The 288,358-nt window shown below is 38.7% G+C and overlaps 1 protein-coding gene and 1 pseudogene across 1 annotated transcript; both read left to right on the forward strand.

The window, feature by feature from the left end:
- Positions 1 to 1,520: 1,520 nt before the first annotated feature.
- On the forward strand, positions 1,521 to 222,743 carry RNLS (renalase, FAD dependent amine oxidase). The gene is made up of 7 exons (XM_070431897.1): positions 1,521 to 1,671; positions 2,412 to 2,517; positions 3,119 to 3,261; positions 7,070 to 7,228; positions 173,410 to 173,583; positions 200,011 to 200,186; positions 222,129 to 222,743. The coding sequence occupies exons 1-7, from the start codon at positions 1,554 to 1,556 to the stop codon at positions 222,279 to 222,281; spliced, it is 1,029 nt and encodes a 342-aa protein (XP_070287998.1). The 5' UTR covers positions 1,521 to 1,553; the 3' UTR covers positions 222,282 to 222,743.
- Positions 19,684 to 27,116, forward strand: LOC139022129 (nucleophosmin pseudogene; annotated as a pseudogene).
- Positions 222,744 to 288,358: the final 65,615 nt, after the last annotated feature.

The raw sequence follows: 288,358 nt of genomic DNA on the forward strand, positions 1-288,358 counted from the left end.
TAAACCCAGTAGTTGGAAACAGTTCACTCACCAAGACAAAATAAATAAATAAATAAATAAATAAATAAAGATTAATTTCCAAACTCTGCTTATAAATTTGCTTCTTATTATGACTTAATGTAACATCCCATGAGTCTTTCCCAATATCAAAAGTGCTGGCTCAGATCTTCAAAACCACAGAAATTAAGTGAAATGTGTAGCAGAGGAGACAGTTGGGGTTCAAGAGTCTATAGATCTTGAATTAGTTGGTTAATAACTTGACTGGAAATTCTGTGCTTTGGGGGAAATCAGAAGATTAGACTCTTCACATACCCAGAGAAACATTGAGGGAAACCAAGGGATGCCATGTGTACTGGGACAATCAGAAAGTTAATTGGCAGAATTCTAAAGAATTGGCAATTTTCGTTTCTGAAATAGTCTGCTGAGAACAATGGAATGATAAATAACTTCAGAGCTCACATTTCGGAAGATATCTATGAATTCCTTTGTTCCCAACCAATTCTGGTTTTTATTTATTAAAAATGTCCTAATTATAGGATTTTATACTTAATGTACTACTGTTTCAGTTACTCTAGCACATTGTGATCACCAGAAATTGCCCAATATTTTTGAAAGAATAAAATTAAATCACTATTCTTTTAAAGTTCAAGAGTTATTTCTCTGGAAAGTGTCACAAAGAAATGATACTGAGTCAAAACGTAAGTAGAAATTGTTGTCCATATAGAAAGAACCTCAACTTTTTCTTCTTTATTTGCTGAAAAGAATAAAGCTCCACTAAACCTAACAGTGTCCTCTGGGGACGTTAAAATACTCCACATTTACTTGCCATGTAGATTCATGTACTTGAGAATAGGGAAGGCCAGGCACATAATATGCAATTGCAAAGTGAATGCTATTTAAACAAATAAAAATCAAATGATTTAAATGCATTTAAACAGATTTCATTTTATTCAACTATATCTTAAGAAAATAATCATGCCTTTTTGTTCCTACCCTAATCGTCCCCAGACACACCATCTGACCAACCCGGTCTACACCTACCTCTTCCCAAACCCAGCCATTTTCCATACAGAATAACCAATGACCGGCCGGATCACTATAGGAGATGAGAAGATAGAGGAATAGATACCACTAGGGCTCTGGTGGCGGAGAAGGGGTATAAGAAAGGGTCTATACCAAAAAGTATTGGAGGTATAGAAACCTTAGAAACAGAACTGATATGTGTCTCTTTGATTTCTTCTTTCCTTTCTATTCCTTCCACCATCAAACAATTTCTGACTCTCTTACATGAGACACTGTCTATTCTGAGTTCACAGGCTTGGAAGAGACAGTCAAGTAAGCAAATCTGAGGATCTCATGAGTTTTATTATTCGGAGTCTGCAGCTTATCCACGGGCGCCCGCAGGTTACAGGAGCCCCGGAGAGCCCACGTGGGCAGCTCTCTCCACGGCTGGCCCGCCTCGGGCTCCGGGCGCCGCCCCGCCCCCTGCAGGCCGGCGGCGGAACTGCTCGGGGACGCGGGCACGCGAGCCGCCGCCGCTGGAGACGCCGGGCATGGCGCGGGTGCTGATCGTGGGCGCCGGGCTGACCGGGAGCCTGTGCGCGGCGCTCCTGCGGAGGGAGGCGGCCCACCCCGTCCACCTGGCCGTGTGGGACAAGGCTGGCGACTCAGGTGGGTCGTCTCCTGGCCGGATCGCGGGAAAAGACACCGCCCAGACGCCGGCCTCTGCGGTGGCGCCAGCCCCAGCGGGGAAAGCCCCGATGAAAATGGGGCTCCTCGGGCCCCGGCGGGGCGGGCCTGCGCCGCGACACGTGATGGGAGACTTCCGCCGCCGGGAACGGCAGACACCCGGCGAGGGTGGGGTGCCACCGGCCAGGCTGGCGGCGACGAGGGCCAGGCTCCCAGGCGGGGCCAGGCCGGGCGCCGGGCCTCCGGCTGTCGCTAGTACATAGACGCCCAGCACGGGCTGTCGGTGCCTTTGCAGCTTTGCCCCGATCAGGAGGATCCCAAAGTGCCCCCGACCAAGGCTCCAGGGCGATCTGGTGCTCAGGGTCCTGTTATTCCCCGAGTCCTGCCCGAGAGGGGGAAAGCTGGCGTTGACTGACTCAGTCTCACCTTTCATTCATTCAGATTAGTAACTATACGCACCTCACGTGTCCTTTAAAAAATATCTCACAATCAGGGACCAAATTGTCTCTTAACTACTTCCTGCCAACATTGGATGACAAAACCTTCAACTGAAAAAAAAAAACACGTAGAAAATGTTTCCTACAACAGCTGTAACGGAATCCATGGGGGGGGGGGGGGCGGTAACATGGGGTGAATCGCTTTCCTTGGTTCATTCTGAGGCAGCGAGTAGCATTACAAGGTTCATTCTAACGCAGAGACCTTTTCCTGTGGGTGAATTCAAGGGGGAAGAATGACCACCACCAGCAGCCCCCACAATCCACAGAGCACCGTGGACCTGGGCGCCCAGTACATCACGCGCACGCCCCACTATGCCCAAAAGCACCAAAGGTGAGCTCTTGCGGGGTGGAATTTGCTGTATGAGGTGAAAACATACTGTAAACCACCCGTTTTTGACAGGGTTAAACTTTGCTTCTTGTAGGATAGTGACATTATTATGCTATTGTCATTTTCATGGTATTAGCAGTAAGAGGTTAACCTAAGTAACATGGGAAAACGGTAATACATGCCCCCTAGTGTCCTTGTGAAGTTCAGATGAGATGTTCCATGCGACACAGTAAGGGCTCGTGAATGTGAATCACTATGCTGGTGTTGAGGAAGAGGACAAGATAGCAGTGATGGAAGTCAATCGTAACCAATTCGAAACGGTTGTACAGAATACCTTTCTGTTTATCCTTACTGACATTATTTTTGACATGGACAAAAAAATAGGCCTTTGCTTAATGTCAGCAAAAGATTTATGGCTTCTCAAGACATTTCTGTTCTTCACCTGAATTGCAAATGTTATTAACACAAAACATGTTGACTTGACCATAGGACAACATCTAATTATTATTTAGTATTATAATCTCTAAGAATTCTTGCAAGAGAATACGGTATGTTAGAGCTGATTATAGAAGACCATTATGTAATATATGTTGATTTATTTCAGTTTTTATGATGAACTGCTAGCTCATGGCATTTTGAAGCCTCTGACCTCTCCTATTGAAGGCACGGTGATGAAAGCAGGAGACTGTAACTTTGTGGCACCTCAAGGAGTTTCTTCAATTATTAAGCATTACTTGAAAGAATCAGGTGGGATTAGGATTTTCTCTGCCTTCCTTTAAATTAGCACTTTAAAACAAAAGTCATACACATAATCAGATATTCATACTTGAAAGAAAGGTATAAGTAGATGTTCTCTTATTCACCACTCAATAGCTAGTTCCCTTCAGCTAAAGTAACCCACTAATAACAGTTCCCAACGTGTGCTTCCAGAGAAATGTTTATACAGCTGTCAATCTACATGGCTGTCTCTATTTTCTATTCATATAGGTTTATATTTATTCTTTTTAAAAATACACATGGGATTTTTTACATAAGCCGTTCTATACCATGTTTGGTCTATGTTTATAATAAATCTATCTATCTATCTATCTATCTATCTATTCTTTCTCTCTCTCTCAAGCAGTACATTTAGTTAGACATTGTTCACATCTCTTCAGGTGTCATCTGATCAGTTCTGAACTGCTGTTCCCTAAAACCTATTTGTAGGAAATTATAGTCGGAAAATGAATTTAGATTTTCTCTTTAAAATGGAGGAAGGCAGGGGATTAAGTTAAATAAATACATAACAGAAACACATTTGTTTTTATAAAATGTTTAAACCTTCATATTCTGATACATTTATTGCTATCTGCATATTTTTAAAAAATTTATTAAATATGATGTGCTGGGTAAACAGTGGTAAATAAGAGATGTGGATCCTGCCTTTGTTAATGTAGAGTGAGGTAGAGAGGAAAGATGTTAAATTAATTACATATACACACAAAACATGTAATAAATGCTAAGAAGGAGTGAGAGCATATGAGGGAGTGTATAATAAGAAGGCCTAACCTAATGTGAGTTTCAGAGGAGTGAGAGGAGGGAGATATATCAGAGAAAGTGTCACTGAGGATCTAATGTCTTCACGGTACCCCAAAGGTAAGCACCAGTGAACTAGGCCAAGAGCTAATGGTGATAATGGCATGCAGTGGACACATGAGTTAGAACTGTTCTAATGTAGGAGCAAGTTGGTGCATTTGAGGAACTAAAAGGTCATGATGACTAGAGAGTAGTGAATGAGGGAGAAAGTGCTAAGAGATGAAGTTCAAGACTAAGACAGGGGCCAGACCATAAGGGGCTTTGTAAGTAATGTTAAATATTTTATACTCTATCTTATGTGCAGTGGGAAGCCATCGAAGAATATTACACAAGAGATAGACATGGTCAGATTTCCTAAGCTCAGAAGTAACTTTCGAGAGATTTTATGTAATTCTCTGTTTTAAAATTGAGAGTTTCCAGAGCCCACAGATTTTAATATGTAGCCCTTTGGAAAGTTACTTCCATAAGGAAAACTTACTTTCCCAGAAACTTCACTCCTAGTAGTAGGAAAGGAGAACTTCCTGGTTTATACGAATGGTTATGCTATCACCCCCTAACTCTTGAGATAGATACTCCTTTTGGGGTGATTTTGCCCGTTGTGGTGTTGGATTTGGGTCTGTCATTCATGCCAAGGTTCTCACACTTTAGTGTGCATTATTAAGCCTGTGGGGGGAAGAGGGGGATATGTTTAATATAGAGTGCTGGGCCTGATCCCTGGAGATTCTGATAACACGTTTGGGTTGGGGCCTGAGAATGTACATTTCTAACAAGTTCCCAAGTGCAGAACATGTTGGGGCCATTGGAATACAGGTCCAAGGCTGGATATGCAGGATTTCTAGGTCAGTGGACTTCAGTTCCCTTACGCACACATATATTCACCAGCACCAATAAGAAAGTATGCTCCTGTCAAAGGGAATATTATGTGAAGACACAACTGAATAAAATATAAAATCCATTGGCTTCATTGAGGTCCAGGTCAGGCAGGACCAGGACAGAGCGAGGCAAGTAAGTTGGGGGTGAGACATCCTAAATAAATAGAACAGATTGAAATGGAGCTGCTCTGGTTGGAGTAAAGGAGATGGTGGTTGCTGAGTTGAAAGCTCTGGCTTTTGTGCCTTCCTAAGCAGGGGCCTTAGAGAAACCTCCAGGCAAGCTGAGGTACTGTTTACAAGCCCTTGCTCTAATCTTTGAACAGAATGGTGCTAATTTGCATTTGCTTTAAAAATCTGAGTTTTTGCTATATTGCAGCATTCTTTAAGGGACAGTGAAAGATGTAAAGGTATATGAGATCTGGAGACCTGACTTGGGGAAGCCTAGAAGCTTTCTGGGTAGATAAGACATACCTGTAGCAAACAGATTTTGAATGAGTGGTAAAAGCAGTGATGATCAAAGGATGTCTTAGATGAGAAGGATCACCTTGGGTTGGAATAGCTACAAAAAGGAAGTTTCATGGCCAAGGTTGGACTTAAGCAGGATATTTCTTGGCTGGTAACATGAGGTTTCCCTTTCAGGGTGCTTTTTTTCTCGTTTTATTTTTCACATCTTTCCTTTCTGTTCCTGAGGCTGAAAAAAAAGTGAATTTGTTTTTAAATCTAAGTTTTCTGAAAACTGGAATGTGAAGTGAATGCTAGTATACCAAAGAGACTTACTGATTTAATTATATTCCATCTTTCAGTTTCTGATTCATAATTCATTCTCTTAAACTAGTGATTTTCAACCAGTGTGCCACAAGATTTTTTTTTTTTAAACATGCAATTCCTGACTATTTAGTCAGGGGCACTGACCTCTTTTCCCTTAGATTCTCAAATAAAGAAATGATAACAGCCAACACAACAACAGCCGTCTTATGTGAATGAATCAAAATTATACCTGTAATTTTTTTTTCAGATTGATAAAACTGTTTTTTTTCTGGTATGCTACAGAATTTCAGTAATTAGTGCATGAGATGCAAAAGGTTGAAAATCACCATCTTAGCCCTAGCCGGTTTGGCTCAGTGGACAGAGCGTTGGCCTGCAGACTGAAGGGTCCCAGGTTCAATTGTGGTCACAGGCACATGCCCGGGTTGCGGGTTTGATCCCCAGTAGGGGGTGTGCAGGAGGCAGCTGATCAATGATTCTCTCTCATCATTGATGTTTCTATCTCTTTCTCCTTCTCTCTTCCTCTCTGAAATCAATAAGAATATATTTTTTTAAAAAAGAACATCACCATCTTAAATAAATATTGATTAAACACTAGTAAGTGCCAAGTACTATACTATATATGCTATATGCTATATATTGAAACAAAACAGCCTTAATTACTGACTAAAAGGGAAGAAAATATTAATTGAATAATTACTCTAAGAATTATTAAAATACCTTTGTGACAAGTGTAAAGAAGGAACATGCAATGAGAGGATATTCTAGATTGTATTTCTCTTAACTCTTCTTAATGAAGATAATCGATCCATTGATGAGTACTTGGATTTCTCTTACAAAGACCTTTTTCAGGTTTAATAGAGAACAATAGGTAGTGGTGCTCTTTCTTGCTGTTATTAGAAGAATTAACACCTTTACTAACATATACTTGCTCTACAATGATAATGAGCTGAAAGTCAGAGGGATGCAGCTTCAAATTATGGTATGCCATTTCTGAATCTGTTTCCTTATCTGTCAAATTAATTGGTATGTATATTAAGTGCTTGGCATAGTCTTGACATATAGTAGATGCTTAATAAAAAAATAGCTATGGTTACTCTCCTTATTAATTGTAATAGTATTTCCCACCCCACACACACTCAGAATGGACATTGATAGGCAGGTCCAAGTGCGACAGATGGAGAGGAATTCCCCCGAAGTGAGAAAGAAAGGGAACCCCAGGGGCTGTAGAGGAAAACTGCACCATTCATTCACCTGAATGGATCCAGTAGGCAGCCCTTCTCTCCCCATTTATTCCTATGGGAAAGTCTGCTAATGTGAACATGACTTTGCTCTTGGAACAGGTGCTGCTATCTGTTTCAGACAATGTGTGACCCAGATCAACCTGAGAAATGACAAGTGGGAAGTCTCCAAGGAAACGGGCTCCCCTGAGCAGTTTGACATTGTTGTGCTCACGATGCCGGTTCCTCAGATTCTGCTGCTTCAAGGTGACATCGTGAACTGTGAGTCTCGGCCTGTGCTGTTTGTTTACCTTGTGAATGGGATTTTTTTTTTTGAAAGAGCAAGAATTCAGCTTAACTCTCTTAGCAAAGGGTATAGTATGGATCCTACTGATTTGCATGTTTTATAAACTGATACAATGGCCTGGTTCACAGGATTAGTCTTGGTCAAACAGAGACACGTAACGGAATTTTTTTCCTTAACCAGTGAAGAGTTGAACGCTTTTCTTACTGCTCCTGCCTCTGAGAAGCAAATCATTTTGATGGATGCTCAGTAGTTTAGCCTACAAGAAGAGCAACCTCTTTGTGAGCTCCTGAGAAAAGGTTTTTCTGACACAAGCATTGATTACGTGAACCCCTGGCAAACCTCATCTTGGATTGCTCTTGAGGAAGAGCCTCATGTTCCTCCCTGCTTGGGATTTGTTGGCTCACCTTTTACCTAGCTTCTCCCCTCTTTTTTTTAAAAACAGCTTTAAGATATAATTCACATACCATACAATTCATTCATCTAAAATGTACATTTCAATGCTATTTAATATATTCACCAATATATACAACTATTCCCATCCCCAATTTTGGACCATTTTAATCATCCCCAAAAAGAAACCCCACATCCTAAAGCTATCACCTGTGTCCCTCCATCCCCATCCCTGCCCCTAACCCTAAACACGCTGCCATCTACTTTCTGTCTCCATAGATTTCCCATTGTCTATCAGCGGTCGGCAAACTGCGGCTCGCGAGCCACATGCAGCCCTTTGGCCCCTTGAGTGTGGTGCTTCCTAAGCCTTAGGAGTACCCTAATTAAGTTAATAACAGTGTACCTACCTATATAGTTTAAGTTTAAAAAATTTGGCTCTCAAAAGAAATTTCAATCGTTGTACTGTTGATATTTGGCTCTGTTGACTAATGAGTTTGCCGACCACTGGCCTAGGTTCTTAAGGAATGCTCTTCTATGGTTCACTTGGCCTCCACCTATGTCAGGCATCACTATTTTTTCTCCTTTCATTTTGTCTAATTGAGCCTGACACGTCAAAGCCATTGACTTCTAGAGGACACCTCATCTTGCCTTGAAGCCCATGAGTTAAAATAAGGCAGAGTCTGGCGCTGCTGGGCAAGGTCTTGGGTCATGTGGGAATGGCTGTGGATATTGACGTGCCTGGAGCTTTTGACTTGTTGCCTGACTAAAGCTGACATTGAATTTGATTGAGGAATGGCCTTTTATGTCACTATTAGAAAGAAAACTGGTATTAAATATAATTTATAGATCAGAGATTTAGAACTGTAATAGAAATTGTTCTCAGAGGAAGAAAATTGCTGCTTATTACATCTTGAAAGCAATTTGCTGTTCCTTAAATATCAGTTACACCACCCAGTAACAATATAGCTTCTTTTCTAGTACAGTGTGAGGCAATAATATAGAAGGGATTGAGATATCTATTATGTAGCTATAGGCAAATTAGAACACTAATGTCAAAGATCTCTGTCATGAGTCTACTTCTAGTCTGTTGCCAAAGTCACTTTAAGGTAGGATTATTTATTGCCATGGAGTCTGTAATAACTGGATTGATTTCAAGACTGTTAAATAACATACTTTAACATTTTACTAAAACAGTTATTGGTCAGTGTATTCAGTTGTGCTGTAAATTACATATTCCAATTTCTTTTTTAATTCTCATCGAGGACATTTTCATTGATTTTTTTTTTTTTAAGAAAGAGAGAGAGAGAGAGAGAGAGAGAGAGAGGTCAGAGAAACATTGATCAGTTGCCTCTCCCACTTGCCCCAACCTGGGGTTGAACCTGAAACCTATTTATGTGCCCTGATCAGGAGTCGAACCCACAACCTTCTGGTGTACAGGACAACACTCCTATCAACTGAGCCACACTGACCAGGGCTACATATTTCAGTTTTTAAAAGCTACATAGATCCTTCAACAATGCATTTTGAAAGTATTCATCAATATTTGTATTAGTGACATATAAAATATAACACCTGAGATATGTTTAAGGGCCTTCCAAAAATAAATTTATTTAGATCATATATATATATATATATATATATATATATATATATATATATAGAGTACTTGAACTGTATTGGGCTGAGAGAGAGAACTTAATCCTCCTACTAGTATTGCATTTCTTTATATCTTTCTGGGGTAGGGGGCAATTTTTGCTTTATGATTTTTGATAATGATTTTATTTGATTCATAATATATCTGCATTACATTTATCTGGTACATCCTTTTTACTTTTCACCTTTCGGAGATACTTTGTTTTGGAGGCACCTTTATTCACTCATCTTTGAGTATAGTAATTTCATAAAGAACTATAATAGTTTTGTGTCACCTTTGCAGGGGCATGTTATCCCATTTTTTACTTGAAAATTCAGCTTTCCCTTTATTTTCAGCTAAGTTTTCTTCTAATACTTGAGGAATTATTTCTGGTCCATTTATTATGATCTCAGAATATCTTAAAAAATATAAAGCATCTCCCTCCCATGTCTGCATTTTGTCTCAACTCATTTTCATCTTTGGTCTTTGCATTATTTTTTAACTTTCTTTTTCTAGCCTTCTCTCCATGTCATCCATGTAGTTGTCAAAAGTGTTCCTTTCGCTCCCTTCCTTGAGATACTCTTTCAAAGAGGCCTTACAATTCTTCACTGTTTTCAGGTCATTGCTTGAGGGTTTGTTGAGCTATTCTGCTTTCTGGCAAACTTTTTCTAATATGTATTTCTCATCAGTTCATTTGTTAGGTTCTGTTATGTTTTGTTGTCTTTCTCCATTTCTCTGCATAGGCCCCTCTCTAATCATCAGTTATCTTTAAATGGAGCTTTTTCTGTCAACTTTGTGAAGAATACTGTTGTCCGGAAGGGCAGACATTCAGTTAAAGTATTTTGCCTCAAAACACTATCTGTATACATTTTGTATATATTTACCTGTGGGTGATTGAATGCTAGTGATTACTAATATGATAATATATTTATTAATATGAAAGATTTCAAAATTTTTTAAACTTAAAAATAAAAAAGATGCATCTATATTTTTCAATCAACCAAAAATAGTTTGACAGAAACATTTTTACATCGGTTATTGCTTAAGATGATTTTTAGATGCCTTACATTTTTTGAATAGTCATAACTTTAAAAATGAGGATACTTTAGTCTTACTATTAAAAAGGATAATGCTGACAACATCTGAAAAAATGAATCATGCTGAAAAAAAACATTTTTTTCCTCTTTTCTTTTTTTAGTGGAGGAATAAGATGGAATATGTAGACTTTTTATGATGAAAAGTTTAAGCATGACTGACTTGGTACATTTGATTGATGGAATGGTTTTTGGGGTGCTGTATTGTCTCAATTAGAATTGGACCCCATGCAAATCATTCTGTGTTTACTTTCTTGTTATGAAATAACCCACTCTGCCAGTAACCCCTTAACACAGTGGTTCTCAACCTTCTGGCCCTTTAAATACAGTTCCTCATGTTGTGACCCAACCATAAAATTATTTTTGTTGCTACTTCATAACTGTAATGTTGCTACTGTTATGAATCGTAATGTAAATATCTGATATCTTAAGCGACCCCTGTGAAAGGGTCATTCGACCACCAGAGGGGTCGCGACCCCCAGGTTGAGAACCACTGCCTTAACAGAATGTCCTAACAATTCTGACACAATACCTGTGGGTCTAAAACAAAGAGGTTAAAAACATCTGCTTTCTCTTTATAAGTTTCAGTCATGACCTCAGTATGAGGAATGAGCTAATCTCTTTTCTCTCTGTGTGTGGAGAACTTTAAATCTCTTGAGTATGTATTAAACATTTTCAGTTTCTATGAAGAGACATCCATTTACAAAGCTATATGTTGCCCTCTAGTGGATATCAGTATATATTGCAGTTCCTGTCTGAATTTTTACTGGAGAGGACTTTGAAGATGACTGAAATATCAAATATATATAAAGCTATCACTATAATATAATTCACAAAACCCCATATTATTACAGGGAAACAAATTTAGGCCCATTCTAACTAATTCACATAAAATTGTTCAGTATCATTTTTCTTCTAATATTATGTATTTTTTCCATTTCAATTGTATTTATTGTTTATTGATGAAAAATTTGCAAGTAAAAGTAAAATAAAATATAGTCATAATTGTAGCTTCGTAGACATTAACCCAGTAAACACATATTTCTAGAGATGTTTAAAGGTAGAAATAAAAATATTTTTTTCTGTTTTCAAACTTTATAATATTTTAGGAATATCTTTCCAATGCCAATGAATGTTCATGGGTGTCATGATTTTTACTGCATCCTGTTCTATTCTCTGGATCTACCTTGAAGTATTAAAGCAGTTGGATAGATATGTTAGGTTTCCAGTTTTATCAAGTATTGCTTTGCGAGTGCAAAGCTGAAACAGGTTTTCTTCCCCAAGTGCCTTTCCTCAGGACAAGCTATTTTGCTATAGAATAAGGCCCTCTTGGTGACTTTTGCCTTAACTTTTCTTAAATCATCTATGTTTTATTTCTTTCTGTGTGTTCTGTAATCAGGTTTCATTAAAAGTTCCTGTTGAAATATTGATTTGAATTACATTTAAAGTGTTAATTTAGGGAGATTTAATGTCTTTACAATAGTGCACCCTGCATCCAAGAAAATCAAACAATTCTTCATTTATGTAGGTATTTCTATGTCCTTCAGTACACTTTTGGATCTTAATCTTAAGATCCTACATATCTCTTATTAGCCTTATTATGTAATCATTTATGGTATTTGTGGAGATTGTGGATAATGCCCCTTGTGGTATCTTATGTTTACTTATATGTTTTCAGAGAATACATATAAGAGTACATATAACCCAGCTGAGTTTCTAAACCCAACATGGAAAGTCTGTTTCTTTTGATAGGGGAATTCAACCTATTTATTGCAAAAACTACTATCTTTCTTCAACCTTTCCATTGATGTCTATTATTTATTTCACTTTGTTTTTCTCCCACCTTTTTACATTTTCTTCTATTTGCCAACTTTATCAAGCATCACAATCTTAATGAATGAATGACTTAATTCACTGTGTAAGGTGTGTCCTTTGTGGTAGGATAGAAAGTACATGAAGACAGGAACTAGCCCTGACTTACCTGTCCCTGTTTTCTCAGGATTCCTTTATGAGTGTCTCATGTATGGTAGGCCTTTGGTCTCTATTTACTGAATGAATGAATGAATGAATGAATGACACAATCTGAAATCTCGAAGGACAGGCAGGAGAAAAGGAAGGAATACTTTGGAGAGGAAAAAGGATCTTAGCAAAAAAATTGGAAATAGATATGCTTGTTTTCTATTGTGGGGACTGAAAATTGACTGAGAGGAAAGGCTTTGCGGTGGGGAATTTGGAGAAATAAAGCTGGAAATGTGGATTAGGGGCAGAATGTGTTGAGCCTTGAATGTGAACATCTGTTGAGCAAACATCAGAGGTCCTAATTCACCAGAAATACTGAATCTATCTTTTAAACCTGGCTGGATACATTGAGATGGTAAATAACTCTACCTAATTGGATTGGGAGGAAGAAAACATTTGCAGGATTTGGGGAGGGAACATTGTTAAAAGGTTTTTAATCTTAACATATGCACTATCCTTAGACACTTAGAACTTTAGTAAGCTATACCACAAAAACTTATAACTTATTGCATACTATAGAATATAATGATAGCATATTGTTCATAATCAGCACTTTCAACCTCCTTTCTACAACTTCTAGAATCTTCCATCAACATTGATGAAAAAATGGGAACCAATTCTTTTTACTAAAATAAGTTTAACTTCTTCATTTTTCTTGACATTTGCTGAAAATTTTATTAAAAGCACAGGAAACAAAAGTCTTCTCCTCATCAAGTAACATGCTTCATTGCTTTTTCTAGCAGATCATCACCGTAGGAGGGGAAATAATTCACTTTTTAAACTTCTTCAGATATTAGCCGCTCCGTTGGGCTGACTGCAAGCTTATGAGCTGAGAGTTGGTTCTGCTTAATCTTCCATTCTTCCTCTCTAAGTGCCTGAGAGGCAACCCAAGCTAGTGTTTGCCTCTCTGCCACTCTCCAGAAATGCAGGCGTCAGTGGAAATGGAGGAGACTCCCACCCATCTTGGAGTTTAGAGTGACCTGGCACTACTGTTACTTGTGCTTACCACCCACTCTAGGTCCTGGCAGGACAGAAGCAGTTCCCCTACTTGTGTCCCTCTGGGGAACTGTGTTGGGGAAAAAAAGAAGTAAGAGGGATAACCAGATGATGGTGATGAGAACCAGTATCAAAGAACATTTTGGGAATACTTGTTAAGCACTTTACCTACATTGCATCATTTATTCTTCTCAACCACCTCCCAAGAAGTATTTCATCCCCATTTCATTGAAGAGGAAAGTGAGAAGCAGGGAAATTAAATTAACTTGTCTGAGGTCACAGAGCTCTTGAGTGACAGATGTGGGATCCAGATCTTCTCCAAGTTCTAGTAACTGGGGCAGTGTACCTTTTTAAAAATATATAATTTTATTGATATCAGAGAGGAAGGGAGAGGGAGAGAGAGATAGAAATATCAATAATGAAAGAGAATCACTGATTGACTGCCTCCTGCATGCCCCATACGGGAGATCAAGCCCAAAACCCAGGCATGTGTCCTGACTGGGAATCGAACTGTGACCTGGTTCATAGGTAGATGCTCAACCACTGAGCCACACCGGCTGGGCGTGAGGCAGTGTACCTTTTGGTGCCTGTACCCAGCACAAATGTGTGTGATCTCCCCAAACCTGATATAAATGCATCAGTGATGATGCTATTTTGACTTTTTTGTTCTTGTACACATGCTGCCAGTAGATATATGTTTGAAACTAGGCTTCCAGATTGCACCTCTAACAGAAGATCCTTTCTTAATGCTGCCTTCAGAACTTATAATTTTATTTTTAATTCAGAGTTCTTTGATACCAAAAGGCTTTAAAAAGAAATGTCAGAACTAGAGATGGGGTGAGATGAAAGAACAGAGAGCTATAATTTATTGAATTGCATCATTATCACCAACTGAGTCACCCACTGAATTCAGTTTAACTTCTTCCCATCTGAGCTGGCAAAGACACTTTAAAGAGAGAAGAGATTTGAGAACTAAGAATTTTTGTTTTCTGGCACAAGTCTCTGAAGATTCAAATGAAATGTGCTAAACACAAATAAGAAAGTATTACCACAATCAAAATCTGATGTCAAAGTAGAGGTTTGTTTTTTGTTTGTTTTTTTGTTTTTTTACTTTATTGTTGACACTATTACAGATGTCCTCATTTTCCTACCTTTTGCCCATCCCCACCCAGTCCCCACCCCATCTTCCCTGTGGCCATCACCACACTATTGTTTGTGTCCATTGATTATGCATATATGTTCTTTGGCTAATTCCTTTACCTTCTTTCATTCAGCCCCCCTTCCCTCCTAAAGTAGGAAATTTTAAATATTAAGATTAAAAGAGAGGAAGGGCGGGATTAAGGAATACCACCATTCTGCATTGGACCAGCTTTTTTCTAAATTTGTTTCTTTTTTTCACAAATGCACCTCATTTGAGAAGTTTTTTATTCTATTGCATCAGATGAATGAGACGTGGCTATCTGCTGACCAGACATTCTGGTCAGTCATCATTCTTCCGAAATCCCATTTCCAGAGTCTGACATTTTCTCATTCTAACTTGAAGGTTTGCTTCTAGAAAAGAACGAGAGAGAGACTCAAAAGAGAGTATTTGAGTAGCTAGCACAAAACATTCTATGTTTAACAGTGTAGGAATCTCTGTTGGTTTTGAGGAAGCTATTTAAATGTTGGTCTCTCCTAAAATTTCTTCCATGAATTAGCCCCGTTAAAATCACTATACCCAAAGCAGAGTTCCCTTTCCATTTCTGTGACTTGTTAGATTTTTTTTTTTTTGCATCTTATAATTTTACTTGCCATTGGCATATGGAGTCATGACATTTTATTCCAAGAAGAGAAATTAAAATCCAGTTTTATTTTTTTAAATGGTAACATTAATCTTTTATTCAGATGTTTAACTCATTTTTTTCTTTATATATATATTTGTATCGAATATCTACTATGTGCTCAAAATTGTTCTGGGAACCCTGAATGCAGCAGTGAACCAAACAATAAAAGCTCCAAAGAGCTTCTTTTCCAGTGGGAGGAGGAGAAATAAGAAAATATCTATGTGAAATAATAGAAAGTGTTGGTAAAGAAAATGAAGCAAGGTAGGGGGAATAAAAAGTGAATGGAAGTAATTTTATATATAGTATGAGCAGGTCTGTGACAAAATGTTTTGAGCAGCAGAGACCTGAAGGTAGTGAAAGTGTGAGCCATAGAATATCTGGAGCAATATCCAAGCGGTAGTGGTCATTCTCTAAAAATTTCTGAAATTCTGAACTATGCCGAATCATTCATTCATTCATTGAGCAACTCAACAAGCCTTTTCTCAGCATCTCCGCTCTTACCAAGTACAGGAAGGACAAAACTGAAGGGAACACGATTCCCTCCTTGAAGTACATTACAGGCATCTGGATGTTACACTGCTTTAGAGTATCTAAAGATATACCCAGACTCATATATTTAAAGATCATGGTTCCTGTGTGGCACCGCATAGAATTAGCTGACAAAGAGAGAATGTTAGGAAATCTGTAAACTAAAAAAATGCAAACACAGTGGTAAATACATCTCAAATAAAGCCTTCCTGGTTGAGTTTCTGCTCCTTTACTAGGAAACGGTATGCTCCCGGAGACTGCTTTGCCGTGACTACAATTGGGTGCTTTACAGAATCTGAATGAGAAATTATTAATTCTCAAGAATTACGAATTCTCAAGATTGCTATGCGCTTCTCTTTTACAAGACCAGTGGCTCTTAAAGAGCTAATAGCTTCATCAATATGCCTGTGACTCATCCTTCTGCTGAGTCCAGGCCGGGTGCCCACAGGCTGCAGGTCGCACAGACGAACAGCATGGGGCAGTGTTTAAATGCTGATCTGAAAACCAGCGCCACGGGCCTCAGACAGTTTTGAGCACTTCTCTGCAATCGCTGCAGATGCATCCCCGGGATTATATTTTTCTTTTATATTGCTATGTGTCATGTTTTGTTTACCAAACAGAATGTAGGAAATGAATAGGCAGTTTTCCCGCAGACTTCTTTGTAGATAAATGGTCAGAATGAACTCTGTTGCTTAAGGAAAGCATAAACACAATTTAGTCACTGGATGTGGCTATATGTACGTTGTTGCTGTGGGGAATTTTGGTTTGGCTAAAGTGCTATTTTCTTTGAAAATTCTGATATACCAAAGTTCTCTTTGTTTTCATAATAGCCCCACTCCACCCACCAAAAAAAAGTAAGCTATCAAATTACTGAGGTTTCACTTGTATAAATGCAGTTGTACATATCTAACATAATTGTGAATTTATTTTGCCAAGTCTTTAAATTATAAATACTATTTGAATAAAGGAGAACAAGCTTTTGATTCATTTTTACAACTTTCATAGAGGATTTTCTCTCACGTAGACTTTTTTTTTCCATTGAGCACATACAGCCAAGTGAATTTTAAGCCATCCCCAAAATACACGTGTGTGTGTGTATGTGTGTGTGTGTGTGTGTGTGTGATCATGTGCATCGTCCTTAACATTTTAAGGTAATGCCACTAACAGTGATTGAAGTCTTTATATAATAATATAATGTAGAAAAGCTCTATGAATGCGATTGTCATTATCACTGAGTAGATGTATAAAGATATTTTTAACCTGTGACTATTGTCCTTACGCATGAACATTCTCACTACTGTCCTAACTTTTGTATGTACTGTCATCACAAAGACTGCTTTGAGAGAATGTGATTCCTTATTGCCTGCTTTGCCAATTGCATTTCAATTACTTATACTACATATACATCTACTGAGCACTTACTGTATTCTAGGTATTGTCCCAGATTCATAGGTTAATGAGCCCTGGTCCCAGTTCTTAAGGAGCTCATAGTGGGAAGATTTGTCTGTTGCACTTCTCTTCTAGTTGCTTCTGAAATTTGTTGTTTTTATACAGTTAGGCTTTAGGTTATTTCTGGTTATTTCTTCTGCCCTTCATGCTTGCCTGGGCTCCACTGCTTGTTAGCTCTGTGACCTTGGGCACATTATGTAACCTCTCTGACTCCCTGAGTCCTCTTCTGCGCAGTTGAGGTGATGATTCCTACCTCAGCATGGTATTTGGGGAGATTAAATAAGATAATTTATTAAAACACCTAGTAAATTGCTGGCACATGATCAGTGGTCAATGAAGGAAGCTGCTGTTGCTGCTATTTAATTTGTATTTGTTACATGTCTGGTACTTATTGCTAAGGTTTAGCTCCCTATCATTGCCTTGCTGCTATACATTCTTCAAACACATGGCCAGTTAGGAATTTGGAACTAGAGTAAATAGCAATAGCTTCAGTTTATGAGTATCTTTTATAGTCTCAGTATTTTACGTGCCTTGTCAGCAATCCTTAAAACAACCACGTATTGTATTATCCCTACTATATAGGGGAAGACCAGGGAGATAAAAATTACTTTCTATGAAACTACCTACTAGAAGAATCAACATACTGACTCCAAAGCCTGCCATCTTTTTAATTCCACCCATTCGCCGATGTCTTCCAATTCTCAGTGCTTTACCTTTTTTTTTTTTTTTTTTGAAAAATGAGTGTGTATTATGATCACAACAGTAGAAGTTTTCATTTGAGCACAAACTCAAATACTCAGATTGGGATGTCTGATGATGTCATTAACAAGCTAAGATATAGAGAGATCTGCACTTTTATAAATAAATGTGATTTTTAGTCTATGGATAGCCAAAGTTCCCCAAATAGTTCTCAGGTCTTGCCATTTGCAGCAGTTTATTTTTCTGTATCAACTGAAAGAAGAATTGTATTTAAAGGGGGTGTGGTGAGTGCTTTCTTTCTTCGGACTTTTGGAAGTATTTTAGAAATTTTGATAAAAGTTTATCACTTTGATTTTTAATAAAAGGTTTGTTGATATTTTGACTTTTCTTTAATCATAAGTGGTAAACTTTGAAAATCTGTGCTTGCTTCAGTATACTATTTCTCTGTCTTTGTTTTGTACTTCTTGGTGCTTGAAGACATCAGGCATAAAGAGGTGATATAATTAAGAATATGGCCCAGCTGGTGTGGCTCAGTGGTTGAATATCAACTTACAAACCAGGAGGTCACAGTTCGATTCTGGCCAGGGCACATGCCTAGACCAGGAGGGGTGTGTAGGAGGCAGCCAGTCAATGTTTCTCTTTCATCATTGCTGTTTCTATCTCTCTATCCCTCTTCTTTCCTCTCCCATCCTCTCTCTAAAATCAATAAAAATATATTTAAAAGGAAGAAGATGGACAGCTGACCCATGTGGCTCAACTGCTCAGCCACTGCCAATGTAACAAGAATTTCTGATTTGAGAAAAAAGGAACTTTGGGTGTCTACTTCCTATGAAAAAACTGAACAAACTATTAAATTAAATTAGAATAGTTACAATTCTACATAGAATTCTCATTATCAGCTTCTAATGAGAGCACATGCCAGTGTAACTGGACTTTATTTTCCAACTCTGTAAAATGAGAGCATGGAAATCTAGATCCCTAAGATCCCTTCTCAATCTAAAATCCAACCTAAAAGGATTCTTTTAAAAGGCAGGTTTGTTTGTAAGAAGGCCAGGTGTATATAATTGCTGTTTGAAATGTGAGTTATTTGACCATGAGTTCATAAGTTAAAGATGTCAGAAAGTGTGTTTATAAAATGTTAAAGTGGGTGAGTGAGAGAGAGATATTTTATTGTTGTTTACAAACCACCTTGGTTAACAAGCTTGCACCTATTCTGAAGACATTGGATTTGGGGGTGGGAGAAGGAAAGAAAGAGAAAAGTTCATATTCAAGCCAAGATTTAATAGTTGTGTTTTTTAAAAAATAATGATTACTTTGTCTCTTTCATCCATTAAACTTGAGTTCCTTGAGTCTTTTCTATTTCTACCACCTTGCACTGTCCCAAGTAATAATTTTGAATGAACAAATTAGTAATTGAATGACAAAAATCTCCTGTGTACTTGATTATATTATGAGAAAGTAAGACTTCTTCAACTTGCACTCTTTTTAGCCTCAACTATCTTATCGCCTGCTATCCACCTACATATGTTAAAGAGGGGAAAAATCAGTTAACAAAGGGAAAACATTTTTCACTGTTATCCTGCTTTTTCACTGAACTCTCATTAAAGAAAAGCAGATGACTATCTTCTTTATGTCTAGCTGAATGACTTCTGAAGTTTTACAAACATAAATGATTTTTATTTCTATGAAGCAGTTCTGTTAGCACAGTAAAACCCCTAAATGAGATACAGCAGAAACTTGTGTAGGACTTTTCTCCCATTTGCAGATGAGATGTGATGATAAGAGCAAAGTTCAGAGGGATGCAACTGCTGGCTTTGAAAAGGAAAAGGGGCTACAAATCAGGAATGTGGGCAGCCTTTAGAAAAGGCAATGAACAGATTCTCCTCTACAGCCCCCAGAAGGAAACCAGCCCACAGACACCCAGATTTTACCCCCATAAGACCTACTTTGTACTTCTGACCTCCAGAACTGTAAGAGACTACATTTGTGTTATTCTCAGCCACTATGTTTATGATTATTTGTTACAGCAGCCAGAGAAAACTAATATACCCAGTAATTATTTTCATCAACAATGTTTTTAATGAAAATTGCTTATAACTCATCTAAAAATGATAATCATATTGAACATTATAACCATTTCTAATGGGATACTCTATGTAGGAATTGTGAGGAATTTACCTCTCCTCTCTTAAAAATAATTCCAGTTGACTGCTTTCTCTAATAGTTTGAAAGCACCTTTACATCCTACAGTTTTGCTGAGTCAAGTACTGATAGTCTAATGAGTTCTAAGGAACTTTTGAGCAATTCACTTGGAAATGAGTAGGAACTTACTGAGGCATAGATCTTTTAATGAGGTCATTCTCTTTACTTTATAGTGAAAAAGGTTTGCCCCTACACAGATTATTTATATCCTACCCATAATTGGAAAAGCCAAAATTGCTTTGCAGTTTCAAAATGCTGATATTTGGAAATGTATTTACTTTAACCATGATAGACTCTAATTTATCTGCAATTAGTTTTGCTTAGAATGTTCCAAGGATGTGTCTGTTAGTAAATTCTGTAAAACCCTACTAATTATTTGAAAGAAAATGTGCTTTTCAAATTCATAAAGTTCAAGATAGCATCCCAATGCTAACATGCACACGCCAAGACTGGCAGATGGAAGCACTTTCGTAACTACTTCTACTTTGCACAGTGATCATGGAGGTGGAGTTTGTTCTTTAGTGCTATCATAAATCAGTGTGAAGAGAGGGAAAACAATTTAAAAGTAAACAGAAAAGGAAAGTCTTGAACTAAGGACATGATGTCTCTGAAGATTATCTCGAGGGGTTGACATACCCTTTAGGGCCATTGTTTCAAAATAATGAAATGAAAAAACTCATTTCTCCTCAACTTTTCATTTCCAACACACTAATACACATAGACGCATACCATACATTTAATCCGATAAGCATTTATTGGAACCCTGTCATTGGTATACCATAATCCTTCCATGATTCTTTTCATGTCATTTACCATATAAACAACATTTACATTTGTTGTCTATTGTTTTGGTTTCTTGAAGAACTCAATTTAGGATTTGAAAGTTCTTGTTGTCTTTGAAGCAATATTGTTGGATTTTCTAACAGTTATTATCCAGAAGTTTTATTTAGTCTGCTCAACAAAAAAGTTTATGGCTTGTTAAGAAAGGTATTAACATTTCTTGCCTGGATAATATATATGTTTCTAATCATTGACATATGATGTAAGTTTTCTGAATCATGGATTACATTTTAAAATTTCTATTTATCCCTAACATGAAGCCAATAATCAACTATTTTTAAACACTTTTATTATTAGAAGTTTCCTCAGTTGTAGTGTTCATTGAATTTCTTGTTTTTTATATTGAAGTAAGAAAAAAAGTGCCTACTTGCAATAATCACAAAAGGCAAAACTTAATTCCCTTACTTAATTGCAATCAACATAAATCGGTGAACTCTGTCTTTAGTTTAACTGTTCAATGTTTTTAAAATACCATTATGTATTTTATAATTTCATAGTTTTATTTCTGGCTTAAGCAGGTAAAAAGATCAGCAAAGCATTTTTCCCTTTTATAAATGCTTTAAAATGCTTTGAATAGGCAACAGTGCCAAAATACTCTTTTGCACTTAAAAATGACTTCACAGTAAGATAGATATAAAAAGTGAATATGGAGTCAAATCTACTTACAATACTTGGAGAATTCTGTAGTTTTAAATTTTAGTTTTTATTCTTGATGTGAAAGTAATTACAGAATTATCATGCCATATTCTATATACTTTACAATTACTTCTCAATGGCATTGTAGTTGACATATATATTTTTTCTCAATAATAACCCTAAATTCAAGACACTTCATTTCATATACCCATACACATAATATTTTATTTAATAATTATTTATTGAATGACTGAATAGGTTCAAATTCTTGAAATACCTCAGAATGATCATCTTAGCTGCTATTTATTAGTGCTACTGATAAAGAAAATATTTTTATTTAAAATGGCCAATTAATTAAAGTGCATACATTGGATATTTTTTTCTTGAAACAAGTCTCACATTGTTTATAATTATATATATATATCATGGTAGTAACTGACAAAAAAAAGGATGTCTTTTGATAAAAGGAAGTTCCTGGGAACTAAACTGTCAGCTCTTTAACACAATGATGAATTGTGCTATTGAATTTATATTGACTCTATATTGTTCCCTTTTTATTAAAGTCTTTCTCTGTTTACTTTAAGTTTTTGGTCAGCATCCTAGAAAAGTGAAGGTAAAAGTTTGGGATAAGATATAGGGAGCATCTTAGAGGTTTGCTACACTGAAAATACACATTATGTGAAATGCCTGGGAAGCAGCGTTCAGAAAAACAGCTCTAGCTAAGAAGGGGGCCTTACAGTAGGACAGTGCTGCAGCAGAGGGGCATCACCAGGCAGGTTGCTAATGGTAGGGACCCAAAAAAGCAGAGAGCAGAGGTGTCCAGGGGAGCACACCCTGGAGTGTTACCAGCCTTATCCAACAGCTGCCAAATGGCATTATCCCATGGCCCCAATGGGTCATAAGATGGGAATGTTCATTTTGTACTCTACACAGTACAACACAAGCAGCATGCTGTCTTCCAACCATTTATTTAAAAAAATCAAACTCAAAACAAAACTCTTTTATGTTCTTATATGAGAACATCTTTTCCATAGAGATATTTTCCACCTAAAGCATGAAAGAAGACTGAAAGTCACTGGTCATCTAAATACACTTAAGGAACTGAAGTTGTCTCCTTCAGTGGCTGTATGTCATCCAGGGGCCCACCTTGGTCTGTTATTTTGAAATCAAGCAATGCAGAGCATCTGTTCTTGTCAGAGTTGCTTACCTATATGCTACACTGGACATTTTAAATTATCTTTGGATTGTTAGAACGAAGAAGAACCCTGGAAAAGACTCGAGTAAGTCAGACTCTTAGTTGATAGCCAAATAATTAGACATACCTCACAAGATTTTTTCCTATCCAAATTTTACCAGTATTATTTTTTTTATGGGCTGATGATAGGAATAAATGGGGAAAAGGCAGAAGATCAGGGTTAAACAACAGAGAAGACTGATAAGTTTAGTTCTTCAAACTGGTAGAAATTGGAGGTAGAAAGACATGAGGGAGGGTCTATCAGGGTGAATTTATCTCTGCTACAGACCAGTCAAAAAGGATGAAAATATGCAGATATCTGTCCTTCTTTATTCCATTGGGCATTCTTAATGAGGCAAACAGGATATAGAGATATCCTCTCTCCCTGAATAAAAAAGGGAAAGGGGAAACAATAAGAATAGCTAACACTTAAATAGTGCTTACTATTGACCAGGTGCCTATAAGCATATAAACATTTGTTTAAAACATAAACATGCAAAAAGTGTTTTAATTATATTAACTAATTTAATTCTAGCATCAGTCCTAACATGATTGTCCCCATTTACATGATGAAACTGAAGTACAGAAAAGTTAAGTAACTTTCCCGAAATTACAGAGCTTGTAAGTGGCTGAACCTGAGCAAGGATTCCTGCCCAGGCTGCCTGGCTAGAGACCACACTGTATGTTGTGCCTTGAATTGTTCAGACTTAACAGAAAATAAATATTTTGAATATAATGTCCTCATAATCACATTCTTAATATCCCATCACTTTATCCAATGGAAAGCAAAACATGTATGGTGTCTCCAATAAAGCAAATAATACGTATTTTATTTGAGGGTTCAGATTTCATATAATTAGTAGGTCACTAAGACCTATTTTAGAAACTGGTTCTCATATAGACTAGATTGTTGGAACCCAGTGGTCAAAGATTACTTCTGTTGTCATTTTAATTCATTCAAAAACGTCACATGTGGTATGCCTTGCATTTTATTATAATTAATTTTAAAATATTTTATAAGGTATATAAAGTATTTTTGTGTATATTTAGTACATTTTAACCATTTTTTTTCTGTTAAATAAATGTCTTTGTATATTTTAGGTTTGCTTTTCCACAGACATTTTTTCTAAACTTTTTCATCTCATGTGTCTTTCTTAACCAGATGTAATTTCTTAAAAAGATAATTTTGATTGTACTGGACAACCAGTAGATAACCCATTGGTCCATCTAAATTATAAAATATATAACAAGCAAGCATAAAGTGTTGTTTAAGAAGTTTCAGAAGAAGATGGGGAACTCCTAAATAACCAATTTTAGAAGGCTTTTTAAAAATATTGAAATAAATTCACAATAAGGTTTTTCATTTTTTCTCACTGTTATCATTACCTGAACTTTCCACTTCACAAGTGAGAAGAAGAGATTTTGGGCAAAACCTAGGGTGAAAATAGTAGGAGCTGGGGATGAAAATGGGGAATGGGGTAGAGGATGGAGGGATGCTGGGGGTTGGAGGAAGGCTCCAGGATAATCAAATGCCATGCGGAATTAGGCTAAAAATATTGAGCTAACAGATTGTATAACCAAGACATGAGGATAAAGGTGGGAGCATACAGGTTGGGGTCAATTTAAACAAGTCCACTTCTTTTAAAATCCATTTAAAAAGATTCTTTACAGAGTTGTCCATGTCTCCATCTAGACATTACCTCAGTTTGGTGGTAGCTTTGTCCTCAACGTTGTGTATTAGGAACGGCATGGCTTTATATCACTCAAGGGAGATATACTTGCAAGTCCTATGAGAGCCCAGAGCATTTTTATTATATTTTGTGATTACAGTTGGAGATGCTGTTTATCTTATTACTTGTAAAACTCAGAGGGAAGCTTTCCAAGGGCTTCACGGCTCTCAGGTCTCTTTGTAATCAAATCTGCTTCTTCAGCAGTAATTTTAGCATCTATTATCGCTGAGCCTCTGGCAGCCCAGCAGCCTCGCAGCTTTGACATCACTTGTGGTTTGCAGAACATCATGCAGTGCTGTCTAGTGCTCCTGATAATAGTTTCTAAATGCATAGCTGTTTTTACTGCTTGAAATTGCCCCATCTCTTCCTAGCAATTGAATTTGGCAAGTTAATCATTTAACTTTTTCTACCCCATGCCCAGACCTCACTGCAGGATCACTGGCGTCACACCAAGTAAGACTTCACAGTGACAGAAATAAGTTTGTGCTGGAACTGGGAATGTCACCGTCTCTGGAAGATGTCTATATTGTCTTTTTTAGATGGAGAAACAAAAGCAATTAAAAGCATATTTTTCGAAGTACACCTAATGAGTCCAAAACAGAACCCAAAAGGGAAATCTGTGCCTCTCACTCCTGGTCACATGAGTGGTTCCCTGGGCTTCCTTCTCTTCTCACCAAAGCTCCTGTGCCTGCAGCACAGTGTAATCATACTTGAGTTCAGCCTCACACTTACATTCTCAGAGCTGATTCCAAGATATTAGGTTTAAAGACTCGGGTGGGGGTTGGGGGCGGGGGGAGATGGTCAAGGAGGCCTACATTAATCTGATGGGCTAGCTCTCCATTCATTGCAACCTTGAATTTTTCTATCATGGGGATCCATCTTTAGTCAAGGCTTGTAATTAATTACAAACTCAGTGGAAAGAGACTCTAGCAGTAACATGAATTATCCCCTAAGAAAAATGTAAAGGTGCCTCTCCCCTCTTTAACTCTGTATCCTCAGAAATGCCTCATCATGTCCTTGGAGTGGACTGCGCAAGGTTCCATTGATTCGCCATATCCTCATGTTCACCAACCAGGCATGCCAGCCACCGAGACTTCCTCCCCCATAAAGAGTCTCCAGAAAAACATCAAAGACAGGAAGTCCTTGTTAGTACCATACATTGACTCAGAGCGGCACAACTAAGATATTTCTCCTTGCCTCGGGTCAGTTTGACCCAGACCCAGATTTGACTAGAATATAGAGATATAAATTATAAGGCTAAAGAAGGAGCTGTTGTTAGGGTCACTTGTCTTCTCAAGCTAAAAAAAAAAAGGTTAGGAATATTTTCTTTCATAAACAAAATCTTGCTGCCCTAATTTCCTAATTTCTGGTGCACGATAGTACAATGTGTTCTCAAGACTAATTCTTCCCTGGTGTGATTCCATCTTGCGCGTCTGTCCTGGGGAACAGAAGTCCTTTATCTCTGTTCGCCTTCTTTCCCACTTAAGTGTGTGCCACCACCCCAGGGATGATTCAATGGATGTGGACATGAGCCCTCTGAGGCCCCAGAACTATCTTTTTGGTTGTGAACTAAAGGCCGACAAAGATCATCACTTTAAGGTGGATAATGATGAAAATTAGCACCAATTATCTTTATGAACAGTCAGTTTAAGGGCTGGTGCAAAGGTTGAATTGCACATTGTTGAAGCAGAGGCAAGGAATTATGAAGGCAGTCCAATGAAAGTAACACTGGCAACTTTGAAAATGTCTGTACAGCCAATGGTTTCCTTTGGTGGCTTTGAAATAACACTAGCTGGGGTCTTATGGTTGAAGTGTGGTTCAGGGCCTGTACATATTAGTGGACAGCACTTAGTCGCTGTGAAGGAAGATGCAGAGTCAGAAGATGAAGAGGAGGAGGATGTGAAATCCCTAAGTATGTCTGGAAAGTGTTCTGCCCCTGGAAGTGGTAGCGAGATTCCACAGAAAAAGTAAAATTTGCTGCTGCTGAAGTTAATGAGGAGGATGATGATGATGACGATGATGACTTTGAGGATGAGGAAGCTGAAGAAAAAGCTCTAGTAAAGAAATCTGTATGAGATACTGCAGCCAAAAAAGCACAAAAATCAAACCAGAATGGGAAAGACTCAAAACCATCAATGCCAATATCAAATGATCAAGAATCCTTAAAAACAAAACTAAACAAAAAACAGGAAAAAACTTAAAATACAAAAAGGACCTGGTTTTGTAGAGGACATTAAAGCAAAATTGCAAACAAGTATAGAAAAAGCATATCAAATAATCCTGGGAATTACTGGTGAATTAAGCCCAAAGATGGGGAAAGAGGAAGAGGAGAGACAGATATAGTCCATACTGCATATCATCAACAGTCCAGACTGAAGTCTTCTATTGTAATCTCAGACCCCTTTCTGATTGTCCACTCACCCATGCCCCCTTCCAGGCTGAGGGTAATCGCACTGTTATCTCCTAAAGTGCTTTTCCTTTGACTGCTGTGGTTCAGGGAACTTTTCTTTCTACTTGTGCATTTGCCTCACCTCTTTGACCAGGTTTTAAACACCTTTGTATCTCCCTATCTGCCCAATAAATATTTGAATGAATCAAAACAAAAAAGACTAATTCTTGGAGCAGTCTAGAAAGGTTCATGTGCTTCTCATTTTGTTGCTACTTGTTGAAGGCCAAAGGGGTTGAACGTGTCAGACATAGTGGGCCACTTGCATGACATACTACATGCTAATAAGAAACGATATGTGGGAATTCCAGGATATGTTTCATCCTGTTTCAGCATTAAATTGCAGAGCATGGCCAAGTATCTGTTTTCATTGAGAAAAGCCAGAATCCGCCAAAGTCAACATGAAGCAAAAGAATTGCATCGTGATGAAAAGGAGTTAAGACATGTACACAGACACGTTGTTCTTTTTTTCCCATTGTTATCTAAGTAGCCTTGTTTATTTTTCAAAAAAGTTTTAAATTTTTCATTGCCATTTAGAAAACTTTGAGTTAGAGAATTCAGTTTACATATTGATTTATATTCCATTTTGAAACTGTTCACAGTATAAATATGTTCTCCATATAATAGAAATGCTCATATAGTTTTCACAGTTAGCAGCCTTATCATGGAAGACAACTGATAGAAGTGGGCTTTCTTTTCTTTATTGAAACCATGTTCTAGAATTTCAATTTCAAGTGGCTTAAGAAATGCAGTCAGGAGAGACCTGTAGTGAGCTACCACACTATCCAGAAATGTGATTCCTGATCATGGTGGGAGAGCAACCTGGAGTTCCCAAAACTCAACTTCTGATTAAGGGGAACAAATTATTCTGCTTCTAGCAAATGACCGTACACATTGCTTAATCTATGACACATGAGAAAACTACATGTGGTGTGCCCATAAAATAATGAGACTTCGTTTTTAAGTTACTTAGATAGAATTTATTTAAAATGTGTGTCATCCTTGAGAGAGTTCCTCTGGACATTCATATTTAGTCCACAATTCTCAATGGTTTTTGGAAACTTTTGGAGAGTTATTTTAAATAAAGGTTTAGTTAACTATTTTAAATAAAACTTGGACAAAGTTTTGGGTGTGTTTTTTTTTTTTTGGAAACTACCCAAGAGTCTATTTGGGTATTTGGAGCCACCCTGGAAAAATTCTTCAAATTGCTGCTGTGGTCACACATTCTTTTTGATACACACCTACTTCTCTAGCCATGGCCTCAATAATTTGGACTCTTCTAAAACTGTTTTCTCCATTCAAAAGAAAACGTTTTGCTGTCCTTGCAGATATTCAGAAGAATGAGCCGCAGTCTCTAGAAGCAATTCCGGAAGGGGACTTTTCAAAATGTTTATAATAATAGTAACAATTTTGGTATAACAGCATCACTTTTGAAATAGCACAATTGTCTGAATGTGTTAGTTCCTACATATTTGTTGAAAAATATAATACTTTATAGTCACATGTCTAATAGGTAGTAAAGTGCCTTGTTATAGAACATTTTCACTTCTTGAACTTGAAAACAATTGCTGTTCCAGGAGCCTCCATTATAGCTCATGAAGTGTTTGTCTTTGACTTTTGGAAGAATTGGGGATCTTACAATTTTTTAGGAGTTATGCTGCATAATCTAGCATAGTTGTCCCACAGGCATTTTTTAAAACTACATCTTCTAATGGTAAAAATGTGTTGTTAGGAAAGTAAGACTTCACAAAATAAGAAAACAAGGTTTTATATTTTGAAACACAGATAATTGAAATACTTTTTTTTACCACAATATAAATATAATATTTGAAATTATATTGACATTCTGGTAGAGACGAAGTCTAATTTAACTCACCTTTGTTAGTTTGTATATTACATTATTAAAGCGGTAACAGTGTTTTGTTCATAGATGATGGTTAAAATCTATTGACAGAATAAATGTAAATACTGAAAAATTAGATCATGAAAGACATTTGATACATTCCAATAGCTTGATGGGTATTTAAAAGTAAATACAGATATATTTTGTAAACCTTTATTTTGAATTATTTAACTTCTAAATATATTACATCAACTCCAAAATTATGGACCTGATATTTAAAAAAATGTTAGATGTGTCCATGTTACAAAGCAAGTTAGATATCTACAGAGATGAATTTTTATAACATATGTGCTGAGTAACTTTTGTGGTTCCAAATGCTGTACTTGATGCTGGAGAAAATGTGTGGAAAAACAGATAGCATCCTCTATATATGGAGCTTATACTCTGGTGACTGTTGGGCTCTAGGGAGAATAGACCAAACTAGGAGTCTTCATAGTGACTCTGTATTCTATGGAAAAACTCTCATTCCTACACTCTGGGTTCTTTTCTTTTCATTGAAGTATGACAGATTTGGACTCATGGTCTCCATAGTCCTCTAAGATCAGAGGGTATGCTGATTTTTTAAATTCTCCTTTGTTATCTTAACTGTTAAATCATACCTCCCAAATTCTTAGTATTTTCAATATGAAACATATATGAGTGCTATGTATGAGTGCATTTTGTAAATTGTAAAATCTTTTCACTCTGAGGTAGTGCTATTTATTCAAGAAGGCATTGAGCTATATCTACACAAAGTGCAATGTAGACTCACCTGGTTACTTAGAAAATGAGGAAACTAATCAAAGGGTCCTTTTTTTCCCCTCTCAAAATTTGGAAATATTTTTCCTGAATTAATTGGTTAATTTATCATTTATTTACCTCACTTAGTTTTGTAGAAACGATGTCTAAATCCCTTGAAACCACAGTTCACATTCACTAAGGTTCAGAGCTTATGTTTTCTGGCGGGTACAGAATGTGTCACCCTGTGAGAGAGAGACTCTATTGTTTGTGGAAGCAGAGAACAAAATGAAGTCATATATCTGGAAGACATCCTATTTGGCCACCGACTTTTGGGAAGAATTAACTCCAAATAATTTTAAATGGCTAGTTAACCTCTTCCTTAAACATTTTCCAGCAGGGAGATGTCAGGCCTTCCCTCAGTAACCTAAGTCAGCAGTCACATACATTTTCTTAAGTAGGTTTCTTCGTGTGAAAATCTGGAAAAAGGAAATGACAAGATAATGTCTAAGACTATCCCCTCTATCTTCCTCAATTTTCCTGTTGTTTTGCCTTTTTTAAAATGTTTCAACCCATACTTAAGCCTTCTTAAGAATAAACTTCGACTAAACACGTTCAAACATATTATTAAGAAAGCATCAGATTTCACTATGACCATTTTCACTAGGAATGAAGAAGAGTTTTATTATTTCTTTTCATTTCTGCTTCCTTCACTCTTTTCTAGAAGCATCTCTATGGACAGCCATTGCAAGAGGTTTTGAGGAGAAATAAATTGTGATTGAATACAACCATAGCAGAAATGTCTCTTCTAAGGGTTAAGGAGGTCACATTGTTTGTTATATTTTTTGAAGTCTTAGAATACTTGTGGATTTTTATTCTGACGACAAAGTGCAGCTGTTTCTAGTCAACTCTTTTAAATAAAGTTCTTTCTTAGCACATCCATTTCAAAATCAGCGAACTTCTGGGCCCAGAGTCAATCTTCCCTATGTGCGTGCCAGACACTTTCATTGTTTGTGAGAGTCACAGGTTAATCTCCAAAGATAGATCTTTCTCCCAGTCAGAATCACATGTGAGTCAATAAAGGCCCCATCTGGTTCTCTGCATCTGAGACTTGTTTTGAAATCACATATAAATTCTTTATTTCCACACAATTGTATTATATTAACTGTTTCTGAATATCAATTATGTTTTTCTGCTGCTGAAACTCTCAAGTGACTCAACAAGTACATCATTCTTTTCTTCTCCAAGTTCCCCCAGGGACCCTTGGATTTGGAAAGAGTTCACTTATAAAGTTGTCATCATCAACACCATTTTTTCCTTGTCCTTTTAAACAACTTTTCATTGAAATATAAAGAAAGGTGTGCATATATTAAGTACACATCTTGATGAATTTTTACAAGTTGAATATGCACCCATATAACCAGCACCCGTCAAGAAATAAAAGACACAGCGCCCTGAGAATCCCCCTTGCACTCCCTTCTAGTCACTAACTCTCCCATCCTTGACTTCTTCTAGTAATTATTACCTTGACTTTTTTATTCTTAAATATATTTTTATTGATTTCAGAGAGGAAGCGAGAGGGAGAGAGAGATAAAAACATCAATGATGAAAGAAAATGATTGATCAGCTGCCTCCTACACGCCCCACCACTGGGGATCGAGCCCACAACCCAGCCATGTGCCCTGACTGGGAATTGAACCATAACCTCCTGGTTCATAGCTTGCTGCTCAACCAATGAGCCACGCTGGCCGGGCTTACCTTGACTTCTAACGGCATAGTTCTTTTTGTCTGCTTCTGTGCTTCATTTAAATTGAATCACACAGTATGAGCTCTTAAGTGCTTATCTTCTTTCACTTACTGTTTTTTTGTGTGTGGAATTACCTTATTAACATGTGTGGTTAAAACCATTTTTCTTATTGCTGTGTAATTTTATATTGTGTAGATACAACACACGTTATCCATTTCACTGTTGATGGGCATTTGGGTAGTTCCTCAGTTGATGCTATAATGGATAGTGCTCTTATGTACATTTCCCTTGGTGAGCAAGTTGTATACATTCTAGGATGTGTACATAGATCATCAACCTATTTTAATGTTTTATTTCATTGATGAAAAACTTACATGAAAATTTCTGGTCAGCCTGATCAACCATAGTTACCATATTGAGTTGATATACTTTTTTTCTAAATCATAACAACTTAACAGTTTGTTACCTAGACTTCCCTGCTATTTTTAGTCAAGCTAGTGTCATTTCTGTTCTTTTCACTGCTTTCCTCTCATCCTGCATATCTACTTATACACATCGTACCCGTATGCTTACTCCTCCTTCTCTGCTTCAACTTCTATTTCCTAGAATGATAGAGTAATAATATGCTATTTATACTAATAAATAACAGCAGCAACAACCATTTATTCAGCACTAACCATATACAAAAAACACTGCTATGATTTTTAACTGCTGTTTTGTTTAAATCTCACATAATCCTCATATTATGCAAATATTGCTCCAATTGATCAATATTTTTTTATTGATTTGAGAGAGAGAGAGAGAGAAAGAGAAAGAAACATCGATTTATTGTTCCACTTATTTATACATTCATTGGTTGCTTCTTGTATGCACTCTGACCGGGGATCGAACCTACAACCTTGGCATATCAGGATGATGCTTTAACCAACTAAGCTACCCAGCCAGGGCTTAATCGATACTTTTAGATAATGAAATATTACAAATACATATATTAAAAATAACCAAGACCAATATAGCTAGCATTCACGGGCCTAATTCTCAGATTTAATTTATTGTCTGCCATTTTTGCCTCAATTTTTTCCAGTACCCACGATTTAGGATTAGTTCACTTGCTCAAGTTACCCTACCATTAAGTGACAGAGCTGACAGCTGATATTTAACTTTTTATTACTGTCCCTGTAAACCCCCACTATCCTCCTCACTTTATATTTATTTCCTTGCATGATTCTATCCTGTTTTTGCTCCTCTCTGAGAATACTAGCCAATATTTATTCTTTCAGCCAACAGATACTAGTATTTAGGAGCCTTTTTTAGGTTCCAGGAACTATACTAATACTTTTCCAGGCCTCATGTAATTCTTGCTTACAGCCCCAGAAAAGATATTGGCATTGACCTCAGTTGACAGAAGAGGAAACCACAGTTTAGAGGTTAAATCACTTGTGTACTATGTACTGTAGGTCTATTAGGCACCCAAGCTAGTATCAATCTCAGGTGTGTCTAACTCTAAAGTCAATGCTTTTAATAACCTCTTAAAGTCTTGTTCATTGGAGAAAGAATGTTATTTCTTGTCATTGTAGTTAATGTGAAATGCCAGCTGGGTGTGAGCCCCTCTCCCAAGTTTCTGCCATCTCCTATTTTACAAATGAGGGTGTTAATGTCCAGACCAGTCCTGGGCCACATAGCTGTTCAGGGGAGCCAGGGCTAGAACCTATGCATCATGACATCTTGTTCAGGCTTCTCTATTACATAATGCTGCAGGTCTCCAGTTTAAGGAAGTAAGTGTGTGGACAGGTCCATGAAACAAATTTAAACCTCTTTTGTTAATGCTCTGATAAAACCATTCTCTTAAAGGCCATCTCCGGTGACCTTCTCTTCATTGTATATAGAATTTTTCTCCACTTTCATCCTCCTTATTTCATTGCCTCCTTTATGAAGCTCTTTTCCATTGGCTTCTCTGCATCTGAACTCCTTGTTCTTCTGAGATCACATTATTTCTCTCTTCTTTGTTAATTAGTCCTCTTCCTTCCTCCTAAAATATAGGCAGTACTCAAGGCTTTGTCTTGAGCCATCTTCTTTTTCTTTGTCCTCTCTCTTTGCAATTTCATTTACCCCAAGAGTTTCTGTACAGAAGATCACACATCTTTATTTTTAGCCCTGATTTCTCTTCCAAGATTTAGACCCGAGGCTCAGGCAGCTTGCAGAATTCAACTGGTGCAAAGCTAATTTCGACACCTACTCTTCTCACCAAACCTGTTCCTTTATGTTCAGTGCAGTGTCACCCCATTGGCTTGTCCCTTACTTTGTGCCTGCACTTTAACAAAGCCTCTTATGGAATCTTTCTGTCACTAGCCAAATCCTACTTTAATCCATCTTCATATCTGAACTCAAAATAATCTTCTTAAGGATACCTCAGATCATTTCATTCTTCTGTGCATATAAACTTTGAGGGGTTCCCCGGTGCCTACCAATAAAAATTAGGTCTTCAAAGACCTCTTTTATATGATTTCAAGTGACCTTTCAGGTCAAACTAACCTATTTCTTTTTGTCTTGATATGTCTACACATTTCCATTTCTGTATCTTTTCCTAACACTTCCTATCTCTAGAATTTCCTCACTTCTGTTAAGACCCAGTCCATCCTACAAGGCTACTTCCTTGTATTGCTTCCTTATATCCTCAGCCAAAAGTAAAACTTGGTAAATTTTGGTGGTCCTTTCTAACCAAGAATCATTGGTACTAGAGAAAAGTCCAGTTAAGGAGAATCAACATTAAATAGGGATCAAAATTTTTTAGTAAATAGGAATAAAAGGATTAGGAGTTTAATTGAAAAATGCAATAAAAAATTATGAAGATAAGCTTGTTTTACTTATCATTAATAACATTTAGGTTGTGGTTGAGATTATGTGCTAATTTCCTGAATGTACAAAGGACAATTAAAGTATTTATTGCATTTTTAGCATAATTTTCTGACAATTGTAAGATAGAATATTTCAGTCACATCAACTCTGACATTTGTAACAGCCACATAATTTTTTAAAAATATTCTAGGAGCTCAGTTTTATGTAAATCATCTTTTAATTTTATTTTATTTCAAAAGACCCATGTCAGTCACTTATCTTGTCTTGTCTTTAATTACCTGGTTTCTCTGCCAGATCCTCATTTATAAGTGACTGCATTTGATTTTAGTGGTTCTTTCCCACCTCTATTTTCACTGACTTTCTGTAGTTGTGCAGATTTTTCAATATCTACAATTTCTTTTTCAATAGATTACTATTGATGTTGTAATCAATAAACAACCTGCAAAACCCTTTGTGATTACCTAACACTTTATCCTTAGGTTTTGTATAATATTAACTATGATCTAAGTGTTTGAGTACATATCTGTCCTACCAGGATTTAAGTTTCTTATAAGGCAAGAATTATGCTTTTTTTGTACTCTTTCATGAACCTATGGAAATGTCTTGTACATAGTAAAAATTTGAATTCTATTATTCATTGGTTCCTCAATAGAATCAATCCTTACCTTTTGCTGCATTTCATCATTAGAAACAATTCCATAAAATTAGATTATAGCCCCAGCCAGTTTTGTTCAGTAGATAGAGTATCAGCCTATGGACTGAAGGGTCCTGGGTTTGATTCTGGTCAAGGGCACATGCCCAGATTGTGGGCTTGGTTCCAGTAGGGGTCATGCAGGAGGCAGCCGATCAATGATTCTTTCTCATCATTGATGTTTATGTCTCTCTCTCCTTTTCCCTTCCTCTCTGAAATCAGTAAGAAAAAAAATTAGATTATAGAAAAACAAATCATTTATTTTTCCCATTGGAGTAGCAAATAATAAGTTGCATTCCTAATCAAAGGCTCAACTTCAGATATAAACAATAGTTTATCATAAAATAAAAGATGAAATAACTAAAATCGTCTATGATAACTTAAATAAAACATATTCTAAGTCTTGCAAAGTGTCAGTATAGCATGTGTAATGATTGTTTATTATAACATGTACATAAAATGTAAAGGTACAAATTAGATTATACATTTAATATAAATATAAAAGCTATTTTAAATGTCAATTTAAGATTCTACTTGATGGCAAATTCTCTCCTCCCTCCAAAGTTTATAAGGGTCTTTGTAACCCAATTCTTTTTACAAGTCTCATTTAAATATGTCTCAAGCAGATACTTTTGGGGGTGGGGGTGGGAGGGTGGAGGGGGAGCAAACAATTCTGTTGACCTTTGATTTGCCTCATCAAATGTAGGGTTACTCAACAGTCTTTGGGAGGTGATAATGATTTTGCTTCTACCTCTGAACAGCTGACCTAACATTTCCTCATTCACCCTCTCCTTATTCAACTTAAAGCCATTCAATCTCAGAACAAATAAATTCTACACAAGAGCAAAAAGTAGTTATGTCATTCTACTTGATATATAGTCATGAGAATACTACACACATCATTGGAATGCTGTAAAAATTATTACTAGGTCTTTGGAATGAACATTTTAAAGGGAATTTCTGACAGAAGATAGTGCCCTGACTTGACTTAGAATGTGCCATTATATGAAAATCGGTGAATGAATAAAGGTGGCAGAAATTCAGGAATGGTAGGAAATATGCAGCTATGATTTAGTGGCATTGAGATCTCTGAATGGCTTGAGGTGGTGACCGCCTGTGTTGCTAACATCTAACTAGGAAAAAAAGATTGCCTTCATAACTTGAATGTCCTTGCTCTCTCTAGAAAGCTTTTATCTAGACTAAGTGGAATTGTAAATGTACCTAATCTCATGTGAATTTTTTTTCAGATACTCTGATAAATCTAGTTTGTAGCAGAGATAAATTAAAATGGACAATTTATCCAAAAGATGAGTTTAGAAATTATTCTCTTATACTTCCCTTTCTTTTCAGTACCTAAATATGCCCTTCTATAGTTGTGTTTCTTTTTGTTGCCCTAGCAATGCCTATTAACCTGCAAGGTCATTCTTAATGAAAGGCTGCCCTCTGATGTACTACTCTATCCTTCCATGTAATCATGACAATTTTCATGAGATGCTGTTCTTTGGTTCTCTCCAGTTGTAATGCAGCAATTCCTCTACTTTGAAAAATATTTCTTACAGACTAGGTCAAGTATTGGGACCAATGACTTAGGAACATTTATTGAGAAACATTTGTTCAGTTCAACTGCTATCAAATAATACTTAATTCATACATTTTTTACCTTCCCATCAGACTTTTTTTTTTTTTTTAAAGCAAATTCTCATTTTTTAAATTTATCAGAGAGTGAATCAAGTGCATTTCTGGAAAACCATATATTATCTTATTAACCTTTTTAATGATCCTGCCTGGTGCTCTCCCTCTATTTCCTATGAATTCACCTTTTTTACTTTTATCTACCTTATAAAGATTTCCTCAATGTTATCTTTTAGTCCTCTGCTGAGAATTTAAAATTTTATTTTTTTAAATAATTTTTGTGTTGATTGATTTTAGAGAGGAGGAGGAGAGATAGAGCGAGAGCGTGTGTGTGAGAGAAACATCAATTTGTTGTTCCACTTATTTATGCATTCATTGGTTAATTCTTGTATGTGCCCTTACAGGGATCAAACCTGCAACTTTGGTGTATTGGGATAATGCTCTAGCCAACTGAAATAACTGACCAAAGCCTAAAATTTTATTTTTTATCATAGTATCTTTTCTTATTTTATAGACACAAAGTCTTCTCTTATTCATCTGAGGATAACAAATTTTTTTTCATGATTTTTTTCTTTCTTTCCTCTCCATTGCTGCATTTTTTGTTTTATGTCTTTTTGCTTTATGTGTTCTTCACTACTGGTGACCCTTCGTTGTCCTTTCATATTTTAAAAATGTATGACTAAATGCCGGTTGAAAGCTCTGTGTGTTGGGGAGGTGGAGGCGGGGGGTGGCATGTAGACTAGCACATTTCATTGAAGGACAATGAGACTAAATTCTTAACCATTTTAGAGGGGACCTCTCAAATGGGGCTGAAGTTGATTGTCCCTGACAGAACCTTTGTGTGAATTAGGAAAAGGTGAACCCTGGAACATTTGAGTTGTTGACCAGTTGATGCCTTTATGTTAATTAGAAAATGTTAGTCCCTTTCCAGAGCACAGGGCTTAGTAAGTGGAGCCTGGGTTGGATATCATTCCTCACTCACCTCTCTAACCAATGTTCCTTGTATATTTAACAACCTGAGAAACTGTAAGGGTCCTATTCCTAAATGTTAGTATCTGTAGGCCTTTCTCTTCGGCTGGTCAGTTTTTCAGGAAGGATGTTTAGTGTTCTGGGGGTGGGATTGGGTAGAGTTGTGAGGGGTGGGTGGGGAGTCTAAAGGTCTGGCTGCTAGATTTCTGGAAGCTGGCTTCCCGGGGCTTACCTCCTTTGCAAACTTAGAATTCAGCTATCTCTAATGAGCTCAGGCAATTATCCTTTATCCATCTACTAAATAGCTTTTAAAATTGTGTTGCTGTGCCTTGTCTACTCTTGTTTCTTTTCCAGTTTTTTTTGTCCTTTTGTGTTTATTCATTTTTTATGTATCTACTGTCATTTTACTGGGAAATAATAAGGAAGCAGAAAAAAAACATGCCCAATTCTTTGTGTTTAAATGGAAGTTTATCATTTGGGGAAGGGAGGGACTGTATTATTGAATTTTTACATATACTCCTTTTAAGATGAGTTCTAAATTTGGTAGTTAAGGATGTGATATATTTTGCTCAAGGTTGCAGTTGCTGTATAATTCTTATTGTTTTGATCTGATTAAAGTCATCAGTAGGCCTACTTGATTTTCATTGGCCATAGTTGAAGTGCTATGATTCATTGCAAGACTGTGAAGATGAAGTAGATTTAAACAAGGGCTGAGGTGCAGCTTTGCACCTCGGTAAGCACATTCACTTGAACTTCACTTCATCCCACAAATCTTGATTGGCTCCTGTGGGCATTGGGCTAGGATTTTTAGAGAAAGTCATATAGTGATTTCTGAAGGGTCTGAGGAGAACTGCACAGCTAGTGCATATTTGTATTATCTCTAGTGTCTGCTTAAACTGTGACCTAATGTTGCAAATGAATACAGAAATGTACCAGACCAAATAATGTTTTTACTAAACTAGCTGTAACCCACAGCAGCACTCTAGTCAAATGAATAAAAAGCGCTATTCTTTACCACCCACTTGACTTGAATTCTTCTTCTTTGTGGGTATTTACTTGTAAGGTCTTAATAACAAGCCTGAATATCTACTCTAGTAAGATATAGTGATCTAGAAGTCTGGAAATCACTTCCTTCACCACAGGATCAGTTTGAATACCACTAACTGTTCTCATGTATGTATGTATATATAGAGAGATAGAGATGAGAGAGAGAGAGAGAGAGAGAGAGAGAGATGTAGAGATCTGCACATTGAAGCTATGATTGCAAACTCCTGGAGCATTCATTGTTTGTGAACACAGTTCTGTGTCAACAAAAAATAAGTAAATAAATTAAAAAATAAAAACCAAGGCCTGCTGAAACCCTGTTTAGAGAAAATAATCTTCCCTTACCTTTGAATGCTCTTCTGCACTGCTACAGATTCAGCCATCAGAACTATTTTATTATTTAGATGCTCTATATGCAGGTATTTAGGGCTTTCCTGGGGACTTTATAAATGTGAAAAAGGTTCATTGTATTAGGAAATGAGGAGGTTTACGGGATCCTTATGGTCTGTAGAATATATTTCACATCAGGGATGATCAGCAGGATTTTTTATGGGATAGGATGAATGAAAGAATTAATTCTGATATTAAATATTTGGTCCAAGTATCTCTTAAACACACAAAAGGACAATAACAACCACAACAACATATTTTGCTCCCCAGATGATTTAGACAAGTAAAGTTTCTTTTTGCTGTACTTCTCATGTGGAGTTTAGATGTCCCAATCGGGATGTAGGATGGGGGAAATAAACTGTAGTGTGATCTGCTTTTGGTCTAGGGCAAGGAATTTTAGAACTTGAATTATACTGAAAAATTAGCTACAGCTAGTGTATGGCACAAGTTTATATGTAGGGCCAATATTGTATTAATAAATGTGTTACTTAGTAGCCATTTAGTTATCAGAGAGCGACCACATTTACATAACATTTATTACAGTGTATTGTTATAATTCTTCTATTTTATTATTTGATATTGTTGATGCCTAACTTTTCCCAATTTATAAATCAAACTTTATCATAGGTATGTATGTATAGGAAAAATCTATCTGCTGTTCCAGGCATCCCCTGGGGGTCTCGGAACATATCCCCTGTGGATCAGGGGGACTACTGGTCTATAGATCACTTTCCTTGGCTTCCTTTAAAACTGAGTCTATGACCAAAAAACTACAATGACTTGTGAGTCTGATATTTTGGAATCCAAGAAAGAAATGGGAGAGAGTCATCTTTCATTTTGCTCTTTGTAATTTTCTAAACTCAAAGGAAAGGATGGACTATAGCCAAATGTTCCTGAGCTTGGAAGCTGATGTAAAGTGACCCCTTACTTCTAAAGGAGAAAAGAATCGGAACAGGACAATAATAAAAATGCCACCATCTAATCATTGTGCTTTATAGGCTTAAACTGACATTTGAATAATTCTTTCAGGAAACTCGTAACTTCTCCAAAAATTCTGTAAACGTTTAGTTTTGTGGAATAACAGAAAGTAGAAGTAGAGTGTCCTTTTACATTTGGCTAGGAATATACATAACTGCATAAAGTTATTTTCTGAATGGCATAATGGGACATATGCAAAGTAGACCTGAATCAATATCAATATTTTCTTTTAAAAATATTTTTATGACTTAAGGTTTAGAATTCACCCTTTTACAAATCTTAAGAAAAATGTTTCTTCTGAAAGTTTCTTCTCACATCTCTTGATGTGTAAGTGTACGTGATGATTTGGGGAACTGTAGAGATAGAAAAGGATTTCTTTGTTTATAGAATTTCTCCCTCTCCCCTGGACGGCTGTTTAGATATATAGCTGCATACTCACTCATGTTAAGGAAGGTACAGAGAGAGAAATGCTGCTGCCTTTTATGCTCCTATCAAACATTACACTCCAGCCCCTGTGGGCGGGAAGTTCTTTGGGGAAAAACCAGTGGTACAGCCCACCTTCCTGCTTCCACTGTGGAAACTTATTTTCCATTGTCCTGTCTACAGGGAAGCAGAACAGCTGCTTGACACATTGGCAAAATATTTGAACACTGTTATTTAAACTACACTTTTTTATTAATATTTTTTATTAATTTCAGAGAGGAAGGGAGAAGAAGAGAGAGATAGAAACATCAATGATGAGAGAGAATCATTGATCAGTTGCCTCCTGCATGCCCCGCACTGGGGGTCAAGCCCACAGCCGGTGCATGTGCCCTGACCAGGAATTGAACCGTGACCTCCAGGTTCATAGGTCAAAGCTCAACCACTGAGCCATACCTGGCTGAACAAATAAACCACATTTCCTTGGCTTTCTGTTTGGGGGCCAATTTTCTTACCTTTTAGTCTATTTGGGATTATTTCCAAATCCTCTCTAGATGTTTTCAGAGTTTAAAACTGAAGCTAACCAATACCCTTATAAGGCTTGCCCAGTGCTGAGCCTAAAGGCGTGATTGCCTGGCATTTCCTATGTCACATGTTGAAAATACTCTTGTTCAAAACTTGGTTTTATTTTTTTTTTAAATATATTTTTATTGACTTTTTACAGAGAGGAAGGGAGAGAGATAGAGAGTTAGAAACATCGATGAGAGAGAAACATCGATCAGCTGCCTCCTGCACATCTCCCACTGGGGATGTGCGCGCAACCCAGGTACATGCCCCTGACCGGAACCGAACCTGGGACCCTTCAGTCCGCAGGCCGACGCTCAATCCACTGAGCCAAACCGGCTTCGGCCAAAACTTGGTTTTAAAATTATAGCATAGCATCATTGGCTTGTGTTTAATCTTCATTTTTTTGTAGAGGCACAGGTTTCTTGTGTCATGGATACTCAACACCAGGCTTGCTAAATCTTTATTGGTTCAGAATGGTTTCACTTGGAAAAATCTACACTACTGAATCTCTATTGTTGCATCTATTTGCCAACTTCTACAATATCACTGCCATTTAGCATTTTTATTTTGTATTTCAATTTCTGTAGCCGGTTTGTGCAGAATTCAAGTTTTGCACCTTCAATCATGCATTTATTCTTTCAACAGATGTTTATTAAACCTCTATATTTCAGGCACGGCCTGTCCTATACTGCACGTTTTTAATGTATCGATGAATATTTTGAATCACACTACAACATTGCTTCAGACCAAGGCAAGAGTGGGTTGGCCTCATTTTAGGGAAATGTAGTTAATGAAGTGTACAAAAGTCCTCATTAGCAGATGAGTCTTCAAAGACACCATTAGGGTGATGTTCTGGTACAGCACCAGCCAGTGAGCTGAGCCTGCCAGAGCTCGTTTGAGCATTTACTCCACAGGGCAAAAGTGAAGCAACAGTTACTGTCTCTTGGTAACATCATCTAACAAGACTTATGGTAGAGGTCACCCTTTAATGTCCACTTATTGGCTAAAAGCTGAATCTATTTCACTTTCCATCCTGGTGTTGTGGGTGTTCCCAGGGTTTATTTAGTTCTTGGTGTTCGGATCGCTCTGTTCTTTTCTTTGCTAATATGGCCCTGTGCCACAATTTTAACTCTTTTTATCTGTACTTATGTTTATAACGTCCCTAAGATCCAGTCCTGTCTCATTAGCTACCTCAAACACCATTATCTGAAATGTGTTTTATCACAACTTTAGTACATTTTATTCTCTCTTAAATTATTTGCTGTCAGTTCTGTTAGCTGCATTTCTATTACTGACACATACATCCTTCGCTGAAAACCTCATTTATTTTTTTAATCTGTCACCCAGTTTTTCTGTTATATTCTAATAATCACAACTGCCGTGATGTCCTCTTTCATTAATCCTTATTACTCGTTATGGTTAGACTGAATTTCATAACACATTTCTCAAAAACCTCCAGTGGTTCCCTGTTATCTACAGGATGAAGTTCCAATATTTTAAGACACACAAACCTGAGACAAACAGGGTCAAAATATTAAACACAATTATTCTGAGCCTTGACTCTATATTGCTTCCACCTTCCTTCAACACCATGCAATGAATTCCCTAAAAGGCAATCTTTGAAAGTTGGAACCAGGAAATAGAGTAACCACGGAAAAAGGCTAACCCTGGAACTGGATGACTTGCTTTGCACAGAAAATATTTTAAGCACATTTTCCAGCAAGGCCTGAAAAAGACCATACAGATAGACAGGAAGTAAATACGATTCTTGATGAGGGAGAACAAGAAGACTAGTAAAGACTTTGATGGGGGGAGATGTGAAGAACAGGGGATAAAAGGAAACGTGAAAATACCAGGAATGTCTAAGTTAGTATAAACTAGTGTTTACATAGACTCTTGGCTCCTGATAACTCGTAACTTCCAATAATTCTCCCGGGTTTGTTTTCAATAGGCCAGTATTCTGGGGAAATCATTCTCTTCTGAATTTAGAACTTTTTCTCCGGGTGGAAGTTTTTCTGCATATGTTCAGTAAAACATGTATTTAGAGATGCAGCTAGTCCAAACTCTGTGCATGATGCATAGAGGAAGGCTAAGAAGAGTCATTGTATAGGATTCCTGCTGGTTTACCATCTCAATCATCTCTTCCCCCCCCCCCCCCCCCCCCGCCCCACTCATATTCTAGGAAGCAGTTTCATATTGATGTAGGTGTCATGGTGGTCTCTCATTTGAGCCTAAGACACACCCATCACTAAAATTCACAGATGTCTGAGCACATCTGTTGGACTGATGTGACTCACCTGACAGAAGACAATTCTTAGGAGAAATTCCATAGAAGTTCTGGAGAGAGCACTCCTTCACAGGGAGGATGAAGTCAGATAGAGTTGACCTCGTAATAAAGCTTTAGCAATTGCTGGGAATGATACGTCTGAGAATATCATGGTGTTAGCCACTTACTTTGTCTATCATCCATTCCCACTTAAAATACCACATGGATCTTAAGGCATGTGGATCTTGTACCATCATCACAACTGCCGTGATGTCCTCTTTCATTAATCCTTGTTACTCAGTATGGGTAGACTGAATTTCATAACACATTTCTCAAAAACCTCCAGTGGATCCCCGTTATCTACAGGATGAAGTTCCAATATTTTAAGACACACAAATCTTATGACATAGGCAGGAGGGAACTATAGAGAAAAACAGAGAGCTCCATGCTGAAGTCCTGGAACTTGTAGAACAATGCTGTTTCAGTACTCACATGGAAAAATACAACTCTGAATCAGAGAATAAGGCATTCTTGGCCACTTGTAATGCATTGAAGGGTAACATACATATTATGAACTTCAGAGAGTCCAAAGCAACTTTAGCACTTCAAGGACTCTGCTTACTGTCAGGAAAGCCGCAGGAGACAGTGGTATCCATCGGAAATGGGTACAATGCTTGGCAGAGGCACAATGTCCAGCAAGTTACGGTGGCAAATCAGTGATGTCAGCCAGAGGCAGCCAATAAGCACCTTTAGACAACACTGAAGACCTCAGAGACTGGGTTTCAGACAGCATGGGGCTGGGAAATACGCAAAGCAGAAAAGAAAAATATCAGGCCCACATAGGAGCTGACGGGGCTTGTTTTAAGAGCCCACGAGAGTAACCAATGAAGATCCATAAATATGTGAAGGGCTCTGCAGGGTATTTGAGATACTGTGTTTTAATAGGAGACAGCACCACATGGGTTTTTAAGTTTCTTGAGTTTAGAAGACTTTTTCTGTGTGTTTTTCTTTTAAATTTGATTGTGAAATCTTGAACCGAACAATGATATTTGAAATGTTTAAGAGAGAGATACGGTGTGTTTCAGAAATATGTCATTATTGTTTTTATGAGATTAAAGAAATGGTAACTGGGCTTATGTAAACATTGATCTGATGTCTGCTGCCTATTAAAGGAGATTACATGAGGAGTTCAGTAAGTATTAGTGTGCATACACTTCTAGTCTTCTTTCAACCAGAAAGATGCTTATAATTTGGGAAGGAATAGTTGCTGGATTTGGAAAAGCACAGAACTTCATGCCTGAATATGCATCAGATTCACCTATGAAGATTTTTTTAAAGATAAATGCCTGAGAGGATCCCAGACCTTCTGAATCAGGGTCTCTGGTGTGAGACCCAGATACGTTTTAAATCAGGGGTCCTCAAACTTTTTGAACAGGGAGCCAGTTCACTGTCCCTCAGACCGTTGGAGGGCCAGACTATAGTTTAAAAAAAAATTATGAACAAATTCCTATGCACACTGCACATATCTTATTTTGAAGTAAAAAAACAAAACAGGAACAAATACAATATTTGTATTTGCATGTGGCCCATGGGCCATAGTTTGAGGACCCCTGTTAAATGCTCCTCAGATGATTCTGATGAACAGCCAAGTTTAAGAACCACAGGTCAGAGGCTGGAGAAAGCACTGGTTTTCTATAAACAAAAGCCAAACAAATTATCTTGTCTTTCCTTGAGGATGCACCATAGTCAAATGGAAAAAATACTGGGCAGGGATCTAATCCTGGACTTAGTTCTGCTAATGTAGAAGGTCACCTAATTACTTTTTTATTTTTTTTAATATATTTTTATTGATTTCAGAGAGGAAGGGAGAGGGAGAGAGAGAGATAGAAACATCAATGATTAGTGAGAATCATTAATTGGCTGCCTCCTGTATCCCCTGGGGATCGAGCCCTCAACCCAGACATGTGCCCTTGATCGGAATCGAACCTGGGTCCCTTCAGTCTGCAGACCAATGCTCTATCCACTGAGCCAAACCAGTTAGGGTCACCTAATTTCTCTTATCTTTGTTTCCCAGCCGCTTAATGGAGACTCTGATAATTTCTGTGCAGAGCTGTTGTGAGTATTAAAAGAAGCATCTATACCAGCCGTGGGCAAACTACGGCCCACGGGCCGGATCCCGCCCTTTGAAATGAATAAAACTAAAAAAGAAAAAAGACCGTACCCTTTTATGTAATGATGTTTACTTTGAATTTATATTAGTTCACACAAACACTCCATCCATGCTTTTGTTCCGGCCCTCCGGTCCAGTTTAAGAACCCATTGTGGCCCTCGAGTCAAAAAGTTTGCCCACCCCTGATCTATACCATAGGAGATCACTTATAGTAGGTGGACAATAAATGTTATTTCTTATTTGCTCCTTTCCTCTCTCTTTAGGTAATAGTGAGTCTTCAATGCAAGTGGTTCAGCATCCCATTTCTTCTTAGTCTAATGGGAGAGATGAATGCCAAACCAATTATGCTAATATTTATTCAATTACAATTTTGTAACATGTCACAAATGTAAATTACATGTTATAAGGGTCTTCAACAGGATTTTCTGACCTAATTTACATAGTATATTAGCCTTCTGTTTTAGCTACATTTTTTTCATATTAACATATTGAAATATTTTTTTCCCAATGTTAATGCAGGAAAGCTTATTGTAGGGAATAAAAATGTCTTATCCACAAGTATAAATGAACAGATGCACACTGTATTTTGCCTGTGGGTTATGTTATACATATGTATGTTAGTTACTGCTATGGGTAAATATGTATACCCTTAATGCCAAGCTTTGTGAAAGCCCTTTTATGTATTTTAATAAGGAATCTAGATTTTAAATTTTATTATCTCTTGGGTTAAAGACAAAAGGACTGGTTCTCATTATGGTTTAACTTGGCTGAAGTGACAATGAAGAAACGTCCGAAGTCAGTTCTATTTGGCAACACTAAAAAGAGAAATCTCTCCTACCATGTTTTTAAAAACAACTTCCAATTAGGTTTCATTTGGGATTAGGCTCTGTCCTAGTTATATACTTCAGAAAATTAAGATTTATAACAAAAGAGTCCTAATGTCTTAATAGCATTAGGTAAAGCTGTAATTTGTTCATTGTTTCCCACTGTGCTAAATTCAGTGTTCCTTTTACTTTTTTTCCTTTATATTTTTAATTGATTTCAGAGAGGAACGGAGAGGATGAAAGATAGAAGCATCAATGATGAGAGAGATTCATTGATTGGCTGCTTCCTGCACACCCTCTACTGGGGATCAAGCCCACAACCTGGGCATGTGCCCTGACCAAGAAGCAAACCTATGACCTTCTGGTTCATAGGTCAACACTCAACCAGCTGAGCCACACCAGCCAGGCTCCAGTGTTCCTTTTAAAATGGCATGAGGATTGCCTCTCAAAATCTTCTGGCATTGGCAATCAAGTTTTGTTAGGTGAGAAAATCTTTATTCACCCCAAAATTATACAACCCCATCTTTGGCTTTTCACTGTTCATAAGTAATTGAGGACTTTAGGTATTTGTGTCTATAAAAAGTCTAGAAGAAATCTCTTCCCTGGTTGATGTACATGCCCATGTTGAAAGATTACTTCTAAATTACCAGTAGAAAATATTAGAAGAATAAAGAATGGCTTGTGGAAATCACTTCTCAAACTTATTAACCTGTGTTAATGTATGTGCTTGTAAGACAAAAGGACATTTCACTCAGTTTATATTATATACAAGTAAGATAATATCAAAGCGAACCTCTAAGACAACATCATAAAAATTAGCACACTCAATGCATTAAAATTCTCAAAACATTGCTAAAACAGTAAACCTCTTAGATATGTTTTCAACTAAATATTGTTATCCCCATTTTATAGCCAGCGTTATGGACATCCAAGGGCAAGGTCGATTTTTGTTAATAAATGGTGCATCAAATATGTGCATGTTAAAAACTAATGATACATCTATTCTTTCCTTGTTATGTAAAGTCTGTTTGTAATAAAAGGAGTTCTATGCATAGGGCAAAATAGATTTATGCACAATGAATTTATAATGATTTTCCAGATGTTCATATGTAACTAGCAACCATTATGAAAGGAACAAAGCTTTCAAAGGTTATCTTCCTGATTAACAGCTTTCACCATTCCTGGCTGGGTGATTTTATAGTCTGTCAGGGAAATTAACCATGTAGTCTCCAGATCATAGCTGTCCTAATATAGACAGAATATAATTTCATATATTTCAATCATACATTGAGATGAAAAGCAGACAAAGCTTGATTTCCTTTCATGATTTATATACTGTCGCAGATATATTGACTTACCCAAAACATGAAGGGAAATGAACAGTTTGTCAAAGTTGGCATATAGTTTTTAGTACAAAAATATGGCCATCATCAGAGATGAAATGTACAACCACAAAAGCACTCTCAAGGACTTCATGTCTCATGATTAATTTTTCTTTTTTCAAAATGCTATTGAATACGCCAGTGTGTCAAATTTCATTTTCTAAGAAAAACATCTCTTTGAAACAAACTAATTCTGTTGTAAAAAGAGAAATACTAAATCAGAAAAATACCATCCAACTTTATAGACGGACTAGAAATTATAGGGATTTCTCAACAGTCCCAACAATGTGATACTGCTAGGAGTGCATGTGCTTCTTTAAGCTTGAGTGGCTTATTATAATCAGACTAAATTCTCACAACCATGTAAATCCATTAAGTTTATGACTTAAATCCATGAGAATTATAACTGAGAGAGCCTTACCAAATCAAGATAAATTTAATTATATGTGCACATTATAATCTAAAGAATAGAGGTTTTAGTGTAAAATCAGCTTCATCTCTTTGTTCTGAATGGAAAATGAAGAACCATTTTTTTTTCTCAGTTGTGACATACTTTCCAGGACATATGAATCTTCCATGCTCCTAAAGGCCTCCATTTAGATAATCCCTGATCTAGCTATCTACCCTTCTCTATCTTTCAACCCACTGTATTGGCTTGCTAGGGCTGCCATAATAAAATACCGCTGACTGTGTGAATTAAACAACAAAAATTTATTTTCTCACAGCTCTGGAGACTCCAAGTCCAAGATAAAGGTGTTGGTAGGTTCTCTGTAGCCTCTCTCCTTGACTAGCAGACAGCTGCCTTCTTGCTGTGTCCTTACATGATCTTTCTTCTGTGTGCCTGCATCCCTGGTGTCTGTGTGTCTACATTCCCTCTTATAAGGACATCAGGAAGATTGGATCAGGGCCCCATCCTAATGGCCTCATTTTATCTTAATTACCTATTAAAGGCTCTGTCTCCAGTTACATTCATGTTCTGAGGTACTGGGGGTTAGGGCTTCATCATACGCATTTGGAGAGACACAATTCAGCCCATATGTATTGCTCTCACTCTCCCTCCCTCCTTCCTTTTTTCTTATTTCTTTACTTTTTGCTTTAAACCTTTATTGAGCATCTACTTGTATACTAGATGGGAGCTAGAGGCTAAAGATACAATGATGAATGAATAAATCTTAGTCTTCCCTCCAAAGATCTGGAGGAGGAAGTAAAGAAATAGTTAATTATATTAAGAAGGACAGTGTTCTCATGAGTGTGCATATAAGGCATTATGAAAGAACAGGCAAGACCACTGGAGCCCTCCTCAGGGAATTAAGGGAGACCTTTGCTGTAGAAGCAGCCGTTAGCTGAATCTTGAATGACTAGTAGCTATCAGCCAGGAGAAGAGAACTGAGAGAATGTTTCACCAAGAGGCAACAGAAACAAGAGCCCGTAGGTGGAAAAAACACAGCCCAATTGGGCCCTGCAAATAATTCAGTAGAATGTGAGCGAAGCACTTGTGAGGGTTGAGACTGGGGTGATAAACGATGGAAAATACTGAATCAGTATTTCGTACTTCTTGAAAATAAATTACAGTACCATAAAAACAATGCTATGCTTAGAAAAATAATTCATATTAAAATCAAAATAGGACTGACAAACTTGGGAAAATATATTAGTAACTCATAGTAGAAAGAGCTAGTTTCCTTGATATAAGAGTTCTACTAATCAGTGTGAAAGGCCAGTAATCTAGTAGAAAAATAGGCAAAGGAATAGAGATTTGAAAGAAAAAGAAATGCAGTGGCTCTTACACATATGAAAAAGTAAGATACAACATAGAACTACAAGATACTTTTTCACCTTGGGTCTTGGCAAATTCTTAAAAATTTAATAATAGTGTATTATAAAGGTAAAGAGAAACACATACTTGCCTATATTTCTGGTGACAGGGTCATTTGTTATAATCTTAGCAGAGGAAAATTTGGCAATATCCCTCAAAATTATAAATACACATTCCCCAACAATTCAATTTCTAAGAAGTGTTCACACACATGTGAAATAGCATTTATACAAGTGTTCATTGCAAAACTAATTATAATAGCAAATGTTTAACATCTAATAATAAATCATATGCATTAAATATTTTGAGGCAGATATAATGTTATCTGCAACATATTCTGCAACATATTTACTAAAACTATAAGAGGAATGGGTAGAGGGATGAAGGGGTTGCTAGATATGTGATAAAGCAAGTACATAATAAAATATTATTTATAGAATCTACCTGGTGAGTATATGAATGTTTATTATAAAATTCAACTTTTGTGTATATTTGAAAACTTTTCTAAAATGTTGGCAAAAATTGCCAATAATGTATTGTCTGTTATTACTGGAACAGTGTAATGATGGTGCATTCATACCATGAAACACTATAGCTATTTTTAAAAAGAATAAGACAAATGTTTATGTACAGACAGGGAAGGCTCTCCATGGTATATTATGAAGTGAAATTAGATGTCAAGGATACCACCATTTGTAAAATATCTCTAAAAGGATGTGCAAAAATTGGGGGGGAAATTAGCCTCTGGTAGGGGAATTCGTCTTCGGGGTGTGGTGGAAGGGAGATCTAATCTTCTATACATTCTTGTTTTGAATCATGTGCCTTTATTAGCCTACTCAAAAACAAAGTTTAAAAGCATTATAGATAGTTACTGGCAGATACTTTTGATGTCTTACTTTCTGTAATTTCTTTTTTTTTAAATATATTTTTATTTATTTTAGAGGTAGAGGAAGGGAGAGGGGGAGAGAAATAGAAACATCAATGATGAAAGAGAATCATTGATCAGACGTTTCCTGCACACCCCCTACTAGCGATCGAGCCTGTAACCTGGGCATGTGCCCTGGCCAGGAATTGAACCATTGACTTCCTGGTTCATAGGTTGATGCTCAACCACTGAGCCATACAGGCTGGGCAACTTTCTCTAATTCTCACTGCCATCTTATAAGGTAGGTTATTAATATCACCATTTGCAGATGATAAAATAGTTTCTGAATTCAGTAATTTGCCAAGACCACACAATTACTAAGTGAAAAAGGCACAGCTGGGATATAGTTCTAATTCCAAAACCTTTGCCCTTTGCATTGCCAAGTGGTGCTAGGAACCCTGCATTCCAAGCAAAGGGCACAGAGGTGGGAAGGAAACCAAGTAACATTTACAGCATGACTATCAGTTTATCAAGAACATCAGTGAACTCCACATTGTAAAATCCAACTATCAATCGTCTGCCTTCGTCATACTTGACCTACCTCGGGGACTTGAGCTTAGATTAGTGACACTCCCTCCTTGAAATGCTGTCTTCAGTGGCTTCCCAGGCAAAACTCCCTCTTTTACCCTTCTGACCTCTCTTAGTGTCTTCTTCTCATTCTCTCTAGACTTCTAAATGTTGGCATGTCCCAGGACTCAATCCAATGCCCTCTTCCCTTCCTCATCTATACCCTCCTTATCCAGTTTCATCACTTTCAGTCCCAAATGTACATCTTCAGCTCGGGTCTCTCCCTGAACTCAGGGCTAATTCAGAAAGTCAACCTGCTTGTACAATAAGCACCTTAAACTTAGCTCATCCAAGAGGAACTTCTGAGTTCTCCCTTTACAAACATGTTCCTCCCACAGTTCTACCATCTTCGAAAATGACAATTCTATCTGACTCTAGTTGCTCAAGCCCAAAACTCTGGCATTCTCTTCCCTTTCATACCCCACATCTTGGCCACTCGGGAACTGAGAGAGCTGCTGCAATCACCGTGACCTGTGTGTCACTGAGAAGTCATGCTCCTGAGAGAGGGGGGCCCGAGTGTCTCCTGCAGCTGGAAGGCCAGGAACCCACCACTGACTGGCTTGATAGGGAGGGGGGGAGGTGATGCCCACTGAACCCCCATTTTCATAATAGATTTCTCCCTCACTCTAATCCAGGGGTCCTCAAACTACGGCTCGTGGACCACATGCCAATACAAATACTGTATTTGTTCCCATTTTGTTTTTTAACTTCAAAATAAGATATGTGCAGTGTGCATAGGAATTTGATCATAGTTTTTTTTTAAACTATAGTCCGGCCCTCCAACGGTCTGAGGGACAGTGAACTGGCCCCCTGTTTAAAAAGTTTGAGGACCCCTGCTAATCCATATTCTTATCTTTCCCTATGTTTCCATTCAAAATCCCAGTTTTTTAATCTGTAAAATGGGCATAATAATTGTATATACCTGATATAGTTTTTTTATGTAGATTAAAGTTTTAAGTGTATGTAAGGTGCTAATTAATATAGTGCCTGTTACATAGTAAACCTTTACTAAATATTAACTTGCTTATCTGGTATTTATTTTCATCTCTGGTGATACAAATATATTCTCTTTATTAACAGAGGTATTGCTATAAATTGACCACTAGTGAGTAAAGCATTTTAAGGATAGAAGTTTGGTGGAAAGTTTATTTTGAAGCTTTTGATATGAGTCAGTGGAAATTTTAATTGACATTGTTAGATAATTTCTTGCTTGTTTGAATAATTGGAAATATTTAAAAGGTTTTAAAAATCTGTTTTCTGTGCTTTTTCTTGCAAAGTATATCAGGATGGTTAGAATTATCTGCCCAAATATTTTTGGTTTTGTTTTAAATTTTTAAATGTTGAGTCATCTCAAATGTTGAGTTAGACCATAACTGAAATGTTGAGTTATACCATACAGTGCATATGATCCCAAATATGCATTCAAATAGTATATATGCCGTGCTATTCTATTGGGGAAAATATAGTCTTCTATCTTAGATAGTAGACTATATAAGTCTGACATAAATTTGACATACTTTCAGGAAATGTGAAATGGTTGAGATTTCCAACCCTAAATTATTCTCTAAATGTTCATTCATATTAAAAGCCTCAGTGGGCACATGAACTCCAAATGTTACTATCCCAGGGGGTGACTTAACATGACCATTTGGACATAGCTAGAAAGGAGACTATGAAAAATGTATCCACCTTGGAATGGGGCTTGATACGTCATCTTGGCAGAAACGGTCATAAACTGTCTCAGGCAGATGGGTATCACTCTTATCAAAGGTATTTGAGAAAGAAAGACCAACTGGTATCTTATTTTAGTATTTCATAATCATAGCTGTGAGGCTATTCTTTTTTATAGGTATTTTAGCCTTCTTCCCTTTTTATATTATGTCCTTGGCAGAGAACAGCTCACCTGTTTAATCACTTTTTGCATATATATTTTTAGTTGTAGCAAATTCTTCATTTTTTTTAACTTAAACTGTTCTTAAATATCCAACCTCACCATTTTCTGGCATTTAAAAAATGGTAATCAAACATTTTATATATGTTATTCTGAGTTCAGAACTGAGATTAGAACTGTTCTCTTTCTTTCCTTCTGCCCTCCCTTTCTCTTCACTCTCTCTCTCTTACTTTCTTCCTGCCATTCATTTCATCATTCAGCTAATACTTTCTCAGTATTTACCCACACCAGCCACTATGCTAGGTGTTGGGAATGCTGTAAGGAACAAGGTATATGCAGTCCATTTTCTCCTGGAGCTCATTGGCAAATGCAGTTTAGCCCCTCATTCAGGATAATGAGCAGTCATGGCCTGTTTTTGTTTGCCAGTGTCAAAGACCAGCGTGTCACAAAATCATGATCAGACAAATAGAGAAGGAAGTGATGATGAGTTCTCTCATTAGTGTCATGACATTGAACCTCAAAGTACTGCATTCGTTCAGTATCACTTTCCTGGGGGTCAATAAGAACCACAGAGGAATTCATTTCAGGAATGTAGGAGGAGAGCTAACTCCACAGGGGCAATCTTGGGAGGGATTTGAGAGCCCAGTAACAATAACAAAAGGGTCTTGCCAAAGGAAAAGCAGTCATTCTAAAACTATTGCATCCTGGGACCCAGAGGGAAATATGCAGTGCCTTTGAGAAAGGATGAAGGAGGGTGAGAGTAAATCAGTTCATCAACAGTTATATTTAGGGATAAGCTGAAAATGGGAATATTTGACATTATTGGAGAGCATGTTTCTTTTCACTGCTACATAGTTCTCTTCTATATAAACAGTGTGTCAAATGGACATTCCAGATGTGGTAGAATACTGGGAAAGTGAGGGTGATTATCAGCTACAGGCCTCCACCTAAAGACACGGAGTTCCAAGACTGGGGTCTTTTAATTCTTCACCCCCAATAGCTGCTACAGTCTCAACCCCAGAACCACAACCATCACCAGTAAGTCGCAAGCTACTGTTGGGAAAATGGTAGGAAAGTTCATTGGGATTATATCAAACAATAACACTAAATAACAATAGTAGCAATAATCCTAGCTACATTTACTAAGCACTCATTAGGTGTCAGACATTCTGGCAAATATTCTACATACATTTTCTCATGGAATCATCACAACATACCTGTGTGGTAGAAAATCATTAAGAAACCAATTTTACAAATGGAGAAATACAGGCATGGAAAAATGATGTAATTTTCATTAGGTTACACAGATTGCAAGTGATAGGGTTAATCATATACAGGTCTGTCTCTCTGCATAGAGCACTGATTCCTCACCAGAGCTCTTTTCACTCAAAAACCCTCAATTCAAGCTGTTTATCAATTGGAATTTGCTATTTTCCTCAAGTTTAATGGCTACACAGCTGGCAACTAAAGACAGGGGAAGATTAATAATAAAAGGCTTCAAAATAGTGCTTACTGGTATAGTAATAGAGACTATTCAAGATTAAAATTTCAATTTCTAAGAATGGTGATTCATTTTGCAGCTGCAACTGCTATCTATTAACTGATTAACTCTTCTTTCTATTGCCTGTTTACTCTATTTTAAGGTTTTAGAACTATCCAGTTAATCCCACAGTTATCAATTGTAGAGACATTAGATTTACATATAATCACAGCCCAAAATCATGCCCATGGATGTAATAAATGGTTACATTCTTTTATCAGTGGATTTCGTTTCCTAGTGGCCACTAATTTTGAACTCTTAACATGTGTTGCATTGAAATTAAATATTTATTATGAACTTTGAAGTTTACATTGGAAAGTACTTCAAAAACTACCAGTATATCAAATAATAATGTATTGCTTCTCTTTTTAAAAATCTGATAGTGGTAATCCTTTGTGAATTTTGCTCTTTACAATTCTTTCATCTGTGCAGATGTTAGCAACTCACATGGGAGAGCTAAAAAATGCCTTCTCATAAAAGCTGTAAAAAAAGTGAGCCATAAATCATATACTTTAAATATGGGGAGAGCATCTTGCTGTGGATAGTACAGTTTCTCAAGAACAGATGATTGTAAAATGAAAGGCTTAATACTTCCATTAACATAGCACTTTCTTTATTGATTTGTTTGCTGCTGATTGGACCCCTTCTCTTAGGGATGTCATTTAAGACTTACTGTTCTGTATTTTTCAATAGATCTTTTTAAAATTACCAGGAAAAATATCCAAAGGAAAGTATTATACTCATTTCGTGTGTGTGTGTGTGTGTGTGTCTCATTGGGGCAGGTAGGCCCTCAGACTATGCATTCACATTTAATTGCATTTCATTTTTCATCTCCCTAGCTCTTGGACTTGACTGATGGTTAACAGTAAACATGTATAATTATTCTTTCATGCAACTTGGCCATTGGCAGTGATTTTCATAGCAGTAATTTAACTGCTGAGGCTGCAAGTCAAGATTCATCAGTTTTATTAGGATGCTGAACCTTAAAAGCTTATGGTTGATGATGTTATTAACTCTCTCTGCATTTCCTCTATAGTAAAAGGAAAAATTGGAAGTGCAGCAGTTTTTAATATAGTCCACGTGTGGGTGGCTATAAAATGCAGGGGTGAGAACTGTCAGAGCTCAGTGACTAACCCAGTTCTCTCAATACAGCCTCTACAATCGGCAAGCATTTAGTTGCTTCAGAATACTTGAGCCTTTCACTTTGCAAAAACAAATTTACAGAATTGTTTTGTGTTCTGACTTCTTTGTGTTTTTTTTAAATAGAATATTCACCTTTCTTTTGGTTTTTAGACTTATTTTGCATTAATTTTTATCCATCTTATTATGAAAAAGTTTTAAAAAACAAATAAATCAACAACATCTATATCAACTGTTACCATTGTTTCGGACTTATTTTCTTTCTATATACAGATAAAACCATATAGGTTTTATTTACATTTATTTTTTATTTATTTTTGCTTGTTCGTTGCTGTTTATTTTTCCTGAATCATTTGAAAGTAAGTTGATCAGTTGCAGACACCCTGACAGTTTTTTTAAAATTAATTTTAAATTCAGGTTCAAATCAAAGCTCACTCACTGAATTCGGTAGATGTATCTCTTTTGCTTTCATCTAAAACAGTCCTCCCACAGTCCCTTCCAGGTTCCACTTTTGCGTAATTTGTGATCTTGACGTTTTTTGAAGAGCTCAGGCCAGTGGAAAATCTGATGATCTGAATTGGTGTCACTGTTTCTTCATTAGATTCAGATTAAACCAGTAGTTCTCAAATTTTTGCATGCTTCAGGATCATCTGGAGGGCTTATTAAGTATGGATTGCTTGGCCTAACCCCCCCTCCCAATTCCTGATTCAGTAGTTCTGTTTGGAGCCCATTCATTTGCATTTGTATCAAGTTCCCAAGTGCTGTTGAAGCTGCTGCTCACTGAGGCCCTCCTTGCTGCCTCCAGTGGAGTTACCTTGGAAGATGATTCTTCTGGTGCAGTAATGAATCAGAGGCCTCCTCTTCAGTCTGCAACAGGAGCTAACGTGGAGCTAAGGTATTTGAGAATAAGCCCTCACGTTTCAGATCCCATTAGTCAAAAAGTTCTACTTGGCTCATCAACCGAAATAGCAGCCTAGAAAACTATTAAAATTCTTATCTAATCGTAAGCAGGATTTTGCTGTCATTAAATATTTACAGTTTCATTGTAAAGGATATTTATGATTACACATGTTCATAATTCTTTCCTCCGTGCCTCTTCCTGCCAATAGGAGAATTTCCAAAAACCTGTATATCTTATAAATCTATGCAAGAAGTTATTACTTCCCCCTCTATCTGTTTGACATTTGTTTTTTCGACTGTAGTACATCCTTCTTGCTGGCTGGTCTGCCTATTTCTTATATGTACCTCTCGGGGTCTCAGATGGATGATGGGCAGGGTCCACAGCTGGGCTTTGGGCACATGGGGACAAATGTGCTTGGTCAGAGCCAGCAGAAATTGGTTGCTGAGGTGGGAGAGGGGAGAGGAGCCTATAAAGAAAGGTTCTTAAGAAATGACTCGGGCTGTGTCCACTTCGGGGATTTACGTCTGTCTGGCTACTGTGGGGTGGTCCAAATAAATGTACTTGCAGAACAGCTGAGAAACATCCTATGAGGGGAAGCACAAGGGGGATTGTCTTCTATGTAAAAAACAAAAACAAAAACAAAAAAGCCAATCCTGAAACAGCAGCCCCAATAACAAGTAATTTTTATAAGAGCTTATGACATATTAGCTATTAGAAACACAAGCCTGAATCTTGGGGAGAGAAAAGGAACTATAAGGAAATGCTTAATGGCCATTACACTAAATTTTGGGATTCACTGGAACCAAGAAATCCTGCTTTAAAATGCATCTAAAAGAGTATTAATCAAATGAGAGTTTTTGTCCCTTGGGGATCTAGATAGTCATAGGCAGATAAATACTGTGCCCAGCAGAGCAGGGCAGACTGGTGAGTGCCCAGCTGCTGCTGCCATATCGAGTGAGCAACAATGGAATCTTCCACATGCATAGCACTTGTACCTGGTATCTTTAATTATTTCAACTCTCATCCCCTAAGCCAGCGGTTCTCAACCTGTGGGTCGCGACCCCTTTGGCGGTTGAACGGCCCTTTTACAGGGGTCGCCTAAGACCATCCTGCATATCAGATATTTACATTACGATTCATAACAGTAGCAACATTACAGCTATGAAGTAGCAACAAAAATAATTTTATAGTTGGGTCACAACATGAGAAACTGTATTTAAAGGGCCAGAAGGTTGAGAACCACTGCTAAGCCTAAGGACATTCTTCTGCATAAGCACACCATCATTGTCAAACCTGGGTAAAATGACGATCATTTTGTAATTTCACCTAATATTTTGTCTATATTCAGATTTTTTTATAGTTGTTTTTCCACAAACTAAGATCCAAGTTCATGAATTGCATTAATATGTTCTTACCACAGAATTTTTCATTGTTAATTTTGAAATAATTTTAGACATAGAAAAATAGATGAAAGAATAATGCAAAGGATTTCTATATATTTTTCATCTAGCTTCTCCAAATGTTAATACTTTATAACATTTGTTTTATTAATTTCATACATAACAACAATAGTACTAGCATTTATTTCTGAACTGTGTGAGAGTGAGTTGCTTCTTACATGATGGTAGTACAATGGTCAAAATCAGGAAATTAGTGTGGGATGCAATATTATTATCTAATCTACATACTTTATTCAAAATTTTCCCATTGTTTCAGTAATGCCCTTTATAACAACAGGAAAAAAATACTTTTTTCTGCTCTACGATTCATTCCAGGATCACATGTTACATTTAGTTGTCATGTCTCTTTAGTTTTCTTTCATCTGAACAGTTCCTCAAACTTCATCTTTCATGACCTTGGTATTTTTGAAAAGCTGAAGGGTCCTGAGCAATTATAATACAAGTGACCCTTGATTTCAATTTGTCTAATGTTTCTCATGATTAGATTCAGGTTTTGCATTTTTTGGCTGGATGTGAGGTGTGTCTGTCTCAGAACATTATGATTAGGAGGCACATGATGTTGGTTTATCCCATCACTAGTGAAGCTAACTCGGTCATGGTAAGTGGTGGTGATCACTTGGTTAAGTGATGTTTGTTGATTTCTCTACTGACAAATTACTGTTTTTCCTTTGTAATTAATAAGCAATTTGGAGGATACTTTGAGATTCTGTAAATATCCTGTTTTTCATCAAACTTAGCATCCATGGGTGAATCATAGCTAGATAAATTTTATGCTCTTGACCAGGACTTTCTGCTTTTTTTTCTCCTAAATGATCTCATAAACACTGTTTTATAACTCTATTTACTCAAAGTTTCTTCCAAAATTCTAGCCAGTTGGCTCTAAAAATCTTTCAGTGGTATGCTGTGTTCAGAGACCAGGTGTTGTTGAGTCTCTTTCTCCTCACACCTTCCCTTTGGACAGGTGCTTGTTCTCTCCCAGAACTTTTACTGGCTTCAGTCATCCGTTTCTTATGTAAGATATTTCACATGACATTTCTGCTTTGTCTTATTTTTTCTCCTGCCTGTTCCTGGTTTTAAATAAAAATCTTTTCTTTTAATGCCCACATTCTCAAATCCATGACTTCTACTTTTCAAGGTTCTGCCTTTGACATCTCTCTTTGTAAAAGACTACCCTATTGTTGTTTCCCATAGCTTTTTGTTTCTAAACCCGCCGTTCTCTTTACTGTGTTTACTTAGTATCTCTCCCATTTCAGCTTTTGAAAATCACCTCTATTGAGCCTTTTCACTTCTCTTTCATTGTGGGCTATTGTCCTTTGAAGACTGCATCCCAATGGTTGTCATCTTCTTTCACCTTGAAACACGAAGACATGAAAATAAGCTAATTCTGTGCTGCTTCCATCTAGCCCCTCTGCTTCCAGGGAACTGATTTGAGTCGATTATCTATATGGTTGCTTTTTAATTTAAGTGTGTTTCTCCAATATTTTCAACAAATTCAGTTTGTCTTCCAAAACAACTCTGAACTCACTTTTTCAAATTAATTTTACTCATTTTTCATTTACTTCAGATTTCATAGCCTCCCCCAACCTTTGTTGCTGCTACCAATAAAATTAATTCTCACTGGGGCCCATGCTATAGGCCCATTCTCTTTTCTCTTTCCTTTCATTTTCATTTTGACATGTTTCCCAGGGAAGCAATACGTTCGATATGAGGTTCTCAACCATTAGTATACCTATTCTTACCTCCCTTTTAGAATGCCCTGCCCTTTGGCCATCTCCAGAGCTATGTCTGTACTCCCACAAAAGTTCCAGAGTCTCCCTCTGAAAAAAATAGTAGGTAAGGTGTAGTTCTCAAACTTGGAACCATCCCTGGCTGCACACCATAGGGAAGTGCTTTCTTGAATTACAACTACCCACTTCTTGAGCTGTTCAGCACGTATTTCCCTATTCCAGCTTTAACCTTTGTCTTCCATGAAATGAAGTGTTTTTTAAAAGGAATCCAGTTTGTTGTGTGTTGGGTGTGGCGAAAGGATGGGGCACCTGATCACAGACAGCCTCTAAAGTCTTTGAAATTGTGTGAAGATGTCTATGCATTTCTTTTGGGAAAGGGTTTATAGTTTCATCAAATTCTCAAAAGCATCCTGTCTCCCTTTCTCAAATTCTGGTTCAAGTTAAGATTCTCTACTCCAAAAGCCAAACAGGCGGTTTTTTCTGCATTTCAGCGTCTGAAGAACAGTCAGCCACAGAGCCTTCCTTCTCCTACCCCATTCTCGAAGGTTCGCCTTTCCCAGAATAATGAAATTCTAAATAGTTCTCTTGGAAGTTCTGGATCCTTTGCTCCTAATATAATAACTTCAGCTCTACAATTTAAAAATCCTACCAATTCCTTCATTCCAGAGGTCTTACTTATTGCTTTCGATGCTTACATTCAAGTCTATATTCACTCTGTCTATTGGGCAATTGCTCCCCTCCTTTCATAGATCGATAATTTCAAATCGTTTTCCTTTTGAAGTTTCCTTCTGAGCTACTTCTCTCCTTCCAGAATGTGCATAAATGTTCTCTCCCCTCTTCCTTCTGTCCCCTTTGCATTCTGCAACCCATATGGAAGGCAGAATAGACAAGTTAAAAATGTTTGCCTTCCTCCCCTTTTTGTCTCCTGCAACCCCACCACAACTTTTTCAAACAGCTTTCCTCTATCCTGCTCCACTTTTTCAAATATGCTTGCTTGCTTGCTTGCTTGCTTGCTTGCTTTCTTTCTTTCTTTCTTTCTTTCTTTCTTTCTTTCTTTCTTCTTTCAAAATTCCCACTTGAAACTGACACTCATTAAATCCTGAACCAAAAGAAAAAATGCTGAGATACGCATATCTACACTCTCTCCTTTCCACTCCTGTTGCCCTTCATCTTGAATTTCTTTGTCAGTGAGGCTAACCCCAAACCAAGTTTTTATATTTTTCCCCCTTTCCTCCCCGCTTATACACACAGACTGCCCTCTCTTATAGTCATTTTAACATTCTCTTCTTTCATCCCAAATTTCCCCTTTCTCTCATCCCCCACAAACCCCTTTTGATTTTCCTTCCTTTAAGTACACCCCATTCACTTAAGTGAAGACCATTTATTTTGACACAATCACTGTGAGATAGTAAGAGCAAATGTATTATATACTCCATCTTATAAAGATAATAGCTGGCCTGGATGGTGTGGCTCAGTGGTTGAGCATTGGCCTATGAACCAGGAGGTCATCGTTTGATTCCCAGTCAGGGCACATGCCCGGGTTGTGAGCTCAATCCCCAGTAAGGGCTGGGGGGGAGGGGGGGGGCGGGGGAGGTGCAGGAGGCAGCCAATCAATGATTCTCATCATTGATGTTTCTATCTCTCCCCTCTCCCTTCCTTTCTGAAATCAATAAAAACATTTTTTTTTTAAAAAAGAGGGAGATACAGTGGTAACTGATGGAATGGGGTCCATTTCAGTCTATTTTAGGCCCTAACAAAGGAAGATATTTCTGATAAGGTTTTGAAATGCCCCAAGGTTTGGGTTGTTTTCCCCCTCCTTCTTAGGTTTTAATCTGTTAAAACTCCCAGGTGATTTGTATGCTGTGGCTTCATTATGTACCTGTAGTCACTTCAAGGAATTTTACAAGAAAAACAAAACTTTAAATTTAAAAAAAAATCCCAGTTTTAGGTATGACAAGATTAATATTTTGATGCTATATTGTACAGCCTTAGAATTCGGGAGTTTTTGAATAGCCTGTGCGTCAACATGAATAAAAGATAAACAAAATAAATACGTCATAGTTTTAAGTGGGTTTTTATTATAACTGGCAGCCCGTAAAGTTATTTTTAGGAGGACTAGAACACATTATTCCTGCAAAAAGTATGTTTACATTTGCAAATAATCAGGATTCTTGATGCTAAAAAAATAAACAACTTTCTGTATTATCTGATCTCGTGTGGTAATTTATTGTCATAGTAGTGACTAATGTTCACTTTGTATGTGCATAGTTTTTTTTAGGTAAAGATTGTAGGAGTTTCCACTCCATGAGCTTAAAAAATTCAGAGATGAGTATAAAGACAATCTTTCAGTTGAAAATTATTCAATAGAGAATTAGCTACAATTAAAGTAACTACCTACTTCATGTGCTTCTTTTAAAACAACTTCAGACTGTTTGACATTTAACAAACTTAAGATAACATCTTGGAGAATTACCTGAGGCACTGCAATATAATTTCACCAATTCAGTTTCTAAAAGGTAAATGTTTTGCTACAGCTTGCTCCAAAATCAGCTTAAATCGTGTCCTTTGGTTGACTATTAAGTGAACAAGTTGAAATTAGCATTTTGCAACATAGTTTTATTTTTTTCCTCATGTAAAATCAAGCCAAAAATCTATGCAGAAAGTTTATTTTGAAAAGAGTTTTAAGTCCGGCCAGAGTGGTTCAGTGGTTGAGCGTAGATCTATGAACAGGAGGTCATGGTTCAACTCCAGTTCAGGGCACATGCTGGGTTTGCAAGCTTGATCCCTAGTAGAGGGTATGCAGGAGGCAGATGATCAATGATTTTCTCTCATCATTAATGTTTCTATCTCTCTCTCTATCTCTCTTCTTCTCTGAACTCAATAAAAATGTTTTTTAAATAAATAAATAAATAAAAAATAAGAGTTTTAAGAACCTTTTCATGTTATTTTAGCCAATTTTCCAATATAGCTGGTGTCTCTAGCTATACAATGGACAATCTTCTAGCAATATCTTACCTTTAGTTGCTCAATTTAAAAAAAAAAAAATCAGTAATTCATAAAAAAAGTTTACAGTTCAATCAAGGCCAGCTTTTTTAATTTACCTTCTTGTCTCACAAGAAATGACAATCTGAATATTTGCTCTGATGTAGAAAAAGCTCTAGAATACAAACAGATTGACTTAAAATCTCAGATGATGAACTGCGCCTTACGGATACACAGACATGGCTGTTTGGTTGAATTTGCTGACAAGAGCATCTCTTCAACAGGACTGATGCATCGATGTGGTCTTCTATGCAAAGAGGTTATCTGTTTTTGTGAGAAAATGGGTAACTCAAATTGAGGAGGTCCTTGCTATTAAGTTTCAATTTGAGTCACCTTGGGAACCATATACTCCACATCCATTTTGGCCTTTTACTTGTTTACACAAAGGGAACATCTTCAAAAGACTCATGTCCTAGAATTCATTCTGGCCTCATCACACAGAGCTGTGGTTTTGATGTTCTTGTTCCCAATTTATTGCCAGGGTCCGAGGACCTGGGTGCCATGGTGATAAAGTGCCATTGAAATGCATAGGTAATCAGTTAGTGTACTGGAGAATTGATTTCTTTCTTTCTTTTTCTGAACAGACAAAAGCATTCTTCTTAGAACCAATGAGAGTAAGAGGACACTTAACATTTCCATTATGAAACAGCAATGACAAAGGCAAATTAATAACTTTACCTGGCCAGTGACTATCTCCAGGGAACTGAAAGTATTGAAAACCCTAATTGACCTCTCTTCATATAGAACACGGGGCTCTCTTTTCCCATTTTTAAATTAGAAGATATTAAAAAGGCAAATCATTTGCTCTCAAGCTGAGTTCAGGTCCATAATGGAATTGGGAGCAGGACTAGGAACTGTTGGATTTCAAGGCAGGACCGCTGTGTACAGTGTATCTTACTACAGATAATGATCCTCACTTTAATCACTTGTCTGTTCTGAAGAGCACATCACAATTTAAAAGAGGCCATGCAGTCTGAGCTGACTACAAAGAATATTTTTTAAAAGGTCTTCTCAATATTCAAATGCATACACTTCATTTTAAATGTTATCAGCTTTGCCATTCACAAATATGACCCAAATTCCTCTCTCAAACATTTTAATTGAGGCCAAATTACTTCGTTTTCTGCTTTTACAAAAGAATGTGGCACACTCATTGCTGGATAGTAATCTCAGAAAATTTGGCTTCTGGTACTTCTGCTCTCTTAGCCTTTAACCTCTCTTCTCATTTATTTCATTGTTCATTCTGCTTTCTCATATTTTAATATTATATTTTATTTTCTCTCATTTATTTATTGGTCTTTTCTTTATAGTTAACTATTTGAAGTTCTTAATAGGTAACATTTGGCCATTTTTTTTAAATATATTTTTTATTGATATCAGAGAGGAAGGGAGGAGGAGAAAGAGAAACATCAATGATGAGAGAAAATCATTGATCAACTGCCTTCTGCATGCCCCACACTGGGGATCGAGCCCACAACCCGGGCATGTGCCCTGACTGGGAATCAAACCGTGATCTCCTATTCATAGGTCAGTGCTCAACCACTGAACCAATCTAGTTGGGCTGGCCTTTTTTCTTTTTTCTTAAACTACTTTATTGAGGTATATTAGACATACAATAATCTACACTTATTTGTAATATGTTAAATTTTCTATATGTGTACATCCATGAAATCACTTAAGATCATATGCATATTTATAACCCCACCTCCAAATGTCCTCTGATTCTGTAATTTATTTCTCCTACCACCATTCATCCCTGGCATCCGCAGGTAACCGCTGATCTGCTTTCTGTCTCTCTAGATAACATTTACCTTGTCTAGAATTTTATATAAATGGAAACATACAGTATATACAACTTTTTGTCTTCTTTCACTCTGCATAATTGTTTTGAAAGTCATCTGAATTTTTGCAGGTATCAATAGTTCATTCCTTTTTTTATCAATAATAGAGTATTCCCTGTATAAATATACAACAATGTGTTTATCTACTCATCTGTTGTGGATACTTGGGTTGTTTCCAGTTTGGGGCTGTAACAAACTGCTTTGACCATTTGTGTGCAAGTCTTTGCATAAACATGTATTTCCTTTTCTCTTGGGCAAATACCTAGGAGTAAAATGGCTGATTATGTGTGAGACATATGCTTACTTTTTTAAGAAATTGTCTAATTGTTTTCCAAATGGTTATACCATTTTACACTCACACCAGCAGTTCCAGTTTCTCTACCATCTTGCCAACACACAGTATAATTAGTCTTTTTCATTAGCCATTTAATAGGTATGTAGAAGTATCTCATTGTGGTTTTAATTTACATTTGCCTAATGACTAATGCTGTGGAGCATCTTCTCCTGTGTTTATTTGCCATCTGTATATCTGCTTTGGCAAAGTGTCTATCCAAATCTGCGTATTTTTTATTTGGTTGCTTCTTTTCTTATTTTTGAGTCTTGAGAGCTCTTTATACATATTTTAGATTCAAATCCGTCATTAAGTATATGCTTTGCAAATATTTTTCTCACCCTTTGGCTATCTTTTCCTTTCCTTAACAGTATCTTTTAAAGAGTAGAAATTGTTAATGTTGAAGGAGAGAATATATGAATTTATTCTTTTATGATTATAGCACAAAGTTTTTTCTCAAACTTTATTTCAAGAAGCTTTATAGATTTTAAGTTCTATATTAATCCTACAATCCATTTTGAGTTATTATATCTAGTGCAATTTATGGAACCAAGTTCATATTATGCATATGAATATCCAGTGGTTCCAGAACAACTCACTGAACTGACTATTCCTTCTTTATGGACTTGCCTTTGTACCGTTGTCAAAAAATCAGTTGTTCATATATGTGTGAGTTGACTTCTGGACCCGCTCTTCTGTTTCATTGACTTAATTATCTGTCTTTACACCAATGCCACATTGTCTTCATCGCCATAGCTTTAAAATAAATCTTGAAAGCATGTAGTTTTATTCCTCCAGCTTTGTTCTTCCTTTTTGAAATTGTTTTGTCATTTCTAGGTTCTTTGCCTTTTCATATGAATTTCAGAATCAGTTTTTCAATTTCCTCAAGAAAACTTGCTGGGATTTTTATTGGGATTTTGTTAAATCTATAGATCAATTTTGGGGAGAACTGACATCTTAATAATATTGAGTCTTTTGACCCATGAACAAGTAATAAGAAATGCATAGGGATAAATCTCACTGTGTGTAAGATATATACACTGAAACCTTTGTACCATTGCCAAGAGAAATTAAAGACCTAAATATAGAGAGATATACTTCAACTGGCCATTTAAAAATTTTTGCCATGCTTTATCTGCCCTGTTTATTTTTTTCCTCCTTCTCTGTCTTGCAGTTCAACTTTAAAGAAATTAAGATATAATAACTTTAAAGGTGTCCTATTAGTCTCTATCTTCAGTTACTAATGAAAGAGTGATTGATGGAAAGATTAGAAAACTAATGTTTAGAAATAAATTATTTATGGGCTCATTATCTGCTCTATGTATTATCCAAACACTTTGTTCTTTTTCTTCTTCCATTTTTCTGTCTACCTTTTGACATTTTCACTTCTCATTAGTGTTTTTTGAAGTAAATACTAGTAGGAGTAGAGAGACAAAATGAGACCAAACTCATACATTCTTTTTCTCCTGTTATTAAAAGCTCTTATGGAAAAAGAGATTGAATGTGGACGGTGTTTAGGAATGTTACTATCTTTCCTGTCCCCATTCCACATCCCCCATTTCCATAGAAAGTGATGGTTGGCAGTAGTAAGAAAGTACAAATATGCACATTTAAATATCAAATGCTACCTTCTAAATTTGTTACTGTGTTTTATCAGTGAATACTCAGAACATATGTGAAGTGCATTTCTCAAGAGGGAAGCCTATGCTTTTGAAGAAGATTTGTCACTATATTAAAGATTTAGAACTTTAAAAATGGTTAAATATCCTAATAGTTGGTGTGGTAGCTGTTGATATTTTAAAAAGCTATTACTAAGAACCCTTAGGAACGTCTATGTTATTCATACTTTTGATTGATAATTCTCTCTCTTTTTTTAATCCTCACCCGAGGATATTTTTCTGTTGATTTTCAGAGAGTGGAAAGGAGGGGAAGCTGGGAAGGAGGAGAGAGAGAAAAATATTGATGTGAGAGAGACACATCGACTGGTTGCCTCCCAAATGCACTCCGACCTGGGCTGGGGGTTGAGCCTACACCCAGGTATGTGCCCTTGACTGGGAATCAAATTCATGATGCTCTAATCACTGAGCAAAACCAACAAGAGTCAATTTAATAATTCTAATAAAAATTTGCTTTGAGTTCTCAGCTTATCAAATCTTGATATAAGTTGTAGCTGACATATATGTTATCAAGACATGACTTTTCAGGGTTGTGAAGTATAAGAAATTGAATGTTATTCACAAGAGTACCTTCAATAAGATGTAATTAAGGCTATGTAACTCTGGATAAAATAATAAAAAAAATAATACTTATTGTGATGGCAATGTTCTAGTTATCTCTATTATATTCACTTGATTGTTAACTTGCAAAATTAGGTAATCTAAAAGAAGATTATTTATGAGGTTATTTTTCTTAATTATAGTAAAGTTGCATGCACAGGATAAAATATAAAGGGTTTTTTATTATATAATATGAAGTTATTGATTAGCAGGAACCAAGTGTTATGAACAAAGAGAAGCAGCAAAGACCCAGAATTTGTAAAGAAAATTTGTATTTGGCCTTTGAGAAACAGAAACATAAAAAAACACAACTGGAATAAGAGAAGAAATAAAGAGTACCAACATGATTACTTTTCAAGATATATATGAAGATATATATATATATATACTCACACATACATATATGTATGTATGTAGCAAATCATTGTCATACACCTTAAACTTACACAATGTTATATTTCAATTATATCTCAATTAAAGCTGGAAAAATTAAACATTTTCAAATAAGCAAGTTCTATGATGTGACATTTTGGGAACCTGTGGAATTAGTAGCCATTAGTTAGAAAAATTATAGTTAACAGAAAATTTTCCATGGAGTCTTTAGTAAATGTATCCATATTAATTAAAAGGAAATTATAAAGTGAAATTTTGCCAGCATTTAGTACAAGTCTACTGTAGTTAAGCCCTGGAATACAGAGACAAAAAGTCAAAATCCTGATTTTAAGGACTTTCGGTTATGACCAAGGAAGGAGCTTGGGAAATCCTCTTCCCAAAAAAGCAATTATAAAACTAGACAAAACTGAAAAAACAACCAAATTCTTTAGAATCAACCAAAGGCATACAATGACCTGAGAAGCTTTATGCTTAAAACACTGTTGAATGTTGGATCTATCCTTCAGAAGATGGAAGCTTTACTAGCTCAAGATGTTTGAACACAACCTCAGTCCAGTTATTAACTGACCATTAAACTACACAGTCATAAACAAGTGTGATCCCTGGAAATCCAGGTTTAAAAATTAAAACAAGAATAAAAAAAGAAAGAAAACCTAGCGGGGACATTAGTGGCTGCACTCCATGAAGAGACCGATTTCACAGATTTATCCCAGGCAAGTTGCTACATAAAAAACAAACAACAACAATAAAAACCAACAACCACCACCATCAGGGAGAGGAAGCAGAACCCAGAGTTGCTGCAATATATTATATAAAGTGTTCAGTTTTTAACAAAAAAAATTAAAAATGATTGGAAAGTGTGAGTAAGGAAAATAGCAGTCAATAGAAACTGTCTCTGAGTATCCCCAGATGTTGGATTTAATAGACAAAGACTTCAAAGCATCTAAATAAAATCATTTTTAAATAATTAAAGGAAATTATGACAATATAAATCAACAAGTAATAAATTGCAATAAGCAGATGGAAATTATAAAAAATTCAAAAGGAAATTTTGAAGTTAAAATACAGGAACTGAAATGAAAAAAAATCACTACAGTGGCTCAAGAGCAGTTTAAGATGGCAGGAAAAAGAATCAAAGAACTTGAGGGTGGTCAGTGGAAATTATACATATACAATATGAAGAATGCAGAAAAAAAAGACAAGAAAAAATGAGGAAAACCTTAGAGATCTAGACAACATCAAGAATAGCAACATACATGTAATATGAATCCCAAAAGAAGAGGAAAGAGAGAAGTCAGCAGAAGGGAAAAAAAAAAGTTTGATGAAATAATGATCAAAAACACCCCAAATTTGAAAATCAACATTACTCCATAGATCCAAGAAACTTGATGAAGCCTATGAAGAATAAACACAAAACCATCTACATTGTAGTCAAACTGCTGAAAGCCAAAGAAAAAGAGAAAATCTTGAAAGCAGCAAATGAGAAATAGCTCATGACATGGAGAGGAATTGATGCAGTTAATGACTGACTTCTCATTTACAAGAATGAAGTCCGGAAAGCAATTGAATGACAAATTCAAAGTGCTAAAAAAAAAAAAAAACTCCAACCAATAATCATGTTCATATATCCAGCAAAACTAGTCTTCAAAAATGAAGATGAAATATAATCATCCAGATTTTTAAAAAACAAAACTGAGCAAACTCATTGTTAGCAGACCTGTCTTACAAGAATACCATAGGAAGTCCTTTAGGCTAAAAGGAAGTGACAGTAGAAGATAACTCAAATTCACGGAAAGTAATGAAAAATACTGGAAATGGTAAATATAAAAGGTTAATACAAATATAAAATGGTTAATATAAAAGGCTCTCTAAGTATATTTTTATTATTTCTTCTGATAACTTCTTAAAATGACAATATTCTATAGAGAAATTATAATACTGTGTTGTTGCATTTACATATGTATGTACACATGCATATATATATTATATATATGACAGTAATAACACAAGGAATGAGAATGGAATGGAACTCTAAAGGAGATAATTATTTTGTATTTCAATGCAATTAATTTGTCTAAAGTTGATAGTGATAAGTCAGAATGGATATTATAATCCCTACAGTACCCATTAAGAAAATAACTCCAAGTGAAATAATTTAAAAAATCAACACAGGGGTTAAAATAGTACACTAAAAATATACTTAACACAAAAAGGCATTAAAGGAGGAATAGAATAAAAAAAGATAGGATACATATAAAACACAAATACTAAAATGGAAGATGTAAATCAAACCATGTCAATTAAATGTGAATGGTCCACACATCTCAGTCGAAAGGCAGAGATTGGTGTAGTGTTTTTAAAAAGCAAGATTCAACTATATACTGTCTATAGAGACACCAGTTAGATTCAAAGACAAAAATCTTTTCAAAGTAAGTAAATGAAGAAGACATATTATATAAACAGTAATATAGGAAACCTGTAGTTGTTATAACACTATCAGACAAAAATAGACTTTAAAACAAGAAATATTGCTAAAGAGAAAGAGGGATATTTCATGATGATAAAAGGGTCAATACCAGGAAGATATAACAATTATAAATATATACACACACCTAACAGTAGAACCGCAAAATACAAAAATGACAGAATTGAAAGGAAAATAGAATGAATCGTGGAAATGAATTAATTTCAATCAACTAAAACATTAAATATTTGGATGTTACCAGTCAAATCTTTATAAAAATAATATGATATCAGACCAATATAAGTTCTATTTTCTAACATGTCCCTCCTAACCTTCCCCCCGCCACACATACACAAGGCAGAAGAATGAATAGTACTGATTTCATTTCCATAAGAATCTTAGAAAGTGTTAATTTGACTAAAGGTTCCCTAAACCTCAGGGAAATAGGAATTTGACTAAAGTCTCATAAGAATGTTAGAAAAGTAGAATTTTACTAAAGGTTTCCCTTAAAGGATAATTATCAGCAGTTAAGTATCAACTTTGAAGAACCTATCAAATTCAGCCCTCAGCTAAGTCAAAGAACTTGTACTTAATTGATGACCCAAGAAATGGAACTCAGAATATGCTTACCAGATTTAAAGTTCCTGTAAGAGATGACATTTCTAATGCTTTCAAGGGTAGAATTAAAATTCAAAATATGTTATTAAATAGGAAAATAAGCTTTCAGATATTAGATGAAGTTCTGGCAAGTACAATGGGAAAATGCAATAATATATACACTAATAAAAGAGAAATATGCAAATTGGTGTCATGCTGCTACACCTACCAGCCGATCAGGATGAGTATGCAAATTAACCCAACAAAGATGGCAGTTAATTTGCATATGCAGGCAGGGAGCGAAGACTGAAGACAGCATAGAAGGAAGCCAAGTGCTGCAGAAGGGAGCAAAGCAGCAGAGAAGGGAGGGAGCCAAGGCAGCGGAGATGGGAGCGGAGCCGAGGCAGCGGAGATGGGAGTGGAGCTGAGGCAGCGGAGACAGGAGGGAACGGGGCAGCAGGAAGCCCTATTCTTGCAGGAATCTTCCTGCCACAGGCTTCTAGTAAGAATATAATGGATCAAGACTAATCATAAACTTAAGAAGAGAGGAGATTAAATTATGGGTGAAAACTTGATGAATGTATGATTATGCAAAAAGTTAATAAGATGCAAAAATATATTAAAAAGAATTTGGCATACAAGTTTTAAAAACAAATATTTTTTCTTTTTTCATTATGTTCTGTATTTATGTTTTATTTTTAAATTATAGTTGACATACAATATTATATGTTTCAGGTGTATAACATAGTGATTAGACATTATATAACTAAGTGATCATCCTGATAAATCTAGAACCCATCTGACACTACAGATAGCTATTAGAATATTATTGACTATATTCTCTATGCCTGTACTTTTCATCCCAGTGACTATTCTATAATAACCAATTTGTACTTCTTAATCCTTTCAACTTTTTCACTCATGCCCCACTTCCCTCCCAACTGTATCTATGAGTATGTTTTTGTTCTGCTTGTTCATTTACTTTATTTTTTAGATTTAATTGTTGATAGATATGTATTTATTGCCATTTTATGTCTCATATTTTTAATCTTTTTCTCCTTCTTCTTCTTAAAGACTATTTAACATTTCATGTCATACTGGTTTGGTGGTAATGAACTCTTTTAGCTTTTTCTTGTCTGGGTCTTAATAGAGAAGTGTGACTGAGCAATCAGAGAAGGGACTGCAGGGGAGAAGAGCACATGAAAATTTTAACTTGGTTCAGAGTAACAGAAGTGTTACCACAAAAGGTAGTAGATGGGGGGTAATTAGGGACTTCAAGCTGGAAAGGTGAATTGAGGATGAATAGGCCCTGTGTACTGTGGGTTTATTCTTTATCTGGGGGGACAGTAGCAAACCCTCAAGGATACCAAGCTTCCAAGACATGCTTTGATGACTAAAGGCAGATAAAGTTGGGTAACGTGAGGTTGCATGTAAAGGGATAGTTAGTAACAGAGTGAAATATTTGAAATTGAAATGATAGGCAGTGAGGAACCATTTGGTATGATTTAACCCAGCCATAGAAGGAAGCCAAGTCTAAAGTCTCATAAGAATGAGACTATTTAATAAGACAGAATTGAAAGGTAACACCAACAACTGGGACTAAGGTAATGAAATACTGGCACAAAGGGAGTGAGAGTAGATAGGAAATGATGAATTTAAAAGAAATGCTGAAGATATTTTGCCAAGTATCAAAAACTGATTGGGTAGAAAGAATAAGAGGGATGTAGGAATCAGGGCCCCAATAGTTAGGCCTCATAGTTTCAAGCCTAAAAATCTTGGAGACTAGGAGAGCTGTGGCACTGAAGGCAGACATTAGAAAACAAGGAATGTGTTTAGGTGGAAGAAAGTAAATTTTTTTTAATGTCAGAGAGATGATATGAGAGGCGTCTTGGAATAGATGTTAAAGTCTTTATTGATAGTGGACCTCACTCCACAAATAACCTGATTGTCAAGTTTTCTATTTGTAGGTCTTTTAAAAAGAAACCAGATGAAAATCTAACTAGAATAAACATTAATCCATCTGCAATAGGTAGTGGACTACATGGCCTTGTAAGAATTCATGCATGCATTCAGCAGACATGCATTATGAATCCCTAGACATTATTACATAGTGGATGGTGGCATAGCTTAATAAGCAAAAGTATATGCTCTAGGTCAGGCAGAACTTTGGGTATATCCCAGCTCCTGCACTGGAGAGCTATATGAACTTGGCAGCTATATATACTGGCCCTCTCTGACCCTGAAATCGCCAGCTGTGAAACAGTTGCAGTGCCTCCCTCACAGGAAGTTCATGGGAATTAAATGGGGTGATGCAGACAAAGCCTTCAGTCCATTGCTGGGAGAAGTAAGGTTTAGATGCTGCTGTTATTGTCTGTTATCATCTCTGAATCCCCATCATCACTGTCATCCCTATCATCGTCGTTCACCGTCTTCCTCTCCATCACTGTCATCACTGTCATTTCTGCGGTCACCTTCATCACCATCATTCCTGTTGTCATCCTTATTCCTGTCATTTTTGGTCTTCATGGTGGTAATTCCTCGGGGTGATAGGCACCCACTTTTTGCTCTATTAGCTGGTTTTTCTGAGAACAGATTCTGAATATTACTATTTAAGAGACAGCCCTAGACATGGAACAATTCCTCAATTGTAGTTAGTGTAGGTCACACTGTACCATTCTTCTGTTCTTTTTAAAATAATAGTTATCCATCATTTAATGACATTGATAGAAAAACGTAATTTGGTTGACTTATGCTTGTTTGGAGTTAAATCAAGAATTTGAATTTCAATTATGCTATAGCAAGTTAATTGCTCAAAATAAAAAGGTCATACCATTATTGCATTCTGACCTTTTGTGGAGAGAGGGAGGGAGGAAGGGAGAGAGAGAGAGAGAGAGAGAGAGCTGTTCAAAAATGATTTAATTTGAATTCAGCAAACCTTGCTACTTAAGGAACACATTGGCTTGTTTAACCATGCTTTGGACTTGTATGTTTTATGAACATCAGTACCCTAGCAAACAAAGAATAGAGAACTGGTGTCTCTTACTTCTCAACTCCATTTATGCATTTTTAAAGAAAATAGATAAAAGAAAGACTTTGACCATCTTTTCATTATTGCTAAATACCTATATTTGCCCTAGCTGGTTTGGCTCAGTGGATAGAGTGTTGGCTCATGGACTGAAGGGTCCTGGGTTTGATTCCAGTCAAGGGCACATACCTTGGTTGCAGGCTCAATTCCTGGCCCTGGACTGGGCAGAAGCAGGAGGTAACCAATAGTTATGTCTCTCTCACATCAATGTTTCTCTCTCTGTCTCTCCTGCTCCCTTCCACTTTCTCTAAAAATCAAATGAAAAATATCCTCAGATGAGGATTAACAACAAAAGAGTAAGTGTTTTTTAAAAAAATAAATAAATAAATACAGTATGGGAACATGATTTATGTTGAAGGTGTGTTCTTAAAAAAGAATTTAGGAAGGTGATTTATATTTTGTCCAGACTTCTGCTTTAAAATATTATAAGATTATTGATTTAGAAAGTAACTTTCATGGACATTCCTCAAGATAAAGGCATGCTACTTTCAATATGTCATTTGGGGGTGGGGGGCGGTATTTATCTACTCCATTTTCTTCTTCCTAGTGACACGCATTCCACCCAGGTTAAGGTGGTACACAATGAATGATTGAGCTGCTTCTCAGTATGGTTCATGGACCAGTACCCACCTGAAAACTGCTTGCTACCAAGCTATGACAAGACAATTCAGATATTTTGTGTTTGGAAACTTTCATAGTAACTTTACATTGCCATGACATCCAAACATATGCTTTTGCATTTAGCAAAAATCTTAGCCATCAATTGATTAGAAGTTTTTAAAACGAGAAACAGTAAAACAACTAAAACAAAAACAAACAAATTAATTCTGGTCCTTCACCACACTGGTCTTCAGAACACCAGTTCTGTGGGATATTAATGTTTAATCGCATTAAACATGCATAACATCCTTAGGTAAGTTGGGTAGAAAATGATAAAATGGTGCAGGGTGCATTGTGAAGAGGAGTAGGGTAGGCAGAGTCTCTGATGTCATGAAACCCTGGATTTGGAGAGCGTCTGCGAAGAGCAGTGTCCTGTGGAGGACACATTATGAAGAGTTGGCATTCCATAGCTATTTTTAACCTTTCAGTCACTTCTTTTTTGCTTGTTTGTTTGTTTGTTTGCTTTTGGTTAATCCTCATCCAAAGATATTTTTCCCCATTGATTTTCAGACAGAGTGGAAGAGAATGAGGGAGGGGGAGAGAGAAGAGAGAGAAGAGAGAGAGAGAGATCAGTGGAAGAGAGAGAGAGAGATCAGTGTTAGAGAGATACATCGATTGGTTGCCTCCTGCACGCACCCCAATGGGGGTTGGGGTTCAAACCTACAACCCAGGGATGTGCCCTTGGCCAGGAATTGAACCTACAATGCTTCAGTGCAAGGGCCTGTGCTCTAACTACTGAGTACACTGTTCAGGGCAAGTCACTTCTTGAACAGCTTTAATATAGCACTATATTCTTCAAACTTTATTTTCCTTTATTTTTTTTAATTTTTGAAACATGACCTATAATGATACCACTAGTCAGTGTTACCTCCTAGAAGCCAGAGACTGCATTTTTTTCTGATTACTGGGTCATCACAGAGAATATGGAATGAATCTCTGCAGTTCATGTGAAGGAACATTTGAAAATAATTGTGTTGGCAAATTCTTTTTGGCATAAGAAGGTGAGATTAGAAACTGAAAGGACATTGGAACAAATCAGATATGAAAAGGTTTTTTAGTAGTATATAGAGAAGGTAGAGGAGAAAAGAATGGGCAACTGAGGGTTTAAAAAAAATCATTGAAAACAATATTTAAAAAAATGTAAAAGTGGCCCTTGAAATGCTAACAGATATCAGAGCTCTGAGGCCAAGATCTATCTATTGCCAGAAACATGTGGGGAAGAACTTGCTTCTCTTCCTATTATATTGGTCTCCCTTATTTAACGGGCACACTCTTAATTCCAGATTCTTTTTTCTTGAGTTTGGTTACATTAAAACAGCTCTGTTGATGGCTGGCCATCACTTTGAGAGTGAGGTGCTAATAAAGTGTAGAATCCCGTGAAAATGCCAATGAAATTGGGCAAACTGTATGAACACATAAACACAGCTTCGAGTTTGGAAAAGCCACAGTGGAACGCCAGTAATCTTTCTCCCTGTGTGCTCAAGCCTGCGGGCTTCCTCATCACATGGCCTCACGGATCCATCCTTTCTACCCTCTTGAATCTCAGCCACATTTTCACCATTATCTGTCTCCCCTCTGCCTTCAAATATACACAGCACCTCCCTATCTTGGCAGGGCAGGATGCTTACAACTCTGCACACTCCAGCTACTCTTTATTTCCAACGTTTCTGTTTTTGCAAAACTTGTTAAGGTGTCTGATTTCCTTGCCACCTCCCCTCTCCTTATTCTCAGGCAGGCATCTGGCTTTAATAACAAGAATGACTGCAGCAACTAGGGCTGACTTGACTGAGTGCTCACTCTGCACCTCTCACAGCAATCCTCTGAGGCCGGTATTGCTCTGTTGTAATTTTATAGATGAGATGCTTACGCTTAGATTAAGCAATTCACTACACGCATTTTGTATTGACAGGGCTGGGATTAAGCCCAGGTCTGAAAAGACCTCACTACATTCTCTTAACTGCCTCTTTGTTAACACAAAAGTTTCAGGAAAATGCTCCCAACTCAAAGAGGTGTTAAAGGGGGGGGGGGGGGGGGGGACAAAGGTAGGTGTACAGTTTTTCTACAGAAAACAATACAATAATAAATAAATAATAGTACACAAATAAACTGTGTTTTGTGTACTCACAACTATAAACCTACTTTTGCCTGTAATTGTGATCCATTTAGTGCATTTGCTCTGAAATAGGAGTGTCCCCATCTTCCTTGAGGGCGTTTGCACATTTGTAGGGACATTTGGTTGTCTCGAAGCTGGAGGTAGGAATGCTACTCATATTTAAACAGCTAGAAGAAGGAGTATGGTGGTGAGACCAGTCCTGCACTGCTCAGAACCTCCCCGCACAGCAAAGATTATCCTGCCTCACATGCCGATAATGCCTCATTCAGACAATGATAATGGATGAGAATCTAATAATGGATTCAGAAAGCCTAGATAACTTCCCTGAATCTGGAGCCATAAATCAAGCTGATCTCTGTCTGCCTCTAAAGCTTATGTTTTTACTCTATTCAACAGAACATTAAAATATTATGCATAATTTGATTTGTTCTCAGAATTATCATATTTTATATGTAACATCTTAAATGTAATTTATTTAGAGACTATTTAACTAATTTCCTGATTGAATGTTTTTTTAATGCATTTAATGGAGATAGCATGTATCATAGTATTTGCCAGATTTTCAGACGGATGCTAAAACTTAATGACAGAAATCATTGGCATTATATTAAGTGAGGGAAGTTGCATATGTTGAAGCATACTGTCTTCACCACTGTCACCCAGTAGTGGAAAGGACTCATTTAGGAAAGGAGAAAAAGGGGGTGGGGAAGTGGGGGAAAGCTAGGTGAAGAGATTAGAAGAAAATATATACTTGGATTTTTATTTAATTAGTCTTATCTTCTGAGCTCTGAGCTGTCACTTGCAATGTTTGCTTTTTCTGAAATTTCATTTAAAAAAATATCCCTTTCATAAATATTCTACGGTCTAAAGCAGCGGTTCTCAACCTGTGGGTCGAGACCCCTTTGGTGGTCGAACAACCCTTTCACAGGGGTCGCCTAAGACCATCGGAAAACACATATATAATTACATATTGTTTTTGTGATTAATCACTATGCTTTAATTATGTTCCATTTGTAACAATGAAAATACATCCTGCATATCAGATATTTACATTACGATTCATAACAGTAGCAGCATTACAGTTATGAAGTAGCAACGAAAATAATTTTATGGTTGGGGATCACCACAACATGAGGAACTGTATTAAAGGGTCATGGCATTAGGAAGGTTGAGAACCACTGGTCTAAAAGGTTGCTCAAATTTAAACAGTTTCTATACTTTCTATATATATATAAAGGCATCTCTTTAATGTGCTTATTTCCAAAATATATGCCATATATTTTTGGTAGCAATTATAGGTTGTGCTGAGCAAAGACCTTGTCACTTTTAGGGAAGGAGAATTGTGCTTTTTATAATCTGGATTGCATATCCAGACCATGCACTTGAATATACCCAAGTCTGAAAGATTGAGCTATTGTTTTCTAACATCAAGGCCCGTGTGCCATTTTTTTTCCAACCAGTAAAATGCAATAGTAGTTTCAGCCTCATTCTTGGAGACTCCCACCCTGAATTGCCTGGAGATAAAAGAAAGTATCTGTTTTTCCATACATTTTCTCTCCTTCCTATGTTCACAACTTGAGATATTTAAGTCCCCAATAGAGAGGATTTTCTGGACAGAAACAGAGAATCTCAGACTTCAGTAGTGATAATCTCAGACTTCAGCTTGTTGAAATGCAGATTTTTAAACCCTGGACTAAACTTAAATTCAGTAACTCTTGGAAAGAGTAATATGCTTTATCAGTGAGCTCCCCAGGTGATAGGGTGCAGGCGCTTCATGGACCATATTTTGAAGACAGTAGTTTGGCACTTAGTAGACCCTGGATAAACAGTTGTTAAATATATGAATGTATCTGAAGGCGGTCCTGACATCTTTTTATGTCTATCAATGAGGCTTTTTGTCATTAACCACATGAGCTTACAATCCTAAAAGATTCTTTTACTCTTCCTTCCCCTCCATCTGTCTTCAGTGACTCTAAATCTTGTGGCTGCTTCTCACTGTTTTTCTCATAAGGTCTTTTCATTTTCATGGCTGTCACACTGCTTCAGGCCTTCCTATGTCATAGCTTATTAGCAGGTTTCCTGGAATCTAGACTCTTTTCACTCCAACTCATCTTTAAAATCACTAGCATATTAATGCCCTTAAACCCACCCTTCTATGCATTGAAGACACTTTCCCGAACTACTTTCCACTTATCTCCCACTGCTCCCCCTCTCTTGAATCACACTAGTGTATGTGTTTGTCCATAATCATGCTTTATGTATTCCCACTGTCTTTGCTCATGCCATTCCCCCATGGGAAGAAAGGGTTAACTCAGCAGATCTGGGTTGCTCAAACCCTGCATATTCCAAAGAAATGCATGTCTTCAGGACTAGTCCTGAGCCATCTTCTGGGAGATAACCTCTGAGCCCCTAAAATGCTCTTCCTGGTAAGATTGTTTTTGTTTGCTAATGGACTTAGACCATATGATTCTATGGAAAAGACCAATAAGTATGTCTGAGGCCTTGGACCATACTGTATTTATGGGAAACACCTGTGTGTATGCTTAAGGCCTTGGCATATTAGTTTGACCATATATGGGTATCCTAATTTAGGGTGAAGGCCTGTTTTGGCTCTAGTGATGAGCTCGTAGCTGAGCTCAATCAAGTGGGCTTTGGGGGTGTCTATTGTGACTGACCCCCATTCGCAATCCTGGACACCCCAATCAGGTGAGGTTTCCTAGTGGCAACATTTCACCTGGGTTATCACATATTATTGCTGCAAGAATTAAGTTTGTCCCAAGCTTCTCCTGGAAAGCTTGCACCTAGCCTCCTAGGACTTCTGTCCTTGTGCCTATTTCCCTTTGCTGATTTTAATCTGCATCCTTTACTGTAAAACAGTGACATAGCAGCGTTTCTGAGTCCTGTGAGTCCTTCTCACAAAGCATCAAACCAAAGGATGCTCTTAAGAACCCCTGACACACCTCAAAGGACTGCCCTTTCTTTTCTGCCTCTCTATACCTTAGCCATACTTCAAGAGCCTGCTGAATTCCCTTCCCTTCCCTTCCACGTTTCCTTTCCAGAAAGGCGGGCAGCAAGCAGCACCCTCTGCTGGTGAGAGTGCCCTTTGGGAACACCTTTCTGAAAAGAAATTTGGCTATGGTAGCAAAAGTGAAAGTGGACATACGGTTGATCCAGCAGTTCAACTTTTTGGAGTTCTATAGAAATCTTCACACAAGGGTGCACTGAGTGTGTTACTGTCTTTTTTGTTGAAGCAAAAATTGGGAATAACCCAGTTACTCATTGGTGACAACAGTAACAGAATAATAATCCTTTAGTAGTAATAATGATAAAGCTTCCATTTACATTCTGTCTCAGCACTGTATTGAGTGATTTACCTAGAGCAGTGATGGCGAACCTATGACACGCGTGTCAGAAGTGACACGCGAACTCATTTTTTTGGTTGATTTTTCTTTGTTAAATGGCATTTAAATATATAAAATAAATATCAAAAATATAAATCTTTGTTTTACTATGGTTGCAAATATAAAAAAATTTCTATATGTGACAGGGCACCAGAGTTAAGTTAGGGTTTTTCAAAATGTTGACACGCCGAGCTCAAAAGGTTCGCCATCACTGACCTAGAGTATTTAATTTAAATTTATAGCAAATATTCCATGTAGGTAGGTTATCTCCACTTCAAACACTTAGAGGTTCAATGAGGTCAAATAGCTAACATCTGTGTGACTCCATCCATACAGTTCATACTAGGCTAAAGAAGAGTGGTTAATAAAAAGTGGTAGACTGGTTTGGCTCAGTGGATAGAGAGTGGGCCTGTGGACTGAAGGGTCCCAGGTTCAATTCTGGTCAAGGGCATGTACCCTGGTTGTGGGCACATCCCAGTAGGGGGTGTGCAGGGGACTGCTGATCGATGTTTCTCTCTCATTGATGTTTCTAACTCTCTATCCCTCACCCTTCCTCTCTGTAAAAGATCAATAAAATATATTTAAAATAAAAATAAACAGTGGTAGAGATCATGTATCATAGAAATCTATACTTGAAACCTATATGATCTTATTAACCAATGTCACTCCAATAAATTTAATAAATACATAAATAAAATAAAGTAATTAAAAAGATTTTAAGTGGTAGAGCTCTGTGTGCTGGCATGGAAGGATGCAAATCAACACATTGTCACATATGATTAAGTTTAAATACTAAAACTAAGTTATTAAATCATTTGTATATGTTACCATTCTGTAAACCACATATATGCATAGTATATACATTTGCACAGGAAACAAAAAAATGCAGTAAGATATAATTTACAGGTAACAAGTAACTCCTTTTCTCCTAATACACTAAAATGATGATTATGCGATGAACTTAACTGCCCTCATACAAGGTTATGAACCAGAGAAGAAAGAAGATCTGAAATTAAAAATAAAACTTGTATGCATCCATTAGTATACGGGGATATACTCTCGATCTTAAATCTGGGGTAAAAAAAAGTGTTAATATGTTAGAAATACTACTAAAACATTTATGAAAGGAGAGAAAGCTTCAGTCCTTTCGCAGATAGAAGTGGACAACATATTAAATATTGCATTTTATATATAAGAACATTATATATAAATTATGTTTAAAATGTATATTAAACAATTTTAGTCATAGAAAAATTAGAAAATGAAGCAAAGCAGAAAGTAATAACACGTAGACTAATTTATTATATTCTCAGAGCAGTATTTCTTTTTTGTGTTCTAAGAACAAATATTAGCCCTAGCCAGTTTGGCTCAGTGGATAGAGTGTCGGCCTGAGGACTGAAGGTTTGATTCCGGTCAAAGGCACATGCCTTTGTTAGGGGATGTGCAGGAGGCAGCCAATCAATGATTCTCTCTCATCATTGATGTTTCTACCTCTCTCGCCCTCTTCCTTCTTCTCTGAAGTCAATAAAAATATATTTTTTTAAAAAGAACAAATATTAGCAGACTTGCTACCAGTTTTTCTCAAAAGAAAAAAAAGTTTGTTATTTAAATAAATTTGACAAATACCACACGCTGCATCCTCTTCTTGTTCTAGTGCAAATATATTTATTAAGGAAGTTCTTCAATAAACTCCTTTTTTATTCAGTGTTTTTAAGATTGTGTGACCTTATAACCCTTCTGCTCAACTGTCTGCAGTGGGCAGTCCACAGAATGAAAGGTAACTGTTGCTTTCTCCCTTAGCATAGGAACCTGGGCACCGGCAGCAACTATTTCCATACAAAGACAAATCAATAGTTTCTGTTGTGGCGTGGGTGTGGTGCGGGTGTGATGTGGGTGTGGTGCAGGTGTGATTCCCAATAATGACTTATTGGCTCTACCTGAGCCACATGCTCTAGTCACTATGGAGAATGGGATAGGATACCCTGATGGATAGACCTGGGTCATGGGCTAAATACTGTAGCCAGGGCACTGAGCTCTGAGGTGGCCAAAATGGCATGAATCACAAATATTTGGGTGGGAAAAATTAGTTGTACCAAGGAAAAGAGAGGAGGGACAAAATGACAAAATATAAGATTTCTAATTTGTCTAATTTTCTGTACTCTTCTGTTGAAACTCCTTCTATGTTTTATAAAAACATTTATTGGCCCTAGCTGGTTTAGCTCAGTGGATAGAGCGTCAGCCTGCGGACGGAAAGGTCCCAGGTTCGATTCTGGTCAAGGGCACATGCCTGGGTTGTGGGCTTGATTGCTAATGGAGATTGTGCAGGAGGCAGCCAGTCAATGATTCTCCCTCATCATTGATGTTTCTATCTTTCACCCTCTCTTCCTTCCTCTCTGAAATCAATAAAAATATACTTTAAAAAAGCATTTATTATATATATATCATGTATTTATTTTTCAGTTAATATGTCATGAACATTAATTTTCATTGACATTAAATATTGTTTAGAAACAATGCACTTTCAGAGATGTATATATTCAATTTTATGAATGAACTATATTTAACTATTCCTCTATTGTCCCTAGTTTTGTTTTTAAAAAGCTCTGGCTTAAAACAAAACAAAACAAAAAAACAGGGGGAAAAAAGCTCTGGATTACACATTCAACTCAACATTCAGACTCAAGACTATTTTGACACCATTCTACTCCAAAGGGTATAGACTTCAGGCAACATCACTTGCTAGAAGGGCAGTGATGCTCATTCCATTCCTAAAGCAGTCCTTGCATGGGTCCATAGCGGATCACGTGCAAGGATGACTATCAGGTAATTGCAGGAACTGTCTTGGTTTAGGAGACTTATTCCCCCAAAGAAGCCTGTAGCTCTTATAGAAATTCCGTACCAATAGGTCTGAAAGTCCTTGTAAAAGACACGTTCAGTTACAAGAGCATCATACTCAGGGAAGCCCAATGCTATGGATCCTATCAGTTCTTTATAGTACCCCTAGTCTAGATACCACTTACAAGTCTGTTTTACTACAAAGTTGTGTTGACTAGTTGTCGCATACTTGACCCTCCCCCTCATCCAATTCACAGGTAACTGAAGGTCAAATTTTTATGTAGAAATGGGGAAAGGTTTTGTAAACCCTTTTTCCACAAGCATTCTTAAACTTAAATCATTGTCCAGATGTGTGATTATTTCCTTAAAATAAATCCTAAAAAATGGGAATACTGAGTCAAATAGAATTAATAACTTTAAAATTCCTGATATATTCATCTACATTATTTTCCAGGAAGAAGTCACAGTTGGGCCCCACCCTGACTTTCCAGCATCATTTCTGCCACTTTCCACCTGAATGTAACTTTCCCTCCAGCCCCATTAACCTCTTCACCATTCTACCCACATCACACCCCACACCCCACCCCACATCACACCCACATCACACCCCGCATCACACCCCCACACCACACCCGCATCACACCCCAAAACCACACACCCCACACCACACCCCCCCATCACACCCACATCACACCCCATACCACACCCACATCACACCCCCACATCACACCCCACACCATACCCCCGCATCACACCCCCACACCACACCCACATCACACCCGCACCCATTTTATTTTATTTAATGTTTCTTACTTAGCTTTGTCCTCTGACTAGAATGTTCTGTCATGTCTATGACTGGTGCCTCCTGTTTACCTGTGACGTACACTAGGAATGTCACTTGACTCACTTGTCTCATGCCCATAGCTTTTTGTTCTGAAGGCCACTTGAGTGCTTTTGAGGCCATATTATTGTTAGGTGTATATTACATCTGACTTCTATATTATAATATGAACTTTGTAGCTTGAAACTGCATTTGCAATTCTTCAACTCAAAGCTCTTTGCATAGTCTATAATGGCCTTTTAAAAATGTTTGTAGAAGAGTGTGAGTTATTTCAACAACAAATATTTATTGAACAGTTACCATGGGGCTGATACTATTAAAAGTACTTTATCCCCAGCATCTAGAACTGTACCTGAATATAACAGATGGCCAAAACCAACCAATACATGTTGAATAAGTGAGTAAATGCAGATACAGCACTGATTAAGACAAGGTCTCTATTCTCATGAAGTATAAATTTTAAAGAGAGAAGAAAGACAACAAACCAACAAATAAGAAAGCTGTCAGATGTCCTAAGTACTATGAAGAGAATTAAAGTGAGGATGATGTTATGAAATTCTGGGTGGCTACTTTAGATTGGGTAATCAAGGAAGGTCTTCCTGTGGAGGGAACAAGCTGAGATCTGTATTTTAAGAAGTAGTTGACCATGCAGTGATTTGGAGAAGGACATTTTGGGCAAGATGAAACCTAGTACAAAGACTCTGTGATGGAAAGAGTCTGACATATTCCGGGCAATGACAAGAAATGCTCTGGGGTGGGCCGAAACAGAAAAACAGAGGTGGTTTTAAAAATACTTAATGACTGGCACAATATAAACAGATTGATGTATCATAACTGATTTGAGCCACTGTCTCTCTCTCCTCCCCTCCCTTCCCTCCCATAGTCCCACTTCCTGGCTCTGTATCTGTCCTGGGTCCAGAGTGCAGAAAGCTTGAGAGACATGTCTCGTCACTCCCATCCTGTTGTTCTCTTCCAACCCCTCATCAGATGAAAGAACACTCCCTACCTATTTTTATTTTGGGGAACGTGCAGCAGATCATGCTTTCAGTAAGTCTTTGGAAATCCTGTAAGTCTGACTCCAAGACTCTTAAGAGGCTTGGAATGGCTGAGGGGCGATGCTTCCCAAACTTTAATGTGCACGAAAATTCCCGGAAGAACCTGTTAAAATACTGATTCTGATTCAGAAGGTCTGGGGTGGGGCCTGAGATTCTGCTCTTCTAATAAGCTTCCAGGTGATGCTGGCCCTGCTGATCCATGGTTCCTACTTTTAGTAGAAGGGCAGAGAGCACAGATCCTGAGTCTTGGCTTCCCATTCAAATCCACTAGAGCAGTGGTTTTCAACCTTCCTAATGCTGCGACCCTTTATTTATTTTTATTTTTATTTTTTTAAATATATTTTATTGATTTTTTACAGAGAGGAAGGGAGAAGGAGAGGGATAAAGAGTTAGAAACATCGATGAGAGAGAAACATCGATTCAGCTGCTTCCTGCACACTCCCCACTGGGGATGTGCCCGCAACCAAGGTACATGCCCCTGACTGGAATCCAATCTGGGACCCTTCAGTCCACAGGCCAACGCTCTATCCACTGAGCCAAACCAGTCAGGGTTGCTGCGACCCTTTAATACAGTTCCTCATGTTGTGGTGACCTCCAATTTCATTGTTACAAATGGAACATAATTAAAGCATAGTGATTAATCACAAAAAACAATATGTAATTATATATGTGTTTTCCGATGGTCTTAGGCGACCCCTGTGAAAGGGTCATTCGACCCCCAGAGGGGTCGCGACCCACAGGTTGAGAACCGCTGCACTAAAGAGCCTTTACATCCCCTGACCCCCAGGCTGCACCTCATGCTAATTGCATCTAAATCCCTGGTATTGGGAATCCGGCAGGTAGATTTTTTTAAATCCCCCAGGTGATTGTAGAATTTGAGAAGCACTGGCTTAAGCAAGAAATTGATAAATTGTCTCAGCCGGTCTCTTGTGTCACAGGCTACAATCTACAGTCCTTGGTGAGGTACTAGGTGTGCTTTTAGAAAACAGATGTTCTAGAAAGAGTAACCCCACCCTGTCGAAGTCCTAAAAAAAAATATCTAAAGATGGTTAAGATTTAAATTTTTTTTTAAATTTGCCTTCATTAAGTGTGTGCTTCCAGTGCTTTCTTCCTTAAGAGCAGGCACGACTTCTTTCTTGCCCTTAGGCTGCTGTAACTTAGAACTCCTGTTATTGATACTGGCCTCTTCTGAAAGAATTTGTTTTTCCTCTGAAACCTTTGGGCAAACTGAGGCTATAAAGTAAAGAAAGGAGAGTTGCTCTCTGGCCTTTGCCATACAGCCCAACAAAATGAAATAATGGGGTCTGAGTATGGGGATGAGCATGGTCCCGTCAGGCTGGTGTTCTCGCCAAATTCCAAACTGATGAAAAAAATTATACCTTTCTGGAGCCCACTATAGTTAACTTTCGGATAGCGTTTGTTATAAATCTGAGTTTTAAGAGGTTTGTTACTCAGCTGTAAAATTTTGCTCCAGGCTATGGCTTGGACATAGACAATTTCACCTTGAAAGAGAATTTAAAAATAAAAGGTTGTCGGGTTTTTTTTGTTGTTGTTGAGAAAATGCAATGTGGTTTTAAAAGGAATGAATGGTCAGACATTCTTTGCATCTCTCTTCCATTTCTTCTCCAAATGGTCTTGATTCCGAGCAAATGAAACCTAGTTTGTTCACATATTTAAACCAAATGTTTAAATTGCCAAGTGTTTGGGGGATTCTTTGAATTAAGAAAATGAATTTTGAGGATCACAACTTAATAAGAAGGAAGGAAAATACTGTTTGCTATTTTTTGTGGGTGGAACTAGGGCGGGGCAGGATTCTGTTCTTTGAACATCCTCAGTCTGTTGCTCATTTTTTAAGTGTGGGGGGGCAGGGTTTAAGCTGAATTGAAGACCAGGAAGTCTATTCACTATTTGTATACTTTTACTGAATATTTCTCAAGAGGTTTCTAAAATGTCTCTCATAGTACATGTTAAAATAAATGGTCAATTTCATGACAACATTTTTTTATTTCTGCCTTTTGGTGCTGGGGACTGTTTTTGAGATAACTTCTCCCCACATTCAGAAACAAACTGTGTTGCCTTATAGTGGTTTAGCTTGTTCCTCCAATGGCTGTATTGAGCAGGACAATCTTAACATTTTCACAATACAACATCTATTGTCTATCATTAACATCCCATCTGCTCATAATTAAGTTTCCTTCCCCCTTCTTTTCCTCCTTCCTTTTACAATGATATAAGATTTAGCACCTTCACCGCCTGCCCTACTATGGCATAACAAAACCCCAATTTCACATCAGCGCCCAGAGTAGTTCTGTCCTAGGGTTCCAGGTCTAGAGAACCTTATTATTGGTTAGTAGTGGTCAACCCTAGGCTCTATAGGACAGGACTTCATGCATCCAAACAGATTTTACATAAGTATAAATGAAGCAAATTACCATTTATAAATGTATGCTGCAGTCATTAAAAGTGATATTTCCTTTGAAAAAGCAACTAACATAAAATCATGAAATATAAGCAGCTATCAATAGAAAAAAAAAGCAAAGGTAGGCATTAACTTTAAAAACATACTTCAGGCTCTTTTTTAATGATACTAGGAAACCCAAGGTGTTCTGGCCATTTTGATTGGCCATTTTTATCCTAACACACATTTTAGTTCAGATTTCACCTCTAGGAAATGATACCTGCCCGCCTACCCCATCTGGATCGAGTGTTCTTCCCCCTCTCTCTTTGGACTCCCCCAGGACCCTCCACTTAGCTCAAACATAGCTCCTCAGAATTCTCTGTCTGCTTTCCACCAACTAGGCTGTGAGCTGTTTGAGTTCACAGACTATGTATGGTATTCATTGTTGGAATCTGAACCATTAACACACTGCCCTAGCACCTGGCTCAATAAATATCTGTTGTATAAATCATAACAAAATGAATAAATCAACAAAGTGGAAACACAGGGACTTGTGCCTAAATAACAACTCTTGAATGAATTTGCCAGGATTCTATAATACTTTCTGGTTTTAGCTAAATATTTGGGAAAATGGTCTTGTTTTATTTGCCTAGTAGGAGCAGCAGGAGCAGACGTTAATAGCTAACTTTTATTGAGTATTCAATTACCAGGCACTATTTGAAGAGCTTTACCTGTATTAACTCGGCTCCTCTTCACACCTGCCTATATGGTGGGCACTGCTATTATCCATCTTGAACAGATAAAGAAACAGCTACTTGCCCAAGTCACCACAGCACTGGTTCAAGCTCAGCTGTTCCAATTTCAGCCACCTTTAGGCACCATGGTCTATGGATAAGATAAATAGGTCTCCTTGAGTTCATTCCCTACGAGCATGTCATGGTTGACTCTGTTTTCACATCAGGGGAGCGCCAGTCTTCCACGTCTGATTTGGCAGCCACCATACACACCCCTATGCAAAGTCCATTTCTCCTAATCTCCATTTCCTTGTAGCGCACACGTGTTTTTCTTTCAGTTCCACGCTGGTAGTGTTTTATGACCTGGGAAGCTTGAAGAGGCAGCTGTATTGGTAATGTAAGCCATTACCACAGAGGTTCCTGCTCCTTTTCAGAACCTCATAATTTGTTAAAAGTTCTGGTTTGGGTTTCCCTCACATCTTACTGTTGACAGCTTTAGCAGTATCTGCCAACATTATTGGTTGTCTCCAGGGTACTGATTGAGATGTAAAGGTTTCTGTAATCGTCTGAGATCATTTGCCGCTTTATGTAGTACAACTTGCTCACGTAGGTACACCCTGCTTCCAAGTGATTTTTCTGGCCCCAGTGGGCTGTAAAATCATTTGATGCCTCTGTAACTTTAAAGACAACAAAATATTAACTCAGAATCGTTTGCTTTTGCTAACTCACTAAGGTCGTCTTTGTACACTGACAAGGAGGAATGATAAGAAGGGATTCTTTAGCTCAGTTGAACAAAATGATGAGATTGTTTTCTCGTCATCACTTCTTTTGCTTGCTGAAATGGGTTTGCAGTGCTGTTCTTACAGGCTTTCTACTAGCTCTTTCTCATTTGGAAGCATGGATATTAGAAATTTTTGCAAACGTTAGTTAGGTCAGAAGCTGCTTTGACCCAAGTTTTTCTTGAGCTGGTAGCTATTTGAAAATGAAGCTCTGGTCCAAGGCCACAAGGTTTGTTAGGGCTAAAATTGAGGCTAGACCCCTGGTCTCCAGACATGCAGTCCAGTGCTCTTTTTATTGTTCCACATCCTCAAAGTATATTTGTGTGAAATAATGGTCAATATTGCACCTTAGGAAGACAAGTAAAAGAAGGATCCACACTTGGTAACAGCCAATCATTTAAGAGCTGAAAGTCATCAGCTAGAGTTAAGATCCCAAAGAACAACACACGTGCAACCACAAGAGTAGCTTTCTAAGAACCTAGCAGAAAGGAATGTAAAAACCGTATTTTATTTTTTTAGCCAAACACTAGACTAAGCTAAAGTTTAAAATACATATATACCTTCTATTTGAATGCTTTTACAGACTTACTACATAGAGAAACTGAAAAAGGAGTAGTAATCTCTTAACTCGATTAGGTATTTTTTCTCAATGAAGTTAATGTCTTAGTATTGTATAGATTCTAATGTAAAATTTCTGTGGTCCTTCACCATGCCCCCAAAAGAATTTATGGTCTCTATTAGTTTTCTAAGATGACCATAACAAATTTCCAGAGACTGGGTGACTTAAGTAGAAATTTATTGTTTTACAATGCTGGGGGCTAAACGCCCAAGATCAAGGTGTTAATAGGGTTGGTTCCTTCTGAGAGTCATGAGGAAAAGTCCATCTCATGCCTTTTCCCTAGAGTCTTAGTTCATTCAAGGTGCTATAACAAAATACCATAGACGGGGTGGCTTATAAACAACACAGTGTTGTTTCTCACACTGCTGGAGGCTGGGAAATCCCAGGTGAAGGTACTGGCAGGTTATGGGTCTGGTGAGAGCCTGCTTCCTAGTCCATAGATGATGGTAGTCTTCTCATGTGGTGGGAAGGGCACTAATCCTATTCATGAGGGCATGGTCACCTTTCAAAGGCCACACCTCCTAATGCTATCACCTTGGCAGTTCAGATTTCAGTGTATGAACTTCGAAGGGACACAAATATTTAGTCTATCACCTAGCTTGTCATGCACTGCTGACAATATTTGGCAATCCTTGGCTTATAGAAGCATCATGCCAATCTCAGCCTTCCTTTCTACATGGCATTCTCCCTGTGTGCACATCTGTCCAAATTTCCCCTTTTTTTAGAAAAGGACAGCAGTTTTGTTGGGTTAGGGCTCACCCTATTTTACTATGATCTTATCTTAATGAATTACTTATGCAACAACCGTACTTCCAAACAAAGTCATAGTGTGAGCTACTGTGCTTAGGACTCTAACATTTGCAGGCAACCCATAACACTATTTAATAAAAGGTGAATTCTTTGATTAGCTACATCAAAAGGGGAAAACCTAAATATAGGCAATATGGTTTTCCACCTATCAGGAAAAGGAAATGCAAGTATTTACTTTAAGTCTATCATTTAGGACCATCGAATCTATCATGTACTTTTAAATACAGTCCTTATAATTCAAGACCACACTACCTGGAGATTAAGAATATAATGAATTATTTCATCACCTTAAGATACTGCCTTGATTTTTATAGGCATTCCTCTTATCTATATATTTTCCATAGCAGAACTAATGTTTTCATTTACTTTGACTGAATTCTTGATAAGTACTTAATCCTCAACTTCCAATCCAATTTACTTAAAAGGTTATTTAGAAGACAGCATCTCCTAACTCATTTCAGGTGGGTGATTATTCTCTTCTCTGTGCTCTGTACTATTAGGTACATGCCTCCATTGTAGTGCTATTGCAGTCATTAAAATATTCTTTGTTTTTATGTCTGACTCCTCCATTAGACTGAGTAACTTCAAGACGGGGATTATCTATTTTGTTTGTAAGATAGTGTGTTATTTTTCCAGTACCTGTCTTTGTGTCTGGGACCTAATGCTTGGGATACTTAAGTATCCAAAAAAAAAGTATTTTAAAGAGGGAATCAATGTAGAAGAGTTCATAGAGATCGCACATCAAATATCATCTAATGTTGTCTGTATACCTAGCATCTGGTCATTGGTTTGTCAATATACATACACAAATATAAATTAGTAAATAATTAACTCAAATTAGTATTCATCAAGCATATACTTTCAAGGATATTAGAAAAATCAACATTTATTTATAGGACAATCATTATTTGACAAATTCTCAGAAATATAAAACTTATGGTCTTTTAAAACCTGAGTGAAAGATATTAAATAATATCTTTCTAGGCATTATAATTAGATAGAAAGTGTTTCAAATTGCTGTAGGTTTTAAAACTTCTGGAAAGTCTTTATCATGATGATTTAATTCCAAGAAATAAGTAATGTATATTTGAACATATTCTGTCTGCTACTTTGTAGCTACCTTGGACAATAACTTTATCTCTCTTTGGGCTTTATAAAATATCAAACCACTAGTTGGGGTAACTTTTAGCTCCAAATTTCTAATTTTTAAATAGATACCCTATAATTATATATTGTATACTTGCTATATTCCTGGCATCTAACGAGAAACTAGGATCTAGATTGGATGCAAAAATGTATGAGACACATGGCCTCTATGGGACCACCATCTGGACATGGCCCAAGACACATAATAATATGACTATTACACCAGATAGGTAAGTCCTATAAAAGACATAGATGTGGTGGTATGGGAAATCTGAGAGCTCTCCTACATGCCCGGAGAAGCCAGAGAAAGCTTCACAGAGTCTAGGAACATTTGACCTGTGCTTTGATCTGTGATTATTGAAACGTTTTCTAAGTCAAAGAGAAGCTGACTTTCATGGAGAAAGTCTACTTGCTGCAAATTCTGTAGACTCTTCAAAAGGGGTGATCAGACCATCCTTTGTCACCCCCATTTTACTTTGAATTGACAGCTGAAAGGTCAGCAATTTCAAGGGTTGTAGAGCCCAATTGTAAAAACCCTGAAGCGTCCTCCCACCCCTGGGCCAGAAAATAGGCAACTCGTACTTCCTGTCTGAGTTCTGGATAGACCCAAGTCTTGAGGGCAGAGCCTGACTTTAGAAGTTCAGGATCCAAGCAGGACTTTTGACTGTTGCCATGACCTGGAAGCTAAGCGCAGATTGGCACCATGGAGAGGCATTTTCAGCTCTCTGATGAGGATGGCATATGGTCAGGGCATGTTTCTTTGCACCATAGGAGCCATTTCTTCCTTTCCATTATTAAGTCTCTTTCCCTCTCTATAGACACAGAATCACCAGATTTTCAATTTCTACCCACACGGTTCCTTCCACTCAGGCCCAAAATAGACAGGCCGCTTCCCTAAGACAAAAGAAAAACAGCCCAGAGCAGGAGCAAAGTCACCTTTCAACTTCAGTTCAATGTAATATGATGCAGGAGCACTGGTCACTGCGATGAAAAATGAGGTCAATTGAAAGTGAACCCAAAAATGGTCAGAGGGAAAGAACGAAATAGAAGGGAACTTCCATTTATTTAGTAGCTCTAGATGATTAATTTATCATGCATTCATTCATTCATGCATTCATGCATTTACTCAGCTAGTATTTTTGAGCAACAGCTACATGCCAGGCACTGTGCTAAGCAAAATAGAAACAGTTCTTTTCTTCATGGAGGCTGTATTCTGTTGGGAAGATGGATAATAATAAGATACTTACAAATAGTGACAGGGCTATAAAGATGAGAAGGGGGAGTGTGATAGTGAGGCAGGAGGTTGAGGAGACCTTAAGTGAGTAATCTGGGAGGGCTTCTTGGAGACAGTGACCCTTAAGCTAAGACACCATGGATGAGAAGGAGTCAGCTATGCAAAAAGTCAGGCAGAGGAAACTGCAAATGTAAAAATAACATGTGCTCTTTCATTTATACCTCATAACAACTGCTTGAAGTAGGTGTCATTACTCTTCATTTAACCAGCAAGAAAATGGGTGTGAGAAAATAAACATATAGTGATCTGGATTTCTATCTTCTCTACTAATAGACAGATTCCCATGGAAGATGCTTTTCAGGGCTGTCAAGTTCTTTTGCCTTAGTTTCCATTTCTTAAAAGGAGCATAAAAACCCACCTTGCAGAGAGATCTGGTGAGGATTCAATAAACCAGTAACTACTTAGCACCAACAACTCAACAAATGCTCCATCACTATTCGCTCGTCACCTTTTTGCTTTTTTCCCTGGTGCAGACTAAAAGACAGGATCATGTGACTGGGTATGAGGTAATTATTCGGTGGCCAATGTATTTCTGAGCTGTGAATTGCAGGGGTCACCTCAATTTCAGTCCTGCCTAATAGTCCATTTGGTACTGCTAAGGGTTTGGAGCGATTCAGTGCCCTTTAATTGCGGGCACAGCTATGTCAGGACACAGTACCTTTCAGTGAACAGAGGGCTGGCCTGAGAGCATCAGTCATGCTGGAAAGAAGTCGATGGTACATCGCATTCTCAGTCGCCAGCAAACATTATTTGTCCTCCACCAAGCAGAGTGGAAATGCAGAGAAAAGCAGGCCCAATCATTTGTTTTCCTTTTCAGCTATCACTGAAAACCTTGAATTTCTTAACAGTGTCTTGGGGCTCTGTTGACTGTAACCAGAATTGATTAGCAAGCTCCTGGCGTGCCTGGGCTGTTTTAATGGCAGAGGTACAGTGCAATATTTCTGTTGTGGCACGACACGGAGCAGACAAAAAGAGCAGGCTGCTCCATATAGGCTTACATTTAATGAATTGCCTCTCCTCGCTGGTCCTGACGTTTCCAATAAAAGGTGGTGGGTTTGGTCCTGTGGCTTTGTCTCTAAATTGAACACTGAATTTACCCACTGACAGGTTTAATCACTATAAACATCAGAACATGTTTCCATCAAAGGACATAGCTGCTGGAAAATAGAGAAGCTATAAAATGCATCCTTTTAATAGCAAAATTAAGAAGGACAGGAAAAGGGAGGGAAAAGCCCTTATCCACCTCAGATCTTTTTGAAAACAGTCCCTCCCCCTTCTTCTCCCACCTCCCTTCCCCCATCCCCTCGGCCAGCTCCCCTCTTCTCTCTACCCCCACCATCCAAAAAATGAAAGAAAGAAAGAAAGAAAGAAAGAAAGAAAGAAAGAAAGAACGAACCTTCACATCATATGTTTCTATTGAACAGTGAATAGAATTGAACTGGTTTATAAGAAGATATTGGCAGCATTAAGTTAAAGTTCTAGCTGTAAGGGCCTATGCTACCATGTCTCCCTCCCTCCCTCTCTCCCTCTTTTCCTTCCTCCCCCCTTCCCTTCCTCCCACACTGGAAAAGTCTTCTGCTGCTCATTTTTATAAGCCATTTTCCAGTGTCCCCTGGGGAAATGTGCCCTTTGGCTTCTAGCTAGAGGCTCCTATCTAAAATATAAACCAGGACAAAATTAGAATTAAGGAACACATTAGCTATTTTTTTTCAAAGCTAGGTTGAGGACTGTTATCATGTGTGTTTTTTCTCTGTCTTAATTCATAGACAAATACTATTCTTCCTTTGAAGCTTTGTGTGCAGTAGTCTATAGGGAGAAAGGATGATAAATTAGACAAAGTCCCATTTTCCAGAAAGTTTATAGCACACTGAACTGAAGACATTTATAGAAGAAGAAAATTATCTAGTCAAGTGGTATGTCCTCATCCTAAAACAGTTGTGCTCCAACTGCCAATAGGAATTCAGCAGAGAGCAGTTCCCCGCGGTTCTTACAGCTAGAAAAAGGCAGGGAGAACTCCCAAGGGACAGGGCCCTGAGGGCTGGGTGGGTCTGAGTGGAGGAAGTGTGTGGAAATGGAAGGATGGAGGAAAAGCAGAGAAGAGAAGGAAGGCCTTACCACAGAAGAACAGTGCACAAAGGTCTTTGTTTCATAGAAAGGAAGCTCCATGCTGCATTTGGAATGTGCTCAACCAAATGGACAAGAAGAGCAAACTTCACCTGCACGTGATAGACTTCCGTCGGCCCCTGCCGCTCACGTGCCTGCCTCTGCAGAGTGGAGGTGGCCGCACCTCGCTGGAGAATTGTTGGGAATAACCAATGAAAATAATTGAAACTCAGCTAATCCGCCATGCTAGAAGGCAAGCCTGGCCCACAGGGGGACAGGCCACCTCTCAGGCCCACCCTCCGATGATGTCCTGGGAGGACAGTCTCCTTGAGGGGAAAATGGATTTGGGTGAGGAATCAGGCTACCCAAAAGGTTTCCACTCGGGCTGAAGGGCGCAGATAAAAGCGAACATTGTTTTCAGAATCGAGCTGAACCCGGACTCTCCGGGATGGAAGGTGAGCACACTGGTTGCCTGTCTGTCTGCTGCAGGGCACCGCACCAGCCAGCGGTAGGCCTCCTCCCCACTGCCTGCGGCCTCTGAGGTCAGATTGAGCTCCGAGACCTCTGTAGTTGCTGGAGTCGGGAGGCTTTGGTGATGAAGACATCTAGATACTGAAGACTGGCAGGGTACTGAGGGATTCATTCTCCTAAAATACACTTCCCAAGTCTGAGGTCAAACATAAGCTCTCTTCTAAAAATTAAAAGATGTCAACAACAGAAACCCAGAGGCCCTGCCTCTTTTCCCTTGTAACGCACCTCACACCAGAGCCAATGCATTGCCTTGGTTTGCATGCCCTTGCATTTGTTCAGCAGAAAATCCTTTAGGTTTACTGTGAGTGTGGGGCTACAGCAGGCTGTATCCACTTTATTATGCAGTTGAGGTGGCAAATGGTTTTCTTTAATGATTTGCATCTTCATCTTCATTATTCCTGCCCTCCTGCTGATGTTTTCTCATCGAGGTGGACCAGTGCTTCAGATAATGAGCTAACATTTAGTATTATGATTTTGTTACACTTTATTACCTCCTTTAGCTACATAAATCCCCAAACTCTTTACAAAACAACCATTCTATATTATGTTTGCTGGGTGCAGCAACTGTAGTGTGTAATATCAGCTGTGTCACTCAAACGAGCATACATGGGGAAGGCTGCCTGGAGTTAAAATTCCTCAAGCCACTGATGCACCACCATTGTGTACACTCCTGGGTGGTGGTGGGGAAGAAAAAGTCTTGAGGCTTCACAAGGGCTTCAAGGATTTTAGCTAAAGCCAGGATTTTTCCTAAAACTGGCAGATTTTTTTTTTAATGTGGATGAAGGAGGGAGGCTGTGTTTATTTTCTCTTCTGGTTTATAAAATCATGTAGAAGGCTTATGCTATATAAAGCCTACAAGTATGACTCAGTAGGATCTTTCCCAAAGCCACTGGTATTGTACAAGAAGGCGGTGAAGAAAACACGTTAAATCATGAGTTATGGTGAGGTGCACTGGTCAACCACAAAGTCTCCCCCTTCTCTTAGGGAAACTGACCCTGTAGAAGGATCAAAACTGGCAGGATGTCTTCCACCTTGAATGTTGTTTATTTAGTCAGGCATCTCAGAAGACTAATGAAACAATTGATAGGTTTCTGGTAGCTCTGAGGTTGCTGTATTACAGGAGTCGGCAGAGCCCGCACTGGGGTTGGTTCCATGCCTGGTCCCAGCGCTACATTCAGGGTGTGGTGGTGCTCACCCATTCTGTGTGGATGCTGCCCTTTGGGTTGTGCAGTGGGCAGCCCTGCCTATGATGTAGCCAACAGAGGACCTGATTCCTTCACCTGGCTTCTATTCTCAGCTCTGCGGTTAAATTGCTACTTGACCTTGAGGAAATCAGAGAGCCTTAGTTTTACCTTGCCTATAAATATTCCAGTCCCTGCTATTTCTAAAATTATCTCATACTCTCTTTTTATTCTCTTTCTCTCAATACTGTTTGAGAAATGTCGAATTTGTATTTCACAGTCATTACCACTATAGAACATTGTAAGGGGTGTGTGTGTGTCTCTCTGTGTGTGTGTGTGTGTGTGTGTGTGTTTAAGGAAAGATGACATAGGAACAAAAACCAGCTGGAAGTATACCTCAGGAAAGCCATAAGAACTTTAATTCTGCTAAAGCTTTGGGTGCTTATTCTGCCCTACTAGAAACACAGCTTGGTGTAACTTGAGATTTAATGCCCAGCCTGGGGAGAAATACCATGGAAATAACCATTCCTAATTTACTTAGTTGAGACGGAAAATAAGAGAGTCCCCTGGCAATAAAACAAACGTGATTCCCTGTCCAAATCTTAAGAATTCTGATTAAGGCTAGTTTTATTAGTTTTATCAAAGAATGTTCTTGCTGACTTCTCGTACAGCTTCTTCCATCCCTTGAGCCCATCAGTTAAAACTGTTCCAGGTTCACTGGAACTAAGGCCCTGTGGGAGCCTTTTAATGGAAGTAGATTAGCATTCACTTTAAAACAAAAAGACTAAATGATGAATGGGTGTGCATTGGGTAAAGTGATTTGGGGAGGGTTTTTTTGTTTTGTTTTCTGGAAAATAACAGAGTTGTTGGGAAATATTTCTAACAGAAATGTAAATAGCATGTTAACTGTTCCTTTTTTCTTTCTTTCCTCTGTGAAAAAAAGAGAAAGGAGAGGGCTTAAAATGAATTATAAGGCCGTGACGTTAGAGGTAACTACAGGAATAATTCTCTTCCTGCATAGGTTTTTAAAGACCTGAACTTGTTACCCTAGAAGGTTTAGAACATCTATTTCTACAGATTTTCTAGAAAACAATAGATCTCCCCCCCGACCCCACCTCTGCTTTTTTGCCCTCCATCCTAATCAACCTGCAAGAGCTAAGTTCCACACCTGCAGCATTCCTGGTTCTACCTCCCTCCCAAGGCGGACTGGATAGCTTCCTCTGTGTTTCTATAGTGCTCTGTACATACCATTCTTAGAAAACCTTTGAAATCATACAGTAATTTTCTATATTTCTCTAGTAATAGTCTGTGAACTCCTTGAAAAAAGAAGCCATGCTGTTTATTTTTGTTTGTTTTTCTTTGATCAAGCTTTTTTCTCAATTCCTAAAATAGTGCTCAACACATAACAGTACTCAGTAAGTATTTGTTGAATTGAATCAAAATGCATATTTTTATATTTCAAATAGTTCAAATTGAGGAAACATGTCCAGACTTGATTAATTAATCCTCCAGGAAAGAGGCACAGGTTATCTGTGCTCCTGGTTTATGATGTTCTCTGTCAACCCCGGGTACAACCCCACCTTTATCCCCACAAGTTCTTCTTTTTGCTTCTTTAAGTCACAGGGGAAAGAAATCTGATATTGAGCTGTAATTGACTTTAATGTGTTTCGCTTGAGTAACTTAACCACCTCTGTTTATTTGAGCTCTGAATAATTCTGTCAGGCATTTTAACTTTCAGTAAGGAGTTGACCTTGTGGGAGGTTTAAAGGTTATAATCATAGACCCGACCTCTCTAAATTCTATCCTTTGAAAATAGATACAAAGAGCCATGTGTTTATAAAAGCATTTTTAATGGAACCCCAATAGACTCCTAAAGAACAAAGCCCTCTGCTGAAGTAGGATTAGAGAACATGGCTTAAACAGGAAGCTGAAGTTGGTCCTTTATACTTACTTCTCCAGACATCCTGAAACAACCACTCATAGGAAAAGCTGGATCTACAAAATTGATTCTGCATATATTTGTTCCCACCATGACACCAAAATGTCACTGGAAAAAGTCACCAATTACCTCCTAATCATCAAATCCAATAGTTATTTCTTTGTCCCTTATCTTCAATTGTTATATGGCTCTGTTGAATACTCCCTTCTTGAATTTTTCTCTATCTTAGGCTTTCAGGGTACCACCCTCCCTTGATTCTCCTTTTTTCTCACTAATCATTCTTTAATGAGGTCTCCTTTCTCTATTCAACCCTTAAAAATTAGTATTTCTCAGGGTTCTGTGATAATTTATCTTTTCACTATGCATAACCCATCAGCAATTTTATACACTCTCATAGTTTCTACTCTTGTCTGCATTCCAATAACTCCATGAAATCTATATCACCAATCCAGACTACTATCAATACTCCAGATCAATACATTCTTTTTTAATCCATAAATATTTACTGACAAGTTACTGTATTGTAGTAGATAATGGGGATACAAAGATAAGGGTCCCTGCTTTTAAGAGGCAGATTAGGAGCAGGAACAGCTATGTAAACAGTGGAAGAATGCTATCCAAGAGAATATCTGGAAACACTGAACAAGAAAACTCAAACTAGGAGATGTAGAGAAAGAACTTAGAAAGAAAGGGTGTTTTAAAGGACACTTAAATGCTGATAAACAGTGAACACTGTTTCTGATTCAAAATTACCTCCCATCGTTTTCTTCTCTTTTTCTTGAGTGATGGTTGATTTGAGTTCCAAGGTGGGGATTGGTCTGCAGGCTTCCTGTTTCCTCACTGACGTCTGTCAGTTTCATCTGAGCTGCACAGCTCTATGTTAGTCTCTTCTGATTTTCATGGTCCTCCCATGACCTCTCAGGATGTGTGGACCTTCCACAAGGACTGTGCATCTTTTAGCTGCCATTCCTCCCTCTTGCTGGTGTATGCTAATCCTCTGAGGCTGCTTAGATACTAACTCTCAGATGGCATCAGGATGAGATTTTTCCGATATGCACAGGCTCTCCAGGCTCTTCCGGGAGATTCTTTTGTAGAATATATCCCTCTAACGTGTCTTATTTTCTATCATCTAACTCCGAAAGACTCTTTCTGCCCTTTGGCATCCAGCTCTGTAGCTTTCTCTAAGATTCTTGATTTAACTTCTACATTTTAAACCTTCCAGACTTTACTGCAATTTATAAATATTATTTTTTTCCTTTCAAAAGGTCCAGCTCTTGCAAATCAAAAACTGTTTGGCTTTCAATACTGTTGATTCTGCCATGAATTTCAAGGACCAATTTTGGAATTCAAAGCCAAGAGTTGGACTTTTTGTTCTTGATGATGCTTTTGTGTCCTCCCCTCCCTCAAACAAACAAACAAAAAACTTTAGCCTACTTTAGTTTAATGTTATAAAGGCCAAAAAGATTTTTAAAAATTAAGAACCAGAAACATACATTGGATTTTATACTATGATTTTGCTATACTAGTATACCAACTGTCCACAGTTAATTATATGCCCTTTTATTATTGTTTTCTAATTTTTTTAATTTTAGTATTAAAACTTTAAGATTATTGCTGGGCTGGTGTGGCTAAGTGGTTGTGTGTTGACCTATGAACCAGGAGGTCATGGTTCAATCCAGGTCAGGGCACATGCCCAGATTTGTAGACTCGATCCCCAGTGGAGGGTGTGCAGGAGGCAGTAAATCAATGATTCTCTCTCATCATTGATGTTTCTTTCTCCCTCTGCCTTCCTCTATGAAAGCAATAAAAAATATATTTTCTAAAAATATTTTAAAATTATTTAGGGCAGAGTATAATTCAGATTAAGTCTTTTGTATTCCTCAAAACACCTGGGTTTGTTCATTCACTCATTCATTCATTTATTCATTCATTAGGCAAACATTCATTAAATACCTAGAACTATTGACAGAAAAATGAATAACAGCCCTTGCCCTTCATGAGTTCATGAGTTAATAAAAACTGCTGATAGGTAACGAAAGGAAGGTGAAAAGTTATCCAAGATAACTCAGAGAAGAATAATATAAATCAGAATGAAGAATCCAAAACAGCTTTTTAGAGAGAAGGTAACATTTGAACTGGGTTTTGAAGGTTCAGCTAAACACATTGAGAAGAGTTTATTCCATTCATCGGGGCTTCCATGTATGAATAAATAGGAGCATACTTGGGAATTACAACTATTTGTGCCCAGAAACAATTTTCTTCAGTGGTTAAAGAGGAAGGCAGTGGAGAGAGGAGATTAATAGTCAATAAACAGATCAAGAAGGACCTTATTAGGAGTTCGAACTTAACTATGAAAACTATGAAGAATTCTAAAGGGATTTAAGGATTTTAAGGAATCTTTTTAAAAGGATTTTAGAAAGGTCACTCAGGCCACCGTGGGGAAAATGAAGAGCATGAATTGCATTTTTAGGGGGATCTCAAATTAAAAGGGATAAAGGTTAGAAAATTATTATGAAATTCAGATGTGTGATAAGAACCTGGGTACAGACAATGAAATACAGAGGAGGGTACGATATGGAAAATTTATAGTAGGTCTAATCTTCAGGTCTTGGATGTGGGAGTTTAGGAGAGAGTAGATGACGCTGAGGTTTCTCAAGTCATTGAATGATTATGAAAATGGTAGTTTTAATCCCTTAATTAGGGAAGAACAAGTGCAGATTTGGCTGTATTAAACTTGACGTAGCCGAGGGACATGGAGAGCTTCACAATAGAATCTTAGCTCAGACAAGTGTTGGAACTGGAGGTGTTGATATGATTGCTAAAGGCACGAGTGTGGGCAAGACGATCAATCAGGAAGAGTGTGAAAACATGTAGAAACAGGAGGCAAAGAAGAAAAGGAACTCAGACACCCAAAAGGAACTCCTGGGAGAAAGGGAGGAGAGCCAGGGGAGATGAGGCATAAACTTCTGGCAATGAGAGAGATAAGAAAGACGTGTATTCAGCAGAGCTGCTTGTGGTATAGTTCCTGCACAATAAGGATAGAAAAGTAATAAGAAAGCAGGTGGAGAGTGTGAATATCAGAACTCCAAGGCTTAAGGAAAGCATGAGCTTCTTCAAGAAGATTAACAAGAAAGAAAAGTGGGAATGGTGACCAATGTGGGGATTTTTTCCCCCATTTTAAACCATCTTCTGAGCATTAAAACCAAGTTTTAATCAGGTAAATGTACAATAACATTATGTGAATATAAGGGAAACCCAATGTAATAAGGCATATAGAGACACCTTCCTAAATGAATAGAATTTGGCATAATACATACAAAATATACTTAAGAGAGTAATGTTCTGCAGCAATAAACTATTTGCTCTTTCTGTACTGTCTAAAAAAACCCTAAACAACAAAATTCTACAAAAAAACTCTGTTATCCTACATATATGCAAATTATATCCCCTTTTCTGCTTTATAGTGTATGATTGAGGCCCCATGAGGTTCCCTGTCTCTGCAGAAGAGCTTCTGAAAATTTTCCAAATTCCAAAGAAATGTTCCCAGCCTCTTGTCATATTATGTGAGCTTGTCATTCCTGTTGCAAGAAGCTTTTGGGAGGGTGCCGCTGTGTAGGGTGTAGTAACCCTGCCGCCTCTGCCTCAGAGGTGCTGTTTTCTTCCTCACACACAAGAAACTTCAAGTTAAGCTGCGTGGGTAAGTGAAAGCGTCATCGCTGGGAGCTGTCCCCCCAGGAGCCCCATTAAAACCTAGCAAGGGTTTTCACTGCCTTTCTGTGTGTATTAGTCATGGAATAAATACAGAAACATTTGAGAGCAGGCTTTGCATCTCCAGCCCATCTTAGATGTTTGATTATATTTCTGATGCTTAGAGAATGATTTCCTCCCCAAGAAACATACCCCCCGGAATTACTTTATATGCCACGGAAAGGTAGTCCTCACTGCTCTACCCACCAAGCAGGCTGTGACTGACAAGTTTATTATGCTTGACTGTGGAGCTAGAATCCATTCTCATCCCCAAATCATGAAGCACCCGGAGTTGGTATTTACCTCCTCCACACTGAGAGGACAGCACTGAATGCTGCAAATATGCTGGGAGACTTTTAAGAACCATAAGTAATTTGCATTTCACTGTCAATTTTTTTTAATCTTGAGAAAAATGCCCACTTCCCAGCATAATAATGTGCTCCTCTACTTCCTTAATCACCATGATCAGCATAGCACGATTTCAGTGAATCGCCATCAACTTGTATGCAAGTAGGTGGGAAGGAAGAGCTCTTTCTAAATAAGAATAGCATAGACAGACATTTGGAAGAATTGGAAGAGAAAATTAAATTGAATTTTCTGATAAGGAAATTGTTCAATATGGGGGATTATAAGTTGCCATGGGTTCCCAAATTTATATTACTAGCCATGAAGAAGAACTTTTTCCTGATCTGCCAATTCATAAGTCATCAAGATAGAACTAATTTGATCCAATGGAAAGATAACACTGAAATAGATATTATTTATAACACATGATTATTTATTGTAAAAACCGTGATTTTTCTTTCTCTTAACTTGAATTTCCATAAAAGAAGTTACTTTTGCTAATTTACAATTTGAAGAATTGTCATCCTTAGATCACATGTACTGATGGTTCCCTCCTTCCTTCTTCCCAATGGAACCTGAATTTGTTCAGGTATCTGCCCCTTCCCCAAGAGACTGAGGGGAAGCTAAATACATCCTCATTTCCAAAGACAGCTTTGAATTTCTAAACTGGGCAGAATCAGACTCTCCTGTAGTGACTGTAATAGGACTAGTTAGTTGGTCATGTGACCTAGATTCAGATGGCAGGGACAGATTTTTATTGCATAGTTAAGAGGGGTTTTCTTTCTCATGTTGGGCATGATAAGAAAGTGTATAATCCTAATTGTTAGCAACAGACATCTAATGAAGAGAGGACCCAGCCTTAGGAAAAAGCCAACACCAAAGATTATAGAGGAGAGGGATAAAATTTAGCCCAAAGGGACTTGATATGGTTAGTGAATTAGCCAAACTTGAAATCTTTTCTTCTTGTGGGCTTCCCATTGCATGAGCCAATTAATTTCTTTATTCTTTAAGTCACAGTGAATGGGGCTTTTCTTTCTTTGCATTGAAAAGTATCTTGCATGATACCTCTATGATTAACATTTTATATTCATGTCTGGGCAGACCCTGCAAGTAATTGAAGTCCAAGGCTGCCTGGGTGCTTGGATTGGAGGAGTACCAACCACAGATTATCACTTCTACCAGTCTAACACTGGACCTGAAATCCTGGCCATTAATTACTGCTTTAGGCTAAAGTACTATTGTATCCATGGTGGTGATTGTTAGGATGCCAAGAGGACTGACATCTTAAACCATGAATTCCCACAAACATTTGTGGGATTACAAAAGTTTGTTGAGTACATTTCAGTGCAACTCAACCATTATTTATTGCATCTAAACTGTTAGGACCTATAAAGAAATGAAGTTGAAGATGAAGAAGGTACAATCCTTGGCCTTGGAGAATGTATAATCCAGTAGGGGTGACAGGTATGCATGCACACAGTTAACAATATTACAAGTAGATCATGAAGGGGTCAATAATGTGGGAGTAAATAGAGAGAGCTTTGAGACCAACATGATTACTTTTGTAGGAGGAATTGCAGAAGATTTCAGACAGAAAATGATATCTTACCTGAATCTGGATAAGAGGATTTTGAGAACAGAAAGGAGAGTACAGACATTTAAAATATTTACTTGAGAGCAACAATTAAGCAAGACTTTGATGGAGAGTGTTATATTGGACTCAAAGCTGGGAATCTAAGCCTGAGTTCCACCTTTGTCACTGTGGGCAAATCACTTTCCACTACTTTAGATCTTGGTTTCCTTATTTATAAAATGAGAGTTTGAGAGGGTCATCTGTAAGGCATCTTTCAACTCTGATGTATTGTTATTCTATAAATGCCTCAAAAGATGCCAATACAATTCAGTGGTTGGCAAACTGCGGCTCGCGAGCCACATGCGGCTCTTTGGCCCCTTGAGTGTGGCTCTTCCACAAAATACCGACTTCTGCGCATGGGTCACAAAGTTTCAATCGCACTGTACATGCGCGCCCGCATGTGGTATTTTGTGGAAGAGCCACACTCAAGGGGCCAAAGAGCCGCATGTGGCTTGCGAGCCGCAGTTTGCCAACCACTGCAATAGGTAACCTGCTTTATTATTTTTTTAACCACAAACTGCTACAGCATTCTTTGGCCAAAATTTGACCTTGCTTGTATTTATATACTCCTCTTTAGAGTGTGTTTGAATAGGCTCTAAAAACCTTAAAAACTCACACAAATGTTCCCACTAATTAACAAACATGGTGGCAAGATAACTCTGTTGATTTCATAACCTAGAATTGCTTTGAGGAAAAGAAAAAGACATTTGTTATATTTTATACCATCTGATATAGTCACTTGGAATTGTTGGAGGTTATAGTACTAGTAATGAGTAGAAGATTAAATTAAATGGCACCAGCAACATCTGGAGTTTAAGATTCCAAGTTCTTACTAAATTGCCACTAGCAGACCTCTGAGACTTCAAGCAGCCACAGTAACAATAATTGTCTATTACTGAAAAGGGTTTGGAGTTTGCTGTAGTTCTATTACAGTTAAAGTGGTTTTTGATATATGAGAAAGAAGAAATAAAGCAAGACGTATTGCTAGAAAAACGATTGTGCTGCACTTGAGAATACGTTGGATTGACCTGTGTGGACAGGTTCACTTTTGGCTGTTGGAGTTAAGAATAGGATCTGCTTGGCGATAATCAGTTTGTAGTTCTTGTTTTTGGCAAGATACAGAAATCAATTCTGGTTAACGTAAACAAAATGGGATTTATTGGGAGAATATGAATGTATATATTGAGGGCAACTCAAAGAATAAAAAGGAGACTGGAGGATTGGGCTTGGGAATGGGCAGAAATCAAGGGACTTCAAATGAGCCAAGAAGGAGGAGGAGCAGCCAAAGTCTCTAATAGATTTCTAGTCAGCCCACACTTTTGCTATAAATATCATCACCCATGTTCCTTCCATGCTTGAACTAGCAATTTAAGATTAATGGCAAGAGGTAAAACATACTCTTGGCCAAATTCAGGTCATCTGCCCATTTCCTTGATGTCCAACAGGAGAGGAAAGAAAGGAGCTGACCTTCCTGCTTCTTTACTAGTACTCTTCCACCAAGATTACACATCAGTAATAACCAAATTTTCAATGGGCAGCATTAAGTGGGGGGCCACCAAAAAATGGCAAATAGTCCATAGGTAAGTTCTGATGTCTTCAGTTCTGCAAGTGACATAAATTTTTACTCAGCTTTACCCAAATATCGAGGGAATTTATTAGCTTATAAAACAAGAAATTGAGAATTGGGGCAATCTTTAAGATTAGTTGAATCAGCAGCTCTATCAAGTCTTTGAGTCCCATGTCCTTTCCATTTGCTCCCCATCTTCAGAGTGTTGAGTTTGAACTCTGACTGGATTGCCTAGTAGCTACAAGATGATGCAACATGCCAGGCATCACATCCAGACATGACAAAATCTGGGAAAGGAATGACACCTTCCTTTCCTGAGTTTTATTCTCAGGCATGCAGAAATCTTTTCGAGAAGCATCCTAGCAGACTTTTCTTCACATCTCATTGGATAGAATTGAACCTCAGGAGAATCTATAAGCACAAAGAGCAGGATTCTATGATTTGCTTAGACTAAATAACATCCTCCCCCAATTCCCTGAAAATGGGGACAAAGTCAGCCTTGCGTAAGTCATGAGTCACATGAGGGTAAACTGTATATTTGAGTAGAATCAACGTTTTATTATAAAGCAGGATGTAGGAATGAGGATTGGGAAGAATTCCAATGTCCAATAGTGCCCATTATCCTGGGATCTGGAAAGTCTTTGTAGAAAACTGATCTGGTGGTTAAACTTTCCTTTGGATTTCCCCCTAAGACATATACCTTGGATACAATAATCAATAATTCTTATTAGAATATAAATAACTTGATTTTAAAATAAATTATTTCAAACTATAAATTTGTCTGGTTTTGAGTAACATTGTTGATAGACAATTCAGCCCCATCTATATATATGGGTCTTTAAATACAATCTTTTATTTCTATCCTTTCTGCATTCAAATGTTAATGAAAGGTTGGTATGACTGGAGGATTGGAGAAGCAGATAGAAAGATGTCTGCCTGCCTTTTCTCTTCAGCAGATTGATGTTTCTTTATGCCACTCACAGACGGAAAGCCACTGGTCCCTGGCCAGTAGCTCAGTTGGTTGGAGTGTCATCCCATACATCAAAAGGTTTCGGGTTCGATCCTTGTTCCGGATGCCTTCTTGAGGCAACTGATTGATGTTTCTCACATCGATGTTTCTCCCTCCCTCTCTCTCTTTCTCTTTCTCCCTTCCTCTCTCTCTCTCTCAAATCAATAAAAACATATCCTTGGGTGAGGATAAAAAAAAATAAAAAGCTAATGGTCTATCAGTTTCCCACAAAGATGCCCTTGTTACAAAACACAAACCTAAATGCCTTCGTTTTATAGCTAATATTTTCTCAGGCGGGGCCTAATGTGCAATTTTCACTCTTGCCCGTGAAGTTGTTTAGTGTTGTAAATTATACATTAGCCTCCAAACTGCTGTAAGCATCACCTCTGTTATTTGCGTGCTTCATCAATAAATTATGCCATTTCAATACTATGCAAATTTCTATCAACATTTTTGGTCTTGAAATTACAAACCTCAAACTTGTATAAATAATATATGGAAATGTGGATGGCATCTGCAAACTGATTTTATTATTGGGCACTTAATGGTAATGAAGTATAATAGTTAGTTGGATGAGTTCTTTATAAAACATCCAGAAATGTGTCCCTAGCTGTCCTGCATCGGTCTCTTAAAAATAAAGACATTTATTTAGTGATAGGAGTAAATAATAGAATTCTGAGGAACAGGGACCAATTTGAAGCCCAAAGGATAATTTTTAAAAAGCAACTCTTTTAAAAGGCACTCAGGGGCTTGTGTGCATTAGGGCTTTGTGAATACCCATAAGGTTTGTAGCCTGGCAACATTTCTCATGAGCAAATGGAAATTGCTTTGCTGCCAATATTCATATTAAGCAGTAGAAGCTTTGATTGATTAATAAATATAATTGCGAGCGACGTTGTCAATCTTGACAAAAATAAAATGTAAAAACCTTCTTATATCTGTATGCTTGTTATAGGACAGAGGCCTGGAATTCTTGTTCTAATTCAGGACGCGTCTCAGAGACCCATCTGGTTCAAGGTTAGCTCTGATCCAAAGGACCCACAGGGGTGTTCTGTTGGGCATGGCACGAGAGACTGCAGGATGAGTAATGCTGGCTTTCTTTGGGCATCGACACATGCAGAGCCTGCACCTAGCCCCTGGGACTGTCACACTTTCACGGGGCCTGGGTAGTAGGTACCACATTAAAACCCAGAATGAGCTCACAGCACCAGCCCAGACGCTGCTCCTCCCTGAATATCAGGGGAGGAGTTCCTCTTTCCCTCCCATGCCTCTCTTTTTCTTGTTCTCACACCTTGCTTCCTACATTCCCTCACCCAAACTCTCTAAAGAGCGTCATCACCCAGCCTCAGGATCCTGCCACCCTGCTTTCTCTTTTCTCCCTGCCTCTCTCCTCCTCTCCGTGGCCTGAGCTCTTACGGTGTTAGATGTAGGACCTTGCAGGTAGGTCAAGGGTTGAGACCTCATTTTAGTGCTAATATAATAATAATTATAGCATTAGTAACTAAGAATCATGTAGTATGGTTATAACAACTACAATAAAAATAGCTCTTTATTATAACCTTCCTATATAGTAGCCACTGGACTAGGCAATGTTACTTTTATTTTCTTGGGAACACCCCTATGAGGAGCCACTATTATCACCCCCACTTTGTACCTTTATATTCTTTTCCTTTGGCTCCGCGTTTGTGTCCCTTTTGCTTTCTAGCCATCTGCAGAGATGCTTTTTGTGTTGTCTGGAAATTTTAAATTTTTTTTATTGACTTCAGAGAGAGAGAGAGAAACATCAATGATGAGAGACAATCATTAATTGGCTGCCTCCTATACGCCCCCTACCGGGGATCAACCATGATCTCTGGTTCATAGGTCAACATTCAACCACTGAGCCATACCGGCCAGGCTATCTGGAAATTTTTAATTCCAGATTCATTGTTTTATTTTTATAACAGTCTCTTCTTCTTTTATGATGTTGCTATCCTCTAGATTTTCTTTTAGTTAGACTTATTTAAATAATGAAATATTCTGCTAGTTCCAGTAACTGTTTCCTTATGTACTTTTGGGGGTATTATTTGTCGATCTTTCTTCATATTTTGCATGTTGCTTTGGTTTACCCAAAATATTTGGTAATTTGATTCTTATTTGTTCTTTCACTTTGTGTTTGAAAATCTTTTTAGGGGATTTGATGGGAGGGGGATGGAAGAAGATGCGGGTTCTAATTACAGGTGCTCTTAAGTGAAAGGAAAACAAAAATATATCCTCATTTTGCTGGAAACTTTCCTTCTGGGTTTGGGGGTACCCTGCCCTTCCTTGGGGTCTCTAGTTATCCTAGGTGTTGCCTATCTTTCTAGTCACAGGGCTCTTTCTCACTGTTTCAACAAATGGAGGCGTTCAGGTGGGGGAAGTAATAAGACTGATGATCAGAATTTAGTTCGCCAGTTGATCACACATCTGTGCTTCTGCTGTTGCATCTGTTTCCACTGAGTACAGAGCACATTTTACTAGTAAATGCTGTCCCCTTCACAGGGTGCTCTCCTGCTTGTCTTTGGGGGCATGGTTTCTCCAGTCTTAATCTCCATCTAATTTCTAACTTTCAGGAATACTTTAAAACCTTTAGCCCTTTGATGACACAAACCCTTATTTTCTAATGCTGTGTGGTTTTATAATTATTTTTAAAAATACCTTTGCTATTATTTCATGGGATTTTGTATGGGAAGGAACAGGGATTCCTGGATCCAATCCACCATTTTGATCCAATCTTTACTCCCATTTCACAGATGAAATAACTATGAATAGCTAAAGAATGTGCTCAATAATCTGACAGCTATTCTAACCAAGTTCTCTGAGGCCAGAGACTATGTGCCCAACCAACATATTCTGATTTTCATAATATATAATCACATACAATGGCACCTTTGTTTCACACAATACAGAGTTTGGCGAATGTAGGTTTACAGTTGTGAGTACAAGAAACAGTTGATTCTTGTATTATTATTTATTAATTATTTTATTATTTTCGGTATGAAAAACTGTAAACCTACTTTTGTCCCATCATGTATAGCCTCTAAGGTATTATTTCCAGTTTAACGATGAGGAAACAGACTCATAAATGTTAAGTGACTAGCCCAGGAACCCCCAGTTTATAGTGGCAGATAGCAAATATTTTCACACATGCAGCAAATAATGCTTGAGGCATAATAAGAACTCTGGATACAAAGAAGAGCTTTTGCCCCTGCTCTCCAAGACCTCAGAATAAAACCTAAGGTAGAACCCAAGTTTTCTATTTCTCAACCCATGTAAATATCTTCATATTAGCCTCACTACCTCAGTTTCCTTTTTCAAAATCACTTTGTTAAAACACACACACACACACACACACACACACACGCATCCTTACTTTGTTGGGAGATTGCTAATGGCAATACCTGGCTTGTTTTTGATATGACTACATCCAATAATGCATTGATGTTTCATGCAAGTATACATCAAAAACTTAGTCCTTAGGTTTTCAAAAGATTTCCAATATGGCACCAATGCTCCATAAGTTATTCATCTCTGTTTTAAAGTAGCTATGCAATGTGCTTAGATATAAAAGAGAGAAAACTAGCCATATCAAAGAAAAAACATCGACAAATAAGAAGCTTACTGAATAATCTAATCAACTGGGGAGTCTATTAGAACAGACTGATTTTTTAATAGTGCCAGTACCTAGATCCTCTAATGCAGCCACATTGCACTGAGCACTTCCAAGAGACTATTACTGTTAACTGGAGAAAAAATGGCAGGCCTGTAATGAAACAATCATATACACATTACATTACGTTATTTTGATTTGACAACTGTTTCCTAGGTCATTGTAGCCTGGGTGGGAGGGTATGAAAGCAGAAAGCATTAGATATCAACACAGAATGGCATGGCTGAAGTGAAATTCCATTGCTTCTGCTGAATAAAGAGGTTTAATCTAAGTTTTCACTTACTCTCTTCATTAATTATTATTGTTAATAATGCTATTAATAGCAACCACCATATGTTCATATGGGATGAATATGCTTATATTGGAATGTATATCGGGCTCCAAGAAGGGAATTTTATTCATTACATCCCTACTACCTACCTTCTATTGTTACACTAATGGAAAGCAAAGGCATTTGATATTACTTAACTAATCATAAATAATCGTCTATAAAATTGTCTCTTTTAATTCTCATCTAAAAATTGTAAAATAAATACTTTGAATAAAGTTAAAAATCAAAAAATGAACTGCCTTATGACCCAGCTTTTCCACATCTGGGAATATATTCAAAGAAACGCAAAACACTAGTTCTAAAGAATATATGCACCTTTATGTTCATCACAGCATTATGATAGCCAAGATTTGAAAGCAGCCCAAGTGTCCATCAGTAGATGAGTGAATAAAAAAGCCATGGTACATTTAAACAATGGAATACTACTCAGCCTTAAAAAGAATGAAATATTACCACTGTGACAGCATGGATGGACCTGGAGAGCATTATGCTAAGTGAAGTAAGCCAGTCAGAGAAAGACAAGTATCATGTGACTTCACTCATAGGTGGAATCTAATGAACAAAATAAACTAACAAAATAGAAACAGACTCATAGATAGAGAACCGACTGACATGTTAGAGGGGATTGGGATTACAGGGCTGAAAGAAAAAGGTGAAGGGATTAAGAAAAAAATACCCATAGACACAGATAACAGTATGGTGATTACCAGAGGGAAAGAGAGGTAGAGGGAAGTAGAAGAGGTATATGGGGGATAAATGGTGATGGAAAGAGACTTGACTTGGGATAATAAACACAATATGTATTATAGAAATGTACACCTTAAACCTATATCATTTTATTAACCAATGCCACCCCAATGAATTTGATAAAAATTTTTTAAAAATCTCACTTCAGCTATGATTGAATTTGGTTTAAAAGAGTAAAATGTATTCTGGCATTTTGGCTCCATTTAAAAGATTATGAATTGCAATATTTATTTCAGTTTGATCTTTTTAACTCATTCATTGTAGTGCTTCTCCAAAAATTAAAGACAAAACACATAATTATAGACTTCTTACAGGGGGTCAGATTTATATCCTCCTTGGTATTTGAAAACTTTGGCTTTAAAAAGTGTTTTACAACTAGTAAAATAACAAAACCAAGAGCTATAACTCACAAGCCAACAAAGGATATAAAATAAGAATCATTAAAAATATGCATTCATTCCAAAAGATGGAAAATGGAACAAAGAATAGATGGGAAAAATAGAAAACAAATAGCAAATGATAGACCGAAACCCAACCCAATCAATGATGATATTAAATATAAATGGTCTAAATGCTCTAATTAAAAAGCAGAGATTGTTACATTGAATTAAAAACTCGAGATGCTGCCAAAAGGAAATATACTTGAAATAGAAAGATATAAATAAATTAAAAATAAAAAGGTGAAAGTATATGCTAACACTAATTTCAAAAAAAGTTGAGTGGTTATATTACCATCAGACAAAGTAGATTGCAGAGCAAAAATTATTAACAGAGAAAAGAAGGTTACCACATAATGATAAAAGGCCAATTCAAGAGGACAAGAGTCCTAAATACATATATACCGTGAGATACATATATGTACTTTCTTCAAAGTACATTTAAAAAACACCCTGATAGAACTGCAAGGAGAAATAGACAAATCCACAATAATTGTCAATGATATTAATGCTCTTTTGTGAATAATTTATAAAACAAGGAGACACAAAATCATTCATGATGTAGTAGTACAGTTGAGGAATATTTATCAATCAACTTTGTCCAATTGACTCATAAAATACTCTACCCAACAACAGCACAATACACTTTATTTTTAATAAACATGGAACATTTACCAAAATAAACCATATTTTGAGCCATAAAGTATTCTTCGTAAATTTAAAAGGATTTAAGTAGTACAGAGTATGTTCTCTGACTACAGTGTAATAAAATTAGAAATCAATAACAGAAATATCCCTGGAAAAATCTCCAAAGTTTTGGAAACTACATAACACACTTCTAAATAGCCTATAGGTCAAGAGAAAATATTAAAAGGGAAATTATAAAATGTTTTTAACTGAATGAATATGAAAATATGAGTCAAAATTTGTGGAATACTGCTAAAACAATATTTAGGACGAAATTTATAGCACTGAATGTCTGTATTTGTAAAGAAAAAAGGCCTTAAATTTGTTACCTCAGCTTCTACTTTAAGAAACTAGAAAACAAAGAGCAAATAAAGCCGAAGTTAGCAGGAAAAAAGGAAATAATAAAAATCAAAGTGAAAATTAATGAAATAGGAAACAAAAACAGTTGATAAATCAATGAAACCAAAAGTTGGTTCTTTGAGAAGATCAAATAAAATTAATAAATCTCTAGCTAGGCTGATCATGAAAATGAGAGAGAAAACACAAATTACCAATATTGGTAAAGAGAGAGGTAACATCATTATAGATTCTACAGATACTAAAAGGAAAATAAAGGGATATTATGAACAACATGCCTGTAAATGTGACACTTAGATGAAATGGACAGGTTCCTTCAAAGACACAAACTTCCAAAGTTCACTCAAAAAGAAATTGAAAAAATAGCCCTACATCTACTAAAGAAATTGAATTTATAGGTAAAAACCTTATAAAGAAAACTCAAGGCTCAGATAGTTTCACTGGGGAAATTCTACCAAACAATAAGAAATAATGTTTCTAAAAAATTGAAATAAAGAGATTATTTCCCAAAACATTATTTGAGACCAACATTATTGCCCTGATACCAAAACCATACAAAGGCATTACAAGAAATGAAAACTAAAGACCAATATCCCTATAAACAGAGAAACAAAATTTCTGAACAAAATTACAGCAAATGGAATTCAGCTCGATATAAAGAAGGACCATGACCAAATGGGAATCACCTCATGAATTCTGAGTTGGTTTAACTTTTAAAAAAACCAATGTAATTCACCATATTAAGAAAGCTTTAAAAAAATCTATGATAATCTCAGTTGAATCTATTGAAAAGCATTTAACAAAATCCAATATCCATTTCTAATAAAAATTCTTAGCTAACCAAGATAAAAGAGAACTTCTTCAATCTGAAAATGCCATCTATGAAAAACTTATAGCCAATAACATCTACAGTAATAAAAGAGAAACATGCAAATTGGTGTCACTTTGCTATGCCCACCAGCCAATCAGATGAGTATGCAAATTAACCCAACAAAGATGGCGGGTTAATTTGCATACGCAGGCGTGGAGTGAAGACTGAAGACTGAAGAGGCTTGGAGCAGCACAGAAGCCAAGCCTCACTGCGGCCAGAGGGGAGAAGCCTAGCCTCAAGGCTTGGCTTCTCTGCTGAGGCCAGACCAAAGGCCTGGGTCCCAGGTCCGGAAAACCAGTGCCAGCAGCCAGGGGAAGGAAGGTCTATTGCACGAATCTTCGTGCAATGGGCTTCTAGTACTTCAAAATAAAAGACTAATATTTTTCCACTAAGATCAGGAACAAGGCAAGAAAGAATGACTGCTGTCACTATTTTTATTCAGCTCTATACAGGGACATTTAGCCAGTGCAATCAGTCAAGAAAATGAAATATGAAGTATCTAGTTATCTAGATTGAAAAGACAGGTCTAAAGCTGTCTTTATTCACAAATGCCATAAGTGTCTATATAGAAAATCCAATGAAATCTACAAAAACAGCAGAATTAGTGAGTTTAGCAAGCTTCAGACTATAACATCAATATCCAATGAAAAATCAGAACTAATAATTTTTAAAACAATACATGTACAACAGAATTAAAAAAATAAAATACTTAGGGACATAGCTGACAAAAGATAGGCAAGACCCATACATTTAAATATGTATATTCTTATATTCTTATCCTTACCTGAGGATATTTTTTCCATTGATTTTTTTTTTTTTTTAGAGAGAGTAGAAGGGAGAAAAAGAGGAGGGGGGAGAGGGAGAGAGAGACAGAGAGAGAGAAACAGAAACATTGATGTGAGAGAAACACATTGTTTGGTTGCCTACTGCATATGCCCCAACCAGGGCCTGAGGATTGAGCCTGCAACCAACGTACATACCCTTGACTAGGTATTGAACCATGACACTTCAGTCCCAGGGCTGGCACTCTAACCATTTAGCAAACTGGCCAAGGCCTGAAAATTATAAAGCATTGCTGATAGATATAAAGAAGACCCAAATAAATAGAGAAATATACCTTTTCATGAGTTGGAAGACTAAAGTTTCTCCACATTGATCTATAAGCTCAATGTAATCCCAATCAAATTTCCTACAGATTTTTTGTGGAAATTGACAAACTGATTCTAAAATTTATGTGTAAATGCAGAGGACCTAGAATAGCAAAAACAATTCGGGAAAAAAAAAACAAAGTTGAAGGGCTAACATTACCCGATTTCAAGAAACTCATAAAAGTGCAGTAATCAAAACAATGTAACACTGGCATGAAGATAGACAAGTCAATGGAACTAAATGAAATTAGTTACACTTATATAGACAATTGATTTTTGATAAAGATGCAAAAGTCATTCAGGGAGAAAAGATAATCCTGTCAACAAGTTATGCTGGATCAATTGCATGACTATACACTGAAAAGAAAAGTAAAAATAACTCTGATCTCTATCCCACAACATATAAAAATTAACTCAAAGTGGATCATAAACCTATATATAAGACCTAAAATTATAAAATTTCCGAAGTAAAATATAGAAAAAAATCTTTATGACGTGGGGTTAGGCAAAGATTTATTAGATACAACACCAAAAGCATGATCCATAAAAGAAAAAATTGATGAATGAGACTCGAGCTCAGCAAATTACTCTAGCCATTCTTGTCCTTCCTAGCTTTCGAAGACAGATCAACTTGGACTCCAGGTTTATTCAACATTTCCTGTCCAGGAAACTAAAATTTGAATTATATTGCCTAGGAATCCTTTTTTCTTTTTTCTTTTTACATTTTAAAGTTAGCGTTTGTGAATAAACTTTGTATAGCATTGTTCAAGTTACAGATGGATTTTCTATATAGCATTTTAATTATACAGAAACTTTATAAATAGAGTACTGTTTTATGCCCATCTTACACACATGACTAAACTGAGACTCAGAGAAATTCAGCTACCTGCCCAAGTTTATACTGATAGAAAGTGGCAGGGCCACGTTCTTACAGTTCCCTAATCTTAGAGTTTGGTTGTTTTCTACTGTCTCATTTTGGCTCTCTATTCAGAATGGACAATTGGTCAGCATTAACTCACAAAAGACACGGGAGGATATTACTTAGTAAACTAGATATTTATCCTTTATCTTTCAAACCAATCATGGCTGCCATCCGTGTTAGCAAGTGTAGCTAAAGGAATAAGATGCATGACCAACAGCTCTTTCCATCTTGAATAGGAATAAATTTGCCTTAGCTTTTAATGACACTTTGCCACTCTGAACTCAGGTTACCATAAGTTAATGTAATTCCCAAAGTGACTACCAGATGCCCCTGATGTTACCTTTTCACCCAGTAGGAGCTGACCCGATATTCCTCTGATGTGGTCTAAATAGATGACTCACTTCAGGGAGCCTCCCTTTGAATTCAGTGCTCTTGGCATTTGCCCCAGTTCTGTAATAGCCACATACCCCAGGGGTAAAGTAATGGATCTCTGGCAATCTGGCTGTCCCCTTTATTTCTCCCTCACATTCATTTACACATTTGTGGCTGTCCTCTGAGAATGGCACAAAGTAGAAAAGATAATACCTCCCACTCTTCCTCTCTAAGGGTCAAAACCACATGAACAGCCTTATGGGTCTTAGTCAGATTATCCTTCAGTTGTGCTACTAGACACAGTTAAGCCATCGGAAAGCCGAAGTAGAGTGTCATTAACAGAATCAAATTTAGACCAGTACATTTATTGCAAAAGGCAATATTTGAGAAAGGCAAATGAATGAAAGTGAGCCTTTTACATTATAGCCAAGCATTTAATGTTTGGATGGGGGGAGGGGATCATTTTATAAAGCTATCCAAAGAAATGCAAAACTGTATTTTCTTATTAGTAATAATCCTAGTTCTTTCTCTGGGAAAATAAATTCAGCATCACACTTGTGTGTTATCTCGAGAAAGGGAAATGGAGCAAGAGGTTTGGGAAGCTGTGGCAGGAAGTAAATACTTCAAATGTCATATATAGATGTTTTCTCTAACTCTAACAATAGTTTTTGCCCTTTTTATTTGCATTACTTCTGTTTACAAATCTCTATTCTTTTCCTATTGTTCAGGGTATATGTAGCCTTTATAACAATTTGGGTGGGAACAAAGAGATGGGTTCAGTACTTTCTCCTAGTACAGAGGTAAAATAGTTAAAGTAAATTAATAAAAGAGCATAGGTGTGTCTAAATTGCCTCGGTCACCTGAGAGGAACTACTACTACTTATCTGGGCTGAAGTTCAATTGTTCCATATATAAAATGAGGTCATAGTCCATGGGTCATTGTGAGAAACAAATGAGCCACTGTAGAATATGTTAAATGGCAGGCACGTAGAAGACATCCATTGAGCATCATCTTTCCCCTAAATGAGTTTAAGAATATGACTAAGTTTTCTCTGTCCTATACCATTTTTGATACATGCACCTTCATTGGGATCAAACAGTACATACATTCTTATTTGGCAATCAGAAGTCTAACAGCAATAATGCAATCTCCACCTTCTGTACTTCAGCTGATTATGCTTTTCTGTTCTTTGAACTTGAAATGAGGTGTGATTTTCTGTTCTGGAGTTCATACCTTAAAATGTGTCAGGCAGGTAAAATACCTTACTTCAAGAAAAAGAAGCATTAATAGATATTAAATGTTAGGTATTAGAAATAGACCCGCAATTTTCCATAATTATGGTGGAGGCAAAGGCATGCATTATCCCAAATAGTTCCCAAATAGTACTGCTGGTTCTGAAATGTCACAGAGAGCCAGCCATCCTGTCAAAGAGATTCAACCTTATCCTCTCAATGCTTGTCCTGACTACACTCCAGCACAGCAGGGCTTTTGGCACCGAATAGGTTAATAGAAGAAAGGAAAACCCAGAGAATCCACAGGTCTGATAACCTGGAGGTATAATTAACTAGAGTGTGGCAATAAAGATCAGTCAGATACACCTGTATTCCAGTCCTTGCTAACTGGGTGAATTGTGATAAAGATTAAGCTAACCTCTTTCTATTTAACTATAAATAGAAATCTCTTCAATTTTCCTTCTGTAAAATAGGGATAAAATTAATAGATGTGGAAGTACCAAGCACATATAGATGCTCAGTCAATATTAAATACTATTTTTTTTATCAATTATCTAAAAGAAACCATTCCCTGTTTACATTTTATTCTAACTGCAGTGTTTTAAAATGAAAAAAGGTGGGCTCTTTGCATCAATTTGCTCCACCCATTCTAATTTTTTCTTAGATTTAATTGATCTTTATTTGATATCTTTCTGAAGATCCCCCTTTCCGTGTACCACCATTACCACCTGGGATCTTTTCACATATGAGAAGGCTATGTGGCACACTGATTAAGAACATGGCTGCGCCCTAGCCAGTTTGGCTCAATGGATGGAGCATCAGCTTGTGGACTTAAGGTGCCTGGGTTTGATTCCAGTCAAGGGCACATACCTCATTTGCAGGAGGCAACCAATCGATGTGTCTCTCTCACATCCGATGTTTCTCTCTATCTCTCTCCTTCCTTCCACTCTCTCTAAAAATATAATCAGTGGAAAAATATCCTCAGGTGAGGATTACCAAAAACAAACAAAGTATAACAGGGGTAAGGTGGCCTACCTCCCCCTCATATATTTATATATATATGAACATGGTTGAGTTCCAATCCTACCTCCTCCTCTTACTGATTTTGGTGCCTTAGACAACTTTCTCTATGAAAAGGGAATGATAACAGGACTTGACCCCTGGAGCTTTTGTGATAATTGAGTTATTACATGTAAAGCCCCTAGAATAGTGCCAGGGAAGTGTTAGGTGATCTTTTAAGTCTGCCCATGATTGAATGCTAACAATTAGGAGTAACCAAACGTAGGCATCTTTTCCCCTTCTGAAAGTGCCAGAGGACTCTTTCTTTGATCTTATCGTTTTCTCTTTTTATTTCAATAATAAAAGAAACAAGACAACAAACTGCCTTGCAACATACTGCCACCATAAGTTGTCAATACAACTGTTCTCTGTTGCAATATTAAAGATATAAGAGCGACGACAAGTTCCTCGCGGACTTCATTCTGGACTTCTTCATTATTCACATGAGCTCACTTCATAGAACAGGGTTTTAGTGAACTGCCAAAGGTGGCCCAATTTTGACATGGCCATGACTTTCAACCTGGGTTGTTGTAATTCATGTGTACTTCTCTGTGTTTCACATTAGACTGTCATCTTTTTTGAGAGTAAAGGCCCATATTCTAACTTCATTATGTCTGCAGCATCTGAACTGCCACAAAAATGAATGAATGAATGAGTGAATGAATGAATGAAATCGCATTCAAAGTATAGTATGCTAGTTCAGCAAAGAGTAAACTTCCAAGTTAGATTGGGAATAATCCTGGAACCTCAAAATTCTTAGGGAAACACTTACGCATCCTAATTTGGTCTTTCTACCTTCTGAGTTCCATCATTCCTGCCGTACTTTATTGCCCCCTCCCCCAACACACTTGGTGTTTTCCTGTCTCTGTGCCTTTATTCTTGTTAGCCTTTCTTTTTGGAATGCCTTTTCTTCCTTCTCTTCTACTCTGAATCTCAACTCACACCTTACAAGAACATTTCCTTCTCTACTCTAAGTGTAAGTCATTTCACCTTCTCCTGACCTCCTATAGTAGCTGTTGTCTAAACCAATTAGCTGTTGCTTAGCACATACTGTTGTGTATTTTTAGTTGTTATTTTACAAGAAAAATGCTTAGCCAGATTTTAAATCCTTTGAGAGCAGTGACCATGTCGTACACTTTTGTACCTAGCATTGTACCTCACACTTGGTGCAAAGATAAATAAATACTTGTTACCGGAGCGACTTGGTCTTAACCACCTTAAACAGACTGCAATGCAAAATAAGACTAAGTGCAGTACAATGAAAGCATAATTTGTGGCTAAGTAGGAAGATTACATATGCTGAAACACATCAGGGTAAAGATGTAAGTTGCAGGAAGAATTTCAGCTTTGTGAGTTCCTTTTGACTGTGCAGCTTAATTTTTATTTTGTTTGATACCACATTTTATTTTTGTTTGAATTGTGCTTTGGGGTAGGGGTAGCGGGTAAGAACATTTAACTTTAAGTCTAGTTGCATGCTCTGACAAATAACTCTATTGCAGGATTGTTTATTTTACAATAAAACATTTCAAAACAAAACATGAGACAACTAATGCCTCTCTACCATCTGTTCTACAGAAGTGTGAGGAAGGCGTAGACGGGGGTGAGGTGTTATATGCACAGTTCCCTCCTCCTCTTCAAACCTTTCAGGAACATGGTGTAATGATGTGGCATGGATATCACCCAAATTCATAGTGTATGACAGTGTATTGGAGCATCCTGATTACCACAATATCTGGAGCTACCAAACCTGAAACAGTGTAAAGAATTGTAAGTGAGCAGGAGCTGGAAGGTCATGTAAATTCTTGTTACATATTTTCAGTCCTGGTGAATGAGTCTTTTTTAAATGCAGACGAAGGGAGACACATTGCTCCAAACCTCAGAGAAGCCACGACGGTAGCAGATCTTGTGCCAAGGACCAAGGTTGCCTTTGACATTGGGCACTTCCTCTGTTGCCAAGAGCATCTGGTCCCATGCCTTTTCCTTACTCTGCATTCATGCATTAAATTTTTTTTTTTACATCTATTCATTGTCTGAATATTACCACCTGGGTAATGTGTCAGCATTGCACAGAGCTAGCACAGCAGCTTCCTCACTCATCACCCTATTAATGTTTGCCTTTGATCGCACATCCACAAAGGAGAGAATAATGTTCCAATTGTTTTGGGGATATGATAGGACAGCTCAGGATTGGTGTGGGCTACTTCAAGCAATCAGCGAGGCATAGAGCCATCCCCTCCAACTACCCTCTACTTCAGTTCGGTTGGGCACACTGCTTTTCTTATGACCTGCATCCGAGAGACTCCCTATCCACGCACTTCTGTGAAACTGCTCTAATGCCACCTACCAATGTCTTCCTTCCCTTAGTTATCAGGGTCCTTTTCTTTCCACTCCTGGATTATTTCTTTCATTCCAGTGATGAACATCTAGTTTTTCTCTGCTTCATCTTGTTGGTCTTCCAGGAGCATCACAGAGAACTGACATTTTGTGCATCCCATTTCTATCTCCATTTTTCATTCATTCATTCATTCATTCATTCATTCATCCTTCCATCAAATCATGCAGCTTCACTTGTTATGTGCCAGGTTTTATTATATATATTGAGTGTGAAAGTCACAGTTCCAGCGCTCATGCGCCTTCCGTTCCAGTGGAAGGAGCCAGGTGGCCATCAGAGTGAAGGAAGCTGCTGATCTCACTTCATGCAATGCTGACACATTGCCCAGGTGGTAATAAGATCATCAAGGAAACTAAAACAGGGTAAAGGAGAAGGATGGGTAGTGGTGGGAGGAGTTGGCTGAGAAAACTCAGACACAAAAGGGACAAGTAAGTGGCCCACTGTCACTCAGGGAATGGCCATGCCTGGCCTTTGAGCCCATACTCCTTACCATTGTGCCTAGCTGTGTTCATTTTTTGTTGTTGTTGTTCTTTTTAAAACACATTTTTATTAATTTTTAAAATATTTTTATTAATTTCAGAGAGGAAGGGAGATGGAGAGGGAGAGAGAGATAGAGATATCAATGATGAGAGATGGGCTGCCTCCTGCACACCCCCTACTAGGGATCCAGCCTGCAACCCAGTTTCATAGGTTGACACTCAACCACTGAGCCATGCCGACTGGGCGGCTGGCTGTGTTCCTGACCCTCTGCCATCCTGTAATTGACAGCTGAGAGGATTTCAAGAGGAAGGGTCCACCCCTGCTGCAGACAGCACTGCAATCACAGCAGAATTCACAGTGCAAGAGCCCAAGGAATTGAGAATGTCCAACACCAATGCACAGTCCTATCAACTGAAAACAGACCAACCAACAAAGTTTAAGAGATAAATACCAATTGCCTGTACAATCAGCTCATTTTCTTTTATTCACTCAGTAGGCTTTGTAAGCATTTACATAAATGTCTCAGTTTAAAATTGTTGTATCTGACTTAAATCTATTTCAATTATATGCAGTGCTAATTTCAGGAGACTCTTTTTTTTTTTTTTTTTAGGCTTTTAAAGTAACATTTATTTTTTTAAAGTTAACATGTGCATATATAGGAAACTGAAAAAAAAACAAGCAAAGAACTTAGCCATCCATAATCACAAGCAGTTTACAGTCTGACGTGTTCTTCTAAGTCCTGTGTATCTACACAACTAAGCTTTCATTTTTATGTAATTAAGATGGTACAGTTATGTATCATGCTTTCTCACACATCATGAATATTTACCATTTCAAAGTCCCAAAGCTATGAGTATTTTGATAACCAAGAATACCCAACATCAACTCAATCTGGAAGAAAATGTAATCCTGCCTTACTTGGTGACAAAAATTTCATAAAGGACAAAAATAGCAACAAACCTCTAGATAAAAGATATTCACAAAGTTACAATTAAAATAATGTGTTCCCTTCATGTTCCATTAAAAATGAGACCCAAAGCAAGAGTACACAAAGTATAATGCTTCTAAGAGAATGATGATTTATACTTTAAAATATTAGCAAGGTGGCAAGTTTTGACGTTAGTACTTAACAACATATTCCTATAGCAGTCTAAAGAGTTGCAGGCACATCAGTGGTTATCACCACAATGTGAATATGAACACATCCACACACACCCCTCGGTATGAACAAGTCCTGACGTCCATTTCTGAGATGGTCAACAACTCCATGTCCAAGATGCCTCTTTTCTAACAATTATAACAAAAAGATATTTACAAATTGGTTAATTCACTAGCTCTACTTTTTATCAGACATTGTCACCTCAGGACATCTAAAAAGCTCCAATGTTGCAAAATAAAAGAACCTTGTCCACAACAAACACAGGAACTTTACAAAAATGCATATAGACCTATAGTTATAACCTAAAACTTTCTTCTAGGTATGGAAATATTAGCAAAGAGCCCTTCCCTTCACCCTTCCTCTTCTCCCTCCTCCACCACGTCAGTGACTAAATACAGAACAACTGGCTCCAAGAGGTGGATTAACAAAGACACTCCCAGACAACAGTCCTTCCTAAAAACTAACAAGAGGGCTTTTATAAAAGGATTATTTTACTACCTCTACTTTTTATATACTTCAGGCTTTATCCTTGAATACACAGCAATATTAACTAATATGCATATATGTAATAATGGTTAGATAATTTTAATTTCTCTAAAGACTCATGGGCACAGAACCCTTTTTTCTGTACTTCCTTCCCTCCCCCTTCCCTTGCGAACAGTCAGCATACTCTCCAAGACATCAAATTTAACAATTCCATTCCTCAAATACCACCATTCCTATAAATTAACAAAAAAAATACTTAAAGGGTGTTACTTTAACTCTTTTAACATATGTTGTGCACTTTCAAACATCTAGAAAGACTAGCCATCTCAAATAAGGATTTGATTAAACTGCACATAAGAGGCTATAATCTAAAAGTGTCTTCTGAATAGGAAGGAACTTTCTGGCCTAAAACCCTTCCCCTTTTCATCTCTATCAACACAGTGGACAGTACAATAAGCATCTGTAATGCTTAGAGAGGATTTTAACAATTTCACTTCTCATGTTTTCAAAACAGTTCTTCTTAGGAATCTAACACAAACTGTACAGCATGTATTTGTTTACTAACTACTTCTGTCATACACTGGCAACCTCTATAACATCTAGAAATGCTAGATGTTGTAAATTAGAACAGTTTGTCCTTCACATACAATATATACACAGCTAAGTAAAACACAATGCACAGGCACAAGGGAAGATGGTTAATCTTGCCTAACTATAAACATACTGGTATAAAGCCCTTTGCACTTTCTTCTTCCTCCCTGAACCAGTACAAATATAATAATGTGTACTGCTCAGAGAGGTGGTTTGATCATAATTTCAGGAGACTCTTAAACCCATAAGCTCAGCATCACCTTCCTTGTTCAATAAGGTACCTTTCTCAGTCAATGTTCCTTCAGATGTAGCAAATACTAAGTAATTAACCTTAACAAAGTCAGTCCTTGTCCATTTCCACAAAATTACTTCCTAAAGAGGTTATTGAGAGCACTGGTTTCACCACAGTGTCGATTAATAATACTCCTGAGTCCAAACAAATAGAGCATGTCCTTGTGGTTATAAGATATGGAAAACGCTGACAAGTCGTGTGTCAGCGCATGTGTAGCATAAATGCAACACAAGGAAAGCCTAATTGTGTCGTCTTTTTACAACTCAGGGTCATTAACAGTGCTATTAGGGGAAACAGACATTAGATTCATGTAAATGGTCTGGAAGCATGAAGAGAACAAATGCCTTTAAACAGAACTAGCATTCAGTGAATTTGGACTCATCGCCAAGCTTCCTTGCATTTTGAAAAGTGTTCTCTTAATAAATTCCACTTAATTGGGAAAATGGCAAAAACTGGATGACAGCAACAAAAGAGAAAGGATGTGTTTTTTTCCCCCATTGTCTTTTTTTTTTTAATGCTATGTTTTATGGGATTTCTATCAGGCTGCTTACTTAAGGAAAGCTAAATCATGAAACAAAACCATGTTCAAACCAAAGATCAGCTATATGTTCTGAGGTTTAGTCACAGCTAGTAAAGAGAGCACTCTGATAAAGCTTAAATTAGTTAATCCTCAGAATTTCCAGGTAGCTGGAAGAAAGTATAAGGAAGCAGCACATGTTCCATTCAAGGAAATCCGGGCCATCAAAAAATCCCATTTCCAATTCCTCAAAAGAAACACTGAAAGGCCACGTATATTTATAGTGATTTGCTCTCTGCCGTAGATTGGTTTTGAAACCGTAACCATCTGAGATAAAATTATATACCTCCTGGAAACTACTTTTTCTCCCAGGCTTCTAATTCATATCCCTCATTTTTCAATATAAGATAGTTTCAAAATCACAAGTGCACTGGATAAGGCAGTGTTAGCAGAAAACAAGATGAGATGTCGGGAAAGAAAGCACTCTTATTCTTCCTAGAGGGAGGCCACCTTTAATATTCAGAGCTATCATTAATGTTTAAGTGCCTGTTTCAAATAGAGCAGAAGTTAATGAAATAAAGATAGAGCTTTTCCCTCCCGAAGCTTTATCCTTATCAAGAGGACTTAGGAGCAGGACAGTAGAAGTGTTGGGCCTCGAAAGAGATTTAAAAAAAAAATCCTGCCCTTGAGGAACCAAGTTAAGACGAGGTGACATGTATATAAAAGATGAATTATAATACAGTGCGACCTTGTGTAATGAGCAATAAAGAGAACAATGACATGTGGGCTTTTGTGAGGTCTCCTTTCTACAGCAGAAGGAAGAAAAGCTAAAGAACATTCTAGGCAAAAGAATGGCCAGCAGCAAAGGTCAGATGAGGAAACATGGTTGAGACATACAAGTAGATCAGACTGGCCAGAGCAGAGAAAAGGTTGAATCAGTAGGTTATGTCTAGGGTGTATGGAGCCTTAAATACTGGGCTAGGAAATTGGCATTTCCTTCTGTAGGCAGTTAGCAGCCATCAGAGGATCTGGATTGACCACATGTATCATGGGGGCAAAGAGTGAGTGTGTGTGTGTGTGTGTGTGTGTGTGTGTGTGTGTGTTGGGGAGTGGAGGAATAACTGTAAATTCATACTTGTATATATAGTATATATACATATATATACACACACACATATGTACATGTACATGTATATGTATATGTATATGTATGATAAAATAATGGCTCAGAAAGGAGAGTGATTCAAGGCAAGTGGTCTAATTAGGGAACCACATCTCCAGATGTGTGTGGATAGGACAGACTAGGCTAGGCCAATGGCAGTGAAGATGGACACATGGGAAACTTTTTGAAGATGTGGGTTCTGTCTGGAGAGTGACTATAGAGAAAACCAAATTACAAATGACTTAATTTTAAAATTTACCCCAGCTTTACTAGAAATACGTTATATTCTTTTTCTTTTTTTTAAAAAAAATATGTTTTATTGATTTTTTTACAGAGAGGAAGGGAGAGAGATAGAGAGTTAGAAACATCGATGAGAGAGAAACATCGATCAGCTGCCTCCTGCACATCTCCCACTGGGGATGTGCCCGCAACCCAGGTACATGCCCTTGACCGGAATCGAACCTGGGACCCTTCAGTCCGCAGGCCGACGCTCTATCCACCGAGCCAAACCGGTTTCGGCAGAAATACGTTATATTCTCAATTGTTAATGATTGCTAGTGTGATTAAAGCTTTTTTTCCTTCCAGAAGTGAAGAGTAGTTTCTTTTTACCGTGAGCGAGTAGGCCTTTGCACAGAAAGAACAGAGCACACAGAATCCTAAGATATGGGTAAAATGTCATCAGCAATATAAATCATGTTTCCTGTCCACTTGAAACCCAGGAAGGAAGAAAAGAGAGGATCCTAAGAGGAAAAACTTAGTTCAGTTACCTCTCTAGGTGGTCACTGTGCTGGGAGAGGGTGATGGGCTAGTTCCTGCAGCCTCTAGAACAGGGGTGGGCAAACTTTTTGACTCGAGGGCCACAATGGGTTCTTAAACCGGACCGGAGGGCCGGAACAAAAGCATGGATGGAGTGTTTGTGTGTGAACTAATATAAATTCAAAGTAAACATCATTACATAAAAGGGTACGGTCTTTTTTTTTTTTTTAGTTTTATTCATTTCAAATGGGCCGGATCTGGCCCACGGGCCGTAGTTTGCCCACGGCTGCTCTAGAACCCCAGGAAGCTGGGACCATCCTCATCTAGGGATAGAAGAGTGCCATGTTCCTTGGTCGTCTATCAGACCACAGGAACAGCTTGGGCCACATGCAGAGCCGAGCCTTTTTAGCTATCCATTCAGAAGATTCCTTAAGTCAGACTTTGTAAGCCTTAGATGAAACAAACACCACCATTTTGGATGGCCAAAGCTGAGGACACACTGCTATTTTCAATGATGGTATAATGAAATAAGTGTGCCAGGCTTGGCACTATGTGCTAGACTAACAATGTTTGCTTCCTGAATTCCCCCAAAATAACTATCTAATATACTGTTTTTAAGTTTATGCTGTAACATCATGAGCAGAGTCCCATGTTAGAGTCAGAACTGGATTCAGTTCCCAAACGTGCCACACATCAGCCGAGTGTCCTGGGAAAAGTCATTTTACCTCTGACTCTTGATTTCCTCAACTGTAAATAAGACAGGATTAAATATCCCTACTTAAAAGGATTGTTGCAAGAAGCAAATGAGATAACACTGAGAGTATCCAGCACATAGGGATGGGATTTAAAAATATATAGTTGAATTATTAGCTTCATCAAGGTAAAAACATAGCTGCCTAATTCTGCTTCTCCAGCGAGCAATTTAAAAAAAAAAAAAAGACAAGTCTCATTATTTCCATTCTGAATTTACAGGGTGATTACTGAATCTTAGCTTCATTTTATGTGGATATTTTTTGTGTATTTTAAAAGTCCATGGATAACCATTTCAGATCACTCACTCCAAAAGGGAAAATGAGTAATTATGCAACACAGGAATATAAAGTGAGTCAGGGATGTCAAAACTGTCACGTAAAACTGTATTTGTATCTGCACCTTAAAAAGGCATCTACAGTACATAAAATTATGTGGTCTACAAAAAGCCAAAATTGTAAAGATTCCAGAGAAAATAACCTGCTGAGGTCCTAAGACTGAAATTTTCTGAAGTGAAAATGAACAACATTTTTTAATGTACTTTCTTTGTTCCCATTCTCCATGGTAGATATTGAAGTTATGGCTGAAATCCTTGGCATTGTCATAATGACTTAGACAGTTAAAGCGATGCAACTCATATTTCAGAAGCTGGCCTGTGAGTCCTCTCAAGAAACAAGAGTACCATTTTATTCCGCAGTGTTGGCATTTTGACCCTTTGGGAAACATGCTGTATTATCTTTCACACAGTTACACTATTTGTTAATTTGCCTGTCAAATTAACATAGTAAACTATTTACAGCTGTTCTATGTAATGTTTAAGTGATAATAATTCCCCATAAATGTGGACTCTTGTTATTTAAAAAAGAACTACTTCATTAATCAAAGGCTTTTAAATTCAAATTCTAACTTAAATATGGTATTCTTTATCAAGATTTTCTAGTTATGGGAAGCATATAAGAAGAAATACCTGTTTAAAAGGTTTGGGAAATATCTTTTCAAGTCACATATACAAATCCAAGTTTTAGGCTACTCAACAATACTAAATTCTTTAGATCCTGCTGTTCAAAAGTCTTTGGAAATTTTGAAACATATAAAATATTGATTCAACTTCTCCTAAAAGAATTCAGCAGGAAACAAAAATAACCTAGCTGAACTCCCACTCCCCTTTCCAAACATATCATGAAGTCTAGGAAGGCCAGCTTCTCATCCTATATAATTCTAAGAATTCCCATAGGGAAATTTGTGAACCTCCTTCGCAGAAATTCTCATAGATCTATATAGGATGAGAATCTGGTTTATAAACAATAAACACAAGATTCTTTAAGATATGATCTTTGCCCTCACTTAAGCTCCAGATGTTAACTTGGAAGTGATGATCTTGGGGCTTTGATACACTGTTTACTGGGTTCCCAAGAATTCAGTCAGCCATTCAGCAACATAAGAATATCCTTATGTCCCTATGGTCAAAAAGGGGCATAGGATATTTGCAAAATTGCCCCAATCTTTTTCTTTTTAATCCATTTTTCAGTAGGGTGGGAGCTTGGTTACATAAGACAAATCAAATTTCAGACAGAAGGGTAATGTGATTATGTTTGCATATGTAGTTTATTAAATTGCAAAAATGTCATAGGCTTATTGTAAAACAATTAGAGAAGCAGATAAAGTAAAATTTTAAAGTCCTCAAGAAATCTAATAGACTTTGTGAATTGATATAATTCATATATTTAACTTCTCAGAGCAAAGAGAAAAAATGAGGTCAGGTTATCAGGTGGCAACTGAATAGTTTTGAAATCTTTATCCACTTAGAATTCACTGTAGTGTTTTCTCCAAGGAAAAGAGAGTGGGAGTTCTTAGTGTGCTTCAACTCATAAGGTAGAGTTACTGTGATGCAAATATGGGAACAGGAATCAAGGTCAAGGTCATGGAAGAGCAGACACAGGTTTTGTCACACTGGAGGTCAGAACACTGGAGGTTTAAGGAGAGCAAGGCAGAAGATTGCAAGTCAGGTCAGTCACAAAGAGGAGAAAACCTGGAGGACCAGAACTGCTGCCAGTGAAACCATAACAATGTGTCCTCCTTTTCTACCTGTTCTTGACTTTCAGGTTAATCAATTCATGAGCATTATAGCCTGGGAGCCAGAACAGATGATCTTTGCAAAATGTAATGGCTACACTAATTGAGTACTTACTGTGTGCCAGATCCTTTTCTAAGGGTTGTAAACGTGTGCATTTCATTTTATCCTAATAAGATCACAGCAACCCAATGAGACAGGACTACTTTTACAGATAGCAAAACTGAGGCTTAGAAAGACCAAGTAATTTGCTCTATCATATAACTAATAAAGCTGTATGAAGTGAACTTTTAGTCCTTGAATGTTTCTATAGACACACAAACCAGTGCCACTATGGACACTTTATTGATGGAAGGGCGAGGGCAGGAAGCTATTCCAAAATGGACAAATCAAGTGAGTCAGTCTAATAAATGGCATGGTTGAGATTTTGGATATGAAATTATCAACCCAGCCAATGCAGTGAAGATTAGCAATCAATCTTTTGAATGTAAACACAACCTCAATGAATTCCAGTTCTTTCCAATGCCATATACCTTTCTAAGCTTTATAATGAGCTCTAGTGATCTCCAATATGGATTGTCTATCTGGGGAGAGGTGGGAGCTGATACCGTTGACAGGCAAAGAGAAATAAATATTTTACCAACCCACAAAACCATCTCTTATAGGTCCATTTGCTCATATGCGCATGAATTTTTACCCTGATCCTCTGTTTGCTCTCCAGCACCCTGGAGTATCTGTTCAAAGTTGGGCCCACAGCATGGTCCGCCTCGTTGTTCACACATACTTTACAGTATCTTTATGCTTTCCATCTGGGTACTTTGGTTGGAGGCAGCATTGAAAACTAGAGGAGATTTTTGGTACTTTTGCAATCTCCTTTCTTCCAGTCTCTCCTAGAATTCTAACCACTGAAAGCCCATCCAAGATTATACCTCATTGTATTCATTGCTGTAGATCTGAGCGGCACAGAAGCAATCTGGTAAACTAATTACAGTCAATTTGGAAGATAAGTTTGGTTAACTTAGTGAATCCCAAATGGGCATGTTGATTGGAGAGGTCATTTCTGAGTGAGAGAGTCTTTTCAATACTTATAACTTCTAACCTCTACCCTATATGTCATTAAAACAAGAGTTAACAAGGTCCAAAAAGTTGCTAGCGCTGCATTTGATTGTGAACTTTAGAAGAGCCTTTCTGCTTTTGTGATTTTCCCATACATACAGTAAGCAAAATACACACATATATTTTAGGACTTCACGTAGAAGACATCATATTCAAAGTTGAACCTCTAAAATCAAGTCCCAAACAGTAGTCTTAACCTTCTTCAAGAATCTGATGAGTAGTACACACCCACACACACACACACACACACACACACGTACATAATGGATTAAGACCCATGATGTAAGCAGCTGTAAAGCAAAGAAAAGAAATGGAAACTATGCCCTGAACCAGTCTTTAAATAACAACCTCATCCTTCCTGGCTTCAGTTTCCTCATCACTAAAATTATGTGATTTGAATTTCCTAATCTCAAATGTTCCTTCAGCTCTAGGACTTTTTGACTATTATTTTTCTTATGCTCATGGAAAGCTAGTTTCTATTACACTCCTTCAGTGGTAATGACGCAGTATCACAAGACAAACTTAAATTAACAGAAGACCAAATTATAAGCCTTTTGTGTATTTCTCCAAGTAGATTCAGAATATTTGCTTTATGATAGCCAAGTGTCAAAAATAAACTAAAAAAAAAACAAGCAAAACTTACAATTTTTTAAGTGGGAGGCATGTATCCCTAGAACCAGCCTAAATAAGAAAATTATTTATGTTATTTGCATTAATTTCTTCAGGTGGAAGGTATTTTTCAAATCTTTATTTTTGCTACAGATGGGACTGGAGACTGTTTTCTCTTGGTATGAAACACAAAATGAGAGGACCAAAATATGGCCAGGGTTCTTGATGGCTTACCTATTAAATGATGAGTACTAGATAGTGTCATGGGGAAACTTTATCACCGTCTACAAGAGGAATAGAAAACAGAATGGATGAGATCTGTTTAGATTAGTTGTTTGAAATGTATCTGAACGTGAGAGTTGGAGACATGTGAAAGAGTCTGATCTGCCAACCCAAACCACTGAAGCACAGAAAGGAGATATCGGAAAGAGGAAGGAAGGGGCCCTTAAACTTGAAAGGAAAATATGACCTACCCTCTACCTCCTTTGACCTCAGTGATGCATAATAGTTTGTGCAAGGCTACAAATAAAGCAGTGTTTGGCCAGCTACTTGGAGGAAGACCATAAATAGGGAGCAGGAATGCTGTAAAATCAAGTTGATGTAAGATCAGGTCAGTGTAAGATAAAGTAGCTGAGAAGTCCTTAAAAGTAGACTCATCTTTATGAGGGAAGGGAATACACTGCCTGCTGTTTTCACTGTGCCAAAAGCAATGTTGGCACACAGATGCTTCATTAATAGTTGTAGAATGAATGAATGAATAAATGAATGGTCAGGTAATGTTGGGAATGGAGTTCCAGTTTGCATATGGGTGGATGGAAGAAAAATAGCCAGTAAAAGCTATTAACAGAAGTAAGGCATAAGAAAAGATCAAGAAAAGGAAAAGACATTTACTGCCAGAACAGAAGGATTTTAGAGCAGGGTATCTGGGAGCATTTGAATAGGAACCAGGAGGCCTTTGTTTGCAACCTTCTCCTTGATGCATTATGTGATCTGAGGCAGAGAATCTGACATTTTCTCCCACTTTTACAGCGACAGTAAAGATTCCTAAAACACAGTAGTGAATAAATACTTCTTATTTGGGGCTGAATATCATCAACAGATCTGTGTTCAAAACATAAGCTTTAAATATTTCTAGTTTCTCTTCACAGTCAGTGCTGAGAAAGAGCATTAACTCATTCAACAAATAGCATCCACTATTTGACAGGTACTATCCCAACCAGGGGTAAATTCTCATTGTGCTGAATAGTTCAGTAAACATATACAGAGAGCAATTGGGAAGCTACAAAATATTAGGGATCACTTTATTTTCATTATTGCTAAGTGTCTTGAAAGAGTGGTTTACACACCCCCTCACCCCTCATTCATTTTTCTTCCCTAAGTCACCTGATCTCAAGACCCTTTGTCCAAGGAAACTACCCTCCTCTAAGGTCATCCATGAGGTCTCATCCTTTGCACATTGTTCAAGTCTTTATTTTTCCAACTGCTGTTGAAACATTTGATATTATTGATCATTCTTTGTTAAAACTCCCACCTTCCCTGGTTTTCTTATTAATGATGTAGCATATTCTTGCCGAAACCGGTTTGGCTCAGTGGATAGAGCGTCAGCCTGCGGACTGAAGGGTCCCAGGTTCGATTCCGGTCAAGGGCATGTACCTGGGTTGCGGGCACATCCCCAGTAGGAGATGTGCAGGAGGCAGCTGGTCGATGTTCCTCTCTCATCGATGTTTCTAACTCTCTATCTCTCTCTCCCTTCCTCTCTGTAAAAAATCAATAAAATATATTTAAAAAAAAAAATGATGTAGCATATTCTAAATATTTATAAACTTTGCTTGGAACCACAGGGATATAAATGCAAATCTCATCTTTGTCATCGTATAAATCTTAGCAAATGAATTAACCCAGGTTAATATCTTCATCTGTATTCATCTGTATAATTGAGGTATTTACCGCTTCATTCAACACCCTCTTATGTTGTTATTGTGAGGATTATATGAAGGTAAAGCATGGTGCCTAGCACATAGTAAAATAGGATCAATGTAAGGGTTCTATTTGGGCTCCTCTTCCCACAATCTGGACTGCCACTCTTACTTCATGTCTTCCTCATCTCCTCCCTGAATTATTTCAGTGGCCTTCTCACCAGTCCCCTGCCTTCAGTCTCTCAGAGCTCCATTCTATTCCTCGCCCGTGGCCTTTCTGAAATGCAAATCTGATCATACCACACTCCTTAAAATTCATCAGTGGAACCCAGTGACCTGTAGGATAAACAAAGTCCAGACTCCTGAGCATGATATGATGCAGACCCTTCTCTCCAGCCTCATTAACCACAACAGCCTCCCATACCCTTCACTTTGGCCATGAACTACCTGTAGTTCCCAGAGTGCTCTGTGTGCGCATTTACCTTCATGCTTTTGCACATGACTCTTGCTCTACATGAAAGCCTTTTCCTTTCCCCTCCTTTTCTGACTGGATAACTTCTGTGTGTTCTGTAAGACTCAGCTCATCGTTACAACTTTTAATTTTTTTCCTAGGATAGAGAGAGTTAGCTCTACCTCTAAAGCACTGCAATATTATAGAATGCATACATTATGGTTTAACCATTAATCTTGCTTTCCAATTAGGTATGCACTCCATGAAGAACTGTTCTTTTCAAAGGACCTGGCATCTAGTATGCTGAATACATGTTTGTTGACCTAATTACATAAACAATGAGTTCCAGTGTTTTGGCAAGGACAGAAGTGAAAAAATGTATATATAGCATGCCCCGGCCAGTGTGGCTCAGTTGTTTGGGAGTCATCCTGTGCACGAAGGGATAGCCGGTTTGATTCCTGGTAGGAGCACGTGCCCAGGTTACAGGCTTGATCCCTGGTGGGGGGCCTGTGGGAGGCAGCCAATCAATGTTTTGCCCTCAGATCAATGTTTCTCTCTCTCCCTCTGCCTTTTTCTCTCTCTAAAAATCAATTTAAAATCTTTTTTAAAAATGAAAAAACACACACACACACACACATAGATTGGAGTTTGAGCCAGTATGAATGTACAAGTCAATCAACCAGGAGTAAGTGGGCAGATTTGCAAAATCAGTGACAAAGGTAGTGTGAAATAGAATCGGAATCTGCCTAACAATAAACATGTTTACAACATGTGTTTTTCCTATGGTCCAGTGAGGAAATAAATTCTACTTTTTCAAAAGCAAAGGAATGTATAGGAGTATAAAGTAAGTTTTCGAACTAGGAGCAATGATCAAATGCTCCTGCGTAAATTACTTGAAGCTCACAGAGCGGAGACCACCAGGGTTGCCTTAGGGTTGACCAGCATATTGTGCATTGACCAACTCCTGTGGAATTCATCGACTGAGATGAGAAGTATTACAGGAAATGGCCTTGTCTTTTCAAATCATGAGAATTTAGCCTCCTTTGAGGAGGGAGTCTGAGCCTAGCCATATAACAGCTCCAACAGAAGAATGATGTTGAAATCATGTGTTTCTACGTGTCTTTCCATGGCTTTTAACTCTTTCCTAAAGATTCCCTTGAACAAACTCAATACACTAATTAGAGCTAGTAATATTGTGTTGTTAAATGTCTCAAACTATTATATTTCAGCATTGTCCACTGAATTTCTTTCTTAGACCACATCATATTTTCGTGGGGACTCATTTATTTTGTGATTTTCTGGATCTAAAATTATGATTCAGCCTCGGTTATCAGAGCACCTTTCTTGTTTAAGCTTACTAACAAATGTCAAGAGAGTACAACTGGCAATTCTGTAAATTTAAGTTTTCGGGGCTTTTATACTAATATGGTCCAAGCATAAGTTTTATTTTCTGAAGTTGCAATGTAAAAATAATAAAGTTAGAACAGATAGGATAATTATAGGGTAAAATTATTAACTGTGATATTAAATGATGATCAAAACTTCAAGTTCTCCAATTTAATTTCTTTGAATAATGAAACTATAAATATTTTAAATGACTTTTAAAAAGTGATCTCACTTATGTGTGGAATCTAAAAAAAAAACAAAACAAAAACAAACTTGTAGATACAAAGAACAGATTGATGGTTATCAGAGTGGAGATCCGGGGGTGGTGCGGGGGGTGAAATGGGTGAAGGTGATCAAAGTTACAAACTTTCAATTATAAGACAAACAAGTTCTGGTGATATAATGTAAAACATGGTAACTATAGTTAGCAATACTGTATTGTATATTTGAAAGTGGCTAAGAGAGTAAAACTTACAAGTTCTCATCACAAAAAGAAAAATTTATAACTACAAAATGATGGATATACACCCACTTAGTGTGGTAATCATTTCACTATATACATCAAATCATTATGTTGTATATTTACAACTAATACAGTATTACATATCAATTATATCTCAATAATACTGGAAAAATATTTTTTAAAAGTCTTTAGATTTTCACTCCTTTATTAAACTTGGCATAGAAAGTTTCCTGTATTCTCCACAGTTTTATGCAAATTGCCATCGTATAGACCAGAAGTTAGCAATCTGAAGCCCATGGGCCAAATCCTGATTTTGTAAACAAATTTTTATTGAAACACAGACACACTTATTCATTTATGTATTGTCTATGACTGCTTTCATGCTACAATGTCAAATGGAGTGAGTAGTTGCAACGGAGTGTATATATGTGACCTTTACAGAAAAAAAATTGCTGACCTCTGATATGACAGTGGATGTTGAGACAAATAAGTAAAGCCTGATCTTTAGAGCTGCTGAGCTGACAGACTTGAGGATAATTTCTCTTAAGAATGAAAAATAAAAGGATTTAGAAAAACAAAAATAGCTGTCAGCTATAAAAAATGAATTTCAGCTTCACCATTTATGTTTTCAACTAAGTTTAATATAACATGCATTGTATGTGCATAGTAAGTGAGTTATTTGGCTCTATAACTTTAATTCTTTGAAAACCATATGTGACATTCATTTTCAGATATAATGGAGATAGCCTGCAATCTAGAACAGATTCTTATAAGAAAGTGGAGAAGATGATAAAAAATCACTCTCTAAGTCAGAGGTTCTAATGACTCATAACATCTTTCTGGGCTCTATTTAAATCATTTGAAACTGAAATTAATGATTCATATATGTGATTGCTCTTGCAGAAGTAAGAAAGGAATCGTGACTCATCTAATATCAGTACAGGAGCTTTGTTCTGTGGCACAGGGTGGAGAAATGCATTTCTAATGCCTTGAGATGTATATTTTTTGCACATGTTCTTTTTCCTGATTTGGATAGCAAATGGAAAATAAAGCTAATGAAATTAACTTCCTAATCACATTATTGTGAAACTGTTCACAAACAATACCTGAACATGAGTATCCCTCTGATTGCACATTCAACCAGTGACTAAATGACATTGTGGGTAGACTTTTATTTGTTCTTATCCACATGACATGTGTAAGAAATTTTACATAGCAGATGATTTCCTGAACAATTGGAAAATTTGGTATAAAGTAACACTTGGAAATTGAATCATATTTTCTTACTTATTTAAATTGTATTTTCAGAAATGGGTCTCCACTAAGGCTTTTTTTCTCAACACATTATTAAAAAAAAACAACAACATACATACCCACAACAAAAACAAATCACACTTTTCAAAGAAAAACACAATTTACAAGTAAGCCTACTCAAACACTTTCTGGAACAAGGAGAGTTATAAAACATAAATAATAAGCCAAAAACTATTTCCAAATTACAAAAATACATTATGGGAACACAAAATTGAAAATACAGTATTATGCAGTGTCTTAAATTCTTGAAAGGGAGAAGTTTCATCTCACTGCATGATGTTTACAGATTAAACAAAAAGAGAAAAGAAATGGAAACAAAAAGCTTTCACGTCTAATTGAACAATTCTTCTCCCTATAAAGTCACCGTGATTATCTTTTTAAGATATATTCTGGCCACTTTCCAGACATCTTTAGCTGAGGTGCTGAAGGAATAGCTTAATCACATTTAACAATTGCATTTATGTAATATGTGTACTATCTCTTTAAGAACTTGCCTTTTATTTTATTTTTTTCCCCCCTCTTCCATCAGGGGATGGAAGTGGGAGACTGAAGTAAAAGCAAGTAACAAAAAATCCAGCAAAACAGTAGAGAGGACAGGAGACCCAAAGTTTATAGCAATAATGTTGTCCTTAGACGGAGGCATTTTTATGCCATATGTTAACTCAGTCTGCAAGTCACAGCACCAATGTCATTCATGCTTTGCCCACAGAAACATAGTAAACACTAATACTCAAGTCAGAGTACTTTAATAATGACTGCCAAAGCAGGTACCTGGCTGTCCTTTTTAGCCCCAATAATTAGTTTCCTCCACGAGGTCAGCAATTGTAGCAGGTAGGCGCTATGAGGGCTAGAGCTATGTCTATTCTATTTGCGTTTTGCTCTAAGCACTTACTAAACATTTGTTGACCTACTGAAGGACCTAGAGTTGGCTGTCTTTATTCTAACTCCTGCTGTTCCCCTCCATTTTCCTCTTATGATGATTTCACCTATTACCTGAATATTCTCATGCCCCCTCTTCTGGACTAGTATTAATTCCCTCCTGACACACCAGTCATATATAGATAGCACAGACATCTCTCTTTTTCTTGCCCTCTCAATCACAAAGGAACTTAAGAGAGTGAAGCCATAGAAAAAGGAGTCACAACCAAACTAAAACAGCAATGAAAACGATACCTTTCCAGCCCTAGCCAGTGGGGCTCAGTGGATAGAGTGAAGGATCCCAGCTTCAATTCCAGTCAAGGGCATGTACCTCAGTTGCAAGCTCCTCCCCCCTGGTCCCGGGCCCTGGTCAGGGCTCATGCAGGAGGCAACCATTTGATGTGTTTCTTTCACATCAATATTTCTGTCTGTCTTTCCCTCTCCCTTCCACTCTCTCTAAAAAAATCAATGGAAAAATATCCTCCGATGAGGATTTAAAAAAACAGCAACAAAACTCTACATTTCCATGTTGCATTTTGTCCATGGGGAGGAGGACTAGACACAGAGATTGGAGATTACGTTCTTTCCATTGGTAGTGGGCTGGCAGATCCCACATGCACCTACAGCTTAATAAGAACTTTGATGTTGAGGATTATGATAGTTCAAGGGAGCAGGAAATTGAAAGAATCAAAGGCGGAAATGAGGCCTGATCTATGTCTCCCAGATTTGTATCTGTAGTCCACACCAAAGCAATTATTTTTATCCACATCTATGAGATTTGAACGTAAATCACTAGGTACGCATCATTTAGTTATCCTAACAACTTCAAGACGGCTACGCTAAAATCATCTCAGGTAGTTGTTTTCTCATGTGCTTAAAGATCCCCAGAGAAGGAACAGTTCCAATTTCCCAGGTGCCAGGAAGTTCTTCCTAAGCCTAACTATAATTCTTTCTTCTGTAATAGAAGCCCTGACGCCACCCAGCTGACTGAAACAGCTCCTTATCTTCATCTGGATAATATTTCTTTGCCTATTTGAAGGTTGTTATTGCAGCTTCTCTCTACTCCGGCCTTCTTTTCCCTGGGCCCACTGATCCTAGACCCTGAGCTTTGCCTATTTTGTGACGCGTACAACGCTTTTATGTCTGTCTTCTGGATAATCCACAAATATTCCGTGTTTCACTAAATGACCTAAGAAAAGACCAGGTGGAATTTGGGCAATGCTGAGTCAAGAATCTGAGTTACCTCATGGTTTCTCTTTGCTACAGTTACGCGTGCACCTTGTGTTACGAAGCTTGTTTTCCACTGTAGCACCACTTTGGTACTTCCTGATACGTTCAGGATCCATCCATTAGGATCCTCAGACCTTTTCCATTAAATTTGAGTCATGTTTTCCCCTTTCTCTAATTCAAAATTATGTTTCCTTTTCTAGGTAAATTACTCTGCCATTTTGAATGTCACTTGGCCCATGACTTAACAGTTTAGAAATAGTTTTAAATTCCTGCCTCTCTTTTTAGGAAAATTTTTTCAGCAGAATAAATTGTCCCCAAAGAAACAAAACATATCAGAGATAGCAGAGGTCTGAATTGTAGAAGAGGTTAGCCTAACCCCTTTCTATACTTTATTATACAAATGATAAAACTAAGACTTAGAATTAATTAAACAGTTTGTCCCAGATCACAAAGATTCCCAGGAGCAGAGGCAGCACTGGACCACAGTCACTCATTCTCAGTTGCATGCTCTTTCTACAACACAGTGAACAAAGCTTTCACCCATTCCTTATGTTATACTAGCAAAGTTGACAAGGTAGGATTGTCAATGAGAAAGGTATGGAAATTTTTAATTTGAAGGAATTTAATAAAAAACTGCTTTTATTATAAACTATACGGTCTTATTGAATAATATAAACTAGACTCTCATCCTTTATTTTACTGAAAAAAAAATGTGTATTTTGATTAACGGAAAAAATGTATAAGAACTCTTCAATTACAATAGGTTCTCTCCACTGAACTTTTATTTTTAAACTTTTTATGATATAAATGTTTAAATTTATGCAAATGTAGAAAGCACGGAATAAGGAATCCAGATTCAGCAATTATCAGTACACTAGAGGCCCAGTGCACAACATTCGTGCACTTGGGGCGGGGTGGGGGGGATTGCTCAGCCTAGCCTGCACCCTTGCACAGTCTGGGAGTCCTCGGGGATGTCCGATTCATTGCTTAGGCCCTCTCCCTTTAGGCAGTTGTACATCCTTAGCGCTACCGCAGAGGCAAGAGAAGCTCCCGCCACTGCCGCTGTGCTTGCCAGCCATGAGCCTGGCTTCTGGCTGAGAGGTACTCCCCCTGTGGGAGCACACTGACCACTGGGGGCAGCTCCTGTGGTGAGTGTCTGCCCCCTGGTGGTCAGTGCACGTCATAGTAACTGGTCATTCAGCCGTTCGATTGATTTGCATATTAGCCTTTTATTATATAAGATGCTCAACCTGTTTTATCTATAGTGCCCATGTGCCCTACAATTATTTTATATAATTAATAATTGTATAATGCCCTGTATAATAATTTATGATGCCCTGAGGCATCATACCATTTTATCTGTAAATATATTTTAGTATGTATTTCTAAAAGATAAGAGTGCTTTGCTTAAACCATAACCACAATAGTTATCACATTAACAAATATTAACAGTAATTTCTAAAAATCAAGTGTCCAGTCATATAATTGCTTAATATCATCAAATAGCTAGCCAATGTCCATATTTCCATAATTTTTGCTTCATGTATTTTTGACTCTACTGTTAGAGGCACACATATTTATTATTAATCTAGAGGCCCGATGCATGAAAATTCCTTCCCCCGGCTACCAACACCTGCTTCCCTCTGGCACCCTGGTCCTGGGCTTCCCTCCTCCAGCCGCCGGCAGGCACCCGGGGCCCGGGCCAGCTTCCCTTGGGCCACCTGCAGGCACCCAGGACCCAGGCTGGCTTCCCTCTGGCCCCTGCTTCGTCAGGAAGGACATCTGGAATGACGTCCAGAAGACATCCGGTCTAATTAGCATATTACTCTTTTATTATTATAGATGTTCTTGGCGAATTGACCCTTTTAATTGACCCATTATTATAAAATGCCCTTCTTTATCTCAATAATAGTTGTTGTCTTAATGTCTATTTTGTGTGATATAAATATAACCACTCCAAATCTAGTTTGGTTTCTGTTTTAATAGTATATCTTTTTCTGTCTTTTTACTTTCTATCTATTTGTGTCTTTAAATCTAAAGTGTGTCTCTTATAGACAGCATCCAGTTGGATCAGGTCTTTATCCATTCTTCCAATCTCAGCCTTTAAATTGGAATATGTAAGCCATTTACATTTAATGTAATTTCTGAATGAGTAGGAATTACATTTGCAATTTTGCTATTTATTTTCTATGTCTTATGTCTTTTTTGTTCCTCTATTTTTCCATCACTGCCTTCTTTTAATTAAGAAGATATTTTCTAGTGTACCATTTTAATTTCCTGATTTCTATTACTATACTTTAAAAAACTATTTTCTTAGTAATTTTTCTGTTAACACCTTAATTTATAGTAATCTAGTTTGGATTAATACCAACTTAATTTCAATAGTATACAAAACTTTGCTCCTATATAGCCCTGGCTGGTGTGGCTCACCCCATACATGGAGAGGTGTTGGGTTGGGTTCGATTCCCCATTGGGGCATATATCCAAGTTGTGGGTTGGTCCCCAGTTACAGCATGTGTGAGAGGCAGCCAATCAATGTTTCTCTTTCACAAAAAAACATGTCCTTGGGTGAGGTTTAAAAAAAGTGTTTTTTAATTGCATCTTAAACGTTGTGTGCACATCAACACAGATTTATAACTATTACATTATAAAGTTCTCTTTTAAATCACATAAAGAGTTACAAACAAAAAATAGTATATGTATACTGTCTTTGGTATTTACCTGTGTAATTATCTTTACCAGTGTACCTTATTTCTTTATGTGGATTCAGGTTACTATTTAGTGACTTTTTATTTTAGCCTGAAGAGCTCCCTTTATTATTTCTTATAGAACAGGTCTTCCAGTAAGGAATTCTCTTATATTTGTTTATCTGAAAATGTTAAAATTTCTCCTTTATTTTTTGAAGGATGGTTTGATGGATGTAGAATTCCTGGCTGATGAACTTTTCTTTCAACATTTTGAATATGTCATTGCTACTGTATTCTTATCTCCATGGTTTCTGATGCAAAATCAACTGCTAATCTTATTGGGGAGACTTTTTCATTCTCTCTTGCTTCTTCAAGAGTCTCTGTCTTTCATCAATTTGATTATGATATGACTATGTGTGAAATGTTTTTGGTTTTTTTTAAATCAAATTTGGAATTCTTTGACGGTATTTCTTCACATAATCTTTCTGTTCCTTTCTTGCCTATTCTGTGATTCCCATTATGCACATGTTGGTACACTTGATGGTGTTCCTCAAGTTTCTGAGGCTGTGTTTATTTTTTCTTTCTCTTCCTGAAACCTGGTAATATCAGTTGATCTATCTTAAAGTTTGCTGATTCTTTCTTCTGCCTGTTGAAATATTCTGTTGAGCCCCTTAGAGAAATTTCCACTTCTTTTATTTTACTTCTTCAGAATTTCCATCTGGCTCTATTTTTTAGTTTCTATCTCTTTAATGATTTTCTCTATTTGATGAGAAATCATTCTCATACTTTCCTTTAGTTCTTAAGAAATTTTCTTTAGTTCTTTGAACACAGTTGAAATTGCTGACTTAAATATTTGTCTAGTAAGTATAATGTCTGGGCTTCCTCAGGGCCAAATTCTATTAGTTGTTTTGGTCCTGTGTGGGGGTCATATTTTTATTTCTTTGCATCTCTATTAGTTTTTGCTGAACACTTACATTTTAAATAATATAATGTGGCAACTCTTGAAAGCAGTCTTTTCCTCTTCAGAATTTGCTATTTATTATTGGTTGTTTGGTTTTTCTGAGCTAATTCTTTAATGTCTGACTTCTTTGTCATGGGATATCTGGAGTCTCTGCTGGCTAGCTTAGTGTTCAGCTTACGATTAGACAAAAAAATGTCATTAACTGCCTGGAGCCAATAAGTCCTGCATTTTTTGCCAAGGGACTCTTTTGGGTCATATATTCAACACTCTAGCAGGCAGTGTGTAACTCTGCCTTAGCTTTTACTTCCTGCTTGCACAGAGCCTCATGGTTAGGCAGAAGTAAGAGTTTAGATACTATTCATGTTTTTCTTGATCACAGCCCTGGTTATGCTCACATCTCCATACATTTACTTAGATTCTAAATTCCAGTGATATGTCCATGCTTTTCAAATATCCCTATGAACATCTCTTTTTTTTTAGATTTTCCTTTGGTAAGCTGTGTTTTTATTGTTGTTTTTTTGCCCTAATTGCCTCTGGCAGGTATGATATGAAACAATTGCCCCTGATGTTTTTTTCTACAAATAAAGAAAATTTTCATTGAGAAAAAGGCTGTTCATAGTGGATGAGTTCTGTCAAAACAATGTTATGAGTGGGTTATTCCAGAGAATCACCAGATAGGTCAGATAATGACAGTTCTCTGGGAATGGGGCTTAGAAGAAGCTCTAATCCTGTTCTGACCCTCTGGTGGCTGCCAGGCTGCTGGTTTTTACCATGATTTCAGGCTCTAGGTTTTCAAGATTATTGTAGAGCTGGGGAGGGAGGTGATGAGAATAGAGCCAGGTACAATCCCACAAATCTCACTGTTTTTACTGACTTTCAGCTATTTTTCTTGAGTGAAAGCTCTCCCAATTGCTGCAGTCCTTTGGTTAATTTCCAGAGCTCTGAAAAGGTTCATTCTGACATTTTTTTTTCTGCCAGTATTTTCATTGTTTTTATGGAGGAGGTTTTCAGAGTTCCTTACTCTGCTATTTTTTACTATCACTCCAGTGTTGTCTTTTAATAATAAATAGTTTTTAATAATAACCAATTCTGTCCTAAAATGAAATTCATGGATAATATGACCTACCAATACACATAATTTCAATATAATTACCTAACTGTAATATAATGAATAAGGAAATAATATATTAATAATAATTTAAAATACTTGAGTACAACTATATTAGAAGACAAGATGAAAGATTCAGATACATCTATTTGTAGAATCACATTGAATTGGACATTACAAATAGAAAGAAATTATTATAGTTATGTTTTTGGAGTACTCAAATACCATGTGTAGCCATTGATATTATAATTTATAAAAATGCTGAACAATTCGTGGTAAAGTTCCAAGCAAAACAAAGTACAATCTTCTCTCAATTTACATTGGACTTGCATTTCTGGAAAATTCAGTGTATATTAAAACCATGTGAAAAACATTAGTGTTTTTATGTAAAACTGAATTTGGTCCGAGGCTTAGATAATTACTTTCAGGTTTTTGGGTTTAGTTTTTTTTTTTTATCTATATGAATGGCCAGTGGAACATGATAATCTAGCATGCTATGGAACTGCTCCTCACATCTATGGCCACTACCCACTGAATGTCAGTAACAGCACCATAATCATTTAGACCCTGTGAGACACACTGTACCACCCCACAACACACACACCCAAAAAGTCCCAAAATAACCCCTAGAGGGCAGTACCACTCCTTTGAGAACCACTGCATCAGATGAGCTTACAGGTTTTTGTTGGTGGTATTCTTATTTTTGTCTTAATCTGAGATACACCAAGTTTCAGAGAAAGTTCTCCAATATGAAAAGCTATAAGCTGATCAAATGCAAGTATGCTGTATTCACAACTCAACTGCTACTGTGCCCCCATTCTACTTTTCAGGATAATTGAAAACTGAAATCACTAAAAAATTTGCAGACACTTTGATGGATTACATGCCCAAACACTTTCTCCCCGCCCCCACTTTGGAATTTTTATTGTAAATGAGAATTTTATTTGGTATAGTTAGATGAAAAAAATATAGAAACTGAATAATTTTGCTTCCTTCTGTCTTAAGACCCAAGATCCTCAGAGAAGGGCTTTTTCATTCCATTGACATGTTTCTGTAGTTAGCTGGTCCAATGGTCTAAATTCCCTGAGCAGGATCCCTTTTGTATGTATCCCAGTTTGTGTCCAAAAGACTTTCACTTTGTCTCCTTGTGGAGATGAGTGAAAGTTGTTCTATGAAGAAGTCACTAAATGTCATGGTCACAACAGTTTCAAGGAACCAACAATGTGATCCTCGCCATTTTGTTTATTTTCATTTTTTTTTTTTTGCCTTTTGACCCCCTTTACCCATTTCTTCCCCCACCTCCACCCCCTGCCTCTGGCAACCATCAGTCTCTTTTCTGTATCTATGACCTTTGTTTGTTTGTTTAGAGTCCACATACAAGAGAGTTAATATGATATTTGTCTGACATATCACTTAGCATAGTGCCCTCATGGTTCATCCATGTTGTCACAAAATGCAAGATTTTGTTCTTTTTATGACTAAATAACATCCCATTGTGTGTGTATACACAATATCTTTATCAAGTCATCCATCGGTGGACCCTTAGATTGTTTCCATATCTTGGCTATTATAAATGATGCTTTCATGAACATAGGAACGCATATGTCTTTTTCTGAGTTAGTGTTTTCACTTTCTTCAGATAAATACCCAGAAGCAGATATTATGGTAGTTTTCTTTTTAATTTTTTGAGGAACTTCCATACTGTTTTCCATAATGGCTGTACTAATTTACATTCCTACCAATAGTGCACAGGGTTCCCTTTTCAACACATCCTTACCAACATTTGTTATTTCTTATCTTTTTTATAATAATCATTCTAACAAGTATGGGGTGATATCTCACGGTGGTTTTGATTTGCATTTCTTGATGCTTCATGATGGGGGGGAACATCTTTTTATGTACCTGTTGGCCATCTGTATGTCTTCATTGGGAAAATGTCTATTTAGATCTTATGCCCATTTTTTAAGTGAATTGTTTTTTCTTGGGCTTTTGAGTTGTATGAGTTATTTATGTATTTTGGCATTAGCCCCTTATCAAACATATGACTTGCAAATATTTTCTCCCATTCAGCAAGTCTTCTCATTTGGTTGATGATTTCCTTTGCTGTGCAGATGCTTTTTAGTATAAGGCAATTCTACTTATTTACTTTTGCTTTTGTTGCTGGTGCTTTTGGTGTCAGATTCAAATGATCACCCAGATCCATGCCTACATTGTGTCCTAGGGTTGAACACTGGGATCCTTGCTGTTTTGATGGACGTGTGGTTTTATCAGTTATGATGAGGAATCTAATGACCAAAGTTCTATGAAGTGGACCTTCACTGATTCTCAATAAACTACAACCAAATTTTTCTTCCCTCTGTGTTCATGCCTGTTTATGAATATTGTTGCAGATGCTGTAATAGCTATAACCTTCTTTTGACCATCTGAAAATAATGCCTAATTAGTCAGCTTCCATGTTGCCAGGTAATATGAAATGCTGTGGCTCCTGGCCTTCGTTCTGATGGATTTAGAATTACATGCAATTATACGGTGGCCCTCCCTCTGCAGCACCTGTAAGCTGTACGCCTGAATCTGAAAGCAGATTTTCAAAAGCATGTATTTCTCGCCATCTCCCAATAGCTAGAGGACTCTTCTTCTAGTATATAGACATTTTTATTTCGAGTTTGCTCCTTTCATGTCCATCACACAGAATGATGCATTCTTCCAGATAAGACTGTAGTTTTAAAAATGTCTGAATTGGATTCCACCAGAGGGCACTATGGTAAACTTCATTTTCAATGGGACCCGTACAGATCAGCAAAGACATCCCAAAACTAGAATGTTGAAACAAATGTAATTAAAGCAGCAATACTTTGACCAAAATATGGATTCTCCTGTGATTTTAAAATCTCTGTAGAATGAATCATTTTGCTAAGGGTATGTTTATCACTCACAGACACAAATGTGGCAATCAAAATAGATACAAGCTTTATTGTGGCCAATGTGTGAGCTCCCCAGTCTTGTCAAGAAAATAGCACAAGTCCGTTTAGGGGGAGCGGGGAGGGAGACCTCTACTTTAATGGCTCTAAAAAAGAAGGAATGCCTTTCTGCATATGAATCCCAGGAGGCAAACCAATATTACCTTTCCCACATGCTATAAAATACTTTCTTTAGTTAAGCTCCAATTTCAGGGTCATTTTGATTGGTACCTGCTAATAGATCTTAGGATTGACTTTATACCATTACCTGAGTCCCAACTCAAACAGGATTCCATTCCATTATTCACAAATCTTGGTATTGAGATCCCGCAGAATTTCCCAAGTGATGGCAGCTATGTCAGAACTCCCAACTCCAATAGGAATTGACAGATAACAGGGCACAAACAGGAAACACAGTGTACCTACATCCATGGCTCCCTAGCTGCAGAGGTGATTTGTCATCAGTTATGTTAATGCCCTGATATCCATTCATTCAACAAGCAGTACCTCCCACATGCTACTATTGTGGGAGCAGGGATTCAGTGCTGAGGGAAATTGACTTGGTCTTTGCCTTAATGGAGCTTGATGACTAGTAGGGGGAAGACATATAAATAGATGATTCACAAGAAATCCAATTCAAACATACATAATTTCAGACTGAGAAATCATAAGCAATTAATAGAAAGGCACTATGAGTGAGAATGAAAGAAAACTCTCACTTAGGCTGTGAAAAAAAGCCCTAATTTGTGTAGGTTCCACAAAATAAAAGAGCCAGCCATGTGATGCTATGGAGACTGGGGACAGCAAAATTGAAGGCCCTTTGGCTGGAAACCCTGCAGTGTTTTCATGACTGAAACGAGGAATAGATGGCTAGCGTGGAGAGTTCTAGGCAGAGTGATGCAGAGTAAACTGGGGTTGATCATAGCAAAGACTTTGAGTTTCATTCTGAGAGTACATTTTAAGCAGGGAGCTGACAGGGTCTGGAGAACAGTTTTGAAGGGGAAAATGAGTTAGAGAAGGTGGAGTGCAAGAAGTTAGAGAAATCAACTAGGAAGCCGTTCCTGTGACAGAGGAGGAGAGAAAAATGGTGCCTGCAGAGATGGACTGAAGCTGCCTGACTCAGGATACCTTTTGGAAATGGGATCTACGGGACTTGCTGATAAATTAGATGCGGGCAGAACGTAAAGACAAAGATGACTTTCAGGTTTATAGCTGAGCAGCTGGATGAGCCGTGATGCTGTTTGCTAAGCCTGAGGAAGAAATGGCTTTCCAGGAGAGGTGGGGGAGGGGGTATAATCAGGCGTCCAGCGTCTACATTAGTGCAAGACTGTAACACACCCAGTGAAATATCTCAGAGCTGCCTCAGAACTAGATGCAAGCCTCATTTCCACCGGCACTCCATCCCCTTCCAAATACCCACAGAGATGTTCCCTATGTCTGTTTTCAAGGTCTGCAGCCACGAAGGGCAGAGAGCCCTTCATCCCCATTTGCATTTCCAACTAAACTACAAGCTGATGTGGCTTCCGATTCTCTTTTCTGCGATCAGAGCCTTTGCTGCTCTCTGTCCCGCAGGCCAAGTACAAATCATCATCTCCGCAACACCTGTGTGGCATCAAAAGTGTTGGATTTGTGCGCATTTGTTGGATTTTCTATGGCCAGGAAACCTCCGCTATTATTCTTACTAGCTGAGTGACCTGGGGCATGCTATTTAACTTCTGGGAGCCCTGCGGGTCTTTGTAACGACAGCAGGAAAAAGCACTTTGCAAATTGTAAGCAGGTACTTAAATTGGTGTCGTTATTCTTTTCTCATTTTAACCTAAATCATCACCTCTGTCGCAAATCACCTGTCATTCACTTGTCTGTTCTCTTCCCTTTCTTCTTGCCTGCGTCTTCTGCCTCTTGTCCCCTTTCTGCCACATAAATTTGCTTTCCCGAAAAAGGCTGCTTATTTGGAGACATCATCACCAACCAATCAGAGCTCACCATTCCCTCTAGCTGGTGAGCCAATCAGATGTAACCTCCAGGTCTCTTTTCAGTGTTGCTAGGGCTTCAGGTCTACTTCTAAAAGCTGACTTGCTTGCTTTCTGTTAGTTCTCATTTTCTCTCCCTCCCTCTCTCCCCCCCCCCCCCCCCACCCCCATACACTCCTTTCTCTTCCTCCTGCTGCTGCCCTACTCTCCATCTCCCTCCCCCCCCCACCTCCCTCCCCCCACCACACACACCCTTTCAGCATTTGGAGCAATTCCAAATACTTAAGCCTCCCAGAAGTTTGGGTTAGGGATAACCTCGGTTTGACTATGTATTTTTTCCCTTGAGAAGTAGAGAACAGCTATTCCATGTTCAATATTGTAGCAAGTATTTTAGCAGCTTAATGTCCCTTGGCTACATAAAATTTAATTTTGTTTATGGGAGTGCTTTGGTGTGCAAATCAACACTACTTCAGCTAGTCTAGGCCATAAACTGGCATTGCATTTTGGAATGACACATCATATCAGCTGAACCTCATCGGGCTTCACAAAAGATATTTTTAAAAATTTAAAGTTCTTCCAGTTTTTAACTGATAACAGAAGATGATAAATACATTGTGGTCAGTAGGCTCCTGTTTCTTCCATTTTCAGTGTTGGGGTTATTAGAGAAAACCACCCTGGATAGCAGTGATTTGGGAACTAATACCTAATCGCTAAGTGAGTGTCCTCACACTCACTTCCGGCTTATTTTGGGAAGCTAATTAACTTGGGAGTAATAGCTAGAGACCCTCTTTTTAGAGGACACACTGATCCATCTTTAAATGCTACGTAGCAGGAATGTTAAGGAGATTCCCTTAACACAAAATAGCTCTGCCTTCCAAAACCCTAAAGACGTTTGATAAGGAAAAATAACAAGTGATGTCTTTCTCATAACCTTTGCTACCTACTTAAACACTGAAACAGCACAAGAATTTGCAGCTTAAAATGACCAGAGAAGTGGCAGAAAGCCAGGCTTCTGTCAGAGACGGCTTAGAAAAGCTTAATGATTAACAAATGGGTCACTGCCTTCAGGCTCCGACCTTTAGAACTAACCAATTTTAGCCTTTTGGTTAGGTTCTTCAAATCATTATGTGTCGAAGAAAAAAAGAATACTTCCCAATGGCACAGTACCACCCATCCAAAAAGTGAGTCTGAGCTGCCCGTGTATTTGGTAAGTAGCTTCTCTGATAACATGCAGTTGGTCCTAAGCACAGTATTAACAACTATATCTAATCATATTTGTTGTTAGAGTTTAGGGAAGGCCCCAAGCACCACTGCATATCCTGCAGGTGAAATGTACAAAATTCGGTTAACATGGTAACGGCTCTAAAAATACCTAGGCTACAGTTTAACCACAGAGTTTCCTCCTTAACGTAAAAGAGCCACCATTCGAGCTGTTTGAAAGTGCAACAAAAGCAATCTCTGTCGGACTTTGTGCAAGTAGCTATTAAAGCAGGCCTAGCAGTGACAATCGGCAGCCACTGCGCATCACAGTAATAATTAAAGTTTTGCGGGCCAGGATAGCAAAGCACTAACCGGCGAAGAAAATTTAAATTGATAAGCCTTTTTTTTTTTTTTTTCCTCTTTTAACCTGTTTTCGGGTGTGGCAGGGGCTCAGAGACAAAGAGTCACCGCACTGTAACCGCAGGGCCCCACCCACAGGAAAACCTGGGGCGGAGGGACCCAAGGGGACAATGGGCAGGCTGTCATGGTTTTCCCAGCAGCCTCTGCACCAGGCTCCCACAGAGGGTGCACAGAGGGCAGAATCCCTCACCTGGGGTTTCCCGTCCGTGCCCTTCGCTTGGCCTCCATAGAGAGTGTGGAGTCAACCTCTCCTTGAAGCCTTTGCAGTTAGAGTTAGAAACCCATAAGCTCTGAGTCTTGTTGGCTGTACAGGTTAAGAGATTTCTTACTAAATTCGGCCATGCCTAAACTGCCAGATTTGGTCAATAAAAATACCGAATGCACAGTTACAACAGAATTTCAGATAAACAATCAATTATTTAGTATAAGGATGCCCCATGCAATATTTGGGATATACTTAAGCTAAAAAAATTTTTTTTCACTCTTTATCTGCAAGTTTAACTGGGTGTCCTTTATTTTATCTGCCAACTCTTTCATTTCCTTCCCTCCTTATGGTCTCTGTATCCTCCAAGACCCAATCAGTAAGTTGGGTTTTATTTGTTTATGGTTTTTACTTTGGTTTGTGTGTTGTTCTTTAGTTTGCTCTGTGTTGTTGGTTTTTTTTTTTTTTTTCATTTTGCACATTTGACTTTATTGATGTACATATTAGTTTTGCAAAATTTAAACTGTTTATTTTAAATATAAAAGAAACAAAGAAAAAGTTTTGTACATTCTGGAATAACAAAATGCATATGATATTACCTGCTAGGAAAGGAGGCGTACATAAGTAGATACACTGAATAGTTAGATTTAATTCACCTTTATGAGAATTGTTCTGCTATTGTTAGTAGCATCTGTACTTTGCATACCTGCATACGGATTGCACATATATTATTATACAAAATTAAAACCAAGAATTAATTAAACACCAAAATTGGTAAACTGGAAGCTTTTGAAGACTTCCCACTTTAGGAACTAATCTAGGCAGTTTGGACTCAGAAACACAGTTTTTGTGAGGATTTTTAGCAGTTTAGAAGTTTAGGAGTAGCCCTTTTTTTTTGTTCAGTATAGCCCTCAATGTGTTAAAAGCTTTCTTTTGTAAAAATTTTTATTTAATTTTTTTGATCACCATTTATCCCTCAATACTCTCTTTCACCTCTACACCCACCCACCTTCCCCAACCCCCACTTCTGACACTCTCCATGCTCCCCCACTCCTGCAGTCACCACACTGTTGTCCTGTCCTAGAGTTCTTTCTCTTTTCTTTTTTGCTCAATCCCTTCACACTAACCACCCCCTCCCCACCACCACCCCCCTCCCACCCCCCACCAGAGCTGTCTTTGTTTTGTTTCTAAGCTTTGGGTCAATTTAGAAAGGCTACATACAGGCCAGGGAAAATAATGAACTAGCATTGGCTGAGCTCATTCTTATGCCAACCTTTAGGTACTTTTTTCTTCTTCTTCTTTCTAATCCTCACATGTTCCCTATAAGGTAGTCTGTTTATAATCCACATTTTATTATGAAGGAGGATACCAAGGATCAGAGAGATTAAGTGATTTGACAAAGGTCACACAGCTAACAAGTAGCAAAGCTGGAAATAAACCAGGTGAATATCACCCAACTGGCTTTGTCAACTACTCTAGTACATCTACATTAGATTTAAATGTTATGTTTCATTTTTGCATGTTTATAATATATTAGTTTCTTTCTCTTAACAAACCTTAACCAAGTAGCACAGATTCCATAATAACTAAAAAGCTCTATTCCCAACTGAATTGGGAACCATTCTCCATCAACTCCTTCTAAATAATAACCTATTTTATTGATCCTTCTGTTATTGGACCTCCACCCCGTTTCTGAATGCTCTCCACTGGAGCTATTCTAAGTGCTTGCTGTATATTAATTAAGTTAATGCTTAAATCTATTATATGGGTGGTACTGTAGTTATAATCTCCACTTTACAGATGAGGAAGGAAACTGAGGCTTAAAGAAGGTAAGTAACTTCCCCACAGTCACATAACATAGGTTTTGCAGCTAGGAAGACCAGATTTAAAACATGGATCATTCAACTAGGAATGTGCAACTGACTATAGAAAAGGCTCTGAAATTCACTTTCTCCACACCATAAACTGAGAATAGTAGTGCCTCTACCACAAGGGAAAAGCTTTGCACATAATAAGTTCTCAACAAACATAAACTTACAAAATGATTTTGAGAATTCTCTTTACTTGGCACCTGTGACAATAAGAGGCTTAAGGGAATGTTCTTGGGATTAATGTCATTTTTTCTGTAAAGGGCCAGAGAGGGAATAGAATAGGCTTTGCCGGCCAGCAGGTAAAATCAAGGATATCATGTCAGCATTTATATAACAAGAAAGAAAACAAACTTCCACCTATCTTTATTGACAAAATTGAAAATGTAATCCTATATAATAAAAGGCTAATATGCAAATCGACCGAATAGCAGATCTACCCGTCACTATGATACACACTGACCGCCAGGGGGCAGACACTCAATGCAGGAGCTGCCCCCTGGTAGGGCTGCTCAGTCAGAAGCCAGGCTCATGGCTGGTAAGCGCAGTGGCGGTGGCAGGAGCCTCTCCCACCTCCCCACAGCAATGCTAAGGACCCCTCAGGGGATGTCCGACTGCCAGCTTAGGCGGGGAGCAGGCCTAGGCCGGCAGTCGGACATCCCCCAGGAGTCCCGGACTGCAAGAGGGTGCAGGCCAAGCTGAGGGAACCCCTCCCCCAAGTGCACGAATGTTGTGCACTGGGCCTCTAGTAACAATAATAATAGAGTACAATTTTCTATAATATAGGTCGACTGATGAGATGAATGAATTCTTTCATTGTGAAGGAGGACTAACGTTTCACTTAAGTTGGGTTCAAAGTTAGTATTTCCTATCATCAGAATTGAATACACATGTCCATCTGTTAATGCTAATTTATAATGAGATTTTACATATTTCATGTTTGAACATGTCTTTTCAGACAGAAAGGTACTGCCAAATCCTAATATCTGTCCTTGAGCATATGATTTTAATTGGACACATTTATTGCTTAAAAGGCACTTAAAGAATTCTGTTCAATTCTTCTCTGAATACTTGCCTTTTAGCATGTCATTAAATTACTTCCAATTGAAGGGTGGGTGGAAGCTCCTTAGTTGCACAGTGAAATGGATTTTGAAATATGGAAATTTTGTTTGTGCTTGCATCAAAGTCTAAAATAAAACAACCCCCAAAGAATCACTCTGAAACTGTATTTTGAGCTCAGAAAATATGTCTGAAGCACATTTGTTTGGAAATGAAGGCCTTGTTTCTCTTTTTAACTTTTGACAGCACAGGAAATGTATAAAGCAGCTTGATATTATATGTGATTCAAACATTACCTGTCAATGAAATGACTTTACCACAGTGATATGTTTCACATTTAAGTGCTGTTTGCCTTTTAATTGAATATTTTATTCATGAGGAAATATTATCAATTCCACAACAAACTCTTATTTCCAAAACCATTCAGTGTTGTTCAATTATTGTAGTGGATGATGGCACATGTCATTCACAAAAATTCAACCATGGCCTTCAAAAAAAAGCAAAATAAAATTTTACCACTGCTTAGCAATTGATTTGCTATGTGGTAGAGAAATAGGATATTTTGGATTCTATTATGCCAAATACTTACAAAACTGATGACAGTTAAATGAAGCTTACCATTAAAGCTGTTTCAATTACACATGATAGATTTAAATATTGTCACAAACACCTGCTGGTGAATAATATAATGAATATCAATAGGCTTAAAATGCCTTACGTTTTCACAAGCTGTGTAAATGTATACAACCAAGCATTTTTCTGCTTAAAAACAAACGTTTTTTTACCATCATTTGGAGCACATCTTAGAAGATTCCCCTTCAGATTGTACATTAGTATTCTCTCAATTTCTTCGAAAATATTCTCACCTATTATAGTACAATGCAGACTGTTCACAGAGAGGCTAATTCTTCAGTCACTTCAAAGGCAGGATAAATTCTGGGGAAAACCACTTAAAATCATTTGCTTTTTTAAAAAATTGATTAATGATGTATCTCCCAGCATTCTGAACCCTTCAAGCAACTGTTCTCACAAAAACAAAACAAAACAAAACAAAACAAAAAACCCACCATAGTCTTAAACAAGTTATTTTTTTCTGAACAATTTCTTCAGTTGCTGCAATCGAACACAATTTAATTTACTCACCATTGGCAAACAACTTTCCTTGCTTAGGAAACAAATGAGACACTCAGAAACTTACTTTGGTTGCAGCCTCGTTTTCACTTTTTATTTTTGTGAAAAAATTCTGCTGTGATGAAATGTTTCATTAAAAAATTTTTTATGACCATTACTTTCCTGTGAATTGTGATGAGTGCTGAAATCCCATAATGCCTATGTCTATTGTATTTTTTGAGCATAGCTACAGTGTCATTCCACAATAAACACAATGCTTTGCCATGTAAGTGGATAATAAAATCATCCACATGCCACTGTACATGCTGTTTGAAATCCACTTATCTCTTTTTGTTTTGACATAGTGAATATGCAGTGGTAATTAAAAAATAATAATAAAAGGTGTCACAGAACAAAATGGTGCTGAAACACAGTCACAATGTAGTTTTAGTGCACCTAGCAGCACTGCAAGGCAATGAGAGCAACAGATGTGATCTATGTCATAACCATTCTACTCTGCTTTTGCAGTAGGAAAGCAACCATAGACAATACATAAACAAGTGAGCATGTTTCCAATAAATCTTCATTTGTGGGTCCTGACATTTGAATGTCATATAACTTTCATATGTCACCAAATATTCTTCTTCTTCTAATTTTGTTCAATCATTTAAAAATTTAAAGCCCATTCTCAACTAGAGGGCCATACAGAAATAAGCAGGGGTCAGGTTTTTGGGACATGGGACATAGTTTACCAACCTCTATTCTAGGTAAGTAAATATTAAAGTTGACATAAGAACTTTGATGAAAATTTTTCGAAAATAAGTGATAGGTGATCTGCATTTTAAAACAGGCTCTATCCGATGTATTTTCTTTATTTTATCACAGAAACTACTGCAGAATAAATATTAAGGTCAAGGGCCGTGATGTTGCTCATTTGGAGATGAGCCTTACTCTGCCATTTGTTACTTGTGCAAGGTAGTTAATATACTTAAATGTGCTTCTTCATCCACATTATTGGGTTGGATAATTAAAATTCTTGCTGAGGTCACAAATAAGACAAAAGAGACCGGTATCATCACTACTACTTAACATATTAGAGACCTGGCTACTCAGAATGTGGTCTGCATCATTTGGCAGCTTGTTAAAATTATAATCAGCACTTTAACAAGGTCTTTAGGCAATCTGCATGCACATTAAAGTTTGAGAAGCAGTGGTATAAGGAGATGCTATGCAATGCAATCTTGCACAGAAAAGAAATTGAGGTTACACAATTTAGAAAGAAAGAAAGGCAATCCAGCCATTGATGACATAATGGTCATCTATAATTCAAAGGCAATCAACTGAAAATCTGTTGTAACTAATGAAGGAGCAAAAAGAAAAAAACCCTGAATATAAGAAATACAAAATATATTTTGATACATATAGGTATAAGTACACATACAAACAATTCAATAATTTTATTATGGCAATGACCAATTAGAAAATGTGATATTAAAATAAACTATCCACAAGAGTAGCAAAAAAACAGTAAACTACCTAGGAATAAACCTAACAAGAATTCTACATGGGTAGATGAAGAGAACTCTAAAAATGTACTGAAAGACCTAAAAGATGACCTGGATAAACAGGGGAAAATACCATATTCATGTACAAAAAGACTCAAAATAGTAAATATGTCAGTTGGCCCCACATTAACCCCTAGAGTGCCGGGAGTTCGATCGTGCTCCTCCTGCAGTGTCACTATTAGATGCTAGTAGTTCACTCTTTATTGACAGATGGCACCTAAGTGCAGATTACTTATGATGCCGAATGTTTGTAGTTCTAAAATTGACCCCTGGCATTTATCTGCCTGATTTTTTACAGGTACTACGATTTTATGAAGTTTACCCAGATTTTGTAGCCCTAAAGCTTCGAAATGGTGTCCAGTTCTAAGTCTGCTTTTATTAGTGATGATGATATTGCTAAATATGTCAATTCTTGCTGTGAAGATGACGATTTTGTGGAAGATATTGGGGAAGGGTGTCCCTCTATTTTAACATTATATGTTTTGTTCAAATTTTTTTCTACTAGTATTTTATAATACAATCAGCAAACAATATATGTCAAAGATGAAAACAAATGTAGTAAAGGTTTCCTTAAGTTTTTGAATATATAACTTCATTTACTTGCGATTTGTAATTTTTTTCCTAAACTGCTGTAAAATCAGCAAAAATGCCTTGGCAATTTTGGCATAGTTCCTAGGATATTGGTTGGCACTCAAATGGTTAATCTATAAAGTCAAAGCAGTTTTCTCGAGGCACTTGGCAAGTTGACTCTGAAATTCATATGAAAGATTAAATTCAGCAAGAAAGTGGGGATGGGGTGGGGTGGGGTGGGGTGGGTAGGCCAGATTACTTGCTTTACCAGATTTTAAGACATACCAAAAAACTATAGAAATCAAAACAAAATGGCATTTTTGTAGAAATAGTCAAATTGATCAAGGAGTCAGAAAGAATCCCGAAATAGATATGTGGTTAAGAATTTAGTTGATTTTTAAAAAGCATTTCAACTCAAAGAAGAATGTATTATTTAAATAAATGATATATAGACAACTGGCTATTTACTAGTAAAGTTCAGTTTGCCCTCTCTCGTATCATATAACATAATGAATTCAGAGAAAGACAAATATCATATAATCTCACCTATATGTGGAATCTAGTAAACAAAACAAACTGATGAACAAAATAGGTCCAGAGGCATGGAGAATGGAACAGAATAACAGATTTCAGAGGGGAGGGGGATAGAGGGGACAGGAAGAGATTAACCAAAGACTTTATATGCATATGTGCATAGCCGATGGACACAGACAATTGTGTGGGGAAGGGGGTTATGTGGGGGCGAGGAGGGGGCAATAGGGGGACATCTGTAATACTGTCAATAAAAAAAAAGATTAGAAAGTTTTTTTAAAAAAAGAGTTGATCCTAAACAAAGGTATAAAAGTACTAGAAGAAATAAAGAATATTTTATAATCTTCTTTTGGGAAAGACTTGCCTTAAAAAAACAAACACACAAACAACAAAAACCCTAGAAAATTCCAAAACTAAAAAGAAAAAGAAATAAAAGATTTGACTATGTAAAATTCCAACTTTTGTGTCACCTAATAAGCAACTGGTTGAATGTATTTACAATCTATGTAGCAAATATAGGATTATATGCTGACTATATAAACAAGACAGAAACAACCCAAGATTAAATGGGCAAAGTTTATGAATAGGCAACACACAGAAGACGTGCAAGTGGTCAGTAGACATATGAAAAGATGACTGACCTCCCTGGTTGCCCTTGCAGTTTTCTGTGGCAGTGTGATAAATCATCCCAAAATGTAGTGACAAAACAACCAGTATATTACATCAAGAACTCTGCGGATCAGAAATTTGGACCGATTACATGGGGACAGCTTGTCTGTGCTCCCCAATGTCTGGGATCTTAGCTGGAGAGACTCAAAAGCTGGAGAGTGACTCAACAGCTGGGGTTGCTATCTTCCTACGGCATCTTCACTCCTATCTGAGGGTTGATGCTGGTGTAGGCTGGGGCTGTCAGCCAGAAACCTATGTTGCCTCTTAGTGGCCTGGGATTCCTTAAAATATGGTGGCTGGGTTCCAAGACTGAGTGCTCCAAGAGAACCAGGCATAAATGATATCATCTTTTGTGACATACCTCAAAACTTGTATTCAGTGGTGTCGGTTCTGCCTTAGTCACAAACTCAGATTCAAGGGAAGAGGCTATAGATCCTACCTCTTTTTTTAAAAAATATATTTTACTGATTTTTTTACAGAGAGGAAGGGAAAGGGATAGAGAGTTAGAAACATCGATGAGAGAGAAACATCCATCAGCTGCTTCCCACACACTCCCTACTGGGGATGTGCCCACAACCAAGGTACATGCCCTTGACCAGAATCGAACCTGGGACCTTTGAGTCCCCGGGCTGACGCTATATCCACTGAGCCAAACCGTTTATGGCTAGATCCTACCTCTTGGTAAAAAGGATGTAAGAAGAGAATGTATGATGTGGATACATTGCAACCATTTAGGGGGAATCTATCTGCCATACTGGTTATCAAGAAAATGCAAATCAACTAACTCTAGACTATCACACGTCAGATTGATAATTCTTCCCAGTAAATTTATTCTTTTGGGGAAAGAGTAAGAATGGGGAATAGGAAGGAAGATAAGTAAAACACATACATTGGACTAAATTTTAGCACTGTGTTTTTCCCTAGTTTTTTTTTTTGTGTGTGTGTTTTATTTTAATCCTTGGTCTGGAAAGAATTTATTTTTGGTCAAATGTTATTAAAAAACTGGCCATTTTTTTTAGAAAATGAAAAAATTACTTATTTTTCACACTCTGCTTAAATAGCAATACATTTTCACATTTAAGTAAACAAAAGCAATTTCCTTAATTTAACTAATTCTTCAACATTAGAGCATACATTTACTGAACATAAAACTGCATTTTCCTCTGTATTTTATAGTTGTCTTCTACCGTGTGGTGTGTGTGTGTGTGTGTGTGTGTGTGTGTGTGTGTGTGAGAGAGAGAGAGAGAGAGAGAGAGAGAGAAACACAAAGAACATATATTATCTTGTATTTCAGCTTTTTAAAGAATACTTTCGAATTATATTCAAGAAAGTAAGAAGCTCGAGTGTAGGTAATTTTGTCTGATTTTTAATAAACCATACAAGTATTATTTTGTTCCAAAAGAATTTTTTAATAAAAAATTTAATAAATTATTTGTAATGAATGGGTTGATATTTCTGGTGAAGTTGAAATTGTTACATTGGCTTTTATATGTTAAGTGTGTTACCATATCGGGTAGTATTTTTATCAAGATTTTAGAACAGAGAACATTTTTTTTTTCTAAAAAGAAAATAAGTTCATGTTCTTTACCCAAGCCATATGGATTCTTTTAATATAAATGTGAATATATAATTTTATGATTATTTACTCTACCTGTGATATTTATATAATGGTAATTGCATAGTTAACTACACAGTATTAGCAGAAGATTTGCATATCTTTCACACAATTAGACTGCTGCATATATGGCTTGAAAATTTATAATCCCACCCTGATTTGGGTACCTGCCGCCATAGAAATAAAGGCAGGGGACTCAGAGACAAGTAAAGAACAATGTAGACTGCATGCTTTTTCCAGCCAGGAGTTAGTTGATGCTGCTTTCCCCACAACATCATCTTTTTGACACTTGCAAGAGAATAACAGATTATTCGTTTGCAATTGCTAATAAAATACAAACACCAAGTTAGCAAATTAAAAAGTTAAATTTCTCAGAGTGACATTGACTCATCTATATTGCATATAAGAAATAAATATTTTATTTGCTTCATCATTCAATTCAATTTCTCAGTGAGCATTATTTGAAATAGAGGTGAATTAATTTTTTTTTTATGGGCTGCCTATTCTGATTTTCTTTTTTGGCACCATGTCCCTGAATCTTTATGCACAAGGACAAGCTAGCACAGTGAAATTGGTACCAAGTGAGGAAGCAGAGCATTAATCAGTTCCCACTCCAGGCAGTGCCCAGTTTATAAATCCTTTATTGGTAATGTTTTTGGTGTGTATGTGTGTGTGTGTGTGTGTGTGTGTGTTTAAATTGGGAATGTGTATTTCCACAGAACCAATCTTCTAATCTGCTGTCTCAGTCTTGTCCACAAAAGCTTATTTATCGTTGATATAATAGAAATAATATCTATTTGCTCAAATAAGATAGAGAACAATGCAATTGTCCTGTTTATATTGGACACTAGTTAGGGAAAGCCAGTTGAGGAAGTAGATGGAGTCTTTTGTGAGATTCTGAAGAGAACTTCAGGGAGCTCTCACAAGTTATGGTTCTTTATTATTTCTTATTTCACTACTAAATATATGGCTTTCCTTATCCCTGCATCACCAAATATGAAAGCCATTTTCAATTTATTTTGGGGGCAAAGAGTTTTTCTGTTCTATTGTTGGGATACGGGCCCATGTCTTGTTCATAAATAGAATAAAAGAGAAAGGAAAGAGTAGGCAATTGGTGAGCTAAGAAGAGATCTTCCTAGGACAACAGGACAACTTGGATATGGAGGAGGGTGAGTGGGGTGGGGGTAATCTAGTTTGTGGTTTAGGAAAGGAGGTGGCAAGAGTAAGCCATCAGTTGTCCATCTGACCAGGACAGCCAGTCTGCTGCCTATGCTGGAGGTGAGGGCAAAGTGGGCTGGGTGGAAGCTTACAAAGAAGATCTACAATTTGAATTCTCCTCTATATCTGAATAATTCTCAGATATGTCTAAAAAGATTTCAGCAGTAACCCAATGAAATGTCCTTCTAATCAATGAGACTAGCTCCATTTTAATGTTCCTAAGCAGATAAGGGTGTGGAAAAAGTTTTGATCTTTGGAATTTGCTCTTTAAATAACTCGATGACAAGATCCCATTTGTCATCCCATCATGGAGATCACACCCTAGCAGATGTACACATTTACCTGCAAGCAAAGAGTAAACAGGTGTGTGAAGTGGGTGTGTTAGGGCAGGAAAGCAAAGGAGGAATTTGTTTCTGAGTCTACAAATGGTAGAATCATGGGTCTGGAATATGTCATAAGAAGGAAGAACACTACCTACCATGTTCCAGGCTATAGAGGCACTTTGGTTAATTTTATCAGAGTTAAGTTGTATACTAACTTTGATTAATAACAGATTCCTAGTGAAAAACAGATACCTGATAAAAAGTGTTTTAATAAACTTTTTGATAAAATATTATATAGCCAAAGTTATAGATCAGAAGCAAATATCTTGAGGCTATAAAATTGGATATAAAATTTATGTCTTTCCAGAGATGAGCTAGGAAAAAATTGTTTTCATTCTTCCTTTCTCCCACTTCTAAATCTTCTCTTAACAATTGTACCTTTATATACCAGTTAAGGTTATCTTGTATATCCCTTTTCCTGCAACAGCAACAATTACTACTATTATTTTTCATTTGCTCCTATTTTGTGCACATATTTCATATATTTTACATAGAACAATATATGTAATGTTTGTAATATAAAGAGGTTAATATATTAATATGTAATATATTAATATATAATATTTAGCATATAAAATTTCTAAAACTTTTAAATAATACTTAGAATATAAAGTATCTAATCTTCATAACAACCCTTTAAACTAGGTCATATCGCTATCTAATGGATGAGGAAATTGGAGCTCAGTGAGTTGAAATATGTAGATCACATTATGTTGATATGCACCTATTTATAAACATAAAGATTTTTGCTGAGGCTCAGAAATGCAAGTGCTCAGTTAAGGAGAATCTGTCATCATGATGGGATCCTGTGTGTGTATTTTCCGGTCACCTGGTAAATTCTGTAACAATCACATCTTGTAGATTAAACATTTGCAGTAATGTACAGGTCAGAAGAAAAATAGGGGGAAATGATAGAAACCTGGCAGTAAAAATTTAGAATTCAATAGCATGAATAAAATAACAAAGGAAGATTTACAATATTTTACTAATGTACCAACCAGCATATTAATAAAAGAAACTTGAAAAACATTGCAAAGAAAAGATAAGCTAATATGAAGATCAAAAATAATTGTGCTTTTCATCAAATTGAGATTTTTGTTAGTTCTGGGAGCATACTAATTTTAAAACAAGTAAAATGCTGTAGGCTTCCACTGAGTGAAGTCTGGTGCCATTACATTTTTTTTCCCCAATTCGGTTTATTTGCTTTGGCTTTAGTAGCAGTGAGGGGAATTGTTGTTATGTAAATAGAAAAGAAGCTAGTGGATTTGCAAAGTACAAGATGAAAATGTTTCTGAGTATCCCAGAGCTTACACCACCAAATTCTGACATTTTGCCTCAATACTGCAGATTCCAGATCCTTGCAAACAGTGCTTTCTGATCTCTCAATCCACAAAAGTTTGAATTAGAATATTCATTCGTCGAGTCATTGCCTCAGTATAAAATAACTTTAGCCATAAATATAAAAATATATATCAGTATAAAAATATGAGGTGACATGTAGTAAAGTTTTTATTATTATGAATTTTTAAATCACTATATTGCTCATGAATGGCATGGCCATAAAGTAATTAAATGGATAAGCAGGGAAGAGTGGCTATAAAATATGTATATGACATTCTGTGACTTTTCGTATAAAAGCACACACAATGCTTTATTTTCATATTCTTTCTCATCTGAAACTCAGCACTTTTTCATTAAAAGGATGATGGCATGATAGTCTAAAAGTTTAGAGGGCATGGAAATAAGACTAGTATTTTCCAACCTTACTAACTGTGGTTTCCAGACTTACTGTACATGTTCTGTGAAGAAAACTACATTTCTATTCTGATGTGCAAAAAGAAACTTCCAAAGGATAAAATTGATAGTAACCAAGGTAATCGTATTTTATGCCTCAGTCCAAAATCTAGCCTTGCCTCTGATAAGTGTTTTGGTAAGGTATTTTACATAGCTGGCACAGCACTAGTTGCACAGTGGACCTACAGCAATCTTTGAGTTAAATAATCCCACATTCTTTCAGAAAACAGCTCCTACATTAAAAAAATGTTTATTTTTCTAATCCTGTGGTTAGTACTGGTTGCTATAGAAACAATTGACTATCATTTTAGTGTCCATCCAGAGACAGAGAAGAGTGGGTAGTGAGTTTGTAAAGCAGCAGAGACCTAATGCGATTGGGAGAAAGTCAAAGGGCTTTGTGAAAAGCCAGCTACAGCCACATTGTATAGCTAAATGCTCTTTGCAAAGGCCACTGAGCCAGAGTGACAAGAAGGCAGGAGAAGCACAGACTGGGAAGAAAACATTGTCTTTTAGTCTCGGCAGATTGTTCTTTATGATTATGGAGATGGAGAGATAGTGGGGATTAGAAATCACTTCCAGATAGTTAGGCGGGGCCGGGGCCTGATTCATCATAAGTGCTGACAGCAGCACCAACAGTTTGGGCCTTCAATATGGCAGGATTGCCTGCTTAAACACGGAAACCTATGCACGTGCTCTTAAAATAATGCTTTATGTTTATGCTTCCTGGAAACAAAATAAGATAAAGGCATGATCAATGAAGCATTCTTATATTTCAGAAACTATAGATGTCTTTATGTTCTTTTCTTCCCCTTTTAAGGCCACTTATTGCATTGATTGTTAAGGTCCCACAAAATTTGGGAAACATTAGGATAAACTTCTCTGACTAGTTACGCACTTAACTGCCCTAACATGCCTATCCTTTTTAATGCAGTTAGATGGAACATACCTGGGAAAGTTTGTATTCAGGTAATGATTAGCATTCTCCCTAAGCACATGAGTGTAAAAGCAGCTGAATCCTAAATTTTTATCACACTGTTTTTATCAAATAACCAAAAGACGATGCAGAGAAACTCATTTCTTTGCACTTTTTGTTTTTAAACAATCTTGGCGTAGGATTAGGATTAAGAAAATGTAATGCTGGTATACTAGAAAAGTGATGACCCAAAATATGGGGCTTCATTCTTTTCAAAAGACAAACCTTTGGACATTCAGCATTCTAGGTTAGATAGCTAAAGAACTCCACAATTTATATTAATTTTTCAAAAATGATTGTCTGAAATGTTTTTAGCATTATTAATATTCCTTAAATGTTAGGGTGTTGTCTTAGGACTTTTTTAAAAAACTTTTTCTAACATATGACATACACATAGACACTTCTAAAGGCTTTTAAATTCAAGAACTATAGTGTTAGGATTTGCAATACACTTGTGTCCAGCATTTTGCCAAGCAGTTACTATTATCTCATTTAATTTTCTTAACAATCCTTTAAGCAGGCACTATTATTATTCTCATTTTACAAGAAAACAGATGCTTAGAGGGATTAAGCAACTTGACCAAGGTCACACAGATAAATGTCAGGACCAGAATTCAAACCCAAATTTTTTTTACTTCAGAGATGCTACTCAGGATGAAAGAAATATTTCCCCAGGGAAATTCCACATAGACATATAACTGCTGAAGTCTGTCACCAATAAATGCTAGATTTATTGCTTGCCAAAACTATTTTTGAAACTGTGCTCCCAGGCTTAATGACTTCTATACCTACAGAGTCCAAGTGAACATTCAATTTATTCCAGGTGAAGGGAAACAAGACTGATTCTGTGATGCTTTCACATGAAAGAAATGACTCATGAATGGTAAAAGTTTAAACTCTGTACTGGCCTTCGAGGAGAACTATTTATGGGAAATGGGCCTTCCAGCACTATTTCTATGGCCACTTTGAGTAAAGATGAACCAGCTATTCTGACTAAAATACTATTGATTTCATGTACCCTGCTCCCCGCACCCCCCCCCCCGCCCCCCCGAACTGGATGGTCTAATGTGAAGAGTTGAATTGGTGCGTGAAATTTTTGATGTTCTTAGAATTCAACATAAAAGATAAAAGTAATAATAAGTAAATCAAGAGCAGCCAGTGTCCCTTGATGCAGAGCTTAAATGCTTATAATACAAGTTGACTTTCTAACTTCAAGTGTCCCTGAGTTGAAATTCTTCACATATGGTGGCAAATCAGGAATTTAGCAACTCTCTGTAATTGGCTATAAACAACAAAAAGTCTGGAAGGAGATGAAGGCTTTGAGCACCAGCTGTCAATGTGCGAAGCATTCACCATTAACTGCAATACCATGGATGCCATGTTAGTGCTAAAGGTGTTTGTTTTACTATCAACATTGAAATATTTGTTTTCATGCCAAAAAAAAAAAAATAGGAGATGAAGGAAAATACAATTGAAAGCAATACTTTGTTTACTTATGAAAACACAGACATTCATGAATCACAAAATATTCTCACTCAGAATACTCCTTGGCCCAAGGATTTGGTCTGAAGAGTTGACCTCTACCATCTCATAGAGTAGAATGTATCATGCATGCTTTGCCTCAGTGTGCATTTCTAGAAGAAGCTAGAAGAAAATATAGTTAAATGCTGTTTCAGTCAAGGTCCCAACAAGAAATAGATGATGTGAACTGGAACAATTTAATGACAGGGCATTTACAGAACGGTGGTTAGGGTTAAGGCAACCAGCAAAGGATATTGGGACACCTCGGGACCATAACAACAGGAAACCATTAGCTTGACCTAAATGGGTGAGATAAGAAAACAAGATGTTCGAAGTCCCATGAGAGTTGGAACCATGGAATAAGAGCTACCTAAAAAGAACTTTCACTGTAGAGCAACTCAGCATTGACAGCACCTGGCAACGCAGGAAGGAAAAGAAGGAATCAGTATTCCATCTCTGTCTCTTTCCACCTGTCATTCTCTTGCCTATGCCTCTCATTGGCCAACACCATCCAGAAGTCAGAGGTCCAGGAAATTCAACCTGTAGAGAGGGCAGTCACTCTGGGCACAGAGCAGAACAGAGAGGGACAGAGGGTGGATCTGAGGGGGCAAGAATAACCAGCACAGATCAAGTTTGGTCTATAAGTGTTGGAACAGAAAAGGGAAGGAGGGAGGGAGGGTAAGAGAGTGAGAGAACCCACAAGTGTGTGTGATCAGGTTCATGAGCATACACAAGAAAGAAGACAACTGATAGATTTTGTACATAAATATTACAATATTAGAGGCCCAGTCCATGAAATTCGCGCACTCGGGGGGATCCCTCAGCCCAACCTGCACCCTCTCGCAGTCCGGGAGCCCTCAAGGGATCTCCGACTGCTGGCTTAGGCCCGCTCCCTGCTTTCATGAGCGGGCCTAAGCCTGCAGTTGGACATCCTTAGCGCTGCTACGGAGGCAGAAGAGGCTCCTGCCACCACTGCTGCACTTGCCAGCTGTGAATCCAGCTTCTGGCTGAGTGGCACTCCCCGTGTGGGAGCGCACTGATCACCAGGGGGCAGCTTCTGCATTAAGCATCTGGCCCCTGGTGGTCAGTGGGCGTCATAGCGACTGGCCATTCTGCCATTCGATCGATTTGCATCTTAGCTTTTTATTATTAGGATATACAATACTAAAAAGTACAGCACATAGGAAAAAATTGTAACATATAACAAATGGAGAATCTCTATAATACATCACCCATTTTAACTTAATAACATGAAGTATCTAATAGACCACTTAGCAAAATGACATGAACAGACTGTTTCCAAAAGAGAAAATATATATGAGCTAGTAGACATATGAAGAATGTTTAGTCTTATCAGTCATTAAAGAAATAGATATTAAAGCCAGAATGAGATGTTTTTCCTATTGAATTATCAAGAAAAAAGGATAGATTTCTGTATGTATATTCAACCTCACAGGCAAGAATACAGTGACATAGGTCTTTCATACATTGTTAATGAAAGTGTAAATTAGTGCAGCCTTTACAAAAACCAATTTAATAGTAATTCCACTTCCAATATTCTGTCTTAAGAAAATAATTATAAATATAAAGATCTAGACACAAAGATATGCATACAGTTTTAATTATAACAGACAAAAAGGAAATAAATGTCCAACATTAATGGAATGGTTAAGTCACACAGCATCCTCTCCATCAAATATTATGGAAGCATTAAAAATTGTTTACAGCCCAGCCGGCATGGCTCAGTGGTTGAGCATTGACCTATGAACCAGGAGGTCACTATTCGATTCTTGATCAGGGCACATGCCCAGGATGCAGGCTTGATCTTCAGTGTGGGGCCTGCAGGAGGCAGCCAATCAATGATTCTCTCTCATCATTGATGTTTCTATCTCTCTGTTCCTCTCTCTAAAAATCAATAAAAACATTCTTAATTATGTTTACAACAAGGATTTTTTTGGTCATATACTAAGCAAAAATGCAGTTTGCAAAATTATATGTACCATACGATCACAGCCATGTTTAAAAAAAAAAGTAAGGATGATATTAAGGAAAAATACAAATTGTTAATAGTTGTTTCTCTGGATAATGAGTATATGGTGATTATTTTCCCTTTTGTCTCTTTATGCATTTGTGCACTTTCCAAATATTCTAAAGTAAGGATGTTTTCATTAACATTTATTGAATGTCCACACTATACCGGGTGTTGTCCTGGGCACACAAAGCTCACGAAGCATAGTCCTTGCCTCACGTTGCTTATAACCTGGTGTCTTACTGTAACCTCAAAAATTACAGAACAATAGAGCTGTTATTTATTTAACTAGAGTAGGTGAAAAGTAGTGTCCCATCTATTTCTCATTTGATCTCTTCCCCTCACACCACCTTTCCCAGCCAACAAGAATCCTGGCTGCTTAATCTTCAGAAATATATCCAAAACCCTATGCAAGGTAAATCAGTAAAGCTTTCAGAAAAAAATAAATAAGGAAATATCTTTAAGGCCCTGGAGTAGGCAAAAAATTCTTCAACAGGATATGTGTGCTAACTATAAATGAAAAAAAAATGAATTGTACTAAAGTTAAAATTAAAACTCTATTCATTAAACCACATGATTAAGAGAGTGAAACTAAGGAGAAGAAAATTTCTCTATACATATGTGACTCATATCCAGAATTTCTAAAGAACTCCTCAATAACAATAAGAAAAATGCAGACAGCCGAACTAGTTTTGCACAGTGGATAGAGCATCGGCCTGCGAACTGAAGGGTCCCGGGTTCGATTCCGGTCAAGGGCATGTACCTTGGTTGCGGGCATATCCCCAGTGGAGGGTGTGCAGGAGGCAGCTGATCGATGTTTCTCTCTCATCGATGTTTCTAACTCTCTATCCCTCTCCCTTCCTCTCTGTAAAAAATCAATAAAATATATTTAAAAAAAAAAAAAAGAAAAGAAAAATGCAGACAACCCAAAAGAAAAATGAGCAAAGATTTGAACAGGTAATTACAAAAGGATATCCAAATAAACAATGAAGGCTTTCCAAATATTAGTCATCATGGCATGCAAATTAAAATCACAATGTGATATCACTACATCCCAAATTAAAAGGCAGGTAGTAGCGAATGTGGACAAAGAAATGAAGCAACCGAACTTTCACACATCCCAAGTGGGAGTACAAATAGCTACAATCATTTTAGAAAACCATTGGATTGTATCAACTAAAGGTAAATATAAGGGAACCCATGAAGCAGGAATTCCAGTACTGGGTATATATACCCAAGAGAAACACATACAGATGTTCTTCGTTTTACATTTGTCATAGCCAAAAACTACAAACAATCCGAATGTCCATCAGCAGTAGAATGGATAAATACAGTGTAGTATATATATAGTTTATACAATACTTTTTCACATAAACTATAATTAACTACAACTACATGTAACAACAATTATAAATATCACAAGCATAATGCTAAGTAAAAGAAGGCAGACAAATGGGTACATACTGCATCATTCTGTTTATGTGATGTTCAGAAACAGCTAAACTAATCTATGGTGTTAGAATTCTGGATTACTTATTATTCTTAGCAGGGAGTGCCTGAAAAGGAGGGAGAAAGCAACTTCTGGGGTTCTAGTAATGATATGGTGTTGTTTTTAACATAGCGAGTGATTATACTGGTAGATTCACTTCATGAAAATTCATCAAGGCATACTTTTCTGTATGTATGTTAAACCTCAATTGAAAGTTACATCAGATATCTACACTAATAAAAGACAAACATGCAAATTGACCATACCTTCGCTACACCTTAAGCCACGCCCACCAGCCAGTCAGAGCGACTATATGCAAATTAACCCAACCAAGATGGCGGCTGGCAGCCACAGAGCTGGAGCGAGCAGGAGGCTTGGTTGCCCCAATGATGGAGGAAGCCAAGCTTCCCGCTTGCCACGGCGGGCTCTGAGCTCCACTCAAAGCAACGAAGTTTCAATTATAGAAGGTAAATAAACCCCAGATACCTGCTTTCAGCTGGCCGTGGCCACGGAGCTGGAGCGAGCAGGAGGCTTCCCTCCCACCCACCCTGGCCAGCTCTGAGCTCCTCTCAAGGCTACAAAGTTTCAATTATAGAAGGTAAATAAATCCCAGAATAAAAAAGAAAAAGAAAAAAAGGAGAGGCTGGGAGCTTCCATCGCCGCAGGGCTTGGCCAGCCTGCAAACAGCCATCAGCCCCTCACCCAGGCTGGCCAGGCACCCCAGTGGGGACCCCCACCCTGAACGGGGTGTGACCAGCTGCAAACAGCCATCAGCCCCTCACCCAGTCTGGCCAGGCACCCCAGGAGGATCCCCACCATGATCCGGGACACCCTTCAGGGCAAACCAGCCAGCCCCCACCCATGCACCAGGCCTCTTTCCTATATAATAAAAGGGTAATATGCAAACTGACCCTAACAGCAGAATGACTGGGAATGACTGGTCACTATGACACACACTGACCACCAGGGGGCAGACGCTCAATGCAGGAGCTGCTCCTTGGTGGTCAGTGCGCTCCCACAGGGGGAGCTCTGCTCAGCCACAAGCCAGGCTGACGGCTGCCAGTACAGTGGTGGTGGTGGGAGCTTCTCCCGCCTCCTCAGCAGTGCTAAGGATGTCCAACTGCAGCTTAGGCCTGCTCCCCACTGGCAAGTGGACATCCCCCGAGGGCTGCCGGGCTGCCTGAGGGATGTCTGACTGCCAGCTTGGGCCCGATCCCCCAGGGAGCAGGCCTAAGCCAGCAGGTGGACATCCTCCGAGGGGTCCCAGACTACAAGAGGGCATAGGCCGGGCTGAGGAACCCCCCCTCCCCACCCCCCCCCAGTGCACAAATGTTTGTGCACCAGGCTTCTAGTAGTTATATGTGTGTCTCTGTGTGTGACACCTATATACACATATAGATGCACACACATCTGTAAAATATAATGTAAATATTTATATACACATACATATGTGAATATTCCATCTAAAATGTAACCACTCATGACTTCCTCTACTGTTCTCTCCAATCCAAGACTACTGCAAAGCTGCTTGCCCTAACTCCTCTGTTGCATCCCTGAACTCTTCCCCTGTAGCCAGAATAATTTTTAAAATGGAAGCTGGGTCATATCTGTCCTTGGCTCATCACTGGTAGTAACTGCACATGTCAATCAGAATAAAATCCTCAGAGGATACATATACCCTGACAGCCTGTAAAAAATAGCCTCACTACCCGTACCCATCACTTTTATCCCTTTACCTTACTTTATTTTTCCTTGTAGTTCTTATTACCAACAGACATACCATTTAGTTTTATTTATTTATAATTAGTCTCTCCACCACTGGTATATAAGCTACATGAGAGCAGGGACTTTATCTTTCTGCTTTATATCTCTAACATCTAGAACAGTGCCAGGCATAAAGTAGACAATGAATGAATGAATGAATGAATGAGATCATCACCAAAAAACATAGGGAATAGACATAATGTGTATGTTTAGTCTTCTTTTATAGGTTAGGAAACTAAAAGAATGAGATTACATTAGAAAATGAAAAATGAAATTACTAACTTGATGTTTACTAACTTGATATTTTCAGGAGTACAGCCTGGGTCTTCTTTTTATCTCTTGCTCTCTCTCTCCCTCCCCCACTTCCCATTTCTCCCTCAGTCCTTCACCTCCCCCATATCCACACATGCACACACAGTCATAGGTACAAGAACAATGGAATAAGGACAATTCTTTTTACTGATGAAAGTAAGAATGCAAATGACCCTATTTAATACAATTTATAGCCACTTTACTCACAACATAGTCATAAAGTGCATTCAATATATGTACATGTGTGTACAGTTACAGAGATTATATAATCCTAGTGGTTCAGAATTAAATTAGGATAGCATCCAGGTAAAGATTCATTGTATTGAAATGGGCATTTTTAAAAAATATATTTTATTGATTTTTTTACAGAGAGAAAGGGAGAGGGATAGAGAGTTAGAAACATCAGTGAGAGAGAAACATTGATCAGCTGCCTCCTGCACACCCCCCACTGGGGATGTGCCCACAACCAAGGTACATGCCCTTGACCAGAATCGAACCTGAGACCCTTCAGTCCTCAGGCCGACGCTCTATCCACTGAGCCAAACCAGTCAGGGTGAAATGGGCATTTTTATATGAGATTTAGTTTTTTGGATAAAAGGCACATGATAGTACATGATATACAATAATAGTAAAAAAAACTATCACTTTTCTTGCATATATTTATATTAGACCTCGAGATGCTCCCTTTGGCATTTGTATAAGAAAAACTTTCAAACAAAATCAGAACATTTTGTTAGATCCTGCAACAATCAAAGACTTTTAAGCCCTGAAGATGACTTTTTTGTAAGTAATTGAAATTGTTACAGTCAGAAGTCTCACCTCCCTGTTCTCAGAATGAATTGTAGAGCCCCCAGAACAGACTAGAGTGTTTAAGGTTATTTTCTGTTTCTATATAGATATCAATTACGTTTTCAAAGGATTACCCAGTGGGATTTGCCACTGGGCAGCTTATCTAAAAACTAGCTAAATGTGCAAATTGTGCGTGTGGGGTTGGGGGAGGTCCAGTTTGGTTGTCAACCTAGTTGACCCTTCACTTTTGGTTTAAAGAAAAAAAGGAGAGTTTTGGGCCCTTTCAGTTACTAAATAGCTGACTATACAGTTTCGTTGGTTTGTTTTTTAACTGGAAAAAAAATGGGAAACTTAGTAATAAGACCCTAATATGTGCTCAACTGCTAGTATCAGTCTGCCTCACCTCTTCCCTCTCAGAGAGCAATTAAGCATAATATCAAGCCTATAACTTTAAAAACAGATTGAATACAAAAATGAAACCCAAGATACATTGAGTATAATGAGGCCAATGTCAGAAGAGCATTTGCAAGTGGTTAATATCTTTTAATAAGCAGAACAGGATGGTTAAAGGAGTGATGGCTTACTGGTATACTTCTAAGTGAGTACAAAATAATCATAAATGTCCGAAGAGAAATCAATGCTAAAGTTCATTTTGAGACTCAAACTTCCAGATCACAAGGGGTAGTATGGATTCATGAGTGCCTGTGCATAACTTCAGTGTGAGAATTGTGGCTTCATCTTGACCCTGCGAGTTGGAAGCTGGGTAACCGAGGGCAAGTTCCTTAACCACTGTGAATCTCAGCTTCCTGAGGATATAAAATGAGGAGAGTGAAAACATCTACCTTGCAGGGCTTTTGTGAAGATTAGATGAGGTCTTAGTTCTAAAAATGTTTTGTAGAATATGTTATGATCATATATAGGATTATTATTGTGCTTACATAATTCATTGAATACTCTCTTGTCTTCTCTTGACTTCCTAAAGTCATTACTCTAAGGTTTAGCTAAAGTTAACTGTCATCCTTGAAGTCTGCCTATCACTACTGTTTCAGATTAGGATAATTTAGGATGTTTTTACTAGGTTAATGAAAATTTTTTATATGTTTTATTTCCTTTTTTAATATATATACAAATTTCAGAGAGGAAGGGAAAGGGGGAGAGAGAGAGAGAGAGAAGCATCAATCAATGAGAGAGCATCATTGATCGTCTGTCTTCTGCACACCCCCTACTGGGGATTGAGCCCGTAACTCGGACATGTGTCCTGACCAAGAATGGACCCATGACCTCCTAGTTCATAGGTCAATGCTCAACCACAGAGCCACACTGGCCGGGCTCCCATGTTCCATTGTTTAATCAGTCTGCCCAAATCTTCAGAACAGAACTATGGCCTTCCCTGAGATGCAAGTTATTAACGCTGTACATATATGAGCAAGCAGTTCCCCGAGACCCTTCAGGGTAGGGAGATTGGAGATGGAGGTTAAAAAGTGAAGGAGATTTCTTCCTTCTACACCCCAAGATGGACACTTGCACATTTTCCTAAATAATTTCTTCTAATAGAAAAATGCCTATCTAATGAATACTTATCCTATGCCAAGCACTGTGACATGCATTATTCATTGTAATCCTCACAATATACTAATACATCCTGTACTAGTATTGCCACTTGTAGACAAGAGCACTATAGTTAGAATAATTAAGTAGCTTGACCAGTGTCACATATCTAGTAAGTAGCAAAGTCAAGATTTGAATCTAAACCTGCCTAATTCGTTTCCCAGTCTTTTTTCCATTTGTTAATTATCTGCCTCCTACGTTTTTAACTTTGCATGTCTATGCTTGCCTTTCTATACCTTTATACTTTCATCCTTGGTGTGCCTGTAATGAGTAGGGTAGAGGCCTATAACTAAGATGACGAAGGTGTGGTCCCTGTATTTAAGGGACTGTTATAATCCTGGCAGGAAGATGACAAGCCAACAAATCTCTATATGTCAGGGAAGAATTTAAGAGTCCATAAGGGATGGGGCATTGGTCTCCCCAACTGTCACAGGGGAATAATACTCTACCTTATACAGCAGTTGTTAGAATAGATTGAAATGCTTGTGGCAAGTGTTTGGCAAAGAATATAACTCATAGTAAGTGCTCAGTATATGGAATCTATAATGTTGCCAGACAGTCCCAGGATGATAACTAGGATATAAAGCTAGAAAAGCAAATTGGCGTCAAATTTTGAGAGCCTTGAATGCCAGTGTAAGAAGTTTGGACCTTCAGCTTAGTAAAAATAATTGTGCCAAGGTCAGTAATCATTCTGAAACGAAATGAAAGCTGATGTTATTTCACGTTACCTTTCAAAATTCATTGTAAGTGAGATGGAATTGGTGGAAACAGTTGGAGCTAGTTTAAAGGACTTTTGTGTTTGATGTACTAAAAGGAAAGATGATATTTGCAGGTTTGATGGCCTATACTTTTTCTTCCACAGTGATTAGTGAATGCCAAAGGCAGCAACTGGAGTCTGTGAGCTACTCCTCTCGCTACGCTCTGGGCCTCTTTTATGAAGCTGGCACGAAGATTGATGTCCCTTGGGCCGGGCAGTACATCACCAGTAATCCCTGCGTACGCTTCATCTCCATTGATAATAAGAAACGCAATATAGGTCAGTACCCCCATTATTTCCCTTAAATACAGTAACAATGGTGGGTGTAGATCATGCAAAAAGCTGTTTAATTGAGTGTTGCCATTCTGCACAGAGCAAGCATTTAACTCCAAGCCACAGGGGATAAAATTTAATGTCACATTTGGCCAATGATACAATACACAGTGAAACCAGTGAAGTTTTTGCAGAAAATCACTTACAACATGGTTTGTATTACCGAGTTCATAAAAATCGTGTCAGAAGGTGTAAGATTTCAAAATGGCCCAAGTTCCTTGGCTTATGGATTCATCTATATGCAAATGTATTTCTCTCATCATTTGTTTCTTGGTGGAGTTTGATTTTTGTTGGGTTTTGTTTTTAAAATTTGATAAGTGCTGCTCTTATTTCTACTTCCCAGGCTACAAAAAAAGAGGTGATTTTTACAATGTTATGAAAACCCTTCACTTTAATATAATTTTACTTATTAAATTTTCTTTTGGGAGACTATATAAAATTACTTTGTATGTAATGTAACTAAATGATAGGTAAAATGTTTCATAAGAGCTTTACCAGAATGGGATAAAATCTGTACTCCACCCTTTTTATTGAAGATAGTTATACAAATTAGACTTGAATTGCAAGAATAAACATAACTGATTCATTTCAGGCATAAAGGCGAACGTGTATTCTTATTTGTAGGATTGTGATCCCTGAGATACTGCTTTTTGTGGACTAAATTGTAATAATCTAAAATTACAAAATTCTTGAAGGGGATCGTCATTTCAATCTGTTTCGACGTTTTATGATGCAGTGATGGTTTCGTCGAGCCATTAGTTAGAAGTCTTGCTTGATAAAATCACCATCTAACGTCTCGTGGCTTGCCAGAACTCTATGATGATAGAACTGGGCTGGAGCATGGTTTTTTTATCAGAGCACATGATCTTAGAAAAATGTTTCTTTTATAACTTAAAACTCCCTCAGGGCTGGACTGTTTATGTTAACATGATACCACATATATGTACAATCAGCAGTTCATGAAATGCCCTTTGACAGCCATGAACTAACCAGTTTTAACTCTATAACTGCTTTGTTCTAAGAAAAGAAAAATATCCTTTGATCTTCTCCTGTTATATGTCATGAATTAGACACTATCCTTTTGCTTCATAAGATATGATATCTGTTAGGATGTGTTCAGTAATATATAACCGGAAATGAAAACAGTTCAAGCTTGTTTAAACAACATCAGGACATTTGTTGTTATCTGCTATGGACTGAATTTGTCTCCTCCCAAAATTTGTATGTTGAAGCTTTAACCCTCAATGTAATTATATTTGAAGATAGGGCTTTTAGGAGGTAATTAAGGTTAAGTGAGGTCATGTGGGCCTTATAAATTGAAGAAGAGAGCTCTCTCTCTCTCTCTCTCTTTCTCTCTCTCTCTCTCTATCCTTGTGCACATACGAAGAAAAGACCAACTGAGGATAGTTACAAGGTGAGAAGGTAAGCTGTCTGCAAGCCATATAAAGAAGAGAACCCTCACCATGACAAGTCAGTCAGTACCTTGATCTTGGACTTCCCAACCTCTAGAACTGGGAGAAATACATTTCTGGTGTTTAAGCCACCTAACTATGGTATTTTGTTATAACAGCCCATGCTTACTGACGCATTGTCTCAGAGGAAGAAATTAGGGGGATTTCAAAATTGGTTGATTAAATAACTGAGCAATATCTTCAAGGACCTAGATTTGGCCTTCTCTGCTCTCTCTTCCATTCTTGATGTTGACATCCTCAGAAGACTGGTAGCGAGATGGCAGTGACTGCTGGAGTCACATCTAGACCCAATGACATGCTTAGGAAGAAGAGGAACTCTTTCTGCCTCTGCCCCTTTCTAAGAATCAAGGAAATCTTTCCAGAAATCCCTCACCTTGACTTCATCTTGTATCTCATAGGTCAGAATTGGGTTACTCGACCAGTCTGAAAGGAATCACTGGCAGTGTGTGTGTGTGTGTGTGTGTGTGTGTGTGTGTGTTTGAGGGGTGGGAGGAGACACGGTGATGAGCCTAAGACAAACTAAAATTCATTCCTGAAACTAGTATTAGGATAATCTTTTCTTTAGTCATATAATGGGTAGAAACCTATAAACATAGGTTTGGGGTTGTTGTTTTTAAGGAAGAAAGAACAGAGTGGGGAATGTTGGGTTGGCAACAAATAATGCCTATTATCTTCAAGTAGAGTCACATCTTATGTGGGAGGTAAAGTTCTAAAGTTGGCATATAAAGAGAAGAACCATGTATATTCAAAATTATCTTTGAACATCCCTTAAAACTACATGACATTTTGGAGAGTGATGTAACTTGCAGTAAATTGAGTATTTTTTCCAACATTCAATAGATTTCAGTTTCTTTGGGTGAGGCCAGATGAAATACTTGGTTTGCATTTATAAGGCAGAGTGCTATTTTCTACTATGAAAGGAAAGAAAGAAATAGCAGTCATACTTCCTAACAGATTAAATTCTCTCTACAAACGGAATGGGTTGGTGGATGAAAGCACCAATACTACACAATGCAGTAGCAATTTATAAAATCAGAGTCATTCCAATTTGAAATAGCGTAGCATAAAAATATTAATAAATTCTCACATGATTGGCAGCATTTGAAAAAATATAAATACTTTTTTTAAAATGTTAACAATTTTAAAGCTAGAGGGCCAGGTGAATAGGAAACCATGTTGTTGCTACAGCCCATGGTGGTGCCACTTCAGACAGCAAAGAAATACCTGCATTCCTATGTCAGTTTTATGAAACATTAATCTTGGATATGCAAGTTTTTTAAATTATGGGAGGCCTCTAATAATGCCATTCCCTAACATAAAATCTAACTACCTTGCATTTAAACTATTTTTTCTCACTACCTGGGGCAGGATGCTACATGCGTCTAGATTAGTGATGGCGAACCTTTTGAGCTCGGCGTGTCAGCATTTTGAAAAACCCTAACTTAACTCTGGTGCCGTGTCACATATAGAAATTTTTTGGTATTTGCAACCATAGTAAAACAAAGACTTATATTTTTGATATTTATTTTATATATTCAAATGCCATTTAACAAAGAAAAATCAACCAAAAATGAGTTCACGTGTCACCTCTGACATGCATGTCATAGGTTCGCCATCACTCATCTAGATGAATCCACATAATGTAAGTATCCACAAACTATAACTCCACTGTATTTTATTGATATTTAACTAGACCAGTAAGAGTTGTCTTTTTATGTCACTAACACTATCCCAAACCCACCCTTTATTTGGGGTGTTGGTTGAATCAAAAATTAATATTATAATACACAGACTCAACTAATAAAGGGAAACATTTGTTTTCTGTCAAGGTGGGTCAGCAACAAGATAGACAAAGGCTAACAGGGCTGAACCTACATGATGAGAGCCAGGGGATAAAGGATTAGTGGCCCAAACCAGATAGAGGTCAAGGTGTAATCATTTGTCAGGTATCAGGAATACGCAATACATGCAGGAAGCCAGACCAGAACCAAAGTCTCTTAGGCAGAGGAGCTCATTTCCAAGATGTACTAGACTCAATTTCAAGTACCAATAGTTATGGGTATGACCCAATACACTTAGTTTCTGTTTCCCAAAATGTGTTCAATGGAACACCAGTTCCTTGAGATGCTGGGAAGGGGCTCTGTCATCAAATAAGTTTGCAAAATGCTACTGACTTTACTCCTAAAGGGTTGAGGATGAAAAGGTTTAAAAATAAAAAGGGCTTCACGTGGTACTTAGTAAATAATAAGTCAGTATCTAGGATACCTATTAATATAATTAATAATTCCAGTCTTTAATTTGGATATTATATTCTCTAAAGCAAAGGACATAAATAAATAAGCCTAATTTAGGTGAATGCAACCTCCTGTCACTAGTGCAGATAGGAATCAAGGTGGCATAAATAAAATGTATAACTTTTCCTGTAAATGATTGAGCATCCTTCCCTGTTCACCATCTGGAAGAGCATTAATGATTAGTGAAAGACCAATACGCAACCATCTGAGTTGATTAACACAATCTGAACTCTAGAAATATGATGACCAATCACCATAATTACATAGCTTTCAATATCTCATCAAAGGATATAATCTAATCCATCCAAAAAGAAAACAAACAAATGAATAAATTTTTTCATCACATGGAATTTATATTTGCAAGGACTTTATTGTTAGGATCTTTGAGTAACAAACACTAATATAACATGTATTGCCTTTAATAGCTGTTTTATAAAAGATGCAGAAATGTTATTCCATATAGCTGTTTATTACATTAACTCTTTATAAAAGATAGGAACACAGTATGAAATCCTGTAAAGAACTGGGATGGGCCCAGGGCCTTAAATCCAATCACCTTGTGTGACTTAAAGGAGTTCCTGATTATTCCAGTTAAGCAGATAACAATGCAATCGACAGTACAACGGGGTCTGCCTTAGGATTTGAATAAATGTGGAATTATTTGTTCATAAACTTGCAGAAAATTCAATCCAGATAGGTAATACTTTATAAGTAGAACAAAAAAAGAAAAGGAATAAGAAAACGGGGAAAGGAGGTAAGGGGGAAAGGGAAAGATCCGTAAGCATGAACAATCTGTACCAACTCCAGAAGCAGAGCTCTCAGATAAAATAGCAATCATCATCTTAAAATAACAGTGCCTGGCTGGCGTAACTCAGTGGTTGAGCATCGACCTATGAACCTGGAGGTCAGAGTTCAATTCCCGGTCAGGGCACATGCAGTCTTGATCCCCAGTGTGGTGTGTGCAGCAGGCAGCCATTCAATGATTCTCATCATTGATGTTTCTATCTCTCTCTCCCTCTCCCTTCCTCTCTGAAATCAATAAAAATATATTTAAAATAATAATAATAACAACAGTAATCAGTTAGAAAGTTTATGATATTATGGTTTTTGTATAACAGATGTAGTCATTGGTAATCCAATTAAGCTGTCTATATAAATCTGTTAAGATAATTTAATAACTAGTAATCAAGTTCAAGTTCTAATTATAAGTATCCATCCCATTATTACAATGATGCCATAGAATATCACATGATTGTAATATAAATATTCTGGGATGATCTCTCAGGAATAAAAACAATACAGGGTGTCCCCAAAAAGTGTATATACACTTTAACAGCTGATAGCTCAATTTTGAAAATGAAATGTATTTTAATAAATACTGCCTTTAAAATGTGTATATACATTTCTGGGGGGCACCGTATATATGTGTGTGTACATATATATAAATGTACAATGTACTTATATAAAATATATGTGAATATACATATGTATATATTATATATAAAATAAATATCCATTGTTGTCATTTAAAATAAGTACAAATTATAAAATAGACTAATCTTATTTCACATAATATTTGCCACTTCTAAAAAACAAAAGTGGGTTTTCTTTAGAAAATGAAATGTAAGGAGAACATTTGCACACAAAGTAAAAACAAACAACAGACAGATCCCTTTCAGCCTCTGGTTTCCCTATCACGCTATCCTCAATGGGAGTCACATCCAAGATAGCACTTGTCCTCCCACTTGCCAAGCAAGTATGGAAATCAATGCCGAAAAAAAAAAATTCAATGCCAGAGATGGAGCGCAAAGTGGGAAAGCAGCTAAATATATAACATCAAAAATAAATTTTAAAAATATTCTATGGAGCATATTACAGGGGGGAATATATCTTATGGAAGTTTCTTTCAGAAAAAATCAAATTTACAAGTATTTGATTTAGACCTTTTCAATTCTCAATTGATTCGGTTGAACAATTAATTATTTACAAATATGTATTGAATGCCTGTGTGCCAGGCATTGTGCTAAGAAGTGAGGATTCCATAGCCCCCACCCTCATAAAATGTAAGGTTTCATGAAGTCTACTCAAATGAGAATTCTGAAGGACATAGATATAGGAGGCTCTGTTGAACTAGAAATCTGGAGTTAAGCAAGAGTCCTCATAAATATAAATGGATGCACTGATATATACAATAGAGAGAGTATTAACTCATCTATAATTGAAACAGGGAAGAATCATGTTGCCTCGTGATAATATTATGAACCTTTAAAAGAACTCTTAAGACCTTTTGTCAACATGAACCAAACAATTTTCTTTCTTTTGGTGAAAAAATTAAAGATGAAGGCTGGAACATTTAAATCCATGAATAAACCAGAAAGTTTAGTATGGCCTATTATTTAACTTTCTCTGGTGCTACTGAAAAGTTCAATAGATGAATACAAGTCAAGAAAAGTCCAAGAAGCAGTGAGCAAAGGGTAAAGAGAATCTGAGGTCTACAGCTGCCTGGTATTTCTGTAACTAAAAGCAATTTCAATTCCAAATTACAGATTTCTATAGCACCCACACTAAGAAGTGAGTCCTAAACATTAAATACTCTAAGTCCCTTTCTGGGTCAACATTCCACCTTTGTGTTCTGCCTGCCCTGCCCTCTGAGAGTGATGTTTTCACTTGTGGTATTGGCCTGAACTTGTGGCAGGCAGTCCAGCTGAGATTTACAAAAGACCTTCAGGTTGGCCAAGAATTGCTCCAGAACACATGAGGCCGAGGTGAAAGTGACTGAATGTCATTTTTATCCACTATTAGTATAAGATAAGAGGGGAATGAGAATCAGATGACCTTTTATGATGAATAAATGTATAGACCTAAACTTACAGGTCATAGATGAGAGCAACAGAAAACCTGACAGAAGCCACCATCACTGCTGCTAATTTAGAAAGGAAACAGCAAGGGAAAACCTTCTGTTGGTTTTGTAGTAGGTGAGGAAGGCCATGTGTATCAAGAAGCAGAAAATCAGCAGAAGTTCACAGGTGGAAATTGCCACAGTCCCTCCGACTTCTCCATTAACAAAGACCATTTAACTAGGGGTGTAGCTATTGTCTAATAAAGAAACTGCTGTATTAAATGTAATAACATCCCATTTTTGCTATTTATAATTACAATCCTTTTAAGAAATGGTTCTTTTGTTGGTTGAGCACCTAGAAAAGATTAAAGGCCAGTTTGGGAGTGGGAGTGAGGAGAGCTAAATTGCTTTGCCCAATTGAGGAGAAAGTTTTAGACATCCTAAAACAATGGGGAGGGCAAGGAGCAGAAAAGGGGAAAGAGAAAGAAAGTTAGGTGGTGAGAAACTGGCACCCTACAAACTCAACATAGTCCTGGATTGAACAACTGCTTTAAATCCATGGCTGCTTTTTACTTGGGAGTTGTGAAGTAATCAATATAGTGCAAGCACTTTTTGTAATATCTAGTATGAAATTAGATAGGAACTTGGTTTCTTCAAGTTAGTTCCTGAGCAGAAATTTGGAGTTTGCTGGCTATGTGGCAAGCCCTGCATCTGTTTGAGACCCTTATCTTAAATCAAGACAGAACTCCTCATTCTCTGGATTACACATAAAATAAAGCAAGCTCACCTTGCTGTTTTTCATCATACCTGCAACCATGTCATTCTGTGGAGAGAGCTAGAAATTGGGGAAAGGCTCTCTCAGTGGAATTGAACTGTTTAGAAGGTTCTCGAAGTTAAGTCCTCACTGTGGCCTGAGTGAAGCTGTCAGCACCCTGGATTGGAAGCCAGGGCTCAAAATGATGTGCTCTGCTTTGCTTCCCAGACAAGCGCCTGGTTTTCATCATTCTGGAGGCATCTCAAAACCTTTGCAACTTGAGAACCGTCTTGTAAAGTTGCGTAACTCTCAGACAGCTTGTGAGCCTTGTGTCCTGGGAGGCAGTAAAGACTTGACAAGGATGAGAGCTTGACAAGTCTTCATTCTAGTCCTTTCTTATCTGGGACCATGACAACACTATCCCAAAGAGGTGGGAACTTGCCTTTGCCTAGAGCTCCCTCAGAAAAGATTTCACCATTTTCCTCACTGTCAAGCGTTCCTCCTCAGATCAACCTGAATGTCTCATGGCCTAAAGAATTGATATGACCTGTTAGCAGAGTCTGATGCTTTCTCCAGAATTAGTAGCTCTCTCCTGTAGCGGGAATGCATGCCACTAACCATCAAACATGCTGTTCATCACTTGATCCCTCTTATCTTGATCAAGATTGAAAATAAGAGATAACTAACATCAGGCCTAAGAGAAGTGTGTATTCTGTGCTCAGTAAATATTTGCTAAGCCAGTTGTCCTTTATGCAGCTCTGATATGTCCTCCCAGTTCCTGAAATAATATTGAGAATTAATGCTTCAGCACTGGTCATCCACTTAGCAGGTAAGAAGAAGTAATGGCTAGTCAGCAAATTGTTCATCCCTAGGACAACCTAGTTATCTGTTCCCATGCCCTTAAAGTCATATAAAATGAGTGTGCTCTCTAGTTGCTGAATCTAGAAGCCATTGAAAAGCATATGTGGGTCCTTGTCAGTTAGAATGATTAGAAACCTCTTTGGGGAGCTCTGTATTATGTCTACAACATTGGGAATACTGATGAATGGGGCATATCAATTCTTTATATAGTATCAGAGGTATTGCCAGTTAAGACCTGGAAGCTTTATGGAGCCCTCTTCCCAAAGAGGTGCAAGTATTCTCAATAACAATTTTACCATGTCCTCTAGGGAAGATCCACTTGCTTTGAATGATGCCCTGTAACACAGATCTCGATTTCCAAGGTTACACTTCAAAGGCTCGCACTGTTCTCTTTGTGAAAGACATTTCTTTTTAATAGCTGGTGAAAAACATTTCTTTTTAATAGCTGGTTAAAGAACAGTTGTGCTCCAGCTGAGATATGTAACTTAGAAAATAAGTGATAAGTTCTGCAAATGTGCCATTGCTTTGCCACGGCTTAGCAGTTATCTCTTTTTTACAACACAATGCTATTAAAATGAAATGATATTTTGCATAGGAACCTTGCCATAAATGATGAGTTCATATCAACCCAAGTTTGGTGAGTGATTAATTTTTATTGTATAATTCATCATTTGGTGTTTATAGTGGATGGTCAAAAATAACCAGTATTATCCAGCATGATTGTGTGACTACTTTGCGATAACATATACCTAGTTTCAAATTATAACTCAACACTTAGAATTAGATTGAACCATATTATATTGCTGACTTTGTAAATTAAAAGTGGTTGAATACCAGAATTTTCATGTGATTCAACTTAATAGCTCTATGATAATAAGTTTCTTAATCTCTCTGAGCTTCATTTATCTGTACTATAAGTATAAGGTTAATAAAGTCTCCCAGAAATATTATAAGGATTGAATGAGATAGCATATCCAAAACTTCTAGTACCATGTTTGGCACATAGTAGGCATGCAGTGAATGCTATCTTTATAGTTGTCACATATAAATATTCTATGGTTTCTTGTATCAGTTATATAACTTTTTTTTCATTTTGAAAAAGAGAAAACAAAATGCCAATAGTGCAAGTTTAGTTAAATTATATTAACTTTTGTGAAAAATAGTAACACATACATTAGGGTAGTTAAATAATATCTCATTACCTGAATAAGGTGTGAAAATCAGAGGACATTAGATTAGATGCCATTCTTTCTTTTTATGCCATCTTAAATCACTTTTTGAATAAGAATAATTCCTCAAAATTTACACTACAGCCTATCCAAGAAGAGTTAGACACTGTAAAGTAAGTCGTCACCAAATCAAAGGGCTAAGACTAATTCAAGAGCAGGTTTCGAAGTCCGACTACAGAATCTCAACACAGGAAATGGTTTCATCATGTTTCATAAATACTTTATATCAGTTCGCATTTTTAACTTTGTCCAGAATCACCAATCCATCATTTTGCCCAGATGTGACATTACGGAGTCCATTTAGCTTAGAGAGCCCTTTGGTCTATTACCAGTGACTTTCTTGTTACTAAGTGAGTTGATAAGGCTTTGATATGCCCCCTAAGATTATACCTGGGCCCTGCTGTTTTTAATGATCATTGCCCATACAGACTTCATATATGTGCTCATTTAGATAATGAGAAGAATCCACATGTACTGTACAAAACATTGAATTCCCTGCGTCATATGAATGAATATTAAACAGTAGAATCTGAAAAGAATCTATTGCCACTCCATTAATATTTATAACTGATCTGTGGGACTAGGTGAATTCTTCAGTATAAAATATTCCAAATTCATGTTTGTAAGAATGAAGCCTCCATGAATTTACAATATAGCTTTCTTCACTGAATTAGGTTTCTATTATACAATCTACCTAGTGAATTCTTTGATGTTGTTGATGTTATATATCCTGATATTATTTAATAGAGTCAGAAAATGTATTTCAGAAATTTGAGCTCAATTGATCCTAATCCACTTTTTTATTAAAAGTGAAATGCCTGTTTGTTCCTTTTTCCACTATCTATACCCATAATAATGGTTTCTTAGGAGTATCTAACTATATTATAAAGATTATAGTCCCTTTGACTTAAGAATTTTCACTAACTTGTTCAGACTCAATCTTGGGGGTTTTTTTCTTGTCAAAAGTTAACAGGAAGAATAATTTACTGGTCTTAGTAGTAAAGGAGATAAGAATTCCACAGTGAACCAGTAAATTTCCTCTATGAAAAGAGCCAGAAATATTTTTACCTAATCATAAATTTAGAAATGTCATTATCTGATCAGTCTGTCTCTCAAATTCAACATTTTATAATGTCAAGGCAAAAACTTCTCTTTATTAAACCAAAAGAACAAGAGTGAAGCTTTGGGTCAAATCCTCCAGCCCAGAGAGAGATTTCATCCGTTCACAGAATCCTTTTGAACAGATACAAATTCAAAGCTGAACCCAATTACGCAACTACAGTGATAAAGTGATATCCTTAGAGGCAAACCAGTGTGCTGGCTCAAGGGGAAAACCTTGCCCAATTCGGGAAAGGAGTCCAATCATAATACCACTTAACACACAAAATTTCATATCGGGACTATGCTGAGTAGGCCGAAATAGCGATGTGTAATGAGGGATGGCTGCTTCTTGCTGGTGAGCATTGGGGAAGGGGAGCATTTTAGTGGACTGTCATCATAGAAAACCAGGGCTTTCTTACTGTGGAAGGACTCCAGTGAGGGCTGGAACACCAAGTGCGAGTTAGGACAAATCCTCCGCTCTAGGGACCTGGGTAGGGCCCAATTAAAGGGCTATTGAAACCCTTTCGGTTTTCCTTTTGGCAGTGCCAATAAAAGCTGCAACAGGCTGAAAATCTCCTTGTGTCTCAAGATAAATAGATGTTTTCATAAAACTTGGGAGGTCTTAGTCAAAGAAAAAAAACTTCTCCCAAACAGATCCCAAAATATACGCAGACCCACGAAATACAGCCCCTTTCTTTAAATGAGCAGAATCTATGAAATTTTTAAACAGACATAGAGGAACAATTAATCTAACCCTGGACAGCAAGTAGAATCCAGAATATGCTTGTCAGAGTTGTTGGTTTGTGTGTTTAAAAAAAAAACAAAAAAAAAACAACTATATATGTTATAATCAAATGTAATGTGTGTGGTGCCGGCTGTTCATTACCTGCCTTTGAAATTCAGAACGTGTTCCTCCTTCAGTTGTCTGTTTCTCAAAATGGAGCTACCAATCTCCTATCTTCTTCAGCTAAAAATCAGGAATTTTTGTTTCTTCCTCTCCTTCAACCCAATATCCAATCTGTAACCAAATCACCCTGGTCTTGCTTCCAAAATAGACAATGAGCTCACTTCTCTTCATCACCACCGTCACAACCAAGGCACCATCTTATTTTAACCTGCCTCCCACTCTTGCCTCTTTTCAGTTCATTCTTCACATAGCCAGAAAGGTCTTCTTAAAACATACATCTGTTCATGCCACCCACTTTCCCATTCAAAGCCCTTTAATGCCTTCTTGTTGCACACAGAATTAAGCCTCAAATCCTTATCGTGACCTACCAGGTCCTGAGTGACCTAGTACAGGGTCACAGACTTTTTCTATAAAGGCCAGATAATAAATACTTCAGTCTTTGTGAGCCATATCTACCGTCTCTGTTGCAACTACTCAGCCTTGGACAAGATGTGACATACTTCCCTTCCCCCCATAGTCCACTGACCAAAACTAGTTACATGGCTCTCGCTGTCCAGGTGAATAAGACAGCCCTCCTACTGCTTCCACTCGACATGGAATATTAAAACATTATAGGCTCTGTCCCTCCCAGGAGCAGGCCAGTGCCATTCCCTTTTCTTTTCCCTTTTTTTTTACCCAGGCACGTTCCCTTTACCTTCCTCACTCCAAGCTACAAGGGCCCTTCCTTTACCTCCGTCACTTGTTTCCTAAGTCCATTTCTTCCAAGAATTACTTTTTCTACCTCTGTAATTTACCCAATAAATGTTCCCTTACCTCCCCCCCCCCAAAAAAAAAAAAAATATTATAGGACGGTAGTAAAAAGTCAGAATTCTTTATAAGCAAAATTTCAACAATGTTTAATCTGATGTTCTTTTTCCCCTTATTTTATTTATGCAGACTTTAGAAGATATATATTTAAAGTCTACACAGTAGAATGTGTGTGGAATTGAAGCATTGATATCTCCCTGAGACATTTCCTTTTCATCTGATCGGTAATCCTCATCAGATCTTTAACAAGAACTGTTCTAGGTGGTGGCAGAGCTGAAACTAGACTAAATGAGGCGGTGCTTTTTCTCACCAAACTACAAATAGCTTGTTGTATTTTTAAGCTCAAAAGTGGGATGGAGGTTAAGACCCTAAAAATCTAGCGCAAACTCAAGGATTGAGAAAGCTCAGATGAAGGGAAATGTTTTCATCACATCAGTCTTGAGGCTAGTTTTAGTCTCTTCTTTAAGGACCAGGATTTCTACCCTACTGACAACACGGAGTGGTTAGGGAAAGGATGAGCTTCTCAAATTGTCACTGCCACCTGGCTTTCCATTTCAGATTCATAGAGAATTAAAGCTGAAAGGGAGCTTAAAAGAATGAACTTTTCTAACTCCTTTATTTCACCTATCAAGAAACTGAGGTCCAAAAGGAGATTTTCTTTTAATTATTTGGTCATGCTTTCTAAAGAAACTGGCAAAATCTAATCTTTATATACTAGAGATATAAATTAAGATTAAGGACAGGTGGGAGGGGAGGAGAGAAGAAAGAAAGGAAACTAATCCTAATATTTGTAGGAATAAGCATACATATGCCACATATAGTACTAGATATTTCACACATTTAGGACAGTGTAGGTTGCAAGTGATGTCAAACTCAACTCAGATAGATTAAGTAAGGAAAGGGAACTTACTGGCATTGTTCCTGAAAAGTCCAGGAGTAAAGCTTCCAGCATGTCTGGATTGATTCAGTCAACATCGTGAAGACTTAATTTTCTTGACTCTATCTTTTGCTGAATTGGATTTATTTATAGTGACACCAGGTAGTACCAAGCATTTCAGTGCTGAATCTCTCTCACACACACACACACACACACACACACACACACACACACACACTCACACACAAAGAGCTCATTTCCCCCAATGCCAACACTAGTCTTGGAATTGAATCTCATTGACCAGATTGGCCTGGCTTCAGTTATGTACCCATTGCTGAACTGATCACCATGACCAGTAGGAATGGATTAACTTATCATTTCAACTTGTAGGACACCTTAATCAAGGCTGAAAGTAGGAATGGGGGATCCTCTAAAACAAAATGTGGGTTCTGTTACCACAAAAGAGCCAGTGGATGCTGAGCAGGTGATGTATCGTAGATGTTCATTCACATGATCCTCACAACTAGCTTGGAGGTCAATATTTAACTATACTATACCATACATTTTCTCCAAGGGGTATTGGGTTTCTTGAATCTGTTAAATGGATTACCAGACAGAAGATATTTTTACCACTTATGAACCAGTTTGAGCCCCTTCCCGTCCCAAAGCCAATCCAGTACGGAAAAAAAATATTAACATGACTTTGTATAGGCAATGTATATTTTTTCTCCCTAGAATTAGGAGTACTTACTGCCCATTCCCCAGGCCCAGCTCTACCTGTTATTTCCTACCCCTAATGTCAGCCCTTTCCAACGATCACCTTATCCTATATAATAAAAGGCTAATATGCAAATCGACTGAACAGCAGAACAACCAGTTGCTATGGCGCACACTGATCACCAGGGGGCAGATGCTCAATGCAGGAGCTGCCCCCTGGTGGTCAGTACGCTCCCACAGGGGGAGTGCTGCTCAGCCAGAAGCCTTAAGGCTCACAGCTGGCAAGCGCAGCGGTGGTGACGGGAGCCTCTCCCGCCTCCGCAGCAGCCTTAAGGATGTCCGACTGCAGGCAACCCCTGAAGGCTCCCAGAATGCAAGAGGGCTCAGGCCAGGCTGAAGGACCCCCCTGAGTGCATGAATTTTGTGCACCGGGCCTCTAGTCTATTATGAAATCTTGTCTACTTTGAAGATTTGATTCAACACCTTGATTCTTAACCTACTCCACTCTGAGGACTTTGAGATGCCCTTCTACTCAGTAGAAAATTCTCCTCAGTGGCCCAGCCCAGCCCCTCTTCCCACTCCCTTGATCCCATCTCAAAGCCTCTAGTATCCAGCATTCACAGGTATTGTGGAAAGAGGCAATGTGTTGTTTATTATTCAAGTATCTGGGATTTACTTTCTCTTGGCTGGAGAAGGCAGAACATACTTTTCTGTGAACAATTTTCCATTGTTTACTGGAAGATTATTTCCTGAATTTGTATAGATTTACTTATACTGGAGCTATGGGGAAACATCTTCTGAAACTGGAAGTATGGACTTTAGGGGGATTTTCATTTTATTTTCAATTCATCGTGTGGGGTTTTACACACTTGTTTACATTTAACTAAATGTCTATCAGAATGGTTAGCTTATACGGAATTGTTTAGAGGATGTCTGTATGTCTTGTTAAACATAAGAAATCCAAACATATGTAGCCTGGGATAACAAGGATTACAAACATACATGTGTGTCAGCTTAAAACTTCCTTTCCTGGCCTTTATTTAAAATGGCAAATGCATACATCCACAGATACGTTAGTAACCACAGGCCTAGCATAAACAAGTCAAAGACCAAACGAATGGAAGAAACTAATAGGTATGTTAGTGTTTTTTAAAGTTAGCATTTCCAGCTCAATGATTGGAAAAAACATCTTAGGGTCACATACAGAACCACAGCTAAAACTGTTCACTTGTGAGCATGTAATGCTGTCAGGTTCTTCTATCCAGGAGAGCTGACCCATCCGGTTTATGCAACAGATGGAGAAAAGCTTGCTTTTCCTATCCACAAGCCCTAGGTGCAGACAGACAACACAGAGTCAGTCCTCTGGGAGAAAGGTCTCAGGGGATGGGGGTGAGGGTAGGGGATGAAACCAGTATGTTTGAGTATATGCAGAAAGTTATCTATAGGTAGGTGACACAGATGTTTGAGTGTTTTGGAAAAAGTATGTTAAGAGTGTTAGAAGTACAGTGAGAATCAAACAAATGAAAAGACAGGGTAATTATCAACTCTAGGAAAAAATGAAGGGTTGAACAAGACAGGGTGTATGGCTACAAAGGACTATTTGTTTCCTCAGAAGCATTACTATAGATTATTATAATGTAAACACTGATTAATGATTGTGCCAAAACTTGTTGAGCTGTTGGTTGGGGTAGATGGTGAGGTGAGGAGAAAGGTGATGTTGTGGGGAGCTAAGTTCTCATCCGCCATAATAGGAAGTCAATAATTTACTTCATTCTTTCATCCATGTATTCAACAAATATTGATTGCTTACATGTGTCAGGCCCTAAGGTAGGTGTTAGAAATGTAAAACAAGCCCTAGGTGGTTTGGCTCAGTGGATAGAGCTAGAGGGTCGGCCTGCAGACTGAAGGGTCTTGGGTTCTATTCTGGTCAAGGGCAGGTACCTCAGTTGCAGGCTCAATCTCCGTCCCTGGCCAGAGGGTGTACAAGAGGCAACCAGTAGTTGTGTCTCTCTCACATCAGTGTTTCTCTTTCTCTGTCTCTTCCCCTCCCTTTAACTCTCTAAGTATCAATGAAAAAATATCCTCAGGTGAGGATTAATTTAAAAAAAAAAAAAAAGGAAAAACAAATAAGTTTGAGTAGCTTTCAGTCGCAGCGGTTCTCAACCTGTGGGTCACGACCCCTTTGGCGGTCGAACGACCCTTTCACAGGGGTCACCTAAGACCATCCTGCATATCAAATATTTCCATTACGATTCATAACAGTAGCAACATTACAGTTATGAAGTAGCAACGAAAATAATGTTATGGTTGGGTCACAACATGAGGAACTGTATTTAAAGGGCCAGAAGATTGAGAACCACTGGTCTAGAGGGAAGACAGACAGGTAAACAGACAATTAAAATACAATGTGATAAATATGATTCCAGGAGGCACTTTTCTCCCATGAGGCATCATTTTGTGAGATTTAGATTTTCCGTCAAGGAAGTGGAAGGTAGGAGTGATGGCACAATAAAACCTCAGTAACTAATCATCTGAAATGGAGTGAGTCAGCCTTGATAGGTAGGTTTGCCAAATAACGCTGGATGAGCACTTACTGGGCGCCAAGCTCTGAACTTCTCACTTTACATGGATTTAATCTGCACAGTACACCTGAGGTTGGCACTATGGTTACCAGAAGGACAACAAAAAGGCAGATCCCTGGAAAAGAATACACAAATTGGGTTCTTTGTGAAAATACCCCACTCACATGTAACTAACTAAAAATAAGATACATTTTAATCTAGCAGATTAGCAAAATTACTCAGCGTTGGTAAGAGTATGGAAAAACAAGAGCTTCCGTTTGCTATTGGTGCGAGTGGAATTTAGCACCATTTAGCTATATATGAAATAATTTTGCAATACTTTTATTTATTTTTCACTTTATACCCTCTCACAGTGTTGGAGTAACCTTTTTAAAAAATAATTTTGTAAGTTAAATAAAAGTAGTTTTAAAATACCAAAACCAATTCTATAGCATCTTTCCTTTAAAGAATCACACTGTCTGCATATAATCATACTGGGGACTCTGAGAAATCCTATACAATTTTGTTTAAAACAAACATTTCAAAAATAGATTTGTCCCAAAGAATTTCATTGTTTGTTTTGTCAAATAATGATTAATACGGCATGGGTCATCCTGTGAGCAACACTGACCCAGGAATCACAGAAATATTATGACTAAAGTTATACAACCAAGGAGGGGGAAGACAGAACTTCTAACTCGACATCCACAGCTCAACCGATGTCCCCTCAAAACTGGCAGTGCAATCAGGATGGAGAAAGGGATCTGATTCATTCATTCTAAATAAAGCAGATCTTGCTTCTTTTCTTTTTCAAGGCAAACTAGGTTTTTTCTTTATCTTGTGGGTTTTTTGGTGTGTTTTTTTGTCAGTGTTTATCCCCCCACACCCTCTTTCACCTCCAAGCATATATCTTGTTTTTGAAAGGGAAAAATATCACTGCCGATTTTTCTATCAATCTTAGATGGTATATCATAGTTTTCCTAGGAAGAGTTAGGAACTACCTTCAACAGGAAGAGAACAAAACACTTTTAGACTTGAATTATATTTCTTGTCTTTTAAAAAGAGTACCCTTATAGCCCTATCATTTCCTCCTTTTTAACAGATATTTTACCTTTAAAAAGGAAAGCAGCCGAAACCGGTTTGGCTCGGTGGATGGAGCGTCGGCCTGCGGACTGGGGGGTCCCAGGTTCGATTCCGGTCAGGGGTATGTGCCTGGGCTGCGGGCACATCCCCAGCGGGAGGTGTGCAGGAGGCGGCTGATCGATGTTTCTCTCTCATTGATATTTCTAGCTCTCTGTCTCTCTCCCTTCCTCTCTGTAAAAAATCAATAAATATTTAAAAAAAAAAAAAAAAGGAAAGCAGGGGCTTGTCAGGGAATTTTGGTATCAGTTGCTGACAAGAATACAATTTCTCCATTAGTTTTTCTTTCTGGATCTTTTTTAGGCCAATTATTTTCTCCTGTCAGTTCCCTCGTTACTGTTATCTGTGTCTCCCCAAAGAGCCTGTTCATTCAGACCTCTTCAGTGATTTTCATTGGCTAATTAAAGCAGTTGCTATTATCAATTAATACAGTCCCCTACCTCCAGGGAAATAATAGTAAGAAAATAAAGCTACTATTGCTCCTCAGAGACGATAGGAGAAAAATGAAATAAGCAAAGGGGAAAACTATGAGTAAAATCATTTTTTTTCTGTGCCTGGCCCATCCTGTCATTTCAGAAGTTTACACTTCCAGATCCTTACTCTTCAGTTAAAACCATAAAATTGTGTTGAATGAGTATAAACACTTATTACAAAAGTCACCACTGAAGATAAGGTTGGAAGTAATGAAGTTGCCTGTGACATGAGTAGGGCTCTTGTAGATGAATTTTGGCCTCTGTAACCTATACATAAGAAATAGGTCTGATGCCCTAGCTGGTTTGGCTCAGTGGATAGAGCGTCGGCCTGCAGACTCAAGGGCCCCAGGTTCGATTCCGGTCAAGGGCGTATACATTGGTTGCGGGCACATCCCCAGTAGGGAGTGTGCGGGAGGCAGCTGATCGATGTTTCTCTCTCATCGATGTTTCTAACTCTCTATCCCTCTCCCTTCCTCTCTGTAAAAAATCAATAAAAAATAAATAAATAAATAAAATTAAAAAAAAGAAATAGGTCTGAGATTATTAAAAAGCAAATAAAACCCATAGGTGGTCCCTCTGAACAGTGAGGCCTCGTTCCTGATTCCGGGCCAGCAGCAGACATACAGCACAGCAGACACACTGCCAACGACGTGGAATGCCAAATGGCAGAGTGCTACATGCTTGTTTGGGTTGGCGCTGCTAAGGAGAGGAGGAAGGGGAGAAATATCAGAAGCAGATATCGTTCCATCTCAGTCTCCTTTTCCCCTCCCCACCCTTCTATCCCTTTCACCTCCTATTCTTTCTTGGAGGCTGGGTTAAATTTTTTGTTGTTGGAGAAACTGATGTGATTGGCTTACTCTCAGTTGCATTTGCTGGTGGGCCCTGGAGCCATATGAAAGAGCTAAATTGTAATAAGAGCTTTCATGGCTAGAGGGCAAGGATAGTTGAGCCAGTTCCACATGGAGCGGGAAAGGGAAACTTACGACTAATTTCTACTGCCAGGGAGAAGGCAAAAGGAGAGCTGACCATTAGCACCCCCAAACTGTGGCTCTCAAGTCCTGTCCAGTTCCTCTCTTCACATGAATTTGCTTGCTAAAATCCATTTGCACACACTGTCGGTGCCAGGCCATTTAGCAGATAATGGTTCTCTAATGGTTTTGCCTATGTGTCAACGCCCCCACCCCCCCCCTCCCCCCAATTAAGATGTACATCTCAATGGAGTTTCTTAAGGTATCAAGCACTGCACTAGATACCCGTGTGCTCATTTGAATGAATCAGTAATTAAAGAAGCATTTTCACCCATTCCTTGATGCTCTTGCCCTGCAGCTATAGTGTTAGCCACTCGGTTTTCTTTAGTCCTCTACTTCCTTGTCGGGGATGAAACCTAGAGCTGGCCTTAGACTTCTGTCTTTTGAAAGACCCAACTTCTGACCAACTTGATGACCCGACTTCTGTCCCTTGTAGATACTGCCAAAAATGAACTTTATCAGGTGGAAAAGATCTCGGTAGTATTTACATCTGAAAAGGCAGTCCCAGTGAGTTTGAGTTTGTGTGACCTAAGAATGTACACTTCTCATATGGTTACAGAAGAAATCAGAAATGGTGACAAATCTGGTCAGAAGAGGGAAGGGAATAGTCTAAGTTAAATTTTTCTATATATCCAATTTTCTAGGACAATATAAAACATTGGATCTTCCTTCATCACCTTAAATTTGTTTTCCTAAAACAATATACTTCAGGATTTTTTTCCCCCAGAAGTATCTATTCTGATTCATTGACTATGCTTGTCAACCAATTCCAGGCTGTTTTATTTTATTATTTTTTTAAGTATATTTTATTGATTTTTTACAGAGAGGAAGGGAGAGGGATAGAGAGTCAGAAACATCGATGAGAGAGAAACATTGATCAACTGCCTCCTGCATACCTCCCACTGGGGATGTGCCCGCAACCAAGGTACATGCCCTTGACCAGAATCGAACCTGGGACCTTACAGTCCACAGGCCGACGCTCTATCCACTGAGCCAAATCAGTTAGGGCCAGGCTGTTTTAATAATTCATTTACACACATGGCAAAGCAAGTCTTGCCACAGTGACTTTTCAAAAGCTTTAAATATTCTCATTGCCTTATTTTTTTCTTTAGAATCATTTATTCTAATTCCAAAAACTTTTTGTAGAATTACGATTTTTTTCCTCACAGTTATTGCTGGTATATAGGAAAATTAATTTAATATAAAAATTAAACTAATTTGATGGATTCTATTTTGGTTCACTATTGTTTTCGATTATATGATCTCCCTTCTTCCTAGTAATTATAAACTTTATTTATATGTTTTATCTTAATGCACTGACCAGAGCATTGATATTACAAAGCATCCTTGGTTTATATTGATTTTACTGTGAAAATCTATATTATTTAATTATAAAGTATGATATAAATCATCAGCTTAAAGATTATCTCACTTAGAGGCCACTTTTTTTCATATTGTATCTCTATTTCCCATGAATTTATATTAAATGCTAATAGATGCCTTTTAAATACATATTGAATTATTATATGTTTCTTAATTACACATGTTAACATGAAAAAATGTGCCTACTATTTAAGAGAAGAATTATCTGTAGTTTGGTGTGTTGATATGGGTAAATGTGATGTGTATCTACAATCAACATATTTGCTTGACAATTTTAAATAAATCATAACTGAAGCAACCACATCCTGAAGACTTTTTTTTTTTCTATTTCATTTATGTATTTTGGTTAAGACTGATGTCTTTTATGTTGCATTACTTTTGATAACTTTCTTTTCCAAGAAAAATCACTTCGTTTCTTTCAGATTTGAAAGTTTACTAGCACAGACGTGTACACTTGTATGGCTCTGTATGTGATACATCCTATCAGTGGAAGAAAATGGGCATGCTTGCCTGTCTTTGGAGTGGAAAAAACAAAAAAGAAATAAAATGTCTCCCCTGAGATGCCAAACCACATATTCGCCCTCAGGCAGACTTGGTGCCAGAATTTATTCTGCCAGTATATTCTATAAACCTAGTTAAAGTAGTCATGGGCAGTGTTGCCCCAAGGCATCTGGCAGACCGGAAAGTAAATCTCCAAAGGAACACTCTTTAAACTTAGGCCTCAAAGTATTTCTCCATAAAGTTCCTAGGAACTTTAGGCTCACAATAGAAACATGGGCTCAAAATAGGGGGAAAAAATCACAAAACACACAAAAGGCAGTACACCATCATGAGCAATAGCCACCCAAACAACAGAAAGCAGAATCACACTCATAAAGATTTTGGAACAACCAAATACACAATATGACATACTGACGATGTTTAAAGAAATAAAAGAATACTAACAGTGTGATTAGAGATAAAGAAACTATCAAAATTAATCATGCATATTTGAAAAGTAGAACCTTTGTAAGTGAAGAATAAAAATAATTTAAATTTGAAATTTAAAGGACATATTAAACATCAGAATACTTACATGGATGTAGGGAGAGTGTTGAACTGAAAGACAAATCAGAAGAAATTACATAGAATCTAGCATAGAGAGACAGAAACGGAAAATATTAAAAGGAGATCAAGATATAAGACGATAGCATGAGAATATCTGTCATTTATCTAATCAGAGCTCCCTGAAGACAGAATAGAGAGAATGGGAAGAATTAATGACTGAACAATTTCCAAAATTAATGACAAAAAAGAGTCTTCAGATTCAGAACACCCAATGAAGTCAAAGAAGGTAAACAAAAAGAAACTCAAGCTTCAAGATAACAAAGTAAAATAGCAGAACACCAAAGGCAAAGAGAAAACAAGGGAAATATCCAGATATAAAAGAAAAGTTACCTGCCAAGGACCTGCAATCAAATTAAGAGTTGACTTCTTAACAGCATCACTAAAAGCTAACCTACATTGGAATAAGTTCTTTAAAGTGCTGAGAGAAAATATTTTCAATCTATTATTATATACCAAGGATAACTGTCTTTCACAAATAAGGATTAAATAAAGGTATTTTTAGAAAAACAAAAACTGAGAGAGTTGACCTTGAACAGAATTTCACTAAAGAACTTCAAAAGAAGATACTTTGGGAAAAGGAAAATGCCCCTGGAGAGAAGATGTGAAATCCACAAAGGAAGCTGTGGATAAATATAAACAAATACTGACTGTATTAAAACAAAGCTAAAAAAGTAAATCCTGAACAACAAAAGCATATAAAATCAGAGTTAAAATATTTTAAGTTCTTATGTTATGCAGAAGGATAAAGATAGTAATTTTTTACTTTAATATGGATAATTAAGTCTATGGGTAATCCCTAAACATAGAAATAAACTCTATAACTTCCAAACTAATAAAGGGGAAGAAATAAGGAGTAAAAGTTGTTTAATCAAAAAGAAGGCAAAATTTTACAGAGAAACAAAGAAATTTTAAAAAAGTGGATCACATAGAAAGCAAAAAATAAACTTTAAGGTGAAAGGCATTTCTAAATGAAAGATATTCATAACATATTGTTAAAAGGTATCAAGAAATATCAGGAAACTAGTAATATAGTTTCAATATAAAGCAAAAATTTTTAGTAATCAAGCACACACAAAAATCTTAAGACTTTAGTTGATTTAGAATCACACAATTAGTAAGATTCAATGAACTTAAAATGTTAATTCAACATCTAAAAAATTATATTCAAGCACACATATAATACTTTTGAAAACTGACTATGTATAAAGCCAGTTAAATCTTAAAGTAGCATTCAAATCACATTCTCTGACTTCACATAATTGAGTTAGGATTTGTTTTAAAAATGTATTTTATTGTAAACAGCATAGAGTTAGATATTATTTTTTTAACCCAACATGATAATATTCATCTTATCTTTAACTAAGCAACTTTAATTATCAAATCAAATAGAGACTGAGCCAAAGAAGCAAGAGAAAGCTGAGACTCGGAAGGGCAGCATAGAGTGACCATATGACTCAGCAATCCCACTCCTGGGTATATACCTAAGAGAAGTGAAAGCAGGGACTCAGATATTTGTACATCCGTGTTCATAGTAGCATTATCCAGAATAGCCAAAAGGTCAAAGCAACAGAAGTTACTTCTATGGATGAATGCATAAACAAGACGTGGCATATACATACAATGGAATATCAAGCAGTCTTAAAAAGAAAGGAAATTGGCACATGCTACAAAATGGATGAACCTTGAAGATATCATGTTAAGTGAAATAAGCCAGTCACAAAAGGACAACTATTGTATGATTCCACTTATATGAGGGATCTAGTATAGTCAAATTCATAGAGACAGAAATAGAATGGTGGTGGACCAAGGCTGGGTGAAGGGTTAGTGTTTAATGGGTAAAGAGTATCAGTTTGGGAAGATAAAGTTCTAGGTATGGATGGTAGTGATGGTTGCAAAACAATGTGAATGTACTTAATACCAGAGAACTGTAAGCTTAAAATAGGTTAAAATGACATATTTCATGTTATGTATATTTTACCACAGGGAAAAAGAAAAAGAAAAAAAAAAAACCTTCTGTGCCAACACCCCAGGAATAGTTCCTGGCGTGTTGATAGAATAATCAATCTTAATACTTTGAGAGGAATCAACTCTGTTATCCCTTTCTAAAACTGCTCTAACCACAGCATAGATAGATATAAAAGACTATTATCTACAAATGTCTCACGTTTATGTAGCACTTTATATTTGAAGAAAGGCTTTTATGTGTCCTAACCCATTTAATCCTCACGACAGCCTTATAAGGTAAATTGTAATACTCCCTTTTAATTCATGGAAGAAAGCAAAGTCTGAGAGATTAAATTGTCTAAGACCACGGAGCTATTAAGAATGCAAGGGTCCAAAATTCTACTGACTAAAGCCATTGATCTCCCAGCATACGGAAATAGTTGTCAACTTACTATGAACTTTACATTTAAAATGCCAAAAGCAAAGCGCAATGCTTGTTAAACTGAATAAAGAAAAGAAAAAGATAACATCATTACCTTCTCAGTAACCAAGGAGTAATGATTATACTGAATTTGCGCTCTGAATCCTATTAACATATTTGTGGCTTTTTATAATGCTCTATTTGCAAACCTTGGTCATATTTAAACTCTGGTTAGGTGTTTATATTTTTAAACATTTGCTTCTAAAAATACCCTTTAATTTGGGGGTGGGGGGGGGAGGTTTCCCTTAAAATGTACTGTTTTAGATTGTGGCTCTTCAAATTTTAATCTCAATTCTCAAAAACCTGTGTCTGATTCCACTAAAAACAAGGAGCCAGGTTGTTCTCTCATTGCTATGCAAGGACTGTTTCATTTGGGGTCTTAAATCTCCTTTTTTATTGCTCTCCTTGGAGTGCAAGGCTAATTTAAATGAGAGAACCCTTGCAACAATGCACCATCATCCCCTTCATAATTTTACCAGCTCCCCCTAGAACAAATGGCTCGGTGAGTGTAGCCTCTTGATTTTCAGCACGCAGCTAGCGTTCATTTTCCTCTGAAACCTGCCATAGAAAGTCACCTCAGAACCCCAACTCTCCTGCTGCAGAATGCTGACCCGATAGCTTTCACTGTCTCTGGGAAGATGTGGTACCTGGTGGAAGAGTGGTGGCATTGACACTCCCTTGCTGTGAATAGGCCTCCCTGAATTTATCACTGATAACAAAGACCTCCCTGTGGCAATATGCAATAGGTTCCACTGTAGTGGGATTGGGTGAAAGAGTGTGAGACGTTGCACTCCTTGGTCCTTCCCTCTGTGTGGTACCTGTACAGCCTACACTGATAGGTTAAACCCTGACCATTCAAAGAGATGCTCCCTTAATTTCCTTTTCAAGCCGGTCCAGCTACTGTGAGGGAAACAGTGGACAATCCCCTCACCTTTGCACTCACTGCCCATATTCTGAAGCCCAGTCTTCTCCAGACATGTAAAAATGTTTGCAGGCACTCACTTTATTTTAAAATGCTTACAGCATTTTGGGATGCTCTTCCCTCTTTGGGGGTAAAATTGATAACCCAGGATTCCCCGAGCAGAGAGCAATGGAAAAATGACGTACTCTCACAAAAAAATAACTCGACACCTACCACTTGGGCAACACCATGGGACCTTTCCCCTTGTGTGTATCTGATTCATTGTTTCTATTCCCATAGCTTACATTTATGAAGCGCCTACTCTGTGCCAGAAGGTGCTGAGCACATCACACGCCTTATATATTTAATCCACACCATACACCTAACATTCTGATTTTATATAAAACAATACAAAACCCTAAAGTGTAAAGAGGTTAAGTGGGCACATAACAATAAGTGACTTATGTTGCTCAACTTTCTTTCTGTTTAAAAGTGTAGAAACCTACCTTACATAGATCGTTGTCTTAACAATCCCAAACGAAAGAATTTTCAGAATCAGGCTTGACAACTCCTGTCATTACCTTAAAAGCTTTAATATTCTCTTCTCTAAGCAGGGGGGAGCACCAACTACACATTATCATTTCATGCATTTCAGATCTATTATTGTTTCCCATCAACTTCTCCTGGGCTTGATTTAAACAAATAAAAATAGCAGGCAGACTCTTGCTAACATTCCTTCCAAGCCTGTATTTTCTAAATGCCTCGGTCACTTTGCTTTCAACTTCGAACTTTATTTGATTTTCCCATATTCTAAAGAGAGAAAGATACGAAGCAGACACTCATTATTTGTAATTGTGAAATATAGCAAAAAAAAAATGCAATGGCAAATAGAAGTGGAAAGTAGCTCCATGTTATAAATGAGGCAGACTTTTATTTTTAATGCTACTTAAAAGATAAAGGAGAATATTATAAGGTCAAGTCTGTTTTTAGAGAAAAGCCTGATTTTTTTTAAAGTGGTAACAATATTTTCCTCTAGCATTTAAATAATGTCAACAAAACACTTTGAAATCCATTTATCAAAAAACGAATAAGTATTTTTTGAACATCTACTTTGTTCTTAGAATTTAAGGAGAACATAGGTAATAAATGGTGCCTGCCCTAAAGAGTTTATAATTTAGTGGATGGGAAAAGATGAACATACCAATAATTTTAATTATACCCAGAGAAGTATATATTAGGTGCCCTCCCTTCCCATTCTTTAGCAAGACCTAAAATGTATTTTCTAAAGTACATCATGAATTTTTTCTTTTCTTCAGAGAAAATTGATTTTGGATTTCAGAAAGAGCCTAGTTTTATGCTCTAAAGAGTAGAATGCGTTGCCCCTCCATTTATTGTCTGACTATTGTGATCAATTCTTAAATCTGAGAGATTGAAAGGCTGAGAGACTCTTCCATGTTACCCACCCTAAGATGTACCTTTATGTTCCTCTTACACTAGTGTCATCAGAAATCGGGCCTTCCCTCGTGATTCAGACCACTGTCCCCTTTGGAGTTACACACTTGGAACGCGGCATTGAGGAGGTGCAAGAGTTAATCTTCCAGCAGCTGGAAAACATTTTGCCAGGTTTGCCTCAGCCAGTTGCTACCAAATGCCAGAAATGGAGACATTCACAGGTAATCATGGAACCCAGTAGTATGAGTACAATTTTCTTAACAGCTCAGCAAAACTGACTTGGCTTTTTCTGATCCTTTGCCTAATGTGTAAGCATAAACGTCTACAGGTTTTATGATCCTGTTATTTCTCAATAAGAAATGCATACAATTTTCCCCAATCTAACGTGCAAATTTTAGCATCTCCAGACATATACCCTGAAAAGCTTGGCTTTCCTATGCAAGCAAGGCAAGTTACATATCCAAATGCAGCTGTTTCCCTGGGGTTTTTCTAAATCAGTACTGTGGTTATATAGAAACCACTGTAACCTCCCAAATTTTTGCAATACGTCAAATTAACCTCATTAAGTGTATTTTGCTACCACAGTTTTCATTTTTATTAAGTTCCCACTTTGGTTTTGACTGCTGCCAGCAGAGCTCTTTGCGGGAGAAAGATGAATGCCTGCATAGATCAGCCAGTTAGGCTGGTTTTCAGGGTTAGATAAACCTGCTGATCTCAGGACTAGTTCAAACTTAAAGCTCGGTAACACTAAGTAAATGTTGACTTTTCTGAAAGTTGCTGCATATTTCAGTAGAAGTTTGCGAGTATTCCTAGAAAAAGCCTTTTGATCTGTAAACTCTGTTGCGAAGTTATTTAGGGACAGTGGAGCAAAGGGCAGGAAGGGGAAAGACACAGTGAGCTGTCTATTTTTTTTTCTAAGATTTCTGAGCCCATAGATGAACTGATTTATCAGCACTATTGGTCATCTCAGCTGTAAGCCTTCAGAAAGAGTGGTGTTGTGAGATATCGCAGCAGATTTTGTATATGTTAAAGGGTTTCCCAAAATGAAAGGAAAGGGGAGATTGTAAATGACTTCCTAAAATTGCTACAGGAATATGTGTTTACCCACATTCTCAAGTTAAATTATACAGGGAACCTAGTACACAGCTATAGTACACAGCAAGTCACTTTGCAATTTATAAACATCCTTTAAAGAAACAATGGTTTATGAGTTTCTTCCTGTGGCTTCCTTTAAATAATTTATTAATAAGCCAAAAATATGGGTTAAAGTCTACTCATTTCTTAAAATTTAAAATGTTGTAGAAATAGATTGGACCTTACCACAAAATGGCCTATTCAAAGTTGTGCAATATCACAAAACGTAATAAAAAAATTTTTTGAACACGAAGTACATCCAAACCCTAGAAATGCTTTTTATTACAATTTGGATGTTCTCTCTTGAAATTATTCCAGTACATTTACGGCTCTGTAGTCATTAAATCTACATTGCTGCAAAGCCTGGAAGGGAATAAGTTGTCATTCAACCTTAGAAGTTTGCATTTTCCACCATTCATATATTTCCCTAGTACCTTGAGCAGCATTCTACAGAACATAGCATTGTCACTGATAGCAGAGATCTTACCTGCATTGTGAGATGATAGCTAGATAGGTGATAGCTAGATAGATGATAGATAGATAGATAGATAGATAGATGATAGATAGAATCTCTACATCATCTTAGAAAAAGAAATAATGACAGGTTCAGAGACTTAATAGCATTTAACTAGTTAGTTTTCAATTATTACCTCCAAGAGAACATTTCTTCAATGCTTTTAAAAGGTCCGTCTAAGCCTTTGAACTGTAACATAAATGTGTGCACCCCTCCTCCCTTGCCATCCAGAACACATGATCTACCTTTGATAATTCATCAATGTTTGTGTATGGATATGGTCTAATATAGTGCTTAAACTGAAGGGAAGGATGGTGTAGAAATAAAGACACACAAAAAAAGAGAGAGGAACAAACAACTGATTTCGACCTTTTTCCTATTTCTAATTAATGGTACCGTCCCCTTGTAGGGGAAATTCCACCCATATTTTTTCCAGCCTGTGTTCCCTCTTTTTTCTCCACCCCCTCTCCTGCTCTACCCAAATCTTCCCCTATTTTTCACACTCTACCCCTTCTTTTCCTCTCTCTCTCTCTCTCTCTGACCTTTAAACCCTCATTTTATGAAATCCTAGACAGAGCACAGAACTGCCGTCCCATACTTCAAGCAGTGGTGGTATACCCCTCGTTTCTACACCCCTCAGACTTAACTTTTTATCTACATTCATTTTTGTTTTCTCTTTTTTTGTGTGATCCCTACACTGCTGGGTTGCTTGGGAGAAGAAGAAAAAGGGAGGTTGCAGTGATGAGCACCCACAGTGTGGCAGACCTGGAGCTGGGCAATTCTAAGATGTGTTCTCACTTAGAATATCAAAGTAGCCCGAGAGGTTGCTAGTTTTAACCACTACACCACTGAGAAAAACAAAGCCTGGGAGGATGAACAAAATTCCCGTAGGCCCCTTGGCTAGAAATGACAAAACCCATCCATCCATTTGTCTCTCGAGTCCTTCACTTCTTTTCTCTGACTCTGTGTTCCCTCGTCACAGACCCCATTTCCTATCACCACAAATTCCAAAGCTTAAAACAACATAAATGTATTATCTTACAGTTCTGGAGTTCAGAAGTTCAAGGTGGGTCTCACTAAAATCAAGGTGTTGGCAGGGCTGTGCTTCTTCTGGTGCAGCTTCTAGGAGAGGATCCATGTTCTTGCCTCTTACACTTTCTAGCAGCTGCCCACAGTCCTTGGCTGGAGGCCCGTTCCGCCATCTTCAGAGCCAGCAAAGTGGGTAAAGTCCTTTTCACTCTGACCTGTTCTGCTGCCTCACACATTCTTTAAGGCCCCTTGTGATTACATTGGGCTCACCTGGATGATCGAGGCTACTTTCCCACATTGGGCTCACCTGCATAATCGAGGCTACTTTCCCCATTACCCTTTATGAGAAGAGCATCAGTCCTTTAAGGCTCAAGGCACTCAAAGGAAGTGAGTGCTGTCTGAAAAAGACAAGGGAGTGTTGAGTGGGGCAGGGGAGGCAATTTCTTGTTTTCCCATGTTGTTCTCCCAGGGTTGCCTCTAAAATCACACACCACATTGGCAGCAGGAAGGTGAAAGATTTTTATTCTTTACTCATTTATTAAATAAGCATGTAATGAATGCCTGAGACATGGCTAGTACTCTGCTCATAGAACCCTAGAGGGTTGCTGAAGGCCTCTCCTAAAAGACTAAATGAAATGTTTTTGTCTTGAGTAAGATAACGGTGCATTCTTGTGGGTGCTGCTCATCAAGGAGGAAAAAGGCAGATGAGGAAAGAAGGCGTGTTGGAAAGACTTGGGAGCTGCTCTGTGCCTCCCATTTGGGGTTTGAAGAAAACACTTGCGTAGGTGGTGCAAACAAACTTAGCAAAGCGATGGCAGATCTTCCGTGGTTCTCGGTTCCTCCCTTTTGCAGCTATTTGCCCTCCATAATTTAAATGTTTATCCAGTTAATATAGCTCGATACCTGGGCTGTGAAACATTGAATAAGGGTTTCTGTAACTAGTATGCTATATTTATTCTTTCAGCGGAAGAGTAATAACTGAAGACGCCTTTCCATGTACCTTGATGGGGACATGTCATCAGTTTGATAATCTTAATATTCTCACCACTACTACTTGCTGTGCTCTCCTCTGTTTCAGGTTCTATCATGATGCTCTCTCAAACTATAAGATATGTCTGATTTGCTTGAAATTTTAATTTTCCCCATCAGTGGCCATTTTCTTCACTTTATTTGCACACAAATGGATTATTTTTTTTTGTTATTACCAAATGTATTTTTAAATAATAAGGAGAGCCCTAGCTGATTTTGCTCAGTGGATAGAGCGTCAGCCTGTGGACTGAAGGGTCCCAGGTTTGATTCCGACCAAGGGCACATGCCCGGGTTGCAGGTTCCATCCCCTCCCCCCAGTAGGGGGCATGCAGGAGGCAGCCAATCAACAATTCTCTCTCATTAGTATTTCTATTTCTCTATCCCTCTCCCTTTCTCTCTGAAATCAATAAAAATATATTTTTAAAAGGAAATTCTGAGGTAACTATATGCTTAGGAGAAACTAATAAACAAAGGTTTAAAAAAAACACTAAGGAGAACAGGAGGGGAATTTAAGGAGATAAGAAAGAGGAGAGGGAGGTAGCAAATGAATATATTGGTACCTTTGGCCAACTAAATAGATTTGGACTAGCATATTAAGCTTTTGTGATAGAATTAGAACTCAGTTATCTTCTATAGTTACATTTCCTCATTTGGTCTTTTGCCCTGAGCCTGTACTTTCTCCCCAATGGTAGTCTTTTCATATTTTTTTTTAAGAAGAAGGATCATGAACTCTTTATGAATCTGATAAAAGCTATAAGCATGAAAATTGTCATTATTTCAAAATATGCAAGTACATATAAACACAACATTGCATATAATTATAAGGCTTTATAAGCAACCTAAAGTCCTCCCATAAACACAGCATCAATGACACCTGCTGTGAAAGTCTTATTACTATCACCTCAATAAATCAAGGGCTTATTATGTCCGTCTTGTGTTGCAAAGAAACACAATTCACCAAACAAAAGGAATGTAAAGTAATTCAAATTTCTACTAGTATGTTTTATAGAACTTTAAAGAACATTAGGAATACTTCATCCTCAGGAGTAAGTGTTAAGTCTCTTTTCTCATTCACTGTATATCCCCCTCTGGAAGCTCCCTCAAATTTATTTGCACCCTTACGATTTAATTCCCCACACAGTTTACTCTGACAATCAGCCATGTGGCTCATCTCTTTTTCTGTCTTTTCTCTCTTCAGCCTCCCATTCACATGCTCCACTTTTGACTCTATCCTTTTTATTTCCTCCTTAGACAAGTAAAACTTTGCCTTTTTCAAAGCAAATTCCCGTTTTTACTTCCTCAGATCTTCCTCACCTGAATACCTCAGTTGGCATAGAACTACCCAGGAATTAGGAAGAATAAAAGAGAAAGGAAGAAATATGCACCCAGAATTTTCCTTAGAGATTTGTGTGTGGTAGGGAAGAAGGAAATATACAGAGAAAAGCCTAAGACACCCATATACTTACATTATTCCCTTATGAGATTAATTTCTGGTGGGTAATTATGTCTAATTTCAGCATTGGAAGGTCAGGTGGTGATTCATAATTTCATATTTTCTTTCTTATTCACCTTCTGCTGTATCTTCCTAACTTTCTTTTTGTAGATAGGTAAGAACTAGAAAGCAGTGACTGATTATAGGAATATACCCTAATTATAAACTAAAGGATTGTCCCTGTCAAAGTAGTCAGTCACCTTCATAAAGCTGCACCCTTATTTCAAAAAGATGGGGCTTCTCTTTCAGAGCCTGACATGCCTTCTTTGGCATATTATCAGTTGGATTGGATGGTTGCAATCTGAACCAATCAAAGTCATTTGGACTTAAACCTTTTTAATAAAATGGGTGGTCAACTTTGACAATTTTTTAAAAATGCTTTTATAGATACAACTAAAGAAATACAGCTGTTTCTGTTAATCTGTTTTAATGTGACTCGTAGGCTGAATCTAAAAGCAGTTCAAAGCTGGTACCCCTAAGAGACATTGGCCAGTGCATCGTTATGGATTTCAATATATGGTCTTCTAGGATAAGTATTTGAAAGAAAATAATCAATGTGTTTATGAGCTTAAGTACATTTGTTATGTTGTTTAGTAGTGTTTCTGCAATAAAATCATGGTTTTTTTGGTCATTCTGCCACTAGTCCTATGACTTTTCTCCCACATTTGTGTTTATAATTCCTGGACTTTTAATAATGTGCTGTGATTATGATCTTGGACTTTGGAGTTAGACAGACTTTGGTTCAAACCTTGGCTCTCCATATGCCTTTGAGCAAGCTAGATGGCAACTCTAATCCTCAGGGGCCTAAGCTATAAATGGTAACAACTGAACCTACCTGGAGGGTTAGTGGTTCAAATGAATGAGAGAACACGGAAGAAAACATTTACTACAGACACTAGAACAAAGCCAGTTTTCAGTAAGTGTCACTAAGCAGTGGGAACAAGAGGATGAGGAGGAAAGGTGACAGGTGAAGGTGCTTCCATGGCCCTTTCTTAGTCAGGAGCTTAGCTCTATGTCCCTTGCTCTCTTTCATTGATTAACTTTCTTCATGCCCTCATACTGCCCCATTTTTTTCTTTTTTCATACCCTTCTCTTTTTAGTTTCTCGCTCTTCTCTTCTCTTCTCTTTTCTCTGTTTTACATATGCAGATAGTTCTGGACAGGGATGTTTCAGAAGACTGATTCAATGCCAGAAGCTATGACACTTACTCATACCACAGGGACTGTTGAGTAATATAAGAACAAAGTGAGATAAAAATGGTGGATCCCTGTGGACACAAGCAACTCTTCTCACTTGAGTATTTTTGAAGCTTATAGATTTTTCAGCTTCTTGACATTCATTCCTAAACTAACTTGCACATTTTCCAGTGTTTGGCAAATTTAGCACATTTATGCCATGAGTCAACATTTCCTGGCATGAAATTATGGCCATGAGCAGTCTTGCCTATGTGCTATAAGTTTGCAGTAAACTAGGAAGAGCCAAACAGGCCTTTTGGGATCAGTGGACCATGGTATGACCCAATCCATCAACAGCAGGAACTCTAACAGGTGTCAGTCCTACGCAAACCATTGAGTAATCTCCCGCCTCTTTGTCACTAGCACATAATTAACTAGTTATTTCAGCTTATTATGAGGTAGCTACATATGTATGAGATCATCAGCTGAGAAATGCTGATCATTGAATTAAGGATGTACAATCATAGTTTCTTTGAGGTTTTATGAGGAGATATTTCCCCTTTTCACAAAATCCCATATTATGTGAGGTATTAAACGTTTTAACACATATATGTTTAATTAGATTATTTTACTCAAGTCCTCGTGGGACTTACTCTGCCATGTAGTCAGCATCACACTTATTCAGAAGAACTAATTACTGTGAACAGCACTACTTTATAGAAAGCTTTAAAAAGGAGTCTGTGTTGCCTTTCCTGAACAAATGTTACATATAGTCACCTGCACCCAATATTACTACTTAAAACTGGGTGATGAATGTTATTCTATGAGCATGGACACCATAAGAGAAATAGGCTCTTTTCTATCACTATTACATAAAAGTTAAGTTTACTTGGTCTACTTAGAGTAGAGATCAGTGTTATGACATAAACCTAGCAAATGGAAAAAGTTTAGTTGACAAAAGCCATCTATACCCACATTAGAAAGTAATAATATATATTTATCATTTCATGTAACACCCATGTATTAAGGTCCTACTATGTGCCAGACATTGCTGGATTCTAAAGACTCAGAGACAGTTTCTTCCTTCAAGGAGTTTTCCATCTAATCAGCAAGGCCAACCACTAAACAGATAATCAAGTTATGGTGTAGTTTGTGATAAGAAAGGTATGCATGACATACCATGTGAACAAAGAGCAGATTTCAAAGGAGGTAGTTATAAATAGCTTTCTAAAAGAAGATGTCCCTTGAGCTAAATTCTACAAGAAGTCAGAGAGGCAAAGGTAATGATGTTGGAATGATGTTCCACCAACACATGTATTTTCCCAGAAGCAGAAGAATTCAAGGTACATTCTTTCTCTTCACCTTGGTCTTTGCCATTATCTGTTATAGCACTTCTATAAACCATGACAGTCTACATCATCATTTTATTAGAGTGTGTCTATATCTATCTATACACACACACACATATCTCTCTTAAAAATGCCATTTATTAATCCCCTACTCTGTGTAGCTCACTGAGCTTTGTAGGTAATTCCCTTCATTCTCCAACCACACAATGGAGTTTATACTCCTTCCCCATTGCATGGGTGAGAAAGTTGAGAATTAGAGAGCTCAGTAGCTTGTGTGAGGTTCTCCCACCAGGAAGTAGCAAAACTGGAATTCAAGCACAGGTCTATTTAAAAGCTAGTGCTTTTAAACACCTCACTCTACTGCTGGTAATTGTTTGAGTTCTGGCTTTCTCCCAAGTATGACACATTCTCATACTATCACTTTTGCTGCTGTCAGTTAGAAATAATAATAGTTAACATGTATACTTTGAGTTTAGAAAACACTTTTATGCTTTTTTTCATTTGATCCTCACAACAATTCTGACATGTTAGGAAGTAAATATTGCTATCTTTGCTTTAAGTGAGGAAACTGGGGTTCATGTTGAATGTTCTGCTTAACATTATGCAGCTAGTAAGGGACAAAATAGAAATTGGAACGTGTCACTTGAGATTCAAAAGCCCATGTTGCACACAATATACAAAAATTAACTAAACATGGATCATAGGCCTAAATGGGAAACCTTAAACTATAAATCCTCCAGATGAAAACATAGGAGAAACTCTTCGTGCTCGTGGGTTTGGCAAACATTTCTTACATAGGACACAAAAAAAACACAGGCCATAAAATAATTGATCAATTGGGCTTGATTAAAATTAAAAACAATGTTTTGGAAAGACATTGTTCAGCAAATGAAAAGATAAGCCACAGACTTAGAAAAAATGTTTGCAAAAACGTATATCTGATAAAAGACTGGTATCAAGAATATATAAAGAACTCTCACAAATCAGTAGTAAGAAAAAAATGGCCCAATCATTAAAAATGGGCAAAATATTTGAAAGAGTACTTTATATTTTTATTTTCATTTTTATTTTTCAATTACATTTTACTTTCAATATTATTTTATATTGGTTTCAGGTGTGCAGCATATTTAACATTTTTTAAATGGGCAAAGGACTTGAATAGACATTTCTCCAAAGAAGAGGTGCAAATGGTCAACAAGCACACAAAAAGATGTCCTATGTCATTAAGCATTAGGAAACTTCAAATTAAAACCACAATGAGCTATCATTTCACACCCACTAGGATAGCTATCACTAAAATAAAAAGAAGAAAGAAAAGAACAAGTGCAGTTGAGGATGCGAAGAAATTGGAATACCTGTACCTTGGTGGAAATATAAAATGATTCAGACACTGTAGTAAACAGTTTGACAGTTTCTCAATAAGTTACAGAATTACAACATTACCAAGCTATTATACTCCTAGATATATACCCAAAAGCATTGAAAACATGTGTTCAACCAAAAAATGTGTACACAAATATTTATAGCAGCACTATTCACAATAGCCAAAGGTAGAAAAAAACTATTTGTCCATCAACTGATGAAGGGATAAATAAAATGTGGTATATCCATGAAATGGAATATTAATCACCCTTAAAAAGAAAGGAATTAACCTCAGTTTTTAAGAATCAATCATTATATGGGAAGTGTGTTCAACATATGTCTAATAACAAGACCCATGGGAAATTATATAGAAATGCACATATTAAACATTTGAAGAACAACAACAACAAAAGCAGTGAAGTACTGATATATGCTATGACATGGATGAACCTTGAAAACATTATGCTAAGTGAAAGAAACCAGACACAAAGGCTGGTTTCTTGAATGATTCCATTTACATGAAATATCCAGAATAGGCAAATTTATGGAGACAGAAAGCAGATAAGTCTTTGCCAGTGGCTATTAGTAATGGAAAGTTTGATGTTATGTGTATTTTAACACAAAATAAAGAAAAGATGTAGATGGCTGTAAAAACGTTGACCATCCTTGGATTTTAGGAAATTGTAAATTAAAACTACAATGAGATACCACAACATACCTACTGGAATAGCTCAAATTAAAGACTACAAAGATACCAAATACCGGTGAGGATGTATAGCAACTGAAATTGTCACACGTCACTGAAATTGTCACATGGCAGAGCCCCTTGGGGAAAGAGTTTTGTAGTTTATTAAAAAATTAAATATACACTTACCATATGATCCAGCCACCCTCCTCTGAGGTATTTACCCAAGAGAAATAAAGACCCATATCCACATAAAGTTCTATTTGCAAATGTTCACAGCAGCTTTATTAATAATTGCCCCAAACTGGAAATAACCTGAATATTCATCCCCTGGTAAATGAACAGACTATTGTACATCCATAAAGGAAAACTACTCGATGATAAAATGAAACGAACTAGTAATAGCAGGAGTGAATCTCAGAAGCATTATCTAAGTGAAAGAAGCCAGACTCAAAGACGACGTATTGTATTATTCTATTTATATGGCTTTCTGGAATAGGGACAGAAAACTGATCCGTGGTTGCCAGGAGCTGTGATTGGGAGAAGAGAATTAATTACAAAGAGGCAAGGGGAATTTGTGGGAAGGGCAGGGGTGTTGATGGAAATGTTCTCTATGTTGCTTATAGTGGTAGTTAACACAACTGTGTACTTTGGCAAAACTTATGGAACAGTACACATAGGGTGAATTTTACTGTATTATAAATTACCCCTCAGTTAAGCTGACTTAAAACCACTTGTTTTGTATCCTCCATTATTGTCTCTCTGAGGCGCACATGCATTGACCCTTTTATTTCCTAGTATTAAAAGTAGAAGGAAGGTTGTTTCTAAACCTGAAGATCAAAATGGTTGCAATCTTTCTGCCATAATTGCACATCCCAAAGAAAAAGCTGTTAGGTTCGTTCAACGTGAATGAGAACCAGGAAGAAACAATGACCATGCTTCTGGGTCGTCAAGAAGAGAAAGGGAACGGGAGAAGGGATGAAGAAAGGTAGAATTAGTGGGAAATTAAGCAGCTATTAAATGGGGAAAGGCGTGTTAGGCTCAGTTGAGTAGGAAAGATGAATTCGGGATTATTTCTAGACTCACAATCAAAAGCATATTTTGCCCTCTGCATCTTAGGATCCCAAACAGTTAGGTTCTTTGAGAGACTGTTATGCAACACTTACATTTAGATGGAAACAAAAGGATTCCAGTCTGTTAAATCACCTTGTGGCTGGGGACTGGTCGCACCTTACACAGTGCTCGGCAACTATTGGGAACACAACAGATATTTGAGGGGCTAATGAGTGAGTATACTAAAACTTGCTGAAGGACTGAGCTATTTTCTATTAAATTAAAAACCCTACAGGGAAATGTAATACAACTATTGTTTTGTCCATTATTACTGCAACGGCACTAAAGGAAACAGTATCTCTTTCTTTATTGTGTGCTTGTCCTGAACAAATCCTCATCAAAATAGACTGCTCCAATGTTTAAAAGATAGACTAGATCTAAACGGATTCAATATAGACTTAGGCAACTGAATATACAATTTCAGCAAAGTATGTGTTTTGCAGTTCAAGCCCACTAAAGCTGCTACATGGATCATATAAATGATTTGTGGCACATTCAGCCTGCGTCTACCCAATGGTTTATTCAAATAGAATAGACAAACACCAATAAAGTGAAAAGCTCCACTGAGAATTGACCAAACCACATCGCTTTCTTCACACCTCGGATATTCCAACCAATAGTAATTTTATAGCAGCTCTTCATAGTATCAGAGACAGAGCTCTCTCTGTAGCCAGGAACCCACAATACAAGCAAACCTTTCCCTAACGCACAACAAAGAAATGAGTTTATGAAATCACCATTAAATATAATTGAACACTGGAGAGATGAGTAGAACAGAGGCAAAATGAGATGATGAACATAACACATAGGAACCAATTAAAAATGTACCATCTCTGCAGGAAAACACCCATGTGTTGAGAAAGCTTTTTATGAATATTAAGTACTGTAACATAATATAGGACTGAGAGTCTCAAATACCAGTGGCCAAAAGATGTACAATATTTTTAAGGAAAAATACCTAAAATAGATTAAATGGTAAAAATCAATACCCCCAATTTATCATTATTATCCAAGCTTTGAATATCACTTATCTTCATAATAAGCAATGTATGGTTAATAAATAATTCTTATTATCACTTTTCCTAATAAGTTAACCAAATATTCAATTTCTGCTGTTTATGTGCTATGGCATGGTTTCAGGTTTACACTGGCAGCAGAATAGAGGCAGTGAGGAAATGGATGATTCAGCTCTATACCATGTATATGTGTGTGTATATATATATCAGGGGTCCTCAAACTTTTTAAACAGGGGGCCAGTTCACTGTCCCTCAGATCATTGGAGGGCCAGATTATAGTTTTAAAAAAACTATGAACAAATTCCTATGCACACTGCACATATCTTATTTTGAAGTAAAAAAACAAAACAGGAACAAATACAATATTTGTATTTGCATGTAGCCTGCGGGCTGTAGTTTGAGGACCCCTGATATATATGTGTGTGTGTGTGTGTGTGTGTGTATGATTTCCAAATCACTGTGGCCTCCCCATTTTTTGAAATAAGGACAAACATCTGTATATCTTATCATACATATACATAGACACACATACACATTCATTTAATTGTATTTTACACACTTTTCAATGTATTCTTTACAATGGCATTTTATGAGATGAGGGTGAACTATCTGAGTAAGAAACTATCTTCACTTCCTATTTGAAATTCAGGGTGATTCCAATATTCCTGGTGCTTTTGCCTGCAGTCTACAAAAGGTGAGCTACAGGCAGAGAATTCAGCTTTCCAGGGGTGATGACATAAGTGTCAGAGCAAGGGTTATGGGTCTAGAATACACTAGTTATCCCCAGGACAGTGCACTAAAAGAACTGGGTTAAAATGGTGAGGTGTCACGTGTGATAAACTTGGCAATTCAGAAAGAAAAAGAAAAATTTAGAGACTGAGAAACCAAAGTAAATTATTTTCATAAAGAAAAAAATTCCACTGCATTTAAAGACCATTTGAACACTGAGAATTTGAAACTTTCAAAAGTTTGAAGTTGTGTTGTGGTTGTTGTTGTTTTGGCCCATATGAACACATTCTTTGAGCAAACATTTATTCAGCATTAATATGCTGGGAATACAAAAATGAATAAGACACAATCCTCATAGCTTTCTCATGAAGGCTTTTAAACATCCAATATCTCTTACCGTATGCAATGCGGTGAGTTAAGTGAAGAGGGATCAGCAACCTTTTATTGCATTTGCATCAAATTCCAGAGAGATTTTTTAACAATAAAAGAAAAAAATAGGAACATTACATTTTTAATTTAGCCAATAGAAAACATTTTGTACTCTTAAAAAAAAATTTATATTCAACTTTCATTTCTCAGGTCTTCCTTTCTTGTACCATGGAAATTTCCTTAGGGGTAGATAGTATTTTTCACTATTGATGTAATAGTGAAGTCCCATCTTTTTCTTTTTTAAATTTTTAAAAATTTTATTAAGTTTATTGAACTGACCTTGGTTAATAAAATTCTATAATACATCATCTGTATATTGTATGTGTGTTCACCACTCAAAGTCAAATCTCCTTCTGTCACTACATATTTGACTCCCATTATCCTCTACTGTCTCCCCTCTCCCACACATACCCCTTCTCTCTGGTAACCACCATACTGTTTTCTGCGTCTGAGTTTTTGTTTGTTTGCCTTGTTTTTTTTGTTTGTTGCTTTCAGTTTATAGCCCTCGTATGAGTAAAATCTCATGGTTCTTCACTTTTTTCATCTGTCTTATTTCAAGATCCATCCATGTTGTCACTAATGGCAGTATTTCATCTTTTCTTATGGCTGAGTAGTATTCCATTGTATGTATGTACTGCATCTTCTTTATCCAATTATCTATTGAAGTCCCATCTTTTTCAAAGTGCTTGGACTAGTTCCCCATCTATAAATATGCAAACAAATATTTCCATTGGCATCAGCATAAATTCTGACCTCTCCTTCATTTATTTACATTTATCCTTGTTTTCAAAAGCAGACATGATAGATGCCTCAGGGATAAGGTAAGAATGAAATGTTTACAGAGAATCCATACAGCCACATTTACCCTCTAGGTACATGAATTTGAAGGTAGGTATTTATTCCACATTTAATTAAGTCTTACCCCCCAAATCCCTATTTTCACCACATCTTTTATGATTACTGCCTTAATATTTGCACAGAAGAGAGGTTGTGCATGTTTCTGGGTAGTAAGTTTTATACAAGATTTTATTCTGCTTTTAAAAATTACTCATTCACTCACCAAATCCAAACTAAGGTTGTCCAGTGTTACCTGAGCTTACTGATGGGTTTTTAAACCTAGCCTTTGCTGCCCCACCTACGCCCTGTCTTTATGGAAAACACTCCTCAGACTGACAAAGACTTTGCTCTCAGCCACGTCAAGCGCCTTGTCCCAGTGCAGTGGTTCGAAGCATTTTTATTTCATGGACCAGTAAAATCTCTCTACACTGATATAATATTGCTATCATTTTATTCTGCAGTTATGAATTTAAAAAGCAAAACACAGCTACAAGAATTTAATGAAAAGAATAACCAAAAAAAATATAGTGAAGACATAACTTCGGAGGAAATTTATAAATAGAAGACATTTAGCCCTATAAAAAAGCGCATAATTCTCCTTATTTTTTCTCTTCTTGCCATAGATTGACTTTGGGGAACCACTTCCTTCGAGCTCTGCATAGGGGCTATAAAAGAATAAGTTAACCAAATATTCAATTTCTGCTGTTTATGTTCCATGGCATGGTTTCAGGTTTACACTGGCAGCAGAATAGAGGCAGTGAGGAAATGGATGATTCAGCTCCATACCATCACAGCCTTCCTAGCTATGCACACTGCCAGTGCGGTCGGTACCTCACACGCACAACGGGCAGGGAAATGCCACTGCAAGGAGATTATTACTCAGAGTTTGCGCCAATCAAGCTAGTGTGCAACTAAGAGACATTAGGATTTAAAGAGTCACCCTCAGACACTGAAATTGATAAAAAATAAATGAATTTCTTAAAAAAAGATGCTGTGTGAGTCTCAAAAGTACAAGCGATGGCTTGGACATCTCCATCTGCTTTCAAAACTCAGGCATACTCAAGACTAATTAAAGTGACCCTTGGGAATGTCTTGGAATGTTAGAAAGCAGTAAAATTACCTGCAGTCTTTTACAACACCTTGGGCTCACTGGCTTTTCAATGTGAATGATCTCAAATGCAGATGAGAAATAGATCAGTATTATAGAGGAATTATATTGGTTTCACACATGTTTGTGTTTTCAAGTGATCAGGTTGAATTTTCTCATCAGCAAAGATAAAGCCTCAGCAAGTATGAAGCTCTTACAAAACAAAACAAAACAAAAAAAAACCCTGAAAATGTCCAGAGATGCCTTCCTTTAGTGAAAATAGCGACTGTCTCAGTGGCCTTAAGAACCGCTGGGTTTTCCATCATGTGAAGTTCATCAGCAAAGGTGCAAGTGCTGATGAAAAAAACCCCACAAAGACATTTCCCCTTTGCTAAAACAACAGATTGATGAAGAAGGCTACATCCTGGATCATATTTTTAATGTAGATCAAAATAGTCTCTTTTAAAAGCAACTGCCCCCAGAACCTACATCTCAAAGGAGGAAATAGGAGCCCCAGGGGTTAGGCTGCAAAGGATGCAGCATGTACTAGTAGCTAGAGGCAGAGGTTGGGAGAATGTTAACTGTGCTCCTCACTCTACCATGATGTTTGTTGTTTTTGTTAACGCTTGGTTCAAAGTTCCCTACATTTTGAATCATCTGCCCCAACTCTGTTTTTCTCACAAGCCCTGATATTTTTGGTATGCAATTTTGTAGAACTATGGTAGCCAGAATACCTGTATTTTTATTTTCACATGGCAGTCAAAGCCCCCGATGTAACCGATGGAGGGGAAGGGCAGTGATCTGGGGAGAGGTTATTAGAATGTTACTCAGCATCATCTGGAGGAAATGACTCCTGATGTGATCCTAATTCTTTGCATTGACATGACTCTGGTTGGAGAAAGATAATGTATCAGACTATCCTGGCTTAATGGAAAAAAAAAAAAAACACAACAGCAAAGAATACTTAATTCCCTTATTTCTAATTTTGTGTTTGCTCTGCAATCTTCTAACCCAGGATTGGTCTATAGGATTTCTCTCAAGTGCCAACTCCAATTGACTGGTAGTGGCTGCCTGAAGCAATGAAGTGAGGAGGATGCTGAGGCCACTTCTGGGCTCAGTGGGAAAAAATGCCACAATTGATTAGTGATGTCTGTCAGGAGTTGCCGAACGTGTGTCACCCCTCTAATCTATGACACAGTTGAGGAAATTTACCTACTACAATGAATGGTCTGGGAAGGCAACCAGGCTTGGTTCTGGAATCGGTACATTTACCTTTGTAAATGAACAAATTGATTCTCTGATAACCAGTCTATCTCTGTCAGTTTCACCTGAGGTTGCTCATTTGGTTGAACTGCAAAAAAATGGAAGGTTTAAGCCAGCAATCTAAAGATCTTAGAAATCCTGACACCAAATGCTATTACCAGAAAATGCCCTCCTTGAAGGATCTTACCACTCATTATCTTTTGATTTATTATGTATTGACTATAGAGTACTCATCATACTCCTCCCCTTCCCTTTTTAATACTTGCCATATTTCATCAATTATAAGATGCCACCATCCAGGCGGTATATACCAGGAGACAGCCAGGCTGCTGTTTTTCACATTCTACTGGTCTGACAGTGGGACCACCACAGAAACCTCTTGATATTTAAATTAATGAATTTTTTTTAAAAAATATTCTTATTGATTTCAGATAGGAAGGGAGAGGGAGAGACAGAAACATCAATGATGAGAGAGAATCATTGATCAGCTGCCTCCTGCACACCCCCCACTGGGGATTGAGCCTACAACCTGGGCATGTGCCCTTGACTGGAATCAAACCAGGGACTCTTCAGACCGCAGGCCAACGCTCTATCCACTGAGCCAAACTGGCTAGGACGATTAATGAATTCTTTAAGGAGAAAAGAATGTGAATCCCGGTTGCTGCCTGAAAACTTTTCTTTTTTGTGGATGAAAAAGTGCACAATCAGAACTTACGGAACAAGTGTCAGTGGCTCTGAAGAAACCCCCAGAAAGGGCAATTCAGTGGAGCCCTCTTGTGAGAAATGGTGCACTCCCAGGGTTCTGGGCCCCACGGAGGACAGGCTGCATGAGGGGGAGCGTGGGCACCAAATACTCTGAGTTAGAGCGTCCTGGGGAAGTCAAACTCTGAATGTGAAGAGGTTTTGGGAAAGGCGTGGCCAATGTATTCCTCTTCTGTTTCCTTTTTATGTTTGCAAAAGACCTACATGTAAATAAGTTTAAAAGAACAGTTCTCGCCCTAGCCGGTTTGGATAGTGGATAGAGCGTCAGCCTGTGGACTGAGGGGTGCCAGGTTCGATTCCAGTCAAGGGCATGTACCTTGGTTGCGGGCTCAATCCCCAGTGGAGGTGGGGGGGTGCATGAGGCAGCTGATCAATGTTTCTCTCTCATCTGATACTTCTAACTCTCTATCCCTCTCCCTTCCTCTCTGTAAAAAATCAATAAAACATATTTTTTTTAAAAAAGAACAGTTCTCATAAGTATAAAATACAGCTTTAGATCACATTGACACCATTTGTTTTCCTCTCTTTGGTACGTAAAATATCAGTGCCTCTTCCAATTGATGATGCCTTAGACTCAATGAAACGCACTGTAATTTACATCCATAACAAATGAGGAGATGCAGCCTTAAGAACCTGATTTGTTCCTAGGTTGTCCAAGATCTCTCTTCAAGTGAATTGCACATCTAGGATTAGAATTTATGAGACCTTAATCCTTGCCTCGCCCACTTGAACATCACTTAGTGCCATATTTCGGAATGGTTGGTTCTAGTAACCAAATCAAGGGCTGGATGGCCCACTGGGAGTGGTCAGCGTAAAATACAGCCCTTCTATAGACCAAACCAAGAAGATTGGTCTCTATGAGTAGAGAGGTCTGACAGTCCAAGGGCACGCTTTAGCTGTCGGCATGGGTATAGGAGAAAGAACGCCCACTGTTACATGTGTCACTGAATTTTTTGCTAATTATCAACTATCATTTTCTGGAAATACCCTGTAGCCTACTTGTCTGCATCCCTCTTTTCATCTTTAAGTTCATTCTCACACAAAAGGAAGTTTTTTGTGTGTGTGAACTTTCACAATAGTCATGATACAAAAAACTATTAAGTTAAACAATACAAAACTGACAATATTTTACCATTTCTGACCTACAGAATCAGGAAGTTTGTGTGGTTCAGCTTAATGGGTGACATAAGAGATTTTCATGTAAAGCAGTTCACAATAAGAGACAAGAAGACAGCCCTCCATTCATCATTATTGAGAGCCTTCTAAGTACAATCTCTCTCCCATTAAAGCTTCTACCAGCTCTGTGGGAGCCTCTGAATAACACTTTCTGTGTAGGTGGTCCCCTGTGAAGACCTTCTTTTGATCAACTGTATATATAATATTCTATGTGGGGTGTGTTTTTTAACTCAATAAACATTTATTGTACACTTAACAAGGGCTGGCCACCAATCTCAGCCTTACATACAAAGATTAGTGCATCACAGTCCCTATGCTTAGGAGCATGCAGTCTAGGAAGGAAGACAGGCACAGACATAATTACAGTGCAAAATAGCAAGTCACATAATGGATATAAATAACATGCTGAAAAGGCACTTACCCTGCCTGGAAGAGCAAGAAGACCTCAAAGCAGGTGACATTTGTATTGGTTCTTAAAGGATGAGCAATTTACTTGGCTAAAAGGAGGGGACAATACAACATCCCCAAGCAGAATGGCTTGTTCAGAGTCACAGAAGAACAAAGAAGGATATGTTTGAAGAGCCTTAGTTTGACTGTAGATGGGACATGTGAGTGAAGTGGCAAGAGATGAGGCTTGAATGGAGGTCAGCTCTGGTTATGAAAGGCCTGCCCAGGTGGGGCCGAGGAGTTTGCATTTTATTCTGCAGGTGAAGAGAAGTTGGGCTTAAGTAGTTTAGAAATAAAACTTCTTTTCCTGCTTTGAATTTTTATGTTCAGTCCCATCACCACCTGCGTTTATGGACATGTTACATTAGCAACCCCGCAGCATGCTTCCGCAGCATGAGCTTCTGCAGGGAGAGTTCTTTTTATCCAACCTGGATTTCGAAGGGGTTTCAGCCCCGACATCTCGTAAACACAGTCATTGAGCTGTGGTTCCTCACTGTGGCTGGAAGCATGGCCAAAGGCTGCCTTGTTGTGAGAGATTGTGGCTTTGACAATTACCGCTCCTCCACGTCAGGGCTACCTACTTCACTCCGGTGAAGGAGCTTTGCCAACACACACTTCATGTTTTCATATTTTCCTCATTGGGTAATTGCAAAATGGGTGATTCCACCTAAATGCAGCAAGTTTGATTTCATCCCAAATGCAGACTGGCTAATCAGTAGCCCAGTTTTCCAGTCATGTGATCTGGCCTCTGGCATTTACCACCCATCAGATGAAATTACACAGCACCGATAAATTACCAACTCACGCCTGGGCAGAACTTTCCCCCTTAAACTCCCTCCTCCTTAATACTTGTGTGATGTTTAATAGTGCCATGGCTAATCAATAGAGGGATATCAACTAGAATGTATCAAAACTTGATCACAAATGGAGATTTATATGTGTGTGTATAAATTATACATAGATAGACACACATATGTATATATTATGAATACATATAAATGGGTTATCCCATTTATATGAATTTTCTGAATCCATAAAGCTGTGGCTATCAAATTTTTGTTTTGTTTTAAAAATTATACATAGACACATGTGTATAAACATGTGTGTGTATATATCCGTATATCAGTGGTTCTCAACCTTGGCTGCACATTAGAATCACCTGGGAATCTTTTTAAAATCCTGATTTCTGGGCCTCATCCTCCGGAAATTCTGTTTCTTTGTTATGGGTGGGCCACAAGATTAGTAACAAAGAAACAGAATTTCCGGAGGATGAGGCCCAGAAATCAGGATTTTAAAAAGATTCCCAGGTGATTCTAATGTGCAGCCAAGGTTGAGAACCACTGCCGTATATGAATGTGTTACGTCATTTATATGAATCTTCCAGATGCACAAAACTATGTGACTCTCTAAATAGGTCTAAATTGGTACCAATTCCAACATTGAGGGGGGTCCCCCCAAACCAACAAACAATTCTCAGACACCAGCAGGATATCCAGGAATTCAATTCAGACATATCTACCCAAAGGTAGCATCAGATTGCACAGGTTAAGAGTTTTGTCCTACAAGACTAATGATTGAACTCCATCTTCAGCCCCTGTCCCCTCCCTGGAGTTGGGGGGTGGGCTAGTAGGACTGAAAATACCAACCCTCTAATCACAGGATTGGCTCCACTGGCACCAGCCCCCATCCTTTATTTTTTGACTTTCCAAAAGTCACCTCATTAACATAACAAGGGGCAACTTTATCACTCTCAACACTTCAGAAATTCCAAGGGTTTGGGGAGCTGTGAGTCAGGAATAGTGGACAAGACCCGATATATATGGAAAATATATGTTGATCATCTGAATAACCAAATATATATTTCTTGTAAATTATACTATCACACTGTGAAATATACCGTTAGTACTTTGATAGGAGTTGTGGTGAATCTATAGATTGCTTTGAGTAGTAATGGACATTTTATTTTATTTTTTTGTTAATCCTCACCTGAGGATATTATTCCCCTTGTTTTTTAGAGAGTTGAAGCGGGGGAGGGAGAGAGAAGAACATCGATGTGAGAGAGACACACAGATTGGTTGCCTTCTGTAGGCACCCAGACCTGGGCCAGGGATCAAACCCATCATCCTTCAGTATGTGGGCCCACGCTCTAACCACTGACACCATGATCCAGGGCTAGTATGGACATTTTAAATCTAGTCTTTATGCAAATATTTCCAAAAGTGTTAGAAATGTGAGTTCCAGATTTAGCCTGCACTGTTTGAATTCCTTTTTCTTCACCTCTTAGCTTTCTGTCCTTGGACAAGCAACAATCTTTCTGAGTCTCAACTTTCTCATCTATAAAATGAGAATAAGTGTAACCACCTAATAGGGTTGCTGTGTGAATTCAATGGGGTGTGCATGTAAAGCATTTGGTATCAGTGAACATTCAAGCAGAGCTAACAATGAATACTTTGTGCACATTAGAATTGAGTCTTGAATATTGGGACTATTATTGTGAACATTAATGATTACAGGAAAATTAATAAGCTGGCACCCTTGGGGCCTATTAGGAGCCAGAGAGTTATTTGTCCCTTCACTAAATGTCCCTGGACTATCAGTTGTCACATTCTGAAATTGCTAATTTATATAAAAACCTAACAGTGTTCTTCCTCCCTTAGTGCTTCACTGACAAATCAAATCATCTGGCTCGTTAAAATTCCATCCAAAACAGGAGTATAAAAGCTCTGACCGAGTGCCTAAGTCTGTCCTCTAGTGTCTCTCTTTTAGCCACTCAACGATCTCTTCTGCTGATTTCAAGATTATTGGCTCTGGAATTGCAAATACTAAATACTATGGCATGATTTCACGTATAGGTGGGATCTAAAAGAATCAAGCTCATAGAAACAGAGTAGAATGGTGATTGCTAGGAGTTGGTGGGCCGGAAAATGGGGACATGTTGGTCAAAGGGTATAGTTACAGTTATAAGATGACAGTCCTGGAGATCAAATCTGACTATAGTTAACAATAGTGTATTGTATATGTGAAATCTGCTAAGATGATAGATCATAAAGTGTGCCACCAAAAAAAAAAAAAGTAACTATGTGAGATGATGGATATGCTAATTAGCTTGATTATGGTAATTATTTCACAGTGTCTACGCATATCAAAACATCTAGTTGTGCACCATAAATATATTCAATTTTTATTTGTCAACTTGATAATCGGTGAATGATTCTGTGAATATAATTTCCTTCTTATAAAAAAATCACTGTACTTTCAACTAATGGGACATATCATGAGATACTAATATTGAAGTTCAACAAACTTCTGATTATCTTATCAAATAATTGAAAATGCAAACATGTAAGGATGTCACTGTAAACACTTGGATGAGGGGGAAGCATAGGGGATCTTGGTTTTGTTTCCTGTTGCTCCTTTGAGACATCTTGATTTCTCCAGATGGAGAAGCCTTCCCCAGGTGGGTGTTGACAGGATAGCACAGCAGAGCACAGAATGTCAATTGCAATTACACCCCACACACTTTTTTTTCCCCCAGGTTACAAATGCTGCTGCCAACTCTCCTGGCCAAATGACTCTTCATCTGAAACCTCTCCTTGTGTGTGGAGGGGATGGATTCACTCATTCCAATTTCGATGGCTGCATTGCTTCTGCCCTGTGTGTTCTGGAAGCTTTAAAGAACCATATTTAGTACCTGTATTCTTTCTTTTAATTTTTCAGTTACAGCTGACACCCAATGTTACGTTAGTTTTAGTTGGACAACATAGTGACTAGACATTTATAGAACTTGTGAAGTCATCATCCCAGTAAGTCTATTTAGTATCTGTATTCTTATCATCTACATGTACTTTAGGTTTTTGTTTTCACAATTTTCAGTTATTGATTGTTTTGTTTTCTGTTTTGTTCAGAGAAATTGCCGGAAAATTGTTCTTCACTTGTCATTTATTCATATGGAGTAAAAAATCAATTTTATAATGTTGATAGTTACAACCGATGCTAGAATAAAAATTTCTTGGATCTTATACCTTTGTCACCTTTCTGAGTTGCCATGACTACCCCTTGATGGAGGAAAAGTAGGGCTAACCAATCCCAAAAAAATTTTGTCAAATCAAAGTAACAGTTCATGTTCCCAAACCTTTATTATTCTTTTGAAAGTTTTGCTTCCAAATAAAGAATAATCATTATTACAGGCTCGTTTTTAATCTTCAAGTATGCCCTTGATTCAATATTTTTGCAAAATGCTGAACTTTAAGGTCCTTCCAAACTGTGAATAACAGAGTGTAATTTTCTTTCTCGTTTCTCTCCCAAGTTATTAAATGATCCTGAATTGTAGGTCATAGATGTCCTTGTCTCTAGGATCGCAGTTTGGAGGGCAACTTGACTGACGAAGTAACCTCTCTTCAAATTTTCAGAAAATAACCCGATTCAACTTGACTTTCCAAGTCACACAGTACTTTTTAACCTTAAAAACTCCAATCTTGTTATGACAGATAAAACATATTGATCTTTACCTTTTGTTATCTCTTACGGCTGCTGCTGTTCTAGTCTGTGTGATCCAGTATGTGCTGTGGCATTTAGACTGGGTCAAGTTTAATGAATTTAATGCAACCAAAAAAAATGTACTGAACCAGAAAATAGATGCACTTCAAATAGTTCAATATTTGCCAACTTAATGGCTGTCGCATGCTTTAGTGACAACCCAGTGACCTGCTGGCTGAGAGAAATTAATCCCCAGCCTTCCAAATAAGCGACTTGTTGCTAATTTGAAAAGCAAAATGGTGAGTTCTATTTTATGATTTTGAAAGGAAAGAAATTGTTGTGCCCTTTCAAACTAAGAATAGTTCAATGAAAGACTCTTTATCTTGGTAGTAACCCAAAGTTTCACACTTACAGGCCCACTAATCATACATACACATGCACAGGCCTGGGCAGAACTTGCTTATATAGCTACAAAGTGGGCTTTGTGATCCTATGGAATGTGATTACCTGTGTTCTTTTAGCAACCAACTGATGAGAAACAGAAATGCCTCCATGTAGCTAATGACACTTCTTTTTGAAAGCAGAGAAAGAAAAAGGAAAATTAATGTGTTCTCTGTATGATATGATGAAAACATTGAGACTTCTTTCATCATTTGGGCCCATATTTGGTTAACATTGTCTTTATTTTGGCTTTATCCTTAAAACATGGTAGCAAAGTCATTCAAATGTATTAACTATTTTGTTTTTAGTATTATTCTGGAGCCATTTGACTGAGAGCATCCTGAAGTTTTAAGAACAAGGTTATATTTGTCTCATGAATGTATATCCTCCACAGAAGAGAAAAACAAAAAATTTGTAAAGGTGGGATGGGATACATAAAGACAGAACTCTCCTAAGCCATTACTGATGACTTTCAATATCTATTCATTCTGTGTTTCCCTAATAATTCTGTATGTAGATCATTGTTACTTTGTTATTTTAATCATTTTGAAAACTCGTTTTACATTTAGATCTATCTCTGATAGGAGCCGGCTAATTCCCTGATGCCCAGATAAGGAAGAAAAAATGTATCAAATGTTTATGTTCTTCGCTTTCATTCACCCCTGTTCCTGCAGAAATGAAATGGATATGGGGTTATCTTGTGCTGGAAGCCATCCCAGCCGGCTGTGAAATTCAGGTGGCCCAGTCACCCTGAGAGACCCAGGGCTAAGGTATCGGCTCCCCTGGGAAAGAGGGGTCAGCACCGTTTGGAACGGTTGCCAAGATGTATGTATGTCAGCCCCACAGGCATGTATGTCAGCCCCACAGGCCCACACTGCACTACGATATTTCCAAACAAGAACGTTTATTAATCACGCCAGCCAAGGAAAGCTGCTCTGTTTTTGAAAGGAGCATATTCAAGAGAGAAACGACTTGAGCAGTGGGGTGATTTAATACTTGTTAGCTGATAAATATAGCCTTTGCCAGGATAAAACTGTATGATGCAGTGTTGAAAAGCTTAATTACCAAACTGTCTATGCACGTTTTGCTCAGGCAGCAAGGGTGACAAATTATACAGAGGAATAGTATTTTTCACCTTTGGCATTTCTGAAGGGGAGAAGCATGTCTAAAAACACTAAGAAAGCAGTAATAATCCTAGGACAGATGAGGGGGAAAGACACTTCTTTGAGTCACCAAGCCTTCTGTGCAAAATGCCATCATACCCACTCCCCGCCCCCCAGCCTACCCATTACTATGTTAAGTAAAAAGAACAAAGTCCATTTTACATCTATCTAGTATTTTCTACTCATCCAAGTATGTATAGAATGAGTACATATCCACTTTTCATCCTCCTAACACCCTTGTGAAATATGCAGAACAAGGAATTCTTATTCACCTTTGACAAATGAGGAAACTGATGCATGCCCTAGCTGGTTTGGCTCAGTGGATAGAATGTCAACCTGTGAACTGAAGGGTCCCGGGTTCGATTCTGGTCAAGGACACATGCCTGGGTTGCAGGCTTGATCCCCAGTAGGGGGCATGCAGGAGGCAGCCGATCAATGATTCTTTCTCATCATTGATGTTTCTTATCTCTCTCCCTTCTCCCTTTCTTTCTGAAGTCAATACCATATATATAAAGAAACTGAGGCATGGAGATTGGCCAACCAAAATCACATAATGAGATGCCAGGACAAGACCCAGGCCTTCTATGACCACTTCTATTTATGCAGCACCATGCTGCTGCCATATGAACTTGATAATTAAATCTGATCTGAAATATTAGTTGGCAATACAGTCAGCACCGTGTGGTCCTGTTATTGATGTTTCATTTCGGAGAGCTAATACTAATCCTGATGTGGTATATGCAGGAGTCTAATATGGAGTAAAGTCTCCACGAGTACTGGCTAAATGATTTATATTCCCCTTATTTTTATTTGCTGGTTTATTTCCTTCTTTGGGGGGGGTTCTTGCTGTGAGAAATAGCTGCATCACAATGACACTGAATATCAACTGAGCAGTAGTAGGTTAGCTACAGACTACATTCATCATTTCTTTCTTTGTTTCTTCATTCGTTTTGTTTCATTCTCTGTCATTTCTTTCTCCTCTTTTATTTGTTCTCCTGCTTCTTCCCCTATGCCCAATTCTCCATTCTCATAAACCTGCAATATAAATGCAATCACATTATGATTCATATCATTTGTTCTATCTTATTTTAATATATCCTTTTTTTCCCTAAAATTTTAAAGCAGTTGATTCTGCATTTGATTCAAGTGGCCCGGATAATCATTATTTTGATTTTCAGAAGTGATGCAAGAATTTAAAACTGGCTGTAGATGTCAGGGATCTCCGTGCTGATAACCTAAAAAACACATGCAAAGGATGGGCTCAGGCTCTGTGCTGGGCACAGTGGGATACAATCAGCAATCTCCACCTAAAGGGTCTGGTCAGGGGAAGGCAAGTCACATGAAGTGGAAGGCAGGGTCAAGGTTCATGTCGGTGTCGTGGCAGGCAGTAAATTAGATGCTCTAACTCATGAGGCTGGGGAATCTTCAGAGAAAGGACCCTGTTTCTTTAGGAGAGGGTCCCTGGACAGATGCAGAGGTGCATCAGGCAAACATACACCTCCACACCCAACCTGGGCAGACCTGGCTGACTCCAGGAATCTGAACTTCATAGCAGAACAAATGGGTCTTTTCTGTCGAGAAGGCCCAATGGGACACAGAAAGTGGGAAGAGGAAAAAGCTTCAGCGAACCTCAGACTTGCTCATGCAGGACTACGCGGCGGTATTCTAGTCTGGAATGTGTTTGTGTCGCAGCCAGTATCATCTGGCCAGGTAAGCCAGGGAAGAATGGAATGGTAATGTGGTCTACGTTTCCTTCTCAACAGATAGCCATTATAGTCCAAGTAAGATTTCATAGCAGAATTCACCAAATGGACCTGCTAAAGAGAAAGACTGTCTAGGAGAGTGTTAATTTACAAGGCATGTAGAACCACAGAATCCTGGAAATTGAAGTTTAGAGGGCTGGAGACCATCTTGACCAGTTCTTAGCCATGTTGGATTTTGAACCCACTTGAGAAGCTGGAGAAAACTATGGATCTTCTCCTAGTAGCAACAATAAAGATAACTATGCATGCACGCACATAGAATTTGCATACCATTTCAGAGACTACTTTTATAAATAAAGTTTTATTGGATCACAGCCTTGCCCGTTCATTTATGTATTGTCAGTGGCTGTTTCTGTACAACCACAGCAAAGATGAGTGTGTCAGAGACCATATGGCCTGCAAAGCCTAAAAAAGTTAACTCTCTGGCGCTTTAATAAAAAATTTGCTGACTCCTGTTTTAGGGGATTACAAACCCTCCAAAATCTATTTTTAGACACTCAGGAGTCTATGGACCCCATATTAAGAACCTCTAAATCTTGACCCATGGCCTTATGTAAATACCGGCTTATCTTAGATCCACACATCTGGGCCATTGTTCCATGATCCTAAGCCCCACTGGAAATCTTTTAAGGCAAGAGTTTAGCTTTGTAGTTAAGAACACATTCTCTGGAGTTAAATAGATCCGTGTGTTACCCAGACTTTGCTCCTCATTGTGTGACCTTGAGACAGACACTTTATCATCTGAAAAATGAGTTGATGGAAGCTACTCATAAGATTGTTGTGAGGCTTAAATATACAGAAAACCTTGCTGCTGGACACGTAGTAAGTGCATAATAAACGATAGCAATGATGGTGATGATGATGAGGGGGAGGGAGGAGAAGGAGGAAGAGTAGAAACAGATCCTCCTGGTGCCTCCAAAGCCCCTGGGAAGGCCGGTTTCCACTGCATTTACTTAGGACACTTAGGAAAGCAGATGGTAAGGAGAGTGTGTACATGAGCCAACCATGGTGAAACTCGGAAGCTTAATAGCTCTAGGTTTCTTCAAAACCTTCATGAAACAGAGTGGAAGTGACTCCCTGAGACCAGCCTTGAGCCACGTTCTCTTGTCTCGTTGCTTGTCCCGTTGGTTTGCTCTTAGGGGGTCCTTGAAAAGAAACCAGGGTAAGTCATTACCAGGCGTCAAGATGGTATAAAATAGAAGCATTCTCTGCAATGAACGGTGTCTTTTCTTTAGTAAGTATGCGTGCCAACTGCAAACAATTGCATGCTTGGACTAAGTCCTCCTGAAGATTGTTTATAGGCAGACCTTGGAGATATTGAGGGTTTGGTTCCAAACCACTGCAAGAAAGCAAGTACCACAATTCAGCAATTGGTAATTTCTTTGCTGGTGGAGGGTCTTTACCTTCAATTTGTAAAATGCACATCTGTGAAGCACAATAAAGTGAAGGTCAATGAAACAAGGTATGACTGTACTTAGCTCTGAAACACTGAAAACTTGGACTTAGTTCACACTGTTAACGCGTCAGGGTAAGTATGCCGATTCATTTTCTGTCCTTGGTCTTCATTTCAAAAAGCTCAGCTCCTGGTAAATTCCATGACATCGTGGTGGGTTCCATGCCATCCTGAACCCACCACTTTCTAGACATGTGATGTAGACCAGTTTCTTATGTTTCTCAGCCTCAGCACCCTCATCTGTAAAACCCACATAACCTTCAAAAAGATATTATAAAGTTAGATAAAAAAGCAGTTTACTATTGGTTTTAGAATTGACACAAATCAATGGAAATAATGGCAATAAAAGCACTTAATGTTATCAAGGAAGCTTTACAAAACCATACATGGATTAAAGGGGTAAATATAAGCAAATATATATTCCCCTAATAAAACAGAGCAAAAATATAGATGAATATTTCAAATTCTCAGAAAATGAAACTACAAGTTTTATAAATTAATTATAAAAAAAATCACTTAAAATAATTTATAGTAAAAGTATAATGCCCTTAATATAGATAAAACTTCTTATAGGTTAAAATTTGTTATTTTATGTTTGTTTTTTTAAATATATTTTTATTGATTTCAGAGAGGAAGGGAGAGAGAGAGAGAAACATCAGTGATGAAAGAGAATCATGGACTGGCTGCTTCCTGCACACCCCACACTGGGGATCGAGCCTGCAACCTGGGCATGTGCCCTGACCGGGAATTGAACCCTGACCTCCTGGTTCATAGGTCAATGCTCAACCACTAAGCCATGCCGGCTGGGGCTGTTATTTTATGTTGTATCATATATATACATTGTTTTTAATTGTGATAACATGGTCACATATCTATACTTTGACTTTATATATGTATTTATAAAATATGGCTACGTTCTCTGACTTTATAAATTTATAGCATGTTTTATATAGTTGTAATAAATACCCTTGCACATGCCTCTTTTACACTAATGCATCCTAATTTTTCCAAATATGGGCTTTGACCCATAAATGATTTGTAATAGCAATTTAGGGAACCAAGAAGTTATTTTTGTTGTTGTCTCAATTTTAAAAAAATATTCTTTTATTTATTTCAGAGAGGAAGGAAGAGGAAGAGATAAAAACACCAATGATCAAGCCTATAACCCAAGCATGTGCCCTGACCAGGAATCAAACCATGACCTCCTGGTTTCTAGGCTGACACTCAACCACTGAGCATACCAGCCAGGCTGTTGTTGATTTTTTAATTAAAACAACAGAAAGAAAAAAGAATGAGAAGGCTGACATGTAGTAAGAGTAGCTATTATTTTATAAAACTTTTGTTTCCTTGCCCTGGATCAATGTAAACTGGTTTCATATAGAAAACCACCGCTAGAAATATGATATGTAAAATAAATTAACCACTCTTGTCCAATCTAGCCCCTATACCCAACAGTTCTCTCTTAATCCAAATCTGGAGGTGCTGAGGCTGGGCACAAAGTTACAGGCTTCAGTTAAAAAAAAAAAAAAAAAGAGAGAGAGAAGTCAAATGTGATTCTATCTCTATACCATGCCTTACAGGCTGTTCTAGGAATCTGCCTCACCAGGCATATCCCTAAAGTAATGGCATTTCCTTTTTCTTCTGGGTGGAGCCAGGGCTGCCGTCTCCCACAGATGGCCACGTCTCCATCACAGGTTGCATTGCTCTTTGCTAGACACAGTATAGCACAGTATACTCTGTCCACACACCCTGAGGCAGAGATGAAGCATCAGACAGCAAGGACCTCCTGGGGCCGCATGTTTCCATTTGTGAGGATGTTTTTAGAGGGAACAAGAACAGAGGCATAACACCACCAATTTTCCAGGCCAAAGTGCTGGGTATTTGATTTAGGCCCCTCATGTCGTGTCGAAACCATATGCAATCCGTACCTTCTGACCCAGATGACAGATAACAGTCATCTTAAATCAAAATGAAACAGATGGGGTGAACAAACCCACATAAAACAAGCTGAGAAGTCATCTCTGTCTCTCTGGGAATCCGAGAGCCTGCTGAGCTGTCCAGACCAGGGATGGAAGGCTGTGGTTTACTAGTGAGCTGGCTTGGAAGTTTTGCCGTCACTAAGAAGAGAAATCTGCAGGCTAGTTCAGCATAAATGGCGCCCTGGCTGCATTGAGGGTGACCACAGGTGAGTCATAAGCAGTGCAGAAAATTAGAGATGCACGCTGGATGTCGGAGGAATGCCACTTTTATCTCCGTCTCAAGACGAGTATCTCATGAGGAACTGAAAGTGGAATTACTCAAACTGAAATCTGCTGACCTCATGCGCACAGTTCCTTCCCTGACCCGAGTCTGGGAAGTGCCACTGGTAAAGCCCCAGAAATGAATTGGCCATCAGAAAGGAACAGAATTAGATACTCTCGGATGCACTCAGTGACATTTTCACAGCATTAGAGCCAACCCTCTGCACCTCAAACCAAAGCACTGAACTGCTTGGTTCTGTGCCGTTGTGGGAGGAAGGCCCTCTATCAAAGGCAGGCTCCAGCACCACAAGCCAAAGATAAATAGCAGAGGAAATCATTGAGACCATGACCTCTTGGTGACCCGCTGGAGCTCAATCTTTGCTAGACCTCAGAATATCAAACGGCCACCAGCCCGCCAAGAGCAGTGTATGTAAGAATAGCATGGAAGCCACCTCGGCCTGGCTCTCTAGGAGCTTGAGAAGAGAAATCCCAAAGGAATTTTCGGTTATAGCCCCAAAGCAAGGGCTTGATGTTTAGGTGAAGAAATCCCTTCTGTCCAGTGGTAAGATATCAATATCTGAAAAATGTGGTTTCTCACCAACTAGCAAACAATGAACTAGCAGGATCTCACGGGACCTCCTCCTCCCGGGGGTTTCGGTTATGGAGTCCCACCAGTGAACAGTATGGAGTGCTTGCTATAGGCCAGTCTTGTGGAAAGTTCTCAGAGGATGCTCAGCATGGAACCAGACTCGTGCTGCTCATGGAGGGAAGCACTGAGAAGAGGGAAGCATGGGTTCGCCTTTGACACAGTTGGCCTTTTACAGCCCATGAAAGCAACTCCTGGATGCCACTTCCAGTTTAGGGAGCCCCTGAGGCACAAGACAGAAACTGAGGCTGAAGGGAACCAGCATCTAACAAGCAAGGCTTGGCCCCTAAGTTGCCATGGGAGTGTCCGGCCTGAAGACGGAGGCAAACTCAGCTAAATCCTCAAAATAAAAAGTGCGGAGAGAAGCCGGGAGACAAAACCTGACCTTCAGTGTGATCGGTAGGAGATCATGACCACAGGAGAAGTTCAAACAGATCTAATTTGCATCTCTTAGCTATAAGACCAAGGAGTACAAAGATCCATTGATAGAGATGATATAGAGAGAAATACATATGCATATATACAAAGATCGATCACATGCAAGAAGATCAATTCTTCAGACTGAAGCAAGACTCCCCCTTGATTCTACCAAGGGCTTCTCTTATTTAAGCTACAAATAAGGGGGACTTCTCAGGTCCTTGCTGCCTGATTTTGTCACTTTGTTACCCTGTTGCAGATTCCCCCCAGACAGCCATGACCTCTGTCCTTGACCCACTGTGGGGTGGTCATCCAGACAGAGCATCTAAACCTTGTGACCCCGAGGCCAGGCCTTGGTTTGTTGGTGGGTGAGAATGACAACTCAGACTTGTCCAATGTTTCTGTACTTTGGTTTTCTGCCACAGCATCTCAAACAGGGACTTAAAGGAGGGAAAAAACACAAAAAAACCCCAATATAATGCTTTCATGCACAGAACCTCAGTTTAGTATACTAACCCTATTTACATATAGAAAATGTGTCCTCAGGAATCCCATTGTAAATACTCCTTTATTCAGAGAACTGTCAATTCATAGCCATTCCTTGAGAATGCTAAGTGAGGGTTTTGTACATGAAAACATTTTGTTCAATCTCATGGTTATTACATAATTTTTTTAAATGGCCAAAGAAGCCTGATAGATTTGATTCACTCGGATTTTGCATTTTATTGCTTGTTCCCCAAATAAGATACGCCTCCTTGAGTTTCACTGATCCTTTAACAGACTCGGGCAGTTCATTGATTCCAGCAAGCATTTGTCAATTGTCTCCCTAACAATTGACTACCTTCCAAAGACTTCACTTGGGTCCCCTTCCTTTCCCTATTCTCAGTGCATGTGGTCTGAGACAGTGCACTATGCCCTGGGCAGTGGGGGAGAAGGGAGATAACATCTAGGCCTGAGTTGATCAGTGCTTCACATTGTGTTGGCCACAGCAACATGTTCAGGAGTAAAATAGACATAAAATAAACTTGTTCTATCATATTGAGTTTCGAAAGTCGATGAAAAACACATCATAAAACAAAGGGTCTCCCTAGTGTGTCCTTTGACCACTGCCAAGGATTCATGGAACGTCTCTGCTTATGAACAAATCTTAAACCAAAGTTTCTCCCTATAATTATAAGCCCATAAAATTTCATTCCTTTCCCGAGATATTTAAGATCCAAATTTCTCAGACCAGCCCCCCGTGGGTGCTCCATCTTTTCCAAGTGTGCTTCTGAGCCCCGTACAGAGACATTGGATCATGTAGCTCTTCTTAATTTCTACATCTAGATTCTTTGTTCCTCTCTTCCTGCTTCCTTTTTTCATGTCTCCCTTCCATCACTGGCCATCTTTCTTAAAAAATGGATCCAAACCCAAAGTGTGGAGGTTTGACTGTATTGCTCCCAGTGTCTATAATTTGTAGGTTATATTCTCTTGCAGCAGTTTTCAACCTGTGGGTCACAAATAATGAAAATACATCCTGCATATCAGATATTTACAGTACGATTCATAACAGTAGCAAAATTACAGTTATGAAATAGCAACGAAAATAATTTTATGGTTGGGGGTCACCACAACATGAGGAACTGTATTAAATTGTCGCGGCATTAGGAAGATTGAGAACCATTGGTTAGAGTATGTATTGGTCATGTTTTCCTCCAGGAATCCAACCACTCCTTGTGTTTTATAGCATTGCTTCTCTGTCACTTGTTGGGTTTGCAGCAGTGTATCTTCAAACATCTGCCAAACTGCTAGGGTCTTCACTCTGTGAGATTGCTAATGCCTTAAAAGTGGAATGTGCCCTAGCTGGTTTGGCTCAGTGGATAGAGCTTCGGCCTGCGGACTGAGAGGTCCCAGGTTCAATTCCGGTCAAGGGCATGTATGTTGGTTGTGGGCATATCCCCAGTGGGAGGTGTGCAGGAGGCAGCTGATCAATGTTTCTCTCTCATCAATGTTTCTAACTCTCTATCCCTCTCCCTTCTTCTCTGTGAAAAATCAAGAAGATATATTTTTTAAAAAGTGGAATGCATGGCATATCAGTTGGCACTCTGGAAAATAGACACTGAGATCAAATTAGATGTAGAAGGGGAAGTGTCTGTGAAAGATGAAGAGTGCAGGGAGCAGAAGTGGGTATGGAGTGCTTTCAGGTGGTGATGCAGGTCTGACGTCTGTGAAAGAAGAGAAGGAAGAAGGAGTAGGTTGGAAGAGCCACAGAGTGCAAGCTCTAGCTCATCTCAGGCTGGTCATTTGAGAGCACAAGAGCAAAGATAGCCTGTTAGAGGAAGAGATGGCTCAGGCAGGAGTGGCCCAGCTCTTGTGACCCAGTCTGCTCAATGCAATAACTGACTATCAGCCAACTACCATCCTCACTGCAGGAGTAGAGTACCTCCTGGCAGCCACGTATGGCATTGTGGGTATTTTAAAAGTGGAAATCGTTTGACATATGGAGTGTTTGTGTGTGTGTGTTTATTTTATTGATTTCAGAGAGGAAAGGAGAGGGAGAGATAGAAACATCAATGGTGAGAGAGAATCATTGATTGGCTGCCTCCTGCATGCCCCCTACTGGAGATCGAGCCCACAACCTCAGCATGTGCCCTTGACCAGAATCAAACCCGGTACCCTTCAGTCTGCCAGCCGAGGCTCTATCCACTGAGCCAAACTGGCAAGGTGTGTGTGTGTGTTTGTGTTTAAAAGAAAGAAGATCAGCCCAGCTGGCATGGTTTAGTGGTTGAGCATCAACTTGTGAACTGGGAGGTCACAGTTCTATTTCCAGTCAGGATATATGCCTGGGTTGTGGGCTCGATCCCCAGTGTGGGGCATGTGGGAGGCAGCTAATCGGTGATTCTCTCTCGTCATTGATGTTTCTATCTCTCTCTCTCCCTCTCCCTTCCTCTCTGAAATCAATAAAAATATATTTAAAAAAAAAAAAAAAAAGAAGATTGTCTTGAAAATAGGAGTCTGAAACATGATAAAACCATGAAAACCAGAATAGAATCTTTTTGTCTGGGAGAACAGGTCTCACCCCCAACTTCTAGACTGTCTGGTTGAAAGAGAATAATTTTCCAACTTTAAAAAGGAATAGAATTAGAAATGCCAAGAGTGCAAAGTATTCTGGGACTGCTGGGCATCCAACATGCTGTGTTAATCATAAAGGGGGAAAAGCCCTCTGTTTTGGCCACAAATCAGGGGAGTTATTTTGGGATCAGCCTCATCAGTGACCCAGACATTACCATTTGAGTTCCAAAAAGCCCTGAAGAACATGAGAGCACTTTGCCACTGTTGTGTGTTTCTTTCTTCACAGGACTTTTTGCACGAATCCGCTACAAGTCCAGCATTCTCCTTCTCAAGGGAGCCTGCAGAGAAGCAGGTCATTGTCATTAGAGAAGGTGAACTTTCCTGGGAAGTGACTGGCCTGCCTATGCAATGGCCTTCAAGGCTCACAGTCTCCAAGATCTTATACGGTCTTGTAAAAAAGCATTCAGACTTTACCTGTACATGCCACCTTATACCAGCCCATCTTCTGCCAATAAATTGCCCCATATAAGAAAGCCCAAGAATATACCACTATTTCTAGAATCTTTATGATATTTTCTATGTAATCTCTCTGATGCAACTTGCTGGCTACTGGGGAGTAGATTCAAAGGGATTCAAAGAAAAGTAATGCATGATGTTAACCCTGAAAGGATGACTGATGAATTCCCTACTCAGGTCACCTATGAGCAAACTCAGACCCTCCTCTTACTCGAAGGGGAAAAATGAATCGTTTATAATAACCAATACTAATCGTGCACTTTTGCATAATCTGATTTCATATTTAGAACATCCTATCCACAAGGTCTTTACATAATCCTCCTTGGAGAGATGAGAACACCTAGGCTCGGTGTGCTTAAGTAATTTACCTAAACTAACCCATCTGACAAATGGCTGAGCTGAGACTTGACCTTGGGCCATTCTGACTGCAGAGCCTGTAACCCTAACAACATTTTCCTATTTCTCAACCATTGTGATCAGGACAGATCCAGGTCTTGGGGGAGCCTGAAGCTTATATATTAGGGACCCTCATTAAGAAAAAAGAAGAAAATATATGAAAACAAAGTGCAATCCAAGGCCTTAGAAGGGGTCCATGCACGTGAGGGAGGCTGAAGCTTAAGCTTCATTAGCTTCACAGTAAATCCATTTTTTATTGTGATAATTATATTATTGCCAACAATGCTAATATGAAGAAGAATAATTATTCTTCAAATCCAAATATATAAAAATCAGGTTAGTTTAGGATTTAAAAATTTACTTTGGATAACAAAGTTGCTCTAGGTCAGTGATGGCGAACCTATGACATGCGTGTCAGCAGTGACACTCGAACTCATTTTTTTGGTTGATTTTTCTTTGTTAAATGGCATTTAAATATATAAAATAAATATCAAAAATATAAGTCTTTGATTTACTATGGTTGCAAATACCAAAAAATTTCTATATGTGACACGGCACCAGAGTTAAGTTAGGGTTTTTCAAAATGCTGACACGCCGAGCTCAAAAGGTTCGCCATCACTGCTCTAGGTATTCAGAGACCCCACATGCCCCTTTCCAACACCATATAATTTCTCTGCATCTGAGTCAGACCCAACCTGCTCAAGTTATCTTCATGCTATTCTTGCATCTCTGTTGGTGTTAGCTTTCAACTTCTTAATAATGATTATAATTATTAACATTACTATGTGTGCCATGCTTTGCTCTAAGCCTTTTTCTCATTGCCTACTAATTAAAATACCTTGTATCATTTCCACTTTTCAGATGAGGAAACTGGGGCCCTGAGAGATTAAACAGTGTATTTTTGAAATCTGCTCTCTAAACCACTACAACACAGTGCTTCCAATAGTCCAGGTAAATCAGACCTTAAGGACTCCATAGAGACCAGACACAATTACAATGCTTGATAAAGTACCAAACATAAGGCTACATATTCTGTAAGTCACAGACCTAATACTTTGGTCAGAATTCCCTGTGAATAGTGCAAGAACAAAACCATATTTCAAGCCCATTCAACAATTCTGAGACATAGAAGTCCTTGAAACTATGTAATTTAGTGATAGGAAATACATTTTTCCCTGAGTTGCAAGTTATGAAGCCCAAAGAATAAGCTTGGCAGTGCCTGAATTGACATACTAGTACTTACTATAAGTATTATACTTTTGTAGTCAATATTAAATCACTAGAGATGTGTGCCACCCCTGAAAACTAGTAGCTAACCAGAAACGGTGCCTGAGGAAACTCGGGGATGGTATAAAATTATCTGGTGCAACTGGTTTGGCAGTCTTCCTGGGACTGAAGCTCCATGGAAGGTACATATCTGAGTCATGTTTCTTGAACTTAAATGTTTGAAGGAACCTCAAATTTTACCTCGTCCAAACCCTTCATTCACAGATGAAGTCAATGGAACCTTGAGATGCCAGAGATCACAGAGCTGATGAGCATCATTCATTCAATAAAATACTCAAACAGGTTATGGAACTAAGATAGAGGTCTCTTCCACTGCACCATTCTGCCCTATGGCTAGGATATACTATTGGGCACAACATCAGTTATCTTTTAATTAAAAGAAATCTGTATATGACATAGACACACAAGATTTTCATTGGTTTGGGCTCTGCATACCAAGCTACCATCATCTCCCACAGTTCCCCAGTATGAAACCTTGTTCTTTCTATTTCCCGGAAAGATGTGATTCTCAACCAGTTGTTCTTAACCAACTCCTTGGAACTTTTCCAAACCAAGTTTTTATAGATAATAATGTAAATGATTAAATATATTAACGCTAAGTAGGAAGCAACCAGTATGTGGTAACATTTTCTACAGTGACCACAGCATTTAGAATTAGAAAATGATTAAAGTCCACAGGGTGAATGTGCAGGGAAACTGAGGCATCCAGAACACTCTGTAGCTTGAGGGATTCAAGCTTACCAGAAACAGAGCATTAGAGGTGCCACTTTCCACACTTCCATGATCCCTGTGTCAAAGATCCCTGCATCTCAGGGGAAGAGATGAGCCTATCTTTTATGATATCAAAGCCCTAATGCTCCCAAGATAAGAGTACCTCTATGGAATTTGGTCAAATGGCTCCTATTATGACCTAATGGCCAAGTCTCAGGCCTGGGATTTATTCCTAACCATCACCATAACTCACCTTGCAACTTTGAGTTTATGACTATTCCCATTATCTCAGTTTGTTCATTAGTAAAAGAGAAGAATGAATATTTTCAATCATCAAATAATCATTGCACTTTGCATGGAGAATTCCCAGTGAAATGAGAAGTCATGATTAGCATACATACCAGGGCTATCCAGTTAATATTAATTATCTCATGTATTTCCCACTACAGCTCTAGGAGGAACGCATTATTATATTCTCTGCTTACAGCTGTGGAAACTGAGGATCAGAGAAATTAACTAATTTGCCCAAAGGTATCAGAACAAGTGAGTTGTGGAGTCAGGGTTCAAACCTGCCTTTAAAGACTATTTTTTCCACAAGTTAAAATGGATTTTATTTAATAAGATCCAGAATGCATAGTCCTAAACATTTATCTTATGTCCAAAGTCCTCTGAGAATGTATGGCTAAAAACTCTCTCTTAGAGGAAATACCATTAATGGCACAGTCAGTCAACAATATTTATTAACTACCCTTTATGTCCTACCAAGAATGATGGCAATAACATTTTGTATGCCAGACTCTCAACTTCTCAAAGTATTATCCATTTCTACTGATGCATTTTATTCTCACAGAAATATTATGATTCCTCAGAGATGAGGTCAAAAAATTTGCCTGGTCAATTATAAAGTTTCCTGTCTCTTCACCCAGAGAAATTTCTTTTGGGAGGAAGAGTTTTCATTTATGCACGTGTGATTCAATTACTATATTGGATATTTTAGGTAAAAAGAATAAGTGTTTGTTGTAACAAGTCACAATGCAGATCTGCTTTTGAGATTAATTACCTTCTCCTTTCTTCTTTCAATCCCACCCTCCTGAAGTTATCCATGGAAAGTATCAGTCTATAATCTCCCATTCCAGACTACAAACATTCATGGTTTTAAAGATAGTATCATAGACTGACTCATGTAGTAAATGCCACTTCTTCCAGGATGTCATAAGTATAACTTTAACAATTTTAGCACAGGAATCCACTTGAGATTCTATCGGTGACCCTAGAGACTATTTTTGTCTCCCCTAGTGATCTCATACCTCCCCTCGTGGACCCTTCTCCGTAGCTCTAGGCCTCCCAGACTGACCATTTACAAACTAGGTTCCCGAGATTCATCGCCACGGGCTGAGCTTGCTATGTTCTGAGTTTGTCACCTACCTGACATAGTCACTGTTCATCCTAGTACATAAAAATTGTGATCCAGACCCACTCTGTCACCTTAGCCAGCTGCCCATCAACTTCCATGGAGGGTATCTTGTGGTCTCAAAGGATGACTTTATAAGAACTTCAGATTGGGAGAATGTAGCACAGCTTCCCTAATCCCATCCTGCCGTGCTCCTGACAAGGTAAGAGTGTCTCTTGGGCTCTGTCCTAAAATTGTTTTACAATCACTTAACTTACGCTCACATCACATCAATTTTGACATCGTAATGTGATTTGCATTGATTTGAGGCTGCCATCAGGATGAGCTCATAACTATGTCAAAACCTCTGCTGGGTAAATAAAGAACTGATTTTGAATGTGGGAATGATGGAGGATGGAAAAATCACAGAAAGGGACCAGAAACAATACAAGCGCCTCAGGGAAATTTTAGACATCAAACATTTTTTTTTTTTAACACCAAATACCAAAGGTCACTAGTCTCCCACATCAAATACACAGACCATTTTTTTAAACAAATCCCTTTCAGGCTGAGTCTTGAAACAAGTCTCAAATATGTGATTGTGTAAAGAAGATGCTGGGATAATTTTAAATTTGTTGTTTTTAAAAAATGATGGAGGATCTGTTAGGGATGTCAGACACGGAAGGCGATGAAGAAGGGCACCATTTTCTTTCTGTCCCCATTCCGCACGTGGACTTCAACCTACCCAGAGTTGTTATCGTCCGACAAACCAATCCTGAAGTGCGAAAGTCCAGATCATACTCATTTGCAGGCCTAAGATGCCGCCAGAGGGGCAAAGCGGGCTGTCAGCTGTGGCTTTGTGCCAGTTTCTAAAAAGACTAGCCGCCCCCTTTGTATTCAGCGAAGGCTGACCGGAGCACCCCGCTTCTCCCACGATGCAACTGCTGCAGTTATCTCGGCAACGGTCCAACATTTATCTCGGCTTAGCCAAAGGTGGGTGGCATCCGCATGAAAATGACCTTCACCCTCTCATCCTGTCTGGAGAAGGCGGGCAGAGACCGAAGGTTTTCGGGCTGAGTTCCCGCCGACCTTAACTGGAATAACTTGCTCTCTTTCATGAACATCTGCAGCTGTGTTCTCCTCGGGGAGTTGTCCAACTCAATGTGATTTTAAACATCTGTCAGCTAAATCAGAGCTCCAAATTTAGCACTCGGGAACATGATGTGGATTTGTGATGCTCGCTGGAGAACACTGGATCCATAAACCAAGTTCACATGACCCAGCCGGGTGGTACTCCGGTTGGTAATTTCGTCTATGACACATTTAATTTGCCTGCACATTTATGAACGTTATGTCAAGGGAAAGAGTGACCACTTCCCCGCAAACCGCTTTCTGAGCTGCTGCAAGATCAATAGCCAGAAGGGGAAGTCTTCGCACTGGGAACACAGACGGTGTTCCTATCCAATCATTTGCCTGGAATTTTTAAAAATTCCCAGTGGGCTCATTTTCTCTGAATTTCCTGAAACTCTGTTCTCTGCCCTGAGCTGCTTTTCTGGTCCAGCTACAACTTTGCTCCACTGAACCCGTCCTGGAGAAGGCGTTCTGCATATAGTCACGAATCCTAGTTACCATGTTTGGAGATGTCCGACATGGGAGAATCATCCTTTCCCTGCATTGAATGATGTGACTGAAGGCCTTCACTCAAAGACTCTCTCTGCTGAGCCAGTACTCCCAAGTGGTTGGCTGGGGATCCTTCGTGCACATGGGGGTTTATAACCCATTTTATTAGTTCCTAAGACTATTGTGTCCTCGGAGGGAGACATGGGGAGGAACATCCTTACAATTCAGTGTGGGTCCCCGACAGATGATTGGCCACAGGAAGCTAAAGCTTGTGGATTTGCTCCACTTAGGTTAACACAAAAGCTCACACTCTCTCAAGTCCATTCCTCCATTAAGCCTTCCCTAGTTCTTCAGATAGGTAGTTACTTTCTCTGAGCTCCCAACACAGCCTGTGTGTGCCTCTCATCGGGTATTTTGTGTGGTGCTGTCAAGGAGTGTGTTCAAATGCCCCTGGGATCTCCAGGGAGGCAGAGCTGGGTTTGATTTGTCCTATCCCCAAGATGAGAGCAGACTGTTGCCAATGGACATGTTATAGATAGTGAATAAGTGCACACGGGCCTGGCAAGGGTGTTTAAGGTATACACCAAGGGGCCAGGAGAGGTGGTTCAGGCACGGGGTTGATGGCAATAGGAGAACGCTTACAAAGGTAGCTTGAATAACCACACACGGATCATGTATACAGGGAACTGACTCAGCCATGTTTTTGCTGTGGGAGAGATGGCAGTCCTCTCACAGGTATCCCAGGCGAGGACAGCTAGGAGCTAGGACGCAGGGAGAGCAGTGTCATCTAAAAGGGTCATTTGTAGGGACTGAGCAAGGAGGGGCTTCTGCCTCAAAATATCTTCTTTTTGGCCCCTGAAATTAGAGTGTTTTAAATATATTCCTGGAAGACACGTTAGTTATCCCCTCTATTCATCCCACCTTTGGGATGACATACCTTGGAAGCCCACATAAGATAATAGCTAAGACCAAAGATTATAGTCAGGGTTCAAACCCCCGTCTGTCATTCACTGCCGTGTATTATCCTGGGGAAATTGCTAAACATCTCTGAGCTAACGCATTAGGTAGTTGAAGGGATTACATGAGCCAATGTGAGTAAGTATCTGGCACAGAGCCAGTGTTCAGTACCATCAATATTATCATCATTACTATCATTAGGTTGGACTCTTTTGTTTGCAAGTGATAAGAGTGAACCAAACCTGGCTTTAACATCCAGGTGTGTCTCATAGAAACCGAGTGGGCATGCACGTGGGCCTCAGACAGGTACCGTCACCTCTGTCCTCTCTGACATCTCCTTGATCTTCCCCCTCTCGGCTTCTTCTCTTCTCAGATCCACATAATTGTTGGAGAAAACCCATCTCTCAACTCCTAAGCTGACACAGTGCAGATTCAGCTTCCAAGAAAGATGCTAAAGCAGTTTTCTCCTGGCCTTATTTCCACATTTCCGGGGAAAGACTCAGATCCACTCACCTTGCATCTGGTGCTAGCACTTCTTATTCAGGCATAGGTGCCTCTGACCGGGTGTGAATGTGTGGTGTTGTTAGGGAGTGTCTGTGGCAGGGGTAGGCATAGGTGAGGCAGAGGTTGCAAGTACACTATGGCCTCCTGCACCGGGGCCTACTGCATTGGTGAGGAGGCTGGCAGAAAGGGAGGGCAGTCAGGTGTGTGGGGAGAAATCTCCATTATGTGGGCAGATGCTGCAAACGATACTTTCAAACTGTGATGAGGATGAACATGGGACATTTAGAAATGTGAAGAAATGTGTGAATTGTCTGGTGTGAAAAAAAATATTGTATGTATGTTATAGTCATAACTCTATTCCCTTGTGAAGGCAAAGATTTATAGGGAACACAAAGAAATTAGTTTTATGTTATGGTGATGATTTTTTAATGGCCCTAGATTTATTAACAAAACTTTGTTTAATGTGGAAAGCTCCTACGGGGATTAATAACCCTGGAGCCTTTGCCACCTAACACCTTAGCAAGGATTAGCTGACAGCTGGCTGCGAGCCAGGCCCCAGGGGACAGATCCAGGCCCCAGCGGAGGAGGGAGGGGGCAGAAGTGCCCAGGGCACAGTAGATGGATACCCAGGCCCTCTCTTACCCCGTAGGTGGAAGGCGGAAAACCTGGCTCAGAAGCCTCCATAGAATTGTCACAGGCATCCGTGAGTTCCAGGCCAGAGACAGGGCCGCTACCAGAAAACTCCTTTGATAATAAAAAGGCATCGGGGACACTGTGAAAGGGCAGCAAACACACGGTTTCCAGAGCAAAGCTCATGCAACTTCCAAAGGCCCTCCAGACGCCCCATAGAAACATTTCTACAGAAACAAATAGCCCCAGGCCCGCCCATTGGCACTCTATCACTGGTTCCCACCCATGGACACAGGGAGGGTAACCCAGGAAGTCTTTCCATGGGGGTTCTGGCGCCCTGCTTCTGCTAGGCTGAATGTCAATGGGCTGCTTCTTGTAGCATGTCCCTCGGGGATTGGTTAGGACAGATGGTCACTGTCATGTCAAAGCCAAAGACTTATGAGGCAACGTTGAGAGCACTGTGAGAGCTGAACTCCTACCCCAGAGACAGACCCCTGAGACTCTGCCGGGACAGCGACCGCGGCCTGAAATGCAGAGGGCAAATCACAGCCACAGCCCAAGCTGCAGAGGAAAAACAGTGCTGTTGAAATGGCTCAACTTGGCCGCCCTGAAACATTGCCCACATGTTTCCTGAAACACCGCTTTTATCTTCAACAAAGCTATATAAGGCCAAAGCTCCAGAAAATTCACTGCAGCCTGAAGGCTTTAAGTGAGTGGTCAAGGCCAGGCATGAGGAAGTCCAGAGTTTCCATGTTAGAGACACTTCCTTCGTCTGCCCACAACTATTGGCATCTATAGCCTCAGGCCCCCGTGTCCGGTGGAGTGTCAACCTGCAAAGTCACCTATATAACACAATTACAAAATAGCCATGCGTTCATTAAGGGAGTCAGTTAACTGAGCACCTACTATGTGCCCAGTCGTGTATCAAGAGCTGAGGATAAAATGATGAATAACACTCAGTCCTGCTGAGTCTAGGTATCTATAGTCCAGTCGGGGGGAAAGGTACCTAAAGAGGCAATGACAGTTCAGGATCATAAATGCTCACAGGATTGCTGGGTACTTGGCACACCTGAGAGAAACCTAACAGAATATTGAAGAGTCAGGAAGTTTCCTAAAGCAAAGAATGGTTCTACAGAGTGCTACCAGAAGTAAAGGACTCAGGCAGATAAAGATGGAAATAACTAGTTATTAGACCCGTCAGCAATAGCCTCTGGCCCACCTCATACACAGAGCCCAGTGAGGGCCTGAATTGGCAAAAGTAGCACACCTCTGTATGTGCATGTGGAGAGCTGGATGGTGTAAGGAGTTGGACACAAAAATAAAAACAAAGGCTTTCCTTCCTCCAGGAATTATTACAAAATCTGACTTTCTGATTGACAGCTAAGAGAACTGTCTGGACTTTCTATCAGAACAAGTTAGTCAGGTTAATCTAAATCACCTAAATTGTTTATCACATATGCAGAGTACCTACTGTGTGCCAGGTAGCTGGGCTGAAGGCTAAAAAAGATACTCCATGGCAGAGAAAAGAGAGGAGAGATGGGATAGGGTCAGGGGTGGAGGGAAAGAAGGAAGGGAAAAAGCTTTTGAGCAGACTAGGTCACCCAACGGCTTTCTGGTGGTGTCAGCCAACCGGCTGATTTCTATCTGTGGGTTGGTGACTAGCAACGTCATCTCTGCTAAGATGAACAGGAGTGGATACTCTTGGAAGAAGGGGTTCAAATTCAGCATAATACACCATTTCTTGCCAGTTGTCTCTGACATGCTTCGAATGTGGGACTAATGCTCTGTGGGAAGGCGCACCATTGGCAGATGTTTGCAGGCAAAAAAAAAAGTTTAGATGACTCACTTAGACTTCTCCCCGGCCTGTGCCTGAGATTTGACAATGCTTAGCTGAACTACGGAGTGAAGGCATCTTCAAAGGGGCTTCAGAGGTTTAAGTTCTATGAGCATCTGTCTTAACACACACAGTTAAGTCACAAGAAAATGTCAACTACCAAAATGTGTTACTCCAGCTTCATGTGTTTGTGCATGTGCCTGTTTATGTGCATGTGTGTGTGTGTGTGTGTGTGTGTGTGTGTGTGGTGTTTGCAGTCAGTGACTTTTGCTGAATGTCAGATCTCTGTCCATTCTTACCTTACTCAAAAGTAAAGAGAAGCATATTGGGAGATGGGGTAAAAAAAAAAAGTGATGGGATTAGGAGCTACTAATTGGTAGTTACAAAAGAGGCACAGGGTTGTAAGATAAAGCATGAGGAATATAGTTAACAATATTGTCATAACTATGTATGGTGCCAGGTGGGCACTTGAATTATTGAAGGGAACACTTTGTAACCTATATATATGAATGTCTATCTGCTGTGCTGTACACCTGAAACTAATACAGAAAAGTGTTGAATGTAATTGAAAAATAAAATAAAAATAGTAAAAGGGAGACACAGCCACCTAATTCGTTTTCTATTCTTTGGAATCCCTTGTTGATAGAATTTTAAAGCTGAAGGGGGCATAGAAATGAAATGAGAACCTGTCTATTGGGGTGCTTAGCATGCGCTCAGCATATTTTAGCAGTGATAGCAAAAGTAAAATAACTTTCACATTTCTCCTTTTACACATAAGGAAACTGGAGGACATAAACAGTTCAGATGAATTGTTCGAAGCCCCACAGCTGCTCATTCTTTTATGTATAAATTCAGGCAAACAATGCCGAGTGCTTGCCCCATGCTAGGCACTGTGTGCGGACACTGGCCAAACCAAGTACTAGAAAGCAGTTGACTGCACGTCCAGTCCGGGGCTCTCCCTTTAAATTCCGGAATTTACACTTTAGGCAGCAACCTGCCTGTCATCTTTTTGAGGTGCTGCAAGAGTGATCTAATTTCTCGAAAACAACCTGTATCTTCCCCTGCGTATACAAGCATCTTGATCATTGGCAAAATATGGAGGAAATATTTTGATCTCAAAAGTTAAACCGGTTGTGAAGTTTAGATTTACAACTTTCAAAACCATCAAGGATGGCAAAATGAAGCAAATTGAACAAGGTCCAGTGTAGTTTGCTATATTATACTATTAGATTGCTGTTATGTTAAAGAATGTACCAAGTTAACAAACTTATTTGCCTCTTTCACAAGTTTTTGTTTTTAGGATGCTGATCTCAAGCTATTAAAGTTTGGGTTAATGAAGTTATCTGTGGATCATTCCCAGGGAACTTGAAGTCAGGGGATACAAATGAGTTGTCCCAGCCAAATCCAGCCTTTGGCCATAGTATTTGGTTTGGCTTGCAGAGTGTTGGCCCACACGGGAGTTTTTACATTTTTGAATTACTTCACAACATTAATAATCAGGAGGTTATTACATAAAAATAAAAATTCTAGCTCCTCCTACGAAATCAGAAGTTGTTGAGATACTGAGCCACATTCTCACTCATCCGTCAACATGAGTTGACTACGCAGGTTGTGGACAGGGTAGTCTTTTATTGTTATTTTTATATATATATATTTTTTTTTTTATTGATTTTTTACAGAGAGGAAGGGAGAAGGATAGAGAGTTAGAAACATCGATGAGAGAGAAACATCGATGAGCTGCCTCCTGCACACCCCCTACCGGGGATGTGCCCGCAACCAAGGTACATGCCCTTGATTAGAATAGAACCTGGGACCCTTCAGTCCCCAGGCCGATGCTCTATCCACTGAGCCAAACCGGTTAGGGCTTTATTACTATTTTTATTGTTGACATTATTACCTATGTCCCCTATTGGTGGCCTTTTAAGTCAAGGCAAACACTCACCACCGGTCTGGACGTCCAGTCCAGCGCTCTCCCTTTAAATGCTGGAATTTACATCTTAGGTATCCACATTGGAGGCTTCAACCTGCCTGCCATCTCCTGCTCTCCTCCCTACCTGCCTGCTTCACTCACTGACGTACCAGGCCTTGCACTTGAGTTCATGGCCTTTGCTGCATATCAGGGGTCAAAATCTTTACAAAGTTGTAGAGGCTTCCAACCAATTTTCTCTGGGAGTTGAGTTGGTTTTGATGGTCAGTGAGGTTCGAGTAAAAACTGCATTCATTCCCTTACCATGTGCTGTTGTCTCCTATGTTCCAGATGGATGTGTGCTGAGAATGGAGGTGACTGAGATGAACAAGGCTTAGTCTCTCCAAAAGCCCCTGGGCTATTGAGGAAGAGAAGCGTGTGATTAGATAGTTTATCCAAATGCAATGGTGAGTCATGGCAGCACAAAGGTGGGAGCGACCGGATCTAATAGGGGAATTTAAGGGATTTTATGAGAGCAAGTCATTGAACTGAGCAATCAGAGTCCCCCAGGGAAAACACAAAACATTCTAAGGAAAATGGAGCAGTTTCATACAGTCCATTGGTAACCCTGGTCTTGTGGTTTTAAAACAGGACCCCCAAATTCTTTGACATTTCTCTCACTGAGGGAGTGCTCCATGTTCCTGCCCCCTGTTTGGATCTGGGTGGACTTGTGTGTGTTTTAACTACTAGAGTAGGGGAAAGTGATGCTGTACAACTTCAGAAGCTGGGGTATGAGTGGGAGTGTACCTGCTGCTGGCTGGACCCCTTGCATTTGGAGCCCTGAGCCACCGTGCAAGCAAACTGAGTGCTCTGAGGCTGTTGTGCTCTGAGGAAGTCCCGCCACATGTCAAGCCGTGTGTGGGTGCTCCAGTCGGCAGTCCTAGCCTTTGAGTCATCACAGCCCAGGCACCAGACATGGGACTGAATAATCTTCAGATGATTCCAAACCCTAGGTGTCACGTCAACCCCCCCCCTCCCCCAGTCTTCTCAACTGAGGCCCAGACATTATTGGACAAGAAATAAACCATACTGTCTGTGCCCTGTACGCATTCCTGATTCATGGAATGGTTGCTATAAGCTGCCGAATTTTGATGTAATTTGTTTCATAGAAACAACAACCAGAACTACAAGTTGAATTGCTAAAAAGCCAAACAAGACAGGGGAGCAACCTATAGGTCAGCAACAGCAGGAAACACCGTGCTACCATCTCTAGGCTAGAGACACCAAAGAAAAGAGTTGTTATTCATGAGGGTCAGGGTGCAGGGTAACCTAACGAAAGTTAGAACCGAGGCCAGCCTTCCAGAAAGAAGGGAACAATGGGAAAAACACAGCTGGGGCTGAAGATACTAACTAGTCAAGGAGCAGGAGCAATACTAGGCTTCTCTCTTCTTCCTGTTCAAATATCTTCTGCTACTGCCTCCCATTGGCCTAACCCAGACAGAGGCTGAGAACACACAGCCTACAAGAGTCAGTCATTCCCAACTACTGCAGAGAGAGCCGGGGAAGACAGAAAATGGATCTAAGGGGAACACACCCAGGACTAAGTATTGAAGAATGAGCAGAAGGTCACAAGGCAGATAAGGGGGGATAAAATGTCAGCAGTGATATGAAAATACATGCTCATTCTCAGAAAATGGCCAGTAGCTCTCCAAAGTGGGAAGGCACCTAGCATTTCTGGTAGAATAGAATCAGAAGATATTCCTACTTCCATTGTATGGACAAGAAAACTGAAGCTCAGAGCTGTAGATTGAATATCAATGGTCCCCCCCAAATTCACAGGTTGAGACGTAATCCCCACTGTGATGGCATCTAGAGGTGAGGCCTTTGGGAGATGATTAGGGCATGAATGTGGAGCCTCATAAGTGAAATCACTGTCCTTATAAGAGAGACCTCAGAGAGCTCCCTTTTCCTCCCTGCTATGTGACGACAGAGAAAAGACAGTCATCTGTGAAACAGAAAGCTGGTCCTCACCAGACAGTGGATCTGCTGACACCTTGATCTTGGACTTCCCAGCCTCCAGAACTGTGAGAAATAAGTTCCTGTTGGTTATAAGCCACCCAGTCTATGGTATTCTATTGTAGCAGCCCAAAGAGACTAAGACACCGAGAGAGGATATGTGTAGTGAACAGTTGTCATTTGGGGAGTTCTCTGGGCCCCAATATCTTATTTGGGAGAACCCTCCTTTGCATATGTCTTGTGGCAGGGGGTGGGGAGGGTGGATTTTAACCACTATGAAAGTCAAAGGGGCTGCATGATCCCAATAGGACTTTTTTGACCAGAATTTGGGATCTTGAATGAGTAACACAGAGTTAAAAATGTGTTCACAGTAATAATGGGAGTATTTTAGGTCTGGTATTAGTGGCACTGGGTGTCCAATAGAAGCCTCTGGACCCTACCAGTCTTGATCTTGGCTCTGTAGCCTGATTCGTGATCTTTTTCAACTCCTGCTAATTTTCTATGTCTAATCCTCCAGACTTCCAGTTAATCCTGGGAACTACCCAAAATCTTGCCAACAAATTCCTTTCCTGCTTAAGTTAGATAGAATCAGTTTCTGTTGCGTACAGTCAGACAGTATTACAATAAGCAAGAATTTGTGCTCTTAACTGCTCTTTATAGCATTTATTTTGAGAATGCTAGGCAGATATTGCAGTGAAAAAGAATCCAGACTGAGATACTAGATACATAAATACAATGTGGATCTCTTTGAACTGGCTAATCATAAAGGGATATCACCTAGTAAGAGAAAAGATTTAATCATCAGCTCACATGTTGTAAGTACTATAATAGTTTCCCATGGCTGCTATAAAAAAATAATAATAATGCCACAAACTTAGTGGCTTAAAACACACAAATGTATTATTGTTCTGGAGGACAGATGTCTGAAATGGGTCTCCTGGGCTACCATCAAGGTGTCAGTAGGGCTGTGTTCCTTTCTTGAGGCTCTAGGTGAGAATCTGTTGCCTTTTGCAGCTTCTCGAAGCTGCCTGCATTCCTTGCCTAGTGGCCCCTTCCATCTACAAAGTCAGCAAGAGCAGGTTGAATCTTCTCACACCTTCTGCCTCCCTCTTCCCTATTGAAAGAACCCTTATGATTACATTGGGCCCACACAGGTGACCAGGATAATCTTCTTATTTTAAGGTAATCTGATGAGTAACCTTAATTCCATCTGCAACTTTAATTCTTCCTCGCCATGTAACATAACATTCTTGCAAATTCCAGGGGAAAAGATGTGGACATCTTTGGGGAGTCAAAAATTCTGCCTACCATAGTAATGATGCTTAATTTTATGGGTCCACTTGACTGAGCTAAAGGATTCCCAGATAGTTGGCAAAACATTATATTTCTGGGTGTGTCTATGAAGATGTTTCTGGAAGAGACTAGCATTTGAATTGGTAGACTAAGTAAAGATCACCTTCACTAATATAGGTGGGTATCATCCAATCCCTTGAAGGCCTGAGTAGAATAAAAAGGCAGAGGAAGAACTAATCTGCTCTCTCTGCTTGAGCTGACACAACCATGTTCTCCGACATCAGTGGTTCTCGGGCTTTCAGATTCTGCCCAGGATTTACACCAAACCCCCCACCCCCCCACCCCCGCCCATCCCCCATCCCCCAATGCTCAGGCCTTTGACTCAAACTGAATTACACCACTGGCTTTCTTGGCTCTCCACCTCACAGATGGCAGATTGTGGGGCTTCTTGGCCTCCATAACCACATGAGCAAATTCCTATAATAAATTTCTATAATAAATATGTTTATTTCTATTAAAACTATATATATATATATATATATATATATATATATATATATATATATATTCTGTTTCTCTGGAGAACCCTAACACTCTTATTCTCTACCATGTTTTAACATACTTCACTTAACAATTTTCCTAGTGATGCATTCTTGGTCCATGCAGTGGGCTTTGTGTCCACAGCCCCAGGTATTAATAAAACGTGTTTGCAGGCCATTGTTCTCTCTGCATATATTTCCCTCAGTGACTGCAGGAAAAGGAAGCTGATTAAGAATAAGATTGTGGTGTTCTTACATCCCTCCCCAAAAGCATCTTAATCTTACCATAATTTGCAACAAAACAATACAAATGACAGTTATTTGGGTCAACTGTTTATCATTTTGCCTAATAACTATACAGTAAAAAAAAAAAAAAGTTAGCCAAAACACATGTCAGATTAGCCTGTGTGAGCTTTATTTGATTACAACAGTAACCTCCATTCTGTACGCTAACCTTCACGGCTGGTTACACATGTAAAACGGTTGTCTGCTCACAACTTGAAAACATCGGAGGGAACACTGGGCGTTAGAGACATGGTAAATTATCCAATGCCTTGATTTCCTGCCGTACGAATGGTTTAAACTATCATTTGCTATTTCAGAGGGTCTGTCTATATTCCTACTGTCTTTGCTTCCAACATCCTAACCCAGAGAGAGAGAGAGTGGGAAAAGAAGGGGGGAAATAGGATTTATATAAGCATGATAAATCTGCTATATTACCTACTTTACACACTGGACACATTAAAAAGAAGAAAAAAAACACCACCCTTAATGCAGAGCAATTGCTGCAAATCTTACATCCCTGATTATATGGCAGTATTCCTGGTGGGAAAGCCAGCAGTCGTGAAGGATGGATTTTCGCATGTCCTATGTGTTTATTTATGGTGCAGCACATCATCAAACAACACTTCACAGGCTCTAAGCTGGCAAACTGGAGGGCTTTGAAGAGAAATAATGAGCTGAGAGGTTCATGACGTGCTATTAAAAAGTTTGTGATTGGATTTGGAAAATCAGATGGGTCTCCAAGGAAAGAGACCATTTCTAAGCTGTTGCACTTCGAATAGTTTTGAGCCCCAGAGCAGATATTTATGGGAAGGGAGAGTTGTTTTTGTCTCAAATCCAGGTTTTGACTCTGATGTACGCCGGGGAAGCCACTTTGCACTGCAGACCTGAAGTCCTGGAATAGCCATGATGTCACCTTTTTCTACTGATCTGCTACCACTGCACAGAGGCGCGTTATTAGCTCTGAGGTTTTAGCTTAATTCTCCCACATGTGGGCTGCAATTCCAGCCAAAACAAAGTCGGCGGGGGATTTTACAGCCCCTGAATCATTCGAGGTGCTGCAGGCTCAGGGAGATGGGAGAGATTAGATGAGGACACATGATTATGGGGAGGGAAAAAAAGACAAAGAGAAAGAAAGGGTATCAGGACAGTGGGATTTGCAAAGAGTTGCCTGACCTGTGAGTTCCAAATCAAGCCTTTGGTCTTCCAATCAGTGATCTGATGCTCTGGGCGCTCACCTTTGAGATGTTCGGTGCTTTTCTGGCATACGAGAGGGGAGAAAGCACTCTCTTCTGGGTGGTAAACCATGGAATCCCTGTCACTAAATGAGAAAGGGGGCATTTTAGAATATGAGATCATAAAAGAGGATAGTATTTAAAAAAGAAAAAAAAATTACACACAGTCACAGAACTAGGGAAACACAAGATGCATTTGTGGTTAAGCCATTTTTCCAATTACAGATGACACTTTAACCCTTTGAATCCGAGAGTCATCCTGCAACACACACAGCAGGAAAGGATGGCTCTGCAGCTGCCACCACCAAGCCAGGCTGGACCGTAGATAGAGGCAGGAAGGTCTAGAAACACTGGGTTAGCTCTCACCTCCTAAGCTCACTGAGCGTGATCCCCAAACCCTTCACTTGAGATCACTGTGACTCATTCTCTTCTCCCCGTGGGCAACATAACACAAACGCATAGCTCTCAGAAGCTCTTTTGAATTGAACGATCAATGGGGCAGAGCAATCACACCATGAAAGATGATTTGTGGTCATTGGGGGGAAAGAGGGGGTTGGGCAAAATGTTATGCTAATCAAAGCAATAACTGTTGTTTCTTCTTCACAAAAGTCACAAGGATGATGCTACATTTTCAAGCCTGCTCCAGCCAAACTCTGAAATGTGCAAATTTTTTTTTTCCTTATGGGCAAAGATGTTCTCTTTTTTCCCCCCTTTTTGTCTTCTCACTGTGGGAAAATGAACTTATTTTCAGTCACCCCTGACATCTGACCACTCAACTAGTCACGAGGATACTGTGGTAAACCACAGCTCAACTTGAAATTATCTCTTTTAGGCGCGGTTCCTGCACTTTGGATGGCGCATGCATCCCTGACGGCACTCCTCCTCTGGAGTTCCATTCTCGCTTTCCTCCATCTACTCAAAGGGAAAGGTCTTGCTCTAAAGCAGTGGTTCTCAACCTTCCTAATGCCGCGACCCTTTAATACAGTTCCTCATGTTGTGGTGATGCCCAATTTCATTGTTACAAATTGAACATAATTAAAGCATAGTGATTAATCACAAAAACAATATGTAATTATATATGTGTTTTTCGATGGTCTTAGGCAACCCCTGTGAAAGGGTCGTTCAACCCCCAAAGAGGTCGCGACCCACAGGTTGAGAACCACTGCTCTAAAGCCTTTCAATGGGGTTCATCCTCAAAATAAGGTGAATGCAAAAATGGACATCAGTTTTCCCAGCGAAAGCCCTCAAAGTGGCCCATTTATACATTGTGTCCTTCTTTTTAAAGGGTGGGAGCATGAAAACTTTAAACATCCTGGAAAAGAAACAAGCAAAAAAAAAAAAAAAGTCAACTCTCCTGTTTAGTATCAGGATGATCCAGCAGGGTTTATACATATTCCTTCTGTTTGAATCATCTTGTTTTTTGTAGCTGTTTTACACCTCCAGGATCCTGCCATCTGCCCACTTTAAAGAAACGCTGCAAAGCATTCCAAAAACAATGGCTGGAAGGAAATACATTTGCATAAACCCAAGCAGGACTTTTCTGCACATTCTGGTTACCGCTTCACTCCCTGGAGGGTGTAGTGTGCGGTAGCCCCGAGGTGCATGCTGTTGGGGGGTTCGATCCCCCACCCCTGCCCCCGTCGTGCCATCAGGCTAACAAGAGAGAACTTGGTGTACAGATCTGGCTGCCCGCTTGGCTCAGGAAGGAGGAGGAGGAGGGGTGGGCGGCTCCCTGGGCAGTTATGTCCTACTCAGATCTGGTGTGTGTCACTGTAATGTAGGTCAGCATTTGCTGGACAACTTGAAGCTGGAAGCCTGTGGACCCCAGCCCCTGGCCCAGTTTCCCCTCATTCTCTTCCTGCCCAAAACAAGTTAACAGGCCCAAAGATCATGACGAGGCCATCAGGACAGAAAGAAAGCAGTCTTTCCATTTTGCTCACAAATGATGGGGAGATCTCAAGCTTAGCAAAGGCTTTATCAGTGCTGGGGTTGGGCCAAGGAGCAGGCTGAAATTCAGCTGGCCAGGCCAAACGCAGCTGCTGGCTATTCTCGCTTCCCACTGGGACGTATCCTCAACCCCCCGATTCAGACAGAGCAGTGGATGGGTAATGTGCATGTAGCTGCCTAGGGTGATGGGAGAAACAAAATGACTTTCAATTACCGAGCAGCTGAGGTGGAGACAGAGAACAGCAAAATGAGGTGTCCGTGAAAGAGCCGCTGGCCTTGCGGAGAGATTATTACTTTAAAGGGGTATTGGCAAATGCTTTCGGCTGAACATTTAGGCTTGGTTACTTGCCTTTCCCCCACAGTTCATAGAAGGAGAAAGATATTACGTGAATTGGGGTTTTCTTGTGAATTAAAACATTGGTGTCCTGACTTGGGGTAACAAGCATTGCCAAGTTAGGGCTGGGCGGGCAGAAAGGAGGAACAGGACTCGTGCTTTGCCTTGGGAGCAATGCAAAAAAAATGTTCACAACACAGCATCATCCCACGGATTGTCCAAAGTCACCAGACTGTGCGTGCTCAAAATGCAAAAAGACTCCCAAGTCCCAGTGTCTGGTTAATTGTCCTTTGATTAAAACAATGAAAATAAAATGGGTTAGGAAAGGGTCTTGCTGCAGGCCAAAAAGTTCAGAAAGCAAACAAAGCCTCTAGGAAAGGCTGAGGACACATACCCGAGATAATGCTGTCAATGTGAAATTTCCATTTGCACGGTAGGTACATTTGTGATTTCCCATCTTGCAAGTTAAATTAAAATTTACTGAGTATCCCTGTGTTCCTAGAACTGTGCACAGTATTTGCCCATAAATTATATGATTTAACCCTCATGAGAATCTGGTAGGTCATATGTCATTATTACGTTTTCCCTATAAAAATTTAACCTGATTAAAATCCTATTTGATGGGTAAGTGGTTTCCAAACTCCCATGTTTAAGAACCACTCAACTGCCTCTCTTATTTCTTTCTTTCTTTCTTTCTTTCTTTCTTTCTTTCTTTCTTTCCTTCTTTCTTTCTTTCTTTCTTCCTTCTTTCTTTCTATATATACTAGAGTACCAGTGCACAAAATTTGTGCACTTGGAGGGGTCCCTCAGCCCAGCCTGCACCCTCTCACAGTCTGAGAGCCCTCAGGGGATGTCTGACTGATGGCTTAGGCCCACTCACCATGGGGAATGGACCTAAGCTGGCAGCCAGACATCCTTAGCGCTGCAGTAGAGGTGGGAGAGGCTCCTGCCACCGCCGATGCACTCGCCAATCATGAGCCGGGCTTCTGGCTGAGCGGCACTCCCCCTGTGGGAGCACACTGACCACCATCGGGCAACACCTGCGTTGAGCATCTGCCCCCTGGTGGTCAGTGCATGTCATAGTGACCAGTCATTCCACTGTTCAGTCGATTTGCATATTAGCATTTTATTATATAGGACTAGAGGCCCAGGGCACAAAATTCATGCACTGGTAGGGTCCCTAGTGGCTGCCGGCTACTGGCCAGATACTCCCTCCCTTCCCCTGGTCAGTCCCACCCCATGGTCGAACTCCCGGATGATCTCACGGTTGAGGGGACAATTTGCATACTACACTTTTATTATACAGCATTATTTTTCAGTTACAGTTTACATTCAGTGTTATTCTGTATATTTCAGTAGTTAGAAAACCATGTGTTTTACAGAGTAGTCCCCAACTGCCTTTTTAAAATAGCATCTTATTTTGTGTATTTATATCTTGGTTGACTGTTATAAAGTATAACTTTCTGAATGAGAAAAATTATGAGCTAAAATGGAAGTTTCTTCGAGTTACTTACTTGCAATGGTTTGCCTAAATATGAAGGTAGTGGGTGGGGCTGGTCATGAAATTGTATCATACCTTTTAATTCAGTAGGGCATACATTTATAAATAAACTCTCTGTGAGGAAGACATTCTATAACCTGATTAAAATCTGGTCTGGTATTTGAAATGCATTGCAATGTCCAGACATAAAATAGCTTGGACCTTATAACAGGAAAATACTGGCTTAAAGAGTTGGACCATTAAAGATGTTGGCAAATAGATAGTTCAAGGCCAAGTGCATCTTGATAAAGCAGGAAGACTGAAGTTAATATAGACTGCATCTCAGTTAGAGAGGTTGATGCCAATCTCTCCTAAAATAGAGGAAAAAGACTTGGTGTAATATTTCCTCTCCTTTTCACCTTTCTTGTTTGACAAAGAAAAGACATGGGATAGGAGAAAGAAGTTAAAATTGCTAGTAATAAAGATGAAAAATGGATGGCACCTGCCCTCAAGGGATTCCTGGTCCAGAAATGGTGGCAGACACAGAAGCAAAACGGGATGCTAGATAGAAAAATAGGAGTGTGTACAAAGCACACAAACATTGCAGAAGAGGAAGTAGTGACCTAGAGAGAGAGAGAAAGGATCGGGAAAGCTGGAAAGGAGAAAAACCTGAACTGAAGTTTAAATACCTTGACCAAGTGGGTAGCGGAAGAAAAACGTAAAGTCCGTACAGAGGCACAGAGCATGAAATGAGCTGACATGGGGAGCCTAGAAGGAATCTGATATTGCTGGAAAAAAGGGCTCAGAATAGAGAGATGAACTGATGGAGATGTAGGAGGTCGAGCTTGGGGGTGGTATGGGAAGCCACACCACTTCCACGGGTTTTGAGAAGTAGGGTTGAGTTTTCTGAAAGTGACTCTTGTGGTGGTGTCAAGAATGAATGGTTAGTCATCTGATCAACAAAATGAAAAGCTGGTTGTTTCAAAAAAGTAATTAAATAGACAAACTCTTGGCATGATTGATTTTTTAAGAGGCAGAAATAAACAGGACTAGATATGAAAAGGGACATTGAAACAGAAAAAGTAAATATTTGAAAATCATAAGAGAATCACATGAACAACATTAGGCCAATATATCTGAAACTTAGATACACTGAACAATTTTTAGAAAGCATAAATTATGGAAATTAACTGGAGAAGAAATTGGCATTGAATAACCAGTAAGGCAAGGGAAATTAACTCAATAGTTTTAAATATAATATAAATAATAGTAGTTTCAGAACACTTTGTGGGCATTTTTTCCCCAAAAAATTTAAGGAAGAAATACTAACCCCTAATAAATAACGATTCTATGGAATAGAAAATCAGGGAAAATTCCCCAGCATATTTTATAAAACCATGATAACACTGCTGATTCAAAGCCAGACAAAGAGAGAACAAGAATCAACCTCACGTAATATTGTCAGAGATGCAAAAATACTAAATAAATATTAGCAAGAAATCCAAAGTGAGTGTGTATATAAATATCACATAAATTATATCTTATATGGCATACAAGAGTTGTTTAACACTAGAAAATCAATCATGTAATTTACCACATTGACATATTACCATAGATCATGGAAAACATCCCATAAAATTCTGTTTATAATATTTTAAAAATCTTTGTCAACTAGTTTGACTCATAGTTCCATGACTTTTATTAAATTTAATTCAAGTAAAAAACAATGTTCCCTGGCCAGTGTGGCTCAATTGGTTGGAGCATTGTCCAGTGCACCGAAAGTTTTGATTCCTGGTCAGGGCATATACCCAGGTTTCAAGTTCCATCCATCCTTGTCCAGGTGCATACGGGCGGCAACTGATTGCTTTCTTTCTCTCTCTCTCTCTCTCTCTCTCTCTCTCTCTCTCTCTCTTTCTCTTTAAAACAATGAAAGCATGTCCTCCGGTGAGGCTTTAAAAAGACACACACAATCTAAGCTTTGTATGAAAAAGGAAAAGAATGAAATAAAAGAGAAAAGAGAGTGGAGGCAAAGAAAACAATTAGGAAGTCATTGTGGCAAATCCAGGTTCTGGATCCAGACATCTAAGACTAGAGAAAGCCCGATGGTAGAGACCGCAGAGAGGGTGGGTTCCAGCAATGATTATGAGGAAAGACTGACAGAAGCTGGTGGTTGACTGAATGTATGAGGGAGAAGGGTTGCAATGAAAAGACAGGAGTCTATTGTTGACTCCCAGCTTTCTGGGCTAGCTGGCTCTGTGGATGGTAATTCAATTAATCAAAGTAGAAAATGTGTTTTATCAGAATTAGCAAGGCTCTCTTGCATGAGGGAGGAATAACTATTTAAGAGTGCTGAGTATCAGCCTGAGAAAAAGCTTTTGCTGCCACTGGATTTCAGTTCATACCAGGAAAGGAGAGAGAGAGAGAGAGAGAGAGAGAGACTATTGGATTTTGCAGCCTAAGCTGGGCCTGTCAGAGTCGCCACTTGAATAAATGTTTACTAAACTAGCCCAAACCTTCCAGCAGTTTACACAGTGTATAAATCAGTAGGGGGCTGAGGCTCTTGGACACCCACAATCATAGTAGCTAAGAAAAAACAAACGTTATCTTGGAAGCATATAACTAAATCTGGAGTTAAGAAATGCCTAATGATGGTAATAAGAGTGATAAAAATATTTTTTTATATTGAAAACAGAGCAGAGGGAAAGATATTTCCATTTTCTTAAATCTTACTTTATCATATATTTTGTTATGTTCTTATAAATTCTTGTTGCATTTTGGGTTACACTTAATCTTTGTTTACAACAGATGTAATTTTTATAAAAAATAACAAAATATAAGATTTTGGTCCTCAATGACCACATGCTGGCGACTACCAGAATTGCCTTTTTTGTTCCCCTTTATTTCTCTGATTTGCCCTCTCAATTTGATAATATCTATGTATGTTTGTTTCACCCATTGTACTGTGAATTGATTATGTATCAAAATCTGTAGAAACAAGCCAAACCAAGTCACCGTTTTACTATATATTTGCAAAGCATCAAGACAGTTAATGGCTAAATATTTCTATGCAGCTACCCAGCCTAGGAAAAGAGTGGACAAAACTATAGAACATGGAAGGCCATTTACAAAGTCATAATATCCTACCAAAGGCAGCTGCCAAAAGGTTCTGTTACTAGCTAGACCAGTCTTCCCAAGATGGTTGAGAATGAAGACGACTTCATTTGGCTTTGACGAAGTTCATTCAGGTGTGAGTTGGGGAGAGAGTGCTGGAAAAGAATGAGTGGTCCATCTAGAGTTTGTGTAGTTTTGTCATAACTGACTGGTGCTTCCACTTTAACCTTTGGGACACCAGACTACAGACGGCATTACCCAGGGACCAAACCCAGATCAGAGGGAGAATGAACAAGAACCCTTTGCCAGGAGCAATCTTCTTCTGATCTGATCCAAGTGGCAAGATCCACAGCAGGACAAAGGAACCTTTGAAAGGGACTTGAAAAAGAGTTCAGTTACTCTGCGGTTAACCCATCAAAGACGTCTTCCTGTAACCCAGAGGACGCAGGCCTCGACATGTGCTGGCCATTTGGAAAACAGATTCATATGGAGTAGATCAAACATTTCAGGAGAGCCCCTTGCCTTGAAAATATGGGGCCTTATGAAAATCATTAAGCAATTCATTGATATTTATTTGCCTACACCGTGCTTCAGCACAGCGAGCAGGAAGACGCGGATGAGAACCACTGACCCAGTTTCAGAGGCCCCAGTTCAGGGAAGAAGGATTCCCTTACATGCCTGATTTTTAAGAGCCTTTTAAGAAGACATCCTACCACACAGCTGGCATAGGAAGGCTGTCTTGGCTGCCTTTAACTGTGTATTAGGTTAACAGCTACCTCAAGCTTCTTAGAAACCTAGAAATCCCCAGGCAGCTAGAGGAATGTCACAGGGCTAAGAAAACCCTTGCAGTCTCAGAGCTTGAAGCAGAAAAATATTTCCAAACATCTTCCTTTCTCACTCTGTGGCACTTTGTGTAACCCACTCCCAGCCTCATAAAACATGGGTGGCTCCACAGCGAGCCCAATAATCTGTTCTTCCTAATGAGCCACAATTCTTTCATGGCCCAGGTCCAGCGGACCTGGAAATGAACAAGGAGCAAGTTCATGTGTTCACTTTGGGAATTGCCAGATACATGAGTTCCTTGTGAAGCAAAGTAATCCTACTGTCGGATGCAGGGGACTTACTTGGCTTGCTCTAAAGTTTAAGAAAGTAGTCCCTGAAAGATTCATCAGCCTCATAGCCTCAAGTTTTTTAAAAATATATATTTTTTATTGATTTTTAGAGAGAGAATGGGGGAGAAGGAGAGAGAGAGAGAGAGAGAAACATAGATGTGAGATTGGCTGCCTCCTGCACACCCCCTACTGGGCATATGCCTTGACTGGGAATCGAACCGGCAACCTCGAAAACCTTTTGGTCAGGGGACAACGCCCAACCAACTGAGCCACCCTGGCCAGGGCTCAACTTCTCTTTTACTCAGAGGCAAAGTTCTCATCAGTGGAGAAGGGCTCATCAGAATGCCATGATTCTTATACTTAGGACTTTCGAATCTAGCCCTGGGGGATGCCAAATGCATAGTCTGAGGCTCTTGGAAGTTGGGCTCAACTTTTCCCAGAACATGACAGAGGTCGAAAAATCTATCCTCAAATATTTAGCACATATGTTCTGAGATTCATTAAGTTCCAAAATTAAAAACACAACTTTAAAACATCCAGCTTGGGTTCTTCTACAAAGCACATATTCAAGGAATGTTTGTTGACTGATGAATTTGTTAGCTGATAAATACAAGAAATGCAGTTTGCTTTGTACCACATAGCAGTTGAAACTGCTGGGAAGACATTTCTCCATAGTTTGTCATTATACACGTTTTAGAAAATGAATTACCTAATCCTACCTGTGTTTGAAAAGCCACTTTCCTCACAAAGCCTTCCTTATATGCTCCCCTTTGGCATTTTTCAAGGGAAGAGCTGTCACTTGGCTTTGAATTTTTAATTAAATTTTTGTCATCTCAACCTCATGGTTCCCAAAGGGAAAAATTCTATCCAAAATTTGTTTACTTAAATTTGGGAGAGTAACTCCCTCAGGATTCAACATGGATTCTTGCACAAAGCACATATTCAATAACTGTTTGTTGACTGATCAATTTGTTTGTTGATAGATATTAGAAATACCGTCTGATTTATGCCATATGGCAGCTAAATTTGCAATACACAAAAAGCATCATTCTCTGCTACTTTTTTATAGCCCACACTTGGAAGAAATGTTGTCTTAAAAGATCCTTTCTGAAGTCTCAAGGTAACTTTGGACACCAGTATTTAAGGGGAAATAATGTGTTTTATGGCGTAAAATCAGAGAGCAACTACATAAACATCATCACCACAAATAATGCAACACTACAGTGACGCTTTCTGTTGATTGACTGAGACACTGGTTAATTTCTAATAGGCTCATGACAGCCATTTCTGTAGTAGATAGAGGAGTCTTAGTTATGACAGATCCTTTATAGATAAACTAGTTGGGCTTTTCAGAGTACAAGATATATTTTTTATGCTTTTTGTATTAAGGAAGGGAGGGAGGGAGAGGGAAAGGGGGAGACAGAGAGAGCAGTAAAGGAAGGAAGGAAGGAAGGAAGGAAGGAAGGAAGGAAGGAAGGAAAGGAAGGAAAGAAAGAAAGAAGGAAGGAAGGAAGAGAGAGAGAGAGAGAGAGAGAGAGAGAGAGAGGAAGGAAGGAAGGAAGGAAGGAAGGAAGGAAGGAAGGAAGGAAGAGAGAGAGAGAGAGAGAGGAAGGAAGGAAGGAAGGAAGGAAGGAAGGAAGGAAGGAAGGAAGGAAAGGAAGGAAAGAAAGAAAGAAGGAAGGAAGGAAGAGAGAGAGAGAGAGAGAGAGAGAGAGAGAGAGAGAGAGAGGAAGGAAGGAAGGAAGGAAGGAAGGAAGGAAGGAAGGAAGGAAGGAAGGAAGAAAGGCCAAAGAAAGAACAAAAGAAAAAAGCTCTTTGTTAAAGTATCCACATACATGACTTAACCACTTGTAAGCTACTGACATATTTGTACACATAACATGTATATTAACATAGGAAAGGGGGAAAAAAGATTTCTGCCCTTAGAAAATTTAATTTGAGGACATTTCCCTCATAAAACATTATCAGTGACCACTCTGCCCCTCTCCATCTTACTTTCAGAATGAGGCTGAGAGAAAGCGCATTCTGGGAGTGGACCTAAACTTTAGAACTCCTAAGTGGTACCCTACTTAGCAGTGCTTCAGCTGTAGAGGCCCTTCCAAAAGAAGCGTGGGACATGGGTGTTTATCGAAGCTGGAACTTCTCGTACTTGGGACAAAAGCCTCCCTCCCGTCATGTATTGACTCCTTGTGGTTGACTCTGCAGACATCTTCTCAGTTATCACTCCATTGAGGCTGGGCTGTCTGTTTTACTTGCGAAGGGCTGGCACATGGGAGGTGCTTACTGCTTATTAGTGGAATAATGAACTTTCCCATCAGCTCTATGAAAGAGCAGCATGACGTATTTGCTGGAAGGGGAAATGGAAATGGGAAGTAAGTTGCCTGAGCTCTTGGTGGAGCCCCCACTTGCACCACTATCTCTCTGACCAGCATCTGTGCTGAGCCCTCCTAAGAGAAGGCAACAGTTTACCGAGGTACCTCCTCCTCTGAGTGCCCAGAGAGCTACTTCCAGGGACATCACTTCCTTTTGTGGCTAGGTTAAAAAACCCTCTTCTAATCCCTTGAAGATTGGCCAAAAAGAAAGCTGAACTATCAGGGCCTATATAATAGTGTTTTCCTGTGACCTTTTTTGTTTAAAGAATCAGGAAATGGTTACTCAGGCCCTCATAAAGTCAGCTCAGAGCTCTGCCTCTTCCTCTTTTATTAAGACTTCCTTTACTTGGAAAGAAGTTTCTATGCCAAGGACTATGCCAACAGTATTTACAAGCTGCCAAGCCCACCACCTCTTTCTTAAGGGAGCCGGGGTCTTTTCTTCTCCAGAACTTTATGACACAACTAAGCAAAAGCCAGCCATTTTCAAACACTCTTATTCCACAGTTTGCACAAGATATTTTAGAAACCTTGCCATATCTAGTTGAGCATTTAACATAATACAAGTGTTCAGTAGCAAGAATCACATACATATACTACTTAAAGATCAACATTGGTTAGATATTAGTCCATATTAATCATTTTTACTGGATGTATATATTGATAACAAGCATATATCAATTTAAAAAATGAGCAGAAAAAAGAAAAAGTAGACTAATTGCTTTATGACCCCAGCAGAAGGATGCTTGAATCTTGTATAAATTGACTCTCCTATATTGTTAATCTTGCAATTGAGATGATAATATTATCCAGGAAGCTGCCATTCATTTAAATTGAATAAGATGTTATATGTAAACCACACAACACAGAATCTGGTGTGTGTGTGTGTGTGTGTGTGTGTGTGTGTGTGTGTGTTGCTTTAGCTGTCCATGGCAGTCATTGATAAAACCGAGGCCACTCCAAGGTAAGGAGGCATTATTGTATAACTGGCCATGCTTGTCTGCTTTGAATATTACCCCTGGTGTGACCATCAGTGGAATTCATTTTGGATCTGTTAGGAATGGATTTCTTTCTATGTCAAACACAATAAAACACCAGTGGTCAAATAGGTCCTGAATGAAACCTCACTCATCCTACAAGTTTCATGTTGAATGTCACCTTCTCTATTACATCATTTCTGATTTTTCTTCTAAGCCAGTGTTCTCACTCTCTCATGAACACCCCCAAAACTTGGCTTTCACCCCTCAGAGGAGACTTCCACTGCCCTGCATATTATGTTGCTGTCTCTTTGCCTTGTCTCCTATTAGATTTGAAGTCCCTTCAGAGCAGGGATCAGACTTATCTTCACATTTCCTATAAGCAGAGCAGAGGGCGTTGGACTTAGAAGCTCAATAAAAATGTGGTGAGTTGGAATGAATTGTGACCCACCCTGGCTACTAGGCCCTGGGCCAGCTTTAGAGTCCAGAACACAATAGGGTCTTGTATTCCCAGCTGTGCACACCCACAAACATATACTAAACACCTGGAAACATGGGGACACTTAGTTGCTTGGCAAATACTCTCCCTCCTAGGGTGTCTTCCCTTTTGAGGAGACAGCTGGCCTGCTGCTGATTCAATGGGGCCCTCCTGGGCATGGCCCATTACTGCAGCACATGGCCAAGTTCACTGTGCCAGGAACCAAGGAAAGAGCAGGGTCCAAGTAGGAGAGTGTCAATGCCAAGAATGTGCTTTCAGACTCAGAGGGAAGCAGGGCACCCTGCAAGGGAGAAACGATGTTGAATTTGCCCTGAAGCTTCCTCCCGCTCCTGCCCTCTTTTCCTTCCCCATCCTCCCGCTTCCCTCCCCCGCGCCCTGTCCTCTTCTGCCACTTGGTCCTGAGGAGCTTGGAATTCAACCCAAATCCCCAAGGAGAGGCCTCCCCTCCAGGGAGGTCAGGGCGCTGCCCCACTTCCTCCGTGGGGTGCTCTCACTGGCAGTGGCTCTCGCTGCTCTGTGTTAAATACAAACTGCAGTGATCAGTTTCCAGGAACTTCAGTGGAAAGTCAATTGCCCCCAAACCCTCAAGACTTTCCCCAGACCCTGAAAGGATTACAACGATCATGGTTATTAGTATTTACAAAGCCCACATCATTTTGAAAACAAGGTTTTCTTGAAGGAACAAGATGGAGTAGGCATAAGCATAAAGCTTGCAGAATGCACCCTCTGATTCTGCTTCCTTGACGAGAGTGGCATGACCGGCTGGAGTCCGGTTGGGCAGGAAGGCAGAAGGGGTCGGGCTGCTCCCCGAAGCCCAGACAGAGTTGACAGATTCTGTGCAATAAAGATACAGGATGCCCGGTTCCATTTGAATTTCAGATAAACAACGAATCATGTTTTAGTGTAAGCATGTCCCAAATATTGCATGGGACACACTTATACTGAAATAATAGTCGCTGTTTATCTGAAATTCAAATGGAACGGGCTCTCCTGTATTTTATCAGACAGCCCTCAGCCCGGGGAGAGTCAGGACAGCGAAGAGGTTTTCACCAACAAAGCTTCTTTCAAAGCCCTGGCTGAATGGCTTTGGACGACATTTCAGGGCAGGCCCTGCGTTTTCCCCGGAGTGTGAGCTCAATGTCATAGAAAAACAATTGGGAGAATGAACAGTCAGTGAGCATTCCGCCCCTTCCTTGCCCTCAGCAGCCTGTGGCAAACTGCTCCCCCTCAACCAGCTGTGGAAGAAAAAAGCTTCTCTTTTAAGATGGCTCTCCCCTCCCCTTTCACAGATTGGATTGTTTCTTGGATTTGCTGGAGAGCTGCTTTTGCTAATTGCTTGCAGGCTGCAGTCCCACCAAGCCTGTCAGCTGTGGAAGTGGCGTGGTGGGGCTGAGAGGTAAAGAGCAAGGGGCTTGCAGCCAGGCAGACCTCAGCTGGAAATCTGGCTCTGCCAGTGCCTGCCAGTGACGCACCGGGCACGTGGCTTACCCTCTCTGGACCCCAGTGAGGGGGACATGAAACTGGAGCATCTACAATGCTGGTCACAGTGCCTGACACATAGTAGGTGCTCCTTTCATATTAGCCATTGTTATGACTATTGTATCTCTTCGGCATGTCATACATGACAGTGACACCTGGAATAGAGTCTACTCAAGTCTGGGACTTAGAAATGCTGGAACACGGATTCAGAAGGCCGTGAAGCCCTTGTACACCAGGAAGGGATAACTGGATTGAAAGATGACCCAACCGCTCTTCCTAAGAGCCCTGCCCCATTCAATCTTGCAGCAGCCGGCACACTGGCCACCTCTGAAGTCAATGATCAGGTCCCCAAGTGGACATGAATTAGATCACCACAAAAATGTACTGGGAGTAAGAAGCCTAGTTAAAAAAGTGGAAATGACAAGGAGAGAAGAAAAGAGAAGAGGAAGGAGGGAGAGAGAATAGAAAGGAAATGAAGGGAGGGGGTGGGAAGCAGAGAATTTGATTGTTAAAAGCCACCTCTCTGTGCACATGGGTATGGTGGTCATCTGTTTGAGGCAGCTCTCTAGTGGCTATTCTTCTCTTAGACCTTCTCTGCTGGTTCAGGTTCAGTCCAGGCACATGGAGATGGGCACGTGACTCAGGTCAAGCTAACCAAATCCACGGACAGCTGGCCCTGAGCCCTGGGCTGAGTGATTAAAAACAGTGTCAACTTTTTCCTCCTAGTCTTTGACACTGAAAGGAAGTGAATGTCTAGAACCTCTGAAGATAACTTACAACCAAAGATACAGATGAAGATTTACATCTTACAAATGTGAAGGCCGTGGAAGAACCAGATCAGCCGCTGAGAGAGGAACGGGAAAAAATCCTGTGACATCCTTCAAGCTCCTGCATCCATCCCGGAGCCACTTATAGGCAGGTCGAAATACAACCTATTTATTCTTTAATTCTGTTTGAGACACACTTTCTGTTACTTGCAGACACAGCTACAGCCGGTCTCCTGGCTCCCAGTCCATTCCTGTCTTCCCAGGACTTGATTTTGGAATCTGCCCATCTGTAGCTACTAGGATTCATCTCAACCTGCTTATTTGCCAGTGGTCAAGACCCTCCATCCACTGCCACTATCACTTGCTGTGCTGGGTACTGCCAGAAATACAAAAAGAGGAATTATACACCCACCCTCCAGTGTATGATCCCATAAAGACAAGAGAGAAAAGTAAAAACAAGTACATGAATGATTATAAAATTAATGGTAAATTTCAATAAATACTAAGTACCTTCTCATCATAACAAGGTCTATATCAACATACGAGAAGTGACTTAAAGTTATAAGGAAAATACTATATGGTACAAAGCAGGGAGAGGTTGCAGTCAGTGAGGGTGGGGTGGAAGTGGGGCAGAAAACGGAGGAAAAGGAGCTAGGATCAGAAAAGACCTCAGGAAGGAGATGATAGTTAAGGGAAAAAAAATTCTTGGAACACATAGGAATTAAACTGCCCTGATGTGAATCCTAGCTCTATCACCTACTGGTTTTATGATCTTGGGCAACGTACTTAGCCTCAATTTGCTCATCTTTAAAATAGAAATAATAAGCCTGCTGGCATGGCTCAGCGGTTGAGTGTCAACTTATGAACCAGGAGGTTGCAATTCGATTCCCAGTCAGGGCACATGCCAGGGTTGCGGGCTCAATCCCCAGTATGGGGCATGCAGGAGGCAGCCGATCAATGATTCTCTCTCATCATTCATGTTTTTTATCTCTCCCTCTCCTTCCTCTCTGAAATAAATAACCGTACTTTTTAAATAAGGATAATAATATTTGTATGGATCTCACAGACTTCTCATGAGAAATCAATGGAATAATCTCAAAAAGTATTAGAACAGTGCTGGCATATAATAGCAGCTTAATAAATGCTAGCTATTATTATTTGGGATGTCTCAAAAGAATGGGTAGGATTTTTATAACTGGAAAAAGAATTTATAACTGAAAATAATAAATAATTAAATTTATAATGAAGCTGACCTTAAATGTGTGAGTGGTGAATTTGGACTTGGTTTTATAGGCAAGGAGCTATGGAAGACTTCTGAAGTGGGTCTGTGACATTATTACTGGTAGAGATACGCTGTGAAAAGGTTGCTCTCACAAACGTGTAAAATGGACTGAAGGGCGGGAAGGACATGATCAAAAGAGCGGGGTACACAGCGGGTTGTTAGCCCAAGGGAGAGCACGGAGAGAGAGCAGAGAAGAGTCTGAGCTGCCTGGACTCCCTACACGGAGCAGGAGGAAGAGGAAGAGAAATTAGGGAAGGAGGCTGAGAAAAGGCGCATGGAAAAAACTAGAAAATGCTGCAAATGCTGTCATGCAAACAAAAAAGAGCATCAGGAAGAAGGGATTGAAGTGTAGGTCAAGTTTACAAAGAAACCAAGGAGGTAATAACAGACAAAATACGGTTAGACAGACTAGAAGGCCATTGTAAGAAAAAAAAAATGTTTTAAAAAAACCAACAGGAATTTTTGTGGACGGATGGTGATAAAGGCCAGCTTTTAGAAGATATGGGTTGGATGGACCATGAGCCAGCACAGAGGAGGTGGAGGCAGCAGTGTGGGAACCTCTGCACGGAAGTTTGGTTGCTGTGACAAGCATTACTATATTCACCAATGTCTGGTTCTGCTGCCCTTCCTGGCATGTGGAAGACGGTACTTCTCAGTGTCCTTGAACTTGGGAGGAGGCCGGTGATGGTTTTATAGTGGAATGTGAAGTGGGTCACTTCTGGACAGAGGCCGTGAAAAGCCCCTGCCTGATTTTTCCATCTCTCTCTCCCCGCTACGGTGGTCATGGAAAAGGCCTCTTTACTCAGATGACACGATCACAGGTCGGAGCCCCTTCTTGCTGAGTCGCTGTCTAAGAGAATGACTGCTCTCGAAGAGGCTCACCTGCTCTTCTGTGGCCACTGCATGAAGAAGAAATAAATGCTTGTCAAGCTGCTGAGATGCAGAAGTGGTATGTTCTCATAGCCTTGCCTTATCCCTGCTAATGGATAGTGAACTGAGTAAAAAAGCTAGGAAAGTAGCAAAAGAGAAGGGCAAAGTCAAAGAAAGGATGTTTGTATTTCTATTTTTTGAGTTTTCATCATTTTAGGACAAGTGAGACCCAAGCATGCTTGTTAGGAAAATGGGAAGAGTTGGTAGAGAGGAATAATCTAAGATGACAAAGCAGTGTCCCAAAGAAAGCAGGAAATATGACAATGCACAGGCCCAGAGGTGGTTTTATACTTTTCTCCTAAGAGAGATGAAAAATCCAGACCCAAGATGAATGAATACCAGGCAGTGGGGTTGGAGATGGGAGTTGAGGGAGCCTACCCTCACCAGCCTATGCACTTGACTTCTAAGACAGGAACATGGAGGTTGGAATTTGGAATCCTTGGAGTAGAGCAATTTCAAGGGATGACGTGTGTCCACGACTGAAATAACCATGCATGCAATGATCTCCTTTGTGTATCAGCTTCTGGAAGCCGTCCATGAGGGATGACTGGCAAGGCCTGCTACGGACTGCATTTCATTCTTTTGGTTTAAATTTTATAGGCATTTTTTAAACAGAATCATTAATATGTAAAAAGTAAATGAAGCCATGCCCAGAAAGAGTTAAAACTGGTTTTTCCAAGTTCTAGCCTAGCCCTCCACCCCCACTGTGTCCCCATGTCCTTTAATGAAATTAGCTATTCCATTGACAGGCCAGGGCTGGTCCCCTCACAGAACAACACATGCTGTGCTCTCCCTGGGAGTGCACTCACCATGAACTTTGAGCCACACATCTGCTGCAGAAAAGGAACTCTTATTCCCAAACGGCTGACATTCGCTGAAGATGCTGGGTTCATCTTCACCGTAGCCTATTTGTATTAGATGGGCTGCTGGAGAATCAGAGGAATAAATTCAGTTACTTTGTCCAGATCTCATTACAATGCACCCCCAACTATTGTTCTTTTCATCAGCTTGATGTTATTGTAAGACTCGGTTTCTGCAACGTGAATATTTGGATTACAACCATTTTCCATCCTTATTTACCCTCATGTTTGTATCTGGACCCTGGATATATTTTCACAATGTCACCACTCCAAGCTTTTTTGGATTTAAAGTAGCTGGCAAATGTTTTGTGTAAAGACCCAGATAGTAAATATTTTAGGCTTTGTGGGACATACAATTTCTATTGTAACTACTGTAGTCAATTCTGTCCTTGGAGCATCTAAGACAGCCAGAGAGAATAGCTACATGAATAAGGATGGTTGTTCCAATAAAACTTTATTTACAAAAATAAAACAGTGGGTGGGATTTAGCCCGTGGGTTGTACTTTGCCAACCCTGGTTTAAAGTATGAGTTAGTAAGAAGGCTTCAGGTGAACTGAGAGACAAAAACCAATATCTTTTCCTGTTCATCTCCTAGAAGGAAAAAATAACTAAAACATTGTGTTGGACATTTTATTTTTTCTGTGGATAACAGTATGGGATTTTTCTTCTTTCCATGCATATAGTGCAACTTAAATTTTGAGATTCTTCTCCCCGCCACACACAAAAAATTGCAATGAGCAGTAGAATTTAATTCAGAAAAGAGAACATTATGTGGCTAAAAACTGGGGGATGAAAGTATCACTTATCTGCAAACACAGTGTCTTCTTTAAAAACTGATTACCCAGACATTGAGTTGATTATAAGAGATGTACAGTAAAAACAAATTTGCTGACCTTCATTTCAGAGATCAAAGGTTAAATTCATACCCTTAGGATGGTTCGGTTAAATCACTCCCAAGCAGCCTGGTGACATATTTTCGAAAAATATTTCTCTCCGACTTTATCAAGTGTTCTTTGTGTTCTGCAGACATGATTTGAAGTCCCAGCTGGAGCTGAGACCACATGAGGCTCAGATAGCTGAAATTCCTCTTCAACTACCTCCAGAGGCACATGGTTAGTTGGGATAGACATTCATTGCAAGGGTTCGCACTGCTGAGCCTAGTTGTTCATCAAATATTGAAATTAACATTGTACACTGGTAAACAAAGGACTGTACGAACCGTTCATAAAGAGCTAAGATTGACCACTTTGATGTCCTTGACATTAGGTTGAAGAAACACGTTTAAATTGTAATGTTCATCCATGATTGGATGTTCCCAATTTCCTTGACTCTAAGCAACGTCCCGGAGCAGAGCCCCAACATTTCAAAAACTAGGAACACTTGTGTACAATTCTACTGCTCTCCTCAACTTGCTTTGGGGGGAGAGAATCTCAAAACTTAAGATGCAATATATTAGAAGGTGGAAAATGCCATACTGTTGTCTGCAGGAAAAAAAAATGTCCAACAAAATGTTTTAGTAATTTGTGTACAACCCAAAAACATTTTTTAAAAACAAAGCACATTTTCTGTCTCTTCAATTATAAACTCATACAAAACCTTTCAATAGCAATGGTTTACAAAATTCATTTCATCACAAAGTTTTATCAGTCCATAATGGGATGAAAATAATTAAGATACTGGTGTAAGTATTTTACATAGTGAAGTGCATTTTATTTAAAGAACCTTACTTTAGTCTCTCTATTTTTTTGTTGAACAATCAACTTTAATTAATTTTACTTAATTATTATTTAATAAAATGATGTTAGCAACCCTATATTGGTCCTGGTTGTTTTAAACTACAATTGCTATGGACTTAGTTATGCCCTCTGCAACTCATATGTTTAACACCTAATCCTCAATGTGATAGTATTTAGAGATGTTATTCAGGGGGTCTTTGGGAGGTAACTACAGTTAAATGAGGTCATGAAGTTGGGACCCTCTTGATGGATCATGGCTTTATAAGAAGAGGAAGGGAGAGAGAATTCTCTCTCTCCACCATGAAGACTCAAGAAGGTGGCCATCTGCAGGCCAGGAAGAAGGCCTTTAACAGGAATCAAATCAGCTGGTGCTTTGATCTTAAACTTTCTAGCCTTCAGAATGGTGAGAAATAAATGTCTATTGTCTGAGCCACCCAGCGTATGGTATTTTGTTATGCCAGGCCAAGAGGGCTAATAGAACACTTCTACTATTTAATGAGTGGGGAACTGAGAAGATAGAAGAGTATTATTGAACTTTTAATTATTAACATTTGCTGACTCAATAAAGAGTAAAAAATTTGGATATTTTCTTCTCTACAAGGTTTGGAGGCTCTGTCCTTACTGGCTGACCCCTAAGAATCCGGAATGTAAAAACTAAGGTGAATAATGTTTTATCTTTTGGGAGCATGTGTGTATACTCAGGAGGAGGTGTCATCATTGATGTAGTAGGAGGCAGGCATTCGGATACCTGGTTTGTCAGGTGAAGAAACAGAGTTGATTTTTCTAACTGTGAGAGAGATGAAAATGAAACCTAAATGTTCCCACAGACGGCATTTCACTCATATAGCACACACTTCCTTTTGTAGCATAAAGCAAACCAATGACAATTTACTAATTGAAGTTTCCAGTAAGATACCTATCAGGTATCCAAGGCTTGGCTTTTTAATCTATAAATAGGGAAAATAATATGTCCAATCTCATGGGGTTGGTTGGGAATTAGAGATAATGCATGGAACACACTAGTTCAGTTACTGGCATAAAATACGTGCTCAATAAATGTCTTGTGTTATTTGGATTATATGCTAAAAAAGAGACAAAAAGGGCTGATTTTAATCATGGGATTACTTTCCCAAATTTTGAAGCTAACATAGAAAACATAATTGCTAGATCTCTATCAAATAAAGCCAGTCAAATGGTTGGAAGCCTTTCATCTGAGACTTTGCTATTAAGCATGCGAGGAATGAAGGGATGATAATCAAAAAGGATGATAGCCCTGGCCAGGTGGCTCAGTTGGTTGGAGAGTCATTCCATACACCAACAGGTTTTGGGTTTGATTCCCAGTCAGGGCACATACCTACGTTGCAGTTTTGATCCCCAGTGGGAGTGTGTACAGGAGGTCTGATTGATGTTTCTCTCTCACATCAATGTTTCTCTTTCTGTCTCTCTTTCTTTCTCAAATCAACAAAACATATTCTTAAGGGAGGATTAATAAAAACCTTGCCTGATCACTGAAATGAGCCACCAACCCATAATATGTCAGCTAGAGAAAGTTGTATGATATTGATCAAAGCCCCTTTGGATATAAGGAACAAAAATCCACTTGCAGTAGCTAAGGAAGGAGGATTACTTAATCAATAATTTATCCAACAAATGGAGTGTTCACACTCTCTCAAGACCTGGTGGTATCTTATAGCATCTTAGGGTGAGGAGTCCAGCCAGACCTCATGGACTAGTGGTGGAATCTGGGGTTTATAAAGCAGGCCCTCTATTTTTCAAGACCTATGTGGTCTTTCTTATATCTTCTTATGCCTTCACTACCTTTTTTTGTATCTACTTCATTTTTCTCTTTCTCACCTTGCCTTTTTTCTCTGAGTGTTCAGTTTGGGCATGGCCCAGATCAGTTCTTAGACCCAATCTCCATGTTCTCCCCACTCATGTACCAACTGAATCCTCCTCTCTGAGATTTAAAGCATCTAGAGAAGGGGTCTGGCTGGCTTAGCCATCCCATGGTTCCCCTTGAGGTCAGATCACCTTATTTAGCTGAAACCATTGTAGGGGTTCTCCAGTGTGCAAGCATGGTGACTCAGGCCCACTCATTTCTGGTCAAGGTGGGGGGAAATTTTGGAAAATGGGTTTATTGCATGCCTTGGTCTCCAGGAGGAAAGAGGGATGAATTGATAATGGTTCCTTGCAAATTTATCTCCCCCCCCCCCCCGCGCCCCCCCTCTCCCCCCGCACCATGAAAAAGAAAACCAAAAGTCGTGTCTATTCAGAAGGTACACATTCCTGCTTTTTTTTCAAAGGGCAACCTATAAACTCCTGGTTTTACATTATGTCCAAGTCTTTAGGGAAACACGTCCAGCAGTGGTTTGTGCCTGTTTCATACTTGTTTTCTTTTATTTGGCAGCAAAATAAAGATCGTGTTTCGAATAAAAGCCCAGATCTGTCCCCTTACACGTTTCATTAAGCATTATATGCTCTTCCTGTCTCTTGTTCCACAGTCACGTCCAGGCATGCTTTAAAGACGCCTTTTGTGGGAATATTTTGCTCATTTCCACATTTATGATTTCTTATACCACAAAATAAATCTAACATTTAACATAGGGTTGGAGGATTTGAGGAAGATAAAAGTATCTTATCAGCTTGTTGTTTATATTAATAAGTTAATAAAAATTGTTTTTTCCTGATGCTGTTTAAAACAAAAAACAAAAAACTGCAGGGAAACCTGAAGCTGGGATATATTTCTGGAGAGGACAGGAAGGACAGGGAGTGGGTGAGATCGTGGAGTTGGAAGTCTTAGCCCAGGCTTCACCCCTCCCAAGCTGTGTGTCCTTTAGGCAAGTCTCATAACCTTTCTGGGACCTACCCTCTTCTCATTAGTCATAGGGGTGATACTGCCTTGACCTTGAGCCCACAGATTTGTTTGAGGACACATTGAGAGTAAAATAATATGCTCTCACAAAAATACTTTCATGATTTGTGAATATGCTTCAAAAAATGGAAGACTAGTTAAAAGAATAAAAATTTCCTGAGCCCAGAAAACTGAGTGGAACTTCCTCCCTTGCCATGTGACTCCCATCAGCAGTTTCTGGTGTCTTTAGAGGCAGATGGGTCCAGACCCTTTGTACTAACTCTGCCCTGTCCAGTTCCCTACCATCTTGTGGACCGATCCCATCATATTCATCTCCCTGATGGTTCTTGGATCAGTCCCTCCAAAGTGGATGCTCATATCTGATAGTCATTTACTGGTAAAAACTAAATCAAAGTACATTAGCATCAAGCATGGTGCTAGGCTGTGACTTTATAATACTGATAAAACAATAACAACATACCAGGTGGTCTTTTAAGCACTTCTATCAATGATGTCATTTGGTGTTCAGGACAAACCCTTGCTTAATAAGTTAAGAACTGAGGCAGGAGAGGTTAAGTAATTTGTCAGATGTTAAACAGACTGTTAGCTGTGGAATCAGGCTGTGAATCCAAAAGATCACTAGAACTTCCTCCCTGACCCCAAGGGGCTTATAATCCACTAGGAGGTTATATTTCACATTCCACTAACACAACACAGAATGACACACCCAAGCCTAATGCTGTGGGCTAAGGAAACTCAAATGTGGGCTTATTTCCTCCTCTTTTCTATCAGGAGGGCTTCAAAGAGAAGTTAACAGCTGAGTTGGGTTTAGGCATAGAGCCAAGCTGACCAGATCTCCCTTGTCACCATTCTCTTGGACTTACCCACCCAGGATTTTAGATATGATTCCTGCCAGAGATTCCAGTAGCCACATTAGCCTGGGTGTCAGTGAATTGAAGGCGGAGAGGGTGGGGAAAAAACCTCAGTTGAGGGGTCAAATGCTCAGTGCTTGATAATACTACAAACTACCCATCATCCCATTTTCTATCTAGTGTGTGCTTGCTTCAGGCGACTCATAAAAGCTGAGGCCCTGGAGATCATCTGGCTCAATGATAGCAGATAGATTTCATTTCGTGTGCCAACTCCAATCCACTGAGGGTTGCTGCTGGAACACTGGGTTTAGGAGGATCCTAAGGCTGTCAGGGATCAAAGGAAAAAATGCCTCAATTGATTAGTGATGTATGACATGGGCCCGGGAGTAGAAAATCATGGCATATATGCAATATGCATAGCAGACGGAATCTAATCCAACATGTTTGTTTTGTAGAGGAGGAAATAGGAAAGGTTGGATGCCTCAAAATCACTTAGCAGGTTAGTGGAGAGTTGCCTGGTTTCTAGTGCTCTTTCCGTAACACCTCAGCTCCTGTCAAGGAATAATTGGTGCTCACAGATCAGCAGCAAAGCCCAGCAAGCAGATGACATTATGCTTAGTACAGTATCTGTGTTAAGTGTATTTCATTCTAATTCCTTGAAAGCTGATGATCCATGTAATGTAACTCTATTCATCAGAATATCTGATTATTCAGATCATTCCCTGACTTGGCTGGATAATGGCCAATAACCATCCCCCAGGCAAGGGGCAATTTATTCCAGACAAGAGAAAAGAAGACAGGTCAAGGTCTCCGTTCTTTTTCTAAAGAGCCAGTGATAAGCATTTATGTAGTTGGACTGTCCGCCAGTCTGGCCTGAGATGTCAGTTAAACCTGATAAAATGAAATGCATTTGAAGGAATGATGGCTCTCTAAACAGTGAGCTCAGCTAAGTTAAACTCTGGTGGCCAGATTTCATCATCTCTCAGCATTCCTGAGGTACGAGCTAATCAAGGAGTGAGCCCTGAGGGACTAGTGGGAATTCCTAAGTAGAGAGGAAGAAAGGAGGACATACCTAGCAGGGGAACTGCATTTACAAAGGTTTGGTGGTAAAAAGGAGTGGAGCCCCTCGGTGGGGAGTAAGATCAGACTTGGAGCAATTGAGAAGCAAACGTACACGGTGAGAAGAGCCTGGACTTTGCAGTCAGATGGACTTCCAACTCAATCCTAACTCTGCCACTGACCAGCTGCAGGATCCCAGCACTGTGTGCAACTTCTCTGGGTCTCAGTTCTTCATTATATGTCCTTCAATCTATCTATATAAAAGGCTAACATGCAAAGTGTCCCCTACCCGTGCATGAATTTCATGGACCGGGCCTCTAGTATGGTATAAAAAAAAATGGCTGAGATAATAATGTCAAACACTCGTACACAGTTCTTGGAATTTAGTTAATGCTCAACAAATAGTCAAGTAATTCATTAAAATGCTGGCTTATTATATTTTGTAGGGAAAGCAATACTGGGCCAGGCATGAGAAGTTTTGAGTTCTGGTCCCAGCTCTGCTACAAGCCAACACTGGGACCTCGGATGCTTGGATATAGTAAGCATTAAATAAATATTTGCAGGATGAATGAATGAGAAAATTCAAGAAGGATTTCACATCTATCTAAGGAAGACTGATTTCTCAGATCCCTTTTAACATAACATTCTTTTGATCTCTATATTTCTCACAGATGGTCAACTTCACTGTGAGTTGGGCACCGTCCTGGCCATGAGACTAAAGTCCCAGGAAAGTTCATAGAATGCAGCGCTTAACCTCAGCAGTCCCTGTGCTGAGTCACACCTGAAGATTTGACCCCAACTACCCAGAGATCCCATAATGCTCCACTTCATCTTGGAGTTGACTGACTCCAAGCAAAGGAAAGCAGATTTTAAAACAAGGGATAGCCCAGGGTGAATGAGACCTGGGGGTGCGTCCCAGCCTCTGCTCATGCATATGAATTGCTGTCACAGCACTGTTCTCTTCCTGGGCTTTCAGCCTCTCACCTGTGAATCAGGGCTTTTGCTGCTTGGCCACCATGAAAGGTCAGGACACTCCATCCACCCTTGACCCTGATCTGCCTGCCACATTCAGGCGGGGCGCCAGCTTGTTCAGCAGAGAGGGAATGGCAAACTGGGTTTGCTGAACCATCAGGGCACCAGCTGGGCTCAGGGAAGGCCGTACTTTCCCTGGCTTCCTGTTCCCTGGCGGAGATCCCCTGGTGGTGTGGGCTCAGACCCAGGAGGGGGCAAAGGCGCTCAGAGGCAGGGAGACAGCAACATTCACAAGATGAGAGTTCAAAAGGAAATAGCACAAGCTGGAAGTAATTGATGTGTCTTTTGTGCTTCAAATATGCCTGCTTTTGTTTATTTTTTTAATCTCAACAAGTCACAAGCACTGCATGGTAAATCAGATTTCTGTTTCCCCCCACTTTTGGGACTCCAGCTTAAGAGGAGCTTTTACGTGGCTTTAAAGATAAAACTTCAGAAGGCCCTAGCTCTGTGCCCAGGAGGCAGGGAAAACAGCCATCAGACAGGGAGAAGGAAGCTACAAAGGCTGGCTCATCAGTCCTCCCTGAAAATGAGGTTGGAACTAGGAAGTACAATGCGATGGGAACCAGCTGATAAAAGCAGGAGCCAGGGAACCAGAGAAGTCCGGGGGCCAGTTTGTTATTAATGCAGTATCAATAGGAAATTGTTACAGGTCTCCAAGCAGAGGACAGACTGTAGGAATATTCTGCTGATGAAAGATGTTTCTAGTATCTTTTCTTGTCGCAGATTAAAACAACTGGTAGAGAGGACACACCAACCAACTAGTAGTTCAAATTCAGATTTGGAAATAGAAAAGATGGGGCTAGTTTGTAATTTTTCAAACCTATGTCTTACTCAAATAACAAGAATGTTTTTAGTGCTACAATATCATTTAGTTATGTATTCATTTATTCAATAAATAATTATTAAATATCAATGATGTAATCATTACTCTGGGAGATACAAGAGAGAAATACATTGATAGTCGCATCAACAGATGTGTATAAAAATGTGCTAAAATCAAAAAGAGAAAAAGGACACAATTAACTGTCCAAGGGCAGATGCTCCAGGACAGTGATGGCGAACCTATGACACGCGAACTCATTTTTTGGTTGATTTTTCTTTGTTAAATGGCATTTAAATATATAAAATAAATATCAAAAATATAAATCTTTGTTTTACTATGGTTGCAAATACCAAAAAATTTCTATATGTGACACGGCACCAGAGTTAAGTTAGGGTTTTTTAAAATGCTGGCACGCCGAGCTCAAAAGGTTTGCCATCACTGCTCTAGGACACAATCAATCTGTTGACAGAGAACTCCTTAAGAGCTGGAGTGCTTTGAGAGGGACAGGTGGGGGAGAGGGGAGCAGGAGCTGGTGCAAAGGGAACATTCCAGACCAGGGGAAAAGATTGGCAAAGGTTTGGAGGGTGGCACAAGCAGCATATCTGAAGGACACTGGTATGCCTGAGATGGAGATATTCAAAAGCTCTCCTGGAAACAAAAGGGAGTCTTTGCTGACTTTCAAGACCAGAGTTTACCACATTAAATGGTAATTTAAGAAGACGAACGAATCTGGCAGCCATGTTCAGAGAGGGCAGAGTGGGAGAGTTGAAGAGGGAGAGGTCAATTGGGGCCACACCAGCGATCCAGGGGCAGAGATGGAACTGAGAGCCTATCTTAACAGTTGGTTCCCATGGACCTTTTCAAATATCCCAGGGCCCAGGCAGGTGTCCAAACTGTCCAAAGAGTGAATGGGACACCTGAGTTCCAAATCCCTGCTCATGCCAGGAAAGGAGCACTTCTGGTGCCTAAGAGGAGCCTGGAGAATAGAACAAAACCCTGAGAAAGCATGCTTCCCATCTGCAGCCCACGGCCCCGGCAGCCCGCCCACCATTGTGGAAAAGGGGGCTTAACGAGATGCAGAGCATCCAAGGCCCGGCCTTCTAGTGTTCATTTTTCTTGGAAATGCCTGAGGTTCTGTGATTCCTCTCTAATCCCATATGCCATACTTAACTTATATTTTCATAGGCACAGGGCTGGTGGCTTTGGCCAACATCCGCTTCAGGATGGAGAAGGTGTTGCCCTCAGTCTGTGCTGAGAGCTGGCCACACGTGGTCCGGGGCAGCCATTTCAGGTGGCATCAATTAGCCCCCGGATCCCAGCTATCTGGCAAGAATCACAGTTCAGGAAATCAGAAAATAGGGTATCTTTTTTCTTTTTTCTCCTCTTTTTATTTTTTAATTTGAATGCAATGAGTTCTTCTCTAACATCAAACGGGACTAAATTTCTGAGTTTAGAAAAGTCACAAGAATTTTTATTTGATCTCTAAGTGCTCTACACGCCCCCACCCCCAGCTGCTCCACAACTTGGGTTTCTTTTTCTAGCTGAGGTCCTCTGTTTTATTTTCCTGGATCACCTGTAACTAATTCTATTATCCAGTTATGAGTACCAGGATCCCCTGCTCAGAATCAAAGGTTCCTTATATCTATAAAAGGCTAATATGCAAAGTGTCCCCTCGGGAGTTCGACTGGAGTTCGAACACTCGCTATGATGTGCGCTGACCACCAGGGGGTGGCACGGAACAAAGGAAGGCCCAGGATGGCAGCCAGAAGGCTCCAATCAGCCCTGATCGCTGGCCAGGCCTAGGGACCCTACCCATGCATGAATTTCATGCACCGGGCCTCTAGTATCTAGTAACACTTGTAGAATGAGGATCATTTTACATCTTTAGGAAGACAAAATATTTCTTTGGGTTTCGTTATCTTTCTATTTTATTAAAAATGTTGGAACAGTCCAGCTGGTGTGGCTCAGTGATTGAGTGTCAACCTATGAACCAGGAGGTCACGGTTCAATTCCTGGTCAGGGCACATGCCCGGGTTATGGGCTTAATCCCCGTGGGGGGATGTGTGGGGGTTAGGGGGCAGCTGATAGATGATTCTCCCTCATCACCGATGTTTCTCTCGCGCGCGCACCCTCTTTCTTCCTCTCTGAAATCAATAAAGATATATATATTTTTAAAAGTGTTGGAACATAAATCCTAGATCTTCTTAATATTTTTACCCAACTGATGAAAAAGTGACACCTGCAAAATATATGAATCCATACCCTTTCAGAAGACCTCTAATAAGCTCAGCGCCACCCACGCATGTCACTCCTGTTTCTCACTGTTCTGCATTGTTTGATGCAGTTTGCCACTTCATCCTTATTTCCTAGTCACTGGGAACAGTGGGTGTTATCTCTTAATGTCACATCTTCAGAGGGCAGCACAGCAGGGTGTAGCACAAAGCTGGCCTTAGAAGTGTTCTAAAGGGCTTATTTAATAACCACCCCAAATGGATGTTTCAAAATCAATCTGGTTTCCCCCAGAACTGATCTTGCTCTCTCCCACCCATCCCCCTAACTGGGACCACTCTTGTCTTAATTACTGTAGCCTCCAGGCCTACTGGACCATACTAGCATGCCCAGAGGCCATCTCGGTTACCCTAACCAATGCCTGGGCAGCTGGCCACAACCCACACCTTTCTCTGCCTGCTTCCCAGGCAGAGGGGACCCGGGAACATAGTGTTCTAGAGGAGTATTTATTTTCCGATAGAGAGATTCAGTTCTGAAAAAGGATGGTGGGCACCTGGGGATTTTTTAATTGTGTGTGTATGTGTGTGTGTGTGTGTGTGTGTGTGTGTGTGTGATCCCCTTCTTTCTGATTTTCTATTGGTAAACCATCTTTCTACACATTTCTAGCATGAATGGTTCTGGAGAGGTTCATCCCACTCCTGTGCCCTAGGGCAGCAATCTCAACCTTTTTCAGCCCATGACACACATAAACTAATCACTAAAATTCTGCAGCACAAAAACAACAACAAAATATATATATATATATATATATAGCCAATCTAACAACAGCCAAAAAGGTCTAATTTTGATTCATTCATACCAAACAGCTATTGAGTTGGCTGTTGTCATTTTTCATTTTTTTTGACAATCTAAGGGAAAAGAGGTCAGTGCCCCTGACTAAATAGTCAGGTATCTCATGCTTTAAAAATTCTTGCTGCATACCAGCTGAAAATCGCTGCTCTAGAGGACAGCACACAACCCGGCCTGGCCAGTTCTCTTTCCTGATTTTGGTGATTGATTCAGGAGGTGGGTGTGTAATCCAAGCCAAGCCAAAGTGACACTCTCAGGATTTGTGCTAGAACTCTTGGGAAAGAGATAGTGTTTTCTACTGCGTTGGAAAGCTGATAGACGTAAGCATGATGCTCTGGTGGCCATCCTGTCACCATAAGCTGGGAACCTTCTGGAGGACTAAGCCAAGAGAGGAATGCAGAGATAAGAAGCAATGAGACACAGCTGTTTGGTGACATTATTTGAGCCCCTGGACTTAGTTGCGCCTGAAGCTAACTATGCCTGAGCTTTTCAACGAGGCTGGCCAGAAGCATTCCCTGTCTTGCTTAAAGCAGGTTGAGCAAGGCTACTCATCTTGAAGGAAGGGGCTTACCTTGAAGGAAGGGGCTTTCTCACCTTAGAGCCTAGTGTTGATGGAGGGTCTTCCTGCCCTTATTGATGTGCTAAGGCCCAGGAATGGATTCATTAATTCCTGTTTATGCACTGATTAAGACATAAGATAGAAACTCGTAGCTTTATTAACACTGCAGTCATTTCCAACTCATCTTAGCATTCTTAATCTCTTCTTTCCTCAACATGACAGAGTAATGATCAAGTAGCAAAATTTACAGATGGCTTACTTGTGTGAGGGCTGACAGATAGTGAAAGGTCTAAATGTAAGGAGCAACAACACAAGAGAATATTCAATGAAATTATTAAATTTTGAGGATATTCAATAAAATTATAAATTTAAATACGTCATCTAGTCACTGGCACATAGTAAGCACTCAATAGTTGGTAGCCATCATTAGTATAATTATTAGTAATAGTAATTATAACGATAATAAACAGAGGCAGTAGGAATTTTCTCACTTCTACTTAAATTTTATGTGTGTGGTAGAACTGGAACTTTAGGACATAAAACAGCATTAAGAATAATTTCCATGTCCTGACCAGTGGTGCACCAGTTGGTTGGAGCATCATCTGGTGCACCAAAGGGTCTCAGGTTTGATTCCTGATCAGGGCACATATCCAGTTTGATATGTGAGTTTGATCCCTGGTCTCTCTCTGTTGGGGAGTATAGGGGAGGCAGCCAATCAATGTTTCTCTCTCCCTCTCCATCTCCCTTCCTCTCTCTCTCAAAACAATTAAAAAAACAACAGCATATCTTTGGGTGAGGATGAAAGGAAGGAAAAAAAGAAGGAAGGAAAGAAGGAAGAAAGGAAGGAAAGAAAGAAGGAAGGAAGGAAGGAAGGAAGGAAGGAAGGAAGGAAGGAAGGAAGGAAGGAAGGAAGAAAGGAAGGACTACCATTAGATAGGCCTTAGTGTCCTCTTAGCCTGGTGTGTAAGGATTAGGGGAGCAAAGAGATGAAAGCACATTTTTGATCAGTTTTGTCGAGGTCAGTACAAAGTATGTACCTTGACTAAGCCAAATTTCTCAAACACTTAAAGGATTTATTATGCTAATCTCTGCTTATTTTCAATTCAGGTAAAACGTTCCATTTAAGATAATGCTAACAGATCTCCTTTAATAGTTGAGTTATATCAACTCTATTAAAAGATAAAAGCTAATACCTTCCATTTATTTGTTCAGCCTCTACAAATGGCTTCAAAATGACATATTAACTTTTTAAAAGAATTTTGAAAATGTACCCCATTGAAAAAATATGGCATAAAATGGAAAGAAAACTGAAGCTAAAACTGAAAATAAAAAAATGCCACAATAACCAACGTCAAAATACCATACACATGGATATGAGTATGGTTTATTCAGGCCCTGATAGGTGAGTTTTAAATGGTTTTACAGGTTGGGTTTCCTTTCAACCCAACCCTGTCCAGCAGTAGGTAAAGGAAAGAGATAAGAGATTCACAGTCATCCCTGACTTAGGAAGTGAGGGTGGTATCTCTTCCATTTTGTTGTGTTTAGGGCTCTTTGCCCTGATTCCCAGTCCCCTCTCCCCACATCAGGGATATCCTAAACCAGTGGTCAGCAAACTGCGGTCCCTTGAGTGTGGCTCTTTCACAAAATACCACGTGCGGGCGCGCACATACAGTGCGATTGAAACTTCGTGGCCACACTCAAGGGGCCAAAGAGCCACATGTGGCTCATGAGCTGCAGTTTGCCGACCACTGTCCTATACCAACCAGCACTTCACTAGCCAGAGTGGTCGGTTCAGGGATGGGTATATGAAAAAATTCTAGCCAATGAATTCTGTCCAGGTTCAGAATTTTGTTGAACGGAACATCTTGGGGAGAGAAACTCACTTTTTTCACAGGACCTGAAAATGAGGGGATGTACTCCTCCTACTGCCAACTGTCACTATTATTGCTCTCGAAACAGGAGACTGGAGCCAACACTAGCAGAAAGCAGACCGGGAAATGGGGAGAAACTAAGTCCTGAGAATCCCCTTCGAGCCCCAAATCCAGCTCTGCCTAACCCTGCTCCCTGGGCTTTCCAGTTTACGTAAGCCCATGCATTGCCTCTTTGTTTAAGCCAGTTTAGCTACTTGCGAATTAAAGTGACTTCATGATATGGAGATCCGGTAACAAAAACAAACAAAATCAAGACATATCTTAAGTTTAAATCAGGCATAAGCAAATCAGTGCAGTGATCACAGCTGAGAGATTAAGACCCAGCACAACAGCCCGTTGAACCTAGAAATTTCTGTTGATCCACAGATTCATGTTGCACCTTCAGGTAATAATCATTTAAAAAAACAAATAAAGCATATCTGTTCAAGTGGAGAGTTTCAGGAGAAAAATCAGGAAATTGATCAGGGCTTGGGCGGTCTCTTTGGGAAGTTAGCTAAGGAGCCAGCGGTGTTACAACTGCCCTGATCAGGAGAAGCAATGGCGTGGCTTGCTAAATATGGCACTGGGATGCTTGCATTATCTAGGGCTTCTATGACTTCACATTAAGAGGCCTTCCCAGCCCAGCAGCATGCTCAGTGGTTGAGCGTTGACCTATGAACCAGAAGGTCAAGGTTTGATTCCCGGTCAGGGCATATACCCAGTTCCAGGCTCGATCCCCGGAAGGGGTTGTGCAGGAGGCAGCCGATCAATGATTCTCTCTCATCATTGATGTTTCTATCTCTCTCTCTCTCCCTCTCCCTTCCTCTCTGAAATCAATAAAAATATACTTTAAAAAACAAAGAGGCTTTCCCAAACTTGGGAAGGTGCCTTTAGGGCCACAAATAAAGGGGTGTGACTCCTCCAGCACACCAGCAGAAAGCACTCAGACAAATGAGGAATTGTAGTTTTATGAAATGGGGACTGTACAAAGCAGATGCAGTAGGAATTTGGAACCAGCTTAAGACAGTACATTGTTTGTTCAATTCCTGGTAGAAATCCTGCCCCCCAAATTATTTTTAATCTTATACGGCAACTTCTTTGCCAGAAAAGAGCTTTGATGCAATGCTAGCATAAAAATCACTTAAAGCCAGCGCAGCTCAGAAAAATGTTGGAACTCAGAAGCTCCCCTTCCAAACCACAGCTAGTCCAGTGCCTGTTCCTGGCAGGGTGGAGTGCAGCAACAGCAGGGGCAAAACGCAGCATTTTTCTTTACATTAAGAACTTCGTGCCCTGACAGTGTGGCTCAGTAGTTGAGCATCGACCTATGAACTAGGAGGTCACGGTTCAATACCCAGTCAGGGCACATGCCCAGGTTGTGGGCTGGATCCCCAGTGCGGGACATGCAGGAGGTAGCCAATCAATGATTCTATCACATCATTCTTTCTTCTATCTCTCTCTCCCTCTCTTTTCCTCTCTGAAATCAATAAAAATATATTTTTTAAAAAAGAACTTTGTATGAGGACCCTGATATTCTCCTGATTCATGTTTTTGGAGTATCTGGCCCTATTTAATTCTGCTTCTACTGGGTAAACATCAGGAACTGTTTAAAAAACAGGACAGAATTGACGCAACCCTGTACACATTCAAAACCAAGTTTTGAGTCCCTTAGTACAGACGTTTGCCAACTACAGAAGGCTAGTGCTCTACCTAGGAAGCCAAGAGAATCATTCCACACCTTAGTTCCTCCCATGCCATACGATGGCTCATCTGGGGACCACGTGCTAAGTTGCATTTATGGAAGAAAAACATTTCCAGTACCTTCAAGCCTCGTTTTATATGGCAAACAGGCAAAGGAATCTGGTTCTGTGATGAAAAACGTAGTATCCAAAATGAAATGAATAGTTCAGTAAAAAGCAGAGAATCACCTTAGAATAGTGGCTAGGACATCGTAGGCACTTATAAGCATATGTTGAGTGAGTGAATGAAAGCATAAGCAAATGAATAAATGAACGAATCATTGGTTGAGCCATTTAAAATGAGACCTGAAAGAGAGCCAGCTGGGAAATTCTTGGAAGTGGAGCGAAATCACGATTGGTCAACGGGACAAATATTTATGGCTGATCCATCTTGCACAAGGTGAAGTGGAAAATACTGCAGGGGAGGGAGATAGGAAGATGTTATCAACATGGTTTCTGCTCAATGTTGCTTGCCATCCACCTGAGAAAATGAATACACTAGTAAAACAAGGACTGAAAATTATAAATTCATTCTCTTCGTGAAATAAGGAACACAGAGAAAAAAGTCTTACAAGCATTTGTGTAGGTTCTGGGGGTTGAAGGTCAGAGAAGGCTTCGAGTAGAGATAGCATCAATGTAAGTAGAATTTGAGTCTGTGGATAGAAGGAGCAAGGCTTGCCTGTCAAGGAAATGTCTGATGTGAATGCACTCATGGGACATATTTGGGACCAGCCTGGCAGCTAAATATCTGTAATCTGTCCACAGCTCTTGTCCTCACTGCCGGGCTCCAGGTTCCTGCCATCATCTCATATCTGAATTACAGCCTCCAATTGGGTTTCCCAGTCACTTTTTCTGGTACTCTTTTGACTCACTGTCCTGAAAGCAGCAAGAATAATCTTTTTAAAAGATAAATCCTGTCTGTTTCCTCCCCTGCTTAAAACCTACCAGGGTTCCTCACTGACCTTAGGACAAAGTTCTAGCTCACTAGGTTTTCAAGTCCAGCAGGATCTGGCCTGTTTTCTGACCCCAATCCCACCTTCCCAGCCCTGCCCCACTCTGCCCTCCAGCTACACTGAACTTCTTTCAATTCCCAAGGATGCAACGCTGTCTCTCCTGGGCTCCATCCACCAAGAAAACTTTTGCCTCATATTTCACCTGGCTAATTCCTATTCACAGGTCAGATTTCATCCTAAATAGCACTTCCTCTGAAAGAGTCCCTCGGCCTCGGGGCCCAGGTTACCTGTCCCTCCTGTGTTCTCTCTGAGCTCCTTATACTTCCTGCTGATAGAGCTTGTCACATTTCATGATCATGTTTAGTGTTTCATTTTGCCACCAGACTGTAAGCTCCATGAGAAAAGGGACCAGGATTGTCTGTGTCACCACTCTGTTCTCAATACAAACAATAGTGTCTGAAACTTGTTATATATCCAATAAAGTTTTGCTGAATGGGTAGATGAATGAATGAATGAATGATTTTTGTTCAAACAAATTGGGAAGGGATTGAGGATTGCAGTGGGCCTTGAATGATAAGCCAAGGATTCTGAATTTTACAATAAAAGCACCTAATTATTAAACAATTTTGAGTGCAAAGTGTGACAAAATAAGTGATTAAATTGATATTCAAAAGACAAAAATATATATATAACTGATTTTATAAGAATGACAGGTTGGAGAATGAAAAAAGGGAAGCCAAAGATTTCATTTTACAAAAATAAAGGATTTAAAAGAAGGAGGCATGAAATCATGTGCACAGTCTAGAATGTTTCTTAGATCAATTACTGATATTTGGGGACTTTTAAGATTTGGGTTGAACCCAAAGTTGACCCTCGGAGCTAAGCATAGGCCATCCTCCCTTCGTGCCATGTCATCAACACTGGTAAGTGCCTCATCTAGACACTCACACATACAAAAGGAGGAATGTAAAGTCTCAGAGACGGTTTGTAAATAACCCTTTCCACATGGGGTGAACCACATTTCTTTGATTGGGGACAGAGAATGATAAAGATTTAAAGTTGAGTGGAGGAGATGGATGCCCCACTTGAACTGGGGTGTTAGCAGACATGCAAGCTGGTCCTCAACTTACCCAACCCACAAGGCTTCTTCACAAAATTAAACACACACACACACACACACACACACACACACACACCTTTATAATGTTATCATTTTTCTGGTATTACATTTCTGGTAATATAACCAGACAATCAATGGGTCCGTGCTGCCTGTCACTACTTGAGCCAATTAAGCAGAGACAGGGTTGAATCATATCTGAGCATTTATTCCAATACTGCCAGCAGTATTGGAGAGCAGCAGGTCATCCACAAAAATCTTCTCTGCAGCCCCCCATAAACCAGCTGCTTACATAGGATCTGACAAAGATTACATGAGTAAGTAGAGATTACAGGCATGGGGAAGTAGGAGGCTGGCTTGGGTGGAACTCCATTGTTTGGGTAACTAGGTTGTTAATTTTTCCACTATAATAGGCAGTTCTTGAATGAAAATGGTTCCAAGGTTGACTCCCAGGTTCTGGGGGCATACAACTCCCAGCCAGGTCAGAATGTCCTTTCTTTAACCAACACAAGGCAATCATGGTTAACAGAGCATGATTAATATTTCCCATAACCATAGCTAGTCCCCGATATTCTATTTTTGCCCCTAACAGTAAATGCCACATAAGTAGAGGGGGAACAAAAAGCCCAGGTAGTTTGCAGAAACTGTGAAGGTCAAATAGCCCAACCAACTACCATGACTTCTCTTAGAATACACTGGCCTGGATGGTTCCTAAGCCTCACTCTGCATTCAGTCAAATGTTGTTTGGATAATAATATTAAACTAGGAATAACATGACCCATATGCTTAAGATTATTAAAAGAGTGGAAAATTGCACAACGGAACATTTTTCTTAGTCTTCAAAGCCTGAGGGTCATAATTTGTAGGGATCACTGTGCTGGCTTGGATACTGATTATTTACTAAAGCGTTGACAGCTTCTTCAGTTTTGTACAAGATAGAAAAGAAGTCCCAGTTCCTCCTTGGGGAGAGATAACATAAGTTAGGCAGGCAAAGACTCCTACATAATATAGATAAGGTATGACTGTAAAGTAATAACAGGAAATTTTTTAAACACAAATACCAGGACTTACTATTCAAGAGGGCTGCTCTGCAAGCTTATCACCGTGGGGCATGGTATAATTAGTTCAGAGATATATCTGCTGCTCAGACATTTTTCGAAGGTATCTTTAGACACGGAGGCGCAGTGCGGTGTAGTGGAAAAAGCATGAACTTTGAATTCTGACCTTTACCAGCTGCATGGCCATAGGCAAGTTTCCTAACCTACCAGCTCCTTAAATTCTCTTGTAAAATGGAGATAAGATACCACACTCCTTCCCGCCCCGCCCCCCGCCCCCCCCCCCCCCAGGATTACTGAGATAATGCTAAAAAGTACCAGTCTTAAGAGGCAGCCATTACTTTTCATGTCCTTTAAGTTCAGTTTTAGATGAATAGGATAAAATCAATCTTGTTAGGTAATCATAGAATATTTTGATGAACAGCAGAATTACTCAGCTTGATCACTCCTTCAGACAAGCAACTTAGTCCCTGTATTAATCTCGTAGGGCTGACGTCAGAAAGTACTACACATTGGTTAGCTTGAAAAACAGAGATGTATTATCTCTCAGTTCTGAAGGCTAGAAGTTCAAAATCGAGGTATCAGCAGGTCATACTCTCTCTCTCTCTCTCTCTCTCTCTCTAAAGGCTGTAGTGGAGGGTCCTTTCACTACTTTTCCTGGCTCTGGTGGTCCCTAACTATCCTTGAAGTTTCTTGGGTTGTAGACTTAGCACTCCAATATCTGCCTTCATCATCACATGCCATTCCTCTGCATGTCTGTCCCTATGTCTCTAGTCTCCTCCTTATAAGGACACCAGTTAGATAGGATGCAGGGACCTCCATAATCCAGTGTTACTTTATCTCAACATAACTAATTATACCTGCAAAGATTCTATGGGGGTGACCACTATTCAACACAGGGCAGTCACCAAAATCAATCTCTTAAAAAAAACAAACATGTATTATATTTTTAAGGACATCCAAAATTATCGAATGCATGTTTTACAAAAGCTAACAAAAAAGAAGAGTCCTAGATATATTTTAGACAGTGGCACCTGGCAGTTTTATTGGAAAGCTTGGCTTGGCTACCTT

Source organism: Myotis yumanensis, unplaced genomic scaffold (genome assembly GCF_028538775.1).
Source record: "Myotis yumanensis isolate MYYU_CA2020_CCGP unplaced genomic scaffold, mMyoYum1.0.hap1 SCAF_13, whole genome shotgun sequence".
NCBI lineage: Eukaryota > Metazoa > Chordata > Mammalia > Chiroptera > Vespertilionidae > Myotis > Myotis yumanensis.

Bases quoted from the DNA above. Each gene is read 5' to 3' on its own strand.
- RNLS (XM_070431897.1), top strand. From the start codon at position 1,554: ATGGCGCGGGTGCTGATCGTGGGCGCCGGGCTGACCGGGAGCCTGTGC. The intron at 1,672-2,411 runs GTGGGTCGTCTC...GGTGAATTCAAG, and splicing joins GGACAAGGCTGGCGACTCAG to GGGGAAGAATGACCACCACC. The intron at 200,187-222,128 runs GTAATCATGGAA...TTTTTCCCCCAG, and splicing joins AGAAATGGAGACATTCACAG to GTTACAAATGCTGCTGCCAA.